At 38.4% G+C, this 288,358-nt stretch overlaps 1 protein-coding gene and 1 long non-coding RNA gene across 4 annotated transcripts in view; one reads left to right on the plus strand and one right to left on the minus strand.

Moving 5' to 3' along the window:
• The window catches only part of LOC144457540 (uncharacterized), an 8,350-nt gene extending 228 nt beyond the window's left edge, over positions 1-8,122 (plus strand). The window contains exons 1-2 of the long non-coding RNA XR_013486916.1: positions 1-6,193; positions 7,769-8,122. The exon at positions 1-6,193 is cut by the window's left edge and continues 228 nt beyond it. This is a non-coding gene — a long non-coding RNA (uncharacterized LOC144457540). The remainder of the gene's footprint in view (positions 6,194-7,768) is intronic.
• A 36,057-nt stretch (positions 8,123-44,179) lies between these two features.
• TAB2 (TGF-beta activated kinase 1 (MAP3K7) binding protein 2) lies at positions 44,180-151,822 on the minus strand. Of its 3 annotated transcripts, none has more exons than XM_020986584.2 (8): positions 151,733-151,819; positions 137,552-137,681; positions 71,434-71,623; positions 62,680-64,183; positions 52,782-52,942; positions 52,470-52,563; positions 51,480-51,560; positions 44,180-46,264 (listed from the first exon to the last, which is right to left on the minus strand). In XM_020986584.2, exons 3-8 carry the CDS (start codon positions 71,533-71,535, stop codon positions 46,122-46,124), a joined length of 2,085 nt encoding a protein of 694 aa, XP_020842243.1. In that variant the 5' UTR covers positions 71,536-71,623; positions 137,552-137,681; positions 151,733-151,819; the 3' UTR covers positions 44,180-46,121. The 3 variants fall into 3 exon arrangements, with proteins under 3 accessions (XP_020842243.1, XP_020842241.1, XP_020842244.1); XM_020986585.2 differs by lacking the exon at positions 137,552-137,681 and adding an exon at positions 49,822-49,965 and having other exon boundaries at positions 46,175-46,264; positions 151,733-151,822; XM_020986582.2 differs by lacking the exon at positions 137,552-137,681 and having other exon boundaries at positions 151,733-151,822.
• Between the last annotated feature and the right edge of the window lie 136,536 nt (positions 151,823-288,358).

A 288,358-nucleotide genomic window follows, 5' to 3' on the forward strand; every position in this document is an offset into this window, starting at 1 on the left:
GTTATCCCTTTATGAAATATGAATGCCTCTCTTTGATTGAGCCATCTTGTTAACAGATTAAAAAGTCATCATCTAGGATTATATCCTTTGACTTCTTCAGCTGAACTGGGGGAGTGAGGACTAGGTCAAGAATCAAATCCCTTTCTAATGCTCTTTTCCAAATTAAGCATGTATTGTCCCCACAAATCAACCAGGGTGCCTTGTAGTTAAACCCACATGGAGCAGTCCACAAACAATCCAGATATGAACATTCTTGCACAAGAACACAGCTGTATATTCAAGAAGAGGGGGTGGTCAATGATGCCAAATGCTGGAGAGAAATTAAAAAAAATTAGGACTGAGAAAAGGCTATTGAATTTGGCAATTAAGGAGATCACAAATCAAGAGAGAAATTTCAGTTTAATGATGAGGTGGGATAGTCAGATGGCAGATGATAACTGAATAAGAGGAGGCTAGTGGAGACATGCTTTTTGCAGGAGTTTGGATATGAAAGGGAGGAGAGGTGGTAGAGGCTGGCTTAGGGAACTAGCAGAATCAAGTGAAGGGCTTTGTTTCAGATGAGAAGTGGGCTTGGTTTTTTAATAATCAGCATGGAGCCAGTAAATGGGGAGAAATTAAAGACTCAAGGGCAAGAGTATGAAAAGTAGCAATAGAATGTCCTCCTCATAAACCCGGAGAACACCAGCCTACAAATATACACAGCATAAATGTGGAAAGGGTGGACATGCATAGGAATGATACACAGGTGCACATGTGGGCAGCTAGATGGTACAGAGGATAGAACCAAGCCGGAAGTCAGGAAGAGTTCAAATCTGGCCTCAGACACTTCCCAGCTGTGTGATCCTGGGCAAGTCACTTAATTCTGCCTCAGTTTCCTCATCTGTAAAATGAGCTGGAGAAAGAAATGGCCAACTACTCTGATTTCTTTGCCAAGAAAACCCTAAATGGGGTCACAAAGAGTAGGATGCGACCAATAGCAGCACGTGTGGCCTGAATGAACATAGGGAAGGACACCCAATGAGGACGTGTGACAAAAGCAAATAGAGAGATGTAAGAAATGTGTAGCTAGCTCACGTTTGGAACATCCCACACATAAGGGAACATACATGGCTATGTTACACAGGAGGATGGTCATCCACACGTAACCAGTGCACATAACTTGGAGAGGTACGTGAACTGGAAACCTTCATTGCCAGTATATACACTAAGGGGCATGTAATGAGCAACCAGCGTCTTCTGGTGAGATTATTAAGTTGCTCTGTTGAATCTGGGCTCCACTGGTCATTGTATCTCCAGGATTTTCTACTGGGCGTGACATAACTGGACACTGTCTTCTCTTACCCGCCTGTTTTGGCTGTTTGACACCCACTGGGCCTCAGCATTCATTCCCACAAGAGGAAGAATTGGCTCTACCATCTCTCTGTTTTTGGTTATCATCCAGTGTCAAAGCTTCAACTCTTTTAGGAAGAGAGGCATCACACCCACACCCGCTTGTTCAGCCAAAGAAGGAAACTTTTCTATAAGAAGAGAGATATTCTAATTTTCTGAGTCTTTAGCCTCAGGCACTAAGCTCTTTGGTAATTCAAACCCTCCCAGCCAACCACTTAGAGCCTGAAGGTATTTAGTTTTCTCTTTGAAATTATTTTCTCCTCCAAACTGGATTGAAGCCTGTGTCTCACACCACTATCTGACTTGGGGTTAGAAAGTTCCCTTTAACTTCAATCAATGGCTGATTGTCAACCAGCACTCCCTCTCAAACCACTTTTTTGGGGAGACTGTATTTAAGGGCTGTGTGGATCTGAGAATGTTACGGCTTTCTTCTGTCCCCCAAATCCTCTGAGTTTCCTGTGCAGATGAATAGGTGGGAGGTCAGTCAATAAAATCAAAGGAAACATTTACTAAATATTTGCCATCCAAGTGATGGGGTGTGCTAACTGGTTAGACAACAAAATTGTGAGTCTGGGTGACTTGGGAAGATGTTTGTGCCCTGCACAACAATAGGAAAGCTGGGAAGGGGAGACAGTGTGGAGAATAATGAGTTCTATTTTGGATATACTGAGTTTCAGATGCCGATGGGACATCTAATTTGAGATCCACAAATGGATCTCAGGACAGAGGCTTGATATATAGATCGAGCCAGATATGTAGATTTGGGCATCATCTGCATAGAGAGGATAGAGGAAGCTATGGGGAGCTGTTAATATCACAAAATGAGATAGTATAGAGGGAAAAGAGAAGGGGGCCAAGGCACAGCTTTAGGATATGCCCATGGTTAGTTGACATGACCTAGTGTGACCAGCAAAGGAGATTGAGAAGGGGGCATCATTAAGTAGAAGGAGAACCAGGAGAGAGGAGGTGATGAAAACCTAGAGAGGAGAGTGTCTAGATTTAGAAGGAGAGAATCAGTAGTGTCAAAGGACACAGATTAGTCAAGAGGGATGAGGATTAAGAAGAGGCCATTAGATTAGGCAGTTAAGTGAAGATGGCTAACTTTGCAGAGTGGTTTCAGTTGAATAATGAGGTCAGAAACAGATTAAAGAGGGTTCAGAATCTAGTGAGAGGGGAAAAAAGTGAAAGTACCTAGTGTAGACAAAAGACTTTCTCAAGAAGTTTAGCCAGGATGGGTAGTAGAGGTAATTGAATAATGACTGGAGGGAATAGTTGGCTCATATGGGGGTTTTTAATGATGGGGAAACATGGGAATGTTTGTAGGTAGCAAGAAAGGAGCTAATAAATAGAGACTGAGAACAAAAATTGAAAATGGAGGAGCAATCTACTGGAGAAGATGGGCAGAGATGAGATCAAGGGTGCATGCTGAGGGGTTAGCATTGACAAGGAGTACAACCATTTTTTTTTTTTGAGGCAAATAGGGTTAAGTGAGTTTGCTCAGGGTCACACAGATAGTATGTTTCTGAGGCTGAATTTGAATTCAGGTCCTCCTGACTCCAGGGCCAGTGCTCCATCCACTGTGCCACCTAGCTGCCCCAGAAAGGACCAACTACTTCTACGTGAGAGACAGAGGTGAAGAAGGGAAAGATGTCTGAGTGATATGAGTCAGAGGAGAAGAGAAGAGGGAGCTGTAAGCTGATGCCCTTAATTTTTCTTTTTTTTTTTAGTGACGTATGAAACAATGGTCGTTACCTGAGAGGGCGGAATAGGGCATTGTAAGCCCAAATATTGGTGGAACTAAGTAGGCATGCGTTAAACTCCTATAACCCACAACATCAGCTGGGACTATTGTGATCAAGGAAGCAGTGGGGTAGACCTGGGCAGGTGGAGTTAACTTTGCCCAGAGGTGGATTGATCTAGGAGCCAGCTGTGGGCCTTTAGGGCAAGAATATAAAAATGGTTTTTTAAGTCAGCAAGAAAACTGCTGACATTCTACAGAATCTCCTTGTTGACTGGTTTTTACCTTCTTTTTTCTTCGTGGTGTGCCCTGGGAGACATGAGCAGAGACTAGATAATTTAGATTAGAATAGTGCTGGGGTTAGTCAGATAGTGAGTTGATTGGGGAGATATAAAAAAGATTGCTTTATTTACTCTATGAGGGCCCAGTTGAGAACCTGATTTTGTAGTGAATCCAATCAGCATGGTTTTATGATTTTTTCTCTCTCTCATTCCAGTGAATAGGTGCAAAGGAAGCATATGATAGGAGAAATCCAGGGGTGGGCTATTAAATGTTTAACAACTGGTTCTTCCAAAAAAAAAAGGGAGGCTAATCTGCATTATGAACATTTCCCCATCACTTTATTAAGTCTAGAAACCAACAAAACAATCATTAATCAAGGCCTGATTTGTATCCTTGGCTGATCTCTGAATTAAATTTCACACTGAAAAGGAAACAATCTTGTGAGCTGGTTTGAGCTGGCTCATTGGCCCAATAACCCAAAGCTGGAATTTGGCAAGGCATGATTGATGAAAGGACAAAGGGGCAAGGGTATAGAGAATAATAATCGAATTCTACTGATTCCCCAAGGAGAGGATGGGTGATGATCTGGGAAAGAACTGAGGGGCAGAGAGATTAGAGTGAAGAACAAGGTTAGGAGTTATAAAACATAGGGAAAGGTGGAATGACAAAAGATTATGATCAGGTAATGGAATTTTGGAGTTCATAAACTTGAGTAGTTTATGATGGCAAGTTGAAGGCTGTGACCATCTCTCTTCAGTGGAGATAGAATGGAGAAGTTGGTCATGAGAATGGAGTAGATTGAGGAACTGAGAGGTTAGGGTATTTTGGGGATCATCCTTATTATGTATGTTGAAGTCTCTTAGTATGAGGGCAGAAGCTGAGGTGGAGAGAGTGTGAGCCAGGCACTGAGCTCACTGAAGAAAGAAGGAGAATGTTTCCTGAGTGGTGAGATAATACCCACCAGGATCTGAGTTGGATGGATTTGGATAGCATGAACCTCAAAGGAGGCGCTGAGTAGTGGTAGAGGGAGAGTTTGGAAGTGGCAAAGGGGATCTGAGAGCATTGCTCCTCTCCCACCATGCCCAGTAATTAAAGGAGGGGGCGTTCCAAGGGTGAGTCCAGCCAGACCTGCAAAGAGTTGACAGGGAGGCCGAGTTACAAGAATGGAGCCACAAGTAGTAAGTTAGAGAAATGGGATTTGAACTCAGGTCCGTGGTAGCTTTTAGTACCATCGGACTTTCCACTGTACCACACTGCTTAGCACATGTCTTAAAAAGAGTGGACACTGAAATATTTGTTGAGTTTAGAAGAAAAAAAATGTCGCAGAATCAAAGAATAAAAAATTGGGATGCACCTAAGAGGCCTAGTCCAACTAATACCTGAAAAAGAAACTCTTTTATAAAAGCATAAATGGTCTTTTAGCCTTTGCTTCAAGACCTCCCAGAGGAACTTTTGCCTCCAGAGAATAGATAGCTCTAATTGTTAGCAAGTTTTTCCTTATGTGAAGCCCAAATTTCCTTCTGGGCCACTTCTTCCCTTTTCCTTAGACCTGTTCTCTGAGGTCAAAAGGAATAATCTCTCTTCCAGCCCTTGAAATAATGTGAAAATAGCTTCATTTTCCCCACCCTATCATCTTCCCTTTTCCGGGCTAATAAGCGCCCGGTCCTTCAACTGACACTGTTATGGAATGTGCTTGAGGCCCTTCATCATTTCTGTTTGCTATCTCTGGCTGCTCTCCAGTTTATTGACATTCATTAAAAAAAAATTAATAAGCATTTATTTTCTCTCCCACTCACCTCTCCCCCCAATACTGGAAAAAAAGAAAAACAAGACCCTTGTAACAGATGTGCATAGTCAAGCAAAAGAAATTTTTGCCTTGACCATATCCAAAAATGTAATTAGTTACTGTACTGTACTAGGATTGCTTAGCTATAATTGATATGAATACATAAAGTAGTTGGTGTCTGAAAAACAACAACAAAAATGCCATTAGGAAATTGGACATACACTTTAAAAAAAAGTCGCTACCATGAGTCACATTTTAAGTGGAGAAAGTGGGCATGAAGGGCATGTCAGTGTTGGTGTTAACTCAGCCTCTTGCTTAAAGGTAAATTAAAACTGCCAGCATTAAGTTAAAAACACTTTACAAATACATTGAATTATGAGAATAAATTCTCATCTTCAGAAATTCTTTTCCTCTCTCATATTCTATTTCAAAACTGCCATGATGTGATTGCATTGTCTGGGGCATTTTGCACACAATTAACCCACGTGTATCGAAAGCTGCTTTGAGGGCAACAGGTTACTGAGATTTCAGAAGGTGGAGGGAATTCCCGGAGCTGGTGAAGGTCCAGGCTATCAGCTGGCACTGCCAACAGGGCACACCCAGAGCAGTTCTTGGAAGATGGTGGCTGCCCTGGCAAGGGCAAGTGGCTTGGTGAGATTAATTGGATTAGGGCACTTAGCAGGATGGTGATTTATCTTGGCCCATGCTGCCATCAGGATGATGTTCTAAGTTTAGAGTGCTGCACAGCGGCATTGTTGTGTCACCAAGGGCTGTAAAAACAGCTTTGTCACTGGCTGGGGGCCCGGAGCTGGCAGCCAAGACTTCATTATTACACCACAGAATAAACATCTGTGATTCAAAGCTAGAGCTCAGCTCCATTCCATGCTGTCCTTTCCAGGTTCCAAGTCAGTAGGATGGAGAAAAATCTTCAGGAGCATAGTGTTCTTCATGGGAGAAGAAGAAATGTTCAGTGAGATCAAAGAGGAAGATTGTAGTGGGTAACCCTTCAGTTAGACTGGGTAGAACCTACTGGATTGAGCAACCCAAATCCTTCATTCAGTTACCAACTTGAAAGCAAATCATTTTTTGCTTTCAACTGGAATAGCTCCCAATTTATCTCTGTCTCTCTGTCTCTCTCTGTCTCTGTCTCTCTCTATCCATCTATCTATCTCTATCTATCTATCCATTCATTTATTAATGGGGGCATCCTACTAGGTGACTGCTGACTGACTTACTGATCACCAGGACAAGGGAGGGAAGGAGGAGAGGCTCTCTTGAAACTGATCACCTGAAAGCACAATTTCCTGATTTTTTTTTCTCCCAGATGGCTGGGATTCACGGGGACACATGTAATCATCCGTTAGGGTATCACTGTGTGACCCTGGGCAAGTCACTTAACCTCTCTGTCTTAGTCTCCTCATCTATGAAGTGGGGATAATAACTGCATGTACCTCATAGGGTTGTTGTGAAAATCAAATGAGATGCTATTTACAAAGTGCTTTGCAAACAAACCTTAAAGTGCTATATAAACGCTAGTTATCAGTATCGGTGGTTACAGTGCTGGGGCTGGAGTCAGGAAGACTCTTTTTCTTGAGTTCAAATTGGGTACATTTATTAGCTGTGTGACCCTAGGCAAGTCATTTAATCCTGTTTGCCTCAGTTTCCTCATCTATAAAATGAGCTGGAGAAGGAAATGGAAAGCCACTCCAGTATCTTTACCAAGAAAACTCCAAATAGGGTCATGAAGAGTCAGACATGACTGAACAACAAAAATCAGTATTATGAGATAATATTTATAAAGTATTTGGCACAATGCCTGGCACATAGTAGGTACTTAAGATATGTTTCCTTCCTACCTTATCACCAGTCAGCTATTACTTATCAATTCGTCAGCCCTCCCCCTCCCCCACAGCCCCTCTTGTTCCTTCCAGATCCCAGTATGCTCACTCAGTCACACTGCAGCATCATGGGTGAAGAAATGGTTTAATTAGGGGGAACCTAATTAGGGGACAGTGGCACTGATTGAGCACCGGACTCCAGTTAGGAAGACCTTGAGTTCAAATCTTGCCTTCCCCACACTTACTAGTTGTGTGACAATGGCCAAGTCGCCTAACCTCAGTTTCCTCATCTGTAACATGAGAATTTGGGGTTTGGGGGAAGATCAAGTGAGATCATGTATGTAAAATGCTTTGTAAACCTTAGAATGCTAGGTAAATGTCAGCTAACGTTAGGATTACAAAGTTCATAAATGCAAGGTAAAGTCAAGAAGCATTAACCACTTGTATCATAAAGTGTAACTCGCCAAACCGTGCCCAGCTCCCTCTCCTTCTCAAGTTGGTACCACTTTTCCTTTCTGTCTGAGCTGTGAGAGAGACAACCTGGAGTTACATTTACTTAATTAACTCCTGTCTCCATACACTACAGGAGTGGGAGATTGTTCAGTCATTCATGCAGTTTAACTCATGAACACACAGTGTTGTTTGAAGTCCCCTCCCTGGGCAGGGCAGCGTGTGCTGGTTGTCATAAGTCATTTACCCTAACCTGCTTTCTTCTCTGCTGTTCTACACCTCCAGGGCCTTGGCGTAGTTAGGCCACCCATCTTTGCTGCCTGTACCAGAGGCCAGGATTAAGGCCTTCATGTCATTGCCTGCTAGGAGAGCAAGGGAGGAGAAGAGATGTTCCCTACCGCCGCCATGTTTGTATCTCCATCTCAAGGTCTATGCCTACCACGGTGTCTTGCATCCTGGACACAGATCAGTACATCGGGCCAAGTCCATGTCCCCTGGGCGCTGTATATCTGAGAAGCGCAGGGTAGATGAAGCAAGGCCAGATGTCAAAGTTCCTAAATACTGCTCTTGACATGAGTAACTAAAAACCCCCCAGAAAAGAGGAATTGTAAATAAAGAAGGCTTCTTAATATAACTCTAGTGCTCATGCCTGAAGACACTATTTTTTCCTGGTGGACTGGGTCAGATGTTTAGTTCAGATTCATTTATATAATGAGAATGATCAAGGGAATATATCCCCCTTTCCTACCCTTACCCCCAGGTTTCTCTGTCCAGGGTGCTTCCCGTGGAGCTAAGCATTTGCCCTGCCTTCTTCTAGGGGACCCAGGTAAGGCCTGTGTGGCTGGCATGTTGAAGAGCATAAATGAATTGAGGGTCCTGGTTTGGGGCTTGGCCCTCACGGAAGGAAGACCATTGAGGAGGAAGTGGTGCTGCTCAGTAGCCTTTGAAAGAAAAGACTTCTGCTCTCACTCCCTTCCCCCCTCTTAAGTCTAGGGATTTCTTTGCCTCCTCCCCTGTCCTAGCAGCTAGGGCAGCTGGCAGCCGTGGCAACGAACATTCAGTTCACACAGTGAACCCACAAGCAGTGGCTGTGGGCCACTAAGGTCTGTGCTCTCATTACTTTCCCTTTCCTTCTGACAGTTTAGTCCCCAGCCCTGCGGTGGGAGCTGTTTTCTAATGGCTTCAATGGCTCATTCTTCCCGGGGAAACATGAATGAGTTACTTATGGCTCACTTTTTAGGGTTCTTGCCTAGGAGAGGGATAGGATCATTCATAAAACTAAACTGTGACTCAGTCACCTCCAGGAAGGCCTTTGACTTCCCTTGTTCTAACAGCGTCTTAGTATGGTAACAATATACAAAACCCCTCAGGACTGTCCCTCTCTGTACATGCTGATCTCAAGTCACAGGTGTGGCCAACAATGAGGATGAGCTAAATTCATAAACAGACAATCAGATTTACCAAATACCACCAGAGGTGATGGATAGCAAAACAGGATATAGTTGTTGTTTTCTCAGCTTCACCTAGGTAGGGGAAAATGGAGATACCCCCCTCGGCCTTTGTGGGGCTGGGGATGGTGTGGTGAGGATCCGTTACTCATCAGGCTTTTCTTCCCTTCCAAGGCTGTAGCTTTGGCAGCCTTGTCTGCTTGCTGTGGAGAATGATTCTGGTTGCTCCTGGGGGATCCTGATTGTTCTGCATCCCGTTGATTAGTCACTGGCCTGCTTCTTGGTTTCCATGGTCCCAGCCGTGCTGCCTACTGGCTGTCCTCCAGGTGCCCCCAAACCCACTGCCATTGCCAGATTTCACTCCTTAATCCAAGCCTGTAGAGGCTGAGATAGTCATCTCACCCTCCCCTGCACCCCCACCCCTCTCTCTCTCATTAGACCATGTTGCTACACGCAATGAACATGGGCCAGTCTAGAAGAGTCTGAGATTGGATAAGTTTCTGATGCCTCTTCAGTTTTCTGTTTCTTTTCTTGAGCTTAGAAAACCAAATAAAAATATTAAGGTGGGACTTTCTATCCTTGGTGGCAACCTCAAGAATAGGAGAGGTCAAGAGCTTCTAGGGGTGGGTGCTGATTGCCCCATAGGGGGATGACCTCGGAAATAACTTCTTGGAAGAAGTGATCACTGACAGGAAAATGAGTCCCAGCCATTCCTTGGTTTATCAGAAGATATGGACTGTAAGTTGCTCCAAGAGCACAGGTCTAAGGTGAAAGTAAAATACCTATTCAGCAATTTCAAAAAGTGTTTCATGTTTTGATGATTTAAATATTGGCCTCACGGAGGATATAATTGAAATAATGCAAACTGCAACCTCGTGGTTAAAGAAATGGTTTAATTAGAGAGAGCAGTCAGCTATTACTTATCAATTCATCAGCCCTAGTCCTCACCCACACCCCTTCTTGTTCCTTCCAGATCACTCAGTCACTTGGCAGCATCATGGTTGAAGAAATGGTTTAATTAGAGAGAACAGTACGGCACAGTGGATTGAGCACTAGAGTGGAGCCAGGAAGACCTTGGGTTCACATCTTGCCTCCCACACAAAGTAGCTGTGTGATAATGGCTATCACTTAACCTCAGTTTCTTTATCTGTAACATGAGAATAATAATAGCACTTCATAGGGTTTGGGGGAAGATCAAGTGAGGTCATACATGTAAAATGCTTTGTAAACTTTAGGGTGCTATCCAAATGCCAGCTATTGTTAGGATTACTAAATTAGTAAATGCAAGCTAAAATCAAGAAATATTCATTTTATTATGCTCTAAGTATGCATAATTTCCTGCTTATGAATCTTTTGTTTTTAAGCATTTTAGTGGTGTTGTTATCTCACTCTCCCTGACCCCTTTTTGAGGTTTTCTTGGCAGGTATACTGGAGTGGTTTGCCATTCCCTTCTCCAGCTCATTTTACAGATGAGGAAACTGAGGCAAACAGGGTTCAGGAACTTGAGGGTCGCTAGTGAGTGTCTGAGGTTGCATTTGAACTCAGGTCTTCCTGACTCCAGGTGGGACACTCTATCCACTGTGCCACCTAGCTTCTGTTATCTGCCTGATCTACATTGCTTACAGAATACTTTTCTAGAATAGACTCTGTTAATAACTTTTCTGAAGATTCTAGACATAAATCAAACTTATGCTTTAAGAGATTCTTACCTGGGGCTCCTGGGTGGGCTACAGTGAACCTGAGAACTAAAGAACCTAACTGTCTTGCTTTGGGTTCCAAATTCCCCAGGATATGAACTCAGTCTGTTCCAGCCCAGAGTTGGGGTCCCCTGGTGGGAGATTTGCATCCTACCCTCCATGCTATGAGACTTTATATTTGTCTCTCTTCAAACTTCTCTCTCCCAGGTCATAACTAACTTCCACCCAGGTCACCACACCTCTCTCTAGGCTAAGAGTAGGCTTATGGCTCTATTTATCTCTTCAGTCTTATTCTCTCTTCCTGACCTATGAGAAAGGTTGCAAGTAAACTAGAACCTTCCTCTGCTGAGGGCCCAAAAGAGGGTTTCTCACTTGAGAAGAGCCCTTTGACATTTGTTCTATCTTCCTGAATGAAGAATGGAAGGTAACCAAGAAGGCTGACTCAGATGACTTTCCCTTCTGCCTCCAACTTCCTCTCACGGGTCAATGAAGGTAGTGAGGTTTGGGAGCAAGGTGACATTTCTAGGCCTTTGAAATCACCACTTTGAAAAAAACAAAACAAAACAAAACAAAAGAAGGGCAGCTACGTGGCGCAGTGGATAGAGCACCGGCCCTGAAGTCAGGAGGACCTGAGTTCAGATCTGGCCTCAGACCAAACACTTGACGTGTAATAGCTGTGTGACCTTGGACAAGTCACTTACCCTCAATTGCCTAAAAAAAAAAAAAGAAATCACCACTTTGAGGCTGAACCCTATTTTTATACATAATTGAAAATATTCGGACATTCCCCCCTCCCCCACAATAAACCCTATCCCCTTCTCAAAACAAAACAACACCCAATTTTCATTCCTAGGACATAAACATTCTTATTACTCAGGCTTGTGACCTTGGAATGACCCTGAGCTCTTCCCTTTTTTTTAACCTTCCTATCCAAAAAGTTGTTCTGTTTTGTTGATTCTTGGGCAGCTAGTTGGTGCAGTAGATAGAGCATCCAGACTGAAGTCATGAAGACCTGAGTTCAAATCTGTCCTTAGACACTTACAAGCCGTGCGACCCTTGGCAAGTCACTTAACCCTGTTTGCCTCAGTTTCCTCATCTGTAAAATGAGCTAGAGAAGGAAATGGCAATCCACTCCAGTATCTTTACCAAGAAAACTCCAAATGGGGTCCCGAATGGTCAGACACAACTGAAAAACGACTGAAGGGCAACATAGTTGATTGTACCACTATAACATCTTATATGTGTGTATTTCTTTCCACTCACATGACCATAGCTGTTGTAGAATGCCACTAACTACAAACTGACCTTGCCTGATCCCATAGCTGGGAATTTGCCAGAGGGCAATCGAAACCAGTCAAAAGGAGAACTCTCAACATCAGCTTAAAAAACAAAACAGAAACAAAAACCAGGGCCACGGTTCTGCCCAGATGTGTTCCCTCCCCAGCCTTCTTTTCCTCCTGTTTTTTTTTTCTTTCTTTCTTGGATTTTCAGTTGTTACGCAGAATAGCTGGCATGGCGCCTTCCTGAGTCTCTGGTTTCCATGAGACTCCCTCCCGGCCGAAGTGCATTTAACCCTGCCCCCTCTGGCCTTCTGGGCCACTACAGGACTTTGGATCCCCTCTTCCCTCTCCTGGCAGATTGGGCTCACTACTTGACACGCTCAGCAGTTAATGCAGATTTACAAGCATACATTAGGTACCCAAAGGTGCCAGGGGCTAGTCTAGATACTGGGGAAAACAAAGACAAAACAATTAAAAAATTGTCTCTGTACTCAAGGAGCTTACATTCTACTCTGTCAGGATTAGGGTAGAGACCCACACTGTATGTACACAGATAAATAGGAGTCAAATATGTTCGAAGTAATTAAGTAGGGACAGCAGAGAGTATTAACAACTGGAAATGTCATGGAAGGCATGTGTGGAGGCAGCTAGGTGGTGCCATAGTGCACAGAGCACTGAACTTGGAATCAATGAGACCTATGTTCAAATTTTGACTTAGACCTTTTTAGTTGTGTGACTCTGGACAAGTCTTGACCTCTGGTTTTTCTTGGTTTCCTTAACTATAAAATGGGGATAATAATAGTACTTACCCCACCAAGATTGTTATGAGGATCAAATGAGATATTTCTAAAAACAGTTAGTGGCACAAAGTAAATGGGTCCTTTGTAAATGCCTTTTCTCCTCCTCCTTTCCTTCCTTTCCTTCTCCTTCCCTTCCCCTTTTGCACAAGCCCTTCCTCATGCCTGAAGTAAATGCCTTCCTCACCTCCTGGCTTACAATGCCTTATTTTGTTGCTTAGTTATTTTCAGTTGTGTCTGACTCTGTGACCCCTTTTGGGGTTTTCTTGGCAAAGATTCTGGAGTGATTTGCCATTCCCTTCTCTAGCTCATTTTACAGATAAGGAAACTGAGGCAATCAGAGTGAAATGACTTGCGCAGGGTCACCCAGCTAGTAAGTGTCTGAGGCCAGATTTAAATTCAGAGAAATGCGTCTTCCTGACTCCAGGCCTGGCACTTGGCATTTTGCAGGAAAACCCCAAAAAGGATTGTGAAGAATTGGACACGATTAAATAACAACAACAAAGGCAGTAGATGCGGAGTGCAGTGAGCCTGAACGTATATTGATAAAATCTTGATATGGTGAAAAAGTCTGATAATACATGTAATGTGTAATACTTGTGGACTTCCCACCTCAAGGAAGAAGGCAGTGGGGGGTGTCCTTGCACATCTTCGTTCAAGTCCTGCTTGCTCTTTATAATTTTGTTACATTCACTTTTAATTTTGTGTTTGTGTATGTGGTTATTCTTTCCATTTACATTATTGTAGTTACTGTGTTCCTTAGTTCTACTTCATTCTGTATCAGTTCATGTAGATCTTTCCCTGCTTCTCCGTATTCATCATATACAACATTTCTTATAGCTCAGTAGTATTCTATTATATTTATCGAACAGATGAATTTTGGTCATTACCCAATCGATACACCTCTACTTGGCTTCCAATTTTTTTTTGCTATCACAAAAAGTGCTGCTATGGTTATGTTGGTGTATATGGGGACTTTGTTATCAATGGTTTCTTGAGGTAAACCCAGTAATGGAGTCTCTGGTTCCAAAGGTAAGGATATTTTAGTCACACTTTTTACATAATTACCAATTGCTTTTCAAAATAGTTGTACCACTTTACAGTTCCACCAAAAACATACTATTGTTCCACAGCCCCTCCAATATTAAGTATTGCCATTTCCCCCCACCTTTCTCAATTTGAAGGGTATGAGGTAAAACCTCAGGGTTTTTTGGCTTGCATTTCTCTTATTAGTGATATACAACATTTTTTGATGCTATTGTGAATATTTTGCCATTTTTTTTGAGAACTGTTTGTTCATTTGGTCCCTTGACTATCGAGGAATGGTGATTAGCTATGTCTGTATCTACATACTTATACACACATACACATGTGTATATATATATTTATATATGGGTGTGTATGTTATATATATTTATACCTTATATACCTTTACACACACACGCACACACACACACACACACACACACACACACACACACACACACACACACACACACACACCCCATTGGATATCAAACATTTATCAGAGAAATTTGATATGAAGATTTTTTTTCTGACCCTGAGTGCATCAGTTTTGTCTGTGCAGAAGCTTTTCAGTTTCATGTAACAAACAATAACTGTTTTACCTTTTAAAATTTCTTTTGTCTCTTTTTGCTTAAGAGTACATCTCTTATTCATAGATATGAGAGGTATATGATTTGTTTCTCTTCTAAATTTTTTTACAATATGATCTTTAATATTAAGGTCATATATCCATTTAGAATATATTGTGGAATGGTATAACCTCAGGCTGCATTAAAAGAAGTATTTGTTGTCTAGTCGTGTCTAACTCTTCATGACCCCATTTATGCGTTTCTTGGTAAAGCTGGTAGAATGGTTTGCCATTTCCTTCTCCTGCTCATTTTATAGATAAGGAATTGAGGCAAACAGGGTGAAGTGCTTGCCCAAGGTTACCCAGCTAGTAAGTATCTGCGGCTGGATTTGAACTCAGGAAGATGAGTCCTCCTGATTCCCAGCACTCTATCCATTGTGCCACCTAGGTGCCTAGATTGTGGAATATTATATAAGGTGTTGGTCTAAGCTTAATTTCTACTAGGCTGCTTTCTAGTTTTCCCAGCATTTTAAAAAACCAAGTAGTTTTTTCCCCCCTAAGCAATTTATGTTTTTCCACTTTATCAAACACTGGATTATTAAGTTCCATTGTCTTGGATTCTCCCTCTTTCTAGTTATTTTACTGATCTCTTTCTTAATTTTTTTTTTTACCAATTCCATATGGTTTTTCTGACTTGCTTTATAATATGGCTTGAGGTCTGGAAATGCTATATGCTCCCTTCATCTCTACCTCTTTTCACTATTTCCCTTAATATTTCCCTAGAGACTTTTTTTTTTATGAATTGTATTATTGTTTTTATCGAGTTCTTTAAAGTATCTTCATGGTAATTTGGTATGTTATTAAAAGTATAAATTAACTTTGGCAGTGTTGTCATTTTTATTATATTGTCAGAGTTTAGCAATGAGCACTCACTATGGCTCCAGCTATTTCAATTGTCATTTATTTCTTTAAGGAGCACTTTAGTAGTTGAATCCAAATGAGTCTTTTGTATGTTTTAGGAGATGGATCCCCAGATATTTTTGTGGATTCTATAGGTATTTGGAATGGGATTTCCCTTTCTATTTTTACTTCTTATGTTTTGTCATATAGAAATGCTGTTGATTTTTGAGGGTTTCTTTTGTAGCTTGCGTCTTTGCTGATGCTATTAATTGTCAAAATTAGTATCTTTGCTGATTCGCTAGGATTTTCCAGGGATACCATTATGACATCAGCAAATATGGCTTTTCACTCTCTCTCCTTTTCTCTCTCTCTTCTCTTCTCTCTCTCCTCCTCTTTGTCCTGGTATGATTCATCATTATCTTCTTTGATATTTATTTATTAGGTCATTTTCAAGTCTCTACTTGAGTCTGTGTCTTCTGTTTGTGATCTTGAACCAATGCTGATTTTTCTTAATTTATGTTCAGTAATAGATGTGTTACTATTTCTGCCTTTTTACATTTGTTTGCTATTTCTCTGTGGATAATTTTTGTAAAAGTTCCACGTGGGTGAGAAATATGTATATTCCTTGGCAGTCCCATTTAGAAGATGCCAGAAGTCTTTTAATCCTAGTTTCTCAAGCAATTGGTTCAGTTCCATATTTTCCCTTTTGTTTATCTTTATCTTAGACTTATTCAGAACCTCAAGAAGAATCATGAAGTCTTCTGTCATTATTGAGCTCTTGTCTTCCTGTAGCTCACTTAATGTTCCCTTTACGAATTTTGATGCTAAGGCATTTAGGGGGCATACATTTATATATCACTGGCACTGGTTTATTGTCTATGGTTCCTTTTAGTATATTGTAGTTTCTTTTTTATTCATTTTTTGGATGTTTGTTTTTGCTTTCTCAGCATGATTGTAATTCCTACTTTTTTTTTTAATTCATTTGATAACACAGTAAGATTCCCCCCCCCATCCTTTCAGTTTGATTTTGTGTATATTAGTGTTTTTTTTGTTTTTTGGTTTTTTTTTTGGTTAGGCAATGGGGTTAAGTGACTTGCCCAGGGTCACACAGCTAGTAAGTGTGATGTGTCTGAGGCCGAATTTAAACTCAGGTTGTCCTGAATCCAGGGCCGATGCTCTATCCACTTCGCTACCTAGCTGCCCTGTATCTTTGTTTTTTATATGTGTTGTTTGTATGCAAAAGATTGTAGGGTTTTGTTTTCTTATCTAATCTGTCATTTTTCATTTTATTCGATTCTTTAATCCAAGAATTAGGTTTCTATTTTCCTGCATTTGTCTTTAAGGTTGTTTTTCCCCCATAAGTTGTGATTTCCCCATCTCCTCTACTATAAATATAGTACCATGTTCTTAATCTTTTTTCAAGGCAGCTCTATTCCCACTGGATCTCTTCCCTCCACCCCGATCCCTCCCTCCTGTTTGTTATCCCTTTCCCTTTGGGATTTTGGTGGATAATTCCTTTTTCTTTCCTACTTTGATCTTATTATCTGATCTAATCCTTCTCTCCTTTTCTAGTGCATTTGTTCACCCCTCCTGAATTTCTGCTGTCTAGGGTGTCTGAGATGCAAACAATCTCCATAGGTCTAATTTCCTTTCTAAGAATGTTTCAAATGACCTTTTATGATTGAATATCCATTTTTTTTTCCATTTATGGTTAAGCTCAGATTTGCTGGGTGACATCCTGAGGTCTATTGCTCTTTGGAACATATTCCATTCCCTCTTGTGTTTTATGGTATGTGCAAAATAGTCTTGTGGTATTTGAATTTCCTTTCCTTTGTGTTTGAAGGCCATTTTCCTGATTACTTGCAGAAGTTGTTCTTTCTGAAATGAATTGGTAAATTTAATCATTATCAGTCTTGGAGCCTTGGGTTTTTTTTTTTCCCTGAAGGTGGTCTATGAATTCTTTCAAATGGTATTTCATTTTCTGTTTCCAGAAGTTCTGGGCAATTCTCTTGTATTACTTCTTGCACTATAGTGTTTAGGTGTTTTGTCTCGTCATATTTTTCTTGGGAAACCTATGATACTCACGCTGTCTCACACATCCTGTATTCAAAATCAGTATGTTTTGCTTGGATAGAGAACATATTTTCTTTAAAAGTTTTTTTTTTGCTTTCCTTCTCTTAGATTGTCCTTTACTACTATATATTAAAACACTTTTTTGTTATCTCATTTGTTTCTTTGCTGAAACTTGCCATCACAGATTCTAGTTTTTCTATTCTACTCATTATTTTTGCTGTACAGGTCATAAGTTCTGCTCTCATAATTCCCATTTCTTTATTTAAGCCACTGAGGAACAATGTGTTGTGATTCCATGTTCTCAAATTCCACAGGTTCACTGGTCTGTTAAGTGTCTAATAATTTTCTGTTGTTTAGCAGTATTTATTGATAGAGAACTTGTTTACTAGATTTAGGGACCATATTTCCTTCAGATGTTAATGTTTGCTCTGTTGATTTATTTACTTATCAAGGTCTTGGAGTTTTTTTCTTCCAGAGCTCCTTGGTAATTTCAGTTTTTCCCTTCCTTATTTTCCCCTTTTGCTCACTTTCTGACTCACTCCCCTTTGATAGTGGTTTCTTTAGGGGCTGTATCTCTCAATACTTCTCAGCCTCTTCCCACATTTGGACAATATACAGTTCCCCAGCCTAGGTCTCATGCCTCTTTTGAAGGGATAGAACTGGACTCAGGTGGATGCTGAGCTCTTTCCCTCAGGTTTAGTGCTGCTCAATCTCCCCTAACAAAATATCATGTTCTGCTCCCTCTGTTCTTCAGTTTTCTGACCTGGCTCTGGTAGCTGAGAAAGCTGCTGCTATAAATGCTACAAGATTGATTTCTGTAGTTTGACTCTCTGAGGCTCTTAGAGGAGGGTGATGTGGGCTGTTGAGCTCTATTTCAAGCCCAGACATGTGTCTTTCCCTTTTCCCTCTGTTTTTCTGTTCTCCTGCAGATATCTTTTGCATCACAGAATGTTGCTGCCCCAGGGCTGGCTATCTGACATAGCTCAAGCAAAGTCATATAGCATAGAGCCAGGATCCTCCATAGCATTGGAAAAAAGAAGGTGAGACTGGGGTGTGGGGTGGGGTTTTGTTGCAAGCCTGCATGTTGAGTTCTTGGGTTTTGTGTTGGGACCTTGGGTCAGCTAGTACAGCCTTGCTGTTGGTAGCATGGTATATGGTGGGGGTGCTGAGTGAGGTAGGCATCAATTTGTGATTTTTTTAAAACTTTCTTATGGATTCCTACTGTCCTAGACCGTGGTGATAGTGGAAGCTGCTTTATCTTTTGTGTATAATTTCTGTTTTGGAGAGGTTTGGGAGGTTGTGGGGATTAGTGAAGCTGCGTAGTGTTCCATCTTGTTGGTTATGTTGAGGTCATAGGATTTAGAGCTAACAGGGTCTTTGGAAACCAACTAGTCCAATGCCTTGATTTTACCAGAGAGGAAACCAAGGTTCTGAGACGTAAAGTGATTTGGTCAAGGTTATACAGCTAGCAAGCATTAGAACTAAGATAAATAAGGTTAGAAACATGTCATAAAGTACTTAAACCAGATTAGTAAAAAATGAAATGGAAAAATTTGTTACTTGAATACTTATTGCTCACATAATTCAATCTGTACTTATATGGAATAGGCTGCCTAGTGAGATGTTCAAGCAGTGGCTAGGTGACCTGTTGGGGATTTCATGGAAGTGTTTCCTTCTTGAGCAAAGGGATTGGATATATATCTCCATCTATATCTATATATGTATGCACATATACATATATGGCATTTATGTTAACACTTTAATATTTCCAAGGTACTTTACACATATTCTCCTTTGATCCTCATAGTAACTCTTTATTGTGGTTATTTTATTATTATATCATATATTAATTAATATATTATAATATTATAGGCTGTTATGCCCATTTTTACAAATGAGGAAACTGAGTCAGATTTGCTGTGGCTCACATAGCTTGTGTGTGTGTGTGTGTGTGTGTGTGTGTGTGTGTAGGGATTTGAACTCAGGTCTTCCTAACTTCAAGTCTAGGCTGCTATCCACTATGCTATATTGTCTCCCAATGCTAGGACACTATGACTTTATGTACTACTAGTATTATTTGCCAGTTATTTGTTAATAGAAATACATTATACATCCAACTGGATTCTTAGACACTTAGGATTTGGCAGGGACCTTCCTCAGAGGTCTTCTTTTCCAGCTCATTAACTGATACATCAGTATCTTCCACATCAGTGGTGTTGCACCCAACTAGAAATGTACCCTACTAGTCCATACATAAGGATCTCTGAGGGCTGTGCATTGACTTAGTTTCAAAGGTAACATTACCTATGTTGTTTTATGTTTATATTTATTTTGTGAAATACTTCTCCATGACCTTTTAATCTGGTTCAGGTGCAGTCAGGAGAGCTGTGGATCATATGCTTCCCAGGGGCTGTTTTTGTTTTTTTTGTTCTCCATCACTTGCACATCATGGTCCTTCAGCTTTTGCCTGAACACTTCCAGTGACAACACTTCCTCATGAAGCAGCCTGTTCCATTTTTTTGGACAGTTCTAATTATGAGAAGGGCAGCTAGGTGGGCACAGTAGATAGAACACCAACCCGGGAGTCAAGTGGACCCTGAGTTCAAATCTGGCCTCAGACACTTGACACTTACTAGCTGTGTGACCTTGGGCAAGTCACTTAACCCCTATTGCCTTGTTTAAAAAAAAAAAGGGCAGGGAAGTGGCACAGTGGATAGAGTGTTGAGCCTAGAGTCAGGAAGACCTAAATTCAAATCTGGTCTCAGACACTTATTAGCTGTATGACCCTGGACAAGTCACTTAATCCTGTTTACCTCAGTTTCCTCATCTGTAAAATGAGCTAGAGAAGAAAATGGTAAAACATTCCAGTATCTTTGCTAAGAAAACCCTAAATGGGGTCACAGAAAGTCGGACAGAACTGAGAATTACTAAATAACAACAAATTATCAGAAAATTCTTATTTTGATCTCAAATCTTAATGAATGGTAAAGGATACTGAATAACCAGAAAGGGATGGTATTTAAAGGGGCCCAGTGAGAAGTTTTCGTAAAAAAAAATTCTTTAATGCAGTTAACAAAATCCCTTTCATCAGAAGACTTCTTTTCAAGCCTTTTACTAATTTTCCTCCCCTTCTTTGGACCCTGTTTTGTTTCTCTACATTTTCCTTGAAGTTTGGTGGTGGTGGTGGAACTCTAAACACAAGGATGTTGGTATTTGTTTGTTGAATCCACAGCTATCCTTAAAGCCCAACTTTAAATCCCTCCTCCATCATAAAGTCTGCAATCCTCTTCCTCCAACAATCAATCAATAAACATTTATTAAGCTCTTACAATGTACCAGGCACTGTGCAAAGCCCTGAGGTTCATGAGAACCTCTTGGTCTCCCAGGATTCTTTGACTTGCCTTGCAGTCACTCCCTCCTATTTTGGCTTTCCTTATCTCTGTGTTTGACCTTGACTCCAGAGTCTGTTACTTTAATGTTTTAATTCCCTACCCTAAGCTTCCTCACCTTCCTGATGCTACCTACAGTTCCTGAGTTTCTAATTCTCATCCCTAGGTAACCCTGCTCACCAAATCCCACTTTCTCCTCTCTTAGCCCCTGGGCTTCTGAGGGTTTATAGAGAGTTGCCCACAATCAAGTTAAGGGGTGTGACCTCTTTACCGGTTACTGGGTAGCTGGGCCGGCCTGCTGCTCCAATCTTTCTGCTTTGTTCTTGTTGACTCCTCCTCTCTTTGTACACAGTCACTGTTCCCAGCCTTTCCCTCTTTATTCAGTCTTCTGCCGGCACCTTCAGCTCTCAGCATCATCACCCACTTTTTTCTGCTTTTCTCCAGGCACAGAGGAAGAAGTATTCCTACTCTTCCCAAAGGCTACGTTTGACGCTCAAGTCTGTTTGCCCTCCTCCCTTCTCTAGGAACATGCTGTAGCATATTCTTCCTCTCTGCCTCCCCCTCAGCTTCTTACAAATACATTTCGATCTCTTCCATCTTAAGAAAAAACCCCCACCAAAAACCAAAAAACCAACCAACCAACCAGAACAACCTTTCTTTGGTTTTTCTCATTCATCTAGCTATTATCCTATCTCTCTCCTTCCTTTTTTGCCAAACTCATGCATCTAGAGCCCAGGACAGTATGACTTTAGTCTGTATTTCCAGACTTATTTTATATTTCTCCTCTTCATCCTCTCTCACCCTTTTGGACAAACTGACCTAATTGCTATTTACCACACATGGTATTCCATTTCCCGCTTTCCTGCCTATGCATGGGTGACCATCCCTCAGGCCTAGAATGTGCTCCCTTCTAACCTCCATCTCTTAGATTCCTGAGCTCCCTTCAAAGCTAAGCTTGGATGATTCCCTGGAAATTAAAGTTGGCTTTTAGGATGCCTTTCCATATCTCTCTATTGAGTACTTGTTACCTCTTCAATCACTTGCAATCTGGTCAGCGACATCAGCTCCCTCAGAGCCCAACACTTTATTTTGCACCTTCCTAATGAACTTGTTATGACTCATTTGGTAGTAGAGATATCTCCGTCTGTTTTACTAATATAGAGACTCCATGAGGAGCTTTGGCTCTTGCTCATTTCCCAGCATGCTGCTGAACACACAGTAGGCATTTTAAGGAATTGTTGGATGGAATTAATCTGGCTACAACAAATAATAACTCTCAGCTTAGAGACAGGAAACATGTCTAGAGGTAACTAGCACCCTCAACAGTTCCTATCCCAATGCCTTCCACAGAGTAAATGCTTCACAGATATTTGTTGACTGGTCTGTTTTCCAAATATGTGAATAAGTGCGTAAGGCAGTGTTATGGAAAGAGAAGTATGTGCAATGAATATAAATACCTTGCAGGTTTTAAAGTTTAGAAAACACTTTGCATATTTTATCTCATTGAATCCTCAGAACACCCCTATGAGGTGGGTGGTGCAAGCATTATTATCTCCAAATTATAGATGAGAAAACTGAGGTTCAGAAAAGCTGGAACCAAAGGACCTTGTCCCATACTAGACTGAAAAAAACTGGATCATTAGCTGAGAGCTCCTTCTCCTTTCACCCTCATCTCTCATTAGTTGGTATCTTCCCCTTCTATCTAGTCTTTCACCCATCTCACATGAAGAAGTATAGGTCTGACCCTATCACCCTCCATTCCTCAGTAAACTCCAGTGGCTTCCTATTATCTCCAGGGTTAAATATAAAATTCTGTTTGGCTTTTGAAGGGCTTCATAACCTGGCACCTCCTACCTTTCGAGTCTTCATACATGTTACTTCCCTCTATGCACCACGTACTCTATGAGCTGGTAACACTGGCCATATTGCTTTTCCTCACATGGAACTCTCCCACCTCTATGCCTTTTCCCCAACTGTGCCTCATGCTTGGAATGCTCTCCCTCTTCACCTCTGCCTCATGGATGTCCTGGCTTCCTTCAAGACTTGGCTCAATTCCTACCTTCTATAAGGGGCCTTCTTGGTCTCCCCAAAAGCTTAGTACCTTCCTTCTGTGATGGCCTCCAATGGATCCTTTAGAGTTTGTATGGACTTGGTTGTCTGCATGTTGTCACCTTGAGGGCAGTGACTGTTTTATGCTTTCTTTGTATCTTCAGTGCTTAGCACAGCGCCTGGCACATAGTAGGAGCTTAATAAATGTTTGTTGACTTGACCTGGGTTTAAATCTTGGCTCTGCCATTTACTGTAACCTGTATATGATATTGGGCAAATCATTTAACACCTCTGGGCCTCAGTTTCCTCAATTGTAAAATGAGGGGTTTAGACCCCACAAAGGTCCCTTCTAGCTTGAAGCCTATGATCCTGTGATTTTTTTAGGCTGTTGAAATATCCAATGGCAAAACCAAGGCAGTTACTCAGTTTAGACAATAATATGGGGGAACCCCTCCCCACTCCCAGCAATACTACCCGTTGTGTAAGCTGAACAATCAGTTGCTGGACTCCATTTTCCACTTGTAGTTGTTTGTCTTGGCTTGTGTCTAAGGGCCTCAGAAATTCAGAAGACTTATGTGATATGCTTCCAATCATAAATGAGGGTTGCTGGCTGCCTCTTGTCATTTTTACCACAGCTGTTGCAACAGAGACTATTCTTGCTCCTAGAAAATTCTCATTCTGGGAATTCTCGTTATTCCCCCTGCTGCCCCAAATCCAAATCATCTTACGCTCTCTTGTCAGTCAATGTAGCTATGCGCAGCCAGCCGTGAAGTGGAACCAATGCATGACCCATTCACCAAAGAAAGGATTTGCTCGGCATCACCTACTGGCAGTCCAGTAGAGGAGATTCATGGTCTGAGCTGGCTAAAGCGCTGGGGTTCGTGGGAAAGAGCACTAGCTCTGGGGTCAGGGGACCTAGGTTCAAATCCCACCTATGATGATGCTACCCATGTGACCTTGGGCCTCAAGTTCCTCAACTGTAAAATGAGAAGGTGGGATTAGATGACCTCTGAGGTCCCTTCCAGTAATAGAGTTATGGTCCTATCATCCCAAAGATACCCTTTCAACTGTAGGATTCTATAATTCTGTACTAGGTCAATCCTTCAAGCAAAAGACTGAAGATTGTACTGATGGTGGTAGTGATTTCTGCAGTTGGGCTTGTATCTCACAAATACTGTGGACTCTCCTTAGACCTAGTAACCAGGTATCATAAGAAGCTCATTTTAATGGCTGAACCACTGAAAACAATTTTTTAATGGAAGGAGGGAAAGAAAATAAATGCTTGTTAATGGGAAAATAAAATAAAAAGGGAAAAAATGCTCACAATAATTTGGATTAAATATGACCATTCTAATTCTTGCAGGAAAGCCCTAGAAAGCAATATCTAATTGAAAGCTCTTACAGACTGATATTTGAAAAAAGATCTGTGCTTTCAACTATGGGGAAAACCTCTTTTATTGATATCAGCTGTAATTCCTGTATGCCTTATAGGTATCATAGATCAGGGGTTGGAAAGGCCTTCAGAGACCATCTAGTCTTTTTTTTTTCCTTCTGGGTAATTAATAATTTCGTTAATCATGCTAGCAATTAATAAAAGGGGTCAATGACACTCTTGAATGGAAACCAGCTCCCTCACTCAACCCATGGAACCCAACTCACTCAACACTTACATGCCCTTGGAAGAGTGAGTATTTATGAAGGTGGCAATTGACTTTGCCAACCCTGTCCTCTTACAAATGTCTTTGTAGACTTTGTTTAGTGAATTGCTGTAGTCAGAAAAAACAAATCATTATTTTAGTGCCCATCCTTCTCATCAAGTCAATAAATGAGCATTTATTAAGCCCCTACTATATGCCAGCTTGTGCTAAGTGCAGGGGATGGAAAGGCAAAAGACACTCCCTACTATCAAAGGAACTCACAGTTTAGAGAGACAAGGCAGACAACATGGTGGTGAGCTTTCTGACTTTAGCTAGGCTGGTTTGGGGATGATATCACATGTCCCGTAGTTCTTTTTAACTGAATAGGGACTACCAGAACTCAAGTTCTATTAATATAGTCATTGGGAAATTGGGGGGGGGGTCACCTTTACACCATGAATAGACATTAGACTAGAACTTTAATGGAGCTTCTTATACATAAGAGTCTTTAAAAAATGTTTTTTTTTCCTACACATCCAGGGTTGGAGAAAAGTGAGAGGGTGAGTTATTACCTGATATGCTACCTCTAAAATTATGAGAGTAGCTTGTAGGCTTCAAAGTTTAGAAAATAATTAGCAAATTACAATTAATCCTCACAAGACCCTTATGACTTTGGCAGTACAAATATTATCCCCATTTTACAGATGAGGAAACTGAGGTGCTCTGAGAGTGTTTCAATTTAGTTTAATCATTAACAAACAAAACATTGTGCTTCATATTTGGGAGACAAAAAACAGTTCTTGTCCTTAAAGACATTGTTTTCTACTAGGGGCATAGAATATGGAAACAGAGAAGCAAATAATAAGGCAATTTAGGGAGGGAGAAAGCCCTAATAACTGAACGGCGTGCTGGGTGCCTAGCAAGTGCTTAATAAATGCTTGTTGATTTGTAGACTAAAAATGAGGGAATGGGATGGGGCATTTGACATGAGCCTTGAAGGAAGCAGGAAGGAAGGTGGAGGTGGCAGCTGGAATGCTGAATTTATAGAAGAGCAAGCGTAATGTCAATTTGCTTGGAACAGAGAGTCTGTGAAGGATAGAGATATGAAATTCTTCTGGGAAGGTAGGCTCCAAGTTCATTGCCCTTCTCACTCTGCTTCATGATAAGTATTAATATCAAAGAACTGCTGCTGCTGTACTTAGCTTAATTATACACTTCTACACACATTGATGGTCTGTCCCAAGCTTGGTTGTTCCAATACCCTTTCTCAGAATGCCCCCCAGTGGATGTGAGCCACCATCTTCACCACTAGGTGGCAGCACAGGAGCACATTAAGGGAGAAAAGTTGGGGAGCCGGTTATCATTGGCTACTTTACAGGTTTGTCTAAAGAGGCTAACTCAGAACAGAATAAGTCTTATTGTACGTTAGCCTCTGTCCCAAACCTCCCTTTTTGAGAGCTGAGAATGCTGGATGACTCTGTCAGTGATATAGGTGATGGGGGCCAGCCACCATGATGTCCCTTGATCCCTCTAAGTGTCTCAATGGCCTCACCTCTTTTCTTCTTCCCTCCAAAGATGGAATAAGAGGTGATTTTCCAACTTGTCAAGGCTAGCTCCTTTATCATTTGCCTTCTGGATGCCTGGGACTTTTTAGGTGCCCTTAATTAGGACCCTGGTATCTATGTTGTCTCTATCAATTAGAATGTGCCAGCAATTTTTCTTGTTTTTCCACGTGCATTCCCCAAACTTAGCACAGTGCTAAGCACTTAAATGCTTTACCATGTTTCATCTGTGCCATCCATATCTCACCCCACCCTTATCCCCTCTCTCACATATATTTCCAATTTCCTCCTATTTACTATCTCCTTCACTTCAGCTTAAAAAAAAAATCTTTCCTTGATCCTGTGCAAGTTATTTAATTCTCTAGGCCTCAGTTTCCTCACTGGTAAAATGAAGGGGTTGGGCTACAGGACCTTTGAATTTCCTTCTAGCTCTATATCTGTGATCCTGTGACCATACTGTCCCCTCAAGCTATTAGCCTATCTGTGACTCTCCTTCCCTACAAAACTAGCAAACATCTAGAAAATATTGTCTATATCTGCAACACACTCAACTCACTGTAGTTTGACTTTTGACCCCATCCCTATGCAGATTTTTGCCTAGAAGCAGTGATCCTTTGTATGTTTTAAAAAATTATTTAAATTAAAATTTTTTTCTATACCTAATAAATACCAATTAATATGAGCATTTCTGAATCCCAAGAACAAAAGGATTTCCTATGAAACTTGGGGTCTCTACTATTAACACCTTGATGCTTTTTTAAAAATCATAGGATACATTCAGCATGTTATCAAAGTTATCCTGTTTGGTGTGCCCCACTCTGAACTTCAGTGCTTGCTTTTTTTTGTTTGTTTTTTAAGCACATCATAATTTTCACTTGTCTTCCTTTTCCTCCAAAACCCTCTCCAGAATTAAAAACTAAAAAACCTTTTTCTTGTGTGAAGACACTTGTCAAATAAGACAAATCACACATAAGCCAAGTCCAGAAATGTTCATTCTTCATCTCATGTCTCAATGTCTATCTCATTCCGCATCCCATCACCTTGTCTTTGGTCGCTTGGTGTTGAAGTTGATCATTGCATTAATCAGCATTCTTCTGTCTTTTAAAGTTGTTTTTCTCTACAATGTTGTAGTCACTGTATAAATTGTTTTTCTAGGTTAGCTCATATTCTGCATCAGTTTATTATCTTCTCAAGAGTCTCTGGGTCCATCCCTTTTGTCATATAACCCCATTGCATTCATATACCATAATTTGTTTAGCCATTTAACCTTTGATGGATACTCACTCATTTTCTAGTTCTTTTCTACCACAAAAACGTTGCTACAAATATATTTGTACATATGGGTCCTTTTCCTCTGGTTTTGATCTTCTTGGGGGTATACATAAAAGCTATATCCTGGATTCAAAGGGTATTTACAATTCAATGACTTTGGGGGTATAATTCTAAATTGCTTTCCAGAATGGCAGGGCAATTCACAGTTTTACCTACAGAGTATTTGTGTGCCTGTTTTCCCATAGTACCTGCAACAATTGTAATTTTTCCTTTTTTTGGGGGGGGGTTCTCTTTGCCAGTTGCTTTATTTGGCATTTCTGTGATCTAGAGCATTTTTTCATGTGGCTGTTGATATGATGGCTTTCCTTCATTGAGGAGTGCCTCTCTCCATGGAAAGGAGGCTTCAAGGAAAGCCAAGTATGTAAAGCAGACCCATGAACAGCAGAGCCACTTGAACCTGGAGGTAGTAATCATGACTATCATGCCCAGGAGATCGAGTTCCCAGAACCTGTAAGAATCTTCTCTATGTTGAGGGTGCCTCCTTTCTCCTGATCATTTTGATTTTTCTTTTTGCCTTACCGTTCACATTAAATTCATTATCCAGTCCTGTTGATTCTATGCTTCTTTTTACTTCCATAATTGTGGGCAAGCCAAAACACCTCTCCAAGCTTTGAGTTTACTCATATGTAAAATGGAAGTCAATTCAGCTATTTAATTCATTTCAATAAGCATCCATCAATCACCTGTTATGGGCCATGCAAGGTGCTGGGTGCTCTGGATGCAAAGACAACCCCCCCCAAGAAACCCCCAAAACAACATCAATAACCTCTGCCTTCAATGAGCTTAATTCTACTCTGTGTGAATAATATGTAAATGGATGTAGATGGATGATAGACAAAGCATCTATTAATCACTTATTTGTGCCAGTCATTGAGCTAAGTGCTGAGGATACACATACAAGAAAAGTAAGCAAGAGGGTCTTTAATTTCAAAAAGTTTAAGTTCTGCTGGGGGAAGATACCACATACAAGAGAGCTGGAAAGGGGATGGGGGGGGGAAACAATGCATGACATGGAAATGGTCTGGAAATGCAGCGGATGCTTGGATCCAGGCAAGATAAGGCCAAAGCTGAACTATCAGAGGTTGAGGAGCTTCCACTGGGGAGAAGGTAGAGATGAAGGCCTAAGTAGAGGCAACATGGTGTGGAAACACAAAAGGATTTAGGGGGAGGGGAATGCTCACCACTAGGGGGATCAGAAAAGGCCTCTAGAGCCTTTCCACTTATCACAAAGGTCATGAGATGAGTGTTTTGTAAACTTTAAAATGGGATATAAATGTGAAATATTAATTACTATCATTAATTACTATTATAATTGGCATACTAGCTTTGGAAATGGGGAACAAATGCTGGTTTTGCTACTTGCTACCTGTATGATCTTGGGTTAGTCATTTGACAGCGAGGTTTTTGAGATAAAGACTTGGATTTCTTTTTCTTCCATCTTAGCTGAGTCTCAATTTTCAATGAATTGATGAATCTTCCTTCATGACTTTGGGCTAGTGACTTGCCCTTACTGGTTTCCTAATCTGAAGAATGAAGGCGTTGGACTAGATCAGAGGCATCTAACACACAGGCTCCACACCCTGAAGTAAGGCTGGACCAGATAAAAATGTAACTGGGAAATGTTTAAAAAAATAAAAACACAATACAACATAGGTAATGTTAATTTGAGGCTTTCTAAGTCAATATGCAGCCTGTAGGGATCTGCTTCTATTTGATCCCTGGACTAGACAATCCTTCCAGTTCTAGGCTAGGTTCCTTCTAGCTCTAGCATTCTGTGATGATCTTTTTAGGGGAGATTAGTGTCAATTCCCCTTTTAGCTCCTCCATCAAAGCACATCTCTTACTTAAGGGGTACCATTCTACATACCCTGTAGAGTAATCAGATTTCTTGTATGCCAAGTATGGAAAAAAAAGGCTAATATTAACACCTGCTTATTATGAATAATTAGTTAAAATAGAAAGCTACCAGATGACACTCCTCCACTCCATTGGAGTGGCTTGGCTCCATGGTATTCTGGGGTTTCTGTTTCTCTTCCCTCTCACCCCACTTTAACTGAGTGCTTTTCTCTGGGCAAAAAGTTCCTTGTTATAGCCAGTGGCATATTGCAGCCAATTCATATCTGGCCAATTGTTAACTTTTCAATATGAATGTTTATACCTTGGAGATTGGCAAATTCTATAAATCAAGAGTTGATTTTTTATTTTGTTGATTGTCTTGAATTCAGAAAGCAATGGAGAAAATGTTAATGCACATTAAATTTAAAAGTGTCATGTGCTCTCTCTCTTGATTATTTTTTTAGAGCAGGTAGTTAAACATTTACCAACACACCTCTGGTCATGGCTCTGGTAATCAACCCTATATGATGTTATTTCTGAATAGAAAATTGGGAAAGAGCTTAAAGTTTCCTTTCTAAAGTCTTTCCTGGTGAGCAATGTTTTCAACTCAAAATGTTCCCATGTAATTATTCCTCTGTCTGTATTTGTACTTTTCTTTTGCTTGACTTTGAATGTGTTTACTCAGCAGCTTAGAAGCCATACCACATAGTGATCAGTTGACATTAAGACATCTAGACAATGTGCTTGGAAAGCAAGAAAGAGAAGCTGAGTATCACAACCACAGACTTGCTGGTTCCCTCCTCCAGCCATAGACTTTAAGGTGGCAAGGATGCTGTTTTGAAGCCACTCTCTTCACCTTCTAGGAAGGCCTCTGGATCAAAAATGACATCAGAGACGTTAATCTAGCCAATTCCAAAAATCTGGATGCAACTCAAAGAGTCCCTATTGTGAGATTAAACTGGCATAGAATCTAGATCAGGGATTCACAGTCTTTTGGGAGGTGTGACACTTGGAAATTGTTTTACCTGCCATCTGCTTTGTGTACCTCAACCCATCTCCAACTAAAGGTATTGTATGATACTACAAAGTAAATTAAAATGATTTGTAACTACCTCTTCAGATAATACGAGAGTCTCTGAGGTGTCAGAGTTGAGAAAGGCATTGGTTTAATTTCTAGTACTTGGTGGGGATGGAGTGAAGAGTAATGGTAGCTACTTGTGTTAGAAAAGAGGGAGGGTTCTTTCACTTCTTTCTTATGAAGCAGTTCTAATGCTACAAGAACAAAGTTATCTCAAGCGAACACATAACATGATTGCATTTAGAACAAGTGAGCGACTAAAAAGGTTTTTTTTTGGATTAAATAACAGGATCATATATCAATCATCAGGGGTAATTGATTTGGGATATTATAATAAAGACTGACTACTCAACTTGGTGATGGCAGTAGTTTCATCATCTGAAACAAAGTACCTACTTTGGAGTTTAATACTAGAAAACAGACAAATCTGCTAGTTAATTTGGGGGGAGGATCCTTGTGAAATTAATACAATATAAGCTCCTTGAGAATAGGAACTGTGATCTTGTCTTCATATTCCCAGCACCCAGAATGAGGCCTTGAATATGGAAGGTATTTAAATGTTTGGCAGATTGAATTTGCCTTAAGTGGATTTCATATAAAATTACATTACTTTAATGATCACATTCATTTATGTGGGAACTCTCTCCACCCACATAGATGCAAGATTTTTTTTTTTATACTTTAGTAGACAGAATTTGAGTGTTGGTGTGGCTGAAAAATTCATCACACTTAGCTGTCCCCATATTTAGCTGGGCAGGCCTTCAGACAACATGTAGTTTATCTCCAGGTCCATACATGAAATAATTTTAGATGGCAGAACTTTTAACGACTTGTACCCCATTGGCACAGCCTTCACAAACCTAAGATTAACTTAGGTTGATATGACAAATCACAACAGGTCTTTGGAGAATTATGCTTTCATACTTTGATCGCCATCTGATCTCACTGATTTCTGTCTCCCTCTATCATTGTATACCATAATCTATTCAAGCCTTTTTATCCTGTGAAATTCTTGTCCATGAACTCCCATGAATCCTCCATCCTCCACAGAGACTCTAGTTCAGGGTGGAGAGCCTGTGTCCTCAAGGCCACATGTGGCTCTCAAGGGTGCGGCCCTTTGACTGCATCCAAACTTCACAGAACAAATCCCCTTAATAAAAGGATTTGTTCTGTAAAACTTGGACTCAGTCAAAAGGCTGCACTCAAAGACCTAGAAGGCCACATGTGGCCTAGAGGCTCTGGCTCTAGGTCTTTAAAAATTCTGTGGATGCTGAAATAAATAAGACCTTGTTTTCAAGAAGCTCAGACCACTTCTACCACCTCCCCTCAGACTCGGGTAGAGACAGCCGAGAACTCAAGAATGGCAGTGCCCATACTAACTCCTCAGAACCCATGTTTTCAGCTTGGACCACAGCCATCATCAAATTCACATGCTGTGACACAAAGCAGATGTTATGTTTGTGCAATGACTGGATCATAGTACCACTAGTAGTAGTATTCCTTTTGTACTACTTTTCCATACAATCTCAAGGGAAATTTGGATGACATTTCTTTCTTATTTTTCTACTTACTTTGCAACTTGATTTATGTAACCTGGGCACACTAAAAAAAGCAGATGAAAAGTAATGACTAGAACACAGGAGTAAGTGAAAATGCCATCTTAAGGCTCTTGATGAAGAGGAGAGGATTAGTTAAAGCCTGACACACACACACTTGAGCCTTTGGAAGACAGAACGATTTTCAAGGAATTCAGATAAAGAATAGATAGGGTTCCCTGGCCAATGATTCTATGAAGAGAATTGGCTCAAGAGGAATAGGAGTCTTTCAAGAATGATATTCTGCAGACACATCCAAATTATTTGGATGAAGAAAGGAAGGGAAAGGGGCACTGGCTAGGAAGAATAGAAAATTCTGTTCACTAACTGGGATAAAAAAAAAGGTGTTTACAAGATGGAAGCAAAGGCAGGTGAGGATGAAAATAAGAATGGCACGGTTTTATAAAAATGTCAGAGTGCTAAAGCTCAGGCAAGACTAGTGATAAAAGTCAAAGATAAGAAAAAGCTGGTCTTTCTTTCTTTCTTTCTTTCTTTCTTTCTTTCTTTCTTTCTTTCTTTCTTTCTTTCTTTCTTTCTTCCTTCCTTCCTTCCTTCCTTCCTTTCCTTCCTTCCTTCCTCTCTCTCTCTCTTTCCTTCTTTCTCTCTTTCTTTCTCTTTGCTCTCTCTCTTCCTCCCTCCTCCTCCTCCTGCTTTCTTTCTTTTTCTTCCTTCCTTCCTCTCTCTCTCTCTTTTCTTCTTCCTTAAGAAAGAAGATCTAAAGAGATATTGGATCACTGCTCTAGTGAATGAAAGGAAGATAATAAATGAAGGAGAAAGAGTAGAACTTCTTAATATCTATTTTGCTATTTTTTTCTATTAAGTAAAATAATGTTGGACTGTGAAATACAGAACAAGAATATTTAAAATGGCATTGACATCTACATACAGGAGGAGACTGTAAAACAGCTAGCTCCCATTAGTGACTTAAAATTGCCACGTTTGAACCAGTATGATTCATAGTTTTAGAAGAACTTTCAAGCATCGCAGCTGAGCTGTTCACTATGATCCTTAAGAAATATAGCAGAGGGGCAGCTAGGTGGCACAGAGGACAGAGCACCGGCCCTGGAATCAGGAGCACCTGAGTTCAAATCTGGCCTCAGACCAAACACCTGACACTTACTAGCTGTATGACCCTGGGCAAGTCACTTAACCCCAATTGCCTAAAAAAAATGTATATATATATACAGCAGAACAGGAGAGGTGCTATATGACTGGACCAATGTCCCAGTATGTAAAAAGGAGAAAATTGACTTTTTGAATGAGGTCATAAACCCATCCAAGTATGATGTATATAAGATAATTCAGGAAATTAAGGTTGGTGAACTTACTACTGAAATGTGTGAAGACACTTGAGCTAACAGTTTACATTTGTTTCACAGAGTGAAAGATAACACAAATGACTTGACATAGTTTTTATTAGATGAAGAAGCAATTCATGTTGGATCAATAATAATTCTCTCCAAGCAAAATAGATCGCATTTATGTGTGCCTGTATTCATGTGTTCGTGTATGCATATGTGTGTTACAATGCATACTTAGTATTTTAATGGTCACAAATGCTTTATATACATTAGTTCATTTGTTATTAACCACCATCCTGTGAGGTTGGTGCTAATATGAATAATAAAACGCTTATTAAGCACTTACTAAGTACCAGGCACTGTGCTAAACTGGGGCCAAACCCGAAACAAGAGACAGCCTCTGCCCTCAAGGAGCTTACGTTCTACTGGGAAAGGTTATATATAAAAGGAAGCTAGAAAGGGGGGTGCCACTTATATGGCATATAAGGATTACTGTATGGTTTGGAAATGGTGGGCAAGTGAAGTTGAGGCCTATTTCCAAGCAAGAGAAGCCAAAAGCTCACCTATCAAAGCCCCTTTTACCTCCTGATGATATTGAGACTCAAACATAGTTAAATGCTTGCTCATGGTCATGTAGTTTAGTAAGAGTTTGAGATGGGAGTTGAACCCATGTTTTCTTAACTCAAGTTCAGCACCTCATTCCTTTAATGATCATCTGGTAAAAATGCTCTCTGTATCCTAATATTGTTGTTGTTGCTATTGTAAAGTCGTTTCAGTTGCATCTGACTCTGAGACCCTCTTTGGAGTTTTCTTGGCAAAGATGATGGGGTGGAATGCATTGTTGGTGGAGTTGTGAACTGATCCAACTATTTTGGAGAGCAATTTGGAACTATCCCCAAAGGGCTATAAAAATGTGTATACCCTTTGACCCAGCAATAGCACTTCTAGGGCTGTATCCCAAAGAGATCATACAAACGGGAAAAGGACCCACATGTACAGAAATATTTATGGCAGCTTTTTGTGGTAGCAAAGAACTGGAAATTGAGGGGATGCCCATCATTTGGGGAATGGCTGAATAAGTTGTGGTATGTGAATGTAATGGAATACTATTGTGGTATAAGAAATGATGAGCAGGTAGACCTCAGAAAAACCTGGAAAGACTTGTATGGACTGATGCTGAGTGAAGTGAGCATATCCAAGAGAATGTTGTACACAGTAACAGCCACATCGTGCGATCACTAACGTTGATAGACTTAGCCCTTCTCAGCAATGCAAGGATCTAAGACATCTCCAAAAGTCTCAAGTTGGAAAATGCTATCCACAGTCAAAGAAAGAACTATGGAGTTTGAATACAGACTGAAGCATACTATTTGCTATTTTTTTCTTCTGTTTTGTTTTCTCTTTCTTGTGGTTCCTTCTATTGGTTCTAATTCTTCCTTACAACATCACTAATGTGAAAATATATTTAATAGGAAGGTATATGTACAGCCTATATTAGATTGTATGCTGTCTTGGGGAGGGGGGGGGAAGGAAGGGGAGAAAAAAATTAAAACTCAAAAGCTTATGGAAGTGATTGTTGATAAATCAAAATAAATTAATAAAAAAAATGATGGAGTAGTTTGCCATTTTCTTCTCCAGCTCGTTTTACAGATGAGGAAAGTGAAACAAACAGGGTTAAGTAACTTTCCCAGGGTCACACAGTAAGTGTCTATGGCCAGATTTGAACTCCAGGCCCAGCACTCTTTCTGCTGTGCCACCTATCTGCCTCAACATGTCTTACTACAGATCCTTATTACCACCCACCTGCTTATTTTCTTCTTCCAATTCATCCTTACACTGCTGCCGGATCCAGTCATTCTTATGAAGAGACTTGATTGCATGCCTCTGCTCAGAGCCCTTTGATAATTCCCAATTCCCTCCAAATCCTTAACTTGGCCACCATAACCTTTCCAGTCTTATCTCACACTCCTATAAGCCACACCTGCAGTGTGCCATCCCTCAGGTAACTCCAACATTTTCCTTCCCTGTAACCACGTTCTTGCTGATCCCTCTCCTTGGAATACTCGCTTCTGCTCCAACTCTGCCTCTTGCAAATCCTACATGATCTTAAATGCTCAGTTCACGTGCCACCTTCTCCATGGAATCTTCATTTTGCAGAGAACTGCTCTTCTGTTGCTCATCGCACCTCACTCAGAAGTCTCCTGTTGCTATTCCTTCTTTTACCTTTTCACATGAAGAGGTGGCTCTTTTTGCCAAGGCAAACTCTTCTACATCCACAAGGATCCCAAATCCTATTTTCTGCAGATTTCCCCCTCTATCATACCTATTCTCTCACTAATCTTCAGTTGCTCCTGTCTACTCACTGATTTCCTACAATCACGTTCATGTCTCCCGGTCCTCAAAAAAACCCTTGCTTAATCCATCTATCTATTTTAGCTATCAGCCTATATATGTCTTCTCCCCTTAGTGGCCAACCTCCTTGAGAAGACTGTCTTCAATAAGTGACTCCACTTTCTTAACTATTTTTAGTCTGGCCTTTTACCTCATTATTCGACAGAAACTGGTGTCTCTGAAGTTACTAATGTTCCCTTAATTGCCAAATCTAATGTCCTTTTCTCAATCCTCATTTTTCTTAATCTCTCTACAGCCTTTGACCTTTAGTCATCCTCTTCCTGACATTCTTTTCTCTCTAGATTTTAATTTTTATTGCTCTCTCCTGGTTCTCCTCCTTGGAGATAATAGGGAGTGACAGAAGTTTATTGAGGAGGGCTTTATAACTCTTATGCTTATATTAAGATGTATTACTATCTCAATTTTATTATAAAAAATTACATACTTGCATGTATCATGTTCCCCTTACTACTGTGTGAGTCCAAGGGCAGGAGCCGTGGTTTATGGTATCTCTACTAGAAATGTTTTATATATAATAGCTTACTCAGTGGCTGAAGAATGAATGAAAATAATATGCTCAAATTTGCAGATGTTCGTATTCCTGAGAAATGTTTTAAATCATCTTGAAATTTGGAAAAATGGGACAAAATTCAGGAAAAACAAAAAGAAGATGTCAGGCATAGATAAAGCAGTAAGCAGTATAGCAGAAAGATGCTGAGTACTTCTCATCTTCACAAAAGATAGCATTAGGAAATAAAATGAGAAAAGGGAATAAGTTTGCTAGACACAAAGAACCAGACCATTCTATTGATAGACAAGAATATCTATGGAGCTTTCATTCTTTGAAATTTCAAAAAAAAAAGAGTGACATATATTTGATATTCCTTAGATCAGCATTTTAAAAAGTACTTTTGCTGTGGAACACTTTTGGGCTAATGTTTATGTAGAAGTATGGAATACTCCTGGGATAAAAGTGAAGTTGTGGATATTGTGGAGCAAAACAGAATAAAATATATCTTCATATCCTACAAAGGCCACACACTGAGCACTTAAAACACCATTTCAATCCCTCCTCATTCCTTCCTATGCTGTGGAGTTTTCTCTTAGTTTTCAAGGTCCATTTTGTGGGAGATTTGTCTTTTGAAATCATCAGAGAGTATGCTATAATGAGCAGAGGTGGGGAACCTGAGGCCTAGAGGCCACATATGGCCCTCTAGGTACTCAAGTGACTGAATCCAAACTTCACAGAATAAATCTCCTAAAAAAAAAAGAACTTGTTTTGTAAAACTTGGACTCAGTCGAAAGGCTACCCCCAAGGACCTAGAAGGCTGCAGGTTCCCCATCCCTGTATCTAGTAAATACTCTCCATTGGAGGAGTTCCACAATGGACCTGTGACATTTTAATTAAATTACTTTTGATAGCCTTTTGACACCTTTCATCCCATGCATTTTTGCCAGTGTTTTCTCACAAATCCTTTAAAGATCTACTCAATGTATTGGAGACTTCTCTCTTGTTCTTTTACTATCTGAAGGGAACAACTCAATTTGTCTCAGTTGTCTCTTCCTCTTTTTTTGCCTTACCAGCACATATCTTTTTCTGGTCATGCATATCCTTGATATCTTTTACATCACTTTTTATACTGGAATTATTGGTAACCCAATGAAGCCTGTTTGCACCCACCATGTTATTTATTTTTCTATTGCCTTGAGTTTTGTAATTCCATTTGATTGTATCTATAGTCCTTCCCAAGACACAGATATTGACAGACCAATATGATGGTCTGTTATCTAGCTTCATGCCAATCTCAGTAACATGCTAGGTCACTACTTTGTTTTCCTTGCATGGATGGTTAGAACGGTATGTATTTCCCTTAGAAGTATTATAGTGTTATTTAGCTCCATGGCATTCCTATGGTGTCATCTATCAACAGGAACAATTGGAGACCCTCACCACTGATAGGAATATTTTCCTTTGGACTTTTCACAGAATGTTTTTTGTGACACTGATAGTATAAGGACTTGATAATAAAGAACAACCATAGGTTACATCATCCTTAACTTATTTTGAATCATAGGATAATAGATTGAGTTGGAAGGGACCTAAGGAGGCTATCAAATCCATTCCTGCATTTTACAGAAAGGAAGTAGAATTTTTTTTTGGAAGATGAATCTAGTAGATATGATGGACTGGTAGAACAAATGCAGGGAAACTATTCAGTAACTAGGTACGAAGTGGTGGGAACTTGCATTAGGTTGACTGGCACTGGGAAAAGGGGCAGATCTGAAAGGTGTTATAAGATTTGACAAGACTCGATTCTGACAGGAGAGAGCTATGCTGAACAGTGGGTGATGCCCGATAAGCAATTAAAAATATGGGCCTCAAGTTAGGGAATGAGGTACAGTCCGTAGATGCAGATTTGGAAGTCTTTCATGAATAGCTGATAGCTGAAGCCATAAGGATATATGAAATCTGATGAGGGCGCACAAACAAAAGAGTAGAGGGTCAAGGATCCTGTCCTGGAGTAAGCTCGAATGTTAAGAATTGTAGATGCAGATTTGGAAGTCTTTCATGAATAGCTGATAGCTGAAGCCATAAGGATATATGAAATCTGATGAGGGCGCACAAACAGAAGAGTAGAGGGTCAAGGATCCTGTCCTGGAGTAAGCTCGAATGTTAAGAATTGGGAGGAGAAAATGAGGACAGATTTTAATAAAAAGAATGGCGAATCAAGAGAGTATAATGCCACAATAGGCAAGAGAGGAAAGAAAGAGGTGACAAGTGTCAAATGAAGCAGCTAAGTGGCCAAGGAGATGGAGCTCTGGATTTGGAGTCAGGAAAATCTAAGTTCAAAACCTGTATCAGATGTTAACTAGTTCTGTGACTCTGGACAAATCCATTACCTCTCTGAGCTTGCTTCTTCCTCTGTAAAATGTGGGGGATGGGATTCAATGACTTGTAAGGTCCCTTCTGTCTCTAAATGTATGATTTTACAGAGTTAAAGCCAAGGGGTGTGAAGGTTGATTGGACCTCTGGATTAGGCAATTGAAGTCAATTTGGAGGGAGAAATTTCAGAACAGATTTCTAAAGTGGCTAAGATGATGTCTAAGAATAGAATTTAGATTTCTAGATAATGGCATAAAATACAGGAATGACAGACTCTCAGCCAGAAGTGCAGTGTGCAAAGGCTGGTAGAATTTGTCATATTAAAAAGCTAATAAAAAGCTTTTAAAATAAAAAAGTGGGAAAGGATAAAACTACCTATTTAGGCTCCTAGAGAGTAGCTACAATAAAAGTGAATAGCAACTGACAAAATTAATTCATAGGATAAAAAAAGAAAGCCCAAGAAAGGAACCAATAGCAAAACCTACTACCTCAAATGTCTGCAACAAAACCAAAGTTTAGACCACAAGCAAGAAGAACCAGAAATCCTAACACAAGGGGGTAAATTTGATCCCATGGAGAACTGCAGGGTTGAAAGCCTTATCTGGAATATGACCCTTATTCAGAATAGGAAAGGTAAAAGCGAAAACATGATTTAAAAAAAAAAGTGAAAAGGTATACTCGTGAGGAAATCCAGGGACCAGACTGACGAGGTGGGGTAAGGGGGCAAAAATTGGTGGGCAAAATCAAAGGCGGAAGAAATGGAAGTGATTGTCATTTTGACCACTTGATCAGAAATTGATGAAGAGTTCAAGAAATAGGTCACCATTATGCACAGCAGTATGAGATAACAGTACTAGGGTTAAGTAATATTGGACCTGTGATTTAATTGACACAGGGAATTTCCAGTTGAGAAACTACCTCCTCTGCAATTCGTAGTCTTAAAGAATTGCTTAGAGCACTAAGATCAAGTGACTTAGTTGACGTAACACAGCCAGTATATATCAGAAGTGGAAAAGAGTCAGAACTCGGTTTGATACCAGCTACCTATCCTTTATGCCACACTGCTTTTTAGATAATAGTGATGAGACTCAAATTCTCTAGACAAGGTGAAGCTTTCTGCTAAAAGAGCTGCCAAGGATGTCTCCATTTGTTCTAATGAGAATTTTGTTCATAAAAAGGTAGAGGAACTGATAAGGAGAAATCTAATCCGGGTCTGTCCTTCATGAATTCAAGTCACATGAACTGTATCAAGTACTGAAAGAATTGAGTCATACTCAGTGATATCTAAAAGACCACTGAAAATGAAAATTGCCACCAGACTGAAAAGGGACAAATGTTCTGATTTTTTTTTTTAAAAGGGAAGAGAATGGTCTGGGATTTATAGGCCAATAAGCTTAATTTTAATTCGGGCAAATTCTAGAATGAATGATCAGAGATGAATGGCTAGTAAACAGCTAGAAAAGGAACCTGTTGGCTACAAATAGCTAGCACAACTTTTTAAAGAACAGGTCATGTTTGTGTAACCTCATTTCTCTTTCTTGCCATTATTACTAAGCTGGTTGATAAATAAGAATATTGTAGGTGTTTTAGCAAAGCACTTAATAAAGTAGCTCATAACTCATTTTGTCTAAAAGGTGGAAAGATGGAGAGTAGGTGATAATTGGGAGTAAGTGAAAGGCTACATTCAATGAAGTTATTAATCATTCAAGGTCAACTTGGCTTCCCTGACAGAGTATAAGTTCCTTGACAGCAGTGGCTTTCATGTTTTTTTTTTTTGAGGGGGGGAATGTATTCTCACTGATTAGACATAGTAGGTACTTAACAAATTATTGAATACCTCAAGGATTTGCACTTGACCCTGCACTATTTCATATTTTCATTTAAGTGACTTGGATAAAGTTTAGATGAACTGTTCAACAAATTTGCAGATGATAGAAAACTGATGACAAATGACACCATGGTCAAGTCAGAGATACAAAGATCTTAACAGGCTATGCATAGCCTTGTGTTGAACCTTAAGACAGTGGCCATTAAGCCACACATAAGGATCCCTGTGGGCTGCATATTGACTTAATGTTAATTTGTGGTTTTCTATGCTTTATTTTTATTTTATTAAAGACTTCCCAATTACATTTAAATCTGGTTCATCACTGGAGTGTTTCAGTTCTCATAGAATGTTGGACATCTCTAATCAAAGATGAAACTTAAAAATCCTCTAAAATTTAGGTTAAAAAAAATCTTTACAAGTACAAGATGCGGAAGTATGGTTGGACAACAATTTTTCTGAATAAGACCTGGGCATTTTAGTGGGCTGCCATAGTAATTTTAATTAGAAGTATAACACTTATGTGAAAAAAACTGTGACCTTGGGCTTCATAGTGTCTTCTCTTAATCAGACCACAACTAGATTACAAATATTCAGTTCTGGGTGCCAGTTAAGGAAAGATAATGATATGTTAGAACACACACATCTAAGGTTGGCAACTAGGATGGTGAAGAGTTTTGGATCCATGCAATTCTACTCAGACAACTATAAGCAGTAAGTATTTGAAGGTTAAAGCACAGTTCTGATCAGCCTCAGATACCCAAAAGGAAGATGGCTTGCCTCAAAATGAGGTGGGTCCTCCCTCATTGGAGGTCTTTAAGCAGAGGCCAGATGACTTGCTGTTTAGTGTATGACAGTGGAAACCTCTTTCAGATACAGGTTTGACTAGCTGGCTGCCCAAGTCCTTTCTAACACATTAGGTTGTATGGTCTAATTTTGACAGGGGGAAGAGTACAGAATTTGATTCCAATACTTAAAGGAACCTATGTGTGTAGACTAGATTTTCTCTAAAAGGTATATAGTTTTGTAGTTCAGAATACTGCAAATGATTTAACAAGGAGGTAGGAAGATGTGAAACAGTGGGCTGAAAGGATTAGGTGGTTTGTACTTCTAGAAATAATTTCTCAGGTGAAGATTTGTTTTGTTTGCTGACTATACCATGGAGATAGGTGCAAAACCCCTTGGACTGCGTGTTATAACAGTTTTCTTGCATAGATGATATGGGAAAGAAGTATCCTCTTCAGAAGGAAAATGAGGGCTTTTTAGAAGGTATGAATAGAAAGCCAAAAGACTGAAGTATGGGTCAGTTTTAAGTATGAGACAAATATGCAGAGTGACAAACACTGAAGCATTTCCTTTGAAGAGTATTTATTGTCCTGGAGAAGGTAATTTGCCTGTTATGCTTCATCATAAAAGTACATTTTTAAGATAGCTGGACATTTAACAAAACTATAAAAACACCTGCATCCTTCATATTAACCTTCAATAACTTTATAATCTTTTCCATTGGTAACTAACCTTGGAGTTGAGTGGGGAAAAGGACTCTATTACAGAAACTGCAAATCTGATCCACTGAAGAGATGCCCCATAGAGTACTTCCAGAGATAAATGACATAAAACTTACCTTTGTAATTAGTACTGCTGATAAAAGAACTTAAAATTCTTAAAAGTTCATAAAATGGCAAAACCCCATGCACAATTCATCGATGCAAATATGAACCCACCGTTTGAAAATAGTGCTTTTCCTCTGGGAAGCTGGGAGAACTTTAGAAATGCCACTTATCTCCACATCTCTGTGAGATGCATAGGGTTCTACCTAGTATGTTTATTTCTACTTTAAAAGACAGGGATTTGAAGCCTACAGAAAAACGACCAGGTAACTTTCCTATGGTTACACAGTAAATTAATGGTGAAACCTGAAAAAGGTTCCAACTTTTCTGGCTCCCAGAGTCCAGTAGTACGTCTATCCAGTAGACTAAGCTGCCTTTAATGTTTATTTACATAGATTTATATCTATACAAGTAGCAGTTTTAAGGGAATTGTTACTGGTCTCATGATTTCCTAAATAGTTACATATAGCAATTCATTCCTTCTTTGTCACTATTAATCTGATTCACTATGTGCCAGAAATGTAGGAGGTTAATCACTGAATAAGTACACTAAAATGACACATTACTTGACATTTTTTTTACAAAATTTAACTATTAAAAATTGTCCTGTAAAGCCAGATTCCTGAAGGTATCACACAGGTAAGAAACACAGTTTAACAAATACAAAGCTGCTAAATTGTTCTCCCTCAGAAGAGGCTTTTTATTTTCTCCAGCTAGCTCAATTACATTTACTCACATACAAGTAATGACTTAATAGGTAGTCTTCAGCCATTTAATCTTCAAGTAAAATGGATATTAATAATGTAATTTTATTTTTTTAAATTAAAAACATTGATTCCACTTGATATATGAAGAGATGACTAGAAATAGAATTCTTGTATTCTAGAATAGTAAAAACACAATGAGATCACGAATACTGACATCGAGTTCACAAATATCAGCCATCTGTTTAGCTGCTGCCTCTTAAACAAATTACTGGTTGAACACAATCGAGACCATACAGCCAACTCCAATTTAATCAAGGGATGAGTAAGTTCTCTGTTTTACTTTTAGCTGTGTCACTGCTTGTCAGTATTGCTGCTGCTGTGTAACAGGGATGGGAAAAATCAATGAACTCACTCAGTCAATTTCCCCACATTTTAGTGCAGCAGTGGTTAAAAAAAAAAAGGCAACAGGTTAAAACAAGCTCCTTTTTGGTCGATGTATTATGTGAAACTGCTTAATTCCTATCTCCCGTTATTAACATAACCAAGTAGTAGGATGTAGCTCAGACTGGTCATTCATTTAAGAAAAGCAGCTGGAATTTCTAAAGAAATGTATAATCAATTCTACCAAAATTGAAAAAAACCCCCCCACAGATATGGACACAGAAACATGCAGTATGAAATGCATCTTAGCAATGTGTGCTAGCTGTCGGTAGAGAAGAGCAAAGCTGACAAATTTCATAGACATGTTTCCCTGAGAAGTTTGAACAGTTCACATCAACTGCCTAGCAATACATTTTTAAATGCAAAGAACACCAGAACCAAAGAATAATTATGGATGAAAAACAAAAAGGCTCCAATCTTTCCATCTCAGGTTTGCACGATTACATTCCACTTCAATTCAATCATTTGCAAGGAGTCTAAAGAGCACCAACATATGCTGGCATCACCCTCCCTCACTGCAGGATGTGTTTCCTTCCGGTTGTATTTCAAGACAGATTCACCCAGTGCCTTTTCCAGTTCTTTTAAGAATGTGCTTTTCCTTTATCACCATCTTAGAGAAAACAATTCGTTTCTGTTCTCAAGGTCAAGTAACGGATTCACAATTTTTGGAAAGTCTACATTTGAAAGTTATCTCCACTGAAATTTAAGTGACCTGAAACCACTTACAGGATCTCAAGATAGAGGTGGGTCATCTATTCTAATCCCCCCTCCTTTTACAGCTGAGAAAACCAAGGCCCAGAGGGCAAAGTCACTTTTCTAAGGTTACAGAGAGGCAGGAACAGCAACTGCCCAAATCAGGATGTGAACGTAGGCCGCCTCCTGCCACACCCAGTGCCCCTTCTACTGTACCACAGTTTTTCACTTACTTTCATCACAGGGGTGAGCCTCTAAAATGGAAGAGAAATACAAGGAAAAGTTGCATAAATTAAGGCTCCCTCCACAAACTATTGAAAAAGAGACTTACTGTTCACTGTCCTGGCTCCTTTGAAAAACAAACAACAAATAGTTTTACAACTTTCTTTTTACCTGTTGTGGAGAAAGCTGGGCAAATGGTCTGATGAAAAATAATCTAAGCGAACCAGTCTAACACCACAATACGGAATTTTTGCATTTTAATTTCTTTTCCTGGTTCAAATGCTTATTTAATGTTCCACTGGAGTATACTTACTCACTCTTCTACAAGGTTAAAAACAAGTCACAAAATTCAACATTAGAATATAACTTTTTTTAATTTTTATAAATAACTTATCTGTTACAAAGACAGTTTGCCCATCTAAATCACAAAACCATCAACTCAAGATATCCAAATTAGGTTTTATTAATAAAACAGGTAAAAACTGATTTATCAATCTTCACATAGAACTGCAGATGAAGCTGAAAAAAAACAAGGCCTCGTTTTAAAAACAAAACGCATCAAATGCAAGTGCTTTGGTTCTTCTGCCTAACTACTTGGGATTGTCATATTTCTTCCCATCTACAAAATGCAAAGCCCTCAAAGCCAAGGCTTTTGCATTCACTTACGACTGTAATAATCCTGTTCCGTTTTAAAATGTCCACTCGCAAATGTTTATTGTGGATGACAGTTTACTTTGTCTCTTGCCTTTTGCTACATTTTAGTACTTCCTTTAGCCTCATCCTAAGTGCTGCTACAGAATTCCTTTCATGTTGTCCTTTATAAATGCATACTGTCATTCCTTTTGCTTGATTTCATTCAATTACGTACATTCCTGATCATCTGAGTAGTTTTCCTTATTAAAAAAAAAAAATAAAGAGATGCTTGAGGTTTGCTTCAGTGTTCAAGTCTGCTTGTTGGCTTTTCCTTTTCCAGCTTTTCTTCTGTTTTCCTAAATATGGCTAGCCTCATTTTATAAATATATGTGACATTGCCACCAAGTCAGGTTTAGAAACTGATTGCCCAAACAGTAAAATATTTAAAGTTCTCTCGAAAAAAAAAAGGGGGGGGGGGGAAGGTTGTGTGATGCAGTTGCTGGTTTTGATATTGTGTGTACTTCCTCAATAAATATCTCTTGAAAGTTCTGCAACACCCCAGGCGGATGAAGCAAGCTTATTCTTGTTGCTCTCTTGGTAGGTTGAAGATAATCTGTTGTTTTAAGTTGCCTTGTGAAGGACAAAACACTGCTGAGTCACCCACCATAAAATTCATTGTACAGAGTGAACTAAATGCATAAATCTTCCCATATTTCCTGCATTTTTACCATGCTGCATCTGCAGGTCTTCACAGTACAGCATTTACAAGGGCAAGGCACAGAATGAGTAAAGTTATTTTGTGCATAGTTTCATTTCATTAATGCTCTTTTTTTTTATTTAATTTAAGGCATTGCTTCTCTCAGATAAAGCTTTAAAAAAAAGGACATGATCGTGCTTAATCACTAAAAGGGAAAAAAGAAAGTTAACAAAAGACTATTACACTATACATAGAGAAATACGAGAAAATAATAAAGAAAAGAAGTCACTTAAAGCAGGCTCTAGAGCTATGTACAGTAAGAAAAGCAAGGGTATTTCACCATTTGTCCTCTACAGACAATGCACACTATTTCCCTTCTCATATTCAGACATGACTGGACTGATGCTAACTTCACAGAGTAGAGATGTTTTCAGGGAAGACAAAGACAAAGCCAAGAGTACCACAGAATTGTCAAGTTCTTCCCCTATCCATTGGCACTAAGTGGCAGCAAAAGTTTAAATAGTTAAATCTTGTTCCTTTTTAATTTTTTCCATCTATGTAGTGTTTCACTGAAAGCTTTAAAAAACAAAAAAAGCTACCATTCTATTACTTTCCCCTGTCAAAATTCAGTAGTGACATAGGGGGAAAAGTTGTTTTGGGAACACCCACGTATTGAACACAAGAGTTATCCTTAATGGGATATTGGTAATACTGTACATGGTTTAGGCAGCTGCAACCAAGTCTTTCAGTAGATTACCTTTCATGTGATGAATTTCAACTGCCTGCAACACAACACTGAGGTATTGTTATCTCTGTGGGCTGCCATTTAACATAAGCAAAACACCATCTTGTCACACCTTCAATTTTGCAAAATCCTATGTATCAACGAAACATTTTTCCCCCAATGACAGAACAGTTCCTTGAAAATCTGTTATGGTTTTTTAGAGAAGATATTGGGCCTTGTGGCTCAGAAATGCCTTGGCATCTCGCACTGTTCACAACGGATTAAGGCTGGATGGTTCAAAAAGGTACAGGCAGTACAATTCCATTGAGCTCCCTCATCTTCCTCTGCGTCTTGAGATTTTGGTGTTTTGGCAATGGGCCTTTGATCTGCAAAAAGCCAAAAACATTTTTAGTTAGAAATCAAAGCTAGAGAGGAAAAAAAATCACAAGGTCTATTAAAATATTAGATAATTTTAATATAAGATTGCCTTTTAACACATAGCATCAAGTAATAGGTTAACGAAGTTTAACCACTACCTCACACCATGACATCCCACCCTTTTCATCCCCTTGCTTCTTTCTCTGGGGAACACCACCACTTACAGACATTATCTAAATGTCACGGTATTCCTGTGCGTGAGGGTGGGGGTGGGGTTTCAGGGCATCATTCCCCTCCTCCTTCCAGTTTATAACACAGGAAAGAGATACAGAGAAGCTAATTTGATTTGGAGCAATTTTCAGTAATAATGCTGTACATCCTGTGTCTTACTCCTCAGTTCTATTTTGCTTATACTATGGTAGCGAAAAAGATTCTTAATAGCCCACTACAGCTTCTGCAGTGACCTTCTGTTACTAAGCTAAAATAGCACATGTGCATGTCATTGAAGTCTAGTTCTATTTCCTACTGGAGTAGCATAAAAGCTTCTCCTCCTCCTACCACCTGTTTCTGTATTCTGAACATTTTTTTCCTTCTCTATATTGTCTTGAAAATGTGATTCAATCCACTGCCTGTCAGGTGGGAGACTCAAAGGCAAGACTGAGACACACCATTGTCAAACATGGTCAACGCATGATTTATTTTGCTTGGTTATGCTTATTTGTTATAAGGTGTTTTTTTTTCTAATTGGAGAAAAGGACTAGAAATAATTACACCAAAATATAGAAAGAAAAGAAAGGATCACTGAAGAATTTTTTTTTAAAAAAGCAGAGAACATAAGGTTCAAAAAGAGAAAGCCAAGTGGGATAGCTTTGAAACTGGCACACTGAATTGGCTTTCTTCCTTTAAAAACACAAGTTGTACATAATGGAGACTCGTGGTTTCACATGTGATCCTCTTTAGTCTTCTTTACTCATGTTTGTTGCTGACTGTCAAGTTCAAAATAACTTCAAAATAAAAATTACTAAAATTTAAAAAAGAAAATGTAAGTCTCAAGTGATATATTTTCTATCTGTTTTTATTTTCTTTAAAAATGAAAATCAACAAAAAAAGCATTTTTGAAATGGTTTTAAATTAAACGAAATATTTTAAGATGAGGCCTGGAGTTAAGAAAGTGGTACAAAAATTCTTTAATTATTTTGTCGTGTTCCTATCGAAGTATCTATTTGGGACTGCTGTGTGTTGGGAAGCACCATCACCACAAGAGGTGCCTTAGTCCTCTTGTCTTCTTCCTTTCTTCCTGGCTGCTTGACATGTCACAGCTTTTGAAGGAGAGAGAAATCAACAACTATTCCATGTGATGAGATGGAGGTCCACCAGGCCTTACCACTTGCCCTACAGCTGAACTTTCTTTTATGTGTTGTCTCCTCCAATTAGAATATGAGCTTCTTGAGAGCAGAGACTATCTTTTGTTTCCCCACTTGCAGGTTAGTGAAAATAAAGGTGTAATTGTTTTTTCCCATGCAGGTTCATGGACTCTTGAAATTTATCCACTAATTTCTCAGGGGGGGGCGGCTGGAAGAACTGTGATTCTAGGTTAAGAACCCCTGATATGAAGAGTTAGTTATTTGTGTTGGTGGATTACATAAAAATGCAAATAAAAGGGGAATTATAAGATGATGACTTTCAAGTCTGCTCAATACATAGCAAAATAAAGGTTTCTCTTCTAGGCTTTCTTCTTATAGGAAGACAGCATGACTATATGCAATACACTGTACCTAGAGTAACTTTGGGCTTCATTTGCAAAGGCAAAGGCATCATCATCAATTCATTTTATAGATTTATTCTGAAATGAAACATCAGCTAAATCAAGGGGAAAATGCAAGGTGGATTTCAAAACTGCATGATCAGGTTGCTACATATTACCAAAGCTGATATTAATTATCTTAAACAGATTTAAGAAGCAAAATTAATTTCATGAGTAAAAACAAAATTAACTTTGCCTACTGAGAGCAGTGGTACTTTTAAATGTGTCTTAGGGCAAAGGCTTAATTTTTCTTTTTAGTTTTTATTCAAGCAAAAAATATTCTATTTCTAATGAAAATATATAATATATAAATCTGTGTGCTTTTGTAATAGAGCTTTATATAGTAAAGATCTTTCTACAGTGAAGAAATTCTGTCAAGGTTAATAATGAAAAATGCTTCCTACAAGGATAGCTATGGCCACTTTTAAAAATCTAACCAAAGAATTTGTTTTATTAATAAATAACAATATTTTGTTCATGAATAACACATACTTTATTCATGACAACAATCAATGCCCATTAAATCTTGTACTGACAACAATATGATTCTGATACCTAAACATCACAATTTTCTGAGGTTGCTTCTCCTTTTTGTCTCCATGACAATTATGCTTCAGCTCTACTGAACAATGATGAACACTAGGTTTGCTTGCATGCTTGGTTATTCACCAATGCACATTAGGATGAAACACCTCCTGAGGTTGTGTTCTGAGGTGGCCATGTGTATGAAAATTTACAAATTCTGAATGTCCTTAATCTCAACTACCCCAGACTACTGAGGTTATATGGAAACACGGCCAGTCAGTATTTTTCCATAAAGCATTCTAATACTATTTAAAATGGGCCAGAGAGAGCGTGCAGCATCAAGGTTTAAAGTCTTTTTCCAGCTCAGTAGGTAACAGACAATTAAAAGTTGACTAAAGTTTGTATACAGATTATCACATGTCACAGTAAGAAATCTGACTGTTACATGAGGTATAATTTTCCCTCATCAAGTATATCATTCCATCAATGGAGAAGTAGTATTTCCTAAGGTTTAAATTTGAGGAATAAAGAAAAAGATATGAAAATAAAACCTGGTATTTAGGGCAGACTTGATTTAGAGTAAAGATCTGAGACAATAAAGATCATATTTACTTCATATTATCAAATACCACAAGGCTCAATTTAATAACCAGGAAGCTCTCATATAAAGTCTATCTGTATACAGGACAATCAAGAATTTTTTTTTTCATTAAGAGGAAACTGCTAATACTTTGCTCAAATACAAACATATCAATTTTCAATATGGTAAAGTTCAGAACTATCACAAGGCATATTAATTTGTGTTGCTCTAAAAGGAGAGAACATATTTTTCTAGAATATGAACACTGATGACTTATGCTAGACAGTGTGAGGTATTCCGACAAAGAAATAATGGTGTATTTATAGAATATAACAGAAAACATGCATGGGGAAGAATCAATTTTAGAAGTGTCCTAGCCAAAAGGAGTACATATTAAGAAAAAAGAATTACAGTGTAATTCAAAATGTGGTAAAATGCAAACTTTTGAATTCTCATTAATATAATAATGAAAAATCAGATTCCAGAAAATAATTTTTCCCCCAGCAGCCATAAGAAGCACCTTGTGATTGTATTCTCTTTCACAACACACAATTCTCTACTTAAGGCACAACAGAAAATGCTAATTCATAGCTGAACCAATATTGGCAGAAATAATTTTGCATATTTCAATACTAGATTCACTATTGGAAACTCACAAGGTTTTTAGTTTCTGTTCATGAAACTTAATAGGTTTTAGCTTCGGTGGAATAAAATACTTAAAGATGATTCTAAAACCATTAGAAAACAGCCTCCTTCTTCAAGGATAAGATTTGAAGTCAATTTTGCTGCCTCAACTTCACCTGCATATAAAAGCAAGGACATTGTTTATTTATTGATGAGTTCAAGTAAAGCAGTTTACTGTCCCAACTAGTCATATTTTCAGGTTGAATTTGGAAAATGGCAATCTACTTTTAACTGCTGGTTAATTTGCTTCTATTATTTTCATTCTCCCCGATGGGAGAATTAAATATTTTTGTATAATAAAATACTCATCTGTGTTTTTTTAGGCTATAATGTCAAAATAATATTACTTATTCTAGCCATTCCCACAGCTTCATCCTTCCTTTGCTCTCCTTTTCCTTTCATTTTATTATCATTAGAATTCACGTCATGTCACTACCCTTATCATCTAAACTGACATGGATTCTTTCAGAATACATACATAATGAAGCTTTATTTCTAAATGCTTGTTCTGGCTTTAATCATTTATTGCTTTTCTGCTGTAATTCAAACTGAAACTTTTCACTCATTGACCTTTATAACTCTTTGCTATGTAAAAGAAGCACAAATTCTTAACACACATATCGTCTTTTGAGAAAATTTTCACTGTAGATTACTTGTTGTGTGGGGGCATATGCTCTGAATCTTCAGAACTGACTATTAATTGTGGAATTCATTTCTAGTGGACACCAATCAGCCTTTATAAAACACTAATACAGGATTATAGGATTTATGGCTGTAAGGTGACTCAGAATCAACCTTCCTTATTTTATGACTAAGAAACAGTGAAGGTCAGAGAAAGGGAAGTTGCTTGACCACCATCATACAGATAGCAAGAAGCTGAGCTAGAATCCAAACTCAGGGACCCTGACATTAGATTCGACTCTTGCCACTAGGCCAATTTCAGTTGAATTTCAGTTGAAATTTTCCTAAAAAGGCTGACCAGTACACTTATCGTGTCAATAAAATCATAACATTACAACTTCATAACACTGATGAATAAGCCAGTAGTCTGCCTCACTTTATTCAACACTTACATTCCTGAAAAAGTGTGTTTAAATCACATTTTAAATATATTTTGGGTGCTCACCATTTAAAGGAAACAATGAATCCTTTAAAAATACAAATAAGCATCCCTAATTTAATTTAAATAATCAGATTTTCATATATGAAGTTTTCTTAAAGCAAAAACACCTGTATCCTTGCTTTTGAAAAAGAACTTCTCTATGACCTTAAGAGTCTAAAAACTTATCCAAACTTGGGAGATGAGGACAGTGTTCATGTGACTTTTCGAACACAAATTTTTGCAATTGGTAAATATCTATTAAGACTCAATATTTGGGTAATATATAGTAAAAACTAAATGCACGCAAAAGTTAATAAAAAATACGGTTAATTGTACTAATACAACTCTGAAAAATTTTTCCCCAAATCTAAAACAACAGGAAAAATCCTTTTAATGAATTCACCAGTAATGGAAATATATTAAAGTACATGGTGCTCAGCTGATGTGCTCCTAGAGTAGAAGTTGTTAAAAATAACACAGGATTTAAAAATTTTGCTCTTGCAAGGTAAGACTTTTTTTTTCACATACCTTTGGGCTTTGGTGGTACGGGACCTACAAATCCAATATTGTCATAAAAGTTATGAATTGCGCTGGGATTAAAGTGTGGTCCTGAAACAAAAGATAGGGTTTTTTTTAAAGTTCAAAAATATTTGTTTTAAAAAATATTCTTTCTAATAATCATAAAAACATAAATATTGGTAATCCTTTTCACTGATTTCATATTATAGTCAACTCTCAGTGAAGTGTGAGTTTACCCTTAATTTTCAATCATGGGTAAAAAAGGGAAAGAACTTCTAAGAAATGGGGTAAGAATTAGAAATAATTTGGAGCTTAATCTCTAGAACCCTGTTTTAAAGACTACATTTTAAACTCCAACTATGTTGACTTCCTCCCCTCTCAGAGCGTTTTCTACTTCTCCAACTATAAATTTAGGTTACATAGGGCTAAATGAAATTATAAACAAAGTTATTCCATAAAATGTCTGTTTTTTATTACTGAGAACATGTAGAAAACACATAGTAAATAGAGGGGAAAATGTGCACCATAGAACTATAATTTTAAGCCATTTATCTTATTTATTTTCTTCTCTTTCAATGCCAAATAAAATTGTGACTGAAGTAGAGGCCTTTGTCTTTATGTCTTCAACAGCAAGGACTTTGAATGGTTTAAAAAAAAAAAGGAAGTGGCAAAAATAAATGCTTCAATATTTAGTAAAAATCTCCTTGAAAATATATTTCTTTTTATTAATTCTTCAAATATTCAAAAACGATGTAGCAGAACAATCCTGTCTCTTTTGATGAATAAAAAGGTAGCTTAGACCGACCACACAGAGATATTTTCTGACAAGCTGAGAACATAGTGGAAATGCCAATTTTCCTTTAAAAAGTACTCTAATAAATAGTCATATACTTAGACAATAGGATTATGAATTACAAATGATTTTTTGGCAAGACAAGAAAGAAAAAGTAAATTAATGAAAAATATTTCAGATGATTATGCATTGAGTCAATACTTTACCTCTGGCTTGAAAAAGATCAATTTCTTTGGTTAGACAGTCAATGTCAATCTGCAGTTGTCTATTACAACTTCTTAACTGCTGCATTTCTTCAAGCTGAAAAATAATTTCATGTAAGATAGATCTCTGTTTAATCCTCAAATATTCAAGTCAAGTTAGTCTGGGGAAAGGGAAGTCTAATAGAGGGTAGGAAACAGGAAAAAAAAGGTTTTCACTGTAATTTTGGAGAAATAAGTCAAGATTTTTTTTTATGAAAGGACAGCTGGTATTTATGCTAAAATATACAGATAATGGCAGTTATGACTTAAACTTACTGAAGGAATTTGGGACATAGAATTCGATCTTTTTAGGCGCCTCCGAGTTAGGTTATTCTCCATTTCATTGACCTCAGATTTTAGTTTATCCAGCTTTTTCTTTTGAATCTCAAGTTCTCGTTGAAGCCGTTCCATCCTGGCCTTCTGGTGTACCAGTAAAGCTGCAACACATTATTAATAAACATAAGGTCCTATCCAGATTATTTAATTGCTTATTGAAGTAACGCTTGAAAAACCTTGGAAAATCTTGGAAGTAGAAATAGAAATCAGTATTTCTGAAAAATAATAAGATTTCCTAAATGATTCCAATCTCTTTTATTACAACAGGGACATTTTTAATGCCAACAATATTTTGATCATCTAAAGTAAAAAGTGTTCCAATTTGTTAACTGGCCACTTTGGTCAAAAGTTTTAGACCTGCATGTTACAATACTGACTTCTGGTTTGTCAGATCTGAGGATGAATATGATCATTTAGATAACCCAAATACTGTTTTCTGAAAGAGAGATTATGTAAATTTTCCACATTGAAATCAGTCTAATAAGCATTTAAGCACTAGTGTCAAGCACTAAACTAGACCTGGGAAGAGAAAGGCAAAAAACAAGAAAACAATATGCCTTCAACACCTGATTCCTGAACATATTAGGTCCCATCTGATTCTACCAAAACAATGGTTTTGGGACACTATCAATATCCTACGTAAGTCACTTAACTATAGACTTCAGTTTTTTCTTTCTTAAAATGGAGTGGGAGTGGGCGTGAGGGGGAAGATTTGGATTAAATGTTGCAGTTCTCTTTTAGCTCTAATATCTAGTGGTTCAATGAAACAGAATGAACCAATAATTTCTTTTTTTGAGTATTTCATTTTTTCCCAAGTACATGTAAAAACAATTTAAAAAATTCATTTTTAAAAATATTGAGTTCCAAATTCTCTTATTCCTTCCCTTCCCCCTCCGAGTCAGTAAACAATTTGATATAGGTTATATATGTGCAATCATGCAAACCATTTCCATAAAATTAATTTCTTAAAGGAATAATCAACTACTATCCTGATCACTGAATAGCACCATATAGGATATTACAGAACCTAGATTATTAACTGGAGTTTGACCTGAGGTGGTAGAAAAGCAACTAAGAAAATACTCAATGGATTCCAAAGCTCAGCTAGATGAGCTTAGGCAGCAAGGTGATACAGGGGTTAGAGTGATGGTCATGGAGTCAGGAAGACCTAAATTCAAATCCAGCCTGAGATACTTACTACCTGAGTGATCCAGGACAAGTTATTTAACCTCTGTTTGCCTCAATTTCCTCAACTGTAAATAGGGATAATAACAGCACCTATCTTGCAGGGTTGTTAAGAGAATTAAATGAGATATTATTTATAAAAAGGGCTTAGCACAGACCCTGGCACATAGTAGGCATTACACACACACACACACACACACACACACACACACACACACGTTCTCTTGCTGACCAAAGGATCAGACATTAAAATAGGAAATGCATAGGTTTACATTTTTCTCTGCTTTTTCTTTCCCTATCCTAAAGAACTGACCACACTGGAAATATTGGTTTATTACCTTAAAAAAAAAAGTATGGATTCTAGTAGCTATTAGATTATTAATGAAGGAAAAAGAGATAGGAAGAAGAGCAAAAAAGAATACATAGAAGAAATACTTACCTTCCATTCTCATCTCCAAATCCTTCATCCTCAAAATATAAACTTAGCTAGAGAGGCCACTCAAATAACAAAAAGGCCAAAACAATATTTTTAAGTTATAATGAAGACTATTTAAATAAAATTACATCTATTAAATATCATGCACAGAAGAAGTGAATAATGTATTATGTTTGATTATGATGAAGCTGATTTTCCAACCAGAATTTTTAAAGTTTCTACCTCAGATAGCCTTGATGAGGAAAAGTTGGCGACTAGGCATTCTCCTAGTTAAAAGGTAGCTGTCCCTGAGCCCCCAGTCATGTCTTTCAGAATAGGATAGCTGGGAGATACACAAACTGCTTGCAAGCAGGAGCGAGAGTAATGTTTTAGGTAGGCATGTTTGATTCAGAGAATCCTGGAAAAGCTATGAAACCAAAGTTGCGAAAGGCACAGTTTTTGGTCCAAATTAATATGGAAAGACCAGAAGGAATATTTCAAAATGTCTTTAAGGTTAAAACTAGCTCTAGCTCTTATACAGAAGCATTATCTTAAAATGAGTTACAAAGATTAGCTATATAGATCCCTTAAGAGTTATTTGGAGTAAAGAACTCTCAGAGCCCTCTTATGCCATTATCATTCCTGTTCTCTTAAAAGCCTTCATGATCACCATTTTTGCCTCTTCACAACCAGAACAAAAATGTTAGCCTTTTATTACTAGCCAGTGAATTAGCAAATAAAGTGGGGAAAATGCTCTGAACATCAGCAGAAGCATTTGATATTTAATGGGGAGGGAATGTGAAGGCTAATAAAAGGGGGAGTACAAAAGGCAGAAAGAAGGAAAGGGGAAAGTGAAGTGGGAGGAGAGAGAAATAAACTGTAAGGACACTGACTAACTTCTTTCTAATTCCATTACTTCCAAAGTGGAGTGGTATATGTTATGTGTAGCAGAGGCATACTTGGGAGAGCACACTTTTTAAGGATTGATATAAGAAGAGGGAGAACAAGTACTAGGCTAGTACATAGAGGGGAGAATGCAAGGGCAGCAGAGTTGTGGTGTCATGACATTACTAAGAAATTAAATAACTTTTACTTCTTTGCTTGAGAAAGGATATATGATTTGGAAGAGAAATAGCAAATTGCAGTGGTCTTTTTTCTAGAAAGAATATTACATAGAACAAAACTGTTATGGTAGGCCAGTATTTAGACACAGAAATACAGTACAACCTCACTAACAGAAGTAAAACGTAGACAGTCGAGTCTTTTCCATGGGGAAAGGTGAGGTGAGTAGAAGGGTTACTGCTGAAGATCATTATGCAAAGTTTGCTACAGCTTGACTTCCTCATTGTCTAACAGATGGAGTGGCTTAAGAACAATATGGAGTTGTACTTACACACATCTACTGCAATAAGCCAAGGTGGTCTAACACACTTGAATCCAATTCCTACAAATATTTAGACTGATTTCAATGAGATGAAGGTAGGCTATAGAGGCCCCACAATGTAACCCAGAAACAATGAGAACAGCAACATAAGATGTAGTTAGGAGGTGGTTAAATAAGATTGTTAACCTCATAAATCTGGCATCTACTAATCTGGACTTCTGATGGTCCGCACATAGTATATTTTCTATGAAAAAAAGTGCATGCTATGCAAATTAGCAGTGTAAGTAGGATCTTCCAGGGATTATCAAATCAGAGGAATTATTACAATAAAAACTAAGGATTTACAAACTTCCCAATGAAGCATGGTACAATGGCAACAGTGCTGGATTTGGAGTAAGAAGATCTAGATTCCAAAAGGCTCTGCTACTGGCGATCTGTGTAACCCAGTAATCCATCAACAACATTTAAATACCTATCTTTCATAAGTAGATATAAAGCATATACAGGGAAATAGAAAGTAATTTTTATGCAGAGTACATGGACTGGAGAGGGGGGAGATGAGGCAGGAAGACCAAAAAAGAGGCTAGTAGAATAATTCAAGCAAGAGGCAATGAGGAACTGAACTAAGATGGTAGCTGTGTGAATAGAGAAAAATGGTGGCTGTTTAAGTGAACATAAGAGAATGCATAAGAGATAGTGAGGTAGAATTGACAAGATTTGGCGACTGATTGAATGAGAAGGTGAGGAAGACTGAAGAGCTGAGGATGGCTCTAAGGTACTGAACCTGAGTGATTCAAAGGATGGTGTACCCTTGACTGAAATGTGTAAGTTGGGAAGGGATTGGGGTAGGTTTTAAGAGGAAAAAAATCAGTACTATTTTGGAATGCGCCTGTAAGACACACAGTCTAAAATGTCCAATGGGCAGTTGGTGATACAGAATTTGGAGCTCAGAAGAAACACTGGGGCTCAATATACAGATCTCAGAATCATCTGCATAGAGATGATAAATAAACCTTAGAACTGATGAGATGATTACAGAGAAATGTGATGAGAGCCCTAGTCACCAAAGAGGACAGAAGAGTAGTCAGGTTGGAGGAGAGAAAAGAGTAATGTCACTAAAACTCAGAGAAGATTGTCATCAACAATGTCAAATGCAACAGAGGAGTGAAGAACAAAGAGTGAAAAAAAGGCACTGGATTTGGGCAATCAGGGGTTGAGAAGTGAGAGGAGAGTTAAATGGAGTCAAGAAATAGGCAGTTTTTTTTCCAGGTTTATGGCTGTGAAAGGATGAAAAAATAGGGAATAATAGCTTACAGGCTTGTAGGGTCAAGTAAAAACTTTTTCTGGGGACAGAGGTGGCCTTGGAGAAAGAGAGAATGAAGATTTAAGAAGGAGAGGAGAAGTCAATCTAGGTCTCAGGTGTACCTGTAAAATCAGAGGGTTGGTCTACATCAGGGATGTCAAACTCAAATAGAACCAAGAGCTTTACCATACATGAGGATCCTTGCAGGACCCATATTGACTTAGAAAACCTTATTTTGCTAAATATTTCCCAATTACATTTTAATCCGGTGTGAGCCTGCAATTGTTGCTGGTAGCATGCTCGGTGTTTGACACTTCTGATCCAAATGCCTCTAAAATCACCTCCAATTCTAAATCCATGTTCTTAACTTTTCATTCAGAATTATTAAAATTTTACTGAGCTTTCATTTCTCTCTTCTAATAGCATTTTTTGGTTGTTACTGGAGAACGAAATTTTTTTAAAAAAATTATGTACTATACACTCCTCTAAAAGGCAGTGAGCAATGTCATAGTCAATTTTGTATTTAATATAGTACCTACTGCCTTGCTCAAGGTACTTGGTCAATACTTACTGAATAAAGATGAACAGGCAATAAGAATTTTCAATCCTCTTTGTTATAGAAATGAAGCATTAAAAAGCACCTAAGAATTTGTGGTTTGTTTTCAAGGTTCCTTGAACATTAATGTGTTTTTAACATGATTTATCAGGTGTTTACATGTATTTTAAAATGTGACAATAAGGTCACAAGCAATGGTCATTTCATGGGTTTTTGTTAAGCAATTTCTATCATGCAAATAACCCAAGGTACATACTTAACATTCACACAACATAATAAAATCTTTTAGCCAAGAGAGCTTGGATTACACTATTTTGCTTTTAGTGAGATAAAAAAAAGAAGGAAACAGAACAAGTATTCCATTGTAATGTTTATAATCTATACCCCAAATTGAATTTTAGTGAGGTAAGTATTATTTGTTTACAAATCCATTTTCTGGCTATTAAAATTACTCAAATTCTGTTAAATTTAAATACCTTTAAGAGGCATTAATAGAAACAACTACAAATGTTTCTCAAAGAGAACACCTGTCTGAGCAATTTGGAAAACTTTCTGGTCATCTAGGATCACAGACCTAAGGTCAGAAGAGAATTCCAAGGCCATCAAGTCCAATCCCCTCCTTTTACAGCCCAGGGAGTTACATGATGTGTTCAATATTGACCCATCTCCTCCTCGCCCCCTTTGACCCTGCAACCATCAGAGGTGGGATTTGTAGTTAGAGCCTCTGATTCCAGAGCCTATCAGGGCAGGCATGTTTTCTAATTTACCTTTATTTAGGCATGGAAAAGCTTAATTAAAATGTCAATAAAGTAAAATTCTATAGTAGCTCCAAGAGAACTACTATAGAAAGACAGTACGTACATATTCTAGAAATATTATCTACTTTTCCTTTGGACGCTACAAAGTACGTTGTGGGGGTGTAGTATGGTGTCGTGTTCAATAGAGGTGAATTTTCTGTTACAACTTGCAATGACTATCAAGTTTAGAAAGCAACAATATTTTCTAAAGGAAATCAGCACATTCTTTTCTCTCCCACCTAGAGTTGATCAGCTTCAAACCAAAACCAAAACCAAACAACCTTGTCATAACTCTTTGTATTTTCTTATTTGTGGATAAAGTGGCAACAATAGCTTTAGCCAATGGTGATTTGCAATAGAAAACCAAACTTATGATTTGAATAGTATGTGGAGTGCTTATTCTTTGAGTTTTTAAAAACACCATTAGCATACTTGCTACACATAGTAGGCACTTAAAACATGTGTTGAACTTAACTGAATTGTTTAAATGTAAATAATGTTATTAATAGATGCCTTTTTTAATAGAACCTTTAGTCGGAAATGATAACGTATAATGTACTACAATATATATTTATACTATACTACATGTGTATATACTACAAGTATATTATATGATATACATTTAAAAAGTAAAAACCCAATTTCTTTAAAACAAATGAACACTATTATTTAGAACAGTGTGATACTTAATTATACTCCATAGGGTTAATTCTCCCAAAATGTGTGATTTCAACCGTATTTTAACGGCAACATACCAAGATAAGGATGTATAAAAGATATTTTTAATAAATTCAAGCACAAAACAATACAGTATTGAGGACATGTTTCAAAGAATAGTTAGAAAATGTGATCCTGGGAATTTCATTTTATGTTCTTTTGGAAAACACAACATGAAATGCCTGTGTAGTAGCAATTCAGGTTTCAAGCACTATAAGAAAATGAAGGTAAATTTGTATGTGCCATCTTCCAGGTCTCAAAGAAGAAAAATCAAGAACAAATTTTACTTCTGATTTACCTCCAAACTCCACTGAAACAGCAAGTTTCCACAACTTCAGGAATATCATTTTCACAAATGGAGTCAGGCTCCCCTACAATTTAATAATTCCCCACACAAATAGTGTCAAATTCAATGCATCCCTGTGGGCTGCATATTGCCTTAAAAAAAATCACAATTTAAAATTATGTTTAATTGCATTATATTTTAGTTTATTTTGTTAAATAATTCCCAATTACATTTTATGGGAGTATTCACTGGCCACAGTTTGTGGGTCATATGTTTGACCACTCTGGCTTATACCATAAAAATTAAATTGTGGGAGTTCAAAAGACATTGCAATTCCTTGCTAAAATAATGATCAAATATTACTTGAATTCCACTAGGGAAATGCTTTTTGCACAAAAAGTTCAAAGGGTTGCAGGCCAGGAGAAGAGAACCTAAACTCCAAATCTAGCTGTCTCTTAAAGGTCCTTATATTTTTCCTAACTCCCATAGGGCAAGAACTGCACTGATACCTGAATTTGGCCAGCAATGACAAAGAAGCTCAGTCAGGAGATAAGCTGAGTATACATCTGAAGTACTAATGCACCTCCAAATTCACAGTAGAAACAACTGGCTGGGACTGTATCATCTGTCTGCTCCTTTTCTCGTTACATACATACCCCACTACCACCACCACATACCCCAAAATAGCTTATGGCCTGAAACTTAATTTGTAAGAAATTCCTAAGTATCAGTAAGCATTGCCTCAATCATTTTGCTGTCTTCTTCTTGCCCATCTCTTAAATGCATTTTGGTGTGTGGATACACACATACATCTTTACCAATAAATTCTATACTATAATAATTAAATCAATCTCATTTCAAACAGCACTTTTCAATCAAGCAAAGAATTGCTTGATTTTGCAGACAAAATCTGAAGAATTGTTAAATCTAGATTCTAATTAAATTTGCCACTAACTGATGTGTAACTACTGCTTAAGTCATAATGTTTTTGTAAATGAGTTAGTATGGAAAAGTAGAAATAGAACTGGATAAGGAGGTCCAGAAATCCGTTATCACTAAACAGCTAATTGACTTTAACTGACTTATCTATTCATTCCGGACATCAGTTTCCATGTCTATAAATGGGGTTGGCCTGGATGATTTCATAGTTTTTTCCCCCGCCACAGTTCTAAAATTCTATTTCTATGACAGCAAAAGTGTTAAAAGAACAACAAAGGTTGAGAATAGCGGTGGAGTAGGACCAAAATAATAATGTTGTTGTTCAGTTGTTTTCAGTCATATCTGACTTGTCATGACCCCATTTGGGGTTTTCTTGGCATAGATACTGGAGTGAGTTGCCATTTCCTTCTTCCGTTCATTTTACAGATGAGGAAACTGAGGCAAACAAGGTTAAGCAACTTTCCCAGGGTCACACAGCTAGAAATGTCTGAGGCCAGATTTGCACTCCAGGCCCAGTACTCTATCCACTGTGCCATCTAGCTGCCCCAAGATAAATATGTGGTTCCTCTAACTCCATCTGTTTTGGAGTTTATTAAAAAAAAAGTATCAGAAAACAAGGTAAAAAACATATACATATATAAAATAATAATAGCTAGCATTTAAAGAACTTTAAGATTTGCAAAATGCTTTAAAAATATCTTATCTGACCCTCATGGGAAGTAGTTGCTATTATTATCCCCATTGTACAGATGAGGAAACTGAGGCAGAGGTTAAATGACTCGCCCAGGGTCTCCTCACTAGTAAATGTTTGAGACTGGACTTGAACTCAAGTCTCTGACTCCAGATCCAGTACTCTGTCCACTACTAGCTAGCTGCCTCTAACTAATATGGCACATCTTACAGCAACGTGACTTAGTATTTTTTTGTTTATAACTTATCTATGTTCACAAAAAGATTGGTGTCTATTTAGGAATCATTTGCCAAAATCAAAGAAAAAAAAATTCTGACACATGTATGCTTGAATCAAAAAAAACAGAACAAAACAAAACTCTATTTTGGAAAAAGGTAAAAATTGTACGGAGATAAATGAAATCAGTCCTGAGATATTTAAACACAGGGATTCCCAGGGGTGAGATGGGGATAAAAATATTTCTGGTGTGACTATCAGTCACAAAGTACATAGCAAATGAATAAATAGTTCTCATTGAGCACAATCCCTACTGTAAAACTTACAAAATGTGACAATATATTCAGACCTTTCCAGCAAACTTACTGAGAATCAGGACAACTTAGATAAATGGTTACAGAGCAAGCAAGACATGGAGCAAGGTCACCATGTAATTCTCCAACTACAATTTCCTTTATGGAAATGAAAATTTTTATTCTTTTGTGCTGCCAAATTGGTACTTTTCATTAAAATAAAAACAAACAAGCATACTTTTCTTCTTTCTTCATCTCTTAAAGTGATGTAGTTTCTAATTAAGCATCTAAGGCACAGGTAGATGTGTGCAGAAAATGCACAATGTCTGTTTTGGTTTTTTTAGACATTTCATATGGAACGTGGTATGGTAGGGTCAATATTCTGCCCTAAATTAATAAGGAAATAATTTGCCACTGGGATAACCATACTGTATATCAGTAGATTAAAAAAAAAGTACAGTAGAATTTGCTCTTGTCTGTCTTTTATTACTAAAAAGGACAAGTTAATGAACAATTAAGGTAATTTTAGAGGTAGGAACTCTAATTATCCTAGAACTTTAACTTCTTAAATATCATATTTAATGAGGAAAAAACCCTATGAAAAAGAAAATAAATACAACCATTCCTCAATAACTTCTCTAAACACAGTAACAGAAGTTAGATGAAACCAGTTTCCTTCCATTTTTGAGTGCTGGTTGCAAATAAGGAGTCCTGAATTTCACAGCAATTTATACAGAGAAGGTTGAACAACTACAGATAATAATGGAACAGTAAAACTTCTCTTAAGAAAAAGTTTAACTAAGCACGTGTCATGCTGTAAACAGAATAAAAACAAAACTGGTTCTTCTCATCATGCTGTTATTACTTGTATGATCTGAACTTCATGACGGAGCTTCTTACATATAGAAATTCAAATGACTGGTCTCACAGGTCCAGGGACAGGACATGTTTGTTGTTTTACTATTATCATAGAAAACAACAACATCGACAAGTTTGTCAATTTAACAGAAAATTCAGGTCCAATGGAAAATAATTTGCTTTTAGTATTAGTATTACCTTGCGTGTAGGCAGCATCATCAGATCCCATACTCAGTTTCCGGGCCTCACTGATCCTATCCATATGTGCTAAAACAGGGTCAGTGAGGTGTTGAATAGCCTCTGTTTCTACATAATGATCAGGGTGGTTTAGAAGATTTGTAAGTTCAAAGGTTGGGGACACCACCCCTGGTGAAACGGCAGGGGGCTTATTTGGAGAAACCGTTATTTTAAAAGTATATTTTGTGTTAGGTTGAGTGACCACCACTCGAGGAGAAGTTGCAGTGCTGTTGTTGCCTACTGCTCGACTCTTGGGTGGGTGGTGATGAATAAAGGCAGGGCCCATGCTTACTTGCCCAGACATAGTCCTGGAAGCAGCAGATGCTCCCGAGTTCGTTGATATGAAGAGCGTAGGCTGGTTCCGCATACCCTGTTCATCTCCTGTGGTGGCATTAGCAGAAATATAGACCTTGGGCTGACTGCGGGACATCAACTCATCTGTACTCGGGGGGCTGGCAGCTATGTAAACAGTGGGCTGACTTCGAGTTAATGTATGACTATTGACAGAGGAGGGATTATTAGAGGTCCGAGGTCCAGAAGAACGTAGTTTTGAAGAATTGTTTCTTTGTGGGGGTTCAAGTTTGATTTCAATTTGGTTTTTGCGAGGTCCTGTTGAGATATTCTGAATGTTAAATTGGCTATGGGCAGAAGACTGTGAGCTACCAGATGAATGAATTGTTGGTGGTTGAGGCGTAGTAGGTGAACTGATAGGCATATAGACATGAGAGGTCTGATGGCCTTGCTGGTTTGTCTGTTGCGCTGAGGTATGTGACACTGGATTAGATGCAGGATAAGTAGTCCAAGGACTAGGCTGTGAAGGCTGGTAGACTTGTTGAGGGTGCATAGGATTAAACTGAGACACCCATCCAGGATGTTGTGGTGTCTGCCGAGTTGTACCACTAGGAGTTGTGATGTAAGGCCTAATGTAGATAGAATTTCCCTGTGGACTGTTAAGTCCAGGTGGAGGTACACCATGTATGTGCAAAGATGTAGGAGTATTGCGACCAGTCTGAATATTTGGGGCTAAAGTTACCATAATGGGATTGAATCTGGGAGTTTGTTGAGAAAGGTTAGATACTCCTTTGCTGCCTAAGTGAAATCCAAGGTGTGGTGTTGAATTTGAAGCACCGGATATGTTGGGCATTCCAAAAACATTGAAGCCCTGTGGAACTTGAGCTGGTGCTGTCTGTGGCTCCTGCTGAAATAATTCACTGTTGGACTGACCACCTTGGAGGTGTCCATCACTGATACTGTGAGTTAGAGTCCTGCTTCCATTCATTCTACTTCCTTCCCTTCCATGGTGATATACATTTTGTGATTGCAAGTCCAAGTTGAGAGAAGTCATGTGATTTCGTAGACCAGCAATCCCAGAATCATCCGAAAAATTCAAGTCTCCTTCACCATAAAGATACTTTGTACTCTCTTGTGATAGAACAGCACAACAGGCATCCAGGTTATTATTATTCTAGAAAACAAACAAAATAGTTTGATGTCAGCAACCCCAAACTCATGCTTATCTACTTTATTACCACTACTATAAAATATTAACAGACAGAATGAAATCAAGTTTTGTAGATGACCTCTAAGGTCCCATCCAGCTCTAAAACTATGAACTACTACGTGACTGGTAAGCACAGCTATCTCATGGACATGAAAGGTTTCCAGGTTTGTCTCTGTACCCAAGGGCTTGGCAAATAGGTGCTTAAAAAATATTTGTTGACTGATTAAAAGCAGTAATATAATCACTGGCGTAAAAAAGTTGATTTCTCTACTCGGTGAGAGACTTCAGACTGACTAGGTGGCAGTCTAGTTCTAAATACAGTATCTTCCGCATTGGTCAAGAGGAAAAGAAGAGAGTAAAATAGCCACTATCATGAATTTGTACAGACTATTAATAACTGAAATATTTTATTCTATTTTAGGAGAAACAAATATAACTGAAATAAAAAATGAAATTGGAATATATGAAAACAGAAATTAACACGACTAAATTCACTTAACATGAATTTAGTCAGCACCTACTTGGCTAGAAGCACAGTGCTATTATATAAATCAATAAACATTTATTTAAGGCCTATTCTATGGCAATACAAAAACAAAAGTTGTTGCTCTCAAGAAGCTTCCATTCTATGAGAATGGACAACACATACATATATTGGTAGATTCAAAATACATGCAAAATAAACAAAAGGTAATGTGGGAGGGGGAAACACTAGTAGCTGGGAAGACTGGGAAAGGCTCGTGTGGAAGGGAAGAATCCGAGCTGACCATCAAAGTAAACTACGGATACTAAAGAAGTGAAGAGGGAGTGTATTTTAGACTTGGGGACACATGTGGGGCACAGAGAAAAAGATACGGAATGTTTTGTCTGCAAGAAGACCAATTTGCTTGGACTTTGAAATGTATGAAGGTGGGTAAAGAACAGTAAAAGTAGTTCAGAGTTAGGTTATGAAGTACTCTATATGCCAAACAGAAGAATTAGCATTTGATACTAGAGGTTACAGGGAATGACTGGAGTTTATTGAGCAGAGGAATGACACGATTAGACCTGTGCTTTGGGGACATCACTTCCTAAACATACAATTTAGTTTCTATCTTTGCGCCCAACACAATGTAAAACAACAACAGCCACATTTTGTTGGCCATAGAACTCCTTGATGGACACGGCTTCCCCTCTCTATTTTTTAGATTTGTTTTGGAGTTAAGTAGGACCATTTTAAAAAGTAAAGAACCCTATTATTATCCTCTTTCCTAATTAAATATTTGTGGAGCAATATTCTACTCACTTTTTGATGGGAAATATGAAATGGTATATATATATAACTGGTAGCAGGTATTTGTTAGGGTAAGAACAAAAATAGTTCCACAAAATTCAGTGAGAAAGGAAAAGAAAAGGGGTGGCTAGGTGGTGCAGTGGATAGAACACCAGCCCTGAAGTCAGGAGGACCTGAGTTCAAATCTGGCCTCAGACCAAACACTTGACACTTACTGGCTGTGTGACCCTGAGCAAGTCACTCAACCCCAACTGCCTTAAAAAAAAAAAGGAAGAAAGAAAGGAAAGGAAAAGAAAAGAAAAAAAAGTTCATGAAAAGTGCCCACATCTGAAGGGGTTGTTGTGAGGATTATGTGAAATAATATTTATAAAAAGCACTTAGCAGTTTATTCTCTTCCCTTGAATAAAAAAGAATAATTAAAAAAAAAACCAACTCCAAAACATTAAAAATTCAATATACAAATTATGTAGCATTAGTTGCAGTTAAGGTACTTGAAAATCTGCCACATAAATCTATGGATATGTGTCAAAAGGCTTTGTTTTCTAGACTTCAAAAATTTTTTTGATAGTTTATTTCAAAATATCTGTAAGACCTTCATATTCTCTTCATACTGGTTTTAAGGAAACTTAATGATGGTTCTATTTGTTATGCATAGTGTTATAAAGGAAGGTATTTTATTATTTTAATTTTTTGTGGAATTTTGTTGTAATTGAAAAATATATTCATTAGTGAACGATTCACTGACTGTATGTAGATGGCTAGAATTTCCTGTTTTGCCCCAAATACACTATGTGCAAGTGCATAAAGTTCAGGGTCTCTGTTACATCATCCCATTATATACTCTATAACTACAGTCTACTGGTAATTCTTTGCTAAAAACTTTATAAATTAGTCATTTCTGCATTAAAAAATTCCAAAAAGAAGACTTTTGTTAATTAACAATAGTTATTAGAAGAAATTAATAACAATTAATGACATTTCAGTTTATGAATTATACCCGAATAAACTTTTGCTTTCATAAACTAAAGGATAGGTAAATAGAATGGTTTGGTCTTTAACTTATGACAGAGAATTTAATAAAATATGCAACGGCCAAAAGGCAGATTCTAAGGGTGTGGAAAAATTAGTCTAGATGCAGGAATGTGTACTTATAGGGACTCAAATAATTATGGATCACAAAAATATAAATAATTCAGTAGGGAGGAATTGAATTTCTCTGAAATAAGTCTTTACAGGGCAACTTTATCAGAATAATCATTTACATTAAAATATAAACACAAGCCAAGTACCAATTATTTTAAAACTACTTCATTTATATCTTTTGTCCTCATAAAAAACTTGTTGTAAAACAAATTTTGATACAAATAATTTCCCCACTGACTTAAAATTTTGTCATTACAACATAATAGCTGCATTTTAAGAAAAATATTTACCACTTTAAAGGAAAAATGATTCACAAAGCAGTAATAAAAATGATCAAAATTTTAAGTTAAAAATGCAAATGCTCTACAAAAAACATCATTATCATTGGGAGAAACAATACACAATGGCTATATGGTTTCTAGCTCTGTATTTATCCCACGCTGTAATTCCTATCTATCCCAAGTATTCCCTTTTCAAAATTCTAAGCTTACATATGAGAAAGTAGACCCTAACCCTCACTGAAAAATACTGAAGCATATATATTTGGGCTTAGCTTTTCATACTCCACTGTGAACAAGATTAGCTAATTAAAGACTTTTATCCTAGTTATGCCTGATGTCATGAATACATATATTTGCAGTGGGTTATTTTTGAAAATGATTTGGGATAAAGACAAGCATTTTGAGAAGTCAAGAATCATGCATATAATTTATTATTTTCAGAACTTTTGATTTCTTTAGTTGCAAGTTTTCTTTAAATGTGGGCACTAATTCATTATAACAATAAATAGTACAAGGTTAATTTAATCATTTGGTAATCAAGTGAACCACAAGTAAATGCATTACAGGTTATCCAAAGGTCAGCTTTTTTTTTTTTAACTGGCTCACCTCTTACAAGATTGGGAAAAGATGGTTTTAATATGCTTTGAAGTATGAGATGATGATCAGAAATTAGTTATATGCCTATTATCTTTAAATAGCTTGAAAAAAGAAACTCTTTAAGATCAGATGTAATTGACAACTAAATAAAATACAAGGCTATTATTTCATTTAAGTTATGAATCTCACAATAACAAGTCTTGACACTTAACTGCCTGGATATATTAAAATCCAAATACAGGCCTCAGAACTGACATGTCCAATGTGGATTTTTTAAAAATACTTTAGGCAGGCTCATCCCAGGCCAGACAGAAATTTATGGAACCCTCAACCAATAGCAGCTAACGTTCACTTGGGCATTCACCACAGTGGCTCTCTAAACCTTTTTATCCCTCCTCAAATCTCCCATGGCTTTCCCTCCCTGACCCTCTCAGCTGAGAACCTTGCCCCATATTTTACTGAAAAAATTGAAGCTGGTTGCCAAGAGCTTTCTCATCTTCCATCACCTAGATACCTTCAGCCACTATCTCCTCCTTCACTTGTCTCACATGCCGAGGTCAAGCCCTTCATATTCACAAGGGATTCTATCCCATTCCATCTCTTCTAGAAGATTGCCCTCTCTGGGGCAGCTAGGTGGCAAAGTGGATAGAGCTCCGGACTTGAAGTCAGGAGGACCTGAGTTCAAATCTGGCCTCAGACACATAACACTTACTAGTTGTGTGACCCTGGGCAAGTCACTTAATCCCACTGCCTAGCAAAAAAAAAATGCCCTCTCTATCATCCTCATTTTCATTTATCTTCAGTCTCTTTCAGCTCACTGGCTGTGCTCCTACTACATACAAATATGACCATGTCTCCTCCATCCTCAAACTGAAACTGCTTTCTTTACAATTATCAATGATCTTTTAACAAATTTCCTCATCCCTCTTGACTTCTCCACAGCCTTTTGACACTGTTGATCACCCTGTTCTCTTTGATATTCTCTTCCTTCTAGGTTTTCATGACCTAGATAAACTCAATGAACTTCAATGGCTCCCTATCATCTCTGAGATCAAATATAAAATCCTCTAGTATTCAAAGCCTTTCATAACTTAATCCCCCTTTCTAGTCTTCTTATCCCTTATGCCCCCTCCCTCAAACTCTCCCCCATTCCTGACAAATACTCTGATCTAGTGACACTAGTCTCCTTGCTGTTCTTTGAACAACATTTCCAGATTCTAGGCATTTTCACTGGCTATTCTCCATGGAATGCTCTCTGTGATTTCCTAGCTTCCTTCAAGTCCCAGTTCCTAAACGAAGTCTTTCTCAGTCCTTTTTAATTGTAGTGCCTTCCCTCTCCTGTATATACCTTGTTTGTATGCTGTTTCCCTCCATTACATTGGGTGCTGCTCCCTGAAGTCTTTTACCTTTATATTTACTGATGGGCTTAAAAACACTGTGTTAAAATTGTTTTTTTAAAGAATGGATTTCTGCTTCTATAGAGGGAGCTCTGGGTGAGGGACTCCCTCCTTCAAAGAATATTGTCACCTTCTCTGCAATTTATACTCTTTTGAGATTTGCCTGAGGCACTGAGAAGTTGTTCCAGATCACAAGAAGGTCAAGAATCAAAATGAAACTTTCCATATCTTCTTGACTTTAAAGCCAGCTCTCTAGAAACCTAGAGATTTCTAATTAAATCAAATTGTTAGGCAAAACTATGTCTAGGTATTAAAGAATCTGAGTTTTTATGACATTATGAATCAAAAAAAATTAAGATGTACAAGTAGTTTAATGGTATATTATGCATTTCATTAAAGAAAATGCAAATAACAATGCAGATTGTGATCCATCCTGCTTTATCCACGTCTTCCTTGATACTGTAGGGATACCAGCGGGACATGCAGGCTGTCCACAGATTAACTAACCCTCCTATGCTCAATCAAAGTTGATCACTGAGGATGAACTCTCATGGAGAAGATGGGAGCAGATCAAATGTACATGGAGAGGTTGCTGGCCTTGGTAAAGAAACACCTTTATGTCAAAGACTAGGGGAAAAGGATAAAGTGGGAGATTATGTCAAGGAATTCTGAGATGAAGAGGAAAGGACAAGAAGGAAATCATGGAGAAGGCCTCATTTTTTTTTTCCAGTGAAACAGGGCTACATTCTCAGTTGAAAGAGAGGGGAGAGTGGGAAGTTTAAGAAGGCTTGAGAAAGAATAAAGGTTTGGAACAACTTCTGTAGGGATTGAGATACAGAATCAATTAGGGATGAATAAAAGGCCTGTCTAGATATAGTGAGGGCTCAGTTCAAGTTGTGTAACTTGTGAAGCTTCCTTCAGCTCTATTCAAGAGTACCTGAGTAGATGAAAATGGTATGGTGATAGGTTATGGTCAGATAGAAGAAACTCAGAGTTTCTAATTAAGGAAGAAGAACTCTTGTGGATAATGATGAGAAAAAGTGTGGCTGAAGTGGAGTGGAAGAACAGGAAACAGGATTTAAGGAGGCTGAGGAAGTGGGAGATTTGGGGACTATCAATGTGGATACTGATGTACTCCTATATGAGAGCAGGAGTTAAGGAGGATAGGAAAAGGGTAAACTAGGTGCTGAAATCCTAGAGAAAGGAAGGAGAAGGAGCTGGGGGTCAGTAAGTATATAACTGCCATCACTGTTTGGGTTGGGTGAAAAATGTTGACTTTGTGAGCTTTAAAAGTGAAAAAGTTGCTGAGTACTGGCTGTAATGGCAGTGGAAAGCAAAAAATATTCTGACTCCACCTCCAAGACCAAGTGGTTGTGAGTGTGAGAGAAGGTACAGACAATGATAAAGATAGCTGGAATGGTGTGTGGGTGGAGGGGAGGGCTGGTAAATGAGTGTCAGAGGTCATTTGTGCATTAAAAAATGGGAATTCCAGAGGGCATGGTGGAAGGGATAGGGAGGGATGGAGTGTGAGATGAATGGAACTAGGTTGAAGAGAAGGCGATAAGAGACCAGAGGAAGGAATTAGAGATAATTTTCTTACATGGCTAGTGATTAATACAGATAGTGGGAGAAAAAGAAGAACTCCAGAAGGACAGAAGAAGGTGGTAGATGAATACTGAAGCTTATAATCAAGCAAGAAACATTCATTAAGCACCTACTATGTACTATTCATTGTGCTAAGCCCAGGGGATACAAAAAGAGGCAAAAGATAGTCCCTGCCACCCTCAAGGAGTTTACAATCTAATGAGGGAGATGGCATGCAAACAAATATACACAAACAAGCTATATACAGGATAAACAGGAAACAATTAATACAGGTAAGGTACTAGAATTGAGAAGGGTTGGGAAAAGCTTCCTGTAAAAGAAGAGATTTTAGCTGGGACTTAAAGGAAGCCAAGAAAGTCAGTAGGCAGAGGTGAGGAAGGAGAGTATTCTAGGCATGGGAGAGAGCCAGAGAAAATACCTAGGGATGAAAGAGACAATGACTTAGTCACTAAGGGTTGCAGCAGAGGATACTGGGCCAGGCCTAGGTCTGTGCCTTCCACTCCCAGTGAGGTGCTGGTCTTGCTACATCACTGACATACTTTTTTTCAGTAAAAGATTTATCTGATGACGGCCTCATCTATCCACATTGATGAGATCACGGTTAATGAGTTTATGGTTGGGAAATAAGAAAAATGGAAGTATATTCCCCCCCCCAGGTTAATAATGATCATTGATTTTTGGAGGCAGAAGGAACCTTAAAAATCTCTTAGTCCAAAGTTATTTTGAAAGCTAAGAAAATATACAAATAAAATCTAAGTGACTTGTCTGTGGTTAATTAATTGGAGACAGATTCAGGATAGGAACATATCCAATACTATGAATCTGAATTATGAAACAACAGGATGATAACTTGGTGCTTTCTTTCACTGCTTAAAATCAACATAAAACTTATATCTATAGAAATAAATGAACACTGACCTGTAACATGCACCTGGACACAACAACTTCAGGTACCTCAGGAAATTTTTGTCGCAGGTCATGTAAAACCTGAAAATCAATTTGGTGGCTTCCTTGGGCCATTCGTATACTGCCTAATCAGGACTGTTGTTCAATAGGCAGTTCTAGGCCTTAGTGAAAATAGTATTCATCTCTTCTGTCCAAGCATTTTCTGTAGAGAAAAGAAAGAAAAAAAATTTTTTTAAAAATGAATTCCTAGTTTTGGAATAAATTGTAGTTCTGGAGCAAATGTTTCAATACTAAAGGGTAGGTGTCTAAATAATAAATTTTATATTAAATATGAAGTTATTTTAATTGCTGTCCTTTTCCAAAGTAGTTTTCTTTGTTAGCCTGAATGGTATTTTGTACTCCTTTGTACTCTGACAGCACATATTTGCTATTAATAAGGAATTCTTGGGCATTCATATGTTCTAAATAGTTGAACCAACAGGCATTCAAAATAAGAAACTGCTGTCCAAGTTATTTTCCCTTATCTTTCAAAGGACATCAAATTACTTTGCTAAATTTTTTTGCTGACTAGTGAGAGGTTCTTAGTGGCTCCACTTAATTCTCTTAACTTAGTTCCTGGAAAAAAGTCTGTCTCTATAAATTGAGTATATGCTGTATTTTATCAGAAAATGAAAATTGTAACTCTAAGTGTTTTCTTTTTTACTTTAGGTGTCAGAAATTTAAAGAAGCAAATCCATCATCTAACTGGCGATCACTAGGTTACTTAAAAGTTCTATTATCCTGTTTCCTTTTTCGTTTTTTAGTGTACTCTAAAAATACTTTATTTTTTACAAAAAGATACAATTTTTGTTTTAAGTATAAAGTATGTTTATTATCACAAAAGTATTGATTTTGTCATATTTAAATTATGAACCACCATTCTTATCAAGCACTGAAATTAGTCACAATTGTAAACACCTTGTGCCATATAATTCACTTACGCTGAACGTGAATTTAATAAGTGCCTACCAGAGCATTAACTAAAAATTTTTCTAACTGAATCAAGTAGCACAAAAGGCACACTGGGGAGATATGTCATTTAGGTTTTAGGGGAGGAAGAGGATGCTAGCAATTAGAAGATCAATTAGGAGTCGAAGACACATCATATATTATATTTCTATTTTAACTAATTATTCTTGTGAAGTAGTGAGATTCATCATTTATAAGTTCTGATTGACTATAGGAGTTACCATTACTCTCTAAATTTATCAGGCTGGCATAAATCCATAATTTTCCTACAGCTCTGGTACTTGTTATGTCCTCAGCATTGTAGATATAAAGACAAATGTGAAACGGTTCTTGTATTCTAGGAGATTATACCACAAATTCACAATCTGATTTTTTTAGAACACTATTTTGTCAAGAATCATTTCCTTTATTTGAATTTAATATATTAACAAAATGCCTGGACACTTCCAGTTGTGAGTATTATTATTAATCAAATTAAGAGTTTTCTCTCTCCATTAATAGGCAGGAAGGATTTTCTTTGTTTTGGAGGGGAGGTTTTTTTTTAAGTTTTCTAATTTATTATTTTTTAACATTCTTTGTTTTAAATTTTGAGTTCCATATTCTCTCCCTCTCTTTTATCTCTCCCCTACTCACTGAAAAGACAAACAATATATCAATTACATATGTGAAATCATGTAACACATTTCCATCTTAGCCATGTTGACAAAAAGAAAGAAAAGTAGAAGGAAAGCACGAAAATTATACTTCAATTTGTATTCACGTTCATCAGTTCTCTCTCTGGAGGTGGATAGCATTTTTTTCATCATATATCTTTTTGGAATTGTCTTGGATTATTGATTGATCAGAGTTGCTAAGTCTTTCATAGCTGATCATCAATACAATACTGCCAAAACTGTACACAACAATCTCCTGGTTCTTCTAACTTTACTTTGCATCAATTCATATAAGTCTTGCCATTTTTTTCTCCCTGAAACCACTCACCTCATAATTTCTTATAGAACAATTCAAGTACTCCATCACAATCATAAGCCACAACTTGCTCAGCCATTGCCCAACTGTCCAGCATTCCCTCAATTTCCAATTCTTTGCCACCACAAAAACAGCTGCTATAAATATTTTTGCACATATACAGACCTAGTAGTAGTATTGCTGGATCAAAGGGTATGCAAGTTTTATAGCCCTTTGGGCACAGTTCCAAATGATTCTCCAGATGGCTGGATTAGTTCACTACTCCACCAACAATTCAATATTTTCCCTCATCCCCTCCAGCATTTCTCATTTCTGATAGGTGTAAAGGGTACCTCGGTGTTATTATTCTTTTTTTGTTGTTTGTTTTCCTAGGCAATGGGGTTAAGTGACTTGCCAAAGGTCACACAGCTAGTAAGTATTGTGTGTCTGAGGCTGCATTTGAACTCAAGTCCTTCTGATTCCAGGGCTGGTGCTCCATCCACTGAGCCACCTAGCTGCCCCTCTCAGTGTTATTTTAAGTTGCCTTTCTCTAATCAATAGTGATAGAGTATTTTTTCATGACTATAGATAGCTTTGATTTTTTCCCCCCCCTGAAAACTGTCTGTTCATATCTTTTGACTATTATCAATTGGGAAATGGCACTTTTATTTTTATAAATCTGATTCAGTTCCTTATATATTTGAGATCCAAACCCCTCATTTTACAAATGAAGAAACAGAAGCTGTCTGAGAAGGGAACAGACTTGTCACATTGATATTAAGTGGTAGAGACCCAGGTCCTCTTGATTCCAAATTCACAACTTTTGTATTTACTCTGTATATGCTTATATATGTACTTTTTGCCTCCCCCCCCCTGCCCCAATTAAACTGTAAGCTCCTTGGGCATAGGGATTTTCATTCTTTGTACTTGTATCCCCAGTAGCTTGTATAATTCCTGGTATATAAATAAGTACTTGTTGATTAGTTTTAGAATTAAACACAAAACAGCAGATGTAGTTTGGGCCTGAGAACAAGGGATTATCACTTAATTATTTCTATGCCTCTCAATATAATCCAAGTTTAAGTTAGCTTTTTTGGATGCTGCATCACATTACTTACATATATTGATCTTGCAGGCCACTTTAACTCTCAAATCTTTTTCTGACAAACTGTCTGATCAACCTCCCCTATGTTGTACTTGGAAAAGAGAGTCTTTGAAGTCAAGGGTAAGATTTGACATTTAAGTCTAATTAAATTTCACCATTTAGCCCAAATTCTATCCCATCAAGGTTTTTTTGGAGATCCTAACTCTCCAGTTTCCCTTGCTTTTGGGTCACCTTCAAATTTAATAATTAAACAGTCTATGAAGTTATCCAGTCCAACAATAAGATGTTAAATAGCCTTGGGCCAAGCATATACACTTGGGACACTTCACCAGAGATCTTCCAAGCTGACACCAAACCTTAAAGACTTACTCCTTTGAGTTTATTCATTCAACCAGTCCTAAATCTGTATAACTGTAGTATTGTCCAGACCATATCCCTCCTATCTTTTCCACAAAAAATGAGACATTTTAAGATCCAGGAGCTACAGTTACAGTATTGCTTTGATTAGCCAGTCTAAGTAGCCCTGTCAAAAAAGGTTAGTCTGGTATTACCTGTTCTTTCTATGAATTAACTAAAAAAATTTTGAACCTAAACACACAATCTCCTTTTTATAGTGCTTTCTTTTTAAAAAAAAAGTATATAATAAATTCTGCTATCTTGTCTATGCTTCCTTCTGTTCTATTCTATGCATTAAAAAATGTTTCAATGGCTTTGCTTTTTTTTGGTGGGGGGAGGGAATGACTATTCCTCTCTTTCCATACCCATTTAAAAAAGGAGAAAGGAAAAATAACAAAAAACAAAAAAACCTTGTATCAAATATAATCAAGCAAAATGATTCCACACAGTGGACATATCCAAAAATGTATGTCTCTTTTTGTACCCTAAACCCATCAATGTTTAACCCTCTTCTGTCCATTTCAGATCAATAAGGCTCCGTCATGTTTATATATTCTTCTCATGCACCCCAATTATGAGAAACAGAAAGTTTTACTCCATCTCTTCCTTCCTACAATAGTATTGTATTCTTTTTACCCTCCTTTCTCTTTCTCCATTTAAAGTCTTCAGAACAGAACCAATCTACTCCTAGGTTCTCTGTTTATCTTATTTAACTCCTCAATATCCTTTGAAGTCACTAAGGCTCTAAAGGGATACTTGTTTCTTCACTCCTCATTAGAATGTTAGCATAATTTCATCATCATGAGGACCCCTCCAATTGCTCAAATAAATTTACCTTTCCAAGTTTCACTGGACTCTTATGGTTGCATTTCAGTGAACGTACTCAGCTCTAGTCTTTTCATCAGAAATCCTTCAAAATCTACTCCATGAAAGACCCGTATACCCCTATAGGATAAGCTAGTTTTGGTTGTAAACTTTTTTTATCTTTTGCCTTTTAGAATATTACATTCTAAGATCCCCTCACTAGCTTTCACTCCTCATATCCAATCAAGTCCTACGCTGCTGCTGCTGCTGCTGCTGCTACTGCTATTATCACCACCACACCTCTTTACAAATCTTATCTCATTTGATCCTCACAATAACCTTGAGAGGTAGGTGCTTTTATTATCATCTCCATTTTATGTAAGAGAAAACTGGGACAGACATAAGCTACGTGGTTCACATAGCTATTAAGAGTCTGAGGCAGGATATGTTACTCAAGTCTTTCTGACTATAGTCTCCCCTCCCTGTATCCACTGTGACACCTAGATGCTAATTTAATAAATATTCTTGTATATGCCCCTTTCTCTCCTCTGATACTGCTACCACCCTGATATTTCAATAGCCTGCAGGTTAGTATCTCTGCCTCGTTTCCATCATCAACTCAGCTAATTAAAGCTGATGACTTTGTCACCCCTACTCTCTACCTCTAAACTCCATCGACCCATATTACCTCCAGGATCAAATATAAAATCCTATTTGGCTTTGAATCCAAACTCTGTGCTTTTTACTAGCTGTTACTCATGTTTGGAGCTCTCTTCCTTATCTTCTGTCTTTCCTCATATAACTGGCTTCCTTTAGGTCTCAGCTAAAATCCCACCTTCTGCAAGAAGCCTTCCCCAGTCTTCCTTAATGTAGGTGAAATCCCTGGAAGATTATCTTCAATTCTGTGTGCACGTGCGTGTGTGTGTCTTATTTGCTGGCATGTTGTCTTGCATCTTATCTTAACTGCTTGCATGTTGTCTTCCTCTGAGGCTGTTAGCTCCTTGAGGGCAGGGACTGTCTTTTTTTGTTTTGTATCCTCAGCGCTGAGGGCACACTACAGGCAATACAATCCAATAAATATTTATCAAGTGCCACATGCCAGTCGCTGTGCTAAACAATGGGGATACAATCAATAAAAAGAAAGGCAGTCCTTCAAGGAGCTTACAATCTAATGCAGGGAGATAGCACACAATAGGAAGCAGGAAAGGGGGTACCTTGTTCTGTGGAGTTGAAACCAGGCAGAGTAGCAGATGTCGAGTGGAGCACTAAATATATGCTTGTAGACTTAACTCCACTTACTGGGGTTGAACTCTTTTGAATATTTTATATTGAGAGTATTGTATCTTTAGGAACCTTCTATGGTGTCCTAGGACAGAATGCTAGGGTCTTTGAAGTCCTGAGGCACTAGGGCTGCCTGGTCTGAGGGAAGCTGTGTAGCACTGAGTGAAGTGCTCCCCAAGACTTCTGAAGTCTAGTCTCTGACCCTCCTGGGACCTTCTTAGTATAGAATTTTGCCAGGAATCAAAATAAAGTGCAGTGGCCTGTAACCTGAAGATTCTATTTTCTTTTCCTTTTTAGAAAGTCATGTACTGACATTCTCTACGATCTTTTAAATGTCACTGACAGTGGGCTCAATAATAAGTTCTTTCAACAGGGCAGGACATGAAAATTCATTAAAAGTAACTAGATCATTAAAGGTACTAGGTGTCCTCTATTACCTTTATTTATCTTGTGTCTCAACTCCCTATTAGTCACTGCTGTGTTCCAGTCCAAAGGTTATCCTTATTGGTGGAGAAAAGAGAAACAAAACTGAACACTGGGCAACTGTCTCCCCTCCACTGTCAGTCTGCATTGTTCCACCCACTCTGAACACTGGTGTTACCCCTTCTTTGATCCTCTTTCCTCCAATATGGCTTTTAAAATCTACCATTTTTGTTCTTAGATTTCGTCACTAGCCTCAATTCATCGTTTCAGTACTCCTGGCATTATTCTCAAAGCACTATGCTTCCCTCTCGTGCTTGCTTCTACCTTAGTATACATGATCTAATTTTGTTGGTAAGTTCTCTGGACATCAACACCTGCTCTTCCAGATAGTTTATGTTTTTCCTCTTCATCAGAAATGTTTCTCTTTCTTGTCTTTAGAAATTCTTCAGAAAGACGTTCTCTTTGAAGTTGACAGATGTTACAGTGGATGTCTTTTGTTTTCTCTGTCTAGTGCCTTTTACATCTCTTTTTGAGGAAACCATGATATACACTAGTAAAGTATCTTGAACAGTCCATAAGCTACTGTCCTTTTTATTTTTTGAAACATTTAAAAACTATTTCCTGTCATAATTTTCATAGTTCTATCCTGCGCCCATTTCCCTAATGTATTTACCAAGTACTAAAGGATATGTTGATTTAGTTGGGAGAAGCTTATTGAACTCTTCATAGAATTTCTCTGCTACTTCACCTTCCACAATGGATGCTGGAACACGAGCTGGAATTTCTTCAGGGTGTTATATTTGCTTATAATCATCATGATAACTGAAAATGACCAACTGAGCTATGAAATTTCTTGTTGCCTTCTGGAGCACATGAAATCAACTCTGCCAACAACAGCAACTGTTGTAAATCTTTTCTCTTTTCCTCAAGTTTCCTATTACAGTCCCTCACTGCCTCCCTTTCAAACAAAGACCTCACCTCCTAACTTTTTGAGAAAATAGAGGCCCTCTCTTTTCACCTTAAAATGACTTTTCCAGTAGCCTGCATTTCTTTTACTTCACTCTTCTTCAATCCATCCTCCACACAGCTGACAGTCATTCTTCTAAAGCACAGTTCTGACCATGTCCTCTGCTCATGAATCTTCAATGGTTCCCTATAGTCTCTAGCATGAAATAAAACTCCTCAGTTTGTCCTCTAAAATCCTTCTAGTCTGGCTCCAGCCTAACTTTCCAGACTTACTTCACATTGACCCACTTTACACTCAGGGAAAGTGGTGCATTTGCTGTTTCCCAAATTCAATAATCAATTTCCTATGTCTATGCTTCTGCACAGGTAATGTCCCTAATGCCTGAAATACTCTTTAGCTTTCTTTGAGGCTCAGTCCATGCAACATATCCGAGAAGAATTCTCTCTCCCTCTCTAAATTATCTTATACTTAATTTTGTAAAGTGTGATACCCCTTCCCCCAACAGAATGTAAGCTCCTTGAGGGCAGAGTTTTTCCTTTTGCTTTTATACTGTGTTTTGCATTAAATTTCTTTACTCCCTAAAAAGAACTTGTGAACTCTCCCTTTAACTGCAACTTTTTATGTATTCTTTTTCATTTACAGCAACAATATCAGTAGGAATATGGTTCTGTCAGTAGTGTGTCCACTCCTAGGTATTTGGACAAAGATGGTAAATTATCAGTTTTAAGCATTAAACTAATGTTTGCAGACAGCCTAAGAACTATGCCACTCTTAGTATCTTTGGCCCACCTTTCTATTATTACACCAACATCACTGCAGAGGGGGAAGGAAGTACACAGGACTATTACTGATTTAGAAGCAGAAGAGTCCACCACATAGTTCAACCATTTAATTTTATAGATAAGGAAACTGAGGTCAAGAGAATATAAAGTGATTTTGCCAAACTTTCAGTCATTAAACAGAGCCAAGATTTGAACCAAAGTTTTCTGTCTTCAAATTCATACAGTATTCCTTTTTACTACACTATACTGCCAAGGCCATTCTGCATTGCTGTCCATTTCATAAAATGGTAGTCAACTTTCCAGTGAAAAGGTTTTCCACCATAAGCTAGACCGGTTTTCCCACTACAGACACGTAGTCTTATTATTAGGGTGATACTTGAAACCTTTCCAGCTTGACAGAACCCACCAAAACTTAATTTTACAGAAAAAGCCTTGAGAATTCCATGTCACTTACATACATCACTTCCATTTCAGACAGAATTCTGACATCTTCAAACATCGATCACATTCCCCTTCAACACCACACTCAATGCCTAGTCAAAAATTACTTTTTTCAGAGCTGGATGACTTTAAAGAAGAAAGCACTAATGAATTTCATATACACTTAATAATTTACAATAGTATTTAAACAGCTAAGATAGAAAAACCATGTCATATTAATATCAAAGATCATTTTTGGTTGAAATCTTAGCCGGACAGCTTTTTTTTTTTCATCCTTGATGCATTCCAAGCTAACTAAAGAACATATTCTAAATGGATGAAAACATTACTTGGGATTATTATTACCTACCTTTTCAAAGATAGGTCAAGATTTCTTTTAGCCACCGTAGGTCCCAAATCACGTAAAATCTGCAATTAGTGTCTAAACATGGTGAGTACACATTGCAGATCCTCCTTTGGAGGCTAATTCACTGGTTCAGGAGGTAACAATGCTGTGCCGCCCTGCCTGAAGCAAGATTTTATTATTAATTACTTTACCAAATGGACAATGGAAGGTCCGACAAAAAGGGGAAGTTTTGACAGTCAGGTTTTTACTAGTTGGTAGCAACAGCAATGGGAAAATCTTTGATGCTGGAAAAATTTCAAATGCATTTGCTCTCCTGCCCAGGATTGAGGCTCAGCCACGCATGACCCAATCCCAGTGCTGATCAGCTGGCAAACTTTAACCTGGCTCCATTTTTCTAATGTGGATGGTTTACCAACCCTCCTCTGCAGCTAGGTGATACAGTGGATAAAGTGATATGATAGACTTGGAGTAAAGAAGATCTGAGTTCCAATCCTGACTTAGAGCCCTCATGGCAGTGTGACTCTTCAAGCCTTTGTTTTCTCATCTTGTAAAAAGAGGGGTTGGCTGTGATTACCTTCCGGGTTCCCTCCAGCTCTATATCTATGCTCCTATTATCTTTGATGGCCAAAGCCAAACTCTTCAGAAACTCCAGGGCCCACCAGAGAATCCTAGCTGGTATTTACTATTCCTTTAAAAATTAGATCCTCCTTTTCTCCCTTATGTTTTACATACTCTATGACAGTGGCCTGACCCGCTGTTCCTCACACATGACTCTTGTCTCCTGACCACAGACCTTTTTTAATGGCCTGGAGCATTCTCTCCTAAAAATCTGTCTTCTGGTTTTCTTCAAGATTCAGCTCATCTTCTGTAGTCCTTTCCTGGTCTCCCCAAACCTCCTAATGCCTTCCCTGTGAAATTACATTTATTTATTCTGTATGTACCTTGCACATACATAGTTATTTACATTAGTATGTGGGCTCCTTGAGGGCAGGGCTCATGTTTTTGCCTTTCCATGTATTCCAAGCACTAAGCCCAGTGCCTGGAAAAAAGGCACTTAAATGACTGCTGACTGGTTAACTGTAATCTATACTAACTACCTAACGTTTAAGACAAAGAGTCAAATACTAGGTCAAATTCAGTTTCATCATCGTATGACTTAACTGTTAACTGAAATACAGGAAAATATGCTGTGAACACTTCTTTTGGGAAAAATATGTTGCCTCGATTTAGGCAGCCAAATACGCTAGTTTTCCTATTGAAAACATGACTACTTGCAATAACTTCTCAATAGTTCATAAATTTCCAACCTGAAACTATTCTTGAAGTCTTTCACAATACTCATTGTAGATTTAAAAGGTTTATCTTTAGGGTTTGTTTTAAGAGCAAATGTTTTGCACTGGAGTAGAACTAAAATAATCTACAGTAGGGAGGGAAGAGGGTAAAATACTTGTTAACTATCACAGTACTCTGGTCATTGATTTGGCTTCACAAAATCCCAATCTAGAATAATGATTGAAGTATAACATTTACCAGTGAAATTAATGTTAAAAATAATTGATATTTCATTTTTAATGAAGCTATTTTTTGATAAATTGGGTACAATTTTATAAAGTTTATTTAAAATTTAACAATTTTAACCTACACAACTTTTTCCCTGAAGATCAATATTCACTATTCTTTGTTTTTCCTTTGCTATCTTCCCCTTAGGTTCTTTATCAATAACTACTTATTATGATTTATAGGCACCCCAAGGATAAAAGCTCCATAAGGTATAGTGGTCCCCATAATATGTAAAAAGACTCCTAAAGGTCTCCAGGGAGTTGGTTAGATTTTTGATGGAGGATTATGGATTATGGGAGGAAATGGACAAAATTACCATATCGGATGAGAATATAGTGATGCATTGCAACATCTAACAGTTGAGGAAGTAACCAGATCATGGGTCCATCAAAGCATCTCTCTGAGTTTCTCAAACATAGTAGTCATAATAAAGGGTTGCAAACATCCTTCTTACCTTAATGTCTCTTACATTGAAAAAGCTCTCCCCACACCCCCAAAAAATCTCTTCCCAGGATGCCACAAGTAAGTGAAAAATAAACATTTGTTGATTGTGACCAACTGTGATAGCAGGATGTGAATGTATGATGGGAAAGGAATGGCTGGAAAGATTCACTTAAAACCAACAACCCAATGATATAAAACTTGATATAATGACTAAGAACTTGACAGTTTACAGCCTGCCCTCTTCAATTCACAGTCTGCTTAACTACTTTTTAAAAAACTAAGTCTGAGACAAAGAGGGCCTGAATGGTCCCTAAACAGAAGGGTCTCTGATACTGTCCAGTGCCACAAAGCTAAAGTTGCACTGCACTCATCCAAGAGATAACTCCCTTCAAAGGACTACAACAACACCAGTTCACATTTATGTAAGTTTTCAGGTTTACAAAGTTTTTCTTCACAGCAACCTTGTCAGGCAGGCACTGCCGTATTATTATTATTATTCCCATTTTGAGGAAGAGGAAAAACAAAGAGAGGGGTTACATGATTTGCCCATGGCCACATAGCTAATAAGTGCATTCTGGGATTCACTTGATTCACTGAGTCAGAGCTGCTATAAGGTCAGCAGTTTAGAGCTAGAAGGGACTTCAGAAACTATCTGATCCAAATCTCTCATTTAACAAATGAGGAAACAGAGGCTCAGGGATTCCCAAATTCATAGGTAATCACTGACAGTATCTGAACCTAGACTCTGAATCAAAACTCAACAAAGCCTGGAGAGATTATTTAAAGACATGGTGCTGTTCAATCTCAGCCTTGCAATAAAGAAATACAGGTCACGGGCTGAAATGTGATACAAGCATATATAACATTAACATGCAAAACCTATAGCAGAAGCCTCCTAAAGACTCTAGGCTCAATGGATGGGGTACTATTCTGTGGGCTTGACCTCAACAAGTCTATTTCTCTTCCTTTGGCTCACTGCTCCCAACTGGATTAATTCAGCAAAATCTACAAGACAAAATTTAGGTACAGTTCATGATAAATATTAGCAAAAAGACTCCCATGAAAATATTTGCAGCCTGTGCACTAACATCAATTGCTGAGGATGAAATGGTAGAGAAATTCTGTGAAGAGTTAACTTTATAAGGCCCTCCAAATTAAATCAACACATACTCTGATATTTGGTAATTTCAGTGTAAAGATGGGAAAAGGTGAGGATGGAGAAAATATCTGGGAAAGCCTGGTTTAGGAAAAGGAATAAGAGGGGCAAAAGTCTTGTAGATTACAAACAAGCCTCACACCTCAGGAAAAGAAACAGTAGGCACTGGTCACAGTAAACATCAAGTAGTACAATAAAGGGCAAAATCAATTATATTTTAACAGAAAGAAAAAAAAACCTTGTTACTGATAAGGGAGTTATCCCTGAATCAGCTGTGTGACTTGATCAATTGCCTATAGCATCTCTTTCAGGCCTGCTAAAAAATTCCATTATTCCTCTGACACAAAGATTCTTTTGAGCGCTTCCTGCATGTTGGAAGGTGTTAAGAATTCAGGTGACAATGCACATTATTAAAGGAAAGAAGGGCCCTTTTCAGCCAGAGATGGTATCAGATAGAAAGTATGGGGCATTAAGTTCAGAATCAGATGGCCAATTTCCTTCTGGTGAGTGACAGCACAGAAATTAGCTGAGTTCTACTAGGCTGAGAATAGTTAAGACCTAGGTTTGTTGTTACATCCACCAGGGAAAGGAGGACAAAGGAATTATCTGGAAAGTTTGCAAAGATCCCAAGAAGACAAGGGCCCCTCCCTGGACATTGGAGAGCAACTTCCAGATTCTCTACTACTTAAGGGTAGTACCCTCATCTTTTCCTACCAGGTTGTATCATCTCCAGGAACTCATCATTCTTTAAGATGAAAACTTCGAAACTCATACCTCCCTAAGATCATTTCCCACCACAGGTGTATGACTTCATCATGCACTAGCCCCTCCCCTCCCAAACCTTTCAGGTTCTTTTTAAGTTTTGTCTCCCCCATTAGATTGTGAACTCCTTGAGGCCAGAGATCTTTTCATGCTTTTCTTTGTATCCCCAGAACTTATGCTTGGGACATAGGCACTTAATAAATGTTTACTGACTGTGACACTAGTTGTCTCTGGGAAAACAAACTAGTTGTTTCTGGAAAAAAAAACAACCAAACCCTCACATGTCATCTCATCTCTTTTCCCACAAATCTCCCCCTGTTGTCCTAAGAGTTCCTTTTCTATGTGAAAACACAGAGTCATGTGAGGTGCAGAGACTTCCCCACCTTAATCACAGTAATGGAACAAAGAATGGATCCCTGGAGACCTGGCTCCCAGGTCTGCTAGCATCAGACCACATTCTTTCTCCCCAGTAAGTGGGGAGTACGTTGTGAAGATTTCCCTGTGTCCAGGCATCAAGGATGCCCAACTCCTATAAAGCTTCTCATTGGTTACCAGTCAGACAACAAACATTCATTAAGCCCTTATTAGGTCCCAAGCACTGTGCTAAGAACTGGGGATAAAGGCCTAGAATGCCCTCACCATCCACTCTCTCTCATGAATCTCTTCACAATTCTTTAAGTTCTAATTCAAATCCTCTTGAGAGTAGGTAGAGTGCTGGACCTAGAGCCAGAAAACCCGAGTTTAAATTTGGCCTCAGATATTTACTAGCTGTGTGACTTTGGGCAAATCACTTAACTTCTGTCTGCTTCAGTTTCCTCAAAATAGGGATAATAGCACTTAACCTCCCAAGATGGTTGTGAAGATCAAATGAGATAACTGTGAAGCACTTAGCACAGTGCTTGACACATAGCAGACACTTGGTAAATGCTTATCTCCCACCTCCTTCCTGCCACATGGAAACTTCCTGGACCACTCATCACCACAGTTAGAGAGATAGAGCACTGAATCCAGACACCTGATTTCTAGTCTCTGATCAGCAACTTATGTTATATATAATCTTGGGAAAAGTAATTTACTGTCTCTCAGCCAGACTAAATAATGTCTACAATCCCTTTCAGCTTTGCTTTGAGTGAAAGCTTCTTGAAGACAGTGACTGAGTTTAGTTATTTCTGCATCCCTCACAGAATTTAGTAGTGCTAGGCACAAAAGAAATGCTCTCTAAATACTTACTGACACATTAATTAAATATCTGTTAGTTTTTTCCATGTCTTGAGCAGAACTAGGTCCCTAAGGGGACAGCAGCTGGAATGCCTTATGGTTCTGTTGGCAAGGCACCCTTGGGAAGAATGTAGAAGAAGTGACAACATGGAAGGTTTGTAGAAAGCACTTTTATTGGCTCACCCCCACCCACCTCCTTCCCCTGTCCCAAATGATTACTGTCCATAACCCAGAGTCCTATAAAATTAAGAGATTCTGAGAAATACAAGAGTCTTCCTCTTGTCCCTCTATCATTGAGCTCCTCTCCCGGCTCAAAAGCCAGGAACCAGTCAAGGGCTAAGATGGACAAAGTGTTCCTGTTGGGTCTCTCTCTGCTCTCTGTCTCTTGGGAAGTGAATCCTGGGACACAATGTTGGGGATCTTGCAATCAGTGTTCTATTTCTCCCCCAAAGTTCAGTTCTAAATAACAGAGTGGAGATGATTAAAAAAAACAAACCCAGCACCTCCTCTATTTCCTTAACCTTCCTTTCTCCATGTAATCCTTAGGTTATTTCTCAGATCTCTCACAATATCCAACTCCTTTTGGGGGTCTGAGAACAGTAGTAAGTCAGAGGAGGAAAGAAAGATAATAGGAATTAGACAACTAAGGAGATGTAATGTCATCTGTGTTGTCTGTGTTCCAAGATGGGGAAATGGAGTTCTTCAGGAGAACAGAAGGACCACTTCTGACATGTAATGCCTTCAAAAGATTTGCAAATACTGGCTGTATGGAGAGTGAGGGCATATGTACTACAAGAGAAATACTAGGATGCAGAACAGATTCACTACAACACAATGGAACAGAGAAAGAAACCCAGAGTATCAGCTTGAGCTGCCTCTGACTTGGCCTGTGCAGGGGTGGGGTTGGGGTGGGGGGTGGGATGGGGGAGTAGAGCAGGAGGGGAGAGGGGTCACTATGCCTTATATAAGTTCTCTTGGGATGGGGACAATAATAATACTTCTGTTTTTATCACAACAACCCTGGGAAGGAAAGTTACATAGGTTTCCTTATTTCCATTTTATAGGTGAGAAAACTGAAGTTCAGCAAGATTAAAATAATTTATCTGACATCATATAACTAGTTTGTGACAGAGCAGGAGCTTAAATCCAGTTATTCTGAATCTACGTCCACTGTTCTTTACAGTACACCATGCTAAGAGGAACAATGTGTCCTTTTCCTATTCTAAGCAGTATAGACTTGGGAGAGTGGGAAAGGAAAAAGAGGTCTACAAAGGAGATATTCTGCAAGTTTCATATAGCAAAGATAAGGGGTTGGGTTTAAATTCTTCTCTCCAGCTTATGGGTTGACTCTGGGGAAGCCTCTTTAAAGATGACCCTTTTTCCTTTCTCAGAGTGGTACCATTTTCATACTTTAATAGAGTGTGCTAAGAACTGTCAACAATCTTACAACAAAACATATGGCAAGGTAGCTTTCTTGTTTTGCTGTATTTAAAGTTTTTTTTTCTTTAACTCAACCACATTTCACTTGCATTAATAGCAAAAAAAAAAAGTATTTTTACTTACAACTAAGCCAGGAGAGCTCTGAATTAGCTTGATATGCCAGAGGTCAGACTGGCAGCTGTGCAGACAAAAGAGTTGCCAACCAGATGTGGGGTATGGGTTATCAGAAAGAAAAGGATACTTCTAACAGGACTGAGTTTGGTGTTAGGTTGTTACTGCTGCCATTTTCCTGTCTGTGAGTCATTATTTCATCAAGCCTTTAGGTTACCACAGGATGATCAGGAGATAGAGTCTTGAAAAGTCCTAGAGAATATAGATTCTAGAGAGGTGAAGAGACTATAGGAGATAATAAATATAGTCTTCGTCATTATTACCCAGTCCCCCATGAGACATGTACAAGATGCCAGTTTTCCTTGCTAAGTTGTATTTGTATACACTACCACCACCACTTACTGGGTTAAGCCCACAGTGTGATATAGGAGGGTTGGGAATGGGAATGGCACATCAGCTCACTGGGAGATAGTATCTTCATGGATGGGTAATGAGCTGTTCCTTCTAAAGCTCTGAACGGCACTAGGCAAGCGAGGTGGACAGTACAGCATGAGGCAGTGTGCAGTCCCACAGAAATTGACAGTGGAAGATGCACTTTTAGGTAATTCCAATCTCATAGAGTTGCAAACTATGTTAAGGTTTTTCATCTGGAACAGGGGTTCTGGTAATACTGAAGCTTTCTCTATATTAGCAGAGCAGAGATTCTAGGGTTTTGCACACGACTGTGAGACGGAACAGGCTTTTGTAGCACATCATTCTAATGAGATCCTAGTAGTTTTGAAGAGTCTAGGTTCTCACCCTCTGATGATTTTTTTAATGCCTCTTTGGGTCAGGCTGATCAAGTATTTAGGGATGGGTATGTCTCTTGTGTTACCCTTTGGAAGTTGGCTTTTGGAAAGAACACCTGGCTATGTACATTCATACCAGGGAAGCAGTCAGCATGGAAGCTCAGAGCATTGATATTAAAAAGGGGATGTGCCAATGGACAGCCTCAATTACATATTACTTGTCTGTCCATTCAGATCCAAGGCTTCTTCTTCCTCTTGGTGACAACAACATTAGAATTCTTTAAGCCCTGACAACAAAAGCCTGGAGAAAAATAGTCTTCAGAGATATTGGTCCTGTCCCCATGCAGGGCTTCTCAGGAAGGCCCCTGGACTTCTCTTTTTCAGCCACCTGCCAATACCTTTTTATCACTTTAAGAAGCTCTCATGGCTTCTTAGCCTCCTCAATTGAGGCTTACGACATATTTCACTAAAAAAATTGAAGTCATTTAATGAAAGTTTTCTGTTCTCCCCTCTATCACACCTCCCATCATTCAGATGCCTTTTGAGACTATCTCTTTGTTCACCAGTCTCACATAAAGAAATGGCTCTTCCTGCCAAGGCAAATTCCTCTATATGCGCAATTGATCTCCTTCAATCTTGTCTTCTCCAGAAGACTGTCCTCGCTAAAATTCCCACTCTTGCTAATCTGCAATCCATCCCTGTCTACTAGATGCTTCCTTGATGCTGCTTACAACATAGCCATGTCTCTCTCATTCTCAAAACAAAACACCAACAACAACAAACCTCCAAAAACCCAAAACTCTTGTTTGATCTCACTATCCCTGCTAACTATCATCCTGTTTGCAAGCACTGCCATGCCTTCATCCCATGTTGTCCTTCATGATTGGGTTGAAGGTATGGATAGCATGTCTACAAAATTTGGAGATATGATACTTGGAGGGATACATACATACATATGTATCCTTTTTTCTTTTTCGTTGGTGAGGCAATTGGGGTTAAGTGACTTGACCAGGGTTACAACAGCTAATAAGTATGATGTGTGAGGCCGGATTTGAACTGAGGTCCTCCTGACTCTAGGGCCAGTGCTTTAATCACTGCACCATCTAGCTGCCCCCCCTATGTATCCTTAAATAGGCAAAAGAGATGGTCTGAAATTAGCAAGATGAAATATATTAATTCCCAGACCTCACTGTAAACCTACTGGGGGCGGGGGTTAGGGGGAAACGATTGGCGCAGGGGGCCTCTATAGCAGTTGCCAAGTGACATTTCCTGGCTCTTTCTTGTTGGATTCCCCCTTTGGTAGTCCCAGAAAGATTTCCTTTGCATGGCTATGCTTAACTGTTATTATCTTCTATGTCATCCCCCAGCCATCAGACTGTAGCTCTGTTCCCCATTCACACCAGCACACAACAAATTGAGATAAAAGTCCACAAAGTAGGTTAAAAATCAACTTGCACAAATAAAAGGTGGCAAAGACATGTGCAGACATCATTTCATACGACAAAGACCTAAGGTTTTCAGTGTTGTACTGGAGCTGCCTGAATTAGTTCTCTAGAGACAACTGTTAAATTTTAGTGTGAGCATTTACACCTCAGAAATTCTCAAATGATATAAATCAAGATTTACTGTTTTGTTGGCTGTCTAGACTTAAGAGAGTGATGTTAATAATGCAGATTAAACTGAAAAGGGTGTTGCAGGCACATTTTTTCCCTCAGAAAGGCAGTTACTAAATATATACCAACTCACCTTTGGGTCTAGTGCACCATAAGCTCAATGAGTCAACAGTAACATAGAAACCAAACAAGTTAATGCAATATTAATCCGTATCAATAGAAATATAGTGTTAGAGTGAGGTAGATAATAGTTCTCTACCATGCCCTGGTCAGACCTCTAAAATTTAATTTGTAAGTTATGGGGTATTGCGTCCAAATCTGGCTGCCCCACGGGCGTCATATTTTAGAAAGAAATTCATCTATAAAAACCTAATTTGGTCATAACTTTTCAGCAACATACCCATTAATCTTTAAGCTTACACATAGATTTTTAAAAATATCTACACTTCAAAAGATATGTAATCTCATTAATGTGGTACTATCTCCTGGAAACAGAGAGGTGGGGATCTAAGAAGAAAGAGCTTGAGACTTTTACTTGGCAACTGCTACAGAAGTCCCTGTGCCAATCATCCCCCTTTAATCCCCAGTAGGTTTATGGTGAGGTCTGGGAATTTTATTTTATCTTGCTAATTTCAGACTATCTCTCTTGACTATTAAGTATACAACTGACCCACACCTTTTTCCCTTTTGCAACTCTTGCTTATATCCTTCCATGAATCTCTCATTGATGATCCACCCAGTGCACAAGCAGGCCTCTTTCTTGATCTTTTAACATTCCATGTATCAAATAAGATATCTGTAAAGCACTTACGCAATGCTTGGCACATAGCAGGCACATAATAAATGCTCATTCTCTTCCCCCAAACCCCCTCCATGGGTAATGGTGCAACATTTGAACTGTTTATTATCATTTACATGGCTGTTCAACTTCTTTTCTGATTATGAATTTCTGAGGTCCTCCAGTAATGTCTCCTTATGGCACAAAGGTGACTCTAGAGCCTTAAAGCCTATGTCAGCAGAATATAAACTCTGGAAGCCTATTACTAAAAAATGTTGCAACAATATTTTAACAAACAAGTTTTGGGGGGAGGGATATGTGATGGATTATTATGCAGTTGTCTGAAAATTGGCCTGGCTATATTTTTATAGTCTCACAACCAACTTGGATGTAGAATGATTAGTTTTGTTAGCCACAGCAACTCTCAGTCTCTCAAACAACTAATTAAGTTAGAAAAAAGTTGTTAACTGAAATGATGAAGTATTCTTCCAATTAATTTTCAGATTCTTCAAATATTCTTTTAGGTCATTTATTACATGCAAAAAATAAACTGCTGCTTACTTACATGGATCTATCCACTGGGTTATCTACAATGGCTAGGTCCTTCACCATTTGAAGATGACACTCTGCTGATGGCATAAAGCAGTGTAAAACTACAGGGGATACTCAGTGTGATTTACCACTTATCATGAAACACAACTGCCTTGGGGGTGGATAGCAGTCTTGTAAGTGAAAAATAAAGGGGTGGGTATATCTAACTTTACTATGTATGGTTTTCCATACTAATGAATTTAAAAACAACTACCACCACTACAATCACTGTGAGAAAGGCTCAAGAGGGCTGCATATTTGGCTTCTGCAGCAGAACATGGTCCTAAGCAACAGGTGTTAAGAATAAAAAGAGAAGTGAGTACATCAATTGCCACAAAGGAAGTGACCAAGGTACACACTCCCCCTTTTCTTTGTGTGTGTGGGATTAGGGGTGGAGGATGGGGAAGACAGGAGAGAACAATTACACAGGCCATAGAATCTCCATTACACACATTAGAAGTCCTCTTTGGTCCTTCGCTCTCTTAAAAAAATCCCCTAACTTGCCCAGCACTATGCTAATGGAGATAACCACCATAACTTAGAACTGAAAGAATTTTATAACAGATACCAGGAACAAGTCTGAACTAAATTGTTTATAAAAGCACTGTTACATACGGTAGTTGGATTCTATAGTACTATTACTATGTTATAGCTTGTATACTTAAATCGATCTATAAACTCCATGCGGGTACTTCCTCCAGTAATACCCATACATGTCTTCTCATTCTGTGCCATTGTAGTCCATGTCCTCCTGTAAACATTCCATAGGGGATCCACCAATGAGCTGAGGACACAGTAAAAAGGTAAACCCTATTCCTGCCCCCCCCCCTTAGAATCTGCCCTTCACCCCTGTACTACACTCCAAAGGCAGTTGCATTTCAGTGATAAATGGTGGGTCACAGACAACTTCAAAGGAAACTACACATCAAGGGATAGTCTAGTTACCTTTTGGTGTGAAAAGTTAGAGAGAGAGATGGATGGGAATAGGGGTTGACTCAGGATTATATGGCAGCAGGTTAGAGTTTGTACACTAGCAACTGGCAGACTTGCTTCTCTTTCTATTCTTAACTACCTGTTGCTTAGGACTACAGTGTCCTCTCTATTCTGCTGCAGAAGCCAAATATACAGTTCTCTTGAGGCTTTCTGAGAAGTGGTTGTTGTACTGGTAGCTGCTTTTAAATTAGCATTTACATTTCAGGGAAACCAGCATAGTGTGAGGGTGTCCAGTGGGCCCGTATATATAATAAAATTCTATGCCATGTTAGAGCCCTTCATAACCTGACCCTCTCCTAGCTTTCCAATTTCACCTCACTTAATTCCCTTTTCCATGAATTCTATGATTCAGCTATACTGGTCTCCTTGCTGTTTCTCACATACAACATTCCATCTCTCAAGTCCACGCCTATAATGTTTTCTGCCCTCACTCCCATCTCTTAGCTTCCCTGGCTTCCTTCAAACCCAGCTTAAATCTCATCTTCTGCAGGACAATTTTCTTGACTATACTCTTCCCCCAAGTACCCACCCCAAACCCATGGAGTCTTCCCTCTAAAATTCCCATCTATCTACTCTATATATATCTTGCCTATACATAGTTATTCACATGTTATTTCCTTCAAAAGAATATATGATCCTTGAGGAAGGGACAAAGTTTTTGCTTTTCTTCATATCCTTAGCACTTAGCAAAATGCCTAGCCCTAGTAAGCACTTAGTAAATATTTGTTGTCTGAGTTAAATAATTGTTTGAGGGGACAGCTTAAGAATTTACCACATGTAATTAATACTGGATCTCACACAAAACTAACTTACATATTAAAATTTAAAACATAACTCATTCACAAGTTGGGAAGTGCCAACTTTTGAAGTGATAAGTAGTTTCATACCATAATTTTGTTTGGAGGGACGTTCTCAAATTAATGTACCTTTCTATAATTATTTCCAGCTTTACTGAATGAACCACTTCTTCAAATTTTGCTCAAAGAATTTCCCTGCATTTCCTTCTGAGTATACACATATTCCCGAAAGATTTTGTTTCTCTCCTCAAATTTTCTTACAGCACTTTGTCTGGACCTGCCCTTTGTCCCCATCACACATTTCTGTCCATTATACTTATTTGTGTATATGTTATATTACAGGGCCTGTTTACCCACACCTGTATTCCCACACTAGGAAAGTCTGATGTTGGTGGATTTGCTTGAGCATGGGAATTCCAATCAGATGTCTGAACTAAGTCCAACACTAACATGGTCAACCCCTAGGGCAGGAGGCCACAAGGTTTCCTAAGCAGCAGCTAACATATCCAGGAAAAGCAAATCAGCATTAGGATTGGGTTGTGAGTGTCCACTGCATTTCCAGTCCAGGTGAAATAGGGAGACCCAGTTTAAAAAAGAAAAAGAAAAAAAAAGAGGAGGAAAAAGAAAGGGCTAGATCAACTTCTGTTGTCCTTAGCGTCTAATAATGCCTTGCACAAAAGAGGCACTTAATAATCATTTACTCAATTTAATTTAAAGAATCCTTACCCTTTCTGTGCTTGTAATCTTTCTAATCTATTAAACTGGGCTCCCCAATCATCCCTGTCTTAGACACTTAACTCTACTAGGCACTATTTCCTGTGTCTTCTCAGTACCAACCCTGCAACTCCCTAGCCAAATTTTTAGTGAAATTGGACAATGGACAACAAAGGTACAGACAGGGCCTTTCCAGACTGACAGGACAAAATAGAGCTCTTTGTTCCGTGTGTGTGCACGTGCGCGCATGTCTGTGTGTGATGACCATGACACAATGAAACAGAATGAGACTTAGATTACATTTTTGTAAGCATGGCATAATGCAGAGGTGTCAAACATGTCTGTAACATCCCTACTATGCCCTCACAAGTGAGGTGAAAACCAGATTAAAATGTAACTGGGAAATGTCTTGACAAGACAAATAAAATTACAATATGGATAACGTTAATTTATGGTTTTCTAATACATGGCATGTATCTCCACGGGACTTGCTCTGCCAGAAAATATGGTTTAGGTACTTTCACCTCCTCTTCTACAGATTTTCATTTTCTTTTTGTGCTACCTCCTCTTTCCCCATTAGAATGCAAACTTTTTGAGGGTAGGGACTCCTTCTGCTTGTATTTAAACTCCAAGCCCTTAGCACAGTTCCTAACAGATGATTCTGTTGACTTGAAATAGAAGAAAGCAAAAAACAGTTAAGAAACTTAGCTGGAAAACTGATGTCCAGGGAAAAACACTCAAAATGAGTGATCATATCACCACATAATTTTCTTCTTCCTTTATCAAAAGGCAAGAAAGGACACATGGAAGTCAAAGAAAACACAGCAAGAGTCTTCTAGCTAACTAGGAATGCTATAATGGTTAACTAAGGTTGTTCTCATTAGTTATATCAGCCTAAACAAAATGAATAATGAGAGCATGATGAAGAGATCTTAGAATGACTTAGGATGGCAACATTTCTCACTATGAGAAGTGCAAGGGGAACTACTGATGGATTCCAGGTTTAGTTCTCTCATCTGAGTCACTCTCATTACTGGTATACATTATTAATTGGAATGGTGTACACTATTTATATCGTTATTTCTTCCTTTCTCTTTTTGTTTTGCTCAGCATGTATAAGTGAATTCAATGATCAAACTAAATTGTATTCAGTAAAACAGCTTTACCCCCTCCCCCCACCCCCATTATTTTCCATAAGCTGATGTGCAATATCATCCAATGGATTGTTAGTGATCAAGCCTATTCTAATAGAAAAGATACGGGACTTGGAGTCAGACTACTTGGTTCAAGGTATTCTGATACTAGGTGCAGGGCAATGGTTGTGACTTTAGCTCTTGGAGCCTTTGTTTCTTCTTATGTAAAATTGGGATGATAATACTTGCTGTTGAAAGGAAAATGTTTATTGCGAGATGCTTTATAAATCCCAACTATTCTAAAGGTAAGGGTCTCTATAGTTCTACAGCAGATCTGGGTTTAACTATATATGAAGAAAAAGAATCAGGAACTAGTACAGAATGTTATAAGGTACTATAATAATTTAGTTTTGAGTAAGAGGAGTTTGTGGGCAAGAAGAAGAGGAAGACAGCAACCTTGGAATATTTTGAGGATACAGAAAAAAGTGCTACAGGGCACAAGACAAGGAAAAATTTAACGAATAAAAATGAAAAATGGTTCACGAAAAGTAGTCAATTGCCAAAAGATCATTGGCAGAAATAATCCAGACTCTTTTGCATAATTTGACGCCAAGAGAAAGAATTAGTTACTGAAGAGGAAAACATTTCTGCACTTCCAAAAGAAAATAAAATGTATCCAATAAAGGTTTTTTTAGGTTTCAACAACTCCAATGGAAAGCTAAGGGTAAATGGATTTCTATCCTCTTACTGATTTAAAAAGTGCAATAAACAATTTTAAGTATACCATGTTTTTTAGCTAAGTCCATTTCTAAGGAAGATTCTAGAAAAAGTAAATGGTTAAATTCCTAATGTTACTAAGTTTTCTAACAAATGAAAGGACCAGTTTATTTATATTAACAACTTAAAGAGTTCTAAAAGCATAGTCATAAAATACAGACATCTGTTGCTAATGCTATCCTTTCCCCTACCCCCATACATATATGATATTCTTGAACAGGCCTCAACTTTTCTGTCAATAAAATATAAAGAAACAGATTAAATTTCAGTTCCAATTAAGTAATAACTCAAGGTTTATCTAATAAGTTCAAATGCCATATACCTCTTCCTTGATTCCCTACCCAAGTGAAATTGTTTTTTCCTTCTTAAATAGTACTAGTCATTTTCTTCCTCAAATAGTACTAGCAGTTCTCCTCTATCTCTCCTTTGTACCTTCCTTAGGGTTTTTAAGATAAAATTTTATTGTCCTCACAGTAAATTTTATGGGTCCTTTATTCTTGGAGTCACTACAGCATGATTTTCAGAAAATTGCACAAATGTGACTGGTAAGAAAGCAAAAGAATTAGATAAACATATATTTTTTCTATCTTAAGTCTTATTGGTATTGTCTCATTATCCAAGAATAATATCTAGGAGAGACTTCCATAGATCACTGAATCTGTCTATGGCTCTCTCTGGCTGATCACTAAGGAAAGAAAGCTTCATAGCACCCTTCTCTTTAGAAATTAGCCCTTTCAATTTTTTTTTTTATCATTTCAACAATCAACCAACAATTCAAAAAGTTGTCTGGTGTGTCTGGCCTATAAAAAATCTTTGCCATATGTGTTTCCATTGACTTACAATGATTTCAGGGATGTGTTATTATTTGTTATTTACCTTCAATTGGCAATGGCTCCTAACATCTTTTCCTTTTTCTTCTGTTCCCCTATACTACTAAACCTCTCACTATCATAAAAATTTAAGATCAGGTATGCCTTCCAAGACAGGTATTAAGGTCATCTATTCTTGTCTGTGAAAATTTACATGAAGATCATATACAACATTTGTCAAGGGGTCATCCAAACTCTTAAAACCTTGAGTATTTCCTTCATGAAACAACTTATTCAATTACCAGACAGTCTAATAGTAAGGAATGGTATTCATTCCTTCAATAAAGATATATATTAAGTACCTGTTATTTTCAAGGCACTATTCAAGGTAGTGGGGATTCAAAGACAAAATGAAAAAGAGTATTCCCTTAAGGAACTTAAATTTTATTCTGTTAGATGGGGGAATGGGGGCCAGGGGGCAGGAGATACAGCACTTAAATAGATAGATAAATGCAATCAGAGGGAAAGAAAGAGCTAACACCTAGGGGGATCAGTAAAGACTTATCCTATAAAGGGATACCTGAGTATCCTTGAAAGAAGTTAAGAATTCTAAAAGGTGAGAAGAAGTAAAGGGCAAGCACTTTCTAGGCATTGGGGGAATTAGTGCAAATGCATGGAAGCAGAAGATGGAACACCTATGGTGAGGAATATAAGTGAGTCACTGTTGACTAGAATGGAAAACGCATGAAGGGGAGAAATAAGCAATATATCTATAAAAGTAGGCTGGAGCCAGAGTATGAATGACAAGCTGAACAATTTCTAATACTGAACTCAAATCCTAATGCTATTAAACACATAATGAATCTCAAGGAGAATTTCTCTGTTTAGAGGAATTACATGATAAATCCTTTTGGATTTTACCCTAATAATATGGCTAAGCACCTCCTAGTGCAGAGTGGGGTAGAAGCAGCTGATAACAGTGGTTGAAGTCAGAGCATATGGGCTTGAATCCCTGCTCTATGACTTACTGGTGTGTGATGCTTGACACTTACTAGCTGTGTGATCTTGGGCAAGTCACTTAACCCCATTGCCCAGCAAAACCAAACCAAAAAAAAAAACCAAAAAACAAAAAAAGATCATACTTTCCTGGGTTCATTCACTAAAATGACTTAGGGCAGCTAGGTGGCGCAGTGGATAGAGCACCAGCCCTTAAAGTCAGGAGGACCTGAGTTCAAATCTGGCCTCAGACCAAACACTTGACACTTACTAGCTGTGTGACCCTGGGCAAGTCACTTAACCCCAATTGCCTAAAAGCAAAACCAAAACAAAACAAAAACCACTTATTGGTGTGTGACCTTGGGTAAGTCACTCTCTATGCCTATTTCTTCATTTGCAAAATGCCCCATCTTGGATCACAGCTTTAGTTTCCTTTAAAGTTCAGTTGAAGAACCTCCTTTAACACGAAGCTTTTCCTCATCTTCCCAAATGCTAGTAAGCTGCCTCTCAAAATTATATTTTCTATATGCTTATGTCTCCCACAGAATATCAACTCAGACTTTTATTAATTTCTTTGTACCCTTAGAATCTTACACATAGTAGGAATGCTCAAATTCTGGCTATCAATTTTTATGATGGAAAAAAAAATAGCAATGTCCTTGCTTCCCAATTTGTGTATTGCCAATTATTTCCATGTTTTATTAGCCAGTAAGATACATCTTTAAACTAAAACCTTAGCTCCTCCCAGTTAAATTGCCATAACTTCCTTAAATCATTTTTTTCAAAAGCTCTATTTGCCATTCTTTTAAATAACTTCTGCAATTTTCTTTTGCCTTCTCTCCTATTTCTCCACATTCTTTCAGAAGTTTGATGACAAAAATCTGAACAAAACAATGTAATTAGGGTCTGACAAATGCAGAGTGCAGGATTGCTTCTTTGCCTTTGTGTGTCACATGTCTTTTAATACACTCCAGTACCAGAATTATAAAATCTGGGGGTTTTAAGAGGGAGAAGGAAACCTTGGAAATGACCTACTTCAATGATATTTTACATGAGGAAACTAACTCTAGAGTATATCGTTAACTTGCTCAAGCTCACATTTCTAATTATTGGTAAAAACTGAGATTAGAATTTTGGTTGGACTTCCTGTTCAGGTTCTTTTCTCAAGATGTCTCTCATGTGTTTTTCATTGTTTTTCCACAATGCAAGACTGACCACTAAGTGTTTTCAAGTCAACCTCACATGCCTCCTTCTACATGAACTTTTTCTTGATCCCACTGAATGCAACTGCCCTCCCCAGTAATTAATTTCTCTCTCTTTCTCTCTGTCCCTCTCCACAAATCACAAACCCTCAATAGAATGTGGAAGGAAAGCGGGACTGTTTTCATGCCAGGGAATACTGATATCAGAACAAAAAATGTCAGTAACTTTTTTTGTTTGGTTTGGTTTTTAAAAGAAAGCACTCTGACACCAAGCCAACATATTTTAGGTATAGCCCTCAGTGAAACGTACCTACCTGACAGTAACATGGTCAACGCAAGCAAGCCTAGATTATGGATAAAACTTATTAGAAATAGAAGTTAGGGTAAAGACTACGTCTCATAGGTCATTTTTGTCCATTTAAGCCAAAATAGTTGCCCCAGGTAGTTAGTATGGTGGTCACAGGAACTTTTTTAGCTGCCACAATCAGGGATTTTCCTCTTCTTGTCTCTCCTCAACCTACTATCTGCCTGGCATTACCTTCCTCAATTTATTTTCCACAGGGCCTACCTTACCCTGTAAAACCACACTGCTCAACTTATCTACTTTCTCTACCATGTCCCAGAAACCTCTTCATTCTGGAAGCTCACTCGGTCCCTGGAATTCACACACTGGAAATATCCTTTGCCTCTGAAGCCTTCTCCCTCTGTTTGGATGGCCCTCCTGGAACCTATTTTTAAGGACAGTGCCCAAGCAGTTAGTCATAGCTCTTTCCTCTTCAGGTTACACTCCAGACTTTATCTTCTATTCCCCCCTTCTCCCTTCCCAGTCCCTTTTATGTGTGTTGTCTTCCCCTAATGAATGTAAGTTATTTGAGAGCAAGGTCTGCCTTTTTTTCTGGCTTGTATTAGTATTATCAGCACAGTACAATTCCTGGTACATAATAAACACTTAATAATGCTTGCTGAGTTGACTACCACTAGGGAGAATCCAAAGCTAGACACTACTGATGGAGGGATGGTAAACTTCTCCTTCTATACCACACTATTAATAACACAACAGTTTGTAAAATATTTGTTCATAGCACCCCACCCATTGTCCTCCTGAACATATAAACATCTTGAGGACAGGGACTATTTCATTTTTGTGCCATATTTGCTCATAGTGTTTAATAAATATTTGTTGATAAACAACAAGTGCCCAAAAACCTGTTGGCCAATGGACTGAAATCAGGACAGATTACAGCTATCACTTTCCCTATCTCTTTGTGGCCTGCCAAAATCAGAGAAAGAAATTAAACTGGTCTGCGTAATTTTCTCTCCATGAAGCTATTTCCCTTCCCAGGAGCACAGTCTTTTAATGAAAAGCTTCAGAAAAGAGCAAAAGAAACTGAGTTTAATATAAGAGTTTAGGGTTAAAGGCTACACCAAAGGTGAGCACTTGATATGACCTCCCTTCCTACTCTGGAAAACACGCTAAGGTCCAATAATAGCTCCAACCCTTTATCTCTTGTGGTATACTCTCCCCTTTGGCAGATTCTCTGTCTGGTTCTTCTCATCAAGGAATTTACCAATGCCATCTTTACTCATCCTATCTCATTTCCTGTTATATCCCACTTCACAAATGAACTCTCTCTTGGAAAAACAACAACAACAAAAGTCAAGCAAAACCAACCAACGGAGACTACTTTTGAAAAAGAACACATTTCACACTGAGAGTACTGTAAAAGGAGGGAGGTATGTTTCACCACCTGTTCTCCATGGCTGAGATTTTTTCATTAAAATTCATCAGAATGTCTGCCTTTTAGTATTATTTTCATTTACATTGTTATGGTCATAGTAATATAGTGAATAAAATCTACTAAATAAAAGTAACCAGTGCTCATTGTTTTTGTAAACAGCTGCAAAGAGGCAAAACTAAGTTAAGATTCCTGAAATTTTTTATTTTCAATGAAGACATGAAAGTTAAGGACTCAAAAACTATCAAGAAAAATTTTATCTGTCTGAATACTGTACATAACGTTTTAAGCAAGGTCCAGTAGGCTGGTATGATCATCTAAAGTTAACAATGAGCTGTTAATAGGCAAATCAGAGAGCCTTTTTTCAATCCTTATCTTTCTTGACCTCTCTGCAGTCTTTGGCACTATTATTCTCTTCTTGATACTCTCTTTTAGCTAAGTTTTAACGACACTGTTCTTCCTGATTCTCATCCTACTTGTCTGACTCCTCCTCAATTACCTTTGCTGGAGTTTCATCTTGATAATGTGTTTGCTAACAGTAGGTATATGGCAAGGCTCTGCCATTGGGCCATGCCTCCTCTTTCCATTTTGCTTAGTGATGCTCTTCCTTTCTAATGGATTCAACCATCATCTTTTTGAGTATAATTCTCAGATCTATTTATCTAGTCCTAAACTCTCTTGTGAGTCAGCTCACACTTTTGGTGTTATCCTCAACTCCTCACTCTTTTTCACCACATGTATCCAATTTGCTGCCGAGGAATGTTGATTTTACCTTTGTAACATCTCTCAAATACTCCCTCACCTCCTACTTTCTCTCCTCTGACACTGCCATCATCCTGGTGGAGGCCCAAATCACCTAACCAACAGATTACTGCAAAAGTCTGTTGGCTGGTTGCCCTGCTAAAAGTCTCTCCTCATTCCAGTCCATCCTTCCTTCAGTAATCAAAACATTCAGTCAAAGTACAGGCCTAACTTTCATTACCTGCCCTATTCAATAAACTTCAGTGGCTCTCAATTACCTATAGGATCAAATATAAAATCTTCTGTTTGGCTTTCAAAGTTTTTCATAACTCTGACCCCTTCCTAACTCTTCAGTCTTCTTGCATTTTATTTTCTTCCATGTACTCTGCTATACAGTGACACTAACCTCTTTGAGGTTCCTCACAAGACACTCCCCATCTTCCAACTCCATACATTTTCAACGGCTATCCTCTATGCTTGGAATTCTCTTTCTTCATCTTCATCTCCTGGCTTCCTTCAAGCCTAAGATGAAATCCTAACTTCTAAAAGAAGGGTTCTCTGACCCCTTTTAATGCTTTTGTTTTCTTTCTGTTGTTTATTTCTAATCATATACATATATATATAACATGTATATATGTATATCTTGTTTGTATATCGATATTTTCATGTCTTACCCATTAGATAATGAGTTCCTTTAGAGTAACGACTGTGTTTATCTTTCTTCATATCTCCAGTACTTAGCAGAGTGCTTGGCAAAGAGTAGCTGCTTAATAAATGCTTGTTGACTTGACTATATCTGTTTTAATTAAAACAAAAAGACCAAAAAATCTTGATGAGGCAGCTGCGTGGCACAGTGGATAGAGAGCTGGCCCTGGAGTCAGGGGACCTGAGATCAAATCTTGCCTCAAACACCTACTAGCTGTGTGACCCTGGGCAAGTCACTTAACCCGGTATGCCTCAGCTTCTTTATCAGTAAATTGAGCTGGAAAGGGAAATGTCAAATCACTCCAGTATCTTTGCCAAGAAAACCCAAACAGGGTCACGTGTCAGATATGACTAACTGACTAAACAATAACAAAAAATATTTTTAGTGATCTTAGATGAGTTCTACCTTAAATGAGTTCATTTTTTAAATATGTTAAAGATTCAATCAACCATATTATGTCAACAAACTTGGATAGTCATCAAAACCATATTGTTATACTGGTTCTGTCATTTCACTAGTTCATATGCCTTTCTAGAATTTCTTATGCTACTGGGCATGGTGGGACCAACCTTTAATCCCTGTTCCCTGGAAGGCTGAGGCTGGCAGATCTTTTTAGTTCAGGAGCTCTGAGCTACAATAGGCTAACAGCTCTGCTGTCTACACCAAGTTCAGGGCCGTTAGTGGCTCTTGCCTTTCCAGATCTAGGAAGAGAGGGAGATCCAGACTTAAAAGAAAAAGAAACAAAATTCTCTCCTATTAATTGTTTCTCATGGCACAATAATATTACATTAGATTCATATACTACAATGTGTTCAGCCATTGCTCACTCTGCTTCTAGGTTTTTGCTGCCACAAAAGGTGCTACTATGTAAATGTTTTATATCTTTTCTTGCACAATTCTGAATGCTTTTTTTTTTAGTATGGTTGGGCCAATACTATTAGCGTACCCAATTTCCTATGGTCTCTGATTATGTCCATCTTTTGTCATCTTTGCCAATGTGATGGGTGTGAGTTGAAACTTCCAAACTGTTTTAACATATATCTATTATTAGTAATCTTGAGCATTTTCCATGGGGTTACTGATAGACTGAATTTCTTCTTTAGAAAGTTTTTCAAATCCCTTGACATTTAACTATTGGGTAACAGCACTTAGTCATGTTTGTGGAATATCTCTTATATTTTGAAAATAAATGTGAATGTAGTATGCAATATATACAGAAATCAAACTTAGAGGAAACTTTGATAAACTGAGTGAAGTAATATCCTATAAAATATCAAAATTTTTGTTTACTAATATCACAGAATCACAGTTGCTTTCAACTAAGAAACTGACTACACAAATGCCTTGAAAACAAAATAAAAATGAATTTTTTTTCATATTTCCAACTGGATTTTACTATGAACTAAAACTTCCCATATTTGAACACACTACAGTAAAGTAGAGAAAGGGAGTTTTTCAGATAGCAGTATCTACTTAGCATGCTGAAATTAAGCTCTGGTTTCTTTAAGAAAACCATATAGGGTCAGTTCATCTGTACATAAATGATAGGTCTATCAGGTGGTGTACAGCTGTATAAGTGGTAGGTTTATCAGGACTAATTTAGGATCAGTATAATATAATCACTGGCCACATTTGGGGAATTAAAGGTCATGAAGGAAAGGTAGCAACAATCCCTAATACCCCAAAAGCACTTTCCCTTGGTTGATAAATCCAAAAAACCTGTTCTGTATTTAAATGTATAGATTTCTCAGGTTACTAATTTTCTATCATTCTAAAAATGTGGGCCAAACATTGTTTCAAATAGAAAACATCTCTCAAGAACAAGAACTTTTCCTAAGAAATCAACCCACAGCAGTACAGTTACTACTAGAGTAATGATGGTAAAGAGAAAGTATCATCATCACAGAACTGGTCTTTTATACTGTCCTCGATCCTCTATTTCTCTGTGTTTTTCCTATAACCTCCAGTTTTCCATAGCATTATGTACATTTTCTTCATAAATTTCCAGCTGATTTCATGCTCTTACTACAGTCTCTATAGTTAATGAAACTAAAAAATTTTTAAAGGAATATTAGCAACATTAAAATAACCAACTATTTTTCATTTTATTTCACTTACACAGCCCTTGTCTAGACCTTAATGACAGAATTATAAATTATAAACTTATAAATAAAATTATATTTTTTAGTATTTCATTTCTCCCCAGTTACATGTAAAAACAATTTTTTTTTGTTTTGTTTTAGGCAATTGGGGTTAAGTGACTTGCCCAGGGTCACACACCGAGTAAGTGTCAAGCATTTGGTCTGAGGCCGGATTTCAATGCAAGTCCTCCTGACTCCAGGACCAGTGCTCTATCCACCTAGCTGCCCCCAAAACAATTTTTAACATTCATTTTTAAAACTTCGAGTTCTAAATTCTCTTCCTTCCTCTCTCCCCATCCTATTCCCATTGAGAAGGTAAAACTAGAATTTTAAAATCATGTTTCTGCCTTTTACCTATTGAAAGAATAGTCATTTTTCTGCATACTACATTTCTTATATTAACAAAAGCTTACAAATGCTCAATTCCTACTAGATAATTTCTTACAATGAAAATCAATTAGCCACATACTACTAGCAGATGCATGTAGCCTTCCTCTAAAAAGAATGTGCAAGTCAGCCAAACTCATCAATTATCTATGGTGGTTTTGTGGTGAATGCTACCATTTATTTACAAGAGATCAAGAAAAATCTTAAGATTGAATGGTCATATTATCAAAACATAATATTATGTAACTGTTTACCTTGTGTATGTTTTGAATTCTATTTCAATATTATTTCCTATCATGCTTGAGTTCTAACAAATAAAAGAAGGTACTTTATACTATGGTTCATTAGACACCCAAATACGATCTTCTAAGGGAAGAAAAGAATGCAGTACAATAGGCTTTCAATAGTTTTTGCTTAGGAGGTAAAAGAGGGGAATAGAAAATGAAAGTAATTGTAAAAGCCAACTTTCCCTCCACCCAAATTTTAAAACATTTGAAATGAAACCAACTAACATTTACAGCATACTCTACAAAGCAAACAACAGGCATGAATTACCTCATTTAGATAGATTACTTAAATTTGGAGAATGTGATACATTGAAAAGAGCAGTAGCTCTGGAATCAAGGCTCAGAGTTCATATGCTGCCTGTGTGATGTTGAGCAAGTCCTATTTTCCTTAAACTTTGTTTCCTCATCTGCAAATGATGGGTGTAGTCTGGATGACTTCTTGAGATCCCTTCCAGCTCTGGCTCTACAATCCTATTTTTTGAAAACGTGAGGGACCTTAAACTTAAGAACACTAATCAATTCAATAACCTACCATAATGCCAGAAGACTAATTAATGATGAAGCACACTACTCACCTCATAAGAGAGTAGTGAAGATTTTAGAATGTGTTTTATATATATATATATGTGTGTGTGTATGTGTGTGTGTATGCATATATATGTATGTATGTATGTGTATATATATATATATATATATTTTAAAAACTCAGCTAATTGGGAATTTGTTTTGCTCAACTATGGCTATTTGTTACAAAGGTTTTCTTTTTTAAATAAAGAAGAGGTGATGTGGAGAGAATTTATATTTTTGTTAACTAAAAAATATTAAATAAAAAATAAAATATAGAGGACCTACTTCAGTGCTTAAGATCATTAAATTTCAGCAGCACTGACTAATAATGTTTTTCAGTCTTGAGGACTGGTGAGTTATAAGGGTCTTTAAAAGATCAATTCCTATGTTGCCTCAAACCTTTCTTTGACTACATTCTGGGATGATCATAAATCCTCTTACCTAACTCAGTCCTCTTTCCTCCAAGAGCAAGGTACTAAAGCTCACTCATGCAGGTCAGTGGCTCTATATGGGATGTCTGTATGTTTGATATAAGGATATAGTGGCATGGAAGAAAATGCAGAAATCCATGCAGAGACTTTGCTAATAAACAAGGTACAGTCAGATGTAGCACAATGCAAGCAGATCTTATATGTGACCCACTATGACCAGTTAACATCACCAATTTTGAAATGAGACCCACACAATGAATTAATTGCTAACGTAATGTGGTATATAAATGACCCTTGCAAACCTTAAAAGATATATTTCTAGAAGAGTTAAGATTCAAAAAACTTGATAATGTATAAAAGAAAAACTTGACATTTTAAAATTTCATTTTCGAAGGTTGTATCCCAAATCTTAGAATTAAGTGTTCCTAACTACACCATAAAATGATAATTTAGAATAGACAAGGAGAAATGAAAGATCAAAATTTATCAGCCTTTCAATTTTGTCTCACGTAATGTCATCGCACAATCTTTTGTGTGTAGCAGTCTTTCTAACACTGTGAAAATGACATAGTCAGTTACAAGCTTTGCCATAGTAACTTGTGGCTGAATGACTTTTATGTTTCATATTTAACAGAGAAGAAAAAAATCCTACTAGAAAGGATGATAAAAATTTTTTAATGGTTTTTATTTAATATCTTGGCCTAAATTTTATTCTATTTCTTAAGTGATTAGTGATACCCTTTAGAGTGCTAAATTTACTATTTTTTTTTAAAAACCAAAATGATTAAAGGAACTGAAATTTTGGAATAATCTGTTTATCTAAGAGTGCTAACTGTAGATATAGAACAATGCTTTGCAGAAGTTTTTCTCCCTAGAAAGACCTTACTGGTAAAATAGAAAGTAGAATATCATACAACGATTAGTAAAAATATACTTCTTTATTATTAGCATGGCATTTTCACATTTAAATTTTTCTATTACATCATGTTATATTCCATAAGCCTGTAAAAAAGTGAGAAAAAATTAAGTACATATCTGATTTTCTCTTATAGGATCACCAAATTTCTGAAAGACTAGATAATGGTTAAGTCATCATCCATTATCTTCCACTTCTGTATTATATTAAAATAGCACCTAGTACAAAGACCGATTAAAGATTGTTAAAGTGTCTCATATATTACATATATTCTCCCCATCCATAATGAACAGTAGTGAACATAGTATAATTTAAGACATGTTAGTCATTCAGCATAAAAGAATACTATCAAAATCCTATTTCTTTTCCCACATCCTAGATTGTTTTAGGGATCATTAGAAAACGGTTTCTACTTCAGAAAATTCACTTCCATTCAGGTGTCTTTCTAGGTATTTTACACTAGAGCTGGATGACTTGAGGCAATGTGAAAGGGCAGCTAGGTGGCACAGAGAAGAGAGCACTGGTTCTGGAGTCAGGAGGACCTGAATTCAAATGCAGCCTCAGACACTTACTAGCCATGTAATTCTGGGCAAGTCATTTAATTCCAATTGCCTCCAAGGGAAAAAAAAAAGATACATAGGTTGGAGTCTCACCTCAACTATTTCTATGATCTTAGGCAAGTCACTTAACTATTTAATCCTCAGTTTCCCCATCTACTATTGAAAAATGGCCCCCCCCCCTTATTTACAGAACTTTAATGTCTATAAAGCATTTTTTCAAAACAACCCTGCCAGGTAAGCAAGGTGGTAAAAGTGAAGATCAGAGAGGTTAAAATTCACAGTCTCCCAGTTAGTAAAGTGTTGGAATCAGAATTCGAACCCAAGTCTCCTGGCTACTATATCATGTTGCCTCTTACTACACTAGCACTTACCTTATTAAAGTGTTGTGGGAATCAAATGAGATAATAAGAGTATCATATAAAAGTGCTACATAAATATAAGGTGTTGTTTTGAAAATAACCTAAAATAACAGAGAAATTACAAAATACCGCAGAAGCTAATATCCATCAGGTAACAGGATATAAATGAGGGCTTTATGAAGCTGTAGAAATGATGTGAAAGAATGGCAAGAAAATCCCTTTGGGAACAACAGTAGGTAGAGAAAAATGGTCTAGATATTTTCTGGACTACAGGTTTCATAAACTGGCCACACTACAAGTAATGTGACTTGAAAAATGCAGCCATAAGACTATGGAAATGAAATAGCCTTGTAGAAAGCTGTTTTGATATTCAGTCAAATCACAGCACCATAGTTTTTGAATTAGAAAGGACTTTAGAGGCCATCTAGTTCAACTTCTTCATTTTATATATCCAGAAACTAATGCCCAAAGTCATACAGGTAGAAGAGGCAGAGCAGAGATTTGAACTCTGATTCTTTAACTCCATGGCTTTTTCTACTACACTATGCTATTTCCTTCCTGATAACTTTCGCTCTGTGTGTGTGTGTGTGTGTGTGTGTGTGTTCCTCCTAAGTTTAGTATTTCAGTAGTAATCTCACTCTTAACTTTCCCTGTTTGTGCGTGTGTGTGTGCTCCTAAGATTAATATTTTAGTAGTAATCTCACTATTTTCTCCCTGGAAACCAGGCCTTGGCTTTTTACCTTTAATCCTGTGAATTTGGAAAAGATCAGTTAGCTTGTTGATAGTAAAGGGGAACAAGAGTCAGAGAAAAAAGGACCAGTTTCTTCCAGTTACCTCTCCCCTCTTGGGTTGCTAGCCAGGTAGTAACCCATGTTTCAGCATAAATCACAAATTAAATGACAGTGTTAACACCATTAAATATCTGTCAATGATCTGCATTATGTGCCATATATACTGTGCAGTCCTAGTATTATGTGGTCAAAAAGGTCTGGGAGGTCTCCCATACCTCCTACAATCCAGATTATTTACTTGTAAAATGAGGAAGTGAGGAAGGGACCCCTCAGTTCCCTTGCAGCTCTAAATTCATGAAATATTATTACTCTAAGATACCTTAATAATCTATAAAATATTTAATTTACATGCAATAATTTTGCTAAATTCTATTCAAGTGAGGATACCTTTAAACAAATTAAGGGCAGAATTGAAAAGGGAAAAAAAAAGAACTACAACCAAAGTTGGTGGGAGAACACAGCCTAAAAGAGATAACCAGGAGAACAATTTTTAAAGGACAGCAACATGGTAAAGACAAAAAATTTTCAAAGTCTTCAGAACTTAGCAATATAGTGACCAACCAAGTCTCCAGAGGACCCGTGAATAGTGTTAACCACCTCCCAAAAGAAAGATAATGTACATGAGATGTGGGAAAAGACACACATTTTTTGGACATAGTTATTGTATGGATTTATTTTGCTCAATTATGTTTATTTGTTAAAAATCTTTTCCCCCCATTTCTTTTGTTTTTTAAATTGAGGGGTAGAATGGATGGGTTAGCAACAGCAATGCCAAAGGGGGGGGAAGGGGAAACATTTTTTAAAAATACACAAAAGAAAATAGAAGCTCAGAAGAAAGCACAAACTAGTAGATTTTGACACTTACATTGTAGAATTTATTCATATATATGTACACACACACACACGTGTGTGTGTATGTGTATGTATGTATGTATGTATGTATGTATGTATGTATGTATGTATGAATGGTGCAGTGGATAAGAGTGCTGGAACTGATTCAGAAAGACTCACCTTCCTGAGTTCAAATCTTGCCTCAGACACATGATAGCTGTGTGACTTTGGGCAAGTCACTTAACCCTATCTGCCTCATTTTCCTTACCTATAAAATGAGCTGGAGAGGGAAATGGCAGACCACTCCAGTATCTCTGCCAAGAAAACCCTAAAATGGGGCCATGAAAAGTCAGACAACTGACAAACAACCAGATATATGTAAGTGTGTATGTATGTGTGCATGTGTATGTAGGCATACATGCATACAGTATGAAATGGAGATTCGTGGTTTCATATAGAATCATCTTTTGTGTTTTGCCATGCACATAAAAATACCCATTTTTGGTTTTAAAGTTCATAATTTTAAAAAATAAGGATAAAAAAAAGAGTGAAACATAAAACAATAATAACAGTATTATATATTTACATAGCATTTCACAGTTCACAAGGTTTTTCACCCAAATCCTGTGAGGCAGATAGTGCAAGTATTATTATCTCTAATTTACAAATGAGGAAACTGAGGTTCAAAGACCTTAAGCGATTTGGCCATAGTCACTTGACTACTAAGTAGCTGAGGACTGAAAATTTTTAGTTGTAGTTCCAAACACACACACACACACACACACACACACACACACACACACGAGTTTATTCAGAGAGAGAGAAAGAGAGAAAGTAGGGTTAGAACAATATTTATACCTGGCCCTATCAGTTTGCCCTGGAGAAAACTTTGGTTGGGGTCACCCTGAAGAAACAGCTTTATAAATAAAACTGTAAGGCACTAAAAGGCTCACCTGTAGGGTAGTTCTACTTCTCAATCATTACTATACTTTCACATCCAGGAACACCCATTCTTTTTTTGTGAGGAGGAACAAAACGGCTGAAACTTTTTCCTCACTTTGGGGTGTGGGTAAGAAACTGATAGGGGGGTGCAATGTAAGTGACCTTCAGTATCTCAGTGACCTCCAGACACACTCATAACTAATAACCTAAGAGCCATACTTCTGAAGAACAAGCAAGAAGACATGCAATTTGCCTCTATAACTTTGCTCTTATACTCCACCTAGTAATACTTCCTGGCTCAGAATCACTGAGTAAATTATTCTGCCAATAGTATTTTCCCTCCCCATGCCCAGTCCAACACTCAACTTGAAATGATCTTTTCAACGCTCCACTCTACTTTATTCAACTTAAATCCAAACTGACAATCAAATAGCAAATATGGTCACCTAAATGGCCACAAGTTTGGCTAGCAATGAAATTCTAATTACACAGCAAATAATATGGTTAACTGTGATGGGGTAAGATGAGAGGGAGAGAGATAGACAGAATGGACATGGGGGTAGTGGGAGGAAAGAATGGGGAATAAAATAGGTACAAACCAAAACTTTAAAGAACCACATTCTACTATAAGATGTCTAGATTTCTACAGCCAATCTGGGGTGGTAGATTTTCTACCTTAACTGGCATAAATGTATTAAGAAAATCCTAGAAGTTCCCCTATTTAGTTCTTAGCTAAGAGAATACATTCACTGGTCATAAGTGATCTATGTCTTAAGTCTGTTCTTGGAATTCTCAAGGCTGTTAAAGGCCAGAATTGTCCTCAGAAACTGATTTATGTGTGTTTACTAGACAATGAAGCAGCAATATAATCTCAGTCAAAAGACCAAGGCATCAAAATAAACAGTATAATGTAGTATAGTGGCTCTTAAACCTTTTGAAACAACCCCCTTTATTTTAAACAAGAATTCAGCAGAAGCCTTATATTATAGTAAAGTAATTCAGTAACACCAATCAGAAGATAAGGAAGGCAACTTGATAAAAAGAAAATACGTTACTGATGCCAAAAAACGGAAAAAGGGTCAGACATTGAAAAGGACATAAAAGAAAAGAGGATGGTAGAACACTATGAATAGTATCACCTGAAAAAAAAAAGTAGAAAATGGTAGAAGGGGTAAAAAAAAAAAAGAAGGCTGACCAAGAGATTCAGTTATGCCAAATCTTCTTAAGGTCATATAAATATGAAACCTGAAGATGACAAATAGACAAAAAAATGGAAAAGAGTTGTTGCTATTTCTACAACAAATTACTTTTTCCATCAGTGACAGTGAAGCAACAGCATCTGGATGCTAAGATTGGTTCCCAAAGCTCTATATGAAGAAACACAAATGGCACTAAAGAAAACAAAGACAAGAATAGTTGACTAGACCAAGTGGAGGACCATGCAAGAGGCAACACAATTTGCGGACATTGATAAAATTAGAGAACACATTCCTCTCTGTTGAATACCAAAGCAGAAAGTGACTTGTAATATTGGTCCAACAATTCAGATAACAGTGTTACCTGAACTATTTTCAGGAAATATGCTCTGAAGGGAGGGGCTTGTGTGCATGCTTATAGGAAAGCATTTGTTATGCTAAAACAAAAATTTTTTGGTCCAGATCTATCAATCACTGTGCTGAGCACTGGGAATACAAAGAAGGGAAAAAGGCAGTCCCTGCTCTCAAGGAGCTCAACTCTAATGGAGGAGACAACATGCAAACTACGTACAAACAAGATATATACCAGATAAACTGGAAATAATCAATTAAAAGAAAGGCACTAGAATTATAGAGGATAGGAAACATTTACTGTAGAAGGCAGAATTTTAGCTGGGACTAAAAGGAGGCCAGGAGACAGAGATGAGGAGGGAGAGACTTCCAGGTATGGGTTGGGACAGCCAGTGAAAATGTCTCCAGTTGGGAAATGGAGTATTTTGTGTGCAGAACAACAAAGAAGCCAGTGTCACTAGGTGGTGGTGATGGAAGCAGGGAAAGGGAGACAGGGAGGGGGAGAGAGGGAGAGAGACTGTGTGTGTAGGGGGGTCATGAAAGATTTTGGATGCCAAACTGAGGATTTTATATTTGATTATGGAGGTAACAGGGACTTACTGGAGTTTATTATGGAGAACACAGTCAGACCTGCTTTAGGAAAATCACTTTGGCAACTGAGTAGAAAATGTACTAGACAGGGGAAAGACTTATGGCAGGGGAGATCAACCAGCAGGCTATTGCAACAATCCATGTATGAGGTGATTTGGGTCTACACTAGAGTGGTGGCAGCATCAGAACAGGAAAGGGGAGGGGACTTGGGGGGGGGAAGTGGTGAGAGAGGTTACAAAAGTAAAATCAATAGGTCTTGGCAACATATTGGATATGGGTGGTGAGAGAGAATGAGGAGTCGAGGATGATACCTAAAAGTTGCAAGCGAATGACTGGGAGATGGTGGTACTCTCAACAGTAACAGAGAAATTTAGAAATAGGGGAAGATTTTTTGGGGGGGAAAAAACCAAGTTCAGTTTTGGACATGGTGAGTTTAAGATGTCTAAGGGTTGGACAATGTGAGACTAGAAGTAATTGAATCCAGGGGAGTTGATGAGATTACCACCAAATCACTTCACACATGCACTATTGCAATAGCCTGCTAATTGGTCTCTTTTACCTCTTTTAGTACATTTTCTACTCAGCTGCCAGGGATTTTCCTAAAGCAGGTCTGACCATGTTATTCCACCTCCCCCCAATCAACTCCAGTGACTCCCTGTTACCTCCAGAATCAAATATAAAATCTTTTGTTTGGCATTTAAAATCTTTAAAAACCTCTTCCCCACCCCCACCACTTTTCTAGTATTCTTACCCCTTTATTCCACTAGTAAAGAGAGAGTGGAAGAAAGAGCCCAGGACAGAGCCTTGTGGGACAATCCATGGTTTGCAAACGTGAACTGGATGAAGATCCAGCAAAGGAGACTGAACCGAAGTAGTAAGATTGGTAGGAAAACCAGAACAGCTGAATGATAAGGCCAGAAACCATACTGCCAAGAAGAAGAGAGTGAGAGAAAAGTGGACTACACCTATTGTAGATGGTCTTCTCAAGAAGTTTAGCCACAAAAGGGACAACTATAGTATGACTGCTAGAGGGAATGCACATGGAAAAAGTGTGGCTTTTCTAAGGATGGGGAAGCTTTGGACATGTTTATAAGCATAGGGAAGCAGTTGGCATGGTGAATGCCTGGTGCCAACAAGCAACTATTCTGTAACTTAAAAGTCCTAGGAATTTGCTCTGGGCAGTTGGATTTGCCCAGAGTTACAAAGTCAGTATTGTCAGAGGTGGCACTTGAACCAAGGTCTTCCTGACTCTAAGGTTAGCTCTCTATGTCACACTGCCTCATGTAATTTTTTTTTAATGAAAAAAGGCACATGAGAAAATATTAACTACAGACTCACATGTCCTACTTATGTACATATTTCTACAAATGAGGATATTCTGCACATATCCTGAGTATCCTTGGAAAAGGTATGAAGTGGAGTTGGTAGTCTGGTTTGTATAGCAGACCCTATCTTCAGTCACAAAATTGACTGAAAGGTAAAGAGAAAATAATATCTCACTCTAAATATTATTTGTTGACTATAAAAAACCATGATATGATAAAGTAAAATGTCTCACTAAAAGTGTTTCCCACGTATATATTAAAGTTATACAATATTCTTGGATATATGTAAAAACAACTGTTCAATGAACTCATTAATATCAAGTGAGGCATGAAAAAGGGAAGTATGCTAGGTAAAGGTTTGTGATACTTTCATGAATGAAGTCCAGTGCTGAGTCCAATGGAAGGATTCCCTATTTGTGGGTTCTACCACTCTGATTTCATCAAGCCCTAGAACTCTGTAGAACCTTCTAAATGAGATCCATAAGCACTGAAGAATAATTTCCACACAAATGGGTAAAAGTGCCTTTGGACCTAGTGTTTGCAGCTCCTCAAACAAGACACTCCATTTCCCAACTCTGTACACTTTCACTGGCTGTTGCCCATGCTTGGAATTATCTCCCTTCTCATTTCCATGTCTTGGTTTTCCTTTTTAAGTCTCTGCAAAAATCCCATCTTCTACAAGAAGCATTTCTTAATTCTCCTTGACGCTATTTTCCTTCTGTTAATTATCTCCTTTTTATTCTGTATAAATCTGTTTGCACATAGTTGTTTTCATGATGCTTGTGTCAGACTGTGAACTCCCTGAGACCAGTGTCTTGTTTTGCCTTTCTTCATTATCCCCAATGCTTAGCACGGCGCTGGCACATAGTAAGCACTTAAAAAATGCATGCTGACTGACTACTATCAGTCAGCATGTTGACGGACTATTGTCCAGATACAGCATCTAGTTGGTTTGGCAGTCCATTGAGTCTATCTGTAAGTACATGCACATCAGTACATCCTGGACAGATACTTCAGACAGGCAATGAACTGGGCTCAGAACTGAATAATAGCTAGCTGTGTGACACTGGGCAAGTCACTTAATCGTGATTGCCTCACCCCCCCCCAAAAAAAAGAAGAAAGAATTGAGTAATAGGGAAAGTGTGCTGTACTGACTTTGGGGAGCCAAAGTAACTGACTCACAAATTTCTACAGAAATAAAATCTATGTTTTTGCAAACAACAGTCTTATAGTGATATTTGGTTTCAAATAAAAGAATGCCACCTTCTCTCAAGAATTAAAACTCTGGTTCTCCCATAGGACAATAGAGACATGTGGTTGTGACATATGGCCAACAAAGAATTATTATAAACAGTGGCATAAAAATTTCATAAAACCAAAAAAGGAGGTGATTTGGACATGCTGTAATAGAAGTAACAAATGTAAAGCCTATGTACTACATTAATGCCCACACGATGTCAAGAGATCTAAAGGATTGTCCCCTAGCATATTAAGTATGCCTACTATAGGAGATTTCCAGGAGGACACAGACATGAATTGCACAGGATTAGAAGGTATGGATAAGTTGCAATCTATAGCACTGGAATGACTACCCCATCAATGAGATTCCAGAGTCATCTATGTATTGAAGTATTTTCCTTCTTGGTGGTACAGCAGAGAGAGTCAGGAAGATAGGAGTTCAAATCCAGCCTCAGATACTTCCTTGCTGTGTCAACTCATTTAACCTCTGTCTGCCTCAGTTTCTTCAACTATAAAATGGGGGCAATACTAGCACCTACCTCACAGGGTTGTTGTGAGGACTGAATGAAATCATATTTGTAAAGCACTTAGCACAGTGCCTGGCACATGGTAGGTACTATATAAAAATGCTTATTCCTTCCCCAACCTTCCCACCACTTTTAATTGTGCTGGAATCATGGAATTGGCAATACAACATTGTGAATGAGGATCTTCAGAAGTATACAAATTGGAGACAGCCATCTTAATACCTTTCTTCTACATTTAGTACCTAAATAGGGTTTATAGATGCTTGTTTCATCCTTAGTCTTGACTTACTCTTTTTTCTTTCTTATCACCTCAAAGTTTATGGTTTCATCAAATTATCCATAACAGGTATTTATGCTTATAACATAACAAAACAACTAAGCATATCAATTACTGGACATCAATTATTTTATGAGCAACATATTGTCAATCAACTGTCAATCATACAGTACACTGGGTAAATTCAGTAGCTCTAGAATCAGGGGTGGGGAACCTGTGGCCTCAGGTTCCTTAACCCTGGTAGATCAATATTATTAGAAGCCAAATTTTAATTCTGAGCAATCTCATTTGTCTTTCTAAATAGTGAAAGATAAACATTGTGCATGACTGACATAGAGAGAAAATTAGATAGATTTGCTGTGCATGCTAAACACAGTTGAGAAAAGTTGGTGTAACAGAAAGCAAAATGGAGTGAGAAACCTGGTTTTTAAATCCCAGTTGTGTTACTAAGTGTGTATAACCCTGAACAACTCACTTCTACCAGTTTAAGTTTTTTCGTTTATAAAACAAAGGATGTGGACTAGATGTTTTCTAGGATCCCTTAGTATTGCTTACTTATGACTCTCGGCAAGCCTCATTGTCTGTCTCCATCTCCTCATCTGAAAAATAAGGACTGGCTTTTCATGGGGAAAACTTATAAAAACCACAGAATTAAAAGTATTATATTATATATAACAGAGATTAACCTGGGGTTCAGGAACTTAAAAAAAAATTAAGCACTACTCTAGACAAATTTCAGTACTGCAAAACCCTGTTTTCATTTTAACTAGCAATCTCCTCTGTGACTACAGCTCCTGTGAATGAATGAAGGCCCCAGGGAGCACTTTTCCAGTAGGTTAGAGAAAAGGCAGGACATAAGACTTCACTATCTGTATATTTTTACAGATGCTATTTTTAAAATAATACTTTTGGCAAAGTTGAACTAAGCAGTATTTTATATTTCTTGTTCTTAAGTTCTGTTCTAGCTCCCAGGGGATGCAAACGTATATTATTTGCTGTGTACTTCATTATTTCATGCATCACAGAATACCAGCTATAAGACATAGCTATCTATGAAGTAAAAGTTATCTCAAAAATCAATACTAACACTATTTACTACCTGAGTTTTAGACTTATTAATACATTTCAGATAAAGATCATTAAGTTGTAAAAGTTCTGTATCTGATAATAAGTCAGTGATATAAGTTGAATTCTCATCCAGGACAAGCAGAAAAGTCTATAATAATCATTTAGTTGCTAATTCCACTCAACATCTTCCATTATGTCTACCTTTCTTTCATCTACATCTCTTCTATTCCTCTCCTAAATACGCTTCTTACTCCCTAGATTCTACACATTTTTACCAGAAAATCCTCTGAATATATCCAAACTGTAACAAACAATTCATTAAAAAACAAAACAAAAAAAAGCCTTTAATTTCTGAGACTACTGTTTAGGAAACTTGCTTCTACAAATGACAAAGACACATTCTTTAAAATTAGCATTTTTAAAAAATGGACATTCTAACAGAGGAGTATCTTGGTGTAGTAGACACAGTCCTTGCCTAAAAATCAGGAAAATTGTTTTCAAGTCGAGAGAGGAGAGGAGGGGACAGGAGAGGAGAAGAAGAGAAGATATTTATTAAATAATTATTAAGATGCCAGGGGATACAAATACAAGCAACAAGACAGCCTTTGCCTCCAAGGAGCTTATATTTTAAAGGGGAACTACAACACATAAATAAGTTAGATGCGAGTGTGGGAGAGGCTACATGTACAACTGCACAGTTTAGAGCTGATGCTAGGGAAGTAAAATTAAGTCCTGGTTCCAAGTAAGATGAAGCCCAGGGAAGTTCTGGGCTAGGCAATCACCGGGGGAAATCATTCACTTCCTTAGCACTGAAGATGCAGATTTGCATGGGTACTGGGAGTAACCCAGGTCAAGCTCTTTCATTTTCACAAAAAATGTCACTTAAGTTACATTCTATGCACTATCAAACAGGACTTAAAAGTTCCAAAAGAATGCACACACAATGATTTAAGAAGCCACAAAACTGAATCTGCTGCTTCAGAGATGACAAGCAGGTAAGTCTTAGTGATAGCTATCATATCATCATATAACAATGGATGGAAAATAAAGATAAAGATTCAAGCACTATCTTTATGATGAGTAAGGCTACCTTAAGGTAATAAATTCATCAGTTTATAAAGAATAAAGGAAAAGTAGAAGATATATTTTTAAGGGGTTTGATTGAAAAAACAACTAAAAAGTATACTGGAATGACATTTTTAGCAGAAATACATATTTTTCAGCCCTGCAATCAAGCTAATAAAACTGGTATGGCATTCTCTTACTCTAAACATATGGATAATTTTTAAAGAAATCCTTATCTTAATAGCTACAAAGCAGCAGCTAGACTTATTATTTAAATAATTACATCTGATCATGTTCTAAGAATCTATTAACAGACTGACAGTGATTTGAGAAAAACTAAGGAATAACATTTCAATTCCAGCATTTAGTACAGTACCTGACACATAAGTGCTTAATAAATGCTTGCTGACTGACTACTGTTACACAGAATACACCTGAATGTCATTAAACTTTAGGTACCATCAAAGGCAGTTGGTAATGCAGTGGACAGAGTGCTGGGCCTAAAGTCAGGAAGACTTGTGTTCAAAACTGTCCTCAGATATGATCACAGGCAAGTTACTTAACCTCTCTGCCTCAATTTCCTCAACTGTGAAATGGGAATAATAATAGCACTTACCTCACAAAGCTGTTGTGAGGAACAAATGAGATGATATTTGTAAAGCATTCAGCACAGTGCCTGGCACACAGTGAGCATTATACAAATACTTATTCCCTTCCCCTACATCTGAAATTTACAAAAAGATGTCTAATTCCTATCCTTCCATGTCAATTTAGGATACATTTTTCTAGTCTTCTATAAACATTAAGAAAAGATACTGGATCTGAAACCTAATGTGATTTTGATTAATCTAAATTCAGTATATATACAAAGTAGAGGCTGGGGGTGGGGGGCATGTGAGGGGAGGAATGCAACCTTATGTTTTGGCAACAATTTTCCTCTTACTGATAGAACAGCATGTCCCACAAAATTAGTATTTACCAAATATGGTTCAAAGATCAAATTACACCTTCCTTGGCATTACCAAGTAGCAGTGCATGTGTCACAAGCCACAAAGAATCAAAAAAATGCTTTCCTTATAGTCACTCCAAATGTATTCATTGCCACAAGTTTCTTCAAAATAGTTCAAAATTTTAACTTGGGCTAAAATGCTTTCTAAGTGTAAATGCTAAAATTATATATACATACATATATATATATATATATATATATATGTGTGTGTGTGTGTGTGTGTGTGTGTGTGTGTGTGTATATATATATTTGTACAAAACAGAGCAAGTGACAAATCAAACTTTGTAACTAGTTACTAATACAGATTGATAGGCTTTTTAGTTTAAGACTTGTGCATCAGGAAAAACAAGTATGAAACAAGGAAGCTTTTGAACTTCACTCCCTCTCCTTTAACTATTCTTTTCAGTCCACTCAGCAAGCTCTCTCCCCAGAAATGATAAAACTTAAGCCTATAATGACATTCACACACTGCAAGTACACACTGTAAATATATTTAATCTACTCTTTGCAAAGAACTGCAGAAAACTTTGTCACTTGATCTATCTTATTTGGAAATTCAAAATATATCCTAACAGGATTCAACATATGAAGCTAATGTGGTTTTGGATGAGCCATAGGTACATGAATCCAAGCCAGTGGGTGCAGCCTTCACCCTGGTCTTTGCCCAGATGCTTGGCTCTAACTTGGACAATAATTTTCTTTTGGGGATTCAAATATTAAGACAAAGGTTCTGAGAAGTTTTTTTAATTGGAAACCTAAAATGCTAATATGGTTTATCAAATCAGGAAAGAGTTAAACGTTTCTGAATCAGGAAATTAAAAAAAAACTTAACTTTACCATCATTTTATAGTTCATCTATTTTATTTTTATACTGTAAGCTTTTAGAGGGGAAAGTCCTTATATTGTTTGATACTGATTTCCTCACAGCTTCTAGAATGGCATCTTAAATACAAGAGGTACTTAGTAATACTAGCTGTAACACCATTATAGAATATATTGTTCATAAGTAGCTCTTTTTCAGTTGCCTCTAGCCAGTTAAACTATTTATGCACTATAACAGGCAGTGGTGCATAACCGATACTACAGGTAGCTCCTGGGTTCAAGTCTTACCATTTACCTTACATTTGCTAGCTCTATGACCTCCTTAACCTTCCTAGAGTCTAAGTAACTCTTCAAGACAGACAGTTGCAAAAAAAGTGCCAACCTGCATTGATATTCAAGTTCTTTGCTGAGAACTCCCAGTAAAAAATGAAATCACAAGTCCATTCTTGAATGTTTACACTATAATAGCCTCAAGATCAAGAGTAAGACAAGATAAATTGCTTGGGCTTCGGCTATACTGTAAAGTTAAATAACTTTTCTTATTAACAAAAAGTCTCATTTGAGATGGAAAAAATGGGATAAATACAGTAAAGAGAAGGAACATGATAGAAAGTTAAGGTTCACTTGAAAAATACATGGATCTGAATTTTAATTTTATGTTTTCAAAAGTTCATGCTTCATTTGTTTGGTTATGCACAAGTACCCTCAGGCAAAAGCGAGTCAATTTTAGGGGAAGCTGGATTCACAAGGGGTTCTTTCCTCTATTTTTTCCCTCCTTGCATAAAATGTTAAAGCTTAAAAATTATCTAGTTCAAAATCCCTTCCTCCACTTTACAGATATGGAAAATAAAGCTCAGAGAGGCAAAGTGACTTACAATCTAATCTTTTCCATATTAATTAATAAAAATGCCAACTCCAAAGGAACTGCCTTTCTTCTTGTATAGGAATTTTAATAAGTGAAACCTGGCATGTAAAAATATCAGAAATAAAGTGGTAATGTTGATATAAAGTTCCAGTCACTAACCCACTTACCTAAATAGGAATTTCCCAAGCTTTTAAGCAGCTTCAAAGGCCCATCAGATTTTTACACAGACTTAATGAAAAAAGTAATGTATATAATTAACATTTGCCACTTAAAAACTAATTTATAAATAATTATTTGAGAAACCCAGTTAGAATAATTTGGACCACTTAGTTATATCTAGGATTCAGTGAAAAGAACAACTTTGTGGAAACTATTAATAATACTCTTTTCAGTTAATGGCCATATTTTTTTCTCTATCTAAATTTAGGAAGGAAAGACAGTTTGAACTAATCTCAGATGACATAACTTGAACAGGGAATTAATTTAACCTTATGGATTTTTAAAAATATCTAGAAATTAAATACTATAAAATATATTATTCACCATGTGAAAATATACTATATTTTTAAAATTAATAAAAAATAAATTTAGTGCAAATTCCTAGGAGGTTTACTGAGGGCAGGAGAAGAGAGAAATATATCCAAAATATATGCCGTGATTGTTTACAATCCTTTGAAGAGGTATTAATATACAAAAGTTATCATTGCCATATAATCTTTTCTCCTGCACTATGATGAAAGTAGAAGAAAAGGATAATACTAGAAGAACAGGGATCTGACTGCCAGGAAATAAAATCCCTTAAAATGTTTTTATCTCCTGTATGGTACAAAAAGCAGGAAAGCCAAAGAGGATGCCTGATTTTTCTGTCATGCAAAATGAATTAGGGGCCCAAAGATAGCCTTTTCTGACTGCCAGTTGACTAATACGACATGCCCACTTAATACAGAGACACATACTAGGTTCTGTGAGATTCAAGTTTATGAAGTATCTTGGACACGGCAACTCATGAAACCTAGGAAAAATAAAAATACCGTTTAGTCTTATGAGGCCCATTTCAATTCTTAGTAATGCTGAGAGTGAGAGTGGTGCAGAGGATGCTAAGGAATAAGATAAGTTTAAGACCATAAAATTTTAATTTGACTGTTGGTACTCTAAATTTGCCTGCCTGATGACTGACTGTTGAAAGAGCTAAAACATATCAACTGACAGTCTTGCTACAAATTAAACAGCAGTAGAAGTAGAAGTAGCAGTAAAAATAGATGGATGGCTCACAGGTGGTCCTTGGAGAGGCAAAGAAATGAGTTGGGGGAATAAGTTTTACTTTATTTCCTAAAACTACAAGAAACAGTGTTTCATGGGACATTTGGTCACCACATATTGCAGTATTATTAAGTATTTGTAAAAAAAAAAACTACCATGAAAATAATAGCAGCTTAGGCACCAATACCAGTTGCCAAGGACAAAATGGTGGGGATATTCTATGAAGAATAACCTCCAAACCCTCCAAATCAAATCAACATACACTGATTCTTGTTGATCTTAATTCAGGTAGGAAAAGGTGAAGATGGGGAGAAATATAAGGGAAAGTATGGTTCAGGAAAGAAATGAGAGAAGCCAAAAACTCCTATTACTATGCCATGATTAACATCAAGCATTTAGAAGCTAAGTGATCTGACATTTCATGCCTCTATATCATGAACATTTTCTTCAAAAGAATGGTTAGATGTTAACCATGTCAAGTACCAAACATCATCATACAGAAAGAAACTTCATTTTAACAAGTGAGAAAAGATTTATTAAGGACATAGGAATTATCTCATCCCTGAATCAACTATATGGGTAAAATCAGACCAGAGATAAGTTCAGAATTTATAATAAACAATAAGAAAGAAGAATAATGGGAAAAAAGATATACTATCTAAACATGCTACTGAAAATTTAAAAATGGGAAATGGACAACAGAAATGACATCAACATACTGTAAGTTAATTGCTATGAAATCAAATGAACCCAGAAAGTGCCTCATCAGCAAACAATTAACTTACCTGTCAGAGTGATGGCTGTCCAAAGGCAACACTGGGATAGAGTATAATCTAATCTGTAAAATCTTTTTTAAAAAAATTAATGGACAAACCATTATGGAGAACAATTTGGAACTATACTCAAAGGGCTATAAAAGTGTGCAAAACCTTTGACCCAGCAATACCACCACTAGGCCTGTATCCCAAAGGGATTTAAAAAAAAAGGGAAAAGGACTTATTCGTACAAAAATATTTATAGCAGCTCTTTTTGTGGTGGCAAAGAATTGGAAATTAAGGGATGCCCTTCAATTGGGGAATGGCTGAACAAGTTATGGTATAAGATTGTGATGGAATATTGTGCTATAAGAAATGATGAGCAGGATGCTTTCAGAAAAACCTGGAAAGACTTGTATGAACTCAGGCAAAGTGAGCAGAACCAGGAGAATATCATGTAAAATAACAGCAATATCGTAAGATGACCTACTATGAAAGACTTAGCTACTCTGATCCAAGACAATTTCAAAGGACCCATGATGAAAAATACTATCCACCTCCAGAGAGAGAACTATGAACTCTAAATGCAGAATAAAGTATACTTTTAAAAATCTCCTATGCTTCTATTATTTCATATTGAAATATGTTTTGTATGACTTCACGTGCATAACCAATATCAAATTTCATGCCTTCTCAAGGAGAGGGGAGGAGCAGAAAGGAGGGAGAGAATTTGGAACTCAAAATCTTAAAAATGATTGTTAAAATTTTTTTACATATAATTGGTAAATATTTAATAAAATAAAAAAAAATTTTAAAAAGAAAGAGAAAGAATACGTGGAGAGGGAACAAGGAGAGAAAAAAAGATAAAAATGGAAAGGAAAGAAGAGGAAAGATGGGAGGAAAGTGAAGGAAAGGAGAACAAATTAGAGAAATTAAATAAGTATTTTTTGAAATGGACAAATGTGAATGGCAGCAGTACTATCTCAAAAAGAAAAGAGAAGCAGTGGAAGTTAAAATCAGTGTAAAAACCCAAACAACAATAACAACAACAAAAGCTAACCAAAAACCAAAAACTTTGGCAAGATAGTCAACTAAGCAAAGTAATACCAAAGGTATTCAAGAATGAAAATGGAAAGAAGATTCTAAACAGAAAAAAAGGAAGAAATTTGCACAAAATATTACGACAAACTTCTCCAAAAAAACTAGTGGAACCACTACACTTGGACCCCAGCACCAAAGTCCCTGAAATATTTACAGAGGAAAAAGAAATAGCACTAAAGAGAATAAAGAGAGAGAAGGAGCCAGACTAGACAAAACACACACACACACATTCACTCTGATACACTTGTGAAAAAGTAATTGAGAAACCAATTTAAGCTATCTAAAGGAGTGGAAGACAGTAACAATAATGATAATGATAGTAATAATAATAGCTAACATTTATAAGCACCCCGAAGTTTGCAACATCCTTTATATGTTATTTCAATTGGTGTTCAAAACAACCCTGTGAGGTAGGTACTATCGTTAAACACGTTTTACAGATGGGAAAACTGAGGCTGAGAGAAATTAACTGAATTGTCGAGGGTTACACAGCTAGTAAGTATATGAGGCAGAATTCAAACTTCCTGACTCTAAGTACAACATTCTATCCACTCTTCTATCTAGCCTCGATACAAAAGGCATGGGGGGAAAAAAATCTCTGACTTTTTTGGCTTAAAAAACAACAACAACAACAAAAAACTGACCAAGAAAACATCAATAACTACTGAAAAATTTGCCTACTCTCCCATCTATACAAAATCTTTATGATGGCCATCCTTGAAGTTGGTATTGATAGAGAACAAGAAGGCTTTTGCAAATAATATTCAAAAATGGACCACACAGTTACCATCTCACAATTGACTGAAAGATGTAGAGAATATGAAATTCTACTGTACTTAACTGATTGTTTATTAAGAAAACACATTTGCTTTGGCAGTATAAAATGTCACCTAAAGGGGAACTATCTAGCCTCCCTTGCTCTAGCCATTTGGCTAGCTCATTTTCCATGTGTAATAAAATTTTATGATAGTATCCTTTACTTATATTCTTCTTTGGAAGTTCCTCTTTGGTAATATGTTGTAGCCTGTTCATACTTACCACGTGCCTTTCCATTCTCCTGCTTAATGTTCATTCATTAGTTTTTTGGAAGCAGTGGTGCTTCTTTCTATAAGGTATCTCCTATCAAGATCATCCAAGAGTCCTTGGAAGGTATAACAATAGATATAACAGATGACAGAACATTAAACCCTGGTTCAATGATCAGACTCTAATAAGAAATATCAGGCAACACATAAATTAGAAAAAGAGACTCTCCAAAAGTATTCACCGCTATGATGCAAGAGATCCTCCAGATATCTTATTTATAGATGGTACTATTTATGTTGATTGTACCAAACTCAGAACATTGCAGAGCTTCTTGGAAGAGGTCTGTAACCCTTCAAAGGAGTTTGGCTTGTCCATTCACATGAGAAATATCAAATACATGAAAAATGTCTATTGCCCTGATTTCAACATTCATCAGAAGAGACACTAAATAGAAGTTGTCAAACATCATGTATATCTGGGACAGACATATAGATGGGCAACAAGCTGGGCCCAGAGTTGAAAAGGAGAAGAATAGATTGAATGATTTTGGGAAGATGCAAAACCAAAATCTATTTCTTCCAAGCTTTCAATAACAGCAAAGGCCCATGTTTTCAATACATTGTACTGGTATTTGCTGCATGGCAGAAAAATCTGAAGCCCCATTACCTCCGAAGAACTAAAGATGAACATCAAGCAAGGGCAACAGAAAGAGACATGGTAAGTTGAGCAGGCCTCAACATATTACCAAAGAGGAACTTCCAAATAAGAACAGGAGTTAAGAGTGTCATCAGCGAATTGTTCTACAGATAGAAAATGAGCTAATCAAGTGGTTAGAGTAAAGGAGGTCAGAATGCTCCGCTGATATCCTTATGATGTTGGGAGAAAATGAAAAGTCATCTAGCAGGCTGGATGGACCCCCCTTTGGTGAAATTTAGAGAAAAAAGGATAAGAATTGCATAGGATGGGAAGGAATAGACGGGTTGCAACCTGCATTGTTAGAGATAAATCTGGAATCAATGAGATCCCAGATTCATTTGAATTTCTGTAGTGGTACTTACATTTTGCTACAAGAGAAAAGTTGGGAAGCCTTTAGGTAAAACAGAGAACCAGGCCTCAGATTTTCTACCTTCCATCACAAAGGTAAGGCAGAACAAAATCAACACCTCTAAGGCAAAAGATGAAGTCCACTGAATATCTACAAGTCAAAACTGATGGCAATGAGTAAACTGGAATGGGGAGTCTCTACTATTAATCACATCAATCCGTGACCATAAAAATATAGTCAAAGGCATTGAAGATTACTGTCTGCAAGATATTCTCCTATAGCCTTTAGTTCAGTATCTCTTTTTCTTAAGAAAAAATTCAAGACTAAATTGAGCGATACTGCATTGAGTACTTGAACTTATTTCTGAATTCAAGAATAGCTTGCAGATCTTGAATGTTCAAAGACAGCTTTTTTCCTTAACTTCTCACTCTCATACTTGCTCTTCCTAAAATGGAGACTTAGAATGGAATAAAGGATCATATCTATTAAAAATGCGAAGAAAGGGAGAAAGGGGTTCATTAGTTTTCATAGGAAATAAAGGGAAAAAAAGCTGAGATTTGGAAAAAATAACAAAAAATATAAAGCACAATAGCAAAACCTAATTGCTAGTCAAATGAAATGTTCACAATCATCAATAAAAGAGCTTGGTTATAGGTGAATTTTTCCCCATTCATATTCTCCTCATAAAAAAGATGGGTGGCTCAAGTAGGATGCAGCCAAAGAAGTACTTAGGGGAAAATTTATATCTCTAAATGACTACATGAGGGAAAGAGCAGATCAATGAATAGGGCATGCAAGTAAAAAAAAAAAGAATAAAAAAATCTCCAATTAAACATCAAAATAGAAATCCTGAAAATCAAAGGAGAGAGCAATAAAATCAAAAAGTAAAAAAACACTGAACTAATAAAACTAGAAGCTGGTTTATGAAAAAAAAAAGACAAACCATTGGCTAATTTGATTTTTAGAATAAAACCAAATTAGTGCTAACAAAAATGAAAGACTGAATACAGAACCAACGAAGTTGAAATTAAAGCAATTATTAGGAGCTGTTTTGCCCAACTAATATGATAATGAAACTAATGATCTAAGTGAAATAGATGAATATTTACAAAAACATGAAATGGCCAGATTAATAGAAGAGGAAATAGAATGCTTAAATAGCCCTAATCTTAAGGCAAAAACAAACAAGCCAGAACCAGGTGGATTTACAAGATAATTCTACCAAACATTTAAAGACCAATTCTAATATTATATAAACTGTTTGAAAAAACAGGCAAGAGGAGCCCTACCAATTTCCTTTTATGACACAAATATGATTTTGAAACCTAAACCAGGGATAGCAAAAACACAGAAAGAGAACTATAGATCAGCCTTCTTAATGAATACCAATGCAAACAGTTTAAATAAAATAGTAGCAAGGAGATTACAACAATTTATCACGAAGATCACATATTATAATCAAGCTGAATTTATAATAGGAATGCAGAGCTGGTTCAATATTAGGAAAACTATAAGCATAACTGACCATTTCAATAACAGAAACAAAACAAATTCATATGATCACTCTCAACAGAAGCAGAAAAAGCTTTGGAAAACTATACACCTGTTCCTATTTAAAAAAAACAACAACTAGAAAGTATAGGAATAAGTGGAGCTATTATTAAAATAAGTATCTAAAAGCAAGAGCAATTATTAGTAATGGGGATAAATTAGAAGCCTTTCCAATAAGAGGAGGGATGAAGCAAAGATGTCCATTATCACCATTCTTATTCAATATTATACCAGAATTGCTAGCTAGGGCAATAATACAAGGAAAAAAATTAAGGAATAAGCAAAGAGGAAACAAGGCTATCACTTTTTGCAGAAGATAACATGGTTTACTTACCACCTGATTCCTCATTCCTATCCCCCTTAACCCTACTACTCTAAAGCTCCATCCTAATTCCACTCAGACCTTCCACTGTGACCTCTGATAAATCCAAAGATCCTAACTGTTGGGGCAAGAATTCACTCTGACAAAAACTGCTGGGAAAACGGGAAAGTAGTCTGGCAGAAACTAGGCACAGACCAACATCTCAGTGTATATCAAGATAAGCTCAAAATGCACACATATTTTGGAAATAAAGAGCGGTATCATAATTAGGGGAGCAGGGAAGAAACTGCCTGTCAGACCTATGGATAGTGGAAGAGTTTATGACCAAACAAGAGATAGAGAGGTTCAGAGAAGGTAAATTGGTTAATTTTGATTATGTTAAATTATAAAGTTTTTGTGCAAACAAAATTAATGCAGCCAAAATTAGAAAAGGGGTTGGGGGGAGAGGGAGAGAGGATTTTGCAGCAAGTTTCTCTGATAAAAGTCTCAATTCTCAAATATATAGGCAACTGAGCCAGATTTATAAAAATAAGAGCCATTCCCCAATTGATAAATGGTCAAAACCCAGATAATTTTCAGAGGACAAAATCAAAGCTATCAATAATCTTATGAAAAAAATGCACTAACTACTCTGAGGTACCACCTCACACCCATCAAACTGGCTAAGATGACAGAAAATTAAAATGACAAATGCTAGTTGCAAAGTACAGTAGGTACTAAGACAAAATGAGAAACCCGTAGTCGATAATTTGAGGACAGAGAACAAATACTAATAACTAGTAGGGATCAGGAAAGGCTTCCTGTGGAAGATAGTATGAGGGAAAGAACTTTAAAGGAAGCTAGAGACTAAAAGAAGTACAGGTGATGAAAGAATTCATTCTCGAATAGGGGTAGAGCCTGAATGTGCAAAGACAAGTAGACATGATATAATGCAAAGTTTGGGGAACAGCAAATAGGCCAATTTGGATGAAATGTAGTGTGTGAAGAGAATTTGAAATAAGCCTAGAAAAACAAAATGGAAGCACACTGTGATAGGTTTAAATACCAAACTGAGGAATTAGTATTTTACCCTAGAGGCAAGAGACCTCAGACTATGGGTGCACTAGTGCCCTTGAGCCTTCTATTTCCTGCTGGGCACAGCATGTTCCCTGAGGAAAGGCTGGTAGGGGTCAGGCAGGACATCTTCCACTTACACAAAGAACCTTTCTGCTGCTTCCTCATAGCTAGTGTCTTCAGGTTATGAAGACCTCAGGTGATGTGGGTTAGTACCCTGAGCCTTCCATTTCCCTGAGGAAAGGCTGCTAGGAGATGGGCCAGGCATTTTCCATCTGCCCCAAAGCAACCACTTCCATTTGTACTAGCACAAAGCATCTTCATCCCAACTGGCATGTGAAGAACCTCCAGTACAAAGAAGAGCAATCCTCTCTTCTACTTCAGTCCTCCCATCTCCTGCTATGCCTGTTCTTTGGAGGCAGGGAAGAGTGACTCTCTCCACTCAATGATGAATATTCTCACACCTGGTCATACTCTTTACATCCCAGTGACTGAACTTCTGTAGATCATCTTCAAAACCCCATTCCACACCCTCTACCACCCAATTCCTCATTCCCATCCTACTACCCCAAAGCTTCATCCTAACTCCATGCAGCCATTCCACTGTGCCCTTTGGAATGCTTGTTTCATAGACAAAAACCTTCCCTTCCTCTTAAATCTTTTCTTTTCCCATTCCTTCTATCTCCTAGTTCTTACTGAAACCTGGCTTCCCTCTGATGACACAGCCTTCCTGGCCACTCTTCCCATACTGGCTGCACCTTCACTCGTTCTCCATGGCTCACTGGTGAAGGTGGAAGAATTAGAATACTCCTAGCGCCCCAATGCCACTTTCAGGTTCTCCCCCTTCCTCCATCATCCAGTAACCTGTCTTCCTTTGAAGTTCATGCTATTCATACCTAGCACCCAATCACAATCCTGGTAGCTAGTGTCTACAGACCCCCTCCCCCACTCCTCTTCCTTCCTCCATGACTTTGATACCTGGTTAACAATTTTCCTCTCCTGTCCACCTCCTCTTCTCATATTGGGGAATGTCAACATACACATCGATTTCCCCCCAAATATCCTAACCATTCAATTCCTCAAGCTACTCACATCCCACGAACTACTTTTCCACCCTATCTCAGCCACAAACAAAGATGGTCACACCCTTGATCTTACCATCAATAACAAATGTACCACCTCTTGATTTCAAGAATTCTGAAATCCTCTTACCCAACCTTAATCTATTGGATTTTCAACTTTCCCTCTGCCTCCTTTACATAACCCTACTCTTCATCCTCACTGTGACCTCTAATCCCTTGACCCCTCCCCCCCTCAATTTTCTCCCAGGTTCCCTCACCTGCACTGGTTACTCTCTCCTCTTTTCCCCATCTTGACTCCTTGAGTGAACCAACTCAACTCTATACTGTTCTCCTCTCTTGAATTCCTAGACCCTTTATCACGCCCAGCTTAAGTCTTAGCTCTGGATCACTCCCACTATTTGTTGCCTTTGCTTCCTACACACACGCTGCTGAACAAAGGCAGAGAAAAATCACATAACTGTTCTGACTGTTCACTACAAATTTATGATACGTAACTTCAACTGGGCCCTCACTACTGCTAGGCAATCCTACTAAATATCTCCCTTACCAATTCACTAACCCATTATCCACAGGTCTTCCAAACCTTATGTATAAAGTCCTTCACACCTGACTCCAACTTACCTTCCAGCCTTATTATATATTACTCCATTTAATAACCTCTACATTCCAACAAAACTGGACTTTTTGTTGTTTTTCACAAGCTCCATTTCCTATCTGTGTCTTTGCATTTTATGTCCTTTGTACCTGGAGAACATTTCCTGCACATCTATGCCTCTTAGAATTCCTAGTTTCCTTAAAATCTCTACTCAGGTTTCAACCTTCTTCATGATCCTTTTCCTGATTCGGCCCAACAGCTAGTCCCTTGCCCTCCAATATTCTTTGTACATAATTAGATATGTATATGTGGTATCCTCTGATAAAATGTAAGTTCCTTGAAGGCCAGAGCTGTTTCACTTTTATATGTAACCTCACATTACCTGGCACTTTGTAGGCAAATAATAAATACCCATTCATTCACACAATGAATCAGTGCAGATGTGTATAATACACTAATTAATCCCTGGAGTAAATATTCTTTTTTATGAGTGAATGAAATATTTTCAAGCAGTAAAGAATTACTTGACATTCTGTAAAGGCATTTAAACATAAAAGTCATACTCCGGGGTCATGAAAATTTATTTCAAAAGGTAAGCAGTTTATTCCTTAGAAGAAGTTTAAACAATCCAAGATAATCCCAAAGGGCTAATAATGAAGCATAGTATTCACTTTCAGAGAAAGAACAGATAGTTTGAATACAGACTGAAGCATGTTATTTTTCACTTTCTTTCATTTTTTCCTTTCATTCTAGTCATCTTGTACAAAATGACTAATATGGAAATTTTACACATAATTGCACATGTATAACCTATATCTGCCTGCTTACCATCTGAGGGAGGGGGGAGGGCAGGGAGGAAGGGAGGGATAGAATTTGGAACTCAAAACTTTAAATAAAAATATTTTTTAAAAAGTAGTTTAAATTTTAATAATATAAGAGCAGTTGTTACTTGGAATACTCAAAGTCTGTGACAAAACAGGAATATTTTTAATAATGGCACTTTAGAACTTATTTTAGTAAGCCATGCAATACTACCAATGGCCTTCCTTGATATATGTTCTTACCAGTTTACATCCACTGGGGCTATCTTCTCCTAACATCTATTTCTTTCCTATTCAAGAGAGCACTCTCCTTATAACACAACTACAATCTTTGCTTCATGAATGTCCATATAAAGATCAAGCATTCAGATCTAAATAACATCTACAACACTCACTTCCCCATCATTTTGGCAGACATACGTAACATTTCACAACAGTTTAGGCCAAAAAAATCTCTAATGGCTCCAGACAGTAAGTATAAGAAACCTATCCCCTCAATTAAAAAAGTCATCATAGAACATTTAGGTATTTAGCATTAGGTATAGTCAAAACCAATCAGTAAGGCATTTTTAAAAACACAGTATCAATGGTACATTAAGCTATTGCTAAATCTGAGACATGTTCTTCAAAGAAATAACATCTAGCATAGATTATTGTTGAAATTTCCAGTATAAACTTTAAACTGCATCACAATGAATGGAAAGTTATAGTTTTTTTCCCCCAAATTACCTTGTAGAGATGTCCAACTCACAAAAATTTCCAAATTAGAAGAGACTTTGATGATCAATGTTATTCTCACAAAAAGATTTTCTAACAAATAGGATTCAGAGCATTCTACTTTGGATGGTTCTAAATGAGAATTTATTGAATATCTTTGCTAGGTATCCAGTACTGTACTAAGTGCTTTGTGCTGCTTTTTCCATGTTCTGCCCAACAGTCTGTACTAATACCTCCTTGCTGTTCAATTAAAGATACCATATAAAAGATAAGATAAAGTTCTATCCAACAAAAAAATGTTAATCTAACAATGTCTTTTTTTTGTATAATATTTGAGAATGGTAATTGAACACTTATGTGACTAATAAAATGTTTTATTAAACAATAAAATTTGATATTTTCTACAAAGAAGAGGAATAACAATTTAGGTTTTTGCAGGGGGAGGGGAATGAAAGAGAAAGGAGGGAGGCTTTTTGATTACTTTGTAGTAAATAGAATGATAGTCTTAGAATTAGGAGACAAAGTCTCATCTGTTCTGAGACCTGTGTAACTTCTGAAGGACATCACTGTCATGTATGGGTATATACTAGATGATCTCTCAGATCTCTTCCAAGTCTGAGATTCCATAATTTTGCCCTGTAAATTTGCTTCCACAGTATTAACAAGTAAATGTATATTATTTTAAAAAACCTTTTTTAATCAGAAAAAAAAATTAGCTTACTTTGCCTTTGTAGAAATTACTCCAATTTCAATCATAAAAAGTTTTATTTAAAATCAATAAAGACAAATTTTCAATAGTAGGGATCCCAAATACCAATATGAAATAACACTTCACCAAAATTAAAGTAGAATTTCTGAAATGTGCTAACTAAAGAAAAAGAAATCAAAGTGTGTGTTTACATAAACCAACAATATATCCACAATAACAAAAGTTTTCTGTCTACTTCAGTCCCTTTCAAAGTGAGGCATTTTAATATATATTTTTTAAAAACCTAAAATGTTATCATTCTGGGCTCCTTTACATTCTCTAAGAGTTCTTGCAGTGCAAACTAGCACCTACTTACATCATGTAAAACAGATATTGTAGCTATATAAAACAAATTATAAACGCTTTTCTTTCCAAATCTTCATAATCCCTATTTTTCACCTGGAAATAAATCAATGCTTAAATCAAAATTCTTAGGGGTAAAAAAAGTTATTGATAAATATCTACATTTTAAAATGACCACAATGCAAGTAGCCCTAAGTGATGTAAGGCACCTTGCCCCCGTGGGATTCAGGAAAACCTAGATTCAAGCCCTCTTTCTGACAAATAGTGGCTGTGTGACCTCTGACAAATTACAATTTCTCAGTGACCCAGGAAACTCTCTAAGACTACAAGTTTCAAAACAGTCTTAGATTTACATTGGTGAAAGGAGTTTCCTTACCAGAAGTCTCCTATACCAATAAAGTCACAGGTCACAAATAAAGTAAAATTATAAAAATCATACGGAAAGGATGCTTCTAACAGAGGCAGTAGAGGTTAAAGGACTGTATAATCACAGGCAAATCACAATCTCCTAATACCTCTGGCATTCTTTAAGGGTCTGTCTGCTAAGTAACTTTCCGCTACCTAATCCTACCTCATGCCCCTCCCCATCCCGACAACAAAAAATGTATAAAACCACCTCTTCACTAATTTGAAAACTGGATAACTTCATATACAAATCTGGCTTTTCTCTTCCCTATTTATCAAGGATGTTGAATTATAAGGATTATCAGAAGCAGAATAAAGCCAAGCAAAAGAGGTTCAGGCAAGTAAGTTACAAGGTACCTGAAAGAAACTCTACTATACAGACAGCTTGCTCTTTCTTAAGGATGTATATATGATGAAGGAAATGAGTCCAGGTACTGTTTCTGGGCTAGTTATATTGCTATAGAGGTCCTGATCACAAGGTTAATTTTCTCTCTAGACAGTTAAGCCAAACATTGTAATCTCTAATCAATCATTCTTCGAATGTAATCACAAGAACCAATCATGTGAAAGTGAAGATGACTGGTCCCACCAATCACTATTGAAGGAAAAATAACTCAAAGAGCATGTCATGTTTAATATGAGTTAGTAAATCTTTGTATGCAAGCACAGCAAGTGTGGTGGAAATCTGAATTTCCTTTAAAAAGTCTCCATTTATTTATTTATTTGCCTGCCCACCCACCTAATTAATCAACCATTAATTAATTAATTAATTGCTTTTTGGTGAGGCAATTATAGTTAAGTGACTTGCCCTGGGGTCACACAGCTAATAAGTGTCAAGTGCCTGAGGCCCCATATTTACTTTTGATGATTTTTCCATTTCCTAGAAATTAAGATAGCCTAACTAAAAAAAAAAGTGGTAAGAACAATTCAACTAATATTCATCATCTGCTTCTTTAATCAGAAGTGTACCTTTTTAAAAGGTGGATTTAAGTTTAATATAACCACTATATTTAGCCAGTTCTCTTTCTCTAACAACCTATACAATTGCTATGCTCATATAAGTCAGCTAACTGTGAAATGCAAATTCCTAGTTTGTTTTAATATTTGTTGTCTTTAAGACAGTAACCATAAATTTGTATGTAAGAAATTTAAAAAGAGCAGATAAAATGTTGCATCCTCACAGAATTTCTTCCACGTGATGATGCCTTATCTCTGATGGAAAATTAAGTAATCAGAAAATGCTAGTACAAGAAATGTTAAAAAGAAATGCCTAAACGTCATATTGAACCACAAAGAGACAAAACAGGACTCTGTACCATGAATGTTATCTTTTCTTTAATACTTCATGACCTGTAATTCCATTGGTGTGGGTACTCCTTCCACCACCATAGTCTACAGAATCCTTCTTTAACTCAGTAAGTGGTGTTTTGAGAGATGCTGGGGGGTGGTGGGTGATGATGAGGGTCAGGATTTATTAACCTACAGCAAACCAGGTAATGAGTCTCTCTGAAGTTAGGCCAATATCCAGATAAACAGACAGAGTCATTCCATCACCTTGCTAGAGATTAAGCTCCACTGGGGCATAGGCTAAGGACTAAAGCTACCACTACACTGGATTAGGTAGGTATCAGAAGGATGACCTTTGTAAAGGTAATATAAGCATTATTTTTCAAAAGGGCAAGTATTCCACGATTAAAACTCCTATGTAATCTATTCTGCCCTCATCCCCAAAATATAATTTGCTATACTGCTTAAAAAAATAACTCATTACAAAAATGCTAAGACTAAATTGTTTTCCTTGTGAAAATGATTAATATTAGCTATTTCTTAAAATAAGTGAACCACCAAAATAAGTTTGGAAATCTGATGAGTTCTCAAATTTAATCCAAGCAAGCCTCTTAGCTGTATGTGTATACCATCATTTATATTCAAAGTTAATACTGATAGCATTAATACCCTATACCATGTGTAAAAGTACACCTGAAAAAACCAATATACAATGTATAGTCCTTTCTAGATGGCTACCTATTCAATCATTCAACAAGCATTTATCAAACACCTGTTATATGCCAAACACTGTATTAGTCACTAGGCAAGATGGGGACAAGATCTGTGATTTTCACCAGTATGAGGAACTCCCAGGTGAGGAAACTCCCCCTACCAATGCAGGTCAACATCTTTTCTGCAATTTAAAGTCTTAAGAGAGTTAGCTGTCTAGGGCAATGAGAAGTTTAGTGACTTGCCTAGGGCCACAAAGCTTGTGTAAGTCAGAGTCTAGATTTGAATACAATTTTTCCTGGTTCTGAGGCTGGCTCTACCCACTATGCAACGCCCTTTTGCTAAGTGGAATATAAAGACAAAAATTAAGTCCCTGCCCCTAAGGGGCTTACATTTTATTGAAAAAAAACATGCATAAATTAAAAGTAGCTAGGTCATGCAGTGAATAGAGTGCTAGACCTGAAAGCAGAAAGACCTGAGTTCAAATCCCAACTCAGACATTTACTAGCTGTGAGACCCAGAGCAAGTCACTTAAACTGTCTCCTCATCTGTACAATAGGGATAATGATAGTTCCTACCTCCGAGAACTGCTGTGAGAATAAGATAAGACAAAATTGGTAAAGTGCATTGTAAGCCTTAAAGCACTATATAAATGCTAGCTACTATTAAACACAAGTATGAACAAAATAAATACAAAACAGGTATGGGGAAGAGGGAGAAGAAAGTCTCAGGAAAGGCTTTATGGAGGAGGTAGCCAAACTAGCCTTTGAAGAAAACTAGGGATACTACCCTGGATTACCCCCTACAGCCTCTTTCCTTTACCCTTGTTTCCTTCACCCTCTGTTGAACAGAGAAGAAAGTCCTCTATGTTAACTAGTTCCACATATCAGCTAAAGCACTGTGAAATACAAATTCCTAGTGTGTTAGAATACTTGCTGTCTTTAAAACATTAACAATAAATTTATGTGGAATAGATTTAAATAGAGCAGATAAAATGTTGCATCTTCACAGAATTTCTTCCTATAGTTATCAGGTGATGATGTCTTATGTTAACTGGTCTCCACTGGGTCCTCGACATAGCAAGGCAGTCCTTCTACACCTCCCTAACTGATTCTTTATCCCAATCACTAAACTTGACTGGGCCTAACCACTTTTCTCAAGCCTCCCACAGCACCTTTCATCTTAATTAACTGGAAAAAAAATTGAAAGCATTCACTGGGAGCTCCCTTTTCTTTCCTTCTCCTAATATCACATCTCCCTGAAATCATTATAACCCTCACTCAGACTCCGTTTGGCCTTTAAAAACTGTCACTGTTTAAAAACCCCTCCTATCTTTCTCTTCTCTCTAGATTTTTGTAATATTACTCTTTCCAGGTTCTACTCTAACCTACCCAACCACTCCTCAGTCTCCTTTGCTTGATCTTCATCCAGGTCACGCCTGCTAATAATGTTTCCTGCAAAGTACTGTCCTACTAGGCCCCCTTTTTTTCTCCCCTTATGCTATTTCACTTGGTGATCTCATTAACTTCTAAGGATTCAAATATCTCCAATCTCACATTTCTAACTACCTTTTGGACATCTCAATCTGGATGTCCCATAGACACATTAAATTCAACATATCCAAAAATGAACGAATTATTTTTCCCCAACCCTCCCCTTTTCCTAACTTCTCTATTACTGGGAGGGTACAATCTCCCAGTCACCCAGGCTCACAAAATAGGCATCATCCTCAACTCCTCATTCTTTATCACTACCCATATTCAATCTGTTGCCAAGGCTTGCTGATTTTACCTTTGTAACATCCTTTGCATAGTCTCCTTTCTGTCCTCTGACACTGCTACCACCCTGATGTAGGTCCTTATCAACTCATTCTTGGACTGCTGCAATACATTACTGGTTGGTCTCTCATGCTACAAGTCTCTCCCCACTCTAGTTCATTCTATACTCAGCTGCCAAAGCACAGGTCTGATCATGTCAACCCCCTACTCATTAAACTCTAGTGGTTACCTATTACTTCCAGGATCAAATATAAAATCCTCTGATCGGTGTTCTAAGCCTTTCATAACCTGGCCCCCTTCTACTTTTGCAGTCTTATACACCTTAACCCTGTCATGTACTCTGCAATCCAGTGCCTCTGGCCTCCTTGCTATTCCTCAAACAAGGCATTCCACCTCCTGACTGGGAATTTTCTGTGGCTCTCATCCACACTTGGAATTCTCTTCCTCCTTATCACTGCCTCCAGCCTTCTCTGTCTTCTCCTTCAAGTCCTAGCTAAAATCCCATTTTCTACAGAGAGCCTTTCTTGATCCCCCTTAATTCTAGTGCCTTCCCTCTGTTGATTATCTTCAATTTAGCTTGTTTGTAGGTAGTATAATGGAAGTACCTGCTATCCTTATGCCTTTGCCTTTGATTGGATGGCTCCTCCTAGAACCTCCGTTTAAGGAGGCTGCCCAGGTCATTCCTCTTCAGACCCCATTCTAGACTTTCTCTACTATGCTCTCCACTGAGTACCTTCACAGCCCCCCTTCCCCCTCCCCTTTCAGCTTCCTTTGATGTGTGGTCTTTCCCATTAGAACGAAAGCTCCTTAAGGGATGGAGTGTTCTTTCTGCTTTTATTTGTATTCACTGGGGTTAACATGGTATCTAGAACACAGCAAGCACTTAATAAATGCTAGCTGACTGACTGACTTGGGGTGGAAGATTGGGAGAGAGGGTGGAGAAGATAAGTTTTGTTTTCCACAAGTCTGAGTTTGAAACTCCAAGGAGATGTTCAGTTTGAGATGTCCAAATAACAAATGATGATTTGAGACTACAGCCCAGGAGAGACAGGACTAGATAAAGTCATTTCTTCTGCCTCCAGTACTATGCTATGCAAAATTGTGCAGGAAAAAACAAAACAAAACAAAACAACACACAAGGCTTACAGGGAAAACAAGGTTGGGGCACAATGCTCAAAAACTTCACTAGTAACACACACACACATACACAAAGACTTCAGAAACCTAATAAAAACAGTAGCAGTTTTATACATGTTAAATGGTTAAGAAATACATAAATACTACAATAAATGGTGGCTGAGATCTTGAGTTCCTAGGTTGCATGAGCAAGATGGGCAGGCCATGACTTTGGGCCTTAAGGCTGGAGACCATGTCTGACAGGGATGGGAGTAATATAGAACAGTCCTTCTCTGTCCTACTACAACCGAAGAACATTTATAATAAATATGGCACTTTACTTTGAAAATGATCTGAAGTTTGCTTATAGAAGTGGGCATCCGAAGGGTTCCAGCTTGTGAGTTATTGTGAAGTAGTGCAGTTTTCTGCATTCTTGGTGTTTCTCTTGGAAGAAACTGTGCAGAGGCAAACCTGGAAACAGAAATTCAAGTTATGCTCAAAATGTTCCCTAATATAGCAATTTCAACAAATCTGCATTTTCAAAATGCAGGTTAGAGCAAAACTGACTCTATATATTGATTGGGGAATCATCTTCATGGAAATGAAAATTTAACCCATGGAGAGAATGGAATAAGAGAAGCCAGTATAGAGAAGGCCCAAGTCTGGGAGGACTTAAAGAAAGTGGTCAGACAGGTAAGAAGACAACCAGAAGCAAGTGGTATCTTGAAAACATGGAGAAAAGAGAGCATCCAGGAGAAAGTAATCAACAGTGTCAAAGCCTTTAGAGTGGTCAAGAAGAATGATACTGGGGGAAAGGGCCATTAGACTAGGCAATTAAAAGATCATTGATGCTTTTGAAGAGCAGTTTCCATTGAATGATGAGGTTCAAAGCTAGAATCGGGAAAGGAAAGGGACCAAGCATTTATATAGCACCTACTATGGGCTAGGCACTGTGCTAAACACTTTATAAATATCATCTCATTTGATCGTCACAACAATCTTGCAAGATAGGTGCTGTTATTATCCTCATTTTACACTTGAGGAAACTGAGGCAATCAGTGGTTAAGTGACTTGCTCAGGGTCACACAGCTAATAAGTACCTGAGGCTTGAATTGAACTCAGGAATTCCTAACTCCAGGTCCAGCACTCTATCCACGGCATCATCTTGCTGCCTTAAAAAACCCATAGAGCTTAGAATTAAGGAAGTGGAGTCACCAATTATAGATGTCTTTCTCAAGGAGTTTAGCTAAAAAGAAGAGAAGAAATATAGGATGTTAGCTAGCAGGGATGGCATATTCAAAGTTAGGGTTTTTTAAGGATGAGTAGACAGCAATGTGTTTATATGTAGAAAGAAAGAAAACTATAGCCAGGGAGAGATTAAAGATTTGTGAAAAATGGGATGACTGAGGGAGCAATCTGCTGGACAAGACAAGATTGGATGTGATGAAGGATGCATATAGAAGGGTTTGCCTTAGCAAGGAAAAGGGCTACAGGAATAAAGGAGGACTTAATGGGCAAAGATATCTGAGTGATGGTGAGATGAGAAGGAAAGCAAAAGCTTTCCTTAAGAGGCCTAAATTTTTTCAGTGAAGCATGAATTGAGGCCCTCAGCTAAAAGGATGTAGGGAGGGAGTGTGATAGGAGGCTTGAGGAAGGATTAAAAGATTTGGAATTGCAGTGGTTAATGAGAGATGGAACTGATTTAGGGAGGTATGAAAAGATGGCCCTACATCAGTGACGACCCAGCTGAGTTAAGGTAACATAAATCTATAGTCGGTTCAGTCAATGAAGTTTCTTGACTTTCTCTTGCTCTAATCAGCAGCACAGGAATAAGAAAGAAGGTAGGTAATGGCAGGAATAATCCAAGGCTGGGTTTGGCATGCTGTGATAAACAACAGAAAAAGAAGGCAAGATATTTGAGCATAAGGTTGAATTGATAAATCCAGAGATTGAGATAAAGGAGCAAAGTGCTGCTTATACTTGAGAAATAACTAAGGGATAGAAGGTGAGGATGAAGAATAGGATTAGGGTTCTTAAGGCAGAGGGAAACATGGAATGATATGATTCTCACTGTTGCAATGAAATAGCACTGTAAATCCTGAGATACTATCTATAAAGTAAGTGATTATCATCAGACTTTTCTTTCTAGAAGTTTGGCCATGAAAGGGAAGAGAGAAATGTGGAGATAGTTGGGTCAGGAAAAGGCTATTTTGAGATGAGAGAATCCTAGAGGAATAACAGCTTTTAGAATTGGCAAGAGAAACCCAGATGTCATTTAGTCCATCTCCCTCATTTTACGTATGAAGAAACTTATGCTTAGAGAGGTAAAATGATGTGCCTGAATTCAATTTATATTCACTAGGAAAGAGAAAATAGCAAAAAATTGGGAAGTAAGCATTAGTGGGGCTTCAGGCAAGTGGGAGCTCTAACAAACTGTGAATGAAAAAGACTACCATAGGCATTTTGGAAAGTAATATGATTATGAGTTAAAAGTCACAAAAGTGATCATCTGGAATTCTGTCCCTAAAATATCCTAAACTAGGGAAAAGAGCTTCTGTACAAAAATATTCATAGCTGCTCTTCTTGAAATAGCAAAAAATCACAAACAACAACTTGTGTGTCTAATAATTTGATAATGGCCAAGTATGTCATGGTATTTTAGTCAAATGGAATATTATAGTGCCATAAAGTCATAAATATGGAATGTGCATTAAAATATGGAAAGACCTATATGAAAGGATGAATATAACTAGGACTGAATACACACAGATTACAATTATTTTAAAAAGGAAAAATCCAGAGGCAATGGGAAGTTCACACAAACCTAGAAGAAAGGCAACTTTTACTCATTTGTTAACTCATTTAACAATAACAACAATCAGCTGACAATTATAGCATGCTTTTAAAGGATTGCAAAATACTTTATATGTTATATTTAATCCTTATAACTACAGGGAAAGGTAGGTACTATAGTATTTATTATCCCCATTTAACAGATGAGGAAACAGATTAAGCAGCTTGCCAAGGGTAACACAAGAAGGTAGTCATGTCAGAGGCAATATTTGAACCTATCATTCACTCACTTGACACTAAGACTAGCACTCTTTCTATAACATCATGCTGCTTCCTATACAAGCTTTTCTACCTACCTAAAGCTAAGACTTTTTATTTCAGATTTTACTTATTTTTTTTTAAAAAAGTATATCATAATTTCAACTAGTTTCTCCTTACTACTCAAAAACCCTTCTATTCTATACTACTGATTTCCTATCACATTCCCCCCACAGTGATTTATCTACGTCAAGGGTAGAGAACCTTCAGGCTGGAGGCCACACATGGCCTTTTAGGTCCTTGGGTTCGGCTTTCTGACAGAGTTAAACTCTTACAGAACAAATCCTTTTATTAAGGGAATTTGTTCTGTGAAGTCTGGATTCAGTTAAAAGATCTCACTTGAGGACCTAAAGGGCCACATGTGGCCTTGAGGCCACAGGTTTCCCACCCCTGATTCTACATCTTTTCCTCTCTTCAAACCTTCAGTTGCATTTCTCAGGTGTTTTTCTATCTACATTGATGGTACTTCTGTCCATACAAATTTTTATGGTACCAAACTGCAATATCTTTTCTCTCAAAGACAGACCTTTTTAAGTGCAGAAATTGTTTTTATCCATACTATTAGGTGTTTTAAACCTATGATGGTCATTAATTTTTTTAATACATGATCATATTGGCTAATATTACTTCATATCAGCCTGAAGTATTTAGCCACCTAATTATCAATTATCAACACAAGGTATTATTAATATATTAGCACATTACTATATACTATCTGAATAGAAAACTGGCCTCAAAATCTGGAAGACCTTGTCTCAAAGTCCAGTTTGTGATACATATGAGACCTTGGTAATTAATGTCCAAGTTAACCTCTCAATGCCTTCAAGCAACTTCATTCACTTGCTGGTCTGCTTTGGTAAGGAGAATTTCCTTATTGGTAGTTCACTATACCAATAAAATCATAGGTACTGACCAAAACCAAAACCAAAACAAACCCCAAACCAAAATAAACAAAAAACTATCATCACCAACATTCAAATCCACTAGTAACTAGGAAGGCAAAATACAAAGCAATACCTATATTCAACAAAGAACAAAATCCTTCTTGTAAAACCAAAGGGAAGCTCACTAACTATATTAGTAAGTAGGAATGAAGCTAATACTGGATCTTAACTTTTAACAAGTAAAATATGGAAATTGAAGAGATATTTATTATAAAAGAAAAACTGAAGAAAATTCAAATTAGAAAAGCATAATGATCATTTTTAAAAGTTTTATACTATTATATTTAACTTTACATTTGAAACATAATCAAAGTTTGGTGCCCTCCAATTTTTTAATACTTTCCCTGGAGAAATGCTAAGCTGTAGGTTACTGGTTAATTTAAAACGACCATCCAGACTTTCACAAAGGAATGGGCAATAAAAATAGAAACAATGAACAAAATTTCATGTTAATATTGTGATTTTTTTTAAATGAAGCTAATATTTTATTTCAGTCTGTACTCTGGAGAGTTATAGTAAATCAAACAGTTACACACATAAATTGTTTTCTCTCAATTCTGTTGTTTTCAGCAAAACAAATCAGATAGGCAGTCAGACAGGATCAAAAGAGATAATTTTCGTAAAGCACTTAGCACAGTGCCTGGCACATAGGAGGCACTTAATAAATATTTATTCCCCTCTTGGATAAGATCCCTAATTTGGAAGTAAAATTCCAAGTATTACTTCAATTCCTCCTTTACTGTATCCAAACATATGCATAATAAACTAGAATAAGGATTCATTTTATACCCTTGGAAAGATTTAGTATCACATATCAGAGGCTGGAAGGAATCTTAGATATCATGTAGTCCTGGGGCTGAGGAATCAGGTTAAAATATAACTGGGAAATGTTTAACAAAATAAATGAAAATACAGTAAAACACAGATAATGTTAATTTATTGTTTTCTAAGTCAATATGTGGCCAGTAGGGATCCATTTCTATTTGAGTTTGACACTACTTATGTAGTCCAACCTCTTGCCTCACCTTCCTTTTTTCTTTTTACAAATGAGGTAATTAAAGTCTAAGAAGGTTATATGATTTGTCACACAAAAGGGTAGAGTCAGAGTACTTAGGTTCAAATTTTACCTCTGATTCACCCCACTAATGTGTCGTGACCTCAGCAAAGTCACTCCATCTCTTTAGAGTTTCATTTTCCTTATGTGTTAAATGAGGAGGGGCTGGACTAGACACTCTGAGGTTCATTCCAGCCCTAGATCTATACTCCAATGCTTTATATAGAGGTACTCACTAGAAATGGGTTAAAAAGAAATTAAAATTAATAGGCAGAAACTATAAATGACATAAGTAACATTTCTTTTGAAAAGGCATGATATAAATGAAAGATATTATTAGGGAGTAAAGATTGCCATTGGTCCCCTAAAGGTCCCCAGATCTCTTTGTTCAATCCTGCCCTCAGCCGTTCTGGATGGGTTTGCTACTTTCAGGTGGTTCCTGTTAGGTAGTTATTCTTGGAGTAAAAGCCTATTTGCAGGCTCTCTGGGAAGTTAGCAAGTACAACTACCTAGCACCTTGCTAGAATCTTAAACTAATTAGAATAGACCTTCAACATCTCAATAAGTGATCATCTAACCTCCACTTGGAGACCTCCAATGGTGGAGAACTCACTAACTTGTTATGTAGCCCATTCTGCTTTTAGACAGCTATGATTACTGCAGTTTTTCCTTCCACTGAGCACAAATTTGCCTTTTGGCAACTTCCACCTCTCATTATCACCTTGTGGGCATAGCAGAACTAGTTTAACCTTCCACACCACAGCCCTTTTGACACTGGTCTCCTAATGAGACAGAGATCAAAGGATGGGATATGTTCAAGGTAAGAGAGATCTTTTCAATCTGACTGCTAGGGCAGAAAGGAGGTCAGTGAAGAGATATGCAACTCCATTTAAGTATTTCTGTGGAAAGCACTACCATCTTCCTCGTCACCCAGGTTCCCAACCCTGCAATTATACTCAACTCCTCTCTGTTCCTCATCTTTATATCCAGCTGTCAAATCTTATCTCTATTTTACTTTCACAACCTCTCTCCCATTTTCTCCCTCTCTCCACTAACACAAGCATTGCCTTATTTAAGGCCCTCATTACTTCTTGTTTGGACTATAACTGGAGACTAACTGGTCTCCCTTTTGTCTAGACTCTCCTTTGTCTAATCCAACTCTACCCAGCTGCCAAAACCATCTTCCTAAGGGACAGGCTTAGCTATGCCATTCCTCTACTAAAAAATATTCAGCTCTATTACTTCTAGGAAAAAATACAAAAATCTACATCTTGGCATTTAAAGCCCTCCACAATCTAGCTCCAACTGTTCTCACCTTATCTATATTATCTTCAACACATTCTCTGGTCAAATGGATCTACTGAACTAATTTCTCTGCTTTCACCCAAGCTGTACCCCATGCCTGACATGCACTCCTCCTCCACAAAGACTTTCTTAATTAATGCTTTATCCTTCCCCAAATTACTTTGTTTTTACATATCAATCTACTTGTCCCAGTTGAATGCAAACTTTTTGAGGATAGGACCTATTTCTATTTGGTCTTTATATTCCCAGTATCAAACAGTGGTTAGCATAAAGTAGGTGCCTAATAAATGCTTGCTAAACATGACAGAACAATTTTACACTTTGAACATGTATGATAGGACCAGCATTTTGTTGACTCAGTGGCCCTGAGTTTCCTGACTTCCTCCTCCCAGGCAAACTGACTGGCTGAAGCTTCCAGGCCCCATGGAATAAAAGGCCCCAGGCCCTAGCCACATGTAGTCAGTACCTCTCAGGCTTGGTGGTTGCCTAAAACCATGTGAGTCACCATACCCTGATAACATACTGACCAGACGAGTTTCCAGATCCAGATGGAAACAGAGATAATGCCTAAGGCCTTCTCCCACCATTCAGAGAAGCTAAATGTCACAGTATCCTTGCTGTGTGTTGAACACAGTAAACCTCTTGCCTCAGAAACTTACTTAGCTGTGTGACACTGGACAAATCACTTAACTTCTGCTTGCCTCAGTTTCTTCAACTGTAAACTGAGGATAATAATAACACCTACTTTTCAGAGTTGTTGTGAAGACCAAATGCAATATTTGTAAAGGGCTCAGCACAGAGCCTGGCAAGAGCCCTACATAAACGCTTATTCCCTTCCATTCCCCCTCCTTTGTTCAATGACTCACAAGTGCTTCGTTTCATCCCAACATCAAACCTGAACTAACAGGGCACAGTGGCTAGAGTACCTAAAACAACATGTAACTAGTCATTTAAAGTGATTCTTTGCTAAATAAAAAAGGAACAGTAAAGACAGGTAAATTAACCTCTTGTCCTGCCAAAGAATAAATAATAGGTAATAAGCATTTCAGCATATTTTTCTAACAACAACAAAAAATTCCACACCAGTATTACTGCTTTTGACAATGTTTCTGACTAAACAAAACTTTTTTTTAGTGTGAGTACTACATTTTACAAAGTTGAGTTGCTGATTTCAGGATCCCATTTACATTGGCAAGCATTTCTCTACTCATTGATGGGGAGTGGAAAAACATTCCACTTTTTTGCTATTGGCCCTGTATTGCTGAAGCACAAGCTATACAGTTTGGACTAGTCCACCGGGCAGTTGCAGCAATTAGCACAGTGCCTGGCACATAGTAGGTGCTTAATAAATGTCTGATTAATTATTGCTCCATCAATTCTGCTAACACCATTTGAGGTTACTTTGTCGTCAAGATTTTGTGGGTCAGAAGGAATTAACCTGAAACCAAATGTAAAAATAAAAAATACAGTTTAAACCTACAGCCAACTTCTTAATAGGAAACAACTAAAGTTTAACCTACTAGGAAGAAAAATTAAATTCTATGTTAGGAACGACTACACATACAAGTATGACCCCAAACTTAAGCACAATCTTGAAAAATAAAATATATCTTAAAATTAGGAGGTACATTTAACAGACATCTGTAAGGCACGGGGGGGGGGGGTGAGGGGGAATGGGATATTATTAGGCCTTAACTAGACATCTATAAATACAAATAACAGTCTAAATAATCAACACATCCTGATATTTTCTTTTTTTAAAAAATCACACAGTGCTCAGCAAAAGTTAGGCAATTAATAAATGCTAGCTGACTGTTTCACTTGCAATTATATAACCCAAAGGGTATTACAGCTTACCTCAATAGAAAATAAAACATAGCATTCTAATTGTACTTCAATTTCATTGCCATGGCTACCTCTTCCAAGTTAAGTTGATGGCAATTCATTCTTGAATGCCCAACCATCTTGACTCTTGTTCATAATTCTCCTTTAAATCTGCCCTGGAGGAGGGTCCAACCATAATACTAGATGCCTTTCTCTAGGTCTCTTGATATAACATGGATACAAACAAGGCACATGAGTTGTCCATATGTTATCCATGGCTCTCCATCTGTAACTAGGCCATCTTTTTTACCCAAACATGCAGGATTCTCTACCAAGAGATTATTCCTTTACTATTACCCATTTCATTTAAGCACAACTGACAAATTCTACTACAACCATAAAAATGTATGTTTTTTCCCCCATCCAGAATCACTCTACCGTACTATGTCCTATACTTCTATTAACTATTTCCCAAAGATACCTAAGGATCCTTCCAAATACTGCTTCATTATTTGGCTTCTATACCACTATTCTGGAGTGCTGCCTTAAAGGTCTGTTTTGTTTTTCCTTCTTTAATTGAAAACAAGAATGCTAGTTTCTTTAACAAGGCAATTAAAATACTACAAATTCTTAAGACTCCCTTTACCCTTGTTGTACCTGTCTGTAGCTAAATTGGACTTCCTGAGTTCACTCAAGTAAGCATATTTCATAATCTACTAAGGAGTTTAAGTCCTCAAAACAAAACACTAAAAATTTTAAAGTTTTTTTTACAAACTATGTTTAAAAATTATCTTATGACATGAAAATCATGGTACTCAAATCACAGAAATTTCTCATAGGGAAACAACATCAATGAATATTGAAAAGTATATTTTGAGTAAATAGCTAAGGCCCAATAGAAGCCTCTTCAAGAAGACTTTAGTCTTTATTTATTATGAAGACAACTGACACTTATCAAAGAATAAGAAAAAACTTTTACTAAGTTATAAACATTTTAAGTTTTTTTTCTTTTCTTTTTTCCTACAGAGACAGAAATGTGTTGTAAAATATACAGTCCATGTTTGAGAATCATGCCACATAATCATGCATTATTGTTTTATTTTGGGCTATTTTTGCTACTAAAAGCTCTGACTACTTGTTAATCACTACCTCAGAATGGTTTACTGCACACTAATTCAGGCGCAAGGGATTGACCTCCCCAACTTCTTCTAGGGTATTTTTCAAAGCAAAAATGCTTTGGGGAGAAAAATGCACTAATAAAGCTTTCCATTACTTCATGAATATGCATTCATCATAGCTGTGTAAGACATAGACATAAAACAGATCTAAATAGATACAAATAGATTTCAAAGTGATAACACAATGCATGGCATCTTAACCTAGCTTTAAAATGCAAGTGATTCTTGAGAGCTTAAAATCACAAAAGGGCTTTCTACTCCTTTGTAAATGCTCTTCTTGAATCAAGGGATAGAAAAAACACCGAAGTGAACTGTAAAACAGTGCTTAATAAATATTTATCTACCAAGAGAACTAGGTTCACTGTATTAAAGAGTTCACCCAAAACTTATTCTGTGAAAGACAGCCACTTAATTTTTACCCCGCCCCCACTCCTAAAAATGAGAATGTTACTTATTCCTAAATAATCTCACAAAGAGACCAAAGACAAACTATATAATAGGTGGGAACTCCTCAGAATAACTACAGTGCTATAATTAGCATTATTCTAATCCACCCTTTCCCTTAAGTTCTATGACCTGAAGAGTACCCCTTTAATGGAAAATTAAACATTATTAATATTAGTCCTTCTATCATACTAGACTTATAAAAGCATCTTCAGAGAGGTCACTAAACTCCAAAAATCAAGTTACAATGAAAACTGCTTGCTCCAATTTGTCAAGTAGAAATCCCTACTAATTCACATTGTCTAGCTCTCACTGTAAAATAATTCACAACCACAGTCATATTTATAAAGATTGTCAAGTGATTCTTAAAACTAGGAAAAACTGGATTATGTACAGGGCGGCTTAAAATATAGCAATACTTATCATTTAACATTTTATTCAGTGAACAAGATGTTCAACATAAGTGAATTTCCAGAAAAATTTGAAATGCTAAAAAATTGTTAAAACTTTATTCTAGCCATTTCTTCACGAACATATTTCTGAAAGATATTACTTGTTTCCTATATTCTGAAACAGAAGATCATATAATATTTTGTGGTTGACTCACAGTCACTAGTTCAAATATCCCATTATTATGCTATATGATAATAACCATTCTGGGTTTGCCTTTTAGTTTTTTTTTCTTCCTTGGGTGTAAGATTATCAGCTATCACTTCTATTGTCACTGTGTCTGATTCACAGGCCTTCCACCTCCTTTTTAGGTCCCTGTTTCTAATCTGGCTAAGAAATCAGATAACCAAGCTTGTTAAGAACTAGTAAACAAAAATCAATAAGGCTTCTGAGTGTTAGAAGTCCAAAACAAATAACATGGGCATTAGAGCAAGGAGTTTGTGCCAGTACTTTCTTGCTGGAGGCTGAAATTCACTGGGGATATTACTGTTCTTGCTATTTTAGGGGAAGGACCCTGAAATTTAAAAAAAGATTGATTTCTAAATTCTTAGGGTTTATTGTCTTAATAATCAATTATTTACTGAAGTAGAGGGAGGCCAAAAAGAAAAAGCATCCTGATGGTTAAGATCTTGTCTCTGATGCTTATTAGTTGTGTGACCCTGGCTAAGTCACTTAACTTAACATGCCCTTTCCTCATTTGTAAAATAGAAGATAATAATAGTTGTGACACCAACCTCATAGGGCTATAATGAAGATCAAATGAGATACTGAATCAAATAACACTGAATATAGCATTTAATGTCCTATATAAATGCCAGCTATCATGCTCATCATTGTAAGTAATCAATACCACAAAGATTCCAGAGTACTCAAGTTTTCATTTTAGCTACTTATTACTGAATAAATATTCTTGAAGTAATAACCATAAATGTAAAAATGAATGCAAAAGTATTTTGCAAATATAACCTAGAGTGGCAAAGAAACCAAAACAAAGATAATTGTACTGAATACGTATATATTACACAACTCCAGCATCTTTCTGAATTATCAATGAACTATTCTTTAACTAGAAGTTATGTTCCATAAGGAAATTGAGAAACCATAAAAAGTGACCTAGAGCTCAAATTTAAGACAGTCAGTTTCCTTTGTGTGTCCCTTTCAATATTACAAATCCTCTGCTGTCCCTTTAACTGCTATACCCTATAATTACCTTTATCTTACAACCCATCTATTTTAGATAGTTCCAAACCTTAGATGAGTAACAATTCTGATGATAATCTGTTCATTTTAGAAAAGTGAAACAAAGTAAAGGTATTTTGTTCTGCCCTCCTCAGAAATCTGCATTGAGGGGCAAGGAGAAGATAAAGCTAGTGGTTTAGGGAGGGATGGTAACCAGGGCCAGGTAGAGCTGTAGTGGAACGGAAAAGATCCAGAACACTGTTTTAATATGCCCAATTCACAGATATGAACTCTGGACAGTCTTTAAAACATACAATCATGGAAAACTTCCTTCAGACTTCTACAACAAAGCAAAGTCTCTATTCTAAATTACCAGGCTTTGTTTTCCTAAGTTGTCCTGGACATCAAAGAAATCAAACTCTTTGGCAAACACTTTAATTCATTATCGAAAATGCTATACTTTCTCTTTATTACTTCAAATATTCTCTGGACATTTTTTTTTTGTAAAATAAAGTAAGCACATCCTGCATAAAGACTACTTTGCCAATACGATGCCATATATAATATAAATAGATATCTTCTCATTCTAAACACTCCCTTTGGAAAAAAGGTATTTTTGCTTTTTCTCAACTCTCCCTCAAGGCCAGAAGAAACATTTTTGAAAGTTCAAAATGACTAACTTTGCTAAATAATTTATACAAGTATGATATGCCACTACAAAAGAATACCTTAAACCAACATAATTAGGTAAAAAATACTATAAGACATCATCGAACATCTACATTTTCCACTGATAATTGAATCTGCCTACTGAGTTTAAAATTTTCATTTCACCAGATATAATCATTATAAGAAAGTCCTGACAGTAGTGTGGGCTAGTTTACTTGAAGTGAGAATCAAATATAAGTATCATTTCAACAGAATGCCAATAATTATAATTGACATTCAGTCTTGACAACCCAGTATCAGACAAAAATCAGACCATTTATCAAGTCGGCACAGGTACTACAACAAGCTGGTTCATTAAGAGTTACAAAATACCATTAGTGGCTGCTCTGGTAGTTGTTCACCAAAGTATCTTTTGGAAGATACTGTTTAACCTTAAATTATTCCAGACACTTGAGGGGAAAAAATGAAATAAAGTAACACATAAAGACTGTATTACTAATGTAATCAACATACCTAACTCTCATTTTGATCCCTTAAATATCTTCAACTTAAGTATAGCATAACCTGTAAAAACTGATTAGATTAAAAGAAAAAAAATACCTCAATCGAGTTCTGAATCACTGGAATTTTTGCTATATTTCCTGTTAATACACTGATAGCATCAACATTCAACACATTCTGTCTGTACAAGTTTAAAAAGAACTTTTGTACGATCCCCTAACACTAAATTTATAGTTAATTCAGTCTGCAGTTCATCTACCTGACACTGCTCGAATTATTTTAGTTATCAAATGCTCAGCCAAAAGTTTATAAAATGAAAAAAAAATGAATTCAAAACTAACAAGTAGTTAATAAAAGCCTACTTCTTAGGTGCTATTTAGAACTGAATTTTTAAAATGCAAGTTTACAATTAAAATCTTACTTCACAAATGCAAAATATTTTCTATTTGTATATGTTGACAATTCCTTGACAGTGTAAAACGTATATTAAACAATGGTAATAACTGAGAGTACAACAAAAAAACCTTACTCCAGTCTGCTGCATGTCGAGTTTGAAATTGCATAAGATTGATCAATACTTTGTTTTATATGAATTTGTTAAAATGAGCTTCCTTTATGAAAAATGAATGAATCTGACCTTAATACTATTTACTTAAAAAGAGACAAAATGGACGCAAAATGAGATTCCTTTTGGTAGTGTTAAGGTCATTACCTATTTGTGACCAAATTCTTTTCGAAGAATAAAAAGTACTGAAAATCTTCTAATTAGAACCGGGACCTCATTAATACGGGGGTGCGGGGGGAGGGCCGAGGGGGAGAGGACCGAGGAAGCGGCAAATTCCCTCTACTAGAAACCTCTCTTATCAGAAACATTTGAAGAATTTCTCCACAACAATTATGTTGACTCGAAGAATGGGAACCCTAACATCTCAAATATACTATATATGGAATCGAACAAGACCAAACACATAAATACACAAACTCACACGGTCTCTGACACTTTGGTATACAAATCGGTCGGATGAACCCCAGAGCACGGACAACACAACCACGCACCTGTCACCTGTAAGAACACAACTAGCTACTCTCTCTCCACCCCATTCTCCCCCCCGCCCCCCAAACAAACATACATTCCATCCACCTTAGCCGGATCTGTAGCTGATGGGACAGAGGCAGAGAAAGAGTAAAGATTAAAAAAAAAAACCACAACAAAACCCCAAACCAAAAACCCCTCCGGGAAGACAGAGAGACCCCTTTAAAATGGGCGTCATTAAAATGGATGGAGAGGAAGGAAGGACCGGTATCTCCCACTCCTCTCAAGTACTCCAGCCCCTCCCCCCCGCCCAAAGTCTTCCTTCCCCAGAGCAGCGCCCCCCGGAAAGTTTTCTTCCCCCACCCCCCCACCCCACCCCCATTTCAATCACTAGCGCACACAGAGACACTTTTACATTTGGCTAAGGGGCGGATCGAGGGCAATGGGGCAGCGGCAGCAGGAGCAGCAGCAGCAGCAGCAGCAAGAAGCCCTCCCCCACCTTGGGGCTCTCCCCGGTGCTGGGCTCCGAGGAAGCCCCCGGGCGGGCTCGACGCTCCCCTCCGCCCCGCCCCCCCGCCCCGCGCCGGACGTCCTCGGGCTCGGGAAGACCCTCTCTCCACCTTGCCACCGCGGGGGGAGGGGGAGAGAAGGGAGAGGGGGTGTGGAAGGGGAAAGCGAGAGGAAGCAGCAGGCGCCCCAGGCGCACGGGCCTGCAGAGCCCGGGGAAGCTCCTGCCAGCCGGGGCCCGAGGGAGGTGCGGGCAGCCGAGGGGAGAAGGGGGGAGGAATCCGGGGGAGCCCCGCAAAGGCCCGGCAGCGCGCTCCGCTCACCCTTCGCCGTCGTCGCCGCGGCCGCTACCGCCGCCGCCTCTCCCACTAGGGCAGCCGTCTCCGTCTCCGTCTCAGTCTCCGCAGCCGCCGCCGCGGCCACCGCCAGCGCCGCCGCCGCCTCCTATTCCACCCGGCAGGGGGGACACCTCAGCGCTCCCTCCCTGCTCAGCTCCCTCCGATCTGCTGCCTCCGCCGCCGCTTCTCGTGGCCGAGGGGGAGGGGAGACGAGGAGAGGGGGTCGGGCTGGGTCGCCCCGCCGGCGGCAGCAGCAGCAGCAGCAGCAGGTCGAAGGCGATGGGGTGGGTGGGTGGCGGCGCCGCTCCCCGATCCTCTCCGCTCGGCTCGGACTTGCTCGGCCTCCCTCCCTCTTCCCCCACCCCCCCGCTCACGCTCCAGCCCTCCCCCCACCCCCCCAGCGCTCTCGCTCGCTCTCGTTCTCTTCGCCAGCAGAGTCCAAACCAAAATACTGTCACACAATATGGCGGCCCGAGCAGCGAGCAAACACCGCGAGATTTCGGCTCCCCCGGCCCCCCCCATACACACTTACACACACATACACACACCCCTCCAGTCCTTTCCCCTCCCTCCCGCCAGCCGGGAAGGCGGGGGCTGACCCGACGGAGGAGGGATGCTCTTGCTCTGCCACCTTCTCAATTCCTCTCTCTGTGTCTCTCTGTCTCTCTCTCTCTCTCTCTGTGTCTCTGTGTCTCTCTCTCTCTGCTCTCCCTCGTTCTCTCTTTTACCTACTTTCTCTCTTCTTCTCTCGTTCTTTCTTCCCCTGTCACTCTCATTCTCTCAATCTCTCTTCCACCACTGTCCCTCTCTCCGTCTCCCGCTCTCGTCCTCTCTCTTCTCTCGTTCTTTCTCCCCTCTCTCTGTCACTCTCATTCTCTCTCACCACTTTGCCCTTCTCTCTTTCTCTCGTTCTCTCTCCCACTCACTTGGTCCTCTTTCATTCTATTTCTCTCCCTTTCTGTTAATCTCTCTCTCCCACTTTCCCTCTCTCTCCCTTTCTCCCACACCCTTTCTCTCTCTTGCCTCTCTCTATTTTCTCCCTCCTCACTCTTTCTCTTTCCCTCTCTTTCTCACTGTCTCTATTTCTCTCCGTGTCTCTCTTTGCCTCTATGTTTCTACCTGTGTTTTTCTCTTTTTCCCTCTCTCATAGACAAATACACACCTCTCCTTAGTTTAAAGTAAGAAAGTGACTCCAGGACAAGCCCCTACCCCTACAACTAAGGGGAGACAATTCCAGCAGAACACAGCCAGAGTTTGATTTAAACTGATGAAAGAAAGAGAGCTTTCCCTAACCGCCGTTCCATCTCCATTTCCCCACACCACAGAGCATCTTGTCTTGTTCCTAAGAACGAAGAGATGGAGCTCCTAGGTGGAGGTTAAGAGAGCTGAATACCAGAGATGCGCTACTGAGTTCACTCTGTTCCTCTTTTTCTCAGTCTTTCACACACACACACACACACACACACACACACACACACACACACACACACACACACACACCCCTTCAAGTCTAGTACAGATGGCCAAGCAAGGAAGGAGGGGGAAGGGAGATAGGAAGCCCTAGGAGTAGGGGAGATGCTGTTGTTGCTCCTTCTGGTGAACTCTACTTCTCTGTGCTCTGCCTTAGGTACTGAGGAAAGGGGGAGGAGTATGTGGTGAGGGGAAAAGGGAGGAGGAAGCATAGTGGAAAGGAAGGAATAAGAGATGCTGAAACTGCTGCTGTTCTCTCCTTCCAACTTTGGTTTCTGTGTGGGACCAACCATGGAGGGGGATGGGAAATGATGCCTTGCGGTTGCTTGGGATGCAAGACATCCCGATTAAGTGGTGGGACAGAGGACTCAATCCCCTCAGATCAGCAAGGGGGAGGTGAAGCTCTGCTGGTTGTGAAAGAACGAGGCATAACAGGGGCATGTCACAGCAAATGAGTATTTATTTTTTGGCAGTCTAGGAAATTATAAGTGAGAGGACCTAGTTTACTGACCTTGGATCTACCCCAAAGTAACAGCTTTTAAGGATTTCAAAAAGAGTTGGATACTTAGTGTTTTCAAACCTTTAAAAAATTAATCTTAATGTTGTTTATGTTTTTTTTTAATTTTATTTTAATTGTCCATTCCTAGAAGTCCTAGGAACAGAGCCAGAAACATTTAAATATTGTTGTGAGGTGGGAGTGGGACATAATTCAAGCCTTTTCTATTTCCCCAAAAAGGGGAACATCTGTTTAGTTTCCTTCAATAAATGGACTATCACTAAAAGATTTCTTACAATTTGGGGTATTTATTTGAAATTGTAGTGGTCTAACAAAATTCTAAAACAGTATTGTTTGTATAGTATCTCTATCAAAAATGCCCAGGTTCTTCCTTCAAAAATTTCTTAAAATTTACCCTTCTAACAGTTCTGAAAGACAAGATTATTTTCTTCCTTGTAATTACAGTCTGATTACTGTAGATCCAGTGAGAATTTTAATATTTGATGCTGTCTTTAAAGTTTTGAGGTTTCTTTTCCCTACTCCTCTTAAAAAGATACTAAAAAATCAGTAAGTCAAATCAGCAAGCATTTATTAAGTGCCTACTATTTGCTAGGCATTGTGCTAAGGACTGGTCTGAAATCGGATGTAATGTCACCCAGTTTAGGTCCTGAACATACTTTAAAGAACATTTATGCATTTAATTTTTTTTTCAGAATCTTCTTTTAGAGTTGAAATTTTGATATGTATTCCCATATGAGAGCCAGCATGTGGTAGTGGGTAGAGACCAAAGAATCAGGTAGACTCAGTGGGAGTCCTGCCTCTGACACAGAGTGGCCTTATGACCCTGGGCAAGTCATATCTTGATGCCCCATGCAACTCTAGGTGTAGGTCTGCTTTGGTAGAGAATGTGTTTCCTCATTAGAAGTTTCCCATACCAATGAAATCACAGATCCAGTACAAATTTTCACTCTATTGGTGATCTTGAGAATCAAGAAAATTGGGATTTCTTTAAAAACAAAGATTTTATATTTTGTTTCATCCACTGGTGAATGGAAAACTGGTGAAAATATAAACTCAGATGATCTCTGGAAAAACTATTATTATTAATTTGAAGAGAATTGCTGAAGTAATTTTAGATGATAATAATTAAATTATTTGTTAAATAGACTACATCTTTGAGATCTCTGCAAGGCCCTCTTCTTATAGAAGATGAAATATATTTATGTGAAAATGGTTCTTTGTAAAAATTAGCAAGGAAGGTTACTTAGTAACAGTATGGTATAGGCACTGAACTTGGAGGATTTGGGTTTGAGTATAGATCCATGACCTTGGGAAAGTACTTCCTTTCTCAAGGCCTGGATTTCCTCATTCATAAAATGAGGAAGTTGTACTAAGTGATTACTAAGGACTAGTGTAACTCTAAGTCAATCCTATGATACTCCTATGATGATAGAGTCCTGGTGACTCTACCTTCTTGGTCTCAGTGACATTCCTTCTTTTCGATTCTCATTGCTGTCATCACCTCAGAATGTGACACTAAATGCGGCACATTTAGCTATCCTACTCATAACTGGATAATCATAAATGATTCCCACCTCAAAATTTCTATAGCATTTTATTTGGGCCTTTCTTTTGCATTTGTTACAATCTGCCTTGAAATTAGTTGTATACTATCTTGTCTCTTCTGTCTGACTATAAGCTTACTGAGGGTAAGAATTATGTTAAGATGAGCTTGGGAAGCAGAAGGCTCCTGGCAGCCCTTTTTACTATTTTTGTTATCCCCAGTATCTGGCACAGTGCTTTATAAATGCTTGCTAAATTTGTTGTTGAATTGAATTTATTTAATTCAATTCAAATTTTTCTTTTTAGGCAATTGGGGTTAAATGACTTGCCCAGGGTCACACAGCTGGTAAGTGTCAAGTGTTTGGTCTGAGGCCGTGCTCTATCCACTGCGCCACCTAGCTGTCCCTCAATTCAATATTTTAATACACCTACTATATGCGAGGTGTTTCGGGGTATACTGGTAGGAACACACTCTTGCATCCAAATTAGAAGGCCTTATATTTCAGAAAGTTCTCCCACACTCCAAATGGAGACATATTAGCACAAATGTCTATTTTTCCACTACTGCAGGGCTCAATGACAGACTTGAGATTCAATAAGGGAAGTTATAGAACAGTTTTAGGAAGTCAGGTCTTACTTCCTTTGCCACAGATTTCTAAGTGAACTTAGCAAGTGATTTTACTTAAACTCAAATTTTTTGATTTCTCCATTTGCAATTTCATTAAATGCAACTCAACAAACTTTAAAAAAAAGCATTTTCCAAGTTATGTACTAAGCATTAAGTGTTTAAAGAAAAAAAAGTACAGTCTTTGATCTCACAGATTTTACATTCTGAGGGAAAGAGCATATACATATAAGATATATAGAAGAACATATGAAGGTAATCTGAAAGGGGAGACATTAGCAGCTGAGGAGACCAGAAAAGCATTAGGGTTAACATGCAAGCAACTATGAACATACAAGATACATACAGAATATATCATGGTAGTAATTGTAGAGGAGAAGGGGGTTGGGAAGGAAGAGACAAAAACACTAGGAAAGGTTTCCCAGAAGGTGGGATTTGATCTGAGTCTTGAAAGAAGCCAGGGAAACCAAAAGGCAGTGATGAGAAGGCAGAGAACATTCTAGGCTTCGGTACAGCCAAAGCAAAGATACCAGGAAGCTATACAAAGTATCATATTTGATGAATTACAGGTAGACCAGTATATCTGGCTTATAGAGTGTGAAGAAGAGGTTAGTAAAATGTAAGAAGCCTGGAGGTAGATTGCAGTGGGGAGAGATTTGAGACAACATCAGTTAGAAGGCCTTTGCAGTAGTCCAGGTGAGAAGGAATGAGAGCCTGAAATTAGAGTGGTGTTGTTGAGAGAAGGTGATATATTCAAGAGATGTTGTAAAAGTAGAAGCAACAAAGTTAGGGTGCTTTGCTCAAATACTTGGTAAATATTACTTCCTACCAAGCTGAAGAAAAAACCATTCAATTGTCTATACTACTTTTTTTCTCTTTAGAACAGAGAAAATGGTTCATCTAATAGAGTCTTAGTCAATAAACATAAGCACCTACTATGTGCCAGCCACTGTGCTAATCACTTAAAAAGAAATACAGTCCCTGCCCTCAAGGACTTAACATCTAATGGGAGAAGACAGTACTCAAAAGGAAGCAGAAGGGTTGGGGGCACCAGAGCATATGTTTGTGGAACCAAAACCAAGCAAAGCAGCTGATGGAAAATGAAGACTTCAGTTGGGAAATTCTGAGCCCTCTATAAAAGAAGACATTGGGAAGAGGTTGCTTCACTGTCCAGCCCCTCAATCAGGGTAAAGAGGCAGCAGTGTATGCTGAGAAAGTGCTCTGTATCAAAGCTAGGTTAGTCGCCTAGATGATGAGATTTCAGGTGATTCTGGGGAGGCATGATATTTGTGGAGTCAAAAACAAGCACAGCAACTGATGGAAGAAGAAATATCAAGTCTTGTGCATCCCTTCTCATCTGTCCACCTATTTCCACCTCATCCATCCTTTGAAACCCAACTTAAATAGCACTTCTTCCGTGAAGCCTTTTCTGATCCACCTATTCATAATGATGCTCTCCCTACTGCCTTGTACCTCATATAACATTTCACTTATACCTTTCTGACTCATTACCATTTGTTGGCTTTTATTATAATAATTTGTGTATCCCGTTCCTTCTACTAGACCATAACATCAGAATGAGCTCCCTTCTCATTTCTACCTCCTAGCTTCCCTGGCTTCATTCAAGTCCTAGCTAAAAACTCGTATTCTAAAAGTAATTTTTGTTTTGTTTTTTTCCTTTTTGGTGAGGCTATCGGGGTTAAATGACTTGCCCAGGGTCACTCAGCTAGTAAGTGTCTGAGGTCACATTTGAACTCATGTTCTTCTGACTCCAAGGCCAGAGCTCTATCTACTTCACCATCTAGCTGCCCCTAAAAACTCATATTCCAAAGGGAGCTTTTGCCTGACTCTTTTAATTCTACTGCCTTTCCTTTGTTGATTGTCACCAATTTATCCTTCATATAACTTGTTTGTGCATATTTGTTTGCATGTTGTCTCTCCCTTTAGACTCAGAGTGTGAACCATCTCTTGTCTATCTCTTTCTTTGTATCCCTGGCACTTAGCACAGTGCCTGGCACATAGGAATTGTTTAATAAATGTTAACTGACTGACAAACTCCAAGAGAGGTAGAAACTGTATCTTGTCTAAATTTTGTCTCTCCCCAAAGCCTAGTTCCATTCAGTTGCAAACATTTTTCTACATACAATATTTAATAAATGTTGAATTGAATTGAATTATGTATGTTAGGCTGGGAAGTGGAATGGTTATCCAGGTCTAAGTGAATAATTTTCTTTCAGGGAAGTTACAGTTATAATGTGATGGATAGGGATCCATGTACATCCTCCACTCACCTTTAATTCTCTTTAAGTGGGAAATAGGGAAATGGAATGTCTAGCCTTCCCAAATCTTGTCCACACCTTCCTCTTTTACTCCTATTATCCCAAACCAGATATACCAAAATGAGACTGAAGTTTCTGGGTTGCTAGGAAGAAAAGAGAAATGAAGATTTAGAGATTTATGAAGAACTTCTATTTGGTTTCCTTAATACATGTCTATTACCACTACTCTCTCCAAACCATCCTTTATGAATTTTATCTTTCAGAATCTAGGTCTTCATGATTTAGAAATGTGCCAATCTCTAATCCAGTAGTGAGTGGGGTTTGCTAACCTCCGTAGGTTCTGTACTATCCTTAGAATTACTACTGAGATAAACAAAGTGTTGTAGCATCTCATCATAGAAACTGCTGAGCATTTAAGGTTACTACTGAGTCATTTCTTTCCCTTATCCCTCAGATACTCTAATCATTCTAGTTTGGCTGATATACTTAAGAAGAAAGGTTTTTACTGAAGGTGCTTGTAAATAGGCATTTTCTTGGAAACTTTTATTGGTTTTTTTAAAGAAATTTTTATTTACATCTTTTGTTTTTACATTGCCTAACTTCTCTCTGTATCCCTCCATCTTTTCCCTCCCAGAGAGACAGCCCTCATAGCAAAGATTTTTTTTAAAGAAAATAGGAAGAAGAAAAAAACCTTACTAAAACTGATACCATACAAAAATACCTGGCAATATATGCAATGTACCAAACTATAGATCTCTCATCTCTGTGAAGGACCAGGGGCAGGGATGGAATAGAAGTGTCTTCTCAAATAACTTTTTTTTTGCTTTTTTTCATGAGGCAGTTGGGGCTAAGTGACTTGCTCAAGGTCACGCAGCTAGTAAGTGTCAAGTGTCTGAGGTTGGATTTGAACTCAGGTCCTCCTGACTCGAAGGCCGCTGCTTTATCCACCTAGCTGTTTAGATGAGCCTAATCTTGGGTTTGGGACAGCCTCTGTTAGTTTTTTATTCTGATCTTAGGGGAATGAGTATTGATCTTGACATGGATAAGTGCAGGCTAGGTGATGACTTTTTGATGTTGAGAGGTTTGTCTGTCCTTGGTCCTTTGGTCCAAGCTGACAGTTGTCAGGGACAACAGTCCCCTGTGATTATTTTAGTGATCTTGGACCAGATGACCACCAAGAAGAGAATGAGGCCACTAACCTTGCCTCCAAGATGACGTATATTTTGAAGGAGATGCTGCAGAATCAAGGTGAAGTATAAACATGCTTATTCCACAGTCCCTGAAACTATTTAAGGTTCAGATGAGGTTTAAGAATCAATTTCTTAGGGAATATAACTATAACTACCAAGTCCCGTGTTGCCTTTCTGTTGATACATATATAGGAGTGATTCTCTGGCTCCTACTGCCTGAAGAACAAGTGTGTTACATTTCACCTGTCTCCCAGGGTTCTTCAGCACCTTTAAGGAGATTGGGGTGGGTGGGTGGGGGTTTGAGTGTGTCTCATTTCTGCCATTGACTCAAACCTCCACCAACTGTGTTCCCTTAACTTTAGGGGGTCCCAGCACTGCCATTTGACCACTTAATAGATTACTTTTTGCAAAGGAATACTTACTTTCAAAGGTATAACAAAAGCAAACATATAAATATTTCTCTTCAACACATGGTATAATTCCCCCTAAACCCCACCTCTTCCAGGGTAGGGAAGGGGAATTAAATTCCCAGTTTAACTCAATTCCTACATAGTATTAGTTCTACCAAGGTGCAAGTCCAATCTCCCCACCTCACCCCCTATGCCTTTTCAGGGCTTCCTTGCTAGTCTGTTTGCAAAGTACAGCCTGAAATTCTGGGCTCCAAAGTCCCTATGGCTCAAACTTCCTTGTTAGAGATTCTACTCCTTTTTACCTAGTACTGAAAAAGACAAACAAAAAAGGCCCAAATTCCAAGTCTGTTTTTCAGGGCCACGGGGCCTAAGGGGGAACAGTATGATACTCGTTCCTGTCTAGTTCACTGCAAGTTGTCCATACAAATTAGACTTTCACCATAGAATGCAGCCTCAGTCACGTAGTGTTAAAGATACAGGCAGTCTTAACTATGCAGCCAATGGACAGGGGATATTCCCACTCATGTCATAGGTGAACACAGAATGTCCACACCTGTATCAATCCTCCAAGAAGGAAGTCCCTGGCATCTTCCATATGGGAGCTTCCATCTTATGTGATCTGAACATTTCTCAAAGTCCCATTATACATGTTTGTGAGTGTTTTGTCTCTAGCATTTCTTTTGAGTTTAAATAACTACCTGTCCCATACCTGATTAATATTGTATATTGAGTACCTTTCTACTGCCCTTCCCCCACCCCTTTTGAGAGTCACTAGACATGAAGTAAAAGCTAAGCCTCGAGCAATTTTTCCTTAGGAATCAGGTTAAGATACGTAATGATCCAAAGAGTGTGAGAAAAGGGAGCCTAAACCATCTCATTAGAGGCCTGGCTAGTCAGAAATGAACTTAGTTGGACCATGCGTGTATGTCCAGAATACAAAGTCCCTTAGTGGAGACCAAGAGGTCGATGATCCCAACCCCTTTACACCAAGAAGTAGTTTTTCATTGCTACATATGGCTAGTCTTCTGTATTGTTGAGCTCTGCCTTATGTCTGTCTACTGTCAAAACAGAGGCTATAAAACTATTTCTAAGACCCCATAGTTCTGGCATTCTGTTGGTCTAATTACAACTAATTCTTTATGAAGATTTATTCTGCTTTCTTAGGCTGTGTCCCCATAATAATTTCTCTATAAAAGCACATCTGATTATATCATGTTTATACTGCAGGGAACATGGAAAAAACAGAACTGAGTAGTATTGTGATTTTTGCTTTGCCATCCAGCAACTATTACCCTTTTAGTTTCTTCATTCCTCAGTACCTCAAACATTCTAAACCATACCCCTATCCAGAGAAGAAAAACTCACTGGAATTCCAAAACCACCTATCAAAACAACATAATATGTAAAAGCTTGAAGAAGGAAAGGAATGAGATTGAAGGAGTGTGTAGCATGACACCTTGCTCTTTTTTCTTGCTGCTTTTCTGCTTGCTCATTTCTTACAGAGTGACTAGGGGTCAGTTCTATTTTAATTTGAGTTTCTGCAGCCTAAAGAGGTGATTTCTAGTATTCATGCTTGCAAAATTCTACTACAACAAAATAAATAGATGGGCTTTTGTATTTGCTACAAAGGGATTTCACTCCATCCATTCATCTATCCATTCAAGAAGGATTTGTTGAGTGTCTTCTACATGCAAGGCACTGTGCTAGGCAGGCATATAGCTGTGGAGATAAATAAGACACACTCCTTCACCTACAAGAATTCATAGTTTATGTTTTAGGCACCTGAATACCCAGTTTTGCTTAGATGGAGGTTTCGGGCACTTTAATTACTTCATGGCAGCACATTCTATAATTATTTCCCATCTATATGTCTATTATAATGCTACCTGACTTTAGGCGAGGCTCAATGGTATATTTAGGAGGCATCTCATAAATATACCTACTTAGATGCCTCCTACTTAGGAAGTATCTAATATTTAGGAAGTATTATAGAGCTAACAGCTTTAATTAAATACCGCAATAAACCACTAAAGAGACACTGATGGTTATATAAGAGGTGCTAACAAGCTGTCCAAAGAAAGTTGATGCTTCTTTTTGTAGATTGGCTATAGCAGCATGGGGTTTGGGACACCTCTGTTTGTTTTATTCTGATCTTAGGGGAATGAGCATTGATCCTGAGATAGATAAATGCAGGCTGGGAGATGTCCTTTTGATGTTGAGAGATTTGTCTGTCCTTGGTCCTTTGGTCCTGTGAAGAACTCTGAAGAACTTTCCAATCACTATATAGTGGACATTTATCAGGAACATAGCCAATATAGATATTAGCATCCACATAAACAATAGTTATGACTTCAGCTCTTGAAAACTGACTGCAATTTGGTACCTTATTATAATGTTTTTCATGCTCTTTGGTATTAGATATGGAATTTTGAAATTTTGATGAGATTTGGTGGAATTTGTTTTAAAGTAGTATCAGTAGTTAGACCATATCTTTACATTAAAAAAAAATCTAAATGATTTCTCTTAAAACTTCTAGTCTGACTTAAATTTTTTTTTTCAACTAAGAAAAATTTGTTTTCTCTTCTTCCCCCTTAGAAAAAATAAAAAATAAAACTGTTGTAACAAATGTGCTTACTATGGGCCAGACACTGTGCCAAGAACCGGGGATACATATACAAAAAAGCATAGTCTTTGAAGAGTTTATAATCTAATGGAAGAAGACAATACACAAAAGGAAGCCGAAAGAGAATGAAGGGGAAAAGCATAATAGAGAAGCCAAAGAAGTTAAAAAAAATGAGTGCTTCTAGATCGGCAATGAGATTTTTGAGATAGTCTGCAGAGTCAAGCAAAATTAATTCCCACATTGGTCACATCAATAGTATATATATTTCTATATATATATACTTATGCATATACTTACATACATACATGTACATAGAATTTCTGCACCCTGAGTCTATCACCTTTCAATACTTGCTAGGCTCATAGATTATACAGTTGGAAGGGACCTTAGAGGCCAGTTAGTCTAATCCTTCATTTTATAGATGAGGAAACTGAGGCCCAGCAATGGGATATGGTTTGCTCTCAATCTTAACAATTCCAGAAGTAGGATTCAAACTGAGGTTTCAAGACTACAAATCCACTCTATGGTTCTATTGAGAGGCATAAAAGACGGACAAAATGGATAGAGTACTGGGTTTGGAATCAGAAGGACCTGAATTTGGAACTTACCTCAGACACTAGTTGTGTGCTCCAAGTGGGCTTCAACTCAATTTCTTCATCTGTAAAGTGAGGATAAAATAGCAAAATGCTCATGGAATGGTTGTGAGGATCAAGTGAGATAATGTTATTTGTCACCCTATAAAAATATAAACTGCTTATGTTATTGTTGTCATCATAGATCTAAAGCTGGAAAGAAGCTAGTTCAACATCTTCAATTAACACCAAAAGAAACCGACATCAAGAGATGTGAAGTGACTTGCCCCAGCTCACAAGTATAGTGAAGTTACAGAACCAGCAACCTAAGTCAGTTTCAATGACTCCAAAGCCAGCATGCTGTCCACTATCTCATGCTACTATAGTCATTCTACAAAAGGAAGCATCATCTTTCTTTGGTCCACTTATTACCACCTCTTATATGACCATCAGTGTCTCTTTAGTGGTTTATTGCAGTATTTAATTAAAGCTGTTAGCTCTATAAGTCAGTGAAAATTCGTGGTTGTGACTTGCTAAAATAGAAGGAGGGACTGGGTTTAGGCAGAAGACCTGGGTTTGAATCCCTATCTGTGCAATTTTACTACCTATGTCATCTTAGGCAAATCAATTTTTCTCCTTAGGTCTAAGTTTTCATTCCCAGGCCATGCTGTCTCACCAGGCCATTTCCATTTGGGCCATCATTTGCCACCTCCTTCCAAGGCTGTGTTGGCAAATGTTTTACAATTGGCCCTTACACAATACATAGTTTAAAGTTTAATCTGCATTGTTACCATTTTCCTCCATAGTTTTCTTAAGTCTAGACAATCCACATAATCATAAATCAAGCCCTGAGAAGTAGCCAAGGTGTAAATGTTCACACTGAAAATTTAACAATTGTCTTTCAAAGGCCATTAAGAGCTGGCTCCAGCACACCCCTGTCTTTTTCCCACCTAAACCTTGGACTCTGATCCTGAAACAACCTGGGATTTCACTGGCATGCTGTTTGACATTGTGATGGGACTAGGGCTTCCACCTTACTTTTCTAGCCAACTCTCTGCCCCACTCCATACTTTTCTAGCTTTCCTTTTTGTGTTTTCTTTCCCCATTGAATGTAATTGCCATCTTGCTTATCTGTATTTATGCCCCTTCATGCTTAGCATAGTGCCAGGAACATTGATACATACCTAATGATGCTTTGTCTATCTCTATATAAGTAAAAGGAAGGGATTGGACTGGGTAATCTAGTCTAAAGTTCCTTCCAGCTTTAAATCCTATGATCCAAAGTATGATCCTCAGCAGGTATGTTGACTTTTAAAGAATAATTGTCTAGGCAGCTAGGTGGTGCAGTGGATAGAGTACCGGACCTAAAGTCAGGAGGACCTGAGTTCAAATCTGGCCTCAGACCAAACACTTGACGCTTATCAGCTGTGTGACCTTGGGCAAGTCACTTCACCCCAATTGCCTATTAAAAAAAAAGAGAATAATTGTCTGGTCATAATATTTTGCTGGGTTTGAAAATAAACATGCAAATCACTAATTTCACATCTTTCTAGAAGTATAGAGGAAGAGAACATAAGAATTGACACACCAGTCCAGTATTCTTGGAGAAAATGACTGTCTTCCATCACATAAAAATTAAAAGTTAGAGATGTGCTCCACATATCTTAATATTTCCTTTAATAACTAATCTGTTTGGATCTGTCACCTATGAATTCATCTAAATTTATTTATAGTGTTTTTATATTTTCAGCCTATACCATCTCTTAGGGAAATGAGTTCCATGCATTTAGTACTTACAATATATAATGACCACTCCTTTTGAGAGCACTTTTTTATTTGATCATATATTTTATGCCTCTTGATCAGAAAAGGAGGTGAGCTAGTCATGGAGTGAGGAAGAGGAAATTACATATGAACAGTCATATTAGTTCTATACTGGTACCCATGAAATAGTACAACACCTATGGAGAGGTCTTCAGTGAGTTAGTAGGTCCTTTTATAGAGGATTTATCAGAGATCATGGGTCAGAATTGCATGGTATGAGAAGGCTTGAGTGAGTTATAATCTGTAGATCCATCAAAGTCACAAAATCTCAGGTTTGGAAGGGGTTATCCAGTTCAACTCATACCAAAACAACAACCCCTTTCATAAGATATCCAACAAGTGGTCTCCTACTTTTGCTTGAGGACATCAAATGAAGGAAAACCCACACCCTGAGAAAGTATCCCACTCCACTTTTAGGTAGCTCTAAGAGTTAGGAAGTTGTGCTGAATTTATAACCTAAATCTGCCTATGATTTTTCCTATCAATCTTATTTCTGTCTTCTGAGACACAGAAGTCTAATCCCTTTTCCATTTTTAGTCGTTCAAATACTTGATGATAGTTGTCATGTTGTCTCCAAGTCTTTTTTTCTGCAGGTTAAAGATCCTCATTTTTTTTTTTTAGTGTCTAGTATAGAGGCTAGAGGCATCTGCACAGCTGAAACCCCAGGGCTGGTAACCTGTACCAGTCCTTAGCCTTTACCTAGCCATTGCAGTTTACTTGGGTTCAGCTCTGAGTAAGACTGCTCCCCTAACAAGAGGAAGTAGACTCCTTATTCTTACATTCATCGGTTCATCATCCTCACTTCTGCATCTTGAAGAAGGTTGTTAATTACAATCTTACTTATTGATTGAAAATTTAAGGGGTTCCCTAGGAAGGGGGAAGTTTAAAAAAATACTCAGTGAACAAACATTAATCAGATATGAACAAGTTGTTTATTCTGACACAGAAAAGGAAGTGCTAGGCATAAAAGAATCATGACACACATTATAGAATGACTAGAACAAAATTCAATAACATTACTACCAGTCGAGTTAGATGGAAGTCTAATATTCAAGCATCATTGGGACATGAAATAGTTTTTGCTAGGATGCTGATTTGCCATTTTGCATTTCACCTCTGCACTGGACATTATTTGATCAAACAGCCATGCTCCATCTTCAATCCAATGACTTTTCTTCATTACTATTCTTATTGCAAGCATATCCTAATTCTGATGCTGAAACCTCAAGTTTTCTGTTAGATTCTGCCTTTGCTATCATCATTCACAGGCATTTTAGGATCTTCTGATGTTCACAAGGTCACTTACTAAAGGAAAGAAAACAGACACAGGTTGCCAGGGGCCCCCTAATAAAAGCTAGATTAGTTGAATCCACATTCCATGTAGGAAGCCATGGCCCTAGCCACTATTATGTTGGAATAGAGAAGGGCTATACCTCTCACTAGACCCATGTTTTGGCACCTGGAATTGTGTGTCTATGAGAGATGACAACCAGAAATCTGCCTCTTCTTCTACCAGGTGTAGTATCCTTTGTTATTAGTTCTTCTGGGTCAACACCCAGTTAGGAGACTTTTTGAATGAGTCATACATGGTGGGAAATCAACCCTCAATGTTTCCTTGTGGTCAGCTAGAATGGTGGCTAAATATGTTTGGAGGGATGGTAAGGAAGGGGAAGAGAAGAGCCCCATTATAAGTGTAAACTTCCCTTTATCTCTCCTAAAAAAGACTTGTTTTGAATGATAATAGTTGACTCTGATTTGTGTACTATTATGGAATTTGGTGAACAAATTCATATTCAATCCATCACAGACTTAGTGGTTTTATATCTCTTCCCAGCTTTCAACTTTCCAAACTGAAGCCAAAATGTTTGAACTTGGTTTTGAGGCTTGGTTCTGTTGCTACTATCTATATGACTTTGAGTAAGTCACCTATCCTCCCTGACACTCAGTTTCCTCATCTGTAAAATGAAGGGGTAGGACTAGATGGCCTCTAAAATCCCTTCCAGCTTTATCAATAATTATGTTTAATAATTGCTTAATTAATTAGATTCAGTTTAGGAGTTTGCCAGGGCCTGTAGCCTGAACCCACTGTCATAATAATAATTTCCATCTGACTTGGTAGAGTGCAACTGAGTTAGAAGTATATTGCTATGCAAATTATCCATTCTCCCTCCCTCCCTCCCCACCCTGTGTGTCTTTCACCCTCACTCTTTCCATGCATATACATGTGTACATGCATACATACATACATACATACATACATACATACATATGCATACCTATCTATTTATGAAAAATTTGGAAGAGAACTGGGTTTTGGGGAAGAGCAAAGTTCTGTTCTAGAAATGTTGATTTAGAGACGTCTATAGAACATCCAGGTGGAAATATCCGTAAGGCAGTTTCATGATGAATTACTGGAGCTCAGGAAAATTAGGGATAGGGCTAGCATAAATAGCACAAGATAGCATATATACATAAAATATGTGTGTATGTGCACATATGTATACAAATATGTATATATGTGCATACATACACATATACAGAAATCTGTGTATATGCATATATACACACATATACAAATATATATGTGCATATATAACAAATATGTATGTATATGCATATATTTGTATAAACATAAATATGTATATATGCAGCATATACATATAAGTAGATATATATGTGTATATATACATCTATGTACACATGTATATGTGCATATATACATACATATAGATGCATATGTATATATGTACATATAGCCTAATGGACAAAAGCAGTCTGCCTGGCACATTGTGTTTCATAAATTCTTGTTAATTGATGTGCTAATGTTTTATGCTAGTGGTTGACTCAGATTGGGAGACCCAAAAATAAGGTAGATTTTGAGCTTTTGACATTGGTGAAGATGAATGAAGAGCAGAGTTATAAAGAACTTTGGGACCTTTAGAAACATGTAGAGTTCAGAAAGCATGAAAAATCAGGTCATGTTGCTACATGAAGGAATTAGATGAAAAAATGTAAAATAATGATAACTTATGGGCTGTGGCTCTCCAACTGAATGTAGCTCTTTCATGTATAACTTATTGTCTTTAAAAACCACTAATTCTCAATTAGAATATTACATTACTAGCCTACAAGAATAAACAGACTTGTTCTATTTTGTCCAAGAGGGAAAAAGTAGGAACTAGGGGTAGAGGTTACAGAAAGGCACACTTTAGCTCCATACAAGGGAAATATTCCTAATAAGGCTTTCCAAAAGTGAAATGGGCTATCAGGAAGCAGTGATTTTCCATCACTGAAGGTCATCAATCCCTTTTCAAAGGAGTATCAAAGAAGTCATTCTTGTACAGGTTGGACTAAAGTGGGAGGTAGCATCATACAAATGGAATAAACATTGAATTTGGATTCAGAGGACCTGAGACTAAGTTTTGGGTCTACTGCTTATTTCCTGGGTGACCTTAGGCACATTTGAAGTCATTTAACCTCCCTGGGCCTTTGTTTCCTCATCTGCAAGAGGAGGGAGTTACATTAAATGACCTCTGAGGACCCTTTTAACTCTGAAATCCTGTATGTCTCTTACTCATTGAGGTATAAATTAGTCATATGTCTCTTTTAGTCATATGGCAAATGGTGATTCAAACATGGCTCCAGAATCATATAACTGTAAATATTCCTACTTTAAAAGCAGTAACATTTCAAGAGCTCAGATCCCTATAGAAAGGGATGGAGTTCAAGAATATTCTGGGGGCAAAATCTAGGGGAGTTACTGTGTTGGAGTTCAGGTAGATGTAATATAGGAAGAGTTTTGTCTTAGGACTTAAACTGAAAGAATCTTGCTTTCCCAATGATCAGGGGTTTGGGGAGAAAAAAGAGCTTTGGCTTTGAATTAGTGATCACAATGACAGGAACTAGGAAAGTGGAACTGGAAAGAATGGTAAAATCCTGTGAACTGCCTGTGCCCAAATTTGCAGATAGTTTGTATCCTCATGCCATAAAATAAAATATTTCTTGTATTTTCAACACATGAGCATGTTGTTACTGGTGCCAGCTGATGCTCATCAGTCCTGTATGAGCCAGGTGAGCTTGAGAAGCAGTCCTTGAGCAAACAAAACAGCTCTGCTGTTTACATGCTCCATGGAATCTATCCCAACTCTGTTGACCTGTGTTTCCTTAACTCCCACTTGGTTACTTGGCTGACTCTGGTGGTCTGGTTTTGGCACTTTCACTCATGTTCCCCTTTCTCACACTGTCTAGACTGACTCTAAGATAAAGAGCAATGGACTTGGTGAATACTCCTGCTCTCTTCCTTCCTTAGTACTGACCATTGGTGACTCTTCTTCTCACATTTTGGATGGATTCCCTGCCCAGGCTGAGCAACAACAATTAATATGATGATAGTATTTAGAGCTAAAAGGTACCATGGAGATAATAGAAATCAACTCCTTTGATTTTTGGGAGAGGAAACTAAGTCACAGAAAGAAGAAATTACTTGCACAAAGTCAGACAACTAGCAAACAGCAGAGTCAGGATTGTCCCTGGGTGGCTATAGGTTAAAAGACAGGCACCATATGGGAAGAAGAGGAGGGGCCATGAGACTGTTTTCTGATGTGTTGAATAGCGAATACAGAAAATTGCTTTGCTGTTAACTAAGACAACACTGACCAAGGAGCCATTTATTAGGAGGTGCCCCTGCATCATATTTTCCCACTGAAATGTACAGCATTCCATATATTCTTGCCAAAATTTTCTTCAATGACAGAAGAAAGATTTTTGTTTCATTTTAACACCCTATTTAATGCTTTCCTTTAAATTTTTTTTTAACTTTAACCAAACCAATACCTATTAGCTGTGCTGTGTCTTTAGGAAATGGTCTACAGTTACCAGTCTTGCTCTTTTTCTTATGACTGAATTCAGCATTTAGCATCTTAAATCATTAGGATTACTTATTTCTACATGCTTTATTTTGTACCTGCCCATATTTCAGCTTTATTGTCCCATTTCTCCCAGTTCCCTCAACCTTGAGAGATATTTATGAATTGGTATGGCATTTCCCCTCCCTGGAAGATTTTTAGTGTCACCTGATAATTCTGACCATGGTATATAGAAACTATGATATTGTTAGAATAGACTCCACTGAAGTAGCAAAAGGTTTGTAGGTTAGCAAATAAACAAATATATTTGTAGAAAAGTGGTATCTCTCTAGGACAGATGTCAGCAATTTGTTCACAGAGGGACCCTGCTACCATCAGTTCTCCTTTCCTCAAGGAAAGCTACAATTAATTTTTCTCCTTGTAGCAGATGGCCCCTAGATTTACATTTTTGGAATCTGCAAATTAGAACATGAGCAATCTCTACTATCTGGCTACTGAATCTAAAAGCAACTACTACTAGGTTGCCTTCACTTAATAATATCTGAACTGTAACAGCTATCTCCCCCATCTCCCCATGACAAGAGAAACCAGTGTTCTGAACATTAAGACAACTCTAGGGAATCTTCCTTCATCTGGATGCAATACTTAACATTCAGAACAACCCTACTTTGGAATGTGATTACATATAATTATATAATGATATACTTCACAAAAACACAGAGTTGGAAGGGACTTTAGAGGTCATCTAGTACAAAATATACCTGAGCAAGAATCTCCATGACAACACTCCTGACAGATGATCATCCTGTCATCATTTGAAACCCTCTAATGATGGAGAACTCACCAGCTCCTGAAGTGATGAATTCTACTTTTGGACAGTAATTGTTAGAAAAGTTGTCCTTGTAGTGACTTGAAATCTGCCTCCTTGTAACTTCCACCTATTGTTCTTAGGTCTGCCTTCTGGGGCCAAGCAGAACAAGTCTATTTCCTCTTCCATGGTGATGTCCCTTAAAATACATTCCAGTAGAACATAAGCTCCTTGAGGACAAAGATACTTTCTTTGCTTCTTTCTTTTTCTTCCTCCCTCTCTCTCTTTCCTTCCTTCCTTCCTTCCTTCTTTCTTTCTTTCTTTCTTTCTTTCTTTCTTTCTTTCTTTCTTTCTTTCTTTCTTTCTTTCTTTCTTTCCTTCCTTCCTTCCTTCCTTCCTTCCTTCCTTCCTTCCTTCCTTCCTTCCTTCCTTCCTTCCTTCCTCTTTGCATCCTCAGGATCAAGAACACTGCATTCAATAAATACTTATTGAATTGAATTTTTGCCCTAAATTTTCTTTTCTCCAGACTAAATATTACCATTTTATAAAATCAGTCCTTACAAGGTCTTAGGTTCATCACCACCTTGGTTGTCTTCCCCTTGATGTAGTCCAATTTGTTAATATCATTACTAAAAATGTGATACTTGCTTTTAAAATTTTATTTTTATTTTTTGTGTTTTGATTTTTTTGGCTAGGCAATGGGGTTATGTGACTTACCCAGGGTCACACAGCCACTAAGTGTTATGTGTCTGAGCCGGATTTGAACTCAGGTCCTCCTGAATCCAGGGCAGGTGCATTATCCACTGTGTCACCTAGCTGCCCTAGTTCCTGCTTTTTTAAGATAGCAAAAACCAAAAAACAACTGGAACTAAAGTAGGTGAGCATCAATTGGAGAATGGCTATAAAGTTGTGGTATAGGGATGCAATGGAACAGTGCTGTATTGTAAGAAACAACGAAGACAAGGAATTCAGAGGAATATGGATAATCTTGTAAGAACTAATGCAGAGTGAAGCAAGAAAAGCCAGGAGAACAATTTACATAGTGACTACAATAATGTAAATGAAAATCAAACTAAAAGGCAGTTTAACCCAAGATTAGTTGCAATGGACAATCTTGGTTCTGGAGAGCAAATGATAAGACAGCTTCCCTCCTCTCTGCAGAGAGTGGTGTGAGACAACAGGTGTGACATGTTGCATAACTGTCAAATGCTGTTGTTGTTTTGTTCGATTTTGCCCAACTTTATTTCTTTGTAAAGGTTCGATGTTTGGGAGGAGAAGAAATATTGTTCCATGAAAGAGATGCATCAATAAGGCTTTAAAAAATTTAAAGGAACACATAAAAATTTTGTGTTCAATACCCTGACCAGGCAGAGTAAAGTGGGTCTATTATCTGTCTCACGCTATATACTCTAGCATAAACTTATGCTAGCTTTCTATTTGTTTTTTGATGCTGTGTCTCCTTGCAGACTCCTAAGAATCCATAGTTCACTAATCTTTTCCATACATCTTGGAGCCCAGTCATAGCTCCCAATTTTGTCCTGTAGTTGCTTTTTAAAAATCTTTGTATAGCAATTGATTTTTAGTCCTTTAGAAGGCATACTTTAGGTGTTGTCACCCACTTTCTTACCACAAGCTTATCCACCCTGGAAATACCTCATTTCTGAGGCTCACTTTCAGAATTGGTGAGTCCCTAGCTCAGACCTCTATGTTCCGTGTGGGGCCCCTGCCATGTTCACTTCAGTCCTTCCTCAATTCTCTTTCTAGACTTCACCTTCTCACCAGAAACCTTGCTCCTTCAAGGATGTGCTTTCCTTCTCCCCACTCCAGGCTTTCCAGATCCCCTGATTATGTTTTCTGTCAGAATATAAACTCCTTGAGGGTAGATAGTCTAGTTTTCTTCAATTTGTAACCTTGGCACTTAGCATACTGCTTGACACATGGTAATATATGTCTTATCTCTCTTTACTACAATGATGACTTGTGGGTAAAAAATAGTGTAAATTCATTATGGATGTGCATGACCAGAAAGAGTTAAATTAGGAATGTAATGAAAATGAGAAAGGCATAGTCTGAATGCTATATTTGTCCCACTGAGCTATTGAAAGAACTAGGAGGAGCCCTCCAGCATAATAGGTAGATTTTCTAGGGAGGATTTATGGAAAGATATATATAATATAAGAATATAAGAAGATGAAGGCTGAAGGGGTTGTAATCTGCATTAGTGGAGAGAGTGCCTCTATAGATGAAACCACAACACTGACAAAGCTGCAACGTAAGCTACCAAAGTTAGCTTGATTCCAAACATGTCTTTTAAATAATTTAGAAAACATTACTTTCCAATTCAAAGGAATTGTTTTTTCAAATTTATTGATTAAACTCCTCATGTTCCCGTGACATAGAATTCTTTAGTGTTAATTATTGGAAGATTTAAGATTAAAGAACAGATTTTTGAAGTCAATGCATTTGCTAGGATAAATACAATTTTTAACTCTCCAAATGACAAAGGTAAAGCTTGAGCTAATCTAAATAATTTATGTGTAAATCTGGGGGAGGGGTCATTTTACCCAAATAATAAAGTCAATCTGCAATTTTATTTAGTCTGTGGAAAATATTATTAGGGCCTGTCACAAGTTGCATTAAACATTTTTGCTTTTTTTTTCCTCCTGAGTCCTAACCATGAGCAGCTTCCTTCAGTTTTGCAACAATAGTACTTTATTGATTTCCTTTGAAGATAATTTTAAAATTCCATGCACTGAAAAAATATGTAAGAGAGCTCCTATAATCATTATAACCTGAAATGTGAGGTACGTGAATTAAGACTGACTTTGCTGTCTGAAACTCTAATAGACTATGATCAAGCTATGAAAAATAATTTCCCAAGAATCATCTGTTATGCATTTCCTTCAGTATATTAGAAGAAAAAAAATTCTTTTCCTTAATTTTAACCAGAAAATAGTTCTTTTGCTCATGTTTTCCTTTAAATACTTAGCTTCTGCCTGAAAAATTTACAATGTGGTTTCTAGATGAATGAAGCATAATTCTGCAAAATTCTACTTACTATATCAAGATAGATGCGCATTGTGTGAACATTTTTGGCATGTTCCAGCTAGTAAGAATGAGCTAGGATTTAGGGTTTTTTTTTGGGGAGGGGAGAGTGGGTCCATATTTTAAGTTGAGCTCCCAAAGGTATCTTTAGTTATTTAATGAAACACTGACTACTAACTGGTGACACTCATTTCTAATTAGCTAGTAGTCATTGGTTACGAAGTGGACTTCAATGAAAATTTAAAAAATTCTAGTTTAGTTAACATTCCTGAAAAGTTTTGTGTAAATAACTTACAATTAAGTCAAGTTAACAAGCATTTACTAAGCATCTACTATGCGCCAGTCACTATGCCAAGTGTTGGGAGTACAAATAAAGGCAAAAATAGTCCTTGCCCATAGTTCAAATTTTAAAAAGTATATATAATATATAACATATATGAAATATATTAATATTATATAAATTATATTAAATGATAACATATTATAATTATATGATTATATTGATGCAATTATGTATGTAATTATATATAATGTAAATAGGTAATATATTGTAATTATAACATAATATATAAAATATTTCTTTGTTTATCCCCAAAGGGACCCAGCCATTAAAGGAATTCTTTGGTCAATACTTTTTTGATAAGCAGAGAATCATTTTTATAAGGCCTCTGCCCTGATTCATCTTGTCTCTCACCACAGCCCTTGCTGCTGGTACCACTCACTGCCGCTCACTTTTGCATTTTTTTGAGTCCAAAATCAGGACTCAGCAGATGGAGCCATAGGTATTAGGGTTAGTAGTAGGAGGCAGGTCTAATGAGTGCAGTTGCATTTGGACCTGGGAGTAGTCTGAAGATGAGAGGATCTGATTTGTACAACAAGCTTATTCTTGAGCTGGCATCCACATAATGAATGGGTCTGTCATGGTTGCTAAAGGAGTTAATAAGGGTGGCAGTGAAGGTGGGCATTCTACAGCTAAAGGAAATTTGGGCAAAGCTGAAGGGTGGGGCCTAGTCATGCATGGTTGAGCTTAAGGCTGGAATGTATTCACGAGGCCAGCAAGTGCAGCAAATCGGATCCTTCTTAACACGCTATTGTTCATCCAGGACCAGAACTTTGCTTCCTGAGCCTCAACCTTCCACCTCCCATTAGTTCTCCTGGACTTGGTTGTGTTTTTGATTTTGATCTGGCCCTTTCTTGGTAGACCATTGCTACTTCAAGCCTCTTCAGTTTTATGATCAGCAATTCTGGTTGCCAATGTTGACTCCTATTTCTGGCAATCCTACAACCTAGTCCTTTCTGTTCTGAGACCACTAGCTGGTGAACTCTATTCACCTATACTGTGGTTCTGATTCTACCCAAGCCCCCTCAACACTCATTGGAATAGCCTAGCTAAAATCCCCTCTCTGACTCTCCAATATAGGAAGGTCTCAGGAACACCGTGGAATCTGTCAGTCCTGAACCCAACCTTGTCCTTAGAAAAAGCCAGGGGAAAAGGATAATAATTGTAAAGGCAGAGTAGGGCACGTCACTATTTGGTGATGTCTGGGGTCTGCTGGAAACGTTTTGCCCCATTTCAGCTTTTTACCACAGAACAAGAGTTAAGTAACTTATTTATGTATCACTTAACAATATTTGTGGTTTCATTAACACAACACTTATTCATGGGGCCCATTCCAAGCACATGTGCAAAGTTAGATATAATGAAATATTATAAGCACTTGGAACAAACGACAGTTGTGTGGCACGCTATCACTGTGTCCACAGAGACTAAAGAACTCAAGAAGAAGTAGCTGTGGAGATGGCTGGGCAGCTGGGCAGCAGATTGGCCAACAGCAGCTGAAATAGGGCAAGAGGGCATGAGAGGTAGGAGACAGGAAGGGAAGATCTTCCTTAGATTTCTGACCCAGCAGCAAACTTTGGGAAGTCCTCAGGGTGCCAAAGGTGACTCTCAGGGCATAGTAACTATGGGATTTAGAGAACAGGAGGGTTGCCCTCCATAACTTCATTTCTCTTATCCTACTTGTTCTAGTATTTATCTTTGCTTCATTCAGTCTCTGGTGAAGAAAGGGTTCTTTTTAGCTAAACTCAACCCTTTTATTTGTGCCCTGGATTATATTCCCCCTAGTCTTATCTAAGAGGTGGCATAGCATATCAGAGTGCTGGTCCTGGAGTCAAGAAGACCCAAGTTCAAATCCATACTCAGACACTTATTAGCTGTGTGATCCTGAGCAAATCGCTTAACCTCTCTGTCTACTTCAGTTTCCTCAACTGTAAAATGGGCAAAATAACAGCACCTACCTCCCAGGGTTATTGTGAGAATTAAGTGAGATAATACTTATAAAGTGCTTAGCAAAGTGCCTGGCACATACTGGGTACTTAATAAATGCTTGTTTCTTTTCTTCCTGGCTTCTTCTCTGTCTTCTTCTCTGCTGCCAACAGACCTGCCTAAATCTACCCTACCTTAAAAAACTTTTACTTGACCCTGCCATTCCCTCAAGCTATTATCTCATATTTCTCCTCCCAGTCAGCCAAACTCGTAGAAAAAGCTGTTAATACCTGTTGCCTCCACTTCCTCTCCACCTACTCACTTCCCAACCCCTTGTAATATGGTTTCAAACTTTGTTGCACAACTGAAACTGCTTTTTAAGATTACCAACAATTTCTGCTTTGCTGGTCCAGTGATCTTTTATCAGTCTTTATTCTTCTTCACTTCTTTGCAGCATTTGACACTGTTGACTAGCATCTCCTCCTGGATTCTCTCTCTTCCTTGGATTTCTCATGATTCTCCTCATTTCTGTCTCCTTTGCTGGCTCATCATACATGTGCTGCCCAACCCTGGCTATTCCCAAAAGTCCAACTTTTCTGCCCTTTCCTTTTCCTCTCCCCTCTCCTCTCCTCCCCTCCCCTCCCCCCCCTCTCCTCTCCTCTCCTCTCCTCTCCTCTCCTCTCCTCTCCTCTCCTCTCCTCTCCTCTCCTCTCCTCTCTCCCTCTCCTCTCCTCTCCTCTCCTCTCCTCTCCTCTCCCTCCTCTCCTCTCCCTCCTCTCCTCTCCTCTCCTCTCCTCTCCTCTCCTCTCCTCTCCTCTCCTCTCCTCTCCTCTCCTCTCCTTTCCCATGAGCTTCCATAGGTTAAATTACCATCTCAATGTAGATGATTAATGGATCTCTATCTCCTGAGTTCAGTTTCCACATCATTGACCATATGTTGGACACCTCCAACTGGATGTCTTATAGGCACCTCAAATTCAACATGTCTTCAATGGAATCTATTACTTTTCCCTATTAAACCCACCCCTTTCCCAGTTCCCCAAGATTTACAACTTTGGAGTCATCCTTGACTCTTTCCTCTTCTTTACTTTCACTCACTGCTCAAATCCAATTAGTCACTTACTCTCACTGAATCTGTCTCTACAAATTGTCTCCAACTTATACTCTTATTTCTACTAACATAACCCTTACTTAAATTCAGGTTCTAATCACCTCTCATCCATTCTACTGCAACCGTTTTCCAATTGTACTTTAAACTTCCATTCTCTTCCTTCTCTAATCTATCCTCCATATGCCAAACTAATCTTTCTGATGCATAAAACTGACCATAACATTCTCCTCCTCAAGAATCTTCAATAAGTCACTATTTTTTGTTGTTGTTTAATTGTTTTTCCATCATGTCTCTTGACTCTGTGATTCCATTTGGAGTTTTCATGGTAAAGTTACTGGAGTGGTCTGCCATTCCATTTTCCAGCTCATATTACAGATGAGGAAACTGAAGAAAACAGGGTTAAGTGACTTGCCCAAGGTCACACAGCTAGTAAGTATCTGAGGCCAGATTTGAACTCCAGGCCTGGCACTCTATCCACAGTACCACCTAGTAGCTCCTCGGTGTCTATTGCTTCTAGGATAAAATAGATTTCTCCTTGGTCTTAAAGCCTTTTACAATCTGGATTCTGCCTACATTTTCGGGCTTATTTCACATTACTCCTCTTCTCACATACTATAATCCAGCCAAAGTAGCTTACTTGCTTCACCCTGAACTCAGCATTCTGTCTCTACCACTGTGCCTTTGCATTGCAGGCCTGCAATGCTCTCCATCTCCATCTCTTAAAATCTCTGCTTCCTTTTAAAGGTGCCATATTCATCAGGGAGTCCTCCTTGCCCCTTCCCAGTTATTATTGCTCCCTCCATCTTCATTCAAATGATTGTGCATATACCTTTTTTGTTTACTTGTTTTACTTCCTCAGCAGAATATAAGCTCCTTGAGGGCAGGAACTAGTTTTTGTTTAGTCTTTTATCCCCAACTTAATCTCATGCTTTGAACATTTTTTTTTTTGGATGGGGGGCACTGGACCTGGTATTTCATTAGTATGAGGAACTTCTACTACCAATTTACAACCATGACTCACAGGTAAAATACATAGTCTTAGAGAGTTGTCTAGGGTACTAAGAGTGACTCACTCACGGTCACAAAAGTCGTAAGTATGAGCAGCATATATTAGCATTGGAAGGGACCTCAGAGGTCACTGATTCCAATGCCATCCTTCTACAGGTGAAGGACCTGAGACCCAGAGAGCATAAATGACATCAAATATCATCACAGGGTGATTGAATGGCAGAGACAGAATTTGAACCTGGTCTGTTAACTCCAGAGGCCTCATTTTCCCTACACTGTTACAAGACTAATGAAAAAGTGAAAACGAATATCTTTTGTTGCTTTTGTTCTAAACTTCATAGGATCCATAATCTAATAATATTTCTATTAGGAGAAAAAAGATTCCAAACTCTATTTTTTTCGTGCTCAAAAGAAATCATGTAATGTTTATTATCTTTGAGGGAAAAAGCATATGAGTTGTGAACTTTATAGGAAAAATTCAGTCTATCTCAAGTGGAGGAAAATCTGATACATTAAGGAAGTGCTCAGGAACTCATGTTTCAGGCAACATTCAGGCAACATAAAAGTTTTAAAGGATATATGCAAAATCAGATTTACAAATAACTATCTCGACTGAGTTATTCAAAAGACAACATTTCACTTCAGATCATATTGTTTTCTGTGTTTACTACTTTCTTTCCCATAGGAAAATAAGGTCAGGTTTGTTAGTTTCCAACAGCTCATCCATTTACAAGCAAACAACAGGCAGGACATTTGAGATAAGGAAGTGATTAGGAGGCACATTTATGCTTTTAATGGTTCCTGAGTCTGAATAGCCTGCTGAGATTTGGATAGGTCCCTTGGAAAAAGGAAATGTATTAAAGTGACAAGCTATTGCAGTGTTTCACTTTTAAAGAACCTGTGTTATCATGGGCTAATGTATCAGAATTTGGCATTAGAGTGTAGTATGCTTTAGGATTTAAAAAAAAAAATCCAGGTATAATGATCAACATTTGAGCAAAAGATTTAAATGGAGAGAAATCATAGCCATGCCAAAGTAATTTTTCTGAGTAATGATTCTAAACAGAATGGCTGAAATACTTGTTCAGTGTTTTAAATAAATTATTCCCCCAAAAAATATGAAAAAAAATTTCATGTAAAATGAAGAATAATAAAATCTAGAGATGCATGATATAATATCGTGTATCTGTATGTGTTATTTCTCTCTCTCTCTCTCTCTCTCTCTCTCTCTCTCTCTCTCTCTCTCTCTCTCTCTCTCTCTCTCTCTCTCTCTCTCTCTCTCTCTCTCTCTCTCTCTCTCTCTCTCTCTCTCTCTCTCTTCAGGACCAGTCTTTTTCAGTTCAATAAACATCTATGCCTTTTCTTCTGACTAAAACCCATTGTCTTCTGCCCTTTCCCCGTATTTCAAGAATCCTAGCTGATTGGCTGTTCCTTGCCTATGACCTCAAGCTGTGAAACCAATCAGACCTTCCTGAGCAGGACCCACCTGCTCCTTATAAAAACAGCTGAGTTGGCCTGGCCCAGGAGTTGCTCTGAGGCATGGTGTAGAGATACAACCAGGAATCTAAGACCATTGTGGAACTCTCCTCCCCTGCTGTGGTCTTAAGACCAACAAGTCCAAAGCTCCTTGATGATATTCCTGGTTTTATCCTTTCTCTGCCCTTTCCTATTCTTGTTCTGGTGTCAGGGGAAGGGGAGGGCAGTGGGATGCAATTTCCTTAAGTGAGCAAAATAAAAAGGTTTATTGCTTTCAGCATTGTCCTACTTTGCTGATCTATCTGGGAAGCCCTTGTGGCCCAGAAATGGGAATTGACAAACATAAGCACATTGATGGCCTATATTTCTGTTGTCTGAGGGATGAGCCTGACTAAATTTGGAGAAGTAGCAGGCCAAGTAATAGGCAACAAATTGATGAATGTTGGAGGCACATCATCTCATGAAGGGAATCTGCTAATCTATAAAGTTGCTGTGTATGCCAATGGAGGGAGGATCCACACTGATGAAGGTACAGATCTTGATATGTTGCTATATGCATTATATGCTATGTTATATGATTTGTAAATTCTAGCAGGATGTTAGTCTTTCATTCCATTGTTCATGTTCTTATCAACACCTGAGATATACCCCCAATCCATTTATACTGATCAAAATTCTTCTCCCCCCTTCAAGGCTCAGTTTAAACTCCACTTCCTCTGTAAAACTTCTACAATTGTACCAACCCAAAGTGATTTCTCCTCTCTTTTAACTCCCATAGCACTTCATACCTCTTATAACACTTATTATGTATTATGGCTTTTTGGATTATATCTTACATCCTTTATCAATTTGTAAAGTGTCTTAAGGGTAGAAAGCTCATTTTATTAATCTTTGTGTTTCTCAAAGCCTAGAGCAGCTAGGTAGAATATTGGGCCTGGAATCTGAAAGAACAGAGTTCAAATCCAGCCTCAGAAACTTGATTCCAGGCAAGTCACTTAACCTCAATTTCCTCAACTGTAAAATTGGAATAATAGCATTATTGTGAGGATCTAATGAGATCTATAAGATTAAATCTGTAAAGTGCTTAGCACAGTACATGGCACATAGCAGGCACTTAAATGCTTATTCTTTTCCCTTTGGCAAGGTAGATATTCAATGAATGTATATAAAGATGGCAACAGTTGCCCTTGGGTTCTGGTGTAGGTTGCAGAGGTGAACCTTGAATTTTCTCTCTGGAATTCTATGATTTAGTGATTCTTTGAATGAATAGATGAATGAATGAAGTGAATATATTATGCACCTATTCTCTAACCTACAGTACCCAACATCAGTGAAATAAAAGGACAAATTAAAGCAGCACATTTGAAAATGAGCTATCTGTTCCCATATCCTATCTTGTGAAAACATTTGTGGAATGATTAAATGAAACCATAGAAAGAACACATGGAAAGCTGAGAGAAGCCTGTTAACACATTCTATACCCACATACAACTTTACAATTTTATTTAAGACCATTCTCCTGCTAAAGTTTGAAAATATTTAAGCAGAAAACATGTTACATTGAGGTACAGTTTTATCTTGTATCGTTCAAAAAAATACACATTTGAGCATGCTTTAATCCTACCAAACATCCTTCTAGTCTCCAAAATGGTGGCCACAGTTACTTTTAATTTAATAAGTTTTTAAATAGCTTATTTAAAAAGTCACAAAAAAAGCAGATGTTAAATGAGCAATTCTTTATATGTGATCCTTGAACATCATCAATGGTTTAACTTATTAGTAAGAACATATGGAATATATATTGTACTTAGTGATTAAAGAAACTGTACAAGTATTTTTCTAATGTAGAGGGAGATGGTCCTTGCCTCCCTAGTAGCTTATAACAAGAAATAATTAAATGCAAAAATCAATAAATTAAAAATGTGGCATGATAGACAGTGAGTTATGACTCACAAACTAGGATTTCTCTTTATAGAGTTTTCTTGCTTTTTTGCTAATGGACTGTTGAATGATGGGATCATTGTATTTAAAATAAAATGTGCTGAAAACCTTCCACAACCATGCCTTTGTAGCAAGTATATCTTGAGAGGACTCATGCTGAAGGGGTCTGAGCAGTTCAATAATATTTGGCTTTACTGGTAAAGGGCCTACGGGTACACGTGCTGAGCAGGGGTTTGGGGGGAGAAGGTAGCTATAGGAAGACATAAGGCTTCCATCTTAGAAAACCATGAAATAAATAAGAAGGATTAAGCTATGGTATAGGTGACAAGAGCTTGGTGAATTCTAGAAAGTTCCAGAACCAAGTCATGACATGATACCAAAAGGGAGTAGACCAATAAGTGCGGTCATGATAAGACAAAGAGTGGCCTATTCTTTTAATAATTGGTCTGTACCCCCAGTGTAGGGAGTAGAGAAAGAAAGGAGGCATAAGAGGGAGGTATCACTATGATTGAACCCTAGCTGGAAGTGGCAGCAGGGGACTGAAAGACAAAGACAAAGGAATTATGCCACCACATAGGACAGATTCCCTTCTGGGAGGAAGAATATACTACCAATTTTCTGCCTATTTTAGGATGCTGGGCCAAGGTCCCTGCTACCCCATGCTAGTTACAGCTCTGAAACCTGAGCTGATAAAACCTCCTTGGAATATGATTACTAGTAACGATGACTTTCCTAAAGACCAGATATGTTACATTTCACCCTTCCTCCACGGTTCCCTGTTACACTTAAAAGAGGATTGGTTTATCTAGCCTCTCTGCAAATGGCTCTAGTTCCCATTGATGGGGGGAGGTCCCCTGTACCCTAGTTCTATTTAACCACAATCATCCAGATTAGCTTTTACAAGGGAATGTTTATTTCAAAAGGTGTAATAACAAATATACAAACAGGTTAGCTCACTTCCTATAGAGTAGAGTCCCAGTTCCAAGTCCCAAACTCACCTTGAGCTCAAGTCCCAAGCACCCTGGCTTCTCTGCTGGGGTAGATGGTTGCAACATTTTACATGCAAGCCTGGCTCCAATGTTGTCATTGTTTGAACTCCTAGTCCAGTGGGGATCACTGCCTACATCAATACTAAGGACAAATGAAACCTTACAAGACAAACATCCCAGGCATGTGATGAAACCAAGAGCAAGAATAGGAAGGAAACCCCTCTTTCCCCTCACCAGAACAGTTCATGGTACCCATGGTACTTGTACTTTGTGTGAACTGTGATCTTTACCCTCTGGTTGGCAGCAGGAAAGAGTGTGCGGGAGAGAGAGACTGTTCCAGTCTGGAAGCTTTTGAAGATGTAGCCTGAGGCCAGAGTTGAATGCAGGAAGATGAGTCTTCCTGACTCTAGCCCCACTATTCTATCCACTGCACCACTTAACTAAAACAAGTGCTTTATGAGACTCTCTAGCAAAAAGTAGACCAAATAGTATTAATAACAAAAATAGTAACTAGCATTTACATAGTACTTTAAGGCTTACAAAGCACTTTGATATGTCATCTCATTTGATCCTCACAACACTGAGGTAGTGCTGCATTAACCTCATTTTATAGGTGACGGAAGAGAGATTAAGTGACTTAACTAAGGTCACACTGATAACAAGTATGTGAGGTGGGATTTGAACTCGGGTCTTCCCAATTCTAAGTCAAGCACGTTATATACCATACTACCTCTGATGGAAGAACAATGATCGACTCCAAGAACAGGTTAGGTAAATGGCCCCAACTACCCTCAGAACTTTGAGCCCATTTGACAAGTCCTCTGGTCATGAAGTAAAGCTCCCAGATTTTCTTGCCCAGTCAAAGCTCTTTATAGGCTTGTCCTCAAAAGTTTCAAGTCAACTGAGTAAACATGCCTTTAGGAACAAAATTGAGTAATATTGATGGGCAGAAGTGAATGACTTAAAATATCCATATTCAACAATTCAAAAAAATACCAGTTAAACCTCTACTTTTAATCTGGGGTTGCATGTTTACTCACTTCCCAACTCTTGCTTGGGGTAGAACAGCTGCTTTCTTCCAGAGCTCTCAGAAACCTCTGAGAATTCATAGAATCACGAATCTTAGCCAGTGAGGAACCTTTGAGATCATCTAGCCAAAACAGAGATCTTCCTATAACTTCCCTTACAAGAGGGAAACAAGACAGTATAAATAACTAACAGGACAACACACTTTGGTGCCAGAAATGGCAATGATCTGGAGACATTCTTTTCATTTTTATGTTGAAATAAAACAGCCTAGATCAGCCTTTGGAATGGGGATCTTTCTGCTGCGTCAGGTTATGGCTCCTACCACCATTATCTGGCCCCACAGACTACAACTATAATTATTATAATAACATGACTGATAATAGAATACTCACCATCATTTCTGTGTCTACTACTGGAAGCTTCCCACAAAATTGGGAGAGAGTCTTTACTTTTTTCTCCTCTCCATTGGAGATACCTGTCATCTTGTATCATCAGGAAAGAAAGCACATAAAAATGTAAAGGTTTGCCCTCCAATAAAGAAAAAAAAATCCTTGAAGTTCTTTCATTTTGAATATGATTCTTTTAAAATCAGTCCCCAGAGAAATGGTCCAATTGACATTTATTAAGGAAACACGATTTTTTCATTCAAAGCAGAGATAGCCTGAGCAGTGGGAATGTGCAACTCAGTCAATTATATATACCGTTAATACCCTGTAGCTGTGATTATATTTGTAATCCTCAAAGCAGATGTATTCAGGTGTGGGGGTAGGAGGAGGAGGGCAGGAAGATGTTATCATTATGTAGAATTTAAATATTGAAAGAAACTGAATTATTGAGAATCCATATAATTCTGAGTAGAATCTTAATGATCATTTTGTCCAATCCTCTTATTTTACAGATATAAAAACTGACCCAGAAAGGGGAAAATTAATTTCTCAAGGCCACAGAGGTAGTTAAGTGAGATGGGATTTAGATTTATGTTCTCTGACTCCAAATCCAGTCCTCTTTCCACTGTACCACACAATATAGTTAAGCCAAGACAGTTAATCCTATAATTCCATCATTTTAAAGAAGTTTTAAATGAGAATAATTACAACTATAATATTAATGCTAACTGATGTTTATAGAACAAGATGCTTTACATATTTCACATCCCCTCTATCCCTTGCTTCTGTCAATTAACTTATACTTCATTGCTAATGAGGCATATGCATTCAAGAATGTTTTTAATTCAGTGGCTATGAAAGCAAATCACATTCTGAAGCAGACTTTAAACAATTTATGATTTCAGCAAAATGGTCATTCTCACTACTGATGAAAGTTGAAACATTTCCATACTTCAGTAAGCTGATACACTTTGATAAGGTTACCATACCATCACCCTTCCCCCTGCAACCCCTCTCCTCCAACCCAATTTAGTACCTGGTGGCCAGACTTTTGGCAATGAGTCTCTCAGACCCCTGGCAGACTAATTCTAGGATGGCAGGCAGAATCTTTGGTCAATCCAGCTGCTAGGTGGCATGTGGACAGAGTGCCAGCCCTGGAGTCGAAAGGATCTGAGTTCAAATTTGGCCTTAGACACTTACTAGCTGTGTGACCCTGGGTAAGCCTCTTAATCCTATTTGCCTCAATTTTCTCCTCTATAAAATGAGCTGGAGAAGGAAATGACAAACCATTCCAGTATCTTTGCCAAGAAAACCCCAAATGGGGTCACACAGAGTTGGACCTGACTGAACAACAACTGAATAAAATGAGTGAATAAGTGAATATACTTACAACTCTTCTTGCTTGGTAGGAACTCCCAAAGCTTATTCTCCTTGTGTACAGCCTGCAAAGAACAAAAGGTCACCTAAACATCATGATGAGGTGCATTAGAGTTAAATTAGGGTTAAATGGAGAATTGTGAATGATTAAAATAAAAGGCTTCTTTCTTCAGTTTTATTATAATCTTTTGCAGTATTCATTCAATACTCCCTGTTTTACCTTCATAGAAACCTCAGTTTTAGCAAGCTAATTCAATGTGACCCTTTATTTTCATAGGGAGAAATACATATAAACAGTGCCAGAACTAAACCAGGGTATTCTGAGCTTTTCCTTAGGTTCCAGCATGTGGGGCTAGAGGGTGGGGAGTCAGTGGGTTGCTGTTTCTTGTCAGAGTGTATGTGGTGGAAGGAGGAAGCTGTGCTTCATTCATACAATGGGCCAGAGTCTGCTTCTATAGCTTTCTGGCCCTCTGGACACCTGAGCCCTTGTGACATTTGGGGCATAATGTAGGCCCTACCAGGGGCAAGTGAATAGGAGTGGTGACGGTGGAGGTCAGAGGAGAAGGGAAAGAGAAGATGGACCACCCCATATCCTTCCATGACCAAACTTAAAATTGAACCATTATTCCCAATCTAGAACTGTTAGTAAATGATTGTTATAGACCGAAGTGGCTCAATGGATAGAGTACTGGGTCTCAGATCAGGATGATCTGAGTTCAAATCCAGCCTTAGACACTTACTAGCTGTGTGACCCTGAGAAAGTCACTTATGTTGCCGGTCTCAGTTTCCTCAACTGTAAAATGAGGATAATAATTACAACTATCTCCTAGGGTTGTTGTGAGCATCAAATGAGATAATTTTTAAGAGCACTTATCACAATACATGGCATATAGTAGGCTCTTAATAAACATTTATTTTCTTCTTTCCTATCCAGATCCTTATTTTTATCTATAGCTTTCAGGTTACAAGGTTATTTCCCCTCCAGTACTTTAACAACTGGCTCAGTCTTCTTATTCACTTTGACTCCTACTCTCTTCAAATCCCTTGGCCTCCTAACAGGTTCCTCAACCTGTTCATTCCCTGCTCCTCAATATTCTAAATTCCTATGACCTCTGTCTCTAATCTGCCTAAACCAGGCAAAGGAATTATCACGTGGTCATAGCTTAGCCTCCTTCTATCCTCTGGCTCGAATAAATTTGCCCCTGGTGCCAGAATTCCTAGTTTTGACTCTGCAGGTAGACAATTTATGGGATCACTAAATTGCTTTTGGTGATCTGTGAAGAATCACAGAAAATGAAAGAAGTACTAGAAAAATGAAAATAGGCATGAAATGTTCTTCCAGAGTCTAAAGTATAGGCTTATTTTTCTCCTTGGCTATCACAAAGCATAGAATGACAATGTTGCTTTCCCCAGATGTTGCTCAGTTCACCAACCAGTTCCTCCTCATTTGTCAGAACAAGATTCAGAATTGAAGTGCTTCTCCTCTTTACTAAGAGAGAAATTGTCTACAAAGCAAGTTAGAATTTCTCAGACATTGCAGATATCTTGATTTTCAAAAAGAAAGTAGGTCCTGGAAATAATAGGCCACTGAATTTTATGTCTACTACAACTAAAATTCTAGACTGGATTATTTAGTTAATGATTTATAAGCATTAATAATAATAACAAAAGCTTGCTTTTATTATTAAGGATTGCAAAGTACTTAAGGTATACTCTCTTATTAAATCCCAGTATTGTCATCACCATTTTACAGATAAGGAAACTGAGGTTTAAAAAGAGGTTAAGTTGCTTGGCTGATACCACACAGCTCACAGATTCACACACTCAGGATTTGAAGCTAAGGCTTCCTGACTCCAAGCTTTATCCACTATGCTACAACTAGTAAAGGGAAGGCGGAATCATAGAATCTTAGATTTGGAAAGCAGGTTTTATTCACTCTATGACTTCCCTATAAGTGGTTACTTAACCTCTACCTGAAAATCTCCAGTGATGAACACACTATGAGATATTCCATTTTATTTGGGAGTACTGTCCCCTTATAGTAAATCAAAAGAAGCTCTGAGAGTCAGCAGGGTATAGCAAATGCCTTTGAGACAGGCATTCCTGAGTTCAATTCCCACCTCTTAAAAATATTGGCTATGTGTCTCTGTTCAAGTCGCTCTATTACCTTTTCAGCATTCTAGGCAGCTCTGTAAGACAGAGACAATGCCAGCCTGCACTGGTAGAAAGAGTTTCGTCTTCCAGAAAATGAAACCATTGATCCAGTCTCCATCCCTATCCCTACAAAGGACCAAAAATGAATTCACTAAAAAGACGTCTTTTCGTATTAATCTCATTTTCTTTTTTTGACAGGATTGGCAAAGCAGGCTAACATACTAGGAAACTGCTGACATCTTATGTGGATTTCAGTATTGACTTAGCTAATGATAGCCTTGCAGACAAGATATAGAAGCGGAGGTTGGATGGTGTTAGAGTTATTAGAATGAGTTGAATGACCATATCCAAAGCATGTTGATTAATAGTTCAGTGTCTCCAAAGGAAGTTCCTAAGTCATTGGACAACTATTTATCAGAAGTATTATTTTTCCTTTAAGCACCCTTCCAGGTCCATGATTCTATAAAATTGTTGCTTTTCTCCAGCCAGAGTAGATGTACCTGTTGGCTCTGTCCTGTTAAATTTTGTTGTTGTTGTTGTTAATGCCTTGGATAAAAAGCATAGAAGATATATTCATCAAATTTACAAATGATACAAAGCTGGGAACATAGCTAATATGCTGGGCGATAGGTTCAGGATCCACAAAAATGTTGATAGATTGGACCAATGCTCTGAAACCAACAAGACAACATTTTATAACAATCACTTACTCAGGTTTGAAAAACCGACTCTATGAGTATAAGATGGAGTCACAGCTAGAGACATGTGAAAAAGACAAAGGCTTTTAGTTGACTGAAAACCCAGTGTGAGTCAACACTGAAATGGTTGCCAAAAGAACAAACCTAATCATAGGCTGTAATAGTCAATTAGTGTCCAGATCAAGGAAGAAATAGTTCCTCTGTACTCTCTCTTGGTCGGAACACAGTCAGAGTATTGTGTCCAACTCAGTGCCACATTATAAGAAGGACACAATAGAAAAGTAAGGCGGGCCCTACTCTCAAGAAGCTCATACCTGAATGGGGGAGAAACCACAGTCGATATACCTGGAACATCTGGTCTTTCTATTCATTAAAATAAACATTCAATAGGAAAATGCTACTGGAATGTGCAAAGAAATTCAAATAACAAGCTGAGACATCTACAGCTGGGTCTAGTTTTATTTTGAATCCTGAAAACCCATGCAAACAAACAAAACCAACACACAGCAGAACTGAATTAATGCCAGCTCCCTGGAAGTGACTCAGGGTAGAGAAGAACTTTATAGCTGCCTTTCCCAGCTTCTTCTCTATGATTAAAAGGGGCTGATCATTATAGATAAGAGGATACTTTATTACATCTTGAAAATAAATGTCTCAACACTTATTTAAAAATGCTTTATTGATACTTTTTAAACATTCCTATCACTTCTTGATGATTAGTGGCAGATTATCATAGTCCATAGAGAGCTGGCTTTGGAGTCAAGAAGGCTGGGTTTGAATGTGACACACACTGGTTGTGTGACTGCATGTCTCATAATTTCTCAGTGCCCCACAATTCTTTAAGACTATAAATTACAGAGCAGGTGGCAATCTGCATTGGTAGAGGGAATTCCATGTACTGATGAAATCCTACGTTTTGGGGAAAGGGAGAGGGAGAAGGAGAGGAGTAGGGAGCAGGGGGGAGGGGGAGGGAATTAAGATTTATTGAGTTCCTACTTTAGATAGGGCTCTGTGCTAGGTCTTGCAAGGGAAATAAAGATGAATTGGATGGAGTCCCTGACCTCAAGGAGCTTACAATCCAGTAGGGAGAAGACAGCATGGAAAAAACAAACACAAACTTAAAACAGAAATTAAAATATTGAAACTTTTATAATAGGGAAACAAAGATCCTTAGCGGTCCAAAAGAGAGAGAGAATCATTTCTTGGAGGGGGGAGACAGATTAGGAAAGACTTCATGAAGGACATTTATTAAAGAACAATAGGACATCTAGTTGGCTGAGGAAAGAACAGTTACTTTAAATTGCATACCTCCTTAGAGAAACTAATTTTGGCTTAATTAAGTTTTTATGGTATGGCACGAACTTCAGCAGTGTTTTATGTCTCCAGTGGTGTTGGTCTGAATTGAAAATGTGCCAGATTTCTTAACACATCATTAGCAAGTTCCTTAATTAACCTGTGATGCTGTCAATAAGAGTGTTGTTGTTTTAGGGATTAAGTGAGATAGATTTTTCTTTCTTTGCCGATGGTGGTTTATTTGTCCTATTACAGACACAAGACACAATTCTTCAAAGTAAGCAAGAATTCCAGAAATATTTTCCATACTCCATCTCTTTGCTTAAATTTGCTACAATTTTGCTTCTTTTAGACTGAAGCACTTGCAACTTGTTATAAGAAACTTATTTGTAACTTTAATTACGTGGATGCTTCTCTCTAAAACTGCTTCCCCACCCTCCTCAGACTTGATTGTGAAACTATAGGTTACTGAAATTTATTCTAAGAGATTTCATTCTGAGAATTGGTGCGCTGGAAGAGGAGAGCTGGTCAACTTATCAATGGAAGCATTTGTTAAGCGCCCATCTACCCCACTGTATAGAGAGGGAGCGCTGGACTAAACACAATCCCTGTAGTTCCTGATACAGATTCTTGGTTTCTGCCAGACCAATCTGCTTGTCAGCTTCTCTACTTGAATTAAACAGTCCATGTCTTTACTGAAGCCTTTGTCTAGCATTCCCCGCAGTGCTGCCCACCTGCAAACCCAAGCTCTGGATTCACTTCTTCTGGGAAAGCTTCCATGACTAGCTCCTGCTGAGTTCACTCTTCTCGTTAGCATTTACTTAGCATTCATGTTCAATTGAATAAGCATTTATTCGGTTCCTTTAATGTGCAAGGAAAATGAGTTTAAAAGGATGAGAAACAACAAAGTTCTTCCTGCATGCTCTCTCTGTCTCTCTGTCTCTGTCTCTCTGAGTCTCTGTCTCTCTGTGTCTCTTTCTTTTTCTCTGTCTCTCTCATTCCATCTCTCTCTGTCTCTGTCTCTCTGTCTCTCTCTCAAATATGTATGACATAGAATATAAGAAGGCAAGAGGTTCTTTATGTCACGGCCCCCTTTGGCAGTCTGATGAAGCCAGTGGACCCCTTCTCAGAATACCTTTCAATGCCTAAAATAAAATTCATATGATTACAAAAGAAACCACTTATGTTGAAAGTCACCAAATATTAATTTAAAAAGCAAAACAAAACAAAATAGTTCAACTCCCTCCCCAGACTGATGTAATAGCCACCTGTTTCCCTGCCCTCTTTTTCCCCCTTTCTAATCTATACTTCACATGGTTGACAGAAGTTTTTTTTTTTTTTAATGTAGGAGCCTCACCATTTCACTACAATCAAAAATCTTCAGTGGCTCCCAATTGCCTAAACAATAAAGTACAAATTCCTCAGCCTGCTTTTAAATTATAGAGTAGATAAATTGAAAGGGAGATTTAAGCTAACAATAGATCAAATATTTTCAAATATTTCATTTTCTTTTTTGACTCTGAATAATATTTTATTTTTCCCAATTGCGTGTAAAAATAATTTTTAGTGTTTGATTTAAAAATTTTTGTGTTCCAAATTCTCTCCCTCCTTCCCCTCCCCCCTCATGGAGAAAGCAAGTAATTTGATATAGGTTATACATGTTCAATCATGCAAAACATATTTGCATATTAGTCATGTGAAAGAAAACACAGACCAAAAAAAAAAACCATGAAAGAAATTAAATGAAAAATAGTGTGCTTTGATCTGCCTTCAGCATCCATCCATTCTTTCTCTGGAGGTGGATAGCATTTTTCATCATGAGTCCTTTGGGATTGTCTTGGATAATTGTATTGCTGAGAATAGCCAGTCATCCATAGTTGATAATCATACAATATTCCAGTTACTGTATACAATGTGCTCCTGATTCTGCTCACTTCACTTTGTATCAGTTCATTTAAATCTTTCCAGGTTTTTCTGAAATCATTCTGCTCATCATCAAATATTTCATTTCAGGCATACAAAGAGTTTGCATTATAGTGTCTCAGGGCCTTGGCAGGGCTTATCTAATAATAATAGCAATGACAATGATGATGATGATGACAAGAATGATAGCTAACCTTTATATAGCACTAACTATATGCCAAGTGCTTTACAGCTATTATCTGTCTTGATACCTCCTGGAAACATGGGAAATAGTTTCAGCTGACACTGTCAGGAACCCAAGTCTGTGCTGAACTGATAACACCCGGTCATAATTAACCAACTTTCTGTGGTGATATAAACTGCGCTCCAGTTCTTGAACCACACAACAGAGCTGTGGAATCATATGGGAAACTTAAAGAATATAGATATAATTTGCTCTCTCGTCTGTTTCTTTCAAAAGATGGAACAATCTGCAATGCACCCATATGGAAAGACTAAAGGAAACCTCAGACTCCAGCAACATTTCTTGAAAATTCTGCCATGGGCTGATATCACCCAGACCTTTTATAAGTATGATGAATAACAATGCAGAAAAACCTCCTGATTTAGTTCTTTCCACCTCTCCATAGGTCTGTCCATTGGTAGGATAGACCCCTAATATTTCCCAAAACTTGGTCATAAAGTCTAATTTCATTTAAAATTATTTCTGTTGCCTACATACCTTGTTGGATGATTTCTGTGAAGAATGCTGGGCTGTTTGAGATGCAGTTGACAGTTTTGGGCATAGGAATCAAGTAGCACATCCTATTTAGTCATCCTTCCCATGCATCTTGCCATCAGCCCTATTGCTTCCCCTCTTCTCCACACCTGGAGTAGTATTCTCTAGATAGGACCTCCAGACATTATGACCCTTCTTTCTTCCTAAGGGAGTTAATCCACCCAGTTTTGGAATTCTACTTGGAGGCTAAGTTGTCATAATTGTTGAGTGAGTGAGTGTTAATTCACCTAACCCACTATATCTATCTGGCCCTAGACTAAGTGACCATGCTTCGCATTCCATCCATTTCTCCATTCACCCCTGGACATTTTGTCATTTGCCCTGCTGCCTCTGTACATACTACCCTTCCCCAACCTCTCTTGCTCTGGGAATAGGAATCAAATCATTATTACCACTGATTCTGGAAAAGGTTTGATAATCTGACAATCAATTATCTTATAGCTCCACTTACTATCTCTGTACCAAAACTCCCTTCCCTGACAATGACTCCTCTATATGTGTTTTCTGCTCCTATTGGGGCTCCTATCTGAGCCCTATATAAGCTCTTTGAGAATACTGACTCACTTTTATATTTGTATCTCCAATACCTAGCACAGTGGCTGGTACACATTAGCCACTTAGTAAATGTTCCTTCCTTCCTTCCTTCATCCATCCATCACTTCTTGAAATGTGGTCCCTGTATTGAAAAATGATATTATATTCTAGGGAACAACATAGAATCTACCACAAAATTGGCTCCCGTGTGTAACTATAGTTTCAATGTTATGGCTAGTTGTTATGAAAGTTCTCAAGGTCTTTGTCAGGGTTCAATGAGCTGGCATTTATCAATGAGCTGGCAAAGTATTAACCCTTTTTTTGGTGGTGGAGGTGAGGATTTCAAACCTGTGATTTCATCCATATAGGGACTTCCTGGTGTGAGAATCCCCTTCACTGGTGCAGACTGGCAATTCTTCTCTAACTTCTGGTCTTAGTGTGTTAACTAGGGTACTGAGAGTGACTTGCCCATGGTAGCTAATATTGTGCCAGAGGCATGATTTGATTAGACTTCTTAACTCCAAGGTCAGTCCTCTATCCAGTATATTATGTTATATCTCCTAATATCACAGCATGGTGTGTACCTATCTAGCTGCTAATATTTCAAATGCATTAAAATTTTCATCTGGACTTCTCCTAGATGGTTTGCCAATATGGCATGATGAAGAGCTCAAAAAACATCTCCCTAAAATGTGTTGGCATGGTGACTCATTCCCCCCCAAAGTTAGTAGCTGAATCTTCCATACCCCCCAGTTATGCCTGCTCACATATTTAGTGTGAATACAGGATGCATCATCCTTATTGATGTGGTCTCCTCTGGCTCTGAACTCTGGGGTATAAAGTATTCAATAGCTATTCTTGATTCCTAGCATATGGATCACTGGAAGGAAAACTCATCAAAGCAGGAGTACTCATCCTTTGTGGTACCCTAATAATATGTGAGCTTCCATAAGTTTTTATGGTTTGTGTGGACCATGATCCAGTGATGTGCACCTTCTTGGGGTGCCCTCCAGGTCTCTAGGGCAGATTTGATCTTATATATGAGTCACTATGCCACATTATTTCCAGGGAGAGGTCTTTGGACTTTTTCTGCCAGCACTAATTGGTGTGAGTAATAGACTAGTCAAAGAATTCCCTGAGTTCAGGTCCACATTGCTGACACATTTTTCACAAACACTGCCTTCTTGGCTACTCCAACGGATCAGAGTGGTATGGTTGAAAAAGCATTCTTTCTGGAGTCAGAGGACAAGGGTTCAAATTCTACCTCTGATCCCACCTTTGTGATGTTGGGAAAGTCCTTGAGCCTTAATTTCCTTGTTTCTGTGGTTACTTCTAGCTCTAAATCTGGGATCCAAAAATTGAACTCTTAGGATTAAGGTTTTATAATAGTAGTAAGGGCAGCTTACTACTAAGGTGTTACTAAGGTGCAGTGAATAGAGTGTTGAACAACCTAGAGTCAGTAAGTCATCTTCCTGAGTTCAAATCTGGTCTCAGACACTAGCTATGTGATCCTGGGCAACTCACTTAACTTTTTGACTCAGTTTCCTCATCTGTAAAATGAGTTGGATAAGGAAATGGCAAACCACTCTAGTATCTTTGCTAACAAAACCCCAAATGGGGTCATGGAGAGTTGAGACATTACTGAACCAACTGAACAACAACAACAATAGTAGTAAATGTCTTCTTCAATGCTAACTCTTCAGGTTCCCATAAGAATAGAGCCACTATCAGTTGGGGAACGGCTGAACAAGTTGTGGTATATGATTATGATGGAGTACTACTGTGCTATAAGAAATGATGAGCTCAATGATTTTAGAAAAACATGCACAAACTTGCACAAAATAATGAAGAGCAAAATGAGCAGAACCAAGAGAACATTGTATACACGAACAGCAATATTATTTTAAGAATGACTTTGAGTGAATAAGTTATTTTGACTATTATACATACCCAAATTAACTATTAAAGGACATATGAAGAAAGAGGTTATCAGCATCCCGAGAAAGAACTGGTAAATAGAAATACATGTAGAATAATTTTATATATAAAGACCTATTTATGTCCAATGGTAGCCATCTTTAGGGCAGGGGAGAGGAGAGAAAAGAAAAAAAAGAAATTTATATGATAATTTTATTATATATTTGAAAGGAATAGCAAGTTGTATATAGCAGATTTACAGTTTCATGTACAATCATCTTTTTTATTGTACTATATTATGGAAATGCTTGTTTTGTTCCATAAATCAATAATAATAATGATGATAAAAAGGATAGAATGAATTTCTTTAAAAGCCAGAAGTGACGTTCTCTCTGTTATGATCATAGCTGATATGAATTGACCATTGATGTTTGTGGCCCCTGAAAAATGCTGCAAAGCCCTATGGGCAGTGACACCTAAATCTGTAGGCCACATTCTTCTAAAGTCCTTCTGGTCCTATAATGGATCTTAAAATTCCAACTGACTTTAATGAAAAGCAAACTTCTCTGGTTTGGGCTTCCAACCATAATGAAGCACCCATGTTAGTACTTCCTATACCTGTTCTCACTTGAGAGGATAGATGATTTCACTAGTATTAGTATCCCAATGAGTAACTCCCTCCCCTAACGCGGTTCTGCACCTGCTGTGCAACTTATAGGCTTAGTTACTGAAGTTACCTAAGATGGCATCTCTTGTGCCACACTACCTGACTTCATTAAGTTAGGTAATAAACTGATCTGAAAAATTTGTTGGGGTTTTATTAATTAGTGGAGCATTCCTGGGACACTGGCCAGCCCAAATAGTGTACTCTGATGTCTATTATGTTCACATAATGAATGAAAAGCTATCTCCCACTCTTATCCTGCCTGGATTCTGACAAGATTTCCCATATCAAATCTGATACAAATATGGGTTCCCTAAACTTTCCCCAAGATATTAGACATCAAGGGAAGTGGCTAATAATTATAAATTATTCTTTTTACTGAGATCCTGGTAATTGAATTAAGGGTACAATTCTCCTCACTTTGAAAGCAGGGTACAGAAAACAGGGCCAGCCCTACTGTTTTAACTATGAAGTTTGGATAAAACTACATTTGAAGGTTGCCTTGATCATACACTCTCTAAGCCAAAGGTTCTTTTGGCATAGACTCCTTTGGCAGTCTGGTAAAGGGTATAGACCCCTTTTTGGAATATATGTTTTTTAAAAATTGTAATTGAAGTATATACTAAATTTCAGTTACAGGGTTAATGAAAATAAAAATGTATTTTTTCCCATTCAGTTTCATGGCCCTTCTAAAATCTCTCCATGGATCAATTGGAGGGGTTGTCCATGGACCCCAGGTTAAGAACTCCTGCTTTAGGCTTAGATTGCATACTTGTTAAGTGCATGAACTTGCCACTAGGGCAGCTGTAATCTTAAGGTGAAGGGGACTGATCCAACACCTCTTTTCTAAATACCTCCTGTATCTAAACATCTCCTGCAAACCTTTGAGGATCACTGCATTAGTATAAAGGAACATAAGACTGCAATTAAAATGGAGAATATCAGAAACAGAAAGAAATTTAGAAAGGTCTTTATGATGTAACAGATATCAGTTTCTTCTGATTCAATTTCTTACATGGAAGAGGACGGGAAGTTTGATTTTGGAAGAGTCCTGATAATGTATAATGGAAGTGCCTTGGAGAGACTTTGGAGCATATGTAGACGTTCTGTAACTGCTTCTGAGCTGCAAATCACATGGTGAATCGCAGCCTTTTAGACTAAGCGCAGTTTTAGAACAAGAACCGAGGGCACCTTCAAAAAACATGAATCAGCATTGGACTCTTCCTCTCTTGACTGGCCCTTTCTTTCTTGATGTGACTCCTTTGCTGATAGTGTGTCTCTTGAGGTAGACTGCCTCTGCCTCCGAGACAGACACATGACCCTATAGAATCTAGGTCTTGGTTCTTTGCTTGCCTTGGCATTTGTTCTCTTGTTTTAGGTGAAAGAGATTAATCTTGACCCTTTGACCTTTGTGAGTTTTCAAAGGGTCAAGAGAGTAAGTCATCTGGGCATCTGGGAGTCAAGTCCATTCCAGGTTTTGTAGTCAGTCCAACATCAATGTCCTAAGGATTGAGGAGTGTCATTAGGGTCCCAGCCCCAAATCCAGTTTTGCTTCAAATTTACACATTGTAGGGCTCTCTTCAATTAGGTTTTTAGACAGCTTTATAAAAGAAGCTAAACTATTCCTGCTATGATGAAGAGGCATTCTATAATATCAGATGGCAATAATAGACCATAAAAATAAAAAATGGCAGCCATAAAAAGCCCATTTATTGTTTTGGCCCAACAGAAATAATTTCTTCTAGAGATAAGTCCCACTCTCACAATCTGTGCTCATTCCATGTACAGCATTTTATTAATGGCAAGAGTGGTTTGCACAAAAATGGTTCCTGTGGAGTTGCCCCTGAGGAAAGTGAAAGTATTCTGAAGTTTGGGACAATTCCAATACAATACCATTCATGAAATTATCAGACTCTCTAAAAGAGGAAACTGTATTATGCCACATTATTAAAAAAAAGAAGTTCTTGTAAAGGAATTAAATTTTCAGTGTGAGTATTTATACTTTGGAAACCAGCAAATTCTCCAGATCAGGGATTGATTTATTGTTTTGTTGATTGCCTAGACTTAAGAAAGTGATGGAGAAAATGTTAATAATGCAGATTAAAATTAAAAGTGTGTCCTGTGTTTCTGGGGAGCTGGTTGTTAACATTTACCAGCGCATCCGTGGGAAAGAATGAGAAGGTGTTCCTGAGTTGTAGTCTGCATCATTCAAGGGAGTACCCAGATCAGTGAGAAACAACGACCTATCAATCGATCAATAAACATTTATTATGTATCTACCATGTACCAAGCATAGTGTTAGGCACTAGGGATATAAATTTAAAAAAAGGAAAAATTCCTACTCACAAGTATGTGCTAAATCAGCCTTTCCAGGTCACTATTTACCCATATTTTGCTTCCTGGGGTAAAGACAAAAATCTTCTTCTTTTTTCACCAAAAAAGTATATTTATTGCAAAGGAGCACTCAATATTAGCCAGTTTCCCTTTATGATGAAGCAGGAATAGAAAATGTTTTCCCTTCTTAATTTTATTGTCTGCATATTATAGATTATGTGGCCTCTGAGGAAAAGATTTTTAAAAGTAACAGGCAGTAATATTTTTTTTTGTCTTTACATGGATCTGTTAGATGGCAAGAACTGCTTTCCTTAGCAGTTGCAGCAACAAGATCTCTGTTCGTTGCATGACTAATTCACGTGACTAATTCACAATCTGCAGACTTTAGATGTATAAGGGCTCATGGTACAAATATAGTAAATTCCTGTTGAATTCTTGATTGTTCTGAGTTTTGCACTAGAATATTATCTGAGAAGGTGGAGAATGTCCCATTTATTAACATATTAGTTAGTCCTCCTTCCCATCCCCCACATTTTGAGAAAAAAGTCAGTAAAGATATTTTCTGGGGTATACTCATTTGTTGCCCCAATTTCTTTGGGTGGTGAGTTGGGGAAAGTCAGAGGATTCCCTAAATGGTAGGAGACAAGGACAATGGCAGGCAAAGGTTAAATAAAAGAAGTGGCTTCCTGTTTCTGATTCAACAAATATTTACTGAATATCAGTTCTGTCCAGTACTATGCTTTTTGCTTCCTGGTGTAAGGATAGGGGAGAGCCAGGATTGAAAGATCATCTAATTAAAATTTACTTCTTTATCCCCATCTGTCTCCCCCTTACTTATGAATTGCATTCTTCTTCTTTGCTTCCCTTCTGCCCTCCCTGGATATTTGAAAAAAAATTTTGCAGAAGGAAACACAGCGGGGTAATGAAAAGAATGATAGATTTAAAACCAGAGGCTCTGTTTTCTTTTTTTCATTTTATTTTTAATTTATGGAATAAAACAAATATTTCATAATAGTATAATAAAAAAGGCAATTGTACCTGAAATTGCAAATCTACTGTGTACAACTTGCTATTCTTTTCAAATATACAACAAAATTATCATATACATTTTTCTTTTTTTTCCCTTTTCTCCTGCTGTCAGAGGATCTGTTTTTTAATCTCAGCTTGATTTAATTTTTCTCTGTTCATGAACTCATTTAATAAACATTTGCTGCTATGGGCAAAGAAAAAGGATTTGTTAAAGCTACAAATATATGTAAGACAAGGTCACTGTCCTCAAGGAGCTTACAATCTAATGGAGATAAGTAACTATAATGTAAGATAATTTGGTAGAAGAAGAAAACTATAGGAATGGGAGTCAGAAGAGCTGATCCACTGGAGAGCTGTATGATAGTGAGAAAGTAATTTCATTACCTGGGTCTCAGTCTTCTCATCTTGCAAATGAGGGAGTTTCACTAGACCATCTCTAAGGGTCCCTTCTCTTCTATTGTTCTGTAAGGCTGTTAATGCAGATATTATCTCTATTTTAGGGCTAGAGGCTGAAACTATGATTTCTTTTTTTGATGGTATAGGAAACTCCCTCAGCCAATGCAAGTTCAGCATGTTCTCTGCAGTTTATAGTGTGAATGAGGCTGTTAAATCTGTTCCTTAGAGCTCTTGGAGGAATAAACCTGGACGGATCCTAGGTGTCTCTTCTCTACTGCTATCAACTTAAGCTCCTATAAGCTTATTTACCCTATGGGGGGGGCAGTGATCAGCACCTAAGTTCCGTTTAAACAGTTGATATTAATAAGCTTTTACAAAGGGATATTTACTTCAAAGACATAGCAAGAACAAATGTGCAAGCATTTTCCCCATCACCTGGTGACATAATCTTTCTTTTACCACCTCAGTGTGAATGAGTTTGGGATAGTTAAGTTCATAACTTAGTTCAGTTCCTCCAAATAATAGCAAGTTCATATCTAAATGAAGCATGGGCTTGACTCCCAATAGTCATTCCTAAAGATCACAGCTTATTCCTTGGGACACTGGTAGACTCAATTCATGAGGTTATGAGATTCCACTCCTTCACCTAGAGTGGACAAAGAACATATGTAGAGGACAAGGACTAAGGCCCATTTCTCAGGGACCCTATGATCTTGGAGGGGAGAAGATTCTAAGGCCCAGCACAGTCTCTTAGCAGATTCAATGAGTTAAAAAGTCATCCAAATCCCCCAAGAGCAACTGAGGCAAAAGAGGAGATAATTGTTGCTAATAAGCATTTTTGAATGCCTCTGAAACTAAAGATCTTCTTCACTACTGCCCAGCTGATTAGAACCAGCTATGGAAAGTCTACACATATTCCATAAAATCTCCAAAGCTGTGTTCTTATGTATCATCAGATTTCTCTGAGAGCAAGTTACCTAGACTCTCCATATGGAGACTTTCCATCCCAGGAGCTCTGTACATGAGCAGACCCCTATTTCTTTAGTTTTGGAGAGTTGCCTAGAACAGGGCTTCTTAAACTTTTCCTTTTTGTGTATCCTTGTTGTGTGGTTTGAGTGCATGCTTTGTTTTCAGAACCAGGGCTGCAGTGAAGTTGCACAATGCAACTGGTGCAATAGGTCCCAGAAACATCTCGGGTTCATTATGCATTGTATTTTGAACTAATTTTGGTTGTTGAGCATTCAGAAACCTTTTATTGTTGCCAAATTTTTCACAATCTCATATGGGGTTGCGACCCACAGTTTAAGAAGCGCTGGCTTAGAACACCTAGAGTGTGTGACTTGCTCAGGGTCAAACATCCATTATGTATCAGAGGTAAGGTCTTCCCAACCGGTTTTCTATCTACTGTACTGTACTAGTTCTCATTTCTCTTTTGTAGCTAGAGAAACTGAGGTATGCTTCTGGGTTTGAAATATATTTCTGGAATCTAAAATTCTACATGTTAGTATTAGCCAGCCTGAAAGGTCTAGGTTATGGAAATGAAATCCCTATTGGGATAAAAGAGAAATTGGGAAAATTTTTGATCCATATAGATGAATATCAGCCTTTTTTCAAAGTGGGAAAAGAGTCACACATAATAAGTATTTTGATATGTACATAATTCTATAGTTGATATTTTAGTGGGAAATATATTGCCTTCACTTAAAAATTCTCAAAGAACCCATAATCATATCCTGTGGGATACCAGGGTTCCATAGAATAGTTTGGGAAATATTGGTATAGATGTAGCCTAAAAAATGTTTTGGGTTGAATAATAATAATAATAATAATACAGTCTTAGAAATGGAAAGAAAAGATTTTGCTACACTAGTAAGATGAAATGTGATGGTTAGACAAAAGGGATCAGACACAGGAATAAAATACTTTCCTCTGGGCTATGCCATTGAGTCTCTGCAAGAAAGAAAGTAATGACTTTCAAGATTTCAGTCATATTATTATATAACACTAACCTATATTATTAAGAAGCTTTTGAAGGGCATCATAATTAGCAGTGACTGTAAGCAAATCATGTCCATAAAAGCTACCTACTAGCCTATTTTCAGGAAAATGCCACCAAAAAACACCTTAAATTACAAATACCATGCCTTTAACTCTGATTTTTCTGTATTGATTCATTTACAGTAGAATAGGGGAAATAAAATTACGTATGCAGTCTAGTAAATGCATTAATAAGTCATACTGATGTTACTGTTTCAAAATTAAAGGTTAAAATCATCTTCCTTTTTTAACACCGAGTTACCCAATAACATCAGAAAACAGGGCTCTACTGTTTCCTTAAAATGTGTGTGGATGTAGAATGATGAAAGCCAGGGTGACAGTGTCTTCAGACAGTTATAGAACAAGAGAAACTCTTTGTACTTTGAAATTTAATGTAGTTCTGGGGACAGAGTTCTGATCATGGAATGGGAAGACCTGGGTTTGCATCTCAACTCTGTCACTTATAACTTGTGTAACTTTGGCCAAGACAACCTCACTGGGTCCCAGTTTCCTCAGTGAGGGAGATCTCAAAGGTGTCTTTTGGCTTTAAATTTTTGATCCTATGATCTTGTGCTTCTGTTGTGAATGTCAGAACATTCAAACCATTTCAACAAAGCCACCTTTTACCTACTTTCTGTTTTACAGGATGCAATTGATGGAGCAAAGTCGTATCCCTAGAAGCACATGAGGCATGTTGAGGATGGAGTGGCACAATGTGCTTATCCAGGCTTGCAGTGGATTGTCTGAAAGCCACACATATATTGGTGCTTCTGGGGCCTGGCTGGGCAGAAGCTGTGGGCCAAGAGAAATGGATTGTTCAGCTAGGGCTGTCTATAGGAATTGTATACTGTCAGGATATGAGAAATAAAAATATGGGTATATATACATGTATATGTATGTATGTGTGTATATATTTATGTATACACACACATATATACTAAGTGTGCCAATATAAAATCTTATGGTTCTCACTGAAATGCATTCTCTCTCTCTCTCTCTCTCTCTCTCTCTCTCTCTCTCTCTCTCTCTCTCTCTCTCTCTCTCTGTCTCTCTCTCCCTCCCTCTCCCCTTTAATACTTTCAGTTTGAAGAGCTATTTTCAATTAAAAATAAACAAACCACTCATTGAAGGGAGAAGAGGAAGGCTTACTCTTCTTTCAGCATTTCCAAATAGTTCTTTGGCATGAATGGAAGAGTTTCTTTAGTTCAATTCCTGTCAATACTTTTTATCTGAAACCAAAAGTCAGTCAATATTTCTATCAAAATTTATAATCATGGTATAAGGTAAATACTTTAACAAATGATTTTGTTGCAGTTATACAAACAATTCCTTCATGAATTGGTTACAGTCTAAGTAGTTTTTCTTTGCAACAAATGTTACCTCTAACATATACATAGGTAACATGTTAGGTTTCAATCTTGAGCATTTTCTAGGGCTTACTTAGTTATAAAACACATCAAACCCTTACAATAGCTGTTGTTTACAATTACAAGAAATGGTTTCCTTAAACATCAGAACCCCATAGCCTTACCCTTCAAACAAAGGGCCTCGTACGAGGCCTACATAATACAGGCTTTCAGATTTGCAAGGCATTTTTCATAATTATTTTCAGGGATCATCCTAATAATCCTTTGAGGTAGTATCTACAGGTATTATTATTAATCCCATTTTACAGATAATGAAACAGGCTCAAAAAGATCAAGTGATTTGCCCAGTAAGTGCCAGGTACAAGATTCAGCCCTAGGTCTGGATCTAGCATTCTTTCTATTTATCACTCCTAGCCGAGTTGGGGTGAATTCCACTATCTCCCAGCTTCCAGGGGAGGTGCCTCCTACCTTCCTATTTACTGAGAATGTCCCACTGACTCTTGAGGTTTAGAGCTACTCCTCCTTCACTCCCATTACCCTCTTGTCTCTTTCTTTGTTGTCTCTTTTGGCAGCTTGCCCAGACCATGCAAATTACCAGAGGGCTTCTTCCAATCTTATAAAAGCATTGGAAACAAAGTCAGGGAGTGACAGGGCCAGCTGCTATTCTCAGGACAGACAGGTACCTGGGGAAAAGCAGTGCAAAGCAGTTATAGTTGATGAATAAGTGGGGGGAGGGGAGGAGAAGAGCAATGCTGCTGTAGAATGAAGATTCATGTCCTTGTTACATAAGGAAAAGAAAAAAGTAGCTCTTTTTGAATAAAGACTTAGTCATCGTGAGTCTAGGGGACTGAATTGTAATAGGCACCTTGTATATTCACCAAAGACAAAAATCTCGTGTGCTCAGTGAATACTAGAATCACAGAATCTTTGTGTCTAAAGGGAAATTAAAAGTATCTTTGATAGTCATCCAGCCTTTGGTTAAATACTTCTAGTGATGGGGGAGCTCACTACTTTACCAGAAAGCTTACTCTGTTGACTAAGTCTATATTTTAGAAAGTTTTTGCACATATTGAGTCAAAATTTTCTCTGGGTGATTTACATCTATTTTTTATAGTCTAGCCTTCTGGGATAATGCAGAACAAGATCATGTGTTCTTCTATATGACAGACCTTTAAGTATTTCAACAGCTATCACATCCCAGCTTAGTCTTCCCTTTAACTTCAATTTCTAAAACTCAATTTCTTCCTTGTCATATCTTCCCACCACTATATTCCCTTGTACTATCACACCAGTCTTGTGAGCCTTCTCTCTATGCTGTCCAGTTTGTTAATGTTTCTTTTAAAATGAGGCACCTCAAATTGGATATAGTATTCTAGATGTGATCTGATCTCTGTATATTATAGTGGGATTATGACTTCCCTCTATCTGGACACTATAATTCTATTAATGCACAAAAGCTAATACAATAATAATAGCTAGCATTTTTAGAGTTATTCAAGTTTTGCGAAGGGCTTTGCAAATATTTTATCTTATCCTCACAACAACTCAGGGAGGCAGGTACTATTATTATCTTTATTTTACAGATGAGCAAACTGAGGCCCAGAGAGAGACTAAGTGACTTGCCCAGGGTCACACAACTAGTAATTGTCTGAGGCAGGATTATGAACTCAGGTCTTCCTGACCCCAGGTCCAGTGCTCTATCCACTGTGCCACCTAGCTAATAAATAAACTATAATAAAACCTGTGATTGTCTTTTCATCCATACCTATATTTACAGGTAATCATATATCATCTTTAACCTAAACCTAACTTCCTTTCTAGAATTTCTTATTTCTGTCAACACATCATTATTCTCCCAACATCTTGCAGTAATTCTTGATTCTTCCCTCTTCTCTTTCTCCTCATAACCAATTTCATCAAGATCTGTTGATTCTTTATTTGTAGTGCAGTGGAAAGAGTACTGCTTCTAGAATCGGAGGAGTTGGGTTCAAGTTTCATTCTAAAGGCTCACTACCTGTGTAGATCTTGGGAAAATCACTTACCCTCCTTGGGCCTCAGTTTACTAAACTGTAGAATGGGGGAATTGGAATAGATGGCCTCCAGGGTCCTTTCCTGCTTTATCTATGATACTATTGTCATAGGTGTGTTGTTGTTCAGTCATGTCTCATTCTTCATCATCCCATTCAGGGTTCTTGGCAAAGTGGAGTGGTTTGCCATTTCCTTCTCCATTTTATTTTATAGATGAGGAAACTGAGGCAAACACGGTTCAGTGACTTGCCCAGGGTCACACAGCTAGTAAGTGTCTGAGGCTAGATTTGAACCCAGGAAGTTGAATCTTCCTGATTCCAAACCCAGTTATCCACTGTGCTACTTGGCTGGCCCATATAACAAATTGAGGGAATGTAGCTATCCCACCCTGTCTATTAGAATATGCCCTATCATTCATTCCTTCTTTCAGTTCTGTTATTACTTCCTTTGTAGGCCATCATCACCCCACTCCTAGACTGCTGAAATAATTTTCTAATGGTATCCCTATCTTCAGCCATTTCCTCTTCTAATCCATCCTACACACCCCTGTATCATCCTCATCACAAAGCACACATTGCATTCTACCTGCTAAATGATTCTTCTACAATACCACCTCATACATTCCACCTTTTTGCTCAATGACTTTCAATACCTCCCTATTGCCTATTGGATTGCATCTAAAGTCTTTAGGCTTTTCATTCAAGCTCCTCTATAAAAACAAAAATGCTACCTGCCTCTTCAATTGTTTTGCTCACTCCATTTCTTTTAGCCGTGCTCCCCCACTCATTGTTCATGCTTCCCATCTCCCACCCCCATTCTATGGGCATTTCTGTGTTTGCTTTTGCTCATTCTTTTTCTGGACTGGAATGTCTTCTCCCTGGCTCTTATCACCTCTCACCTGGACTATTGCCATAGCTTTCTAATTGGTTTCCATGAGTAAAGTCTCTCTGTATTCAAAACCATCCTTCATTCACATGCCAAGGTGTTACCCACCTGCTCCATAAACTTCGATGGCTTTTTCTTACCTACAGGATCAGATATCATTTCCTATGTGGGCATTTAAAGGTCTTTAGAACCTGACCTTTCCAGTACTCTTATTTCTTGCTTTCTTCTATGGACTCTATGACTCGGAGACACTGGCTTAATTGCTGTTCCTTGAATATGCCATTCCCTCTTCCATCTCCTTCCTTGCCTTTTTTCTGGCTATCTGTCCCCTGTGCCTGGAATGTTCTTCCAGCTGTTAGTATCTTCTCTGAGATTACTTACATCTACTCCATATGTATCTTGTATGTGACTAATTATTTGCATGTTGTCTCTCCCATCAGGATGTGAGCTGCTTGAGGGGCAGGGACTGCTTTTGCCCCTTCCTTCCTTCTTTCCTTCCTTCCTTCCTTCCTTCCTTCCTTCCTTCCTTCCTTCCTTCCTTCCTTCCTTCCTTCCTTCCTTCCTTCCTTCCTTCCTTCCTTCCTTCCTTCCTTCCTTCCTTCCTTCCTTCCTTCCTTCCTTCCTTCCTTCCTTCCTTCCTTCCTTTCCCCCCTCTTTCTCAGCACTCACTATTTTGTATTTCCAGCATGTGGTAGGTGCTTAATAAATGCTTGTTAACTGACTGACCTATTAAAAGAAAGTCTCCATTGAGGATTTCATGAAGGGGCGGCTCATTCCTAGGGGAGTTTCACTAGAGGATTTTCCCCAAAGATGAGTATGTTGACTCACAGCCCTAGCAGCTTATCCTCCTAAGACTATGAGTCAACATACTCATCTTTGAGGAAACCCCCTTCAGTGAAACCCATCCTCCAGTAAGCATGTCCACACTCTCTAGACAAGCCCATCATAATCCCAGAGGCTCACTATTCTCTAAGCTCATTAAGCTAATGGGGGGAACTTTCCTGAAAGCCATTCACATATAGGTGAAAATTTTAATCTACCAAAAATTAACTTTGTATATTCTAAAATATTATTCTAGTATCTTAAAAATAAAATAAAATAAGTTCATTTTCTCTCTACTGGTGTCAAGGAATGGATTGAAAAAAATGCAGAGGTATAGCCTGAATACACTTAAGTGTATCAGAGATATCATGGTGCAGTGGCAAGAGTGTGGGATTTGGAGTCTGGAAATCAAGGTTCACATCCTACCTTGTAACTGAACCTCAGTTTCCTTATCTATAAAATTAGGTCAAATGAATATTATTTGTAAAATGCTTAGAACAGTACCTGGCACATAGTAGGTTCCATTTCTTCCTCCCATGATTGGGATGATAATTCTTGCATGATCTATCTCATAGGATTGTTATAAAATTCTTTGCAAAGCTCAAAACACTGTGTAAGTGGACATTATTATTTTTCAGTGAAGGGGTGTGGGTAGGTTGGTGGAAGTCATTTATTCAATGGAGTGTTTTATGGGGAAAGATTCTAGGGTTGATATGAGACTTAAATCTTCTCTGGATGTGGTACGGACAAAACAGAGATAGAAGCTGCCTTAGACTTGCATTCTCACTCAGGTCTAGAATTGCCTAGCCAGGGGTGAGGTCTCTAGATCTGAACTCCTTAGAGTTCATGCATCCTCAGCTTCACTGGGGCCATTTTCCACATTGCTGTTGCTGTAGCTTCACTCTTCTCCTAAACTTGTCCTCTAGAGGCCATGCCTGGGAGCAGCTAAGATACTCAACCAGTTTGCAAACACCCCATGCCCTTTTCTTCACCCTAGCCATTTTCTGTCTTGCCACAAAACACAAAACTTCCCTCTCCCTCACCTACACCTTTATCTCTTGACTTTTACCTCCTGATCTAAGAACTATAATCAAATCATCACTGTCATTTTTGCTTAAAAGAGTGTGTCAGTGGATTGATTGTCCCACTCACCATCTTTGTGACTTCCCAGATCAAAACACCTTTCCATGGTCACCACTATCCTATAATGTGCTGTCCCCCAATTATTAGAATGTAAGCTCCTTAATGGAAGTGGTTTTGCTTTTGCATTTGTATTCCTGGGCATTAGCATAGAATTTGACTCATAGTGCTTAATAAATGCTTTTCCTTCCTCCCTTTCTCCTCCTTTCCTTCCTTCCTTCCTTCCTTCCTTCCTTCCTTCCTTCCTTCCTTCCTTCCTTCCTTCCTTCCTTCCTTCCTTCCTTCCTTCCTTCCTTCCTTCCTTCCTTCCTTCCTTCCTTCTTTCCTCCCTTCCTCCCTTCCTTCTTCCCTCCCTACCTCCCTTATTTCTTCCCTCCCTCCTTTTCTCCCTCCCTCCCTACCTTTCTCCCTTCTTCTCTCCCTACCTTCCTTCCTTCTTCCCTTCCTCCCTTCTTTCTTCCCTCCCTCCCTCCCTCCCTTTCTCCCTCCCTTCTTTCCTTCCTTCCTTCCTTCTTCCCTCCCTCCCTTCTTTCTTCCCTCCCTCCCTTTCTCCCTCCCTCCTTCTCTCCCTCCCTCTCTCCCTCCCTTTCTCCCTCCCTCCCTCCTTCCCTTCCTTCCTATCCTCCTTCCTTCCTTCCTTCCTTCCTTCCTTCCTTCCTTCCTTCCTCCTTCCTTCCTTCCTTCCTTCCTTCCTTCCTTCCTTCCTCTTCTCTTCTCCCCCCCCCCATTTTCTCCCCCTTCCCACTTCATCATGCCAGCTGCTTAGGTCTCTCCTGCTGCTCATATATGCTGTATGAAAAACAGATCCCTGACAAGGGATCCAAGCTCTCCCAGGAAACAAACAGCTGAGACGCTTCTCCCAGGACTCAGACCCAAGTGGGCAGGGAGACACAAGGATTCCCATAGACAACAGAGGAGGAATCTCAATCCCATGAGCAAGAATATCCTTGCTTTATATACTTTTGCAAACATTCTAATTATGGAATTAAACAATATCTCTCAACAGTAACTTCCCTCTGTCCCTTACTCTATGTCTGCCCTTGGGCACATCACTTAACCTCTCTGGGTCTTAGTTTCCCCGTTTGTAAAATGAGTGGACTGAATAAGATGGCCTCTAAGGTCCCTTCTAATCTAAGATCCTATGAGTACACAGAGTCAGGTTGACAGCTATTGTCAGGATTTGAAAGCTGTTGATTCTTAAAAGCTCTTGTCTTGAAGCAGAAGGTGAACCACTGGTTAATGAGCACATTTTTGTGCCTTATGATTCCTCCTGATTTGTAACACTCTCCCCCCACCCCCAATTCAAGCCTGTACATTTGTGCTTTGTTCATCTCAAAGTGTTTTGACAGCTTCTTCCTTGAGCACCCTTGTGTACGTGGTTCTCAGTAAGGCTGTGTTTATTAGCTGTTAGCCACCAAGGAGTCTGCCTTGGGTCAGGATGGGAAGTGTCAGCAATTCATCATTGACAGTGTGAGGCCTAAGCATGTAGAGTGTGGGAATCAGTATGGACTGGAAGTTAATTTTGGTGCCATTTATTACAAGGCTATGTCCTTGAGGAATTCACTTAAGTTCTTAGAACTGGCTTACTAACCTGTATCTTACCTTGTAGAGTTGTTTTGAAGATTAACTAAGAAAACCTGTGAAAGCACTTTGTAACACAAGGTACTGACGTGACCACTTGTTCTTTATTATCTATTGAATCTGAGGAAGGGGTAAAGGTGAGGTCTGAGTCCCTAGAAACTAGCTGATGTTCACTATCTCTTTCTTCAGTTCCCCCTGAGCCTCACTCAGTGGGACTTTTCCTGTTTCTATTGAAAGAACACTGCCAAGCTTCTATGCTGGTGATCATGTCAGCCATCAGTCATGGAACAGAAATGTCCCTCCCCAATTCAACATTCTATCCTGCCCCCCTCCACTAAGTGGTTGAACGTGAAGATGTAGTATGGCATGTGGAGAGAAGCTTTTTTCATTTCTCAGATCCTGAGAGAAGACTCTTGCTAGTATTAGCAAGATGTCCTTCCTTCCTTCCTTCCTTCCTTCCTTCCTTCCTTCCTTCCTTCCTTCCTTCCTTCCTTCCTTCCTTCCTTCCTTCCTTCCTTCCTTCCTTCCTTCCTTCCTTCCTTCCTTCCTTCCTCCTTCCCTCCTTCCTTCCTTCCCTCCTTCCCTCCTTCCCTCCTTCCCTCCTTCCCTCCTTCCCTCCTTCCCTCCTTCCCTCCTTCCCTCCTTCCTTCCTTCCTCTTCCCTCCTTCCTTCCTTCCTTCCTTCCCTCCTTCCTTCCTTCCTTCCTTCCTTCCTTCCTTCCTTCCTTCCTTCCTTCCTTCCTTCCTTCCTTCCTTCCTTCCTCCTTCCTTTCTCTCTTTCTTTTCTCTCCCTTTTTCTTTCTTTCTCTTAAAAATATTTTAATTTCATAAAAAAAGCCCTCTTTAATGTTCCAGATTCAAGCTGACCTGTTTGGCTGAGTATAGGACCCTCTAAATTCTCAATCCAGCACTGAGATTAAATTGTTGTATGGCCTTTGGCAATTCACTTAACTTTTCTGATTCTTAAATTCCCCAACTATTAAATTAGGACGCACAGGTACACAATGAAAAGATTAGCTAGTCAAAGTCTACTAAGGCTTTAAAGGTTTATATCTTTAAATCTTTCTATATCTGCACCACACGAAAGACTTCATTTGGGAAGGCAGGTGAGTTGGACATAGCTACAATTTTTAAAAATGAGTTTTTATGCTCTGTATTGTAACATTTTATTGATATTTTCAGTAGAAGGGCTTCAATAGGCCAGGCACACTGTAGGTGCTTAATAAATTAAATTAAATAGGCCAGGTGGGAGTTCAAAGTACAGGGCCTATTATGAGGAATGTAAGCTTATAGGATGCCAGTTATTTAATAAATTAATAATCTCAGAAAAATCTATGTGGCTTGCATCTCATAATGGCAAAACTTATAGGAAGAAATCACAATTGCCTACAAATACAGAGTTATGAATTTTCAACAAAAACATTCTACAAATCCTATCAGAGCTTTCTGCTTGCCTAGTACAATAAAAGTGCCTGTCTTGGTGGTTATAATGACTTTTCTTAATCTAAAGGCAGTAAAGAAAAAGGCAAAGAAAATATCCTATCTCGGAAGGAAAGCTTGGAGCTCCATGGGGCTCCTCCCACAGGGATTACAGACCTCTTGTGGAATAGAAGTAATCCCCTCAGCCTTCAAGTAAGAAACCAAACCAATTTGGTTTAGCGCTTGTGTAGCTAAACTGACTCACTTGGGTGGAGGGTGGGGGGATGCCCTTTGCTCTGGGTTCAGTTGGATATCAAATGCTACAGTGAGACAGCACTGGGTCTAGGGGGAATTAGGGTATTTGTCCTCTTCTTTTTCTACTAAAGGGCTCTTGTACTCTGGACTCACATATGTAGGCTGAGTTTAATCACAGAAATTTTCTCCAGGGATCCTTGAGACATGTAGGGAATCCAAAAGGAGGTTTAAACTCATCCCTCCTGAGGACAAGTAGAATAACTTAAAAAGAAAATATAGTCAGAAAATTCCCAATGAGGTATGGGGTTCCCAGAAGGGATAAAGCACTTGGGATTGATTACTTGGGATTTCTAGGCTATCAGACAAAATTTGTCCTAAGGATTCTCTTTCTTTTTCTCTCTTCCTTTTCCTTTCTTTCTCTTAAAACTATTTAATTATTTAATTAAATAATCAATCCATTAGGATCTCAGAAAATCTGTTTGGTTCATTCACAATAAGGCAAGTAGTCTAGGTCTTTATTCATTTACTATTTATTTATTCACTCATTCATTTACTCATCTATTTATTTATTTGTTTGCTTATTTATTTATTTAGCGATTGGGGTTCAATGACTTGCCCAGGGTCACACAGTTAGTAAGTGTCAAGTGTTTGGTCTGAGGCCAGATTTGAATTCAGGTCCTCCTGACTTCAGGGCCGGTGTTCTATGTACTGTGCCACCTATCTGTCCCGAAATTTTAAAATTGCATGTTGTGTTGGCCAGGAATCAGCTGCTTTGAAAGCAGCTATGCTCACCACTATACCACCAACACCGCATCTAAGTCTTCTTAAAAGCAAAAAAGAAGACAACAAATGATTATTTTTGTTCATATACAGCTATATATTTGGGTGATGAATAAGTGGGCACAGTAAATACCTACATCAGATGTAGGTATTTAAGCATTCAAATATACAAAAGTTATCCTAAAGGAACTGGACTGGCTTGTAAGGAAAAGCACCAGAAAACAAAATGTCCAATTATGGCCTAAAGCAAAAGAAAAAATGCTGATTTTCCTCCAGTATATCCCTGAAAACCAGGGTATCCAAGAAAGAGATCCTTGGAATGAAAATCTCTCTAGTGGGTCCTTACAAATGCAAAGGGCCCCCAAATTATTCCAGACCAAACTCATATAGCATCTCCTTTGGGGCCATTTCCCTAACTCCTCTCTACATTGATGGAGGGCAGCAGCTATCTGCTACACTTCTCAGGTTAGTTGTGGGTAACCCTAAGTCACTGTTACTCAGGGGTCTGTACTGACATATTTCCCATTCATAATCATCCAGTAGCCTTAGTTAGTTTTAAGCAAAGGTATTTATTAAAATAGTATAGCAAAAATAGTTGGTATAAAAAATCCCCTCAAACTGGGACACTAATGCATTGTTGGTGCAGTTGTGAACTGATCCAACCATTCTGGAGAGCAATTTGGAACCATGCCCAAAGGCCTATAAAACTGTGCATACCCTTTGATCCAACAATACAACTACTAGGTCTCTATCCCAAACACATCCAAAAAACCCAGAAAAGGACCTATTTATAAAAAAATACTTACAGCAGCTCTTTTTGTGGTAGCTAAGAATTGCAAGTTGAAGAGATGCCCATCAATTGGGGAATGGCTAATTAAGCTGTGGTATATGATTGCAATGGAATATTATTATACTGTAAGAAATGACAAGAAGGATGATTTCAGAAAAAACTTGGAAAGATTTACATGAACTGATGTGTAGCAAAATGAACAGAACCAGGAGAACATTGTATACAGCAACAGCAATATTGTTCAATGAAGAACTGTGAATGACTTAGCTATTCTCAGCAATACAATGATCCAAGACAATCCCAAAGGACTAATGATGAAATGTACTATGCACCTCCAGAGAAAGAACTGATATTGTTTGAATACAGACTGAAGCATGCTATTTTTCACTTTCTTTCATTTTTACTTTTGTTCGAGTCCTCTCATGCAAAATGACTAACATGGAAATGTCTTACGTAATTGCACATGTTAAAAAAAAAATCCCTTCAAACTAGGGATACATTTCCTCCTTGCCCACTGAGATCCCTTGAGGGGGTTCAAATCTGAAGTACAGAGGTATATGAAGCTTACTTGTAGTGAACACATGTGGCAAAAGGTTACTTCCATAAAGTTCCTTTGAAGTTCTCCTAAGGCATAGCTCTCTCCTGGGTGGATCATCTCTTGTTGGACCAGGCCACTCCATCTGCTGGGGTTTCTTCTCTGCTGCTGCTATTACTCTTTCTCTCTCTCTCTCTCTCTCTCTCTCTCTCTCTCTCTCTCTCTCTCTCTCTCTCTCTCTCTCTCTCTCTCTGTATCTATCTCTGTCTTTCTGTGTCTGTCTGTCTCTTTCTTTCTCCACCTTTCTCTCCAGTGCCAGGGAAGGAGAAGATGGTCATTGTTGTCTAGCTGCTATGCTGGATCCTCACTGGATGTGGCTACTGCTGGGATAAGCTACTTAGCTGCCAACCTTTAATGTCTTCAGACCAAGTAATGTCCACAAGGTTGCTCCTTGGGCACATCAGTCTCCCCAAATTACTGCTCAGTAATCTCCCAACTACAGTGGCTACTGCTACCATCTCTTGTGTGGTGGGACCTCTGAAGGGACTTCTGGATCTCCTGAATTCACAAGGTCACTGCTTATATGTGCACACCATGGAGTACTCATTGACCTAATATTAGGAAAAAATAAACACAAAAGAAATAGAAACTCCATGTGTTCATGCACAAAAATGGCTGGATAGGCGAATATGGCCAGCTGCCTTTCTCCCTTCCATAAGCTCAAAGTATTCTCCCTCGATGAAAGACACCAAGAAAAGAAACTGAGCGATGGGTAGGTCACACCTTTTGTATATATGGTTCCAGCTCCATGCTTCCTGACTCATCAATTCTTCTGGCTCCATAGGCAATTAGAAGACTTTTTATCATTACACTGTACCAGACCCTGAGTCATCCTGGCTAGAAAGAGGCTCACCAGATTTTCTGTGTGATTGGATTGGAAGCCAACTGAGATTCTCTCCATACTCTAAAGGGTTGCAGTCAGGCAGTGAGTATCTGCTCATGCTTCTGGGATTGAAATTAGGTAAGGAGATAATATGTATACACATAAACATTGGAAACAATTGGATGACATTTTTTAAGATGGAAAAATGCTCTAATCTGTATCCTGTTGATTTATCTCTTATACTTGTCTCTTATATAAAAGGCTGCATACACTAAGGGTAAGGACCATATTTTCATTCACCTTTTTCTCCTTCAGTTCCTAATACAGTGCCCTTGTGCATGATTGGTTCTGAATAGCTTTCTTGAATTGAATTGAAGATGATCAAAAATACTGGGACAAATCTGGGAAATCTTCATGGAAGAGGTGAGAAAGGAGCACCTCCAAGATTTGTGCATCACTTTTTCAGAGTGATGGGGAACAGGGAAATGGAAACTTTAAAGCTTTGCAAAACAATAGTGATACCAAAAGGCATTGCAAATGAATACCACAAAGACTTTCTTTCTTTTTTTATGGTAAAAGAGCCAAAAGAATAAGTTTAAATTTGGGCTCCCAAACAAAACTGCAAGAGTTCTCTTTCTTTTTAGCCTGCTATTCACCTCCTTGCCATTCCTCACAAACATCTCCAGAATCTGGGTCTTTTCAATGACTATCCCCCATGCCTGGAACTCTTTCCCTTCTCATCTCTACCTCCTGGCTTCCCTGGCTTCCTTCAATCTCAGCTAAAGTCTCCCCTTCTTGTTCCTGATCCTCCTTCGTCTTAGTGCCTTCTTTTTGAGATTATCTTCAATTTATCCTGTATATATCTTCTTTGTACTACTTGAATGTTGTTTCTTCTATTAGACTGTGAGCTCCTTTTGACCTGTGAGAAGAACGCCCAGCCTAAAACAATTTCTTTTGCCTCTCTGTTCTCCTCGCTTTCCTCCCAGGCTTAGTGCAGTGCTTGGCACATAGTAAGCACTTAAGAAATACTTGCTGACCAGACTAATTCATAAAAATAATCTGGCTGTTCAATATGGGGATCTTTTTGTGTATCCCCACATAAATTCATGGATTTTTGATAATCATTAAATCTTTTCCCCTGTCAAGGTAGAGGGAAATGATTTTCCAAATACCTTCTTCTTCTGCCCCAAACCAAAGCTCATACTCACAAAATCACATTATCTCAGAACTGATCTAGTCCAATTTGTGTTTGAACAAGACTGTCCTCTACAAAATCTCTAACAAGGGGTCATTCAGTCTCTGCTTGAAGACCTCCAGCTTCTCTATAAGAGATTACTTTGTGAGAGTCACTCTGTGGGATATGACTTGATTTCAGCTGTGTATCCATACACATTTTTGGTGCCTAAGTAAACATGATACCCCTGTAGACTTCCTCTCAAGTGTTTACTTATCTTCACGTGTTCATTAAACTTTGTACATTTAGTATTGACTGACAGTAGAGGACTTGGGTGGAGTAGTGGTTAAGGGGTGGAGAACATGGGAGCCAGGAAAGGAGGAGGAGGAGGCAGGAGCGAAAACACAAACACAGACCACAGGGGAGGAAAGTGAGGTACTGGTTATTATTTCCATTCCTGTGGATATGAAACAGGATCCCACTTGTGGAAGGCCAAGAGAAGTGGTCATATTAACAGTGATGTTCAGATGTTGGAAAACAGCTAAGGTGTAGGCTTATGTTATAGAAATGTTCTCAACCTCAATTTAACCCCAAGAGGCCCTAAAATAGGCAAAGGCAAAAAATTAATTTGTGTTGTTAGGTCTCCATTGTCAGAGACTTCTGTAGAGCAAATTTGAGAGAGCCCTGTGCCTAGACCAAAATCAGCCCATGTGACTTACAATGTATTTTTCAACATCATTTTAATATAGCAAAGATCTTATTCTTGTTCTTCTCAAAGTCTGAAACAGACTTTGGAAACAATAATGACAACTTACATTTCTGTAGTCTTTAAAGGGGTACAAAATATTTTCCTTCTTACAACCATGGGCATGTTAGCAGAGCAAATGTGATTATACACACTTGATGCTCAGCATCTCAAATTAACTGGAAAACATTCACTTGATTGTCCCTTTACTCTGAGGATGCAGAGGGGGAAGGGCTCTCCTGGACATAGAAGTGAAAAAAAAATAACTTTTCCTCCCCTTGACAGATTCTCCTCTTGCTCAGTTTAAGGGGGAGAATTGATCCCCTAGAGCCAGCTGCCTTCAAGACAGTTGGCAGAGAACTCCCTTAATACCATTTCCAAAGTTGTATAAAGGATCTTTTGTAAGGGAGCAGAATGGGGACTATATTCAGCTAGGTTGAGTTCAGTCAGTCACTCCTAGCTGGTCCTATAGGATAGAATCTTGGGTTGTTAGAAAAAGAGACCCAAGAGATCATTGAATCCAACTCATGAAGAGTCCCTGGCCCATTTCCCTTTAAGAGTTATATGTCAGCAATGTCCACAAGTGGGTCTACAATTAGGGGTGTGTGCATTGGGTGAATGGGAGAAGAGGACAGCTTTATCCACACAGATAAACTTGTGCTGGTCATGCATTGCAAACCCATTCATTCTGTTAGATTTTTACAGGGATTTGTTTCCCTTCTCCCAGGAGGAAGAAGGATTTAGCACAGTTCTTATCATGTAAGAGCCTGTTGCTTAATCAATGTTTATTGATTACTTGCTTGATTATCTGAAGGAAAAGTGGTACCATCATTAAGAATAGAGGCATTAGTGCCAGATTTCTCCTCTCCTATCTCGTTCTTCCTCTCAAAATATTCATCCATGTATCTCTCAGCACTTAGACTGCCAGCATACTTTCGAAGTAGCATGTACATGAAAAAGAAATAGCATAGTTAGCAAAAAATGGAAGGGAATAAAAACTCTCTTGTAATAAAATGCAACCCCTTTGAGTGCAGGGACTGTCACATGCTTATATAGACACATGTATGTATGTGTACACATACATGTGCATATATACATGTGTATACATATATGAAGTATTGGACTCATAGTAGATTTTCAGTAAATACCTGTTGAAATAAAAAAATAGTGTCCAAAGTTTTATAAGGAATAGTCTATAGAATTTCTTTCTTTCTTTCTTTCTTCTCCCTCTCCTCCTTCTCCTTTTCCTCCTTTCCTTCCTTTTTTCTTTCTTCCTTTTCCTTCCTTCTCCTTCTCTTTCCCCTTCCCCTTCTCCTTCTCTTTCCCCTTCCCCTTCTCCTTCTCTTTCCCCTTCCCCTTCTCCTCCTTCTTCTCCTCCACCACCACCACCACTACCACCACCACTGCTGCCACTGCCTTCTCCTCCCTTATTAATTTAAGTGGAAGAAATAATGCTTTGATATAGTTATAAACCCTTATTCCTATATATGTAAAACTTCAGCTTTCTGTAATAAGTGTTCTTAATACAAATCCTTATTTGAATAATTCCAAAATTTAGAAACAATTATTGTGAAAAATGGGCAGCTAATATAATTTGTTCAGATTCTGGACATTAAAAACAACTGTGATTTGTTCCATTTGCTCAAATTTTCTTCATTTCAAGAGAGAATAAAGAAGCAGGTAGGTGGAACATGGAGAGAGTTTTGGGCCCGCAGTCAGAAGACCTGAGTTCTAATTCTGCCTCAGACATTTCTTGGCTTTGTGAGCCTGGGCAAGTCACTTAATCTCTCTCAGCCTTAGTTTCTTCACCTGTAAAACATGAATAATAGTATGTACCTCACAGAGCTGTTATGAGTATCAAATAAGATAACATATAAAGTTATTTACAAACCTTAAAATGTTAGCTTTTTTTTAAAAAAAAAGAGTAGTAACTACTAGAATTTATTGATCATATCTTCAATCTCACATTTTCCTTTAGCTTCACACATTTATAGATGGTGCATGAGATGAATCTATGTTAGCAGCAGCTTGTAATGGTGGTGGTGGTGGTGGTGGTGGTGGAGAAAGAAGAAAAGAAGGAGGAAGAGAAAGGTTAGGGTGGGGGAAGGTGAGTTTGGGGTGTCTGAAAATCTTGCCAATATGCCATGGCTCTTTATTCAATCAGCAGATATAAGCCACTTGCAACCCCAGTTGGCATTACTGGAGACGGCTTCAAAGTTCATTTCACCAGGCGTCAATCCAAGCATTTGGCTTGTCAGCCTTAACAATTGTAGGTCCTACTGTAATCGTTGTTGAGAGTAATGATTGGCAAATGGGCTTGGACCCCTTTTGGACTACGGTCTTAGAGCAAGCTGTGGCTTCTGTTCATATCAAGCTACTGGGATAGAGTTAGAAATTCAAACTGCTTTAAAAAGCCTCTACTCCTCATCCCCACCCCACTTCACCAGGCTTCCCAGCTCACAATTTCCTGGTGAAGATTACATTTCTTCAAGGAACAGTGGCTGGAACCCAACGGAGCTGACAGGGATCCCAAACACCCCACTGAAAGGGCCTGTTTTTAACAAGCAGAGCCCCACCTGCCCTCTCAGAGGCCAGAGTCCTGACTTGAACTGGTAATTCTGGACTTCGGATCTATCCTTTGTGTCTGGGGGCCATATTAGCCTGTAACAAGCTGATAAAATAATGGAGGGTGAATGGATGGAGAGGGCCTGACCTAATCCAGGCAGCAGCACAGAGCAGCAAGGATTTGAGGCCGAGTGCTACTGTGTCATCTCTGGATCTGCTTAGCTTAGCTGCTCTCTGGAGGAGAAGGCTGCTGAGCCCCTATTTCCTCTCTCCTTTCTTCCTCAGCACTCAGAAATGCACAGGCCCTCATGCTCCTCGGCATCAGTTAACTATCATTAAGTATAATTTGGCGCTTTAACAATGCTGTCAATATGCCGTGGTATTTTGTCATCACTTTACCACTGGTTAAAATCCCTTTCACTTATGGAGATTTTTTCCCCCCTTTCATCTCTGTGGTTGCCAGACTTGTAATTTGTTTTTCTGTCTAATAGAAATCCTAGAACCATTGGTAGAAAGTAAAGTATGCTATGAAAAACACATGCTTTTTAAAATAGCTCTCTTCGTTTTTAAAAAATTAAAGTAAATACTATGTTTCTGTCTTTTCCAATACCAGCAGGAACTGTATGTTTTAGAGCGTCTCCTCCAAACTTGCCAAAAAGATAATTCAAAAAGTTTGGTGCTCCAGAGTCACCCTGGGGAACTTTTGTATTCTCCTTTTGTTTTTCTTTTCATAGAACCAGGCCTACATTTTATACAGTGAGGTAGCCGTCGTGAAGCATTCTCAATGCTGGTAATGACCAATGAATGTGTACAGATTAAAATGAGGATGGCCCAGGTGTGGTAACTTTTTGTTGTTCAGTCGTGTCCAACTCTTCATGACCCCATTTGGGGTTTTCTTTGGCAAAGATACTGAAGGGAGTTGCCATTTCCTTCTCATATGAGGAAACTGAGGCAAACAGGGTCAAGTCACTTGCCCAGGGTCACACAGCCAGGACTTGTCTGAGGCCAGACTTGAACTCAGGAAGATGAGTCTTCCTGACCCCAGGCCTGGCATTCTATCCACTGTACCATCTAGCTACCCAATTTTTATATAGGCCTAATTCCTACCCTATATTCATTCAAATGAAATGGAACAATTTGTCAGCTAAATTGTAAAGAAAACACAAATAACTATACTGATATACTTTGAACTTGTGTGTATACTTCAGTGCTTTTCTAGCTCACCTTAGAAGAGGGAGGATGCCTCCAGTTTCTAATTTGAAGAGTGCCAAAATCTCGAATATAAAAACCTACCCTCATTTATTTTACTATTTGAAACATTGAAGTCCACAGACTTCCATGGAAATTAATGACACTCATTTTCTTTAAATTTTTTTCTTTTATTGTTTTTTTCTAAGTATTCATTTTCTTTCTCTTCCACTCCCTCCCCCATTGAATAGGAAAAGCAAGCAAAAGAAAAAAAACCCCAAAACACTTCATAACAAATTTGTGTCTAATGGTAGCCATCTCTAGGGCAGGGGGTGGGGTTGGGGAGGGAGGGATAGGGAAGAAAAAAAATGAAAAATAGAAATTTACATGATAACTTTATTATATATTTAAGAGGAATAGCAAGTTGTGCATAATAGATTTGCAGCTTCATGTGCAATCATTTTTTATTATGCTATGTAATGTAAATACTTGTTTTATTCCATATATTAAAAATAAAATCAATTAAGAAACCCAAACACATTTATATAGCCAAACAAAACAAATTACTACTTTGGCCATCTCCAAAATGTATGTTTATGGATACTGGTTTTCCAAAATAATCATAACCTCTATTTGGACCTTCAGTACAGACTAGTACAATTTTGCAATTGGAAGGGATGATGGAGACCATGTAGTCCAACTCTCTTATTTTATTGATGAGAAAATTGAGGTGCAGAGGAGTTCAAAGATTTGCCCAGGGTCACACAGTAGCAGAGCTGGCCCTGGGCCCAAGGCCTCCCAGCTTCCAACCCACTTCATAGCCTGGGTCCTGAGAAAGAAGAGGAGGCAAACATTTTTCAAACATTTTCTAAACAATTGGAAGAATGTGAGGAAGAAGAAATTGAATGAAGTGAATCATATAGGCATGATAGAGAAGTTGGAAGAATGAGATCAACAATAAATAACACTTATATAGTATTTTCCAGTTTATGAATTGCTTTATATACATTATTTCATTTGATCCTCAAACAGCCCTGAATGGCAGGTAATGCTGGCTGGCAGGAGGTGGTATGGGTGGAAGAAGCATGGAGATAGATAGAGAGGATAAAGGGAAGAACTCTTTTCCCCTTCTATCAATGAACCTAAAATGCCTATATCTGCCCAGGGATGCCATATGAATATAAATCGAAGAACACCATGATTTTGGAAGAATTTAAATGACCAATGGTCTAAACGATAAATGGAAAGTCTACTGGTGGGCACAAGTAAATGGGCCATAGAATGTTACTAAGACTGGTTTGCATGAAATAAATTGTATAAAACACATTATTGGGACCATTGAGGTAGTTTATTTTTTATTTTATTTTAGGCAATTGGGATTAAGTGACTAGCCCAGGGTCACACAGCTAGTAAATGGTCTGAGGCTGGCTTTGAACTCAAGTCCTCCTGACTTCAGGGCCAGTGCTCTTTCCACTGCTCCACCTAGCTACCCCTCATTGAGGTAGTTTAGTCCAGTGGATAGGGTTCTGGACTTGAAGTTGGGAAGACCTGAATTCAAATCTTCCCTGACACTTACTAGCTGTAGGAGGCCATGGACATATCACAATGTCTTAGCCTCAGTTCCCTCATCTGTAAAATGGGGACAATAATTCTACCTACTTCATAGAGTTGTAAAAATCAAGTGAGATAATATGTCAAGTACTTTGCAAACCTTAAAGTGCTATACAATTGCTAGCTATTATTGTTAATAACAGTTTGCATGAAAGAAGTAATATAAAATACATTTTGGGGGTAGATAGAATGTTAGATGTGGAGTTAGGAAAACTTGAGTTTGAATCTTGACTAGAACACTTGTAACTGTGTGACTGTAGGCAAGTCATTTAATTTCTTTCTGATCCAGTTTCTTCATCTATAAAATAGGGGTAATAATTACATCTAAGTCACAGTGTTATTATAAATACCATACAAAAAATATATGTGAAGTGCTTTGCAAATCTTAAATAATAAACATTAGCTATTTTTATTGGCTGGGTATTATTAGCTAGGTATTAGGCTGCTAGATGGCACAATGGACAGAACACTGGATGTGGGGTGAGGAAATCTCGAGTTCAAATACAGCCCTAGACACTTGCTGTGTGACCGGAGGCAAGGCAAGTCAATTACTCTGTTTCTTCAATTCCCTCATCTATCAAATGGATATATATATAATAATGGCACCTGCTTCCCAGCAAGAAGAGTGGTTTGGCTGCATGCACGAATTTGATGTAAAATAAAGCTGAAAGGGTAGGTTGGAATCATGTCATGAAGGGATTCACATGCCAGACAGAGGGTTTTGTATCTGATCTTTGAAGCAAGTAGAAACCACTGTAATTTATTAACCTGGGTAGACTTCAGGAATACCCCTTTGGTGGCTGGGCAGAAGAAGTTTGAGGTGGGAAGCTCACTTAGGACATATCCAAGGCAGGATTTGACTTTCCGACTTCCAACTTTTCCTAATTCCAGGACCAGTTTTCTATTCATGATGTTGTACTGCCTCTCACACATTTTTATATTTGTTGTTGGGGCCTGCATACAATTTTATGTTCTATTAATATCACTTCATTTATTATACAAGAAATGATATCATGGAGTTTAGAGTTATGGGGACTGAATTAACATCCAAACTCTGCTTTTACCATGTATGTTGACACTGAACATATCACCTTAATTTTCTGAGCCTCAGTTTCCTCACTTGTAAAATGATGGGGTTCCCATTGTCAGCAGATGGGTCTGGAATGAAGCAGATTTTAGCCATATATAGGCAATCCATTGGTCTGCTTTCCCTGACTACATTTCTTTGTTACAAGAAAGGTTTCTTCAGCTGTGTGACTCTGGGCAAGTCACTTAACCCCAATTGCCTCAGCAAAAATAAACAAACAAACAAATAAATAAAAGAAAGCTTTCTTCTAGGTGGTGGTGGTGGTGAGTGTCATTGAGAAGTGATATTAATAGAAAGAAAAAAAAGCTTGGGTACAATAAATAAAGAAGAGAGTTGGCTTAGATGATATCCAAGATGATCAAATGAAATCAAATTGGTAGAAGGCCTAGCACAGTGCCTGGCACATAGCAGGCACTTAATAAATACTTGTTCCTTTCAGATCTAAGTTTGTGGTCCTACAAAAGAGCACAAAACTCATAGTCAGGAAACCTGTCATCTAGTCCTGGACCTACCCCTTATTATCTGTGGGATCCTGGGAAAGGCATTTTGCTTATTTGGGCCTCAGTCTTCTCATAGATAAAATGAAGGTTTTAAACTAAATGAACTCTGAGGTCCGTTTGAGGTGATATTCTCTGACTCAGTGGGTTCATAATTCCGTGTGCACACTTTCTGGAGTTGATGGTCCACGTGCCTGCCAATTTTGACAGGAAGAAGACTATCACGTTAGTAGGAGACAGCTTGGGTTAATGGATAAAGCATTGGACAGTTCATATCCTGCCTACACCTAACTAGCTGCATTGGGCAAAGTACCTAACTTCTCTTAGCCTCAGTTTCTAGTTCTGTGCCACAGAAAAATGAACTATTATAATTTTTTTGTGTACAAATGGATTCTTATCCTCTTTTTTTGTTCTCATTGGGGGGGAGGCCTACTATTGGTATTGTTGGGCCAATACTGATGTTTAGTAACTTCCTAGGCACAGTTCCAAATTGCTTGCTGCTGTTCAGTCATTTTCAACTCTTAGGTACCCCATTTGGGGTTTTCTCGGCAAAGACACTGGCTTGGTTTGCCATTTCCTTCTCCAGCTCATTTTATAGCTGAAGAAACTGAGACAAATGGGATTAAACGACTTGCCCAGGGTCACCATAGCCTAGTAAGTGTCCAAGGCTGGATTTGATCCTAGGAAGATGAGTTTGCTTGACTCCAGGCCTGAGACTCTATCTACCAGGCCACCTTGCTGCGCTTCCAAATTGCTTCCAAATTGGCTGGAATTTGTAACAAGGTACTGATGTACCTGTATTCCCATAACTCATCCAACATTTGTTATTTTCCTTTTTTTTGGTTAACTTTGGGTATAAAGTAGAACTTGAGTTGCTTTAATTTATGTTTGTCTAATTATTAGTGATTTGGAACTGAATTAAAAATATGGCTATTGATAGCTTAGATTTCTTACTTAGGAAAATTACTATTCATATAATTTGGCCATTAATCAATTGAGGGAATGGCTCTTATCCTTATAAATTTCAATCAACTCTTTATATATCTTGGAAATGGGATCCTTATCAGAGAAACTTGTTGGGAATATTCTTTCCCAGTTACGTGCTTGCCTTTTAATTTTAGAGTGTGAAGTACTTATGGGGACCAAATGAGAGAAAACATCCAAATATATACATGTCTATATATTTGTATGTGTATGGATGCACATATATATATATATACACACACACACACACACACACACACACACACACACACACACACACACATACACACACACATATATATATAAACATGTATTGATAAATATAGTTCATAAATGTTAGCTATTAATTTTATGTTAGCTAGATTATGTAATTATTTGCTTTTGGGATAGTTTTGTTGTTCTGAATTTTAAAATATTATCAATAATACTTTGTTATTTTGTTTGTTTTTTAAAATAAAAATACATTTTTTCTTCTTTTAGGTTATTTCCTTGGGATATCTATCTGCCTATTTAGGAGTCACTGGGTCACAAGGTTTGAACCAATTTATGGTTATCATTGATTTTTTTTTCAAAGCAAAATATATTAATCAATAATTATAGCAAAGCAAGTGGCAAGAAAAAGCTCCCCCCTCCCTACCTCTCTGCCCCCTATATACATAAAGTATACTGTTCCACAGGTTACCGCATCAGCAGTGAGAAGAAAGTTCACACACATAGAACACAGATAACCAGGGATGTATACAAAAGGCACATGAATGACAACACTTGGGAAGGCTCACACAGTAGATATATTTGGGGCCAGAGCACATGCATATCATGACATTTCAATGGGTGCATTGTGAAAAAATAGTTACCATCACCATGAGAAAGGTACAAGTATCAGGAAAATCCAGAGGAAATTCACTGAGAAGTGACAAGCAATGAAACAGAATCAGCTTATTTATCCTGTCTACAATGGGTATAGTTATTTAAGAGCATTGGATTTGGAATCAGCAAGCCCTGAATTCAAATCCTGCCTTAGACATTTACTAGCTGTTATGACCCTGGGTGACTCATTTATCCTTTGCCAACCTTAGTTTACTCATTTGTAAAATGGCGATAATAATAACACCTACTTCACAGGGTTGCTGTGATGATTAAATGATATAATACTTGCAAACCTTAAAATACTATATAAATGTTAGCTATAATTACTATGGCTAAGTATGGAGGGAGCGATTGCGGAGAAAGAAGGTTTTTGCATCTTTTTAAGGGGACTGTATGCATGTGAAACAAAGCTATATTTTATTCTTTGAGATCTCCTTTATTCAGGATATATTTAAAATGGAGTGGGATGGCATTTATCAGCTGGCTTCCTTCTGAGATTTCTGAGTGTCCCTCAGGGACAAATACAGCCCTGCCTTTGGCCAGTAAGGGCTGTTGCTGAATGACAGACAGACTGACCTGTTCTTTGCAGATATTAATTTCATACTTCAAGCTTTAAGGCATTCGGGCAAGCTTCTGTTAAAGCCAGGAAGCTGACTGAGAGCAGAGGGATGAGAGAAGAGAGAGAAGCAGCAGGACAATATCCTGCCAGCTTACATAAGCTGTGCTGCCTGCCCCTGGCTCCCCAATTCTTGGCAGATGTTCCCTACTGTATTTGTGTGTGTGGTTATGGGAGGGTTTTCCTATCTGTCCCACAGGCAGATATGGACAGTGCCGCTATGTCCATTTATGGGCTTCGAGTTATGAATTTTTCGTGCTTGTTTCACCTCTTTAATACAGAAATGGCATCCAGCCATTCCTTTACCAGACATAACAGGATTGTATAGTTACTGAAATGATCATGTTCTGATCTCAATTTGTTTTAAAGTTAGGAAAAGAGTCATCTGCTGTATGAAGAATAGGATCTCCTTTACTGTAGCTATATTAGACAATGCTGCATATAGTCAGTTCATTTCAATCCAATTTGACAAGCACTTATTAAGCACTTACTATGTGCCAGTTACTGTGCTAGACACTGGGGAAACAAAGGACAAATGTAACGGTCCCTTTCCTCAAGGACAGTTCATTCTACTGAAATAGAAAACATGGTAAAACATGAGGGTTGTATTCTTACCTGAGCATGGGAAGCATAGAGGATGAACAGACTGGGAGAAAAATGACAGGAATGCCTCCGTGTGACAATAATAACTAGTATCTATGTAACACTTTAAGTTTTACAAAGTGCTTTGCAAATATTGTCTCCTTGGATCTTCACAACAACCCTAAGAGCTAATTGCTAGTGTTATCCTCATTTTATAGATGAGGAAACTGAGGCAGAGAGGTTAAATGATTTACTCAGGGCCACGCAGCTAGTAAATGTTTGAAGTAGGATTTGAACTCATGTCTTCCTAACTTCAGATACAGCAATCTATTCACCTAGCTGAAGACTCATTTGTATCTATGTGTGCATGTGTGCATGTTTGTGTTCCTGTACCTTTGAGGAAATGGGACTGTTTTTTGTCTTTGTAACCCCTTCTATTAGAGCAGCTCCTGGCCCATGGTAGATGCTTACTAATTGCTTGTTGGATGGCTGGTTGGAGGCAAACAGTTCAGGGTTAGACCAAGAAGGCATCAGAAGAATTGATCAGTGAGATGAGTGCCCTCAGACTGAGTTGTTTGTTATACATGTTTGACCCTCATAAGGTTTTGCTGTTTCCCCCTTTGAGGGTTCCCATTCTAGAGGCCTTGATTTCTCATAATACCACCAACATTACAGAATGAATCCCTTTGATTCCCCTCAAAAGGCTGGTACAGGTGGTCTGGCAGTTGAGGGACCAGTTGTAGAATTTCGGAGATTCTACATAGAGTAGAATGCTTAAGCAGGAGCATTTTTAAAAAATCTCCACTTCAATTTATGGTGGTGGACTTCATGCTACAAACCCAAGGTTGCTATTGTCCTTTTACTCCTACTTTCCCCACTTGTTTACACTCCTACTTTCCAGGGACAGCAAGAACAAAAACTGACAAATAAGGCAATGTGAATTGGCAGTGATGACCCAGCCCTTCACATTTTCCATGGTTCAGGCTAGGGTGGCATTTGTTATCCACAGATTGGAAAGGACTGTGTTTAATGTGATTACTTCTTTGGAAAGGGAAATAGCTTTTTCTTTTTCTTTCTTTCTTTTTCTTTCTTTCTTTCTTTCTTTCTTTCTTTCTTTCTTTCTTTCTTTCTTTCTTTCTTTCTTTCTTTCTTTCTAGTAATCAGGGTTAAGTGACTTGCCCAGGGTCACACAGCTACTAAGTGTCAAATGTTTGGGAGGACTCAAGTCCTCCTGACTCTAGGGCCAGTGCTGTATCCACTGTGCCGCTTAGCTCCTCTGGAAATAGCTCTTTGAGAGGGAAATGATTAGCTATTTAAGATCAAATTGCATTCAGTTCAAGGCTATCTCCATTGGGTTCAATGAAGCTATTGCAAAAAATAGTGCCAGGAATTCAGTAGTGGTTATGTATCTTTCCTTAATATGTCTTGACCACACACTCTTCAGAGTCTACCTAAGAATCTTCTTCAGCAATGATAATTTTCCTCCAGGCAGATCTCATGGACAAACCCTAAAAGGGAATCTGGATCTTTAAGAAGCTGTCAGAATGACATGGGTCAATCAATTTCTTCCCCCAACCTACACATTATTGTTTCACTGATCCATTGTCTGGAACTTCTCCTAAGGGGATTAGGACAGCAAATGAAATTGGGAATTGAGTAAACCACACTGACTCCATTTTGTGACTCAATTCTGGAACTAGCTCAATTCTCTTTCTATTCAAATATGGGTCTAGTGCAATTTCTATCTTGTGAGAAAGCTTTATTCAATTGGATTATGGGGAAACTTCATTGCATTGTTTGAAACTTACCCTGTGTTGCCGGGAAGCTGGACCACCTCCACCTGCCACTTAAAGGCCCTTCACTGAGGACCTAGGTTGATGCAAGGAGTTTTCTCACAGTTGTGTATCTCAGGCAACATATACGTCTTGTCTGAAAACTGCTCCCATACTGGTCAGTCATTTACTGTTTCTAGCTCCTTTGATAGAATGCAGACACTTGGGGGAGTGGACACCTCTTTTTCTGATTTCTGTTTGCTCTCCCCCTTCCAACTTGGAAAGTCCCTACTCTTTCCTCCAATTAGAAATCAGCTTATGGAATTTTGTATCCTAGTTAACTATTTTCTTTTAACTAATTGGTCTTCTTTGATCAATTGTTTTTAATGGATAAAAATCTGTCTCCCTCTGTATTTGAGGTCCACCCTTAAGTTGAGGAAGTCTGGTCTATATTTGTTATGCAATTGGCATGCATCACTTAATAAATCAATATGTTTGGAAGCTCAAATCTTTGTTTCCTCAGTCATTTCATCTTTTACCTGCCACACTCTTATGGCAACATCTCCACGTTAAATGAACAAGCATGCTGGACATTTCAGGAATATATGCAGGACAAGCCACAGAAGAATTACACTTAGTCCTTCTGTGGCCACTGGCTTCTGTGGTCATTGGCTCTACCCTTCTCTTCTTCATGCTAAAGAACAAGGAGCATTTATGTAGTTAATCACATATCATGGCTTTAAAGAGATCATCATCCCTAATGTTCATTTCTGTGAAGGGACCAGGGGGCTAAAGTCTATGAAAAGCTGAAGCATTGTTGGTATCTATAATCTCATTTGAATCAAGGTTACAGATGAATAGAAAATATGGCTCTATACTTGCTATGGGTACTTTGAGTGACATCATCTGATCATTTTGGTTGTCTAGGACCCTAGCAAGGTTCCAATACTCTACCAATACAATATCCATGTGTTGCCTGGAGCAATAATAAAGATTTAGAAAATACTTTTTAGTGTAAATCTAACAAACCTCAACAAACACAAACATTTTAACATGAAAAGAAAAACAAAAAAAGGGAATTGTATATGGAAAAATGAACTGTTAGGTAGTTTGTCTCACCCCACCCCCCACCCCAACTATGAACAGATAGAGAGGTTTTGACACTCCTCCTTCAAAATAGTGCTGCAAAGTGTAGAAGTGCCTCTTCCTCTGGGGCCAAGTTGGTGTTTTTGGCTTTTGTACTAAGCCCTTCGGCAGGCTATACCTTGGCAAACTGCTATGCATTGGGGTTTGGCTACGTATGCCACAAATTAGGCCAACTTTGCCATAGTGAGTTGTGATGCCTCACAGCCAAGAATGATACTGAGGAAAAAAGTTTGAGAACCACTGCTTACACATGGACCTATTATGAACAGGAAGGCAATCCAGGACTGGTTTTTGTTTTTGATCATAGGAGAGAAGATGTTATAGCAGTTCCTGGACACTTACAACTTTTTAAAATTTTTTAAATTTTTTTGTAGGCAATTGGGGGTAAGTGACTTGCCCAGGGTCACATAGCTAGTGTCAAGTGTTTGGTCTGAGGCCAGATTTGATCTCAGGTTTTCCTAACTTCAGGGCTGATGCTCTATTCACTGTACAACCTAGCTGTCCCTACTTACAATTTTCATCTCCCACCTGTGTGCTTTTGCACATACTGTGCTCCACACCTAGAATGTATTTGCCTCCTCATCTCCACCTATTAGAATCCCTAACTTTCTTCAAGACTTAGCTCATGTGTCATCTTTTGTAGGAAGATCTCAATTTCTTTAAGTCCCAATTAAAATCTCATCTTCTATAGGAAGAGTCCCACATTTCCTTTTAATTCCAGAGTCTTCCCTCATTAACTATCTCCTATTTATCCCGTATCTAGCTTGCTTTGTATATGTTTGTTTATGTGTTTCTCTCCCATTCCATTGTCACCTCTTTAAGGGCAGGGGCTGTCTTTTGCCTCTTTTTTTTTTGTATCCCCAGCACTTAGCACAGTGCCTGGGGCATAGCAGGTGCTTATTAAATGTTTACTGATTGATCTCTTTGTGGTAGATAAATAGATTAGATAGATAGAAAGGCACCTTGCTAAGCCCAGGGGGCACAAATACAAGCAAGAAACAATCCTTGCCTTCAAGGAGATTATATTCTAATAGGGGAAGACTATCTATAGGGGTATTGGAAAGCAGGGATTGAAATTATATGGCAACATAGTCTGGAGATAGATGTTAGTTAGGTGAATGTCTAGATTTCAGCAACATAAGGTAAAAGCTCACCTATCAGAACTCAGCATGGTCTAGGAGCAGAGTCCAGGTGGGGAGGAGGCTAGAAGACTGGAGTAGAGATGGCTGGGACGAGATAAATCCAAAGCCCCTCAGGGTGGTTCCAGGAATGTGCTCCCAAGATCCAATTGTTAAATTTTCAATGTGTTTGTATCTCAAAAGTCAGCAAATGCTACAAATCAGGGTTTGAGTTATTGTTTTGTACGTTGTCTAGGCTTAAGAAAGTGATGGAGGAAACATAAATAATGCAGATTAAACTTAAAAGTGTGTGCATGTTTAAGAAAAAATTTGTGAGCCAGTTGTTAAACATTTACTAGTAGACCACTGGGTGGAGTTGTTAGTCCCTATTCCATCTTATTCTACATGTGTTGATCTGTTTATATGTTGTATTCCCCAGGTATCTGATACTAACATTTTACCAGTGTTACTGTATAACAGTAAGATGTGGAACATGTTGCCTCTGAAGAATTAAAAATGAAAATAACATAGAAGCCAATGGAAAGACATATGATGGGTTTGAGCAGATGCAACGTGTAACCAACAAGAAACTACAAAGAACAGGAATAAAGACTGCCACCAAGCAACTGTATGACAAGAAGAGAAGATGGGCTAGTCATGTATCAAGAGAAGTGCTGGGGGCAGCTAGGTGGTGCAGTGGCTAGAGCAACTGGCCCTGGAGTCAGAGGGACCTGAGTTCAAATGTGACTTCAGATACTTACTAGCTGTGTGACCTTGGGGAAGTCATTTAACCCTGAGTGCCTCAAATAAATAAATAATTACTATGGCCCTCAATTTCCAATCATATTATAATTACTAATGTAGCAAACTCTTTAAAAAAGGAGAAGGGCTGACAGGTAGACAGTTGGAATACTACACTGGTACCCTTGGGATATTAGAAGAAAGAAAGGCCACTAGCATGTTGGGTGGACTGCCTGTGAGTAGGTGCCAAGTGCAGTCACAGTACACAAGATGTCAGGTGGTGAGGGATATGAACACACCACAATACTCCTTCCTATTCCCCCATCTGCTTTCCAAAGGATCAGTTGCCCAGTAGTGGAGGGCATAGAACACTTACGTAAGGGAAGACCCTTCAATATTAGATCGTGTATTTAGAGATGAAGGGGACCTCAAAGGCCATCTAGTCCAATGCTTTATTTTTTTTTACAGATGAGGACACTGAGGTCCAGAGAGTTCACAGAGGTAGTAAATATCAGAGGTGGGATTTGATCTCAGGATCTTCATTTATCTTCAGCTAGGTGGCACATTGGATAGAGAACTGGGCCTGTAGTCAGAAGAACCTGAGTTCAAATCCAACCTCAGACATTTACTAGTTGTATAACGTTGGGCAAGTCACTTAACCCTGTTTGCCTCAGTTTCCTCATCTATAAAATGAGCTGGAGAAGGAAATAGCAAATTATTCTAGTATCTTTGCCAAGAAACCCTCAAATGAGGTCACAAAGAATTGGACATGACTGAACAACAACAATTCTCCTGATGGCTGACTCTGTGATGATATGGTCATTAAGATACACTCTATGCATAATAGTAAAAATGATTGGATTGAGATTCTGACCGTCATCCATCTATGGGCATGTCTGAGAGTAGCTGATATTACATATAACACTTTATACAGCACTTGATCGTCACAACAATCCCAACAGTCAGACAGCAATAGTATCATTTTAGAGATTAAGACACCAAGGCTCAAACAGGCTAAGTGAGTTGTCCTCTTAAGATCATGTGGCTAGTAAAGGACCGATGTGGGACCTGAACCCATGTCTTCTGATTCCAAGTTCAGTCTTCTACCCTGTAATGGAGCTTAGGGGATTGTATGCATGCCACAAAAACATCTGGATGGAAAATGAAACATTTGGACAATCTTTGAGATGTTTAGTCTACATGATGCCAAACATCTGGGTATTTGGAATCATCTAGATGGTCAATAAAACTTTTCCCTTTCTGTCTACGTGTTTCATATCATGTTGATATAGGCTTATTGGCAGTGTCTCTGATTCAGAGCTCCAGAGTCTGTCCTCACTAAACATGCCACTTTAATCTTGCCCTTTCCAATCTCCTTGTACCCATTTTTGTAAATATAGCAGTTTTATAAACTTGGGTGGTTTCTGACTTAGCTCTTTTCCTTTTTGCATGTGAAATATTTGATATTGGATTATTTTTTCTGTAGAAATGTGGTCCAAATTAATTTATATTGCATTGATGGAAAAAAAAGAAATTACAACCTTAAGAAAATTTGACCTCAAGTCCTTTGATACATGAAGCTGATTTAAAAAAAATAGACTAGGCTGCAATCTTTCAGTAGTATCTATGGGGGTTTCAAGTAAAGGAAAGAGTAATGAAAAATGTAATACAAAGGCTATAATTTTCTAAAAAAGGATATTCTTGACTAAGATTGACAGTCAATGAACCAGTATTTTTTGAGCACTGACTGAATGCAGGGCATTGTACCAAATGCTACAATGTGAGGAAAATTCCATCCAAATGGAATGTTTCATTGCTTTGATAAATATGTTAAAAGATGTAAATGAGAAATATCCTAAATCACAGCAATACTGTTTCTACCTTTAATCACTATCTAAATAAATTTTATTTTGAGATGATAGATTTTCAGATCTTCTAACATCAGTTTCTAGTCTTTACAGTCTTCCTAACTATATAAATCCCAATGCTATAAGTTGAATATATATTAGCTTTATCATATTCACTACCATTATATCATAGTTGCTCGTTATATATTTTCCCCACTCACCTCATTTTTAGAAGAAAAATACAAAAGAATTCCCCACTTTCCTATGAAAACAGCAATCATTCTACCAATGGAAGTATATCTAAGCTAAATTTGCCTTTTCCCTACAAGTGAAGTTAAGCATCAAGCAGCTAAATTAAATTAATCAAGCAACTCCTTTAATCCATCTTTTTTTTTTAAACTAGACCTATGATTTCATCAGTATAGGGAACATTTTGTGAGGAATTTGCCCTACCAATTCAGTGATCAATAAATGCTCCACAATTTGTAGTCTTGGTTGTACTAGCTTCATTCTTCTTCCCATCCCTATATTGACCCCTTGGTTAGTCAATTCTATTTTAACCTATCCTCTATGTTTGAATCCCTTGCCCTCTTGTCTTGTTGATGATCATGCCTTGCTAAATTCTGACTTTGGATCACTCCCACTATCTGGGAGACTTTGCTTTTGAATTGCCTGTGCCTGACTGAACAAAGCTTGGGAAAGTCACAAAACTGTGAAGACTGGGTCAACTACAAATCTGTGTTACATAATCTCAATGGGGCCCACATCACATCAAGGCAAGCCTTTTATGCTTTCCTAGTTAATTTACTATTTCACTCACCACAGAAACTTTCCCAAACCTTTTCATTACTCTTCAAGTCTCCTATGCTACTCTTCCACCCCCCCCACCCCTCCCATCCTCTCAACCGAGGACATGGTCTCATACTTTACTGGGAAAATGTGAAGCCATTCTACGAGTGCCCTCTTCTTCTCTCCTCCTTATCCCATATCACTCAGCTGTATTGTCTTACTATTTCTTTCTTCACTACTGTCTTTCATGAAGATGCCTCTCTCCTCCCCTTCTCAGCTGTACTTCTTGAGAAAGCCATCTATAATCAAGGTTTCTACTTCTCCTCTCACTCAATTTGTATTTACCTCATCCTTCTTATCTTCTTTGCAGACTTTCATTCTGTTGATCACCTTCTTTTCTACTTTCTTCTCTTTAGATTTTCATAATACTGCTTTTTTCCTGCATTTCTGACTGCTGTTTCTCTGTCTTCCTCGCTGGATCTTCATCTAAATCATTCTCAGTAACTAGGGATGTTACTGGGATGTTAACCCCAGCCTCTATCTTGCGTTTCTTTTTCTGTTGAGAGTATCAACATCCTCCCAGCAACTCAGTATCATTGAAGTTAGTATCATCATCAATTCCTTTCTTGCAGTTATGTTACTAAATTGTCTCCTCTTCCTCCTCCTCCTCCTTCTTTTCCCTAGCAAAATATCTTTAGTATACATACCCTTTTCTCTACTCAAACAGCCACCACCCTGTTGCAGTCTCTCATCACTTACTCAAGTCACTATTATTATACCTTTTTGGTTGGTCTACCTGCCTCAGGTGTCTCTTCATTCTGGTCCATTCCCCATTCAGCTGACTATGACTCCCCTTTACTCAATACATGCCAGTGGTTCTTTATTACTTCTAGTATCAGATACAAATATGCTCTCTTTGGCTTTTAAAGGTCTTCACAACCTTGCCCCTCTCTCTATTTCTAGTCTTATATTTTATTCTTTTCTACATAGTCTATGATCCAGCAGCGCTGTGGTTCTTTTGCTCTTTTTTTTTTTTTGCTTTTGCCGTTCATTGCATGCAAGCCTCTATCTCCTTACTCTGCTTCTTTCCCCACTGGTTGTCCATTATGCTTGGAATGCTCTGCCTTCTCACCTTGACTACTAGCTTCCCTGGCTATTCACTAATACCATGCTGTCTTTCAATTCTGAGATATACTTTGAAGGAATTAGGAATATTTAGCTTGGAGAAGAGAAGACTGGGGTGGGGGAGATTATAGCTGTCTTTAAGTATTGGAAGTATTTGTAGGGCTGGCATATGGGGAGATTGTACTTGTTCAGAGATAGCTAGGAAGCTCAGTGGCTAGAATGCTGGGCCTAGAGTCAGGAAGACTAGAGTTCAAATGTACCTTCAGATACTGTGTGACTGTGAGCAAGTCACAACCTATGTTTGCCTTAGCTTCTTCAACTGCAAAATGGCAATAACAATAGAAACTACCTCCCAGGGTTGTTGTGAGGATTAAATGAGATTTTGTTTATGAAGTGTTTAGTACAACACCTAGCACACAGTAGGTGCTGAATAAATGCTTCCTCCCTCCCTCTCTCCTTCCTTCCTTCCTTTTTTCTTTCCTTTCTTCCTCCCTTCTTCCTTCCCTCCCTCCTTCTTTCCTTCACTCCTTCCTTCCACTGGCTTCAGAGGGAAGAACTGGGAGCAGTGGTTGAAAGATACAAAGAGGCAAATTTAGACTCTATGTCAGAAAAATAGAACCATCAAAAGATGGAATGGGCTGTCTCAGAAGATGGAGAGTTCACCCTTGTTAGACGTTTTCAAACACAGGTCGAATGGTCACTTTTGGCATCTATTGTAATGAGGATTCCTTTTCAGGTAAGAGTTGGACTAGATGGCCAATTATGACCCTTTCAACTCTAAAATTCTTTAGGAATTTTAGCCAAATTAGCTAATTTTAGGTAAATGCTTTAGGAATTTTAGTTGTCTCTTCCCTTTGGTGGTTGTAGCAGTAGCAGGGCTTGTGGTTTAAGCATCTTATTTTCCAGTAAGTCTTTAAGGAATAGGAGCAAGCAGAAAATTTGTGAGGCAGCATGGGAATAAGGAATAAAGGGCTTGTACTTAAGATTTTCCTGGACAGACAAATCAGCCCCAAACAAAACATGCCATATAAGACTTCTTTCCAGAAAGTATCTTTGCAGATAAAATGTTTCTTAATATTTCTGTGGTTTGAAAAATACACAAAGGCTCTGGAGAAATTCAATGGCTCTAACATATTTTTTTGTATTTTATTTTGCTAGACTGAGCATTGGTACAATTCCCATAGTAATTAAATTCTGGGTAGATCTGGATCCAGTAATTTTCTTGAGATCAAGTTACGTGGTATTTGTAGGTTATGATATTGTATTTGACCAAGTACAGTTTTGACCAAGTACAGTTAAAATCTTCTTTTCTCTTGAATCAATCACAAAAGTTATGTGAAGTTGGGCTTTCTTATAATTTCATGGCCATAAGTCTGCAGGAGCTTCCCCCTCCCCCTCCCCCTCCCTATCATTACTTGGTAAACACTGATTCCAGCAATGTGCTAACTGACCTCCATCTGTATCTAGTAAGGAGTCAGTGGTAAAGAAAGGTATTTCACCAAAGTTTTGGATTCACTGTTTTTAGTATTTTCAAAGGACCAGAGAGTGCCAAAGAATAGTTCAGGAAATAATTTGCAGAGCAAATAAACCAAATCACAATATCCAAATTTCTTTCATTGTTTTAGGCAATATTAAAAAATCTCTCCTTTAGCTCAAAATGATGCTTACAAAAATGACTACTCATTTCTTCTACATCTATTTCTTGAGCAAAAGTGATTTTCCTGTAGGTCAGTCCACATCACTCCTCTCTCAAGACACGGCAGCAGTTCCCCATTACCTCTAGGATGAAGAAGAAACACCTCAGACTGGCATTTAAAGCTCTTCTCAATCTAGTCCTTTCCTATCTTTTCACTCTTACAAATTATTCCCCTCATGAACTCTATGGTTTAGCTTCACACAGTATTATTTATACAGGGCACTTTATCTTCCATGTCTATCCCTTTGTACTGTCTATCCCTTCTAAGGACTCTCATGAATACCTGACAAGCACATTCTTTAAGATTCTTTTGAAGACTTGACTTCCGTGCTCAAAACCATGTAGACACTTTTAATTGCCTTTCTTGTCAAATCAGAGCTCTTCATAATATGTGTCAATGTTCCCCACTAATGAACTCTACATACCTCACTGCTCTTCTTCTATCACTTCTGAACTTGAACTCTACTGTCTTACTATAATGCCTCACCCCCCCACCCCCTCTACATTTTCTTCATTATAGATTCCCCATTGTGGATTCCCTTTCTTCTAAAATATTTTTAAAAATTTAACCCCGTGGAGTTTTCTACCATTAATTCCATTCAAATCTGGTCAATTCCAGATATCCCAGTGTGTGCATATGTGTGTGTGTCCCCCAGAGTGTGTATACCTACCTACCTACCTATATCTATGTATACACACATATGTGTGCACATGTATATACATACATAGACAAATATTATATACATTCATGCTTATGTACTCATCATAGGTGTGCATAGTGTATAGACTACATATGTTGGTGTATCCTAGAGTCAGCTTTACCATTGACTCTTCCCTTTTACCTCAGGAGGGGCCCATACTTATGTACTTACTAGCTTTCAGCTGTTTTAATTTGTGTTTTTCTTGTGTGTTCTATATCTACCTTCTAATTATAAGGTCATCAAAGGCAAAGACTATAATAACTTCTACCTATTCATATAGTCATTCATTTGAAAAAATAAATTACTTGTAAGAGAAGTGGATTGGCTTTTGGAGGGGAGGGTAGTCCTTGAAGTATGTGCAACTATTTTCTTCCTAGCTTCACTCAGACTTTCCTTTTGCTTGGAGTGAAACAAGTCATGGAGTATTTATGTAGCTTTCAAGGATATTCCCTTCCTCCATGAGCTAGTTTATCTTTATTACACAGTGATAAGCATCTATTATTTATAAAACAAGAGATATCTGGGTCTAGTGGATAGTCAGATCACCTAATTTCTGGACGTCCCTTAGGGAATTCTCTAAGGCTATATGTTATAGAACAATTTACAATCTAGGCTTGGCTAGATTTAAAAAAATAAATTTTATTTTTAAAAAATAAAGCATTGTGCTAGGTAGGAGAAACAAGGATGAATAAAAAGAGTGCCTATCATCCTAGCTATTGGGGCAAAAACTTAGTATTTGATAAAAATGGCTAGAAAAACTGGAAAGCAGTCTAGAAGGAACTAGGTACATACCAATATCTCTCGCCATATACCAAGATAAGCTCCAAATGGGTAGATCACTTAGACAAAAAGGTAAACATCATAAATAAAGTAGAGCAGAAAGGAAAATGCCTTTCAGTTCTATGGCTGGAGAAGAATTCATTACGGACAGAGGTGATCACAAGAGATAAAATGGATGATTTGGATTATAGAAAATTTAAAAGTTTTTGTACAAACAAATGAATATTAGGTAACTAATTTTCAAACAGGTAACCAGTAAAAAAACTCTGCAGCAAGTTTCTCTAATAAAGTTCTCATTTCTGTATAAAACTTACTCAAATTTATAAGTATAAGAGCCTTTCCCCAATTGATAAATAGTCAAAGGGTATGTAGAGGTAGTTCTCAAAGGAAGAAATCCAAGCTAGAAATAGCAATATAAAAATGCTTCAAATCATCAACAGAAAAATGAAAATTAAATAAATTCTGAGGTTCCATCTTATACCCACTGGAAAAGGTGGTTGAAAAAAGTTGGTAAAGGACAAATGCTAGAAGGTTTGTGGGAAAATTGGTATTTAAATGCACTGTTAGTTGAACTATGAAGTGGTCAAGCTGTTCTGGAAGTCACTTTGGAACTATGCACTAAAACCAACTAAACTTTGCCTATTCTTTAACCCAGCAATACCATTACTAAGCCTATATCCCAGAGATCAAAGAAATAGAAAAGGACAAATCTTTATAAAAAACATTTAGAGTAACTCCTTTTGTAGTGCCAAAGAACTGGAAACTATGGAAGTGCCCATAAATTGGAGGGTGGCTGAACAAATTATGGTATATGAATGTAATGTAATTCTATTGCACTATAAGATATGATGAAGGGAACAATTGCAGAGAAATCTGGGAAGACTAATATGAATTGATGCAGAGGCAAATGAGTAGAACAAAGGAAAACAATTTTCTTTTTCCCTAATAGCATTTCCCCCCCAATTACGTGTAAGATAGTTTTCAACATTCATTTTTGTAAAATTTTGAGTTCCAAATTTTTCTCCCTCCCTCCATCTCCTCCCCCTCCCCAGGACAGCAAGCAATCTGATATAGATTATACATGTACAATCATGTTAAGCATATTTCCACATTAGTCATGATGTGAAAGAAGAATCAGAACAAAAGGGAAAAACCACAAGAAAAAAACCCAACAAAAAATAAAGGGAAACAGTATGTTTCAATCTGTATTCAGATTCCATAGTTCCTTCTCTGGATGTGGTTAGCATTTTCAATCATGAGTCTTTTGGAATTATCTTGTGTCATTATATTGCTGAGAACAGCTAAGTCTATCATAGCTTATCATCACATAATGTTGCTGTTGCTATGTACAATGTTCTGGTTCTGCTCGCTTCACTCAGCATCAGTTCATGCGAGTCTTTCCAGGTTTTTCTGAAATCTGCTTACTCATAATTTCTTATAGCACAATAGCATTCCATTAAATTCGTATTCCAGAACTTGTTCAGCCATTCCCCATTTGATAGACATCCTCGAAATTTCCAATTCTTTGTCACCGCAAAAAAGAGCTGCTATAAATGTTTTTGTACATGTGGGTCCTTTAGCCATTTTTATAATCTCTTTGGGATATAGACCTAGATCTTTTCTGGGTCAAAGACTATACACAGTTTGGTTGCCCTTTGGGTGTAATTCCAAATTGTTTTCCAGAATGATTGGATCAGTTCACGACTCCCCCAACAATGCATTAGTGTTCTAATTTTCCCACATCTTCTCCAACATTTATCATTTTCCTTTTCTGTCATATTAGCCAATCTACAGGTGTGAGGTGGTACCTCAGAATACCATTCCAGACAATTCATGATGAAATATGTTACCCATCCCCAAAGAAAGTAGTGGTGGACTTAGGGGACACAATGAAACATTTTTTGGAAACGGCCAATGCAAGTATTTGTTTTGCTTGTGCAAATTTGTTGTCAAGGTTTTCTTTTACTTTTCCCCAAAAGGTGGGAGGAGATGAGAAAAAGAGAAGGTGACGTTTTGTTAACTGAAAAAAAATTAAAGTTAAAAAAGAATCTCCATCCTAAAGGAGCAGGTAAAAGAGAACATAGTAGGTGCTGAATAATGCCTGTCGATTCATTGAATATCTTTGTTATCCATCTCCTCTTTGCCCATAACTCTAGTTAGATCATCATCACTTTTCTCCTGGACTACTTTAGTAGTCTCCCAACTGGTTTCCTTGCTTTCAGTCTTTTCCCTCTTCAATCCTTCCTTCACATAGTTGAAAATATAATTTTCCTAAGACACATGCCTAATTTGACACTCTAATGATCAAAGATCTCCAGCAGCTCTCTGTTGCCTCTAGGACAAAATACAAACTCCTTAGGTTATAATTTAAAGTACTTCATAACCTGGCTCTGGTCTGGCTGTGCCCTGCTTTATATTTTTGTGTTGATTATCTATAAATTTTGGATATTAGATCTTTATCAGAGATATCTTATGCAAAGATTTTTCCAAATCAAGTTTTCCTTCATATCCTAGATACATTGATTTTGTTTGTGCAGAAGCTTTTCAGTTTCATCTAATTAAAATTATCTGTTTTATCTTTTGTGATCTCATCTAGTCCTTGTTTGGTTAAGAATTCTCCCCCTAACCATAGATGTGAAAGGCACCTCTCATTTTCTTCCAATATTTTATGATATGATCGTTTGTATTGAGGTCACATATACATTTAGAACATGATGCTGGTCTAAACCAATTTTTTGAAAATCTTTTTCTGGTTTTCTCAGCAGTTCTTGTCAAGTAGGGAATCTTTCCCCAAGTAATGTATATTGTTAAGTTTGTTGACCATCAGACTATTGGGTTAAATTGTGTACGATCCTTTACTTAGGCCGTGTCACTGATCTACATAAAACTTTTTTATCAGTACCAAGTGGTTTTGATGATTACTACCTTTTTGCGTAGTCTGATGTCTGAAAAATGCCATTTTTCCTTCAGTTCTTCTTTAAAAATGTATTTCTCTTGAGATTCTAGACCAAAAGTTTTAAATTTTTTTTTGTTTTTTGTTTTTGTTTTTGCTAGGCAGCAGGGTTAAGTGACTTGCCCAGGGTCACACAGCTAGTAAGTGTTATGTGTCTGAGGCTGGATTTGAACTCAGGTCCTCCTGAATCCAGGACCAGTGCTCTATCCATTACGTCACCTAGCTGCCCCTAAAAGTTTTAAATTTTTAAAAAAATTATTTTGCCTAAATAATCCCTTGCAGTTTGATTGGCATAGCACTAAAATCTATAAAGTATTTTATATAGAATTATTATTTTTATTATATTGGTACAACCCCACCATGAGCAATGACTATCTCTCCAATTATTTGTCATCCATTATTTCTGTAAAGAGTTCACCTTTATTCTTGTGTGCCTAGAACCTATCACATTGTTTCATAACAGAGTAGTCACTTAATAAATGTTCTGATTGAGATTGTCAAGCAGAGGCTGGAAAATCACTCATAAGGGATATCATTTAGCCCCTCTCAGCGCCAGTCTCCTCATCTATAACATAGGAATATTAGTAATACCTACCTTGCAGGGGTGTTGTGAAGAGCAAATGAGGTAATATATGTAATGTACTTTGAAGACCTTAAAAAGCTATACAAATATTATTATTGTTTTTTTTATTATTATTATTTTGTAGAGAATTTCTGTTTGGGTAGGTGTTGGACCATATGACGTCCTATGCCTTTTCCAGTCCTGTTAGTCTATGGACATAGATGAAGGTCAAAGTCCAAAGCCTATTTTTGATTCAGTGAATCAATTAAAATAAAAATAACAGTTTCTCAAACGAATAATGTTTGGATCCTTATTCATTATCATATTCCATTGTTAGTCTTTTTCGGTCAACTACTGGAAAGCCCCATTTCTGAAACATGCACCAAACTGGAGATTATGAAGAAATTGATTAATTTAAATGAAGACCCATGTAAAGTCACATTCGGTTAGACTGAGGTCCTTTTAAATCGGCCACCTCAGTCAACATAAGAGAGCACTGGTGTCTTATCAGACATATGGCAAGTCTTTTAGTGAGACAAAAGGTGTGACAAGAAAGTGAACACGCAGGTTGTTCTCCTTTTTGCCTGAACGCTAGACCATTGCATGCTATATCACAGCTCAAAGAGGATACCTTCCTCTACAAGTCTACAGATAAAGATCAAGGCATTTATGTACATTTCCTGTTAAGATTATATAGAAGCTAGATATAATTCCAACCCGTCCTCTTGAATAAACATTATCTCTTGTGAAACATTAGTCCCTGCTTCTCTATGAGTCTACCCGATTCATAAAAGACAGATTACTTGAAAGTTATTCCGGAATTGTAAAGTCGGGACAAGCTATATCATATACACAAATATTTTTACAAAGACGTATCTGAGCATAACAGCATTCATGTCTGGCATAAGTTTGAGCTCAGAAAGCTTGACTAGAGCCCGGTTTGTTTATTTAAATCAGGAAAAACAAAGGGTAAAGCTGGTAGCTATTTGTCTTGTCAGTCTTTCATAGCTGTACAGAGATACCATAATTTGGGGTACATGTGGAAGGAATTCAGAAAGAGTTGAATAAGCTACTGTGTGTTCATTATGAATCAGAAGTGAAATATTTAAGATGTCCAGACACACAAAAGGAATGGACAATTCATTCTCTTTGTCATTTCAGTTGTTTTGGGAGGAGCCCGCTAGGTAGGATAGCCAAGTAGGATTCAGATTTTGTTGTCCTTTCTGAGAGTTCCAACTCAATGAAGTGATAAATATGCTAGGTTTATCACATAAGTCTTTATTGATCACCTACTGTATGCACAGCACTTTTTGAACTTCTTTAGTTGGGAAGGGAACTGTGGAATGGGTGTGCTGCCTTTGGATACTGGCCAGCTTTCTTAGTGTCATGGGATTCTTCCTGGCCTACTTTGGTGAACTGGTTTAGCACTGTTATGAAGGATCATGAGATTAAAGGCATTTAGACATAGAAAGGGCTTTAGAGATAATTAATCAAGGCTGGTCATTTTACAGATAAGAAAAAGAACAATAGAGCCCTAGTATGGTTGTCCACTTTTACCAAATACCCAGGATTCTCCACTTTCCTTTCATCCTACATTTTTTTTTTAATGTCTGTGGAGGGATGAGGTTGTGGGGCCTGATCCCATTACTGAAACCCAGAACCCTGATTGGGACTGAGGCTGGTGGGTTGGTCAGAGCCTATGGCTCCTACTCCCTAACATCCCTGGTATGTTTAAAGCTTCATTATCAAGAGTCTATAGTGGCTTCATTGTCAGAGGCAAAGGGGAAAGTTGAGTCCCTGCTGAGAGGCTTGCTCTACCTATTATGATTAGCTTAGTCATGGTATAATGGGCAGTGTGGGATAGTGGAGGCTGTTGAGGCAGGGCATTTAACACTTTGAGCTGGGGACTTGGGTAGAGAAGCTCTTAACCCATACTTTCTTTTTCTTTTCCTGGGAAAAAGCCTCATAGCTAGAAGTATCCAGCCCAAGGAAAACAAAAATGAAAAAAAAAAACCAAGACAAAACTACAGCTATTTAAACTGAAACAATACTTACCCAAAGAAGAGTGGTTATATTTCACATTTATATCGTACTTTAAGATTCACAAAATACTTTCCTTATGATAAGAGTATAAATGAGGTAATACAAATATTATTATTATCATTTTGCAGTTGAAGAAACTCTTATAAAGATTAAGTCTCTTATTTTCACACAGTTTAGTGTCAGAATTGGGACCAGAAACTTGACCTCAAGACCATTAAATACCTTGATCACAATGCTACCAGAACCATCTAAAACCACAGCACCAGGTAGAGACATAATTAGTGCAGAGTGAATGGACTTTGCTCCACAGTACTGACTGGTGATAGCACTAGGGTTCTCCATATCCCCAAAATAGGGCTAAGTTTTTCCTAAAATGTAACAAAACTCTTTGGGAACTGATAGGCCCCTCTTCCTTTGATGCAACTGCTTGGTCATTTAAATGCATAAATCCCACTCATGTGGCATAATACCCTCCAACTTGGCAGATGTCTGAAGACCATTTGCGTCACTATGCCCTGCTATATGCATTTCCATGTGGATGCAGCATCTAGAGAAGTATTGTGTCACTTGTATATCCTTATGTGTAAGGGCAAAGTAAGCCTCTTTTTGTAAACTGTTCACTGACTAAAGAGTGCCTTGTTTTGGCCTAGAATTGAAGCTGAACTAACAAGGTGCTAGTGTTAGTCCTGACTCTAACAGTATCACACTTACTCCTACATTCCAGCATCTCACCTCAAGGTTTCCTAGAGCCATGATATACAACTGTTCCCATGAGACTGTCTGAGGTTGGGTTACCTCCTCTTAACTTGACTATTGTCTCTTCCTTCTCTGCCCATTCCATTACTTGAACTCGACAAACCTACATTTATTGGTAGCTCTGTCCTTACCGATACCCACTTTTTGGACTCTGTGATTTCTTTGTAGTAGTAATAATAAATAATAACAACAACAACTCAGTTTTATATAATGGCTAAAGGTTTACAAAATAAATTTATCACAACTCCTGTGAAGTAGGAGGTGCAAAAATTGTCTTCATTTTACAGTTGAGGAAAATGAGTCACAGGGAGATGAAGTAATTTACATAGGTGAATCCCGAGACCAGGATTCAAACTTAGGACTCTAGCTCTAGCACTCTGCTATACCAGATTGCCAAAAAGAGCTTGAAGCAGCATAAAGTCTTTATTTTCCTTACACTGGGAAGTGCTTTTTCCTTTGTCTCTTCAAGATATCCTTCTATGTTCTTAGAAATAATATAAACTCACCATATATAGGAAATGAACAAGACACATTACATACCTTTGTCTGAATGTATTTTCCTTTCTACTTGGAGGAATAACTTCTGGTTTTGTTATTATCAGTGTAGACAACTGTAATTTTTGAGACCTGGGTTCTAGTGCTGGCTCTGACACTAACTGGCTTTGTGACATTCTACAGGTCATTTGACCTTTTGGGCCCCAGCTTTCTTATGCAGAAAATGAGGCTATTGGACTACATTAAATTAAGGTCAACAAATGTATATTAAACGCCTGCTATGGGCAAGACATTCTGCTAGGCTTTGGGGACATAGAAACAATTTGAAAATAGTCTCAACCTTCAGGGGGATTACATTCTATTTTGGGGATGCAACATGTATATAAATGAGAAGGCATAGTGTATATAAGTGAGTAAGTATAGTCCAAAGTGATTCAAAATAAGTTCAGGAAGAAGAGAGCTCGTAACTGGTGGGAATAGGAAAGATCTCGAGTAGAAGGGGTCACTTACACTTTGCTTGGAAGAAGTTAGAAATTCTACAATTCTGTTGTTTCAGTTGTTTTTCAGTCATGTCCCACTCTTTGTGAACCCATTTGGGGTTTTCTTGGCAAAGGTACTGACGTAGTTTGCTATTTCCTTCTGCAGTTCATTTTACAGATGAAGAAACTGAGGCAAACAGGGCTAAGTGATTTGCCCAGGGTTACATAGTGTCCGAGGCTGGATTTACACTCAGGTCTTCCTGACTCCAGACTCAGCACTCTACACTGAACCACCCTCTAGATGATGTCTAAGGTCCTTTCCAGTCCTGATGTTCTTTGTAAAGTTAATTTTACATGCCATTCATAATAACAAAATGAAAGCCGAAATGATGAGACCACAGTTTTGAGCAGTGGTGTGGTGATAAATGTTTAACAACTGTCACTCCATTAAAAAATACACAGGACATACTTTTAAGTTTAGTCTGCATTGTTAACATTATTTTTATCACTTTCTTAAATCTAGAAGTCAATACAACAATAACTTGCACCCTGATTTATAGCGTTTGCTGATTTGCAAGGTGTAAATGCTCATATTGAAAATTTAGCAATTGGCTCTCACACATCCCTGGCATTGGGCCATTTTCAGTCATGTGGTCCTATATCCATTAGCTTTACACGTAGGCAGAGCTGCCTATGATTCAAAAGATATTGCAAGGCCCTTTCCGTCCACAAATACCTCCCTCACTGGACTGTCCTGGTATCTGGAAGTGATCAGGAAAATCATTGCTTTAGGTTAAGACACTGTCTCCAGAAGGCCCTTGTTAAAAAATACAAACATGTTACTTGAGAAGAGTAATGAATGAAATGATTTGCACATGGACATGGATTAGTTTCTTAGTTTCCTAGTACAGGGAATGGAGCACAGGACAGGAGAGTTTTGATGGTAGAAAAGGAGGCAGAAAAGATTAGAAGTGTGAGGAAAACAGGCTGGTGGAGAAGACCCCTGTGAAGAAATGTGGTACAAAGAAAGTGCTCTGGGCACCTTGGGAGAGAGTTAAGATGTAAGTGTGGATGAGGGCACCAGCTGGAAGTTTGAGGATCTAAGATGAATATTGTCCACTTTATAATTTTCTGGAGGTCAATACTGTTTGTCTGTTTTGAAGGAGACAGACCCTAATGCTCAGATTTGCCTTGCTTTTTAGCTTACTTTCATTCAGTGGCAGTGTATACAGACACAATCTACGTCTGATCTTTTACCTTGCAACATGAAAGCCATCGAAATCTAGCTTGTGAATCACTCGAGACAGCGTCAAGTGGAGTTTGTTTCTGGTTATCTTAGGCTGGGAGTTTTTACTGATTTCATATGTTTTCTAGAATTCTGTAGTCAGTCCTGGCTTCTTTTTTGACTTAATCTTGTTTTGATCATGTTTCTTCACCCACAGTGTTAAAACAGTGCCTTTCAAAGGGAGTTCATTTTCAAACTGGTTTTCAAAGGCTTGTGTGTGTGTGTGTGTGTGTGTGTGTGTGTGTGTGTGGTGTGTGTGTAAACAGCAATGCTTGTTAAGTATTTATTTCAAATGTTTATTTGATTGTGTTAGGTGCAGTAGACTCTAATCACCATGAGGACAGTCACTGTCTCACTTTTGCATTTGTATCCCCAGCAGTTGACACAGCTCCTATCACATGTGCTTAATATAGGCTTGTTGTTTGTTTGTCTGACTGGAAAAAAAAAACCTGGTGCTGGGACTACTTTTTTTTTTGTGTGAGGTGATTGGGGTTAAGTGACTTGCCCAGAGTCACACAACTAGTGAGTGTTATGTGTCTGAGGCCACATTTGAACTCAGGTCCTCCTGAATCCAGGGCCAGTGCTCTATCCACTGCGCCTACCTAGCCACTAGCTACCTCCTTCAATATCCTGTTTACTTTATTTTAGTTTTAATTTTAAAATACTTTGTTCTACTTTTGCCTGTGGATTACATGATTGTTCAATCAGATTTGCATAAAAGTTATTTAGGCACTTATTGGCTGGCAGGCAGCTAAGGAAATGACAAGCCACTCAAGTATGCATGCTAGTAAAACCCCTTGGACAATATTGGTGTGCTATGGTCCATGGGGTCACAAAGGGTGGGATATGACTGAACAACAACAAAAGGATATTGTTTGCCTCAGTTTCCTCATCTATAAAATAAGTTGGAGAAGGAAATGGCTAACCACCCTCGTCTGGTATCTTTGCCAAGAAAACCCCAAATGGGGCCATGAAGAGTTGGACATGACTAAAATGACTGGACATCAATGACAATAACAATTATTGACAAGCCAATGACACCTAGAATTGATGCTGTAGCTGACTGAACTGAATCACTGTAATATATCTACAATCTTAGATACTTCAGTTGTGGCCCATGGCTTTACTGCCAAAGGTATTAAGTGACATCAGTAGAGAACATTGTCAGCATAGATCCCAGTTAGACCTAGTTTATTGATAAGGGGTGCCATTATCCTTGGCCATTTTCCTGAAGATAATTCGTTTATTTAATGAGGGTCCATAGGGATGTTTGACCCAGAATGCCCTCCTTATTTTAGAGTGGTTAGCAATAATAATAGCTATCGCTTTGAGGTTTGCAAAGTGCTTTACAAATATCTCATTTGATCTTCACGACAATTCTGGGAGGTAGGTATTATTCTTATTCTTATTAATATTATCATTTCCTATTTTAGACATGAGGTAGACAGAGTGACTTACTCAGGGTCATACAGTTAGTGAGTGTCTGAGGCTGAATTTGAATTCAGTTCTTCTTTACTCCATGTCCATATCCACCATACCACCTAGAAAGTGAAGAAAAAAGTGAAATGGAAGGGAAGTCAGTATATTCTATATCAGTATTTCAGGATTCAAAGTGAAGTCCATCTCTCTGATGGACTTCGTGATGGCTAAGTGATCAGGATCACTGATAGGTCACCTGTGCTCAAGGAAAGAAACTCAAAACAAAAGAAGCAGCTAGGGACTTGAGGTCCAGGCTCTGGCTCACCTAGATGAGCAGATGCTCTCGCTGCCATTTGTGAATAGTTGTTATAGTTACTGGGGGAGGGAGATGGAGGTGAGGGGATTCCCTTCATGAGAATTCTAAGACACACCTTTAAGAAAGAGGATTAAGTAAGAGCAGAAGCTGATTTTTGTTTTAAAGTCTAGTGAGTAGGACGCTTTTCCATCTCAGGGGCCAGGCTTCTTCCACAAAGTCTTCTTCATCTCTCCCTCCACCCCTTTCTCCTAATCAGATGGGCAGAGCCCATGAGGCCAAACCAGAAGCCTTTGGTTGTGAGTGCATTTTATTAAGATGTCTACCAGAAGGAGCCAAAGTAAAGACCCAGTTACACTGGTAAATCAGATACCACTCAGTGTTGTTCAGTCCTTTCAGTCATGTCCAAGTCTTTGTGACTCCATTTGGGGTTTTCTTGGCAAAGATATTGAAGTGGTTTGCCCATTCCTTCTCCAGCTCATTTTTACAGATGAGGAAACTGAGACAAACAGGGTTAAGTGACTTGCCCAGGGTCACACAGCTAGGAAGTGCCTGAGGCCAGATTTGAACTCACAAAGTCTTCCTGACTGCAAGCCCTACACTCTATTCACCGTGCCACCTACCTGATTTTAATTTACCACTTATTTTTTAAGAAAAGTAATAATCTGAGTTGTCTGTCTCTACTCTCAAAGATATTTATAGGCACAGGTAGAAGCCCAGGAATAATTTTTAAAGGATATTTACATATAGGCCTGGTCACAGTTTATTCATTGGTCACTGATCTCTGTGGAGGCCTAACTCTTCTGGTATATTGCTGCTGCTACTTTTACCTTTACTATTACTATTGCTGTGACTATTACACTAGTACTCCTCCTCCCCCTCCCAACATTTATGGAATGCTTAGAGGATTTCCAAATGCTTTGCATATGTATCTCATTTGATCCTCACAACCATCCTGTGAGATGGATGCTAAGTTTATCCACATTTTATAGATGAGAAAACTGACATTTCAAAAAATTAAGAGACATTCTCTTTAGAATCACACAGCTAATTAGTGTCTAAGATAGAATTTGAACCCAGGGCTTCCTGACTTTAAGTCCAGTACTCTATCTACTATATTCAGTCTCAGAAAAAATATTAATGACTGATATTTAAATAGCAATCAATTTAAGATGTGCAGAGCACTTTACATACATTATTTCATCAGAACATTTCAACAATCCTGTGAAGTAGATGTTATTATATCTCTACTTTACCAACCAAGAAAGTGAGGTAGAGAGTGACTTAGCCAGGATCATATGATTACTATTTAAGGCAGTATTTGAATCCAGATCTTTTAACTTCAAGTCTAACACTAACATTTGAAAGGCCGTGCTGCCTTTCAGATAAAGTGCTTGTTGGAGGGGATAACTGGTAATTGAACCACCTATTAATGGGCAAATGCTGACTGGGGAGGCCCTTGGCCCATATGCTGCTGCAGAAGCCCCTTGAACCAAGCGTAGCTATGTGTGGCCAGTGCAACACAGAAGGTGCATAGTCACTGGAGAGTTCTGGAAGCTCTGTATTCAAATGAATTAGAGATAGTTTTTAGGCAAGGCTGATGCTGAGTTTAGTACTGATTAGTCAGTTGGTCAACTAGCATTTATTGAACACCTACTATATACATATACACATTAGGACCACAGAGCTAGAGTTGCAACAAGAGTCTCAGAGGTTACCTAATCTAACCTCATTTTACAGATGAAGAAACTTAGGCCCAGGGAATGTGAATGACCTGTCCAAGGTCAGCTAGTGTCAAAGGGAGGATTCAGAATCAGTGTCCTTTCTGTTAGTCCATACTACCTATGTTCTCTCTGTCCTGTGTTGCTATGGGACTGTGAGTCAAAATACATCACAAAGACTATCACTAGCTATGATGATGGGACCAACAGATCTAACCTAGAATCATATCACTGATTCTACCACTGAGCTTTATCCCCAGTGGCAGAATGTGGATCATGACATATATACCGCCCTTCAAAGATCTGTCTTCCCCTTCCTGAATTCCATGAGAGAGTAATTGCAAGCAATGGACAGGTTCGGGGAGCAATTTTATAGTTCCTAAATGTTAACATCCATGTGCTGGCTCATGGAGAGTGACTCTTGAAATGAATCTAACAGCTGTTCTCTCTGTATATAATAGTGTCTTTACTGCCAGAGCTCACAAATTTCCTCACCTATTCTTTTTTGAGATGGAGATATTGGGTTTTCTTGGCCATAGTTGATTCACACCCCCCAATCCAATAAAAGTTTATTAAGTGCCTACTATGTGCCAGGCAGCGTGCTAAGTTGTGGTGATACAAGTAATAAAGAGAGGGGCAGAGGGGCAGCCCCTGCCATCAAGGAGATTATAATATAAAGAGGGAGACAACACACAGAAGGAAGTATGAGGGGAATGTGGGAGGAGGGGAGGGAGAGATGGACACTAGGGTGTCCCTAGCTTAGGGGCATCTTGTTTCATGAAGCTGAAACCAGGCACAGCAGCGGATGCAAAGTGGAGTAAACTGAGTCCAGTTTCTGCTCTCTATAAAGGAAGGCATTGGAAGGATTTTGGTACTCCACCCTCCAGCCCTCCAATCAGAGGGGAGAGGAGGCTGAGGGAGGTGGTGTCAATCAAGGTTTGTTGATTGGATTTTAAATCCCAGCCTTGGACCTTTGTAACTGGTCGGGGTCCAAAGGCTTTTATTATTGGTGATGTGAAAAGGATGGTGTCCTCAAGTGGGCAACAGCAACAGAATCATAATACCTGGGTTCAGGTCCTGGATCTGCTACTTCCCATCTGAGACACCCTGTGTAAATCACTTCATTTCTCTAGGTCTTAGTTGCCTTACTGGAAATAAAAGAGTTGGACTAAACTATCTTTTAAGGGCCCTTTCAGTTCTAAATCTCATGACTCTATGAATTTATGATGGAAGAGGGAAGCCCATTCTTTGCTGGAGAACTGTTAATATTTCAAGACTGATTTTTCAAATTCTGGGGGTATATGTATAGAAGAGGGAATGCTGCAATTAGTAATGCTTGAATCAAGGCAGGGTGTGAGACTATAAGAGACAGTGTGGAGTCATTGCTAGAGGGTGGGTAATCTTGGAGTCAGAAAGACTTTCAAGTCTTACCTCTGACACATGCTAGTTGTATGAACCTGAGCAAGTCTGGAGAAGGGAGTTAACACACAAGGGGTTCTTCTCGCCCATTGAAATCACAGTTTTGGACACTCAAAACACACAAATGCTACCACCATGCCTGCCACCAGCACCACCAAATAGGCTGTAATGGGAGGTGCTGGTACAAAGACAAGGTAACGAATCCGGATGAAAAACAGCTTTGTGCCAGCTGCCAACTGGCAGGTGAAGACTTGAAAGAGCTGTGAGTTCAAATTTAGTTTCTAGTACTTAGCAGCTGTGTAATCATGAGCAAGTAAGTCACATAAACTTCTTGAACCTGTCTCCTTATGAATAAAACAGGGATAAACACGTGAGTAGTGCCTACCTCAGAGGGTTGTTGTAAGGATCAAATGGAGGTACTCAATGTTAAATGCTATTTAAACAGAAGGCACCCATAATGAGTTTGGAGGCGAGCAGGAAGTTGGGATTTTTAGAAGAGACTTAAATGATGACCTCAAGGGTTGGCCAGTAAAGCACCAGGGACTCCAGGACTTAGCAGGGCTGACAGACCTGGTGGTCCAGCTTAAGGTAGTTCAGAGAAATGGATATAGGGTGGGGGTTTTTGCCAGATGGCTCACAATGCAGGTGGCAAAGGAAGGAGAGTACCTAGAAGCCATGTAGCTGGGAGTCAGCTGGAGTCCCCAGTCACTTGGCTTATAGGAGTATGAAGCATGCACTCACCTTATTTCAAGTAGAACGTCCTGTGATATCGCTGGTATAGGAGATTCCTGGATGAGAAAATTCACTCTACCCATGGAGATTGGCACTTTCTTTGTAACTTACAGTATTAGAAAAATGTCTGAGACACTGAGTCAGAGGTGAAATTTGAAAGCAACTCCTACTGCTAGTTCTCTGTCCATTATGTCTTTACACTTGTTATAAGTATATTGAACCTAATAACAGAAAAATTAAAATTGACATAGCACTTTGCAAAATATTTCCCTCACAGTAATTCTGTGAGATAGAGAGAAGACAATTATTATTACTTTCATTTCATAGATTAGGAAACTAAGTTTCTGAGAGGTCAAGTGATTTGTCTCCCAACACACAGCTAGGGAGTATCTGAGACAGAATTCAAGACCTGCCTAGAAGTCCTGGACTCTCCCACTATTTCATATTGCCTCTGAGAAATACATGGGTTGGTATTGCAGGCACAGACCATACAGTGGTCAGGAGTCAGGGAAACCAACCCAGCAGAGGAGGGAGAAATTCTTAGGGGGCCAGAACTGGACAAAAATGAAGCCCCAGACTAAGAAAACAGAGAAACTTCTCTGTCATGTTTATTATCTCCATGTCTGTCTCTGTCTTCGAAAGTTGCAGGCCTGGGCAAAAAGTAAAATTCTGATAAATTCTGGTCTATGAGAGAGTAATACTGTTTGGAACCTGATCAGGAATGTAAAAAGTGTTTCTCTGCTGAAAAATGGCACCCGGGCAAATGGTGGTGGAGAGGTTTTGCTGTGAGGTTTAGGGTAGTTTGAACCTATACTACTCACTTAACAGGCAAAGGGGGATGGTGGTAGTGGTATTCAACATAAATGAGGCCAGGCAGGTATTTCAGTTGTTATACTTTTGAAAGATGGAGGGTGACAGTGATGGACCTTTCTGTCTAGATGACAAATACCAAAGAATTTTTTGTTGTTGTTGTCACTGCTGACATATATACATATACACATACACATACGTACATACATACATACGTATGTATATATACATGTGTATATATGTGTGTGTATACATATATATGTATGTATATATGTATGTAGGCAGATGTGTAGACCAGGAGAGTGTGGGGGGGAAGCAATGACTACCTTCTCTGCTTAGCTTCTCTTGTTAATTTCATTTGGATGCCAATTGGAAAGGATTTTGGGAATGAAATGGACCTTGCGACTTCAGTTTCTATACACCTATGTTTTGTCATTGTTGGTTTGGGTTTTGGGGGTATAAGATGTCCATAAGAAGTTGTACAGGAGTTATAAAGAATTTTCTAATTCTAAATTGGTAATTATCTCAGACAAAGGATTTTAAATCAGTATCAGGCACTTAGAGCCAAGAGAACAATTTCAATATTTGCCCAGGGAACTTTGTCTAGTTTTGTCCGCTAAGTTTAGCTAGGTGTGGTAATTCATAACTGCAGTGATTATATGCTAAAAGAGATGAGCCTCCCCATGTCAGGGAGAGGCTTTCTGGTCACTGTACCCAATACTCAATAGAGCACAGGTCTCTATGCTTTCCTAAAGTAGGAAATGTATTGGCCAGACCTGGAGACACATTAGGTGATTCCCTTAGCTATTAGTTACAATTACCAGTGAAAGGACTGAAATAACTTGAGAGTATAGGGACCAGCAAGATATATTTAGTAAGAAAGAAAACAACCAGTTGGTGTAATTAAGATTACACAAACAGTACATCCTAAGACATCATAATATTTAGTGCACTATAATAAAAATAAGAAAAAAGGGGCAATTCTGTGGGCATATATCCAGGAGAATATAAAGAAGAGATTTATCTAACAACATCAATTTCCTGCAGAAATGACTACTTTATATAAGAAAGGGAATCAGAGAATTTAGAGCTTAAAGGGACATCAGGCAGCATCTTATAGTAGACAGAGCATTAGACTTGGAGTCAGAAAGGCCTGGCATTAAGCCTAACTTTGACATGTATGATCATGGGTGTCAAGTCACTTAAATTTCCTGTTCCTCTTTACCTAAAAAATGGTAATGATAATAATTCTTGTAGTGTTTTCTTCCTCACAGGATTGTTATGAGACTCAAATGAGGTAGTGCAAGTAAACTTTAAAACACCATATAAATGTTAATCATTGCAGTCGTCCTCCCCTATTTTACAGATGAAACTTAGGTTCAGAAAAATTAAGCTTTATATATGTATATATATAGTATGTATATGTATGTGTGTATATATACATAGTTGTATAATACATGTGTTTTTATATATATATACATACATACATACATACACATACACTGAAATATATAACTGTTGAGTAACGGAGCTATAATTCAAATTCAGATACTCTGACTCCAAGTCTGAATTATTTTCCTTATTACATGTTTCTTCCTTCATCTTTAAAAAAAAAAATTTCCCCTTGGGGGCAGCTAGATGGATAGAGCACTGCCTCTGAAGTCAGGAGGACCTGAGTTCAAATCCGACCTCAGACCAAACACTTGACACTTACTAGTTGTGTGACCCTGGGCAAGTCACTTAACCTCAATTGCCTAAAAAAAAATTCTGCCTTGTAATTTGATTCTCTTCGAAACTGATGGATAAACCTCTTTTACCCTTTTGGACAAAGGTTGATCTCTGGCTGTTTTGATCCATGACTCCTCGTACCAAGGAGTCTTTTGTCACTCCTCCTCTGTATTTTAATGGGCTGCTGACCTCACTAAGGAGGGAAGTTGGACTCCTCACCTCTTAAACCCTGTCGGGACCTAAGATAGGTAGTAATCTTGACCAAAGAGAACAACTTGGCAATTAATCAAATGGCAATAATTAAGCTCCTGCTATGAGCTAAGTGCTGGGTATATAAATACAAAAGTGAAAGTCTTTATCTAACTCAAGGAGCTTACATTCTAATGTGGGTGACTACTTGCATAGATAAAGGTAAACAAAGAACATATACAAAGCAGATACAAGTAACTGCAAATACAATATATCCAAAGAATTTCTTGTGTGTCAGCTTATTCAGCTTTCCTCCTTGCTGATTACAATGAAATAAAAGGAATCTAGGAAGGTTGGGCCATTTGGGACCTCACTGAGCATCTATCCGCATCCACCAGCTTAGAGAACTGAGATGTCTTCCTGGGGGCCAGCTTAAAGAGGATCGCAATACCACCTCCAGCTCCAGCCTGACCCCAATTACCTAGAGTTAAAAACAGTACAGCTGAGCTGTCTATTGGCTCTGAGCAGTCATGAACATATGCCACTTTGCCACTTATATGCCTGGATCGGCCTTCCTGTGCCGTCCTTACTCCCAAGGGTGCCTGGCTGGGCTAGCCCTAGGCATTAAATTCTTTTCTTGTGACACCAGTGCTTGGTTTAGTCCCTGGGATGATCTAACATTGGCCTGTAGAAGATGGAGAATATAGTGATGGATATGTCTTGCTTTTGAGGGATTTACTTTGTTCTGCTTGGCCTCTAGGCACAGGACTTGGAGTAAGGGTGGAAATTACAGAGAGTCACATTTTGGTTTGATGTAAGGGGGAAAAAATCCTAACAATTAGAGCAGTCCAAAAGGTCACTGAGCTTTCTTAGGAGGTAGCAGGTCTCACCTTTTTGGAATCCTTCAGGTATGGGTTGGACCAGATGCCCACTGAGGTCTTTTCCAACTCTGAAATGATGTGTTTCCAAAGAACACTATCTTCTATATCCCCTCCATTGTTCCATGCTTGGTTTATATCCAGATCCTGAGACCCTCACTCTGACATGCTTTTGTTATTTTTTAACAAAAAATATGAATTCTGTGTCTTGGTTAGGTACACAAATGCAAGGATTTTTGCTCCAAGTTCAAACACAGAGTGAAATCCTTTGACACCACAGTCAACTCATTTGCATGCTGTTATCTGATTGGAAGCCTGGGATAATTGTCAGGCTCTAAACATGCTCCAAGACGTTCTCACTTTCACCACAAATTCTAGGCTAGAATGGGACAGTGTTTTGACTGTTGTGGCTAGAACACAGAGCTAAGAAGGCTTGAGATTCTACTCTCTGGCTCAGACACTAACTCATGTGACCTTGCCACACAATCCTAGGGAGCCTCTGGCTGGAAAAACAAAGATAACCTTCTCCACGTTTAAAGTAATTGCCACCAAGAGGTCAGGGATAGTATATTAGTTTGTGCTTATTTGTGAAGAGATCACATGTCCTTTGGGTTGATAACACAATGACATACCAACATCACTGGAGATACAAACACATTGTGTCTGAGATATCTGGACTGATTTTTTAAGAGTTAGTTGCTTAACTTACAGGCCAGAGAAATGCATGAGGGCTGGATATCAGTGAGGCACTTACATTCCACAATCTATTGGGTTAATCCCCTGTAGAGGTCCCAGAGATATTGCCACTGAAGTCGATTTCTCTTTTAAATTGGTTATATGAATATGGTGAATATGAATTTCATCATTCAGGGTTGGCCATTCTCTTTGGTATAGCTCTGAAAAATGGTTATGTTAAAAAATATGAACTTCAAAAACAACAACAAAAAAGAGAGCAGTTGGTGCTGTGCTATCTAGAATGTGAACAGAATCAAGTATCTATACGTAAAGAAGTTTCCTTTCAAGAAATTCTAAACAGGAAATACCACTGTATTGTGCTAAGTTAACATAAAGTAGGGAAAGTCAAGCTTATGTTTTCAAAACCGACTGCCTTTTGCTTCTGGAAGGCTCAGAGATTAACAAGATGAGGAATCTCTCATTTTAAAAATCCTATCTTATGCAGTCACAATTATTCAAATCACTGAGGAAAAAGGATAAAGTTGTATTAATAGTGGAATAGTGGACTTGGATTCAGGAAGACCTAAGTCCAGATCTCTCTTCAGATACTTACTAGATCTATGACACCAGGCAAGTTACTTAACTTCTTGGGCTCAGTTTCCTCATCTGTAAAATGGGAATAACAGCATCTCCCTCAAAATGTTGTAAGAATCAAATAACCACAACACATGTTTTATCACAGAGCAGATCTCAAAGTGCTACATGTGTTTCCTATTACTATGACTCCTTGTTGCATTAAGTTGGCTCTGGGCTCTTAAGACAATTATAAGATAAGAACAAGCAAGCTCTGGAAGGTCTTATCAAGGTGGAAACATTTTCAGTGTAAGTCCAGGAATAGCTTGTCCTCTGAAGGCAGCCTAACTGACTAAGTTTGTCACCAAAAGTTTGACCATTGGAGGAGAGCTTTTTGAGGGCAAGGAGAATAGAAACCAATGAAATCCTCTTGCTAGGATTGGAGGGGTTTCAGTCTACATCTGTGGATGTAACATAGATCCTTTGAAGTACTGAGATGAGTCTTGGCTTTTTAATTTGTTTGTTTTGGTTCAGTTGCAGATTTGGTTTCATTGGTGTAAGGAATTCCCTCAGAGGGAAACTGTTCTCACCAATTTGAATCAGCGATTGTTCTACAGGTTACAGTCGTGTGTGTGCATGTGTGTGTGTGCACGTGTGTGTGTATTGTAGTTATAACACATGTATATGCAATCAATATATAATGTTACTACTATATATTATAAATGTTATAGTATAAATTACAATAATATATACACATTTGTGTATCTACACACACTAAATATATATCAAACATTTATATATATAATGTATACATACTACTTTAAGCTTAGAAAGTGTTTCTTGTTATTATTTTACTTAAGTCTCAAAACAAACCTGTGAGGTATGTAGTACAAGTATTACCCTTCCCATTTTTGAGATAAGAAAGTGAGTGTAAGAGATTGGAGTTACTCATTCAAGGTGAAACAGCAAATGGCAAAGGCAGGACACAAACCCATGTGTTTTTAAATAGTATTTTATCTTTTCCAGTTACATGTAAAGACAATTTTTAACATTCATTTTTATAATTTTTTTTTTAGTTTAAATTTTATCCTCTCTCCCCTTCCTCCCCTCCCCCCAAGATGGTGGGCAATTTGATATAGGATATATATGTGCAATCATATAAAACCTATTTCCATATTAGGCTTGTCATGAAAGAAGAAATAGTTTGCAAAAAATATTACAGTCAAACCCGTGTTTTTTGACCCCGAGTGCAGTATTCCTTATGTCGCATTCTTCTGCCTTTTCACATATCCCAGAAGGCAGCTGGGTAGTGTGGGATAGTCTTTGGGAAGGGGTGGTGGTGGTGGGGAGTGGTGGATGTTGCTTTTTATGCACTTCTGGAGGTAAAAGAGAGGGAACAAGAGTGGGTTACCACACTTAGAGGATGTCCACTTGGCCAGTCTTATGCAGATTTGCTTAGCTCTCTATTAATAGCATTAAATCCCCTCCCTGTACCTGTACCACTGTGGTTGTGTATGGGTTGACTTTCGTTGCTATGGCATAAATCCACTACATACGAGTGGATTAGGTGTAGTGAAAAGAGGACCCTGAAGACCTGACCTGGGTAAGCTCCTGTTCTGGAGCTTACTAGTTGGGTGACCTTGGGAGAGTTATTTAACTTCTCTAATGCTCAGTTTGTCCCTGATGGATCAGTCTTCAGCCATCTTGTAGGCAGACCTCCATCACTGGTAAATCAGTAAGTTAATAAGCATGCACGATTAGTCCTGTTACACATAAGAAGGGAATATATTATACTAGTCTTATTGATCTTACGTAGTTGTGAGGAAAATGCTTTGCAAATCCTCAAATTGCTTATTGAAATGAGAATAATCAATACTATTACTTTCACAGAGCAGGCCAGAAATTTTCCATGAAGCCAGGTACCTTCATGAAGTTTCTCAGTGGAGGGGAATGAGACCACAAGAGGGATTTATCTCCCTCTGGGGCAGAATTATAGGTTGTAAAAGCTTGAAAGGGCCTTTGAAATCATCTAGTCCCAGAGTTCTTAACCTATTTTGTGTATCCCTTTGATAGCCTGGTGAAAGCTATGTCCCCAGGCCCCTTCTTGATTCTCAGAATAATGTTTTTAAATGCATAAAATAAAATATATAGGATTATGAAGGAAGCCAATTATATTAAAATACAGTTATCAAAACAAAAAAAAAATTCCTGGACCCCATTCCAGTTCTTCTTTTGTAGATAACGAAAGTGAGACTCAGAGGTAAGGTGACTTGCTTTAAGTCACAGAAAATGGAAGAGTCAATACTCAAAATCGGATCTTCTGACCCTTAAATCAACTCTGTACCAACATTACCTCAAACAGATTTGTTGGACAAACATCCATCCTTCATTGTGTGCAAAGGCACAGTAATGCTGTTGGTCTCCATAGCCAGATATATAAATGAAGTAAATAAACAGAGTAATGGGTATTAGACTTAGGACAATATCTAGAGATACAGTCTAGTGAAAAGGCTAGATTCTCAGATTACCCTTTTTTCTATCTTGAGCCCCAAAGAGACTATTATTAAAGAGTTATCTTTTGCAAGATCAATGTTTCTAAGTACAAGGGAAAAAAAAGTTGTTTCCATTGTCCTTAAATTCCCTTCCTTTTAACCTGGTATAAAGCTGGATATAGGGTTGACCTCTCAACTTCTTTCATAGAATAGTAATAAGGGCTTCTCCTCCATTAGTAGAGCCCATATTTTATGGGCATAAGGAGAGCAACACACAATGACTTAGAAAGTCAATGATCCAGCCTCAGAACATTCCGCATTGTTCTTTGACCTTGCTTCTGCCCTGTGCCAAGCCACGCCCTCTTCTTTGGTTCACCATCAATGGGGCTGTGCTGTGAATAGCTGTGAATTAAATCACAAAATTTAATTCAACCCACTGAATGCACAGACACCTGCACGTAGCAGAAGTAACTCATTTGGAATGCTGATCCAATGCATCAAGAATGGTACTTTGCTTTTGAGTTTCATATTTGTTCCATGACACTCTTGTAGGCATCTCTAAAAAGAATCTCAGTCAGTTCTTGGTGATAGGTATGGACAATATGAGCCAGAATATTTAGCATATGTGCGCAGAAAATATAGAAATGTCATGATTCAGCATTTTTATCCATTTTGAGAGAAAACTCTGAAAACCTCTTATGAAAATAGATTTTCTTAAGACTTAGCAACTCTAATCTATTCGACCAAATAGGAGCAGTGAGTGGAAATTTCAAAGAGGCAACTTTAGCCTTGTGGTAAGGGGAAAAAAAATCCTAATAATGAGAATAATCCCAAAGAGGAATGGATTGCTTCTTCCTGCAGGGATTTTAGCAGAGGTTGGAAGACCAATTGTTAAGGATGAGATAAAGGGGACTGATGTTCAGGTAATGTTACACTAGATGATCTGGAAGACACCTTTCATTCCTGAGAGTTGATTATTAGAGGATCATAGAGTCATAAGTCAGAGGCCATCTGTTCTAATCCTTTCATTCTACAGAGGAAGGTTTTGAGACCTACAGAGGTTAAGCGATTTTCCCTAGATCGCAGAGATAGTAAATATCTAGAGTGGGATATAAACCCAAGTCCTCTGATTCCAGGGCAGCTAGATGGCACAGTGGAGAGTGTACCAAGCCTGGAGTCAGAAAGACTCATCTTCCTGAGTTCACATCGGGCCTCAGATACTTCCTAGCTGTGTGACCCTGGGTAAGTCACTTTACCCTATTTACCTCACTTTCTTCATCTATAAAATAAAAATAAGAAGGGAATGAATGGCAAACCATTCTGTTATCTTTGCCAAGAAAACCCCAAATGGGGTCACAAAGAGTCGGGCATCACTGAAATGACTAAACAACCTCTGATTCTAGACACAGCGCTCTTTTTACTGTTTCATACGTGACTGTGAAGTCATCATAAAAAGAAGTAACTATAGACACAATAAGCAAAAATACGTATTCTCCTATTCTTCCTAGATTTTAAAGAAACATTTCCATCAGGAGTTTTCAATCTGGATTTCAGGGGGTCTGTGAACTTGGATCAGAATAAAAAATGACATCTTTATCTTCACTAACCTCTAACTGAAGTTTAGCATTTCCTTCAATTATTTAAAAAAACTTCAAGGGGCAGCTAGGTGGTGCAGTGGATAGAGTACGGGCCCTGGATTCAGGAGGACCTGAGTTCAAATCCAGCCTCAGATACATTAACACTTACTAGCTGTGTGACCCTGGGCAAGTCACTTAGCCCCATTGCCTAGCCAAAAAAAAAAATTCAGAGAAGGGATCCATAGGCTTCACCAGCCTGCCAAAGGAATCCACGATACAAGGAGGCTTATCCTGGAGAATGATTTAAAAAAAAAATTCCACTTTGATCCAAAGTAAGGCTCTTCATGCAAATTAACAACTCACACTTGCATAAGTTTTAAGATCTACCACATTTTCCTCATAATAAGCCCCAACAGTAGGCCATATCATTGTTACGATCCCCATTTTAGAGCTGAGTAAGTTCCATTACAGTCCCATGTTGATGTTCTTTCAAAGCAGTCATAGCCAGAAGGTAGCTCTGGGGCTGGAAAGACTATGGCAATGGAGTGCTGGCAGGCCTTGCCAAAATGGATCGTCTTCAAATTGAGCTGACCTTATTATACTCCTCACATACAATATTCCATCTTTCCTGTCTCCACGACTCTGTACTGGCTGGTTCTCACGCCTAGAACACAGCCCCTTTTCACCTGTACTTCTTAAAATTCCTAGCTTCTTTCAAAGCTCAGCTCAATTGTCAGCTATTACATATATCTAGCTTCCAATGCCTCCCCTTACCAAATTGCTTTATATTTATCGTGTATTTTGTACAACTTTATTTGTGGAAATGTCTCTACTTATAGAATGTAAGCTCCTTCAGGGCAGGGAATATTTTATTTCTTACCTTTGTATGCTCAACACCTAACATAACGAATGCTTGGCAATAGTAAGTGCTTAATAAATGCTTGTTGATTGAGATGTAGGTCTGACAACAGACCACAGCATGCCTATGTTCAGAGAACTGGCCTAGCTGAATGCAGAGACTCATCCCCAAAAGCTGGGCCAGGAGTTAATAAATTTTTTTTTGGCCAGAGCAACTCACAAAGACCAGCTATTAAGGTGAAGAAGGGTTCTGATTTGAGTAGGGTCAAAGAGTACCCTTTTGAAGTACAGATGAGAAAACTGAGTCTTAGAGAGGTTGAGTGACTTGTGATGATTTACAAAGCTAGTTAATGTCAGGCCTAGGACTCAAAATGCCTTTAGACTCCAAGACTGGGACACCATGCTGCTTCTCAAGATGAAATATTTTCTGAAATTTATTTAAAGAACAGGCATAGTTAGAAAGACGAAAGTTGTTTTTTTTTATATTCAGTGGTATGCCTGACTGAACATATCATCGCAAAATATCAGTTTTACAAGAAAAGCCAGGGAAAAGATTATGTTCACAATTGCTCATGACTGACCATTAATTCAAATGTCCTTCCTATTGGTGCTATTAAACAGCTTCAAACAGCTCTTGTCTCCTTTTCTGCAGGAAAACCTGGCCTTGTACCAAAAACAACAGCAGGAGCAAGCAGAAGCCAAACTTTACAGAAACATTAGATAACTGGAACTATTCATTTTCCTCAACCAAATCCCCTTTTCATTCTTCATAGATATTCCTTACAGTGTCTGCATCTACACCTTAGACATTCCTGGTCCTGTGAAAGACTTCAAAATGAGAAATGTTTTTGTCTGATTAGCACAATCTTCCCTTTCCTGCACTATTCCCCTCCCACCCCCGACAGAGGAGAAAACTTGTAAGAGATTGGGATTCTGTGAAGGCTGGATCATCAATAGCTTTCTCTGATTTGTGCTATTTACTCAGAACAAGTTGGAAGGATTTTACTGGAGGCAGCCCAGTGGGTGAATTAGAAAGAACCCAGGACTTGGGGCCAGGAAGACCTGGGTTCAAATCTTATTTCTGACCCTTATTACTGATAGGATGCCTAGGAAAGTCAGCTAACCTCTCTAAACGTCAGTTTCTTACATGTAAAATGGGCATAACGGTACCTTTTTTGTTGTTCAGTTATTTTTTAGTTGTGTCTGACTCTTTGTGACTCCATTTGAGGTTTTCTTGGCAAAGATACTAGAGTGTTTTGCCATTTTTATTCCAGCTCATTTTTTACAGATGAGGAAACCGAGGCAAATAGGATTAAGTGATTTGCCCAGGGTCACACAGCTAGTAAGTGTCTGAAGCTAGATTTGAACTCACAATGATAAGTCTTCCTGACTCCAGACCTGGCACTCTGTCTATTTCCCCACCTAGCTGGTACCTAGAGGATGGAATCAAATGAGATAATACATGCAAATACTTTATAGACATTAAAATAGTATATAAAGTCAGCTATTTAAAAAATCGTTATCTCCTATATTAGCCATAGTAGGAACCCTCCTATCCTTTACAGCATAATTGCCAGATAGTCATCTGGCTCACTACTTTTGAGATTTTATACACTGAAGAATTTTGCCTTCTCCTGTACTTAAATTTGCCCTTGTGACTTACATCTCTTTGTCCTGGTTCTGCTCTCCAGAGCTCTGAAGAATAGAATTATTCCTGTTTCCACAGGACAGTCCTTGAGATATATGAAGCCAAATAGTATTTGAGCTATCTGAAAGTGAATGGACAGTCTGAGGAGGTAGTGAGTTTCTCTTTACTGTGGAGGGGGATGGTCTTCAAGCAAAGGCTATGAGATCACTTAGGTTCTTTGCAGTGGAGATTATTTTGGAGGGTAAGTTGGACTAGATGGCCATTTGAGGTCTGTTCTACCTTTGAAATGCTAAATCATACCTTCTTTGGGCTCAGTGTGACACTATGCCCTGATTGTCAGGGTTGGAAGCAGAGAATAGAAAGAAAGAAAGGAATGCATTGATATTGTCTATCTGATGGTTAAGGTGATTGTCTTTTTCTTTGATACTGTCTAAACCTGTAGTACAGAGATCCCTGCTCTGGGGAAATAAGGGAAGAAGGAAAGGAACACATATTTATGTACTACATGCCAGGCACTGTGCTGAGCACTTTACAAATATTGTCTCATTTGACTCTCGCAACCCTGTGAAGTTGGTCCTCTTATTACCCCTTTCAAACAATCGAGGAAACTGAGACCTAGTATCCTTGTACATGTCTTAGGGCCAGAGAGGAATAATTAAAAGGACAAGGAATACGTTTTAGATGAACTGCTGTTTAGGTGCCTCCCAGATCTTATACTTGTGAGGTTGATTTTTTTGTATCCAAATGTAAACACTTGGACTCTTTCAGCCCAGGGTCTTTCACCTTCTCTAAATTCAGTGCTTTTCTCCTGATAACCCATTTATATTACCTCAACTCAAGACATCCTGCTAGGTTCAAAGTGCTTTCTCAACATATTTCATGGTTCCGTAGCCACAGCTCAGCCACTTTTTGGTATAACCTTCGCCTCTTTTAAAACTAGGAGTGTTTATTTTATTCTTTACTGGACTATTGTGTCTTGAGGATATAACTAAATGCTGGGAAGACTCTTCAGAAGGAAGAGAGCAGTGAATACTGTGGAGGAACATATTTATCCCTACTATTTTTTGTCATATGAGATTAGTACAGTACCTGGCGCATAGTATGAACAATATAAATGTTAGTTATTACTATTATTATTGTTGTTCAGTCTAATGCCAGTTTTGTGTCCTCTGAAAATTTTGTTAAACATGACATCATTGCCTTTAAGTCCTAACTGAATCAGAAGGAAAGATTGTCATATACTTCATAGAAAAGGGAAAGGGAGGCATGCTAAGTGGGGCAACCAACCTGAAACCAAAAGATAAGAATTCTTGGGGAGTGGAGAGAAAAAAATTGTCAATTGCATGTCTTCTCCTATGGCCATCATATATTTGTTGTTGTTCAGTTTTATCTGCCTCTTCAGGACCCCATTTGGAGTTTTCTTGGCAAAGATACCAGAGTGGTTTGTCATTTCCTTATCTAGCTCATTTTACAGATGAGGAAACTGAGGCAAATAGGGTTAAATGACTTGCCCAGGGTCACATAGCTAGTAAGTATCCGAGGCTGGATTTGAATTCAGGAAGATGAGTCTTCTTGATTCTAGGTATGATACTCTATCCACTGAAGTACCTACCTCTCCTCATATACTAACCCCTACTAAAAAACCTATATGGCCTGGTTTTTACTCTCTCAGGGGTAGAAGAAATAACTTGTATTCTTCAGAGGGGCTGGGATTTGGGGAACCAGAAATTTAAACCCGTTCCTCAAACATCATCTTCTTAACCAGTGTTCTTTCTTATTAGTCAGAAGTAAGTCCATGGTAGCCATTTTATTTTATGTTGTGAGGGATAATTAGCAAGACAATTTTTTTATAAGATACAATTCGACATTTATTAAATACCACCTATGTGCCAGAGCACTATAGTAGGCACTGGGAGAGGAATACTAAATTTAGGTAAATTCTTATGGTGCTACAGTATAGCAGAAAGGTAAGAGTGCCGGAGTTAGAATTCAGAGATTTAGGTTCAAATCCTGGATCTAAGGGTTCTTCGTTTTGTGACTTTGGACAACTCCCTTAAACTCTCCATGCCTTGGTTCTCACATCTGTGAAATGAGGGTAATAATATTTATACAACACATTTCACAGTTTTGTGGTGAGGAAATACTTTGTAAACCTTAATAATTATGACATAAATATGAATTATTAGGAGATTATGACACATATACAAAGAAATAAAATACAAAATAACACATGATAAATATATAGACAAATTGCTAAGTCAGATCCCAGGAGAAAAGACCATTAATTCCTGGGGGACTTAATACCTGAAGACTTCATGGTAGAGGTGATTTTTGAATTCCTCTTTAAAGGATGCATAGAAATTCAACAAATGGAGGAAAGAAGACATTTTAGGTGAAAGGAAAGGATGAACAATGTCATAGAGGCAAGGGAACTCATGGAAAATAGTAAGCTAAGATGAAACTGGAAAGTCAGGATGGCTCTGAATTGTATGGGGCTAAGGGTCTGAAATTTACTCAGTAGATAATCAGGAGCTATTCTAGGCTTTCAAACAGAAGAGTCACGTAACCAGATTTATGTATAAGGAAGATTAGTTCCCTTCTATTCTGCACTTAACAGGATGAGATTTCCAGTAGTTGTCCAGATAGTTGAAGATACACAATTCAAATAATTAATCATTTATTAAGTCTCTTCTGTGTTCCAGGTACAATATCTTTTCCCCATGCCAGTTTTGTAGTATGTATCAGGAGAGTATCATTCATTTTTTCTTTCTGCCCAGACAGTCTATAGTATATTCTCACAACGAGTGTAGGCTAGTGTTCGACTTGGAGTCAGAAAGAACTGGGTTCAGGCCAGCTAGGTGGTGCAATCAGGAGGATATGAGTTCAAATCTAGCCTCAGATACTTGACATCTACTAGCTGTGTGACCCTGGTGAAGTCATTTAATCCCAATTCCCTCACCAAAAAAAAAAAGAAAGAAAGAAAGAAAAAGAAAGAACTGGGATCGAATCACACCTCAGATGCTCATTAGCCTCCAGGAAAATCACTGTTTCAAGAAGGAGGGTCATTTTTCTCATCTACAAAATGAAGGGGCTTGACTCAATGACCCCCTAAGGGGGTGTGTGTCTGAATTTATAATATTTAAACCTTTTAAAAATATTCTTTCAGATGTTCTTTACAATGCTAAAAACTATATATATATATATATACATATATATATATCTCCATGAATCTGTTTAATATTTTGAAATACAGTACTATTTCCCCTTCTATCAAATTTGTTTCTTTAGAACTAAGTACACTATTTCCATATGTTGTATTATTCAAGTCTCAATGCAACATGTTGGTATTTATGAGGCCATAATCTGGGTTCCTTATTATATTAAAATGTCAAGTTTCCTTTATTTATTGATCACAATCTGTATATAGACATTAGAGTCCACAACTGTTTTTCCAGAGAATTGCTAGTCTCCCCTTCATTTGTTGCTCTTCACAGAAATTATGAGTTTGAAGGGACATCAGTGACCATTCAGTGCAACCCCCCCACAAAAGCAATCCCCTCTTCAACATATCCAAACAAACTATTCTTTCAATGTCCTATCAGTTTTCTTTAATAACAACCATTTTTATAGTTTTATATTAATGTTTTTCTCCCTTATCTCCCAATCTTATTTTAAGGCCTCCCTGATCAAGTTGATAAGTCTCTTGTCAAACAGATTCTTCCTGATCTTTATAAAATGCAATTCCTTGTTTGTAGCCCATTGTTCTGAGATTAATCCCACTTCCTTGCCCCCACAAACCTTAATTTTGACTTCTGTCTACATGTAGTCACCCATTTAGTTCATGGAGCTGGAAGTGACCCTAAACACTGCTTCATTCAATCCACTCATTTCACAGATGTGGCAACCGAAATACAGAATCCAGTAATTTGTGCAGGTTGCCCTGTATTTAGGAACAAAGATGATGCTAAAATTCGGGTATATGGATTCCTAGCTCAATGCTGCCTTCCCAGGATACCATCCTTCTATCCTTTTAAAGTTGTGGCCTTCAATGGAAAGAAGGGATAAAAAATGTGACTTTGGAACCTAGTCTTGTTTTTGGCGAGGATTTCAAGACACCTAGAAACATAGTATAGGTATCTACTTAACTTGGAACTGTTAAAGTCTGACAGATTACATATAAAAATTAGTCTGATATAATAGAATTCCAAAGTTGGAAGGGACCTCGGAGCTCACTTGATTTAATCCATACCTCTGATCCCCTCTACAACATAAGATTCATGACAATTGGTCATCTTATCCCTGCTTTGAGACCTCCAATGATGGGAGGTCCTCCATTATCCCCTGAGACAACCCTCTCTACTTGGGACAATTCCAATTGTTAAGAAGTTTTATCTTATATTGAGTTGAAATTTTCCACTCTGAAATTTGTACCCAATTGATTCTAATTTTGTAGTCAAGACCTTAGCAGATAATCTAATTGCTTTTCAGTTTAAAAGTCCTTCAAATATTCAAAGATAGCTATCATGTATTTTTTCCAAAGGAGTAAGTATGGAAGACAGGAAAGGTCACCAGCTCTGTACTCATAAGACCTGGGTTCAAATCCTACTTTTGACACTTAACTATGTGAACTTGGACAAATCACTTGATTCCCCAGACCTCAGTTTCATCTGCTGTCAAATGAGGGAATAAATCTCTGGGGCTTTCTAGATCAAGATTTTAAGTTTTCTGCTTCTTATTTCTAGGGTTCCAAAGGGACTTGCTTTTTAACACTTTTTTAAATTTCAGTAGTCTCTTCTGTTCAAAGTATTCCATAAGAGTAAGCTAGATTCTAAAGGATGCTTTTTCATATTGCAAACATTATATTTAAAGTATTTAAAACATATTTAACTGATTTAAAATATAACCTCCAAATCAGGTCTGAAATTTGATTTGTAGGAAAATTAGAGGAAAACACCACAGAGTTGTTCAATAAACCATAATTACTTGCATGTGCCAGAGTACCTACTCAGATTGAGGAATGCAATTAAGCATCTAATTAGGCTGAAAAATGCAATTGCATGCTTCACTACATGAGCACAGACACAGTTGTGCTCACTTTGGGCGTCATTTTTCCAGACAATAAGAAATAGGGTCTAGTATTAAAGTGATACCAAAGCCTCATGCAAATTTATCGCGTTTTCCAAACATCATCGTCCATGTCCCAATGCTTCTTTCACCCAAATGAAGAAAAAAAATATTTGGGAGAAGCAAGAAATGCTATCCCTAGAAGTTCAGTGTATCAATTTTGGATTGGAGTGGAAGTACCAACAAAGACCTTGTTTTCTCCTTCTTTGGAGCACAGACTCTAGCAATCTAGGGCCCTGCCCACACTAGGGGGTTCCATAAAAGTGGTTGCATGTTATTGATTGATTTATGTACCAGATTTTAGCCTCTTGGGTGCATTCTCTGTATCTCTTTTGTTTGATTTTTTAAAAAATTTATTTTAATTTATGGAATAAAACAAGCATTTCCATAACATAGTACAATTAAAAAAGAAGATGATTGTATGTGGAACTGCAAGTTTACTATGCACAACTTGCTATTCCTATCAAATATACAACAAAATTATCATGTAAATATCTTTTTTCTTTTTTTCTTCCCTCCTTCCCCCGCCCCCACCCTAGAAATGGTTACCATTAGATTCAAACATATATGCATGTGTGTATATATATATATATTTCTCTGGATGCAGATAGCATCTTCCTTCCTATATGTTTTATAGTTAATTTTGGGCATTTATAATAGACAAAATAACTTATTTGTTCAAAGCTATCCTATTGTTTTCTAAATCAGAAGGCTCCACCCACATGTGCTAGACAAGCAAAAAGTGACCCCAAGGTGCTGTTTTCTTATTGGCTATATACATCACAGGAATGTACTTTTCAATTTAATTTCTAAATGGCACTATGATTCTTTATTATTCCAAAGGTCGATACAAGTTTACATCGATATGACTGGGTTGCTAGGATCAAAACACTTCCTCCAAATTGTTTTAAGTGTCCATGTGAATATCCAGTGTGGAAAAGGCTCTATTGTTCTAGTACCTGCAGTCGATTTGTTCTCTAAGGTTTCTGTTGTAGGCCTGGATCATAGGATCATAGATATAGGTGCCCCCAGAGTCTCAGTGAAGTTTTCAGGTACTAAGCTCAACTTGCTAGTGCATTACATGATTCCACACTGCTTGTTCCCACAAAAGTCCAGCTACTAAACCTTAAAACTACACTAAGACTTTGGGGATGCCCTGTATAAAGCCCTTTATGAATGCTAGGTATTATTATTGTAATTATTCTAACAAAGAGAAAAAGACTTTAAAAAGTTTACGTAGAGTTGTTAAACCTTAAAACTATACTAGGACTTGTGGTAGACCCTGAATAGAGTTGGCAAGGACCTTAGACGCAGTCTGGTCCAACCTCTCCATTTTACAGAAGAGGAAACTGAGGCTCAGAGAAGCTACACGACTTTATACCGATTCATAAACATGTATGAAATGTCTACTACATGCCAGGTACTGTACTAAATGCCCAGGATACAAAAAATGGCAAAAGACAATTGCTGCTATCACTGAATTTACAGTCTAATAGGGTAGACAACGTGCAAACAGATGTATGCAAAGCAAGCTATACACAGGATATATAGGAAAGAACTAAGAGAGGAAAGGCACTTGAATTAAGAGAGGTTGGGGAAGGCTTCCTGTAGAAAGTGGGATTTTAATTGGGACTTAAAGGAAGCCAGGGAGGATAGTAGTCAGAGGGGAAGAGGGAGAGCATTCCAGGTATGGAGGAAAGCCAGAGAGAATACCTGGAACCAAGAGATGGAGTGTCTTGTTTGTGGAACAGCCAGGAGGCCATGATATGATATGATTTTATATTTATTATCTACAAATGGCTAATATATAGAGTAAGGGCAGCTGGGTGGCACAGAGGATAGAATGCTGGGCTTGGAGTCAGGAAGACTCATCTTCCTGAATTAAAATCTGGCCTGACACTTATTAGTTGTATTACTCCAGGCAAGTCATTTAACCCTGTTTGCCTCAGTTTCCTCATCTGTAAAAAACGAGCTGGAGAAGGACATGGCAAACCATTCCAGTATCTGTGCCAAGAAAACCCCAAATGGAAGTTTGACATGACTGAAAAAAAAAACACCACAACTCAACAACAATATATAGAGTGCTTCAAAACTTGCAAAGCACTTTACATTTATTGTATCATTTAATCCTTTAAATAACCCTATGAGGTAGGTGCTTTTATTATTCCCATTTTTTTTTTAGGGAGGCAATTGGGGCTAAGTGACTTGCCCAGAGTCACACAGTTAGTGAGGGCTATGTGTCTGAGGCCAGCTTTGAACTCAGTTCCTTCTGACTCCAGGGCTAAGGCTCTATACACTGTGCCACCTAGTTGCCCCAATACTATCCCAATTTTAGAAATGAGGAAATCAAGGCTCAGAGAGATTATGTGACTTGCCTAAGGTCACACAAAGAGTAGGTGGCTGAGCTGCAATTTGAACTTAGCTACTCGTACTCCAAATTCAACAAAGTTTTCTGTTGTATTATGCTAATTCTCACAAGAATAACTACTAGGAAGGGATCATGAAAATACGTCATTAAAGCATAACAGAAAGGGAGCACGAAGAATGGCTGCATGCCGGATTTGGAGTTAAAAAGACCTACATTCACATTCTGCTTCTGATACTATGTGACCAAGAATAATGCTCTTAGCTTCTTTTAAAAAGTCCACAAAACCCCACACATATTTTATCAAATATTTTTCTTTCTTGATATATCACTGTGACTTTCCAATGATCCTCTCTCCCTCCCCTCTCATCGTGATAGAAACTTCTACTGTAACATTTAAGAAGTACATCTAAGCTAAACAAACACACACATTGGCCATGTCTGGTAACACATGACTCACTTCATAGCTGTAGTTTACCACCTCTCTTCAAAGAAGGGGGAAGTTTCCTCAACTAACAGTCCTAAACTTCTGATGACTTTCATTGTTGTTTTCCTTACACAACAACTAAGTTAATTAAAGCTTAAAACCACACTAAGACTCTTGGGACACCCTTTATTTTTGTGACCGTTGTGCAGATTGTTCTCCTGGTAGTAGCCTGGCTTTCCATAAATCTACCATAAAGGAGCCTTCCAATTTACTGGATGTGTTCCTCTTTTTTTTTTTTTAACATTAGGGGGCTCCCCGAATAGCACTTGGGCTGCCCATCTGTTTTCTCTCACTCACTACACGACTAGCCCACCACCTTGTTCAGTGACACATGTCCTTGATGATGACTTTCACGTTACTTCTCATATGCCACTCATCACTGGTAATATGTTGCAGCCTGTCTTTCCTTTGCCCTTTGGATCACCTGCAATTTGATTCTTCTGAGATCATGGTATCTGTAATTCACAACGATGTGTGTGTATATATATGCATATCAAATCACTGGGAAAACATTGGTGTTAAAAACCTGGACTTTTGTGGGAACTAGTGGGATCACTGATTATACTGTACAGTTTAGCAAGTATGAACCAGCCTGCTCTACCTGTTTATTTAGCCCAGATCATTGTCTTACTACAGCACCTCTTCAGTGCTCAAGACTTATTCTTTCTCTTTTCTCTTTTTATCTTTTCTGCTTTTCTTTCTCTTTCCTCCTTTTTTCTCTCTTCTCTTTCTCTCTTCCTCTTACTTCTTTCTTTCTCTCTCCCTCTCCTCCTCCTCTTTCTTCTTCTCTCCTTCCCCCCCCATCCTATCTATCTTTTTAAACCAAAGAAAACCATTTATTCACATTGACAGCAAGATAGAAATCAGATAAAGTATACCTAGGAGAAATATATACCAGACACTACAGCTGAAGGAAGTCTCCCACTGCGAAGTGAGATAACTTAGCACAGCCAAGTATCTATCTATTTTTTAGACTAGTCTCCTTATCTATCCCAGGGACAGAAGTATATCAACCACTCACAGCCCTTTTTCTACCGCTGATCATCATGGAAACCTTTACCTGCTTTGTTTCTAACCTTGTCTGCGTTGCCCCTCCCTAGGCAACCAGGTTCTCTTTCTCTCTTCCCTTAAGCACGGCCCCATATATACAACCCCAGTGTTTACCATACTGGTGTAGGATTTAGTGAGGACACCTGGTCAGCCTTTAATCCCACTGCAATTCACAATTCCCTGAGATCAAGTGATCCGGTAGCCCAGGACTCTCCTGCATCAGGGATTAAAGGCATGTTCTGTTAAAATTTTAGCAAATACATGAAAGTCACCTTCTTTGAGGAAAGCTCTTTGGCTGTATTGTGTTCTACAGAATTAAATACTTAGCCGCCCTCCACAGCCCTTCCCCCCAACAAATGATAGACAAAGCAGAATCTTAGATTTTGATACGGTTTGTTGTAGAAAATCATATGTGGAAAAACATCAGTTCTCTTCTCATGTTTTCATCAAAGATAACCTAAATGTAGACATGGACTATTCTCATAGAGGTTTTATAGAGGCAGGAAAGTATGCAGATTGGTCTAGAGTTGCTGATGTCCTCTCAGTTGTTTTTTTTGTTGTTGTTCATTTAGTAAACTATAATCAAGGTTGCTAGCTGATGCAGTGGTCAGGAAGACGATAGTTATTAGCTAGGGGGACCCTGGGTAAGTCACTTGATCTTACTTTGCCTCAGTTTCTCATCTTCAAAATGGTGATAATAACAGTACCTCCCTTCCAGGGGTATTGTGATCACATGAGATAATGTTTATAAAGTGCTTTGCAAACCTTATTGTCTTACTATAGTACCAACATAACACCTATCCTCTCTGTCTCTCTGTGTGTGTGTCTCTCCCTCTCTCTCTGTCTCTCCATCCCATTTATTCAAATCAGTAGCAATATAAAGCACTATGCAAATGCTACTTGGTGCTTCTCTTGTTATAACCACCAGTTATCTTTTCCATTCTTTTGGAATCTTCTCTTTCCGATACCTTGAAAATTGACTCCTGAGTGACTTGAAAATTGTATTGCCCCCAGCATAGATTTCATCTGTATGTAGTTGTTCAGGTGCAGCTGCTCATCTTAATTCCATCCTCCTGACTAATGCTTCTTCACACATCAGAATACTGTGGTGAGAGCTGGTTAAATGTTGTGGTCTATTAGAGTTCTTGGTGAGTATAAATCGTATTTCTTTGAGAAGTGGCATGGTATGAGGGGGTTGGACTTGATGACTTCTCAGTTCTTCCAGCACTAAATATATTATCCTATGATTCTGGCTTGACCTACACACACTTTTTGGGAACATCTAGTTTAGATGTTCCAAATTTTCTGCAGGCTCATTTTCATCTCATTTTTTTTTTTGTTGCTTTTTAAATTTTTTTTTTTTGGGCGGAGGAAGGGATATGTTAATAATGTTTCACCTCCATACTCCATTGTATGTATTAAATGCTTGTTAACTGACTGGCTGTTACTGTTGTTGTTATTATTATTACATGTTTCCTTGCCGAATTAAAATGTGAGCCCCTTGTGAGCAGGAATCTTCTTGCTTACCTATTTTTATCACCAGTTCTTAGTATAGCACTTGTGCTTGGCATATAGTAAGCATCTAATAAATGCTTATTAATTTATTAAGCTATCTATTTTTAGTTACCATTTATTGATGAATTTTCTTAACTTAATTTGAATATTTCTGGATGTTGTGGTTCAGCTCTTTCTTATTCTTTGGCCAGTGGGCAAATATTACGTGTAGAGAATCAGCTTAACTGCTGATTAATTAATGTCTGGAATGGCCCTTGGGATTTGTGATTTCTAGCACCCTTCTACTCTTCTAGCACCATTACTGAGGAAGCAGAATAAAACCTTACAGGGCTTAAGGTCTATTTTGTATTTTTACCTGTTTCTCGTTCCTCTAACAGAAAGCACAGACCATCACTAGGCTTACCCTTTAAAAACTTTTGTTGGTTATTAGAACCTGTCAGAGTTTATCTTCCTTGGGCATAACCTGAAGAGTCATCTCCATACTATGACAAGGCCCTGGTAGAGGACTGTCCTGTGTATGGAAGAAAGTCATAACACCTACTGGCAAAACGAGTCAATGGGTGAATAATACCATCTTCTAATATGAAGAACAGCAGAAGTAAAACCTTGGTGCTCCTGCTTCATAGCCTTGTGATATATCCAAGGCATTCCATAGCCCAGCACCCCCAAGATACTGGTGGCAGACAGGTTGCTCCAAGAGATATGCCCTCTTGTTGGCTAGCGATAGTGATTGAAGTTCACCAAACAAGAACGTTACAGGCCATATGCTTTTAAGTTCTTTTAAACTTAAAACTTTTTTTTTTAGCCTACACTGTCTTCATTCAAACTCTTTAATCACAGAACACATTAATGCTGTATGGTCCTGTAGCACAGGATACATGGCTTGAGGGTGGAGATGAGGAAGTGGTAGAGCTGAGCGGGAAGCTGGAATTTCATCATACAAAACCCATTCAGCCAAACTTGAGCTTTTTGACATTCAACTAAACTCAGAGCCAAACATTTCTGTTAGTCTAACTTTTTACCCAATTTTGGGAGAGGTGTTCAGATATATTTCCAGAATTTGAAATCTGTCCAATCTCCGCTGTAATTAGATATAGGGAATTTAAAACTCGGAGTATAGCACTATAACTACAACAGAAGAAACAAACAAAAATATTATGTTAAGATGACGTTACCACAATCGTTGAGGCAGGGCAGTTGCACAATGGGAGCAAAGAGGAAGCAATAGTTGTAATGAGGAAATCTACCTCTCTCCCTACTCCAAGGATGCTGATAGGTAGCTTAGAAAAGCAGACAAAGCCCAGGCCTCTGGTGATGGTGTTGCCTAGCTTGGCTCCTGTAAAGATGATTTTGTTGAAATAAGGGAGAATGAGAATCAAGTGAGACCTTGTTGTGGCAGAGAAGTGAAACTTGGGGGAGTCTGGTTACTTGGAAGGCTTTCCCTGTGTGTCTGTTTCTTTACATCTCCACCAGGAAAAATCTTACGCAGACTGGTCTGTAAGTTGTTGGAGTTAGGCAAAGAATACACCAAAGGGCTGATATGATATCAATGAGGCAAGTGTTGTTGAGAACCTCTTTTGAATTCTTCCCTATTCTCTTGTGTGTGCTGGTATCAGAGGCTGTGGATTCCTAGCAGTTAATGACCACAGTATTGTGATGGCAACATTAGCACCATGGACTCTATCCCTTTATAATCCTAGAAGCACTAGTAGAGGTTATACATAGACTGGATGAATAGCTTTAGAGGGTTATGGCACTAGCACAGTCTTTATAACAATCATTTTTGTTACTGTTTGGTTATTTCAGTCATGACTGAGTCTTTGTGACCCCGTTTGGTATTTTCTTGGCAAAAATACTGGAGTGGTTTGCCGTTTACTTCTCCAGTTTGTGTGACAGATGATGAAACTGAGGCAAATAAGATTAAGTGACTTGCCCAGGGTCATACAGCTAGTAAATATCTGAGGTTGGATTTGAACTCAGGTATTCCCAACTCCAGGCCCAATGCTCTATGCACTGTGCCACCTAGTTGCCCATATAAGAGATCCTAACTGAAGCAGCTTTATTGACATTGGCTAATCCTATTGTTGTTTTCCTGTTGACATCCTAGGGTCAATGGGAACATACATTGACTCCAATACAAGCTGGTTTTTAAGACTGAGCCCTGAATTTTTGTAACAAAATTTCATTAGGGTAGCCTATATTCGTATGTGTGTGAGTGTGCATGTGTGCACATGCATGTGGGTGACTAGGTGTGATCTGGATTGGTCCTTACCACTGATAGAAGAAGGAAATTATTTTCTTTTTAAGACAGAATTCCGGGGCAGCTAGGTGGCTCAGTGGATACAGCACTGGCTCTGGAGTCAAGAGGACCTGAGTTCAAATTTGGCCGCAGACATTTGACATTTACTAGCTGTGTGACCCTGGGCAAGTCACTTTACCCCATTGCCCAGCCCCCCCCCCAAAAAAAAAAGACAGAATTCCTGGCAATTTTGAATACCCTTATAGGAAATGGAATTATTATATTAATATGCATTATGTGGCACGGAAAGAGATCATTGTTAGAATAGAAAGATTGAATTCCATCAATTGAGAGACATTTAGGGCTGAGAGGAGGATATTTTAAAGGAGAGATTAAGTGAGGAACTTCAGAACTAGTTGGCATGGCTTTGTTTTCCAGATAACTTAGAATGTCTAATGAGCACATTTACATAGCTGAATGACCACCCAGAAGCCTGAGAGAGGGGGCAAATCTTGGGACTAAGAGCAGTAGTCAAGGCAAGAGAGCCGTTGGCCCATACAGATGATAATATAGCTAATAACCAAAGACTTTCAGGGACTGACAGCCTTAGAAAAAACATGGTCTGTGTGTCAGCTGTGAAGTGTGCCATCATCTGTCCTGGCATTGGGAGAGGGGCAAAAAGTCATTAGGAAGGTGGGTAGAATTGAAGCTGGGTTAAGACTGAGCTAAAAAATTCAGTTTTCTTTGGGGATGACCATTCCAGGCCCATTTGGGCCTATGTTTTTGGTATGGCAGTCTTGGCTGTCTGGTCCAATGGTGCAGATAGTATTAGCCTAATAGGTTAACAGCTAGGTGGTGTAGTGGATAGAGCACTGGGCCTGAGTTGAAATCTGGCCTCAGACATTTACTAGCTGTGTGACCCTGGGCAAGTCACTTTACCCTGTTTGCCTCAGTTTCCTCATCTGTAAAATTAGCTAGAGAAGGGAATGACAAATCAGTCTAACATCTTTGCCAAGAAAAACCCCTAATGGGGTCATGTAGAGTCAGACACAACTGAAACGACTCAATAACAACAAATTAACCTGACCTTTTTCAGATGAGTCTTACTGAATGGGCCTGAGAAACAACCCCCAAACATCTCCTCTGTTGCAGTAGGAACTTAATCCTCCTGGGAGGAAAATCTTCAATGTACCAAGACCTAGATGATGTGCTAAGGTGAGTTAGAAGTGACCGGTGTCCTCTTGGCCATAATCAGTGCAGATCCAAAGGCCTTGAGTATGAGGATATGAAAGAAATCCTTGCAGAATAAAATCTTTAGGTTCAGGCCTCCATCCACTGAGACAGACTGTAGAAAAGAAGGTGCAAGAATTGTCAATGTGCCCCTCTTGGTAGCACCCTGAAAAGACAGAAAGAATAGTAAGACTTTGCCAAATCATCCATTCAAGAGTAGAGAAAATGGGAAGAGCCACAGGAAGAGAGAGAGAATATTGAATTGTAGCTGAGATATGAAGGACAGACCTTTTAAATTGTATTGGATAGGCAGCTAGGTGGCCCAGTGAATAGAGTGTGGGACTTGAAGTCAGGAAGATGTGAGCTCAAATCTGGCCTCAGACACTTATTAGCTGTGTGATCCTGGGCAAATCACCTTTACTTCTCTGTGGATCAGTTTCCTCATCAGTAAAACGGAAATAATAACACCTATCTCATAGGATTGTGAGGGTCAAACAAGTTAATACAAGTAGAGCTCTTTGCAAATCTTAAAGTGCCATATGTGATAGCTATTATGAAATTATAAATTATAATATTAATAGCTGACGATGGGAATGGTGAACAAGCAATAGCTGGGCAGGAGAGTAGAAAACTTGCTTTGGAGTCAGAGGCTAAAGGTTTAAATCTCATCTCGGAAGCTTATTCTTTGGATGACTTTGGGGTGTATATATCCCTTATGTAGATAATGTGTAGGTGTGTGTGTAGCTTGCATGCTGTCTCTTTTTTTACATATCTCATTTTTTATTTCTTTGCAAATGCTAATAACTTATAATTAACTTCATTTCTTGGATCTCTTGTTTTTTAAAGGCATCAGTGAATTTAGGTCTTTTGCTTTGATCAATAATACAAACAGGTTTTAGAACCTATTCATTATACCAGTAATTTTAGTGGCAGTGGCCAAATCTAATGGCTTCTTCTCAATCCTTGTCCTTGACCACTTCAAGCCTTTGACACTGTCAATGACCCTCTTCTCCTTGATACTGTCTTTTCCCTAGGTTTTCATAACCTTACTTCTTCCTGGTTCTCCTCTTGTCTGTCTGAATGTCCCTCTTTGATGTCCTTTGCTGGATCTTCATCCATGGCACACCTACTAACCCCGGCTATCCCCCAAGGATCTGTCCTAGGCCTTCTCTAACCCTTACCTCTCACTAGAGCTCCAGTCTTATATTACCATCTGCCTTTTGGACATCTCAAACAGGATGTCATATCTCAAACTTAACATGACCAAAACAAAGTTCATTTCCTTTCCTTGTAAACTCTTCCATCTTCCCAGTATTCCTGTCACTTTCAAGGGTACCATCATTCTTTGAGGTCTCTAGATACACTGGCAAATACACACATATGTATATGTGTGTGTATGTGTATATGGGGGGGAGAGAGAGAAAGAGAGAGAGGGAGAGAGGGAGAGAGGGAGAGAGGGAGAGGAAAGTGGTGATATCCTTGCAAAAATGAACCAATTCTACCCTTCCCAGGACATGGAACTGAGATAAGAAGAGGCCTTGTAAGGCTTTCTTACCATAATTGGAAAGGGAGGGCAATACATTTGTGAGGATAGGAGGGCAGTTGCTGTCAATAGGTCAGATAAGGGATGATAGGATCAAGGCTACTTAGGCCAATCTTCTCATTTTACATATGTGGAGACTGAGACACAATTCAAATCACACAGTTGCAGAGTCAAGATTTGAACCCAAACCCTCTGACTCCCAAATTCAGCATTCTTTACAATGGTCTACACTGTATCCTTTCCCTTATCCTTTGGGCAGCTCAGAGAGCTCAGGCCTCTATGATAGTATTATCTAACCTGGCTTCTAATGCAACTATAAAGTTGATTGCATTGGAAGAAGAAAGAACAAGAAAGTTAGGTGAGAGCTTTTTGTGTACAGCTCTGGAAAGTCTTGTTTCCTCTGAAGATTCCTATTTGTGTTCCTGGTAAAGTTTTGTGCCTGAGGTCTTAGGCACACAGAGCACTAAAGTCTGCACAATGATGACCTTGTTTTGTCAGTGATTGCCATATCCCTGACAAAACCTTCTGAGCCTTCCTCTTCTTTCAGACATGCCTGTGTTACAGGTCGTAGGAACCTGGCAGTTAGTGGTTGTAGAACCCTGATGGAAAGCTTACAAGCGTGAGCCAAAAAGACACATTAAAAGATTGAGGATTAAGTTGGATTTCCCCTACATTGAAAATACGTAAAGAATGGGAGGCTCTAAGATGAATTTTGATTTCTCATGGGTATTACCCTCTTAAAATGCAGACTTCTTTGTACATCCTCAATACAGTATCTGAATAGGTGGTGCTTATCCTTACAACCTCATTACTGTATCTGAATAGGTGGTGCTTATCCTTACAACCTCATTACTGTATCTGAATAGGTGGTGCTCATCCTTACAACCTCATTACTGTATCTGAATAGGTGGTGCTCATTCTTACAACCTCAATACAGTATCTGAATAGGTGGTGCTCATCCTTACAACCTCTATACTGTATCTGAATAGGTGGTGCTCATCCTTACAACCTCTATACTGTATCTGAATAGGTGGTGCTCATCCTTACAACCTCTATACTGTATCTGAATAGGTGGTGCTCATCCTTACAACCTCTATACTGTATCTGAATAGGTGGTGCTCATCCTTTCTTCAGTAAAAAGTTGGCAACATTCTTTTTTCATGCTCATCAGAAGTGATACTGAAGCTCACCTCTGTTATAGGGGTGTCAGATGCCCCTTGCACTTGAGATAGAATGACTTGAAAGTTCTCTAACATAACTGCATTGAATTAAGTGGCCAGGAGAGAATGAGTCCTGGCTGGTGGGCTAGGATACCCACAACACCCACTAACCTCCTAACTCCTTGCTTATCGTTACACATGTACCCTGCCAGATCTCCATTTTAGCCCCTGCTGACTCTGTGCATGGTTGAATTTCCTCTCGTGGAACTGAGCCTGTGCTCTGTTGGTGTGGTTCACTGAGTCCCAGGCAACCAATCAAACCCTCTGCAGAGTGACCTGCTGCATTCTGGGCAGTGTGAGTTTGGCCTTGTCGGAAGGAAAAGGGGCTTTGTTGTGGTGTTGGCAAAGCCGGCCCCTCCTTTCAGTGTACAATGATGTGCTTTGGTTCAATGGCCACTAACTACACAAATACACATTTTCTGTGTTCATTAGCAGAAACCCATGAGCCCGGAAGTTTTCTCAGTTTTATGTCTGCTGTTGTTCAGGCTTTTATTTGACTTTGAATCCTCATCCTTCTCCCTGTTTTCTTCTTCTCTACTCCATGTTTTTCATCTCTGTTTGTCTCCATTCTCTAAGGTTTTCTTTTCCATAGTTGTCTCACTGCTTCCAGGCTTTATCTTTTCATGATGTAGGTTTCTCAGCCCTTGTTCCCATTTTGCTTTTTCCCAAAGTGCTTTGCTTGCTGGGACCCTACTTTCTATTACTCGAGTCATTATTGTTTTTTTTTTTTAAATTTAATTTAATTTAATTTTTGTTTTATTTTGGATTCTCCTTTGTTCTTCTTTTGTCTCATTCTCCCAAACAGGAAAAGACCAAGACTATTTCATTGTAGAGGTTCTTTCTTTATGGGGTCCCCAGTACATTTTGCAAGCAAGGCCTGGAGTTCCCCCCACCCCCATATATTTTTCTCCCTTTCTTGCCCTCTTCTGTTGCTGAACTAATTGGCCACAGCTATCCGAGGGATTTTTTTGCTTTTTAGTGGCTAGTGTGACTGTATTATCACTCAGGGACTCTTAAACTGAGTGAATTTAAAAGGCTGTTTTAAAAGGAAAATTTTTACACAAGTTTAAAAACACTTTTTTAAAATTCATTTTTGTTTCTTGTCCTGCCAGAGTGCGTAGTGCTCTCATCGGTCAGAGGCCAGGCCCTCAATCGTTAGTGGGCCAAATCATTAGGTGTTCCCTGCTTACTCTGCAAATATATCAGGCTTATCACGTAGACCTCTGTCTCCAGCTGGTTTAAAATGGAGGTGGTGCCAGTGGGCAGCAGCTGTTACAAATTGGAGCAAGAGGAGATAGTGGGGACACTTTTTTTTTTAATGGTGAGAGCAGGTCACAGGGGACTCCTTCCTTGTAGGTTAGTGTACCCTTCTATTCTTAAGCCTTAGGAGGCTGCATGTTTCTTAGGGGACCCCAAAGGGCAGTCTGACTCTAGGCCCCTCTGAGACTTCCCTTCTCTTACATTGCCAGGTCTCAGACCAATGCAACATTAGCTTCTAACACCTGGGGGCCAACAGCCTGAGTCACACTGCAAATAATGAATAATTCATCCCCCTTCCCAGCAGTGCAGAATTCAAATGAAGAGCTGTTATTGTAATGGGGAACATGGTTTCTTTTCAGGGCTATTGGTGGAGCCCAGATGATTATTTGCTTCAACCTTCTTCCTCCCACTGCCCTCCAAATGGGCAACGATTTGATCTGTAGCTGTGATGTGGGTAATGACTTTGGCTGAATGCTCATCAGATAGGAAGCAATACTTAGGCCCAATCCATTTGCCTTCATAACAGGGTGTTGATTTACTCTTTTCATTCTGATAAGTGAAGCTGGTTTAGGCTTTATTTTTGCATCCCTCTGTTTCTCTGGTTTTGCTGGTTTCCTGCCAAATTATGGCATATGCTATCAGCTTTTCCTGAAGTTTAAGAAGAGACAGGCCATAAGCCCGTCTAAAGTAGAGAAACCCTTCTCTTGGTTTCCCTGGGGGATAGTCTGGTACTTTTCCAGAAGGGAGTAAGAGCTTCACCGGCCAATTACTGAGCTCTCTCTTTGTCCCCCTCCCCTATGGCATCACGTAGGACACCAATCCCTGGAAGTCTTGTCCCCTGAATTCCGCCCCCACCAGGAGTTCCACCCCTTGAAAGTACCACTCAGGGGCCTGGCATCATGGGGATTTGCCTTGTCTGCTTGTCTGAGGTAATCTGACTCTGTCTCTAAGACCATATCAGATTTTTTGGTTCTCTGGTCTCCTCCGGTAGGCTAGGACTGGAACATCAAGGGGGTTATAGTGAAACCTACATTTTTTTTTCACAAGCTAATGTTCCTAGTTTTCCATATTTCCAACACGGTGTGGAAAACAAACAATGTGGCCAGGATAATTACAGCATTGATGCCCTATGTCAGTTTTTAAAATGTTCCTGGCCAAGTCCTCAGAGGAGAGGTCAGAAGAATTTGTTTTCTATTTACAATTTCTATGATTCAGATAACACTCTGGTATTGGATGAGGCTATGATTTCATCAGAGAGCTCTGATTTCATCTCCATGGATGGATCCCACTATGCTATCTCTTCTCATTCTGTGGGATTTGATTCAAATAATAATGTAGGGGGGAAAACTCTTGAATTCTGATCTCTGAAGACTGTGGTATGAGGAGAAGAGCACTGGATAGAGTTAGGAGATCTGGGTTCAAATTCTGACTGTTCCTTATTAGAAGTACCACCTTGGGGAAGGCATATAACCTCTCTGAGACTGTTTCTTCATCTCTAGGTTGAAGATACTTGTATAACCACTTCGTAGAGTTCTTGTGATGAAAGGACTTTATTCATTGTAAAGCTTTCCACGTATAGCATAGAATGATGTGAGTTGTTACATCAGTATGCTGTTGTTTCTAGTTGTGCCTGGCTGCATATAAGACATAGGTTTCAGCGGAAGTTTACAAACAAAAATAGGGTCCTAGGATATCACAGCTGAAGGGGGCTTTAGGGATCATCTAGTTCAACCTTCTTGTTTTACAGATGCGGAAAGTGAGGTCCAGAGAAGTTAATTGATTTGCCCAAGGTCACACAGATAATAAAGAAGAGCCAGGGTTCCAACCCAGGCTCTCTGACTCCAAATCTAGTACCCTTTCCCGTAGACTATGCTGCCTTACTTGTGACTTATCTTTCTGTAAAGTGGCTGTCGACACTGTCACAGTGACCTCACTGAAATAAAAGTAATATTATGAAAAGAACCAACCCTCAAAGGGGTGTTGTGATTAGCCTCTTACACAGAACCAACCTTACTAGTTGATGGAGTAAGCCAATGCTTGCTTAGTATGATTTGAAAGGCACCCAAGTGTCTCCCACCTGGTTTGGGAAAATACCTGAAATTCCCATCAGTGAATGTTTTTAGGATGTCCTTTTAAAATGTATTTGATCTGAGAGGTGAAATACATTCCCTTATATTAGCACCTGCTTGACACATTAGCAGAATCAAGTTTAGCCTTAAAGAGAAGAAATAAGGGACAACACATAGCTGGGGTCAAAGGGGAAGGTGTAATGATCTCGGTGGGAAGGGGATGAAATGAGACAGGTCATGGGATGCGGGGGTTGGGTGATATCATGGTTAGGATCTTTGAATGTGGGAGGGAGGACATTGGCTAGATGCAGAGTGATTGGGGAAGGAAGTATATCAGTAAAAATTCTAGTACTTGAAAATGATTTTTAAAGGATTTGAAATTAATAACCTAAGTTCCGGGAAGTCAGAGGCTTCTTTCATGGATTCATTTTTGCAAACACTTTTAAAGCACTTAATATCTAAATTGAGCTTTGCTAAAGCCAGGAGATGTAAGAATAAGGCATAATCCCTGCCTTGGAGAATTCTGCACGCTAATAGCAATAATTTAGAGTTATAAACAAATATACTTCAGATTTTGTTGTTGTTGGTGGTGGTGCTAAGTTGTTTTAGTCATGTCTAACTCTTTGTGACCTCATTTGGAGTTTTCTTGGCAAAGATACTAGAATAGTTTGCTATTTCCTTCTCCAGCTCATTTTACAGATGAGGAAACTGAGGCATATACATCAGATTAGAAAAAGATTAAAGGCATAAATAGTGTTAGGCTCTGGAAGCACTTGACTTAAGGGAGTTAACTCTGACAGGGGTGCATAGCAGCTCCTAATGGTTCTTCCTCAGTTTATTCTCACCCCTCTCCCCTAGGCTATAAGAAAGTGTCAAGACAATTCTTTGACACTCTTAATTGAGGGAGTAGCTTTGTTTGGAAGCTGTTTCTAGGTGTCTAGGAAAGAAGGTGTTGAGAACAAGGACATATAGAATCTGAAGAAAAGAGTGTGGACAAATGGATTAAGTATTAAGATTGGAGTAATTAGTCGTGTGAGTTAGAGGTAGAGTAATTAGTGTTCCCATTTTATGAAAACAGTGAGACTATTAAAGAACATTTGGCAAGGTGTTTGGGTACAGCCTTCTGTGTAATTAGCAAGGCTCTATTTTGGACCTTTTGGTGCAAATATGGAGGCGTTGCCCCTAGGATGAGCCTGAATTAAGGAAGTATATGCAGACAGGTTGCCCTAGCCAACATAGCCAGATTTAGTGTACACCAAGACCCAGTTCTGAACTGCACAGAATGGTTCTGGTATCTAGGGATGCTGATGGCAAAACCTATCAGATGTGAAATATCTGAATGGCCCAAGAGTCTCTGCTTGGGAAAAGAGAATGCCCAAGGACACTCAAGGGCACTTGAAGAACGTCTCAGAGTAATGTATATGTGAGTGAGCCTGTGTTAAAAAGGTGTGCAGAGGCCTACAAGGTCAGAGGGGGCAGAGGTCACTTTTGGCAGAAATATTAGGGAAGGCTTCACAGAAGAGATGGCATTTGAGTTGGATTTTGAAATATGAGTAGGCTTCTGAATTATGTATGAATCACAGGCAAAGAATCTCACTTGTCTTACCTCGAAGTGAACATTTTAAATGAAGTATTTGTGGGGTGAACCTCTCAATCTACCCATTCACTTAGATTGTGAGATGGACGTGAGCTCAGAAGTTGGATTTTAGAGATGAGGGAGGCTAAAGAGCTTGGAAAAATTCAAATAGCTAGTAAGTGACAGAGCTGGAGACTTAAACCTGCATTTCAAGACTAGGGCTCTTGTCATACCACACTGCCATTTGTATTTTGAATACATGCTGGGTATTCTTTGTTGTTATTGTTGTTTAGTTCTTTCAGTTGAATCTGGCTCGTCGTGACCCCATTTGGGGTTTTCTTGGCAAAGATACTGGGGTGGTTTGCCATTTCCTTCTCCAGCTCATTTTACAGATGAGAAAACTGAGGCAAACAGGATAAAGTGAGTTGCCCCTGGTCACACAGCTAGAGGCTAGATTTGAACTCAGGTCCTCCTGACTCTCTATCCACTTAACCACCTAATGGCCTGACTTCAAAGATGTAATATTTTATTGAGAAGACATGTGACAACATGGGTAGGCACAAAATATACTGGCTGTATCACACATACGTACCATGTACTTTTCCATTGACCTCTGGGTGTTATTCCTTATCTCTGGATACTGTTGTATCTCATGTCTTGCTGCCACAAGGCAACACTAGGAAAATATTGGTATTAAGAGATGGGTCTTTGTTTCCATAGGAAGCTTGGGGTGATTAAAGGAAACTTGTAATCTAGGGGATGGACGTGAGAAATTAGAAGTAGAAACAACTTTTGGTAACCGATTGAATAGAAGTCAGAGTGAGGGGTAAAGGATGCCTTGAGGTTGGGAAGCTGGGTAACTGGAAAGATGGTGGCACTCTTGACAGAAAGAGGGAAGTCTGGAAAAGGAATGGGTTTGGGGAAAAACAGGAGGAGTTCTGTTTTGGACGTGATGAGTTTGCAATGGCTCTGGGATGTGCAGCTTGAAATGTTCACTAGTGATGTGGCACCGGAATTAGGAAAGACTGATACTAATGTCCAGGAGCTTTCAGTAAATTGTTAGATTATGGCTTTTTTGATCCTTACTTTGAAACTAACATTTTGTTTAACTGTCATTGGGGAAGTTATCTACTGTATGTTTAAAAACTCAACAGGTGAGTGCTGGAAACATAGTAGGTGCTTTAAAAATGCGGGTTGACTTAACTTTGGTGGCCGAAGGCTTAATACATGCATAATTAATACTTTAATGACCTCAGTAAATATGTTAGCTATCCCAAATGAAGATAGCATTCATTATTTCTACAGTAAGATTAATAGCAGTTAAATACTTGAAGATATCCTGAAGAGAACCGAGGACGTAGTGCCATGAAGTTCGTGTCTAGCTGGAGTCTTAATGTAAAGAGTAATAGGGGAATTCAAGGTCAGAAGGAGAAGGCAAAAGGGGGATCAGAGGGAGCCTTGGCCTGAGACTGGCCTGCCCTTGACTACACTCCACCTTTCCTCTCCGAGTGAATAAGCTGGGAGGAGTAAACCCAACGAATAGCATGCCAGGAGGCAGCTGGAAATGTACGTTGTTCCTGGGTGAGGAGACCCTAGGCACCGAGGGAAATGTGAGGATGAGATGGCATTGTTTGGAAGTCTGGGAGCCAGGAACAGGGCTGAGAGGGCACTGCCATTCTTCTAGTCACCCAGGCTTATTGTGATCTCACTCTCATCTTTGACTTCTCACTTCCACTCACCCCCACATAGCCAATCAAGCTAATTGTTATTTCTACCTGCTTGACCTCTTTTCTTACATCCCATCTCCACTCAAAGCCACTGTCCTTTGGCCCTACCATTCTCATTTGGACTATTGCAAGAGTCTTCTAATTGGCCTCCCTGTCTCAAGTCTCTCTCTACTTTAATCCATCCTCTGCTCACTTGCCAAGGTATTTTTCTAAGCATGAGCCTGACTATATCATTTCTCCCCCCCTCCTTCAGTAAACTGTGGTGGCTCCTTATTACCACCAGGATCAAATACAAAGTCCTTTGTCTGACATTTAAAGCCCTTCCTACCTTTCTAGTCTTCTCACATTTTACTCCTTTCCATGCCCTCTATGATCCAGGGATACTGGCCAACTTGCTGTTCCTTGCATATGACACGCTATCTCTAGACTCTGCCACTGTGCACCACTGACTGGAATTCTCTTCACCTTCACCTCAGCCTCTTCGTTTCCCTGGCTTCCTTCAAGCAGCTCAAATCCCACCTTTTGCAGGACTTTGCTAGTTCCTCCAGATACTAATGCCTTTCCCTCTGAGATGACCTGTCTAGTCTTTATATATCTGGTATGAACTTAATTATTTATATGTTGCCTCCCCCATCAGAATGTGAATTCTTTAAGTGGAAGAACTATTTCTGTTTTATTTATGACTTTCTTTGTATTACCCGTGCTCAGTACAGTGCTTACCCTATATAGCAACAATCATAAATGGTTGTTGACTGACTGGCTTTTAATATTACTGTGATTTCCATGTTCCTGTTCTTTATACTATAAATCACCTAAGGATCAAGCCTGTATCTTGTTTACATTCTATTTTGTTCTATAGCACCTAACATGTTGAATGTTTTAAATAGATATCAACTGGTAATCTAATTTTTAAGCAATGATACAAATTATAGGGGTATAATTTTAAGACAAATACCAGTATATTAGTCTCCCTAGTCATAAAATCTAGGAACTCTTAATGAACAATACATTCTATTAAATTGCTCTATTGGTAAAAATACACATTTGAATATTCAATAATTTGCAGCTATTTCCCCAAAAGTACTTACAAAAGGGAAAAATCTCAATTCCTCTGTCAACTTTCCTTTACCTTTTCAATTATTTCATTGACTCCTACGTATAACTATATAGGGCAGAATTTATAGTTGTCTTAATCTACTCACTATTTAGGAAGAAAAAAGCAAACCAAATCATTGTCTTATCCAGACATTTTGCAGCTCACTTTTCTCTGGTTGCTCCTTTATTCCTTCAGCTATCTGTGTTCTCCCTCAACCTTTAGTATACTGTAGTGGGCAGCCTGTCCTGGAAGTGTACCAGATTCTAACAGGATGAATATTTCCTTCATGTAATTTGAGTGAGAACCACAGTAAGTGGTCTTGCAAGTTATGCTACAACCAAAGATTACCAGGGGCAGAAAGAAAATGGGATCCATCATTCCATAGTTCAGTCCAATCATCACTGACACACATGTCAACATTTGAGAGTAGGAATGAAAAAAAAGATTTAGGGGGGCAATGAAGGTAGAAACCATTCTACTTGCCTTGGTTTTGAAGGCAAAGAGAGCAAAAATAGTTAGTATTTTGCTAAAAATAGAATGTCCCTTCTAAAAGGGGAGGCTTGGCACGCACACAGTTACTTCTAAAATTATTGGGTCACCATAGTGTAAGGTAATACAGTAATGCAATTAGCTGTCTTGTACCATCCCAAGTGCCTGCCAGCAATACATAAGTACATCCCATTCATTATCGCCTTTCCCAGCTCACAGACCTTTATAAACATTGTTTGCTTTTGCAGTCAGCTGTAGCTGTAGCCCTGAGAACTGTCTAGGTATATTTAACCCTGGGTATCGTTCCAACATGCTACTTTAAAAGAAGATCATATTGTTTTTCCTGCTTTCCATTTCTGAAAAGGCTAGGCTTTGGCCACGGATACTCTACATATCTGGCTGCAAACAGCCTACCAGGAGCCAAGAAATGCAGTGCCTTGCCTAATTTCAGCATTCACTCAAGTGAAATTATTTATGACACTCATTCTCTACTCTTTTTTCTTTTGCTTTTTCTTCTTTTATTTCTTCTCCACCCTGTTCCGTCTTCTCTTCCTTCCTTCCCTTCTTTCCTTTGTTTCTCTTTCTCTTTTTTAGTGATCAGTATTAACCAGGTTAAAAGACTATTTACATTCAGTCTCTGCTACTGACAGAGCTATAGCATGGCTTTGGAAGTTCCTGTCAGGTACGATACAATAAACGTCTGACTCGAATGTCCAGAAGGGAGAATTTAGTCATTTTAAATGCCAGTAAATCAAGTCCTCAGATGGTGAGATAGCTTAACATTTTTTTTT

The sequence above is a fragment of the Phascolarctos cinereus genome, unplaced genomic scaffold (genome assembly GCF_003287225.1).
Source record: "Phascolarctos cinereus isolate Bilbo 61053 unplaced genomic scaffold, phaCin_HiC Scaffold_5;HRSCAF=322, whole genome shotgun sequence".
NCBI lineage: Eukaryota > Metazoa > Chordata > Mammalia > Diprotodontia > Phascolarctidae > Phascolarctos > Phascolarctos cinereus.

Bases quoted from the DNA above. Each gene is read 5' to 3' on its own strand.
- TAB2 (XM_020986582.2), bottom strand. From the start codon at position 71,535: ATGGCCCAAGGAAGCCACCAAATTGATTTTCAGGTTTTACATGACCTG. The intron at 52,943-62,679 runs GTAATACTAATA...AATGTGTTGCAG, and splicing joins TGATGCTGCCTACACGCAAG to CTTTACTGGTACACCAGAAG. The intron at 46,265-51,479 runs GTATGTGAAAAA...GGCTTTTTGCAG, and splicing joins CGTACCACCAAAGCCCAAAG to ATCAAAGGCCCATTGCCAAA.